Source organism: Rhinolophus sinicus, chromosome 15, assembly GCF_057876585.1.
Source record: "Rhinolophus sinicus isolate RSI-liver-muscle chromosome 15, RSI-T2T, whole genome shotgun sequence".
Lineage (NCBI taxonomy): Eukaryota > Metazoa > Chordata > Mammalia > Chiroptera > Rhinolophidae > Rhinolophus > Rhinolophus sinicus.
Window position 1 is genome coordinate 48166426 of NC_142515.1, and position 240128 is coordinate 48406553.

Here is a 240128-nt window from a genome sequence, read left to right on the forward strand (position 1 = left end):
AAGTATTAAGTTTGGGGTTACAAATAAATTTGAGAGAGTAGGAAAATTCATAAAATTGGAATCTGCAAATAATGAGGATTGGCTATCATTATATATGTATGTATGTGCGTATACGTATTTGTGTGTATATATATATACGGTTGGTCTGATAATTAAGTTCGTGAACTTTCCACCGAAAGTTCGCGAACTTAATTGTCTGACTTTTATATGTGTGAATGTACATAATATATGCATGTCTTTTCTTCACTGTTGAGAAATACATTAAACCATCGCTGCATTTATTTGTTTTTTCTGTGTTTTCAAATTTTCCTAAAATAAATAAGTACTATTTATGGAATCCTCTCTCCCTAACAGGACTGTACCCCCTCAACAGAAAAGAAAAAAAACACACAACTTATCTATTATTTTTTGAAATCTATGGTTTGAAAGTAATGCTTGCACACAAATACAGAAAATCATGTGTAGGAGAAAAAGTTCACCATCTTCTTCCGGGCTGAATCCCTAGGACTTCAGTGCTTGGCTCATAGCACTCATGTCAAGCTTTGAAGTGAAAGGGAAACAGAGCCATCTCTCTTCGGGTAAGCACCTTGACCTTCTGTTTCCCTCTGTTGTTCCTCAGCAAAGGGAATTTGTTCATAAAGAAGGGAACTCAGTTCTGCCGGTCACTCTTCCCCCACTCAAATCCTTCCAGTAGATTCCTTCCCTATTCCTGAAAGACTACACAGCTTGCAACTGAGGATAAAGTCCGAGCATAGACTGGGTCCCCAAAGGCACTCTCCTCAACCCTGAGGGCTCATTCTTGTGACTTCCAACCATAACCTTTACTTTTCTGTCACTGCAAACTATCATCCCGGCAGGAAGTGGGGAGGGAAAGCCAAAGCCGACCACAGCGCACCCTGTTAATGCGGTTGCACCTCAGGTTCCAACTTGCCATGCCACATCCTCCAAGAGAAGCTATGAACATATCCTGACACAGCCAACAGTCATGACCGTGCTTTGTGGTCTGCACGTTCAAGTTCAGAATCATGCAAATGTGGATTGAACCTTAATAATATTCCCCCAACCACCCACCTTATCCCCCTCAGTCACAGAGACGAATTTTTTCTACCTCATCCCTGTTCACCTGAACTCTATCAGAGTTATAGACACGTGACATCTTTCACGTTAAAATCTATGCTCAAGGTAGGCGCCCACTACCTTATTACACAAAATGAAGAAACTGAGGCCCAGAAAGGTGAAAAAATCTGCTGATGTCACACAGAGCTGGAGCTAACTCAGGTCTCATGACTCTCAGCAGAGCTGTTTCTTGCACACTTTTCCTTTGAATTTACTTCAATACCAGAAGAGAGATCAACTTTGATTTCCAGGGACCTGGTGGCACAGCCCTAAGACAGAAGCCACAAATAGCAAATTGCCCTGGAATAGCATGTTACTCTTTACAATTCATGGAAAACTGGCATTCAAAATCATTAACATGCCCGTGCTTTTTAACCTGTGAATAACCTTGTGATTATTTACTCTCCAGTAAAATGGAAGCCCCAGGGCCTTGCAAAGTGTCTACACTGTGGCTTTCATACCCCTTGGCACAGGCTGTGTCCCCGTGGGGTGCTGGATCCTTTGTGTGGAAAGCCACACATCACTGCACGCTGGGGCACACTCAGAACCTCTTCTTTGTGGAAGCAGGCAGGTGTCCCCAGCTGCTGGCTCTGTCACCTTGAGGAGTGCACCGAGGTTATGCTTCTGACTGTTTGAAAAGCCATTTGAGAAGAAATCAGGAGGTATTTGCTGAACTCCTACCGAGGACTCTGTGCTAGGCTGGATGACAGGGTTTATCTGATGTATGTTAATGAGCTGGGAGGAGAGACAGTGATGCCAGGGAAATGGCACTTGAGGCAGGAATGCGGGGCAGTGACTCCACAGGGAAGGCCAGAAGGACACCAGAGGAGGATGGCCTCGGGGCGGCAGGCAGGTCACAGTGGGGCCAGCAGGGACAGGGGTGCTGTACCCTGGAGGCATGGACCTCAGAGCTGGAAGAGGCCTTCCAGGGTATCCAGGTCAAGCCTCTCATTTTGCAAGTGTGAAAGCTGTGTGCTGAAGGTGCCCCAGCTGGTTCTCTCTTGAGAACACCTGTCAAAGCGCAACCAGCATTAAGGGGCTCTCCAGGAGAAGAGGAGACTAACTTGTCACTGCAGGAAGGGCAGCGGGGCCAGGATGGTGTCTCTTTCTCACGCATTCTCAGTCCCTCACACAGTGCCTGGTGACCCGGCACTCAGAGACCTCCAGCAAGTCACTGAGCCTCTATGGCTCAGCGTTGCAGGAGAATTAAACAAGATGAAGGACATAAAGCCCGTAGCACAGACCCTGACATTTAGGAAGTGCTCACCAGTGGGAACTATTAGTGTTGCTGCTGCGGTTTGCTGGATTATTTCATGCTGATTGCATTACAACCCCCAAGAAACCTTCTGCTGATCTCTGAGATTTATGACTGAGGCAGTGGTTTCAAACCTCATTGTTAGAATCACCTGGGGGAAACTGGTTAAAAATTAGATTCCAGGCCTGGCCCCTCCCAGTTCCAATTCAGGTCACACACACACACACACACACACACACACGTACTTTATTTTTTACAAATCTCTTAGGTGATTCAGTGCTAGTGATTCAGGGACCACGGGGAGAGGCTCCCTGCAGCTGGGAGCCCTCCCACTAGCTGTGTTAAGCACTGTCCATGGGTGCTCTCCTCCTTCACTTGATTTTCTTGAAAAATGTTTAAATAAGTTAGACAGGCTTTTAGAAAAACAGTTCAGGACACAGAAGCATATAAAGTGGAAGGAAACTACCGGGACCCCACTTCTTCCATGTTTAACTCTGTACTCCCACCCCCTTGAGATAATCATTATCTGTGGTTCGTTGTTGTTTGTTTCCAGAAATTGTCTATGCCCGTACCAGCAAATCCATTAATGCATCTCTTTCCCCCCAATCCTCCCTTTGTGAAAAACACAAGTAGAATCATGGGTAGAGCGGGGATTGGCAAACATTTTCAGTAAAGTGTCAAATAGTAAATATTTTCAGCTTTGTGAACCATACGGTCTCTGTCCCAACTACTAAACTCTCTCTCCATTAGAGCTTGAAGGCAGCCACAGCAATTCATAAATGAATGGGTGTGGCTGTGTCCCAATTAAAGTTTATTATCAAACAGGCAGCAAGCTGGATTTGGCCCACAGGCCATAGTTGCCTGCTATGGAGTACTACCACTTTCTCTTCTCCTTTATATAATTTGAACTTCTTTCCCATATCAGCCCATGCAGTGACTTCATTCTTTAACTGCTACGTAGTACAGATAATATATGTAGCCATTCCTCCATTGGACAGTTAGATATTTTTCCAGGTTTTGCTCTACTAAACAAAGCTGCCATATACTGTGTGCGTGGTTGACTATTCTTATTCAACCAGAATGAATTCTTAGAGCAGAACTGCTGACTTAAAGGGTAAGTATGAACTTAAAATTTTGATAAGAGATTGCCAATGGCTCTCAGGCTTCTTTTTAAATTCAGATTGTCACGTAGCCTTGTGATTTTCATTGCTTAATCTTACGCTTGGTGAATATTTTGTTAATTTAAAGATTTTGTAATAACTAAGGGACCAACAGAGAAAGCAATGAATGATGTGACAATTGACTCAAGTTTATAACTCAATAAATACTTGTCCACCATGAAGCAATTTGCACAGCACTTGTCAGTGTAAAAGTAAATTCCCCTCTGCCTTGACTCCCAGAAAGCAGTAAGAGACAGCTTTTTCTAAATGTGAAGGACAGTCTGTGCAAAAACATAACTCAAGCCCTTGCAGTGCACATAAATATGCTGATTAGGTAGGACATAATTGCTGTTACAACTTGAGCACATGCAGGCCTGAGCTTACTGATGGTGAAAATGACTTTTGAATTTCCAATCTGAGTTCTCATTCGGACGCTTTACACAGCTTTCTTCAGATTCCTGAAAAAAATGCCCTGATCACACTCAGTATTGTAGAGATTACAATGATGAACAACTAGCCTTCACAGAGCACCTACTATGACTCTGGCACTGGGCTGAGTCCTTCACCTACATTCTTTCCACCCTGTGATGATGGTGTTATCACTATTTTACAGGTGGGAAAACTAATGCTAAAATAGGTTAAGTAATTTCACAATGGTAATGCAGTCAGTTCTGTATTTCTAGGCCCCTGGGGAGAAAATACAATCACATACTGCATTGAAAATGAGAAAAAAACGTGCAGAAAACAAGAGTAACAAAAATGTCTATATTCCATGACCTTGTAATCTAAACCTGGAAATTTATCCTTAGAAAATTCCCAAAGAAAAAAGTTACGCCCAAAGATAACAAAGAGCTAAACATTAGAAACAACAAAGTTTAGCAAAAGAGATAGGACTAAGTAAATAATCAGTTTGATGGATTATTAAGTACCCATTAATGATGATGGTGAAGACCAAGAAACAATATAAAATAGTGGGGAAAAACCCTGGGCTCAGAGTCAGATGACTGGATTTAAGTCCTGCCACCACTTACTATCTGAGGGACGTTGGGCAACTTAGGCTCTCTTTTCTCATTAAAGAAAAAAAGATTACTCTTCTGTGTATTGGATAATGTTTCTAAGTGTATGGCATTCTCCCTAAGTGTACATGGTAAGACTCCATTCCATGGTTAGGCGTGGTCATGAGGCTTGTATTAGCCAATGAAATGAGGACTATGATGTATGTCGCTTCTGGGCAGTCCCGGCAGAAGCATTTAGTCAGTAGTGCAAGACTCCAGCACTTTTCCTCTGAGGCAGTGATCAGCGTGAGAAAGCCCGTATTAGTGTGGAGACACCATGCTGAGCTATCCCATGGAGGGCACCTGTCTAGAGTCATAGCCGACTATGTGTGAGGGAGGAATAAACTTTTGTTTTCTTAAGCCATTGAGATTTGGGGATTGCTGAGCATAACGGACCTACACAGAACATCTGTTTGGCTCTACACTGTATCCCACTGTCTAAAACAGTGCCTGGCATAAAGTCAAATCTCATGTAACGTTTGTAGAATGGCTGTTGTCCTCGGAGTTAGGATATCTTTTTGGCTTTGCTGTGCAGATAACACTAATCCAGCATTGGTGATGAAGGAGAGAGCGCTCCGGATGCCCCCAACCCCTCCGGAGTGAGCATGGGCCTGCGGACACCTCGAGCTCGGGCTCTGGCCTCCAGAACCATGAGACAATACATTTCTGTTATTTAACCCTTGCAGTTTGTGACACTTCATTATAAGCAGCCCTAGCAAGCTAATACAAGAGTGTTATGTATTTCCTTGCTTTAACAGAAGAGGAGCAGCTTTCTGTAGAGCGTCTTATATAGACTATTGCTCACACTTCTTCCCGCTAGTGTTCTAGCCCCTTTCCATAAATATGAGGGGGTGACTCCTATCTATTGGGCCACATTGTATAATCTTTCATTAGAAAACATATTTCTTATCCTAACAAGTCACTTCAGAAGTCACATATTACAACGACTGAGGGAGCACTTAAAAATAGGACTTACAAAAGGAATAAGAGAAATATTACTAAAACCTAAATGTTGACATTTCTGATTCTGGTCCAATCAAGACGGCATAGACCCTTTCCCCCTGCTCCTCCCTGCTAAGCACAGCTATAAACCTTGGGAAAGGCAAAAAAGACAACCCAAGGAGAACTCTGAGAGGTGGAAAGAAAGTGAGCTGGTTTGGGACCTCAGGACCAGAGTAAAGCACAGCGGCAGGGCACGTGCATCCTATCCACCTAACACAAGGAGGGGAGTCTTTTCAGACCCCAGACCCAGCAACAGAAGACAGCCCAGATAGGCTCATTCCTTCCCTGTAGAGAATGGGGGTCCCCCTAGTGAGCATGCCATCACCCGACAAGGGGGATCCTTGGGGGCAGAGCCAGAAATAAGCCACCAGGGGAGGCTGTCTCTTTCCCCACAAGGCCTGAGACCCCAAGAGTTATCTAAGTGGGTGGGTGGGCTGAGCGCCTGAGGGAGAAATCCAGCTATAGCAGGTGGACTGATTCAGGAAGCCTCTTTATCCCTATGACTCTCCTTCCCTACCCAGAGACACTAGGGTAGTAGGGTGGGTTGGGAGGACCAAGAGATAGATACCCAGCCTTCTCAGGCAGCACCTGTAGGCATCAACAGAAGCCCCAGCAGCACCAGATAAACCAAGCAGACCAAAATCACCCTGCAAAGCTGCTGAAAATTAAACTGCCATTAAAACCACAGTCCCAAAAGTAGGCCAAGACCCAAGTGCTAACCCCAAATAGGGGGATGCCTACTAAGATAAAAGATTTAAATAGGACCTGGAGTCTCCTAACATAAACAGATAAAATGTCTAGGACATTATTAACAATCACCCATCATACCAAGAGCCAAGAAAAAGCACAATGAGAAAAGACAATCAATGGATGCCAACAATGAGATAAATCTTGACAAGGATTTTAAAGCAACCTTAAAACTGCAGTTAGGCAGTGAATTAGAAATTCCCTTGAAATAAGTTAAAAAATAGAAAATCTCAGCAAAGAAATAAAAGTTATAAAAAAAGAACCAGATGGAAGTCACAGAACTGAAAAATACAACAGAAATAACAAAAACTTGCTGGGTAGTTTCAGTATTAGAATGGAGATGACCGAGGATAGACTGAGTGAATGAGGACAGAACAATTACAGAATAGAACTTACCCAGTCTGAAAAAGACAGAAAACAGACTGGAGAAAAACAACAAACAAACAAAAAACAGAGCCTACAGACCTATGGGATAATAACAAAAGACCCAACATTCATATCATCAGAGTCTCTGAAGAGAGGACAATGGGGCTAGGGCTGAAAGAGCATTTGAAGAAAAATGGCTGGAAAATTCCCAAATTTGATGAAAGACACAAACTTACAGACCCAAGAAGCTGAGCAAACCCCAAACAGGATAAAGTGCTAACATAGCAATAATTAAAGTAAATAGTCTAAACATGTCAATTAAAAGACACTGAAAGAGTAGATAAAAAATACAACAACTATATACTACTTATAAGAAATTCATTTCAAATTCAACAACATATGTAGGTTGAAAGTAAAAGAACAGAAAAAGTATACCATGCAAGCAATTTTAAAAAGTGGCTACATTAACCTCTGATAAAGTAGACTACAGAGCAAAGAAAATTATGAGACAAACATTACATAATGATATAAGGATCAATCCACCAGGAAGACACAAAAATCCTAAATGTATACACCAAACAACAGAACCCCAAAATACATGGGGGGAAAAAAACAAAAAAACTGATGAAGCTAAAAAGTGAAATAGACGAATCCACAGTTATAATTGAGGACTTCAATACCTTCCTTTCAGCAATTGACAAAACATATAGAATATCAACAGGATATAGTACTACCAATCAACAGGACTTAGCTAACATAAATAGAATACACCACCCAACACCACCAAAATGCCCCCTTTTTCTCTAAGCGTCTATGGAACACTCCCTTAGAACACATTTTGGGCCACAAAACAACCTTAACAACACAGAATGTATTGAAATCACAGTGTGTTTTCTGATCATAATGGAATCAAAGTAGAAATCACTAACAGGAAACATTAGGAAACTAAACACGTGGCTAAAATTGATCTGTAGGTTTAATGCAATGCCTATCAAAATCTCAGTAAAATTTTTTATAGTCATAGATAACAGACATAGGAAATTTTATTTTAAATTTAAATGAAAAGGCATAGGCCCTTGACTAGTTAAACAATTATAATAAAGTGAGAGGAAGTACTCTGTTAGGTAGGAAGGCTTACCATATCGCTACAGTAATCAAGGGAGTATGGTACTGTCGGAGGGACAGACACACAGATCTCTGGAACAGAGGACCCAGAAATAGACCCACACATGTATGCTCAACTGGTATTTAACAAAAGCACAAAACTAATTCAATGGAGGAAGAATAACCTTTCAACAAATGGTACTGGAGCAATTGGACATCTATAGGAAAAAAAAACTTGACCTAAACCTCACACCTTATACCAAAATCAGCTCAAAATGGATCATAGACTTAAATGTAAAATGTAAAACTGTAGAACTTTTAGAGAAAAACAGAAGAAATCCGTATCTCACAGGATGTAGGAACATACATAGGTGACTAACTTGTATAGAACACTATACGCGTACCATTCCAATGACTACAAGTAAAACTGGGAAATCTGAGTAAGATTGATGGATTGTATAAAAGCCAGTGTCCTGGGTGTGATATCATACTATAGTTTTACAAAATCTTACCTTTGGGGAAACTGGGCAAGGTATAGAGAGAATCTCTCTGTATTATTTCTTACAACTAACTGCATGTGAATCAACAATGATCTCAATAAAAATTTCAACTGAAAATAATCTGCATGCTTAACACATTACATGAGTAACATCTCTTTTACAAATGAGGGAACTGAAGTTGGGTGGTTGGTAACTGACAATTACAGAGCTAATAAGCAGATGGGCTAGGATTAAAAATTCAGGTGTGGATAGGCCCAAAGCCCAAGTTAATCACAAAGTTATTCTGGCTGATAACTCAGAATATAATGTAAATGATGTAAGGGTCCGATTAGGTGCTTAGAGAAGTAAAGAAAAGTAGCTATATAATTTCAAAAGGTAAGCAGGGGTGTGCTTTCTGCTAATATGATATAAATTAAAAATCTTTTGGGATGCTAGGAATTAAGAGCATAGTATCAAGACTACTGTAAAATAAGGGATTTCATTCTCATATTACTAAAAATAAATCAAGTTTTAGTGTAATAATTATAAAATTGAATTGTAAGATCATTGAAGGAAAACAAATACCAAATAGCACCCATGCCTGCTCGGTAATGTCTGGCTTCAGGTTAAAATAAAAATATCATAAGCCAAGTTTCAGCAAAATAATTTTATTTCCTAACACCTGGTAAACATATACATCTAATATGTACTTATCTTGCATATTTATTCACAAGTGACTTCCAAATTACAACAACTGCTTTGATATTTAAGCATGTACTGAAAGTTATCTTAGTTGAAATACGAAAAAACGCTTTCAGATGGATAACACACTGAATATATTAGATTGGTCACAGCAGAATTTGCTCTGTTAGATAAGTTCTATAAATTTAAAAGCTACTACTTTTGCATCTACTACGTCCAGATGAATAGGATGCAGCAATATCAGCTTGTACTCCAGAGAAATTCCCTTAGTTTTTCTGGTGATGGAACCACTTATCTACTATATTTAGAAAAAAGAAAAACAAATTAGAATACTTGTTAATAATCAAAATACACCCAACATATAACAAATAACATACTTGCTTTAATGTATCCTACCATGTATTACCTTAAAACAAACTTTCATACATGCAAATTTCACTGCAGCAAAAACAGGTAATTTATCATTGTTTTCTTTTGGGCTTCCGTAATCATATAGACATGCGATTCTCACAAGAACCTTACAGAGAATTCTAAATCTAAAGGGGGAAAAAACTGTTTCTAGGTGAAGCAGCCTGTGGCCAGACGGGGACCCAGCGCCCAAGCCGGCTTCAGTGTCCACAAGGCACTGGAACTTAGAGAACAGTGGGTCATGGTTTGGAAACTGCTGTGATGGGGGGTGTGGGGGGGTGACATTAAAGGTGGTATATACAGCCAACTTTCTTCCCACATATACTGTGGAACTCAAAAATGTATGGATATGGTATGTAAGATTTCTCTATAGATACAGATATAATTTCCCCACACATACATTGTTTAATGTAATTTTACTAGAATATTGATCTTACCATCTGTTGGTACTGTGCAAGCAGATTCACATGGTGGTGGTAACTAAAATAAAATGGTAAAATGTATTAGTCTAATCCCAGGGAAAAAAAGCTAAAAAAGTATACTGGCACAAAAATTAAAATGAATCTGAAGACAAGTGTTCCAATTCTTAGGTTCTAAAAATAATTTATAATTTATAGAAACAAGGTTTGCTTTACGGCTAAGAAATGCTAACAAATTTAAGCCTCTTGGCTTTTATTGACACAGAGGAGAATAAATAATAAAATGCTTTTTGAAATAAAGAAAAAACTAAGTTATGCATATACAATGATTTTATATGTACACATTACCATTTAATGTAGGCAGTGTTCTCATTGAAAAGCTATGATTGTTAACCAATAGCGTTTCCCTTTCAATTTTTCTTATTCAACTTTGTCAGGATTCATATATAAAGATAAATCTAAATGTATTGGCTTCATCGTTAAGTTGTTATATTTCCTTGTACTACCCCAATTACAAAGCAGTAAAAAGTCACACCTCGTTTTCTTTTGTTTTCCTTATTTAATATTGTAAATGAGAATTAAGAGGATCTAATTCAGTGTTTTGGTTAATCCAAATCAGATTCTTAAAAATAGTACAAAAACAAAATTATTTCTTAACAAATGGTTTACTACCTCACATGAAAGTCTTTTCTAGGATTATGAACCACCCCTGCAATGGTACCTGAAATTTGGTAACTTTCTCAAGGCCTTGCTATAACAAAGTCAAGTAAGTTCCCATTGGTTCTTTTGTGAAAACTGGCTTATGATAGGTACACAGGCACTTGAGTTAGTCAGTACATTCTGGAATCATTTTGACTGTTACAAATCCTGCTATTTTGTTATCTGTCCAGTTTAGAGTTTACCAGGACCCTCTTCAGATTTTACTCTTAAATGTCTACTTACATGTGTCCATGGTTTGTAATTTCAAGACCTCATATAGTAATAGGCATACTGGAGGTACTCAAATATTTGTTGAAAGAAATACCTCCCCTCCCATTTAGCCACCAGGTATGTTCTTTTTCAAGGAAACTGTTACATACAGCATTCACAATGGCTTTGGCCGCATCAGGGTCACACTTGAAGGGGCTCTCAGACACTGTGGTATTCATGCTATTAAATAAAACAAAAGTAATCATAAGTCACAAAAACGTCTCTCTTAAGAGTTAAAAAACAAGTTTAATATGGTAGGCCAGATGACATTCAAGTTTGGTTTACCTGAATCTCAAGTTTACTCAAATTGCAGGATACAAAATCAATATACAAAAATCTGTTGCATTTCTACACACTAATAACAAACTATCAGAAAGAGAAATTAAGAAAATAATCCCATTTACAACTGCATCAAAAAGAATAAAATACTTCAGAATACATTTAAGGATGTAAAAGATCTGTAGAGTGAAAATTGTTAAAACATTAATGAAAAAAAATTGAAGAAATTACAATATTTTCTAAATAATACATATATCATATATAAATATTCATTATAAAATAATACAATATCCACTAAAATAAATGGAAATATATTCCATGCTCATGAAATTGAAATAATTAATATTGTTAAAATGTCCATACTACCCAAAGCAATCTATAGATCAATGCAATACCTCCCAAAATTCCAATGACATTTTTCACAAAAATAAAACAAATCATTCTAAAATTTGTATGGAATCACAAAAGGCCCCCAAATATCTAAAGCAAACTTAAGAAAGAAGAACAAAGCTGGAGGTATCACACACTTTCTGATTTCAAACTATATTACAAAGTTACAGTAATCAGAACAGTATGGTAATTGAATAAAAACAGACATAGATCAATGGAACTGAATAAAGAGCCTAGAAACAAACCCATGCATACGAGTATATGGTCAATTAATTTATGTCAAAGAAGCCAAGAATGTACAATGAAGAAAGATGAAGAAAGGACAATCTCTTTAATAAACGGTGTTGGGAAAAATGGACAGCCACATGCAAAAGAATGAAACCGGACCATTATCTTATACCACACATATAAATTAACTCAAAATGGATTGAAGACTTGAATGTCAGACCTGAAACCATAAAACTCCTAGCAGAAAGCACAGGCAGTAAGCTCCTTGACATTAGTCTTGGTGATAAATTTTTGGATTTAACACCAAAAGCAAAGACAACAAAAACAAAAAGAAGTGGGACTACATCAGACAAAAAGACATCTGCACAGCAAAGGAAGCCATCAGCAAATGAAAAGGCAACCTATTGAATGAGAGAAAATATTTACAAATCATAATCTGATAAGGGGTTAATATGCAAAACATAAAGAACTCATACACTGAATAGCAAAACCAATGAAAAACAACCACAAACAATCTGATGAAAAAACAGGCAGAGGGCCTGAACAGACATTTTTCCAAAGACATGCAGATGGCCAACAAGTACATGGAAAGGTGCTCAAGATCACTAGACATCAGGGAAATGCAAATCAAAACCACACTGAGATTATTATTTCACACTGTTAGAATGACTGTCATTAAAAAGACAAGAGATAACAAGTGTTGGTGAGGATGTGGAGAAAAGGGAACCTTTGTGCCCTGTTGGTGGGAAATGCACACAACCACTATGGAAAGCAGTATGGAGATTCCTCAAAAAACTGAAAATAGAACTACCTACCATATGATCCAGAATTCCACTTCTGGATATTTACCCAATAAAAATGAAAACACTAATTCAGAAATATATATGCACCCCATGTTCATTGCAGCATTATTTATAGTAGCCAAGACATGAAACAACCTAAACGTCCATCAACAAATGGATGACGATAATGTGGTATATATACAACGGAATATCCTTCAGCCATAAAAAAATAAATCTTGCCATTTATGACAACATGGATAGACCTTGAGGGTATCATATTAAGTAAATCAGACAGAAAAAGATAAATACCATATGATCTCACTTATACAGTTGACCCTTGAATAATGTGGGACTTAGGGGCGCAGACCTCCCACACAGTTAAAAATCTACATACAACTTTTGACTCCTCAAAAACTTAATAATAAACTACTGTTAACCAGAAGTCCCACTGATAACATCAAGTTGATTAACACATATTTTGTATGTGACACGTATTATACGTTGTATTCTTACAATAAAGCTGGAGAAAAAAATGACATTAAGAAAATCATTAGGAAGAGAAAATACATTTACAGCACGATATTTATTTATTGAAAAATATCTGCATGTAAGTGGACCCATGCAGTTCAAACCCTTGTTGTTCAAGGATCAGCTACACACATATACTCATTTTGTAAATGGTTACCTTGCCGAATTCTTTATTTTTTTCTAAGGTTTCCTGAATATACAATCATATTATCTGCCCCAATTTACTCCCCCTTTCCAATATTCCTGCATCAAGACACATCATTTCTCCTCTTTACTTCCTTGACTAGTATTTCCAGAACATCATTAGTTAAGTGCTGATAGTGGACATTCTCTTACAAATCTTTAATTACCTAAGAGGAAGTATATTGTCCTGAACCTGGATATGAGTCCTAACTCTGGACCACTTCTTGTGGGATGACTTTGGGTAAGTTCATTCTCCCTGTATCTGTTACATGCTTGGCAAACATTCACTGCTCAATTAAATCAGCTTTTATTATTAGTGGCAGGAAACTTTGTGTGTACTGTAGATACTGGTTTAGGCTGATGCACCTTATGTGGTGACATCAGAGAACACCAACCCTTGCACTCAACTGTATTTTTCCCATTGCATTCTGAGCACCCGGATGCTAAGCCGCCTTTCCCAATTACCCTCCCAACGCGCGCTCACTGTCCCTCGTGTAGTTTTAGTTTGTACTTGTTCAGAGACTATCTTAGTACTGTCCCGTTGTTTCTATATCTACCTTCCCACTCTCTTGAGCACTCACTGACAAAGCAGGTTCTCTTTTTTCTAAGTGAAAGTTAACGGTAGAGTGTTGTGGTTATTAAACTCTGTGGAGCAAGCTGGTCAGCTTTGTGTGTTAAACATGCAGAGAACAGTCAACGCTTACCAACTGATTCCTTTTCCATCAGTTTTCTTCGTCACTAATGCTCTCCAATGGTCATGAGTGCTTTTAATAATGTCAATTGCAAAATCCTGTAATTTGAAGATATATGAATTACAATGATAGAAAAGTATTCTTAGTATCAACATTGCCCAAAAGCTTGATACTTTTGTCTCTTTTGAATCATTTCCTTGTGTCAAAAACAGAAGAAAACATTTAAATGAATGAGTCAACATGAAAACTGTCATGTCTTCAGACATTTTTTTTAATAATCACATAGTTTTTAAATGGTAATCACAAGTTAAATTGTAAGTCTCAATAGGAACAAACCTAAAGCTACAGTTCTGAATGACACGTTACCTTATTTTTAAATTCAGCATTGAAAGCAAACTGGTTCTCTGGTTTTCCATCAGGAACCTTGTACCTTCTAAACCAGTCCACAGTAGCTTCTAGATAGCCAGGTTTCAGCCGCTTGACATCGTTAATATCTTAGAAGAGAACAAGCAGATTGCAAGATGCATATGGAATTATTTATACGATAAAAATATCAAAATATCAAGTACGTATTTACTTTGAGGGAGCTATGGGATGGTTATAATAAAAATTCAAGATAATGTTAGAGCTGACCACCTTGTTGAGAAGAGAACATATACACCCATTGAAAGGAAATCGTTTAGTGTCTAGCTCTGATGTTGAGTAGTAAGAGAACAACCGTTACAATAGTAACTTCTTTAGATAACAGGAGAGAGAAATGACTGGGGGCTACATAACAAAGAAGAGTTTGGCAAGTGTGGATAACTTCCATGAGAAGGATAGATGATACTAAAAACGACAGGCTGAGGTTCCACTCAGCTCATACCCCAATTACATACCCAAAGACAAGAAAAGTGGATTATACTGTTATCTACTGATGGGTTACATATTAAATGCGACTAGATGTTTCCAACTCTACAGTATAGGCATTCTTATCACAATGCATTTGTTCTGGCCAACAGAAAAGTGTCCTGTTTAAAAAAACTTTTTAAAGTTTCTGTACAACCACCAATAATGGCTAGCCTCAACGTCAACAAACTCACCTGTAAATGACCAAGCTGCCTGCTCAATGCAAGCAAATAGAAGATACAAGTGCTAAAAATATCAATCAAGAAAAGTATTTGGGAAAGGAGGAATACATTCAACAACAGAAGCTTATTAAAATAACTTTGCTTAAGTCCAGTTCATAATATACATAGTTAAAGAATATCATGCATTTTGTTATTATAGTACCATTAAAAATATGGAAAGTTTACAAAGTGAACTGGGAAATGTTTGAACACTGATACATTTTAAAGAACTTATAATTCACATAAAATGTGTCACTTAATACAGAAATAATTTGAAAATCCAGAAATCTGAAATACAAATGTCGGGTGTTTGCCAACAAATTTTCCAACCAATTCTCCCATTCTTCAGGTACTAGTTGGGTGTCCAACAATTCCATTCAATAATGACACTACCTACTGGAATTAGCGTCAGATCCCACAAGTTAAAGGGCTCAGTCCCCAAGGCTTACCCCACTTGAAGCAGAGTCCAGGCCACCCACACTTCTGACCGACCTCTATAAATGAGGATTTTCTACAACTCTCTCCACAGGTTTGATCATTTGCTAGAATTGAAGCAGGGCCTGGCTGGGACACCCATGGTAGCCTCACCGCGTCCCAGCCTCACCTTTCCTTGCCCTAAAACTTAGTAATAGATGATTCCCCTGCAGCTTGAGCTCAAAATGTTCCTTGTCCCAGTTCCGTTTTAGAGAATTACCCTGAAACTTATAATTAAAGACCCCCATGCTTACTGATCACAATCTCTACGGCCTAGCGTTCTTTCCAGGTCACTGTCATCACTGCTCCTGGGTTGATGAGCATGTTGGAGCCACATGGCCTGAGGGAAGACTCCATGCACACCCCTGGAACATCCTGTAGCCTATGGAGGAATCCCAGATTTTCCCTTAAATATCCCAGGCTGGTCTGAGAATATTAAGACGGTTTTTGGAGGTGTTAACTCGCTGCCTTCTCAGAACACCGAGGCTCTGATAATAAACGCTTATTCTATGACCCAACTCCTGTGTCGGTCTATTGGCTGAAGCGGCGCAGGCAGCACGAGCCCCGGACTCATTTGGCCTCAGGTTTCAGAATGATTCACAGAATTCAGGGAACCACTTTATTTATGTTTACTGGTTTATTATAAAGGATACAATTCAGGAACAGCCAAATGGATGAGGTGCCTAGGACAAGATATGGAGGGAGGCAGGGCATGGAGTTTCCACGCCCTCTCAGGGTGGCCATGCCATCCTCCCAGCACACTGAAGTTTTCACCAACTCAGAAGTGATCCAAATATCATTATTCCAGAGTGCTTTATAGAGCTCGATAGCTAGGCTCCCACCCTGGTCCCAGAGGTTGGCGGGTGGGATTGAAAGTTCCCACCCTCTAATCACTTGGTCTTTCCGCTGCTGACCAGTCAGTCTCCAGCTGGCTATGCCCCCCCTCCCAAGTCACCTTATTAGTGTAAACTCAGGTGTGATGAAAGGGGCTCATCATGAATAACAAAAGACACTCATCACTCAGGAAATTCCAAGGGTGTTTTTTTTTTTTTTTTTTCCCAGAACTGGAGACAAAGATCAAATATATTTTTGTATTATACCACAGCATGGAAAAACTCTGAGAGCTGATTAACTGTCTGACTGTGAAGCACACATTGAAATGTAAGCTGCATCCAGACTGAGGAACCCTGACATCAGACCCAGAAAAAAAAGGAGAAAAGCACCCTGTCAATATTTTTCCCTTATGTTGTCCGTTAAGTACAGAGACAAAGCCAGTGGTCTGCAGAGCTACCAAAACTTCCTCCTGAGGCCACGTCGGGCTCCTGCCACAGGCAGCACGGATTCTGTGTGGCTCCTTCTTGGGTTCAGTTTCTAACCAGCCAGGCAGTGCTGTATCCCACAACCACGCATGAGATGCTCGCTTTCACTGATTCCCACAACTCACACGGGAGGGGATATGGCTGTCACGGGGAGCGACATGCCAGCCTGGTTGCTTTAGTGGGGAGGGGTCCTCTCCTATGGCTCTGTGTGTGTTCTTCTGAAGCTGTGGCTAGTCAAGAGTACTCTCTATCTAGAAACTCTGATAAACTCTCCAGATAATAACTGATGACAGACGGACACCGCCTTAGGTTGACACTTTGGGAAAACCGAAACCACCTGCACTATGGGACCAGCCACCCAGGGAAGTTTCAGGGTTCTAATAACCTTTACTGCAGGACAATGGCGCCCTGGCGGAATAGTGCTGACATAATGACAGGCGTGGCTTCACTAACAGTGGCCACAGCAGGCCTTTTAGCACGTGTGCTCTTGTGTAAGTAGCACACGCGAAAATGGACACACGATCAACAGAATCACAGTTGTACCACCAAGGGATGAATGCATTCTCACTGCACTAAATTTAAACAATATAGAAGCACCTGAAACAAAAAGTCTCCCTTTACCCTTCTTCCCATTGCACTATTAAAGGATTAGTGTTCTTCTAGTTCTTTAAAAATGAGTTTATGTACATATGCAAATATACACATATTTAAACATATATGAGATCATATGCTGTAAGGCAAAAAAACAGCAGAAAGGAATAATACCATCCTGCCTTAGTGGTCTTTCCACATCTGTACACGCAGGCTTTCCTCATCCTTTGTCATGGCCACACAGAATTCCACTGCCTGGACAGACCATAATTATCTAACCATCTAACCAGTGATGGATATTTTAGCTCTTTCCAGGTTTTCGTTGCAATGAATATCCTTGTAATGCACCTTTGTATATACGTATTTATGAGGAATAAATTGCATGAAATAGCTATTTAGAAGTAGAATTTCTGGCTCAAAGTGATACTAATCAAAATACCAATTTTCCATAAATGTTCTAAAAACCAGTATTATTTGGGATTTTGAAAAATATTCCTTGTATAGAAGGTGAAAGTGGCAGTTTATCCTCCCTCATGTGGTGCTTTTTACTTGCAAAGCTTTTCACCTCCGGTCTCTCATTTCATTGCCTTCCTTCCCCTCCCCCTCACCAGCAAAATCATGGTATTTACAGATAATTATGCACTTAACAAAAGTTAATTTATGGGCCAAAGAATCTGCATCTCAGCCCCTGGTCCAATGCTCTTTCCAGTAAGAAGACAAATCTTTCTTATTAATCTTAACAAGACAAATCTTAACAAACAAAAAAAACCCTTTCTTGGCACAACATGGTAACAACAGAATAACAGGTCTTTGACAGCTCCTAGCTTACACACCGTGACTAAGAAAACACAGTGCGTAGGAGAAAGAATGGACCACTGCCAGGACACCTGAAATCAGGTACAAACTACCACTAGATGGCTGTAGACTGATTGCTATAATCTCATTAAACATCTACAACCATCAGCGCTCTTGTGAGCAGTGTAAAGACGTTGACTTTTGCATAAGAACTCAAATTTTAATTTGGTCCCCAGAATCAACTGCCTTACTTAGACCTAAGAACCCAACAGGTAAGTTACAACCTAATAGGCAAACCACAGTGCTGTCCTCAGCAGCATGGTCCTGAGGCTGCCGCCTTTAAAACAGCACAGAAATCCTGTGATTTCCTGGAGGAACACCCACGTCTTTGACATGTACACCTTATTAATGAGTCTGATAACACTGAAGGTGAAGTCTCGGGAGTAAATGTGGCCCCACAGCTCGTCAAGGTCCTCCAGTCACTCTGCACTGGCTGAGTCTTCGGAGTCTACAAAGCCTCTTTGTTTTCTAATCATGGGTAAGAAGCTGCAGCAGGAAACACAGGATTCACTGGCAAGTGCATCTGAAGACTTCCGTCACCAGCCGAAGATGTTCCGCCTTCAGAGTAACTGGGCAGAGCATTCCGAAGGCATTAGCAACAAGGATTAACATGGTTCATGTCTCCTTGTAGAATCCCAACAAGAAAACAGAGCTGGGATACACAGATGAAGTCTCTGCTTCTGATTGCTCAAGCTGTAGGTAAGGAGGAGCTGTAGCTGAAGGGGGCCCTGAGGGAGGGGGGGCATCCTTGAAGTGGGTGGGAACACACCTAACGCATTCAGAGTTCATCCAGGAATTAAATGTGCTTGCAGATTCATAGAAGCAATATCACTTTCATAAGAATCCCTGATTTTCTTCCTGATCTCTTCCTCAAGCTTTGGCACATGTTTCAACATTGTTTCTAACTGTACTGGCGCAGGGTCAATTCCTGCAAAGGACATATTGTGATTGTAGTGCCTGTTGTCTTGCTCAATATATTTTTTCCTAAGGTTTCTTCCTTCCTTATCAATAAGATGGCCTACAAAGTTAGGGACTAAAACGCTCAAGGGAATCTCTTCTGTGAATTTCTTATCTTGAGCTTTCCTCTGCATGATCTCCAGAACAGATTGACAAGCCGCAGAGGTGCCTTCAGGGGTACAGAGAATAGTAATTGACTTCTCAGCAGCACCTTCATTCTCTTGACGATGGACCTCGATTTTAGATTGGTGATATTCCGAATGGTGACACCTTCTTTTCCTACAGTGGCTCCTGAGTGGGGCGAGAGCCCGCAGGCATTGAGGCAAGTCACACAGTTTCTGTGTGGACACTGAGCCTGGAGACCCCTGCCTCGATGAGCCCCTCTGCCCGAACCCATGGAGACCTCGGGGCTGCTGCGAGGGGTTCTGCTGGACAGCCATCTCATCTGGGATGTGGGCCATTTTTAACGTGAAGTTGTCCAACTGGAATCCATTCAGTTTGTCTAAAGGTTATCTAGCTTGGTCCTCACTGGATTAGGTTGCATTTACAACTATAGTTTCCGAGGCAGTGTTCAGTTGCTCACAGCTTGCCACCTCTCCACACCTCTCCACACTACCCAGCACCTCAGCGTGAAGCCAGTCTTCATGCGCTGTGCCTTTGCTGTTTGGCGCAGAACGTACAACACTACCACAAACAGTCGGTGCAACCCTTTCTTCACTCGGGACACAGGGGCCTCCATCGCTGTGAAATACTGCTACAATCTTCCTCAACGGAAGGGCAGCTTAATGCAGACAAGCGACATTCCTTCCACAGCCCCTCGAGACTCTGGTCATCAGCAGCGAGGCTTGGTCTGAACCACACACAACAATGGCCCTTCCTGAAAGGGTCCCCGCCCAGCTCAGCTCCCACTCAGAGCTGGGCCAACCTGCCAAGCATCAAATCGCTTCCTAGGCCTGCTCCCCTGTTTAGTCTCTGGAAGCCCTAGAACAGGTTTAGATTTACAGGAAAGCTGTGAAGATATTACAGCGTTCCCAGATACCCACCCTGCACATAGTTTCCCCTATTATTACTATCTTATATAATATAAAGACATTTGGCACAATTAATTAACCAATAGTGATACATTAACTCAAGTCTGTTTTTTCTATAATGCAGATCCCACCCACCCAGGACACTGCACTTTTTTTGGTCATCATGTCTCCTCAGGCTCCTCTTGGCTATGACAGTTTCTCAAACTTGTTTTGACGACCTTGATTGTTTTGAGGGGTCCTGATCAAGCGTTTTGTAAGATGTCCCTCTATTGGGACTTGTCTCATCTTTTTCTCAAGACTAGACGAGGATAATGGGTTTGGGGGAGGACGACCACAGAGGTAAAATGCCATTCAAAGCACGTCAAGAGGGCTTTCTCTCCAGCTGACTCATCGCGCTTGACGTCCACCTTGATAACCTGGCCTAGGTAGTGTTTGTAAGGTTTCTCAGCTGTCAAGTTACCCTTTCCAGCCCTTTCCATACAGGACTCTTCTCAAAGAGGTCACTCTGCACAGCCTGTACTTCAGGAACGGGGAGTATGTTCCATCTCCTTGAGGGTGAAAGTATTTACATAAATTACTTGGAATTCTTCTGCGTGGGAGATTTGTCTATTCTTCTCTCATTTGCTTATTTATTCAATCATTTATTTAAATCAGAATGGACTCTTGGCTATTTATTTCATACTTTGGGTTATAATCCAATACTACTTTCTTCTGTTGCTCACATTGTGTCAGCTCGGCCACCGGAAGTGCATTCAGTTTGTGTGTTCCCCTGACATACCCCCATCATGTTTTTAAAGCACGTCTTTACTTTTTGGCACTACAAATGCTCCAGGCTTACTTTATATATTCCCTGCCCCAGCCCTAGAATCAGCTATTTCTCCAAAGAGCCTTGGTTCCTTTTATTGAGGACTGGTATTAGAAACCGAGGTCTGAGGGCTAGGTATGCTCATTGCTTCCAAAAGGCTCTTTAGGGCCCTCTCAGCTAATAGAGCAAAGAAATAGAAGTGTGTATCCTAACCCCAGTATATACACACATCTAAAAATATATCTCTATGTATCTACTTGTATCTCTATTAAGTCAAACTGCTCTTACTGATGTCTCCAACTCTAATCCATTGCCACATGACATGGATCATTCTAGCTCCCTCCCTTGTTTATCTGTAACTTCCCACTCCAACAGTGAGAAGAAACCTAGTTCTCACCACCATCTACCATCTATTCACTTAATTACTCAAACTCAGTATATATATACAGTGGTTTCAGAATTGTTAACCTGTACTCCACTGAGAAACAACTTTACCAAGTTCCAGAGTCTCATTGGCCCAACATCTCGGTGTTGCAGGGCTATGTCCTTTCTGAAAGCTCTAGAGGACAATGTCTCCTTGCCCTTTCCTGCTTTTACAGGCCACCCACATTCTTTGCATGTGCTCCCACCATCCGACATCTTTAGAGCCAGCAATGTTGCCTCTCTCTGATCCTGCTTCTGCCATCACATCTGACCATAGCTGGGAAAGGTTCTCCGCTTTCAAGGACTCATGTGATTCGATGGGGCCTACCTAGATAACATAGGATACTCTTCCCATCTCAAGGTCCTAATCTTAATCTGAAAGTCCATCTGCCACACAGGTAAAATACTCAGGTTCTGGGGATTAGGAGCTGGACCTCTTTGGAAGGGGCGGGGGGTGATGGGGGAGTATTATTTTGACACTATAATTTTATGGGTTTTGACAAATGCATAGCATCATCTTTCCACCATGACAGTGTCATACAGAACAGTTTCACCCAAAGATGTTTACATCCTAATTTCAAGAACCTGTGAATATGTTATATTATTACATGGCAAGGGGGAATGAAGCTTGCAAATGATTATTAAATTTGATAATCAGCTGATTTTAAAATTTGCAGTTTATCCTGGATTATCTGGGTGGGCCCAATGTAATCACAAAGGTCCTTATAAAGTGGAAGAGGGAGGCAGAAAAGTCAGAGTCAGAGATGTGACAACGACTTGACTTGCCATTGCTGGCTTTGAAGACTGACAGGCGACATGAACCAAAGCATGTGGGCAGCCTTTAGAAGCTGGAAAAGGATTTTCCCTTAGAGCCTCTAGGCCAGGGGTGTCCAAACTTTTTTCAACGTTTTTCACCAAGGGCCATATGCGGTAAAATACACAAACAGCCGGGCCACTCACTCGAGGTGAAGTACGTATTGCCTCACCTGGTTTATTTAAGTAAACTAAACATATTTTTGGAATTTGCTGTGGGCTAATTAAAAATGGATCGCAGGCCGCAGTTGGCCCACGGGACGCAGTTTGGACACCCCTGCTCTAGAGGGAATACAATGTTGCTGACACCTTGAATTTAGCCCAGTGAGACCCATTTCAGACAGGCAAGAGAAAACTAATACAATAACTAAGTAAGTGGATTAGATCATTAACTAGAGGCAAGGGTAATATTAAAATAGTCGAGATAAATTAAATATAGAGTTATAAACATATTTTTTTCAAAGAGGACTTCAGACAATCAACTTATCTCACTAACCTATACATTTAGAGTCAATTGCTTTTCAACAATTGTGCCAAGACAATTCACTGGGGGAAAGAACAGTCTTTTCAACAAGTAGTTCTGAGACAACAGGATATCTACATGCAAAAGAATGATACTGGACTACTACTTCATACCATGTATAAAAATTAACTCAAAATAGATCAAAGACTTAAATGTAAGGGTTAAACTTATAAAACTTTTAAAAGGAAACATAAATGTAAATATTTGTGACCTTGGATTAAGCAGTGGTTTCTTACATATGACACCAAAAAGCAACAAAAAATTTTTAATAAATAAGACTACATCAAAATGAAAAACGTGAGTGCTTCAAAGGACACCATTAAAAAAATGAAAGGACAATCCACAAAATGGGAGAAAATACAGACAAACCGTATTATCTAATAAAGGTATAAAGAACTCTTAGAAAACAACAACAAAAAGATATACCCACTAAAATGGCTATAATAAAAAAGATTAAAAATAAGTGTTGGCAAGGAAGTAGAAAAATTGGAACCTTTATGCACTGCTGGCAGGGCTACAGAATGATGCAACTGGCTTAGGGAAAAAGTTTTTTGTTTTGTTTTTTTTGACAACAGTAAATTTTAAGAGATTTACTAAAGCATCTTATCACAAAGATGGAAACACATACAAATTAGAAACATGCAACCACCATCTTCTACAGTCCAATTAAAATGTTATATATTTTCCCCGTTTTCACAGCTCAACACTTCAGGTCTTGTAACCAACTCCTCCAAAGCTTAAAGGTAAGTTAATATATGACTCAGCAACTCAACTCCTAGGTTTATACTCACAAGAGGATTAAAAGCATGTTGTCTACACAAAAACTTGTACAGGAACGTTCATAGCAGCAGCATAATTCCTAATAGCCAAAAACAACCCAAATGTCAACAGATAAATGGATAAACAAACTATGGTACATATCCATACCATGGAGACAGTGGTGTAGTATTCAGCCATACAAAGGAGTACTAATACATGCTACAACATGAATGAGCCTAAAAAACATCAGGCTAAGTAAGCAACCAGACACAAAAAGCCCCATATTTTATGATTCCACACGTGTGAAATATCCAGAATAGGAAACGCCATAGAGACAAAAAGCAGGTTCATGGTTGTCAGGGCCTGGGAGGAGAAAGGAACAGGGAGTGACTGCTTAAAGGTACACAGTTTCCTTTTGGGGTGATGAAAATTTTCTGGAACTAGAGTGACTGCTTAAAGGTACACAGTTTCCTTTTGGGGTGATGAAAATTTTCTGGAACTAGAGTGACTGCTTAAAGGTACACAGTTTCCTTTTGGGGTGATGAAAATTTTCTGGAACTACAGTGACTGCTTAAAGGTACACAGTTTCCTTTTGGGGTGATGAAAATTTTCTGGAACTAGAGTGACTGCTTAAAGGTACACAGTTTCCTTTTGGGGTGATGAAAGAACAGGTCAATCCACAGAGACAGACAATAGGGTAATGGCTGCCAGGAACTGAGAGATGTGGGAATATGGCGTGATGGCTAATGGGTACAGGGTTTCCTCTTGGAGTGGTGAAAATGTTCTGGAATTAATAGTGGTGACGTTTACACAATCTAGTGACTATATTAAAAACCACAGAATTATACAACTTAAAATGGTGACTTTTATGGTATGTGGGTTATATCTCAATTAAAATAAATAAATAGAGCAACTGAGTGCAAGTATGTAGGGAAGGAAAGGAGAAAACAGTAAACACAAATGATCAGATTTTTTCTTTCCTGGAATGAAAGAGAACATTTACTTAGTTAATTACAGAAGTTCAGTGTCAGAAATAACAATGCTTTGTCAAACGTTTTGCTCCTCCATTCTTTAACAGCTTAAAGGCATGAGCTTACAATTCAGGTTAATGGAGCATTAGATTTAGTTGCAAAGACCTCAGACTCTTCAGATTGTCTTACCATTGTAATTGGCTGCGTCAGGATCATCCACATTAATGGCAATGACTTTCCAGTCGGTTTCCCCTTCATCGATCATAGCCAGGATGCCCAGAACTTTCACCCGGATTATCTCACCTCTTGCACATACCTGAAAGTCAATAACCACGGTCAGGACAACACTACAGCACAAAACTTTGGAAGAAAAGCTTTACTTGGTAGATAATAGGAAATAAAGAAGAAGACAAGTTTCTGCAAGTTTACCTTAAGATTGTTCCTGTAAGCCATTTTTTTTTTATTTTTTTTATTAAGATTTTATTGGGGAAGGGGAACAGGACTTTATTGGGGAACAATGGTCAAATTGTTGCCCTTTCAATCTTAGTTGTGGGGGGTTCTGTTCAGCTTCAAGTTGTTGTTCTTTCAGTCTTAGTTGTGGAGGGCGCAGCTCAGCTCCAGGTCCAGTTGCCGTTGCTAGTTGCAGGGGGCACAGCCCACCATCCCTTGCGGGAGTCGAACCGGCAACCATGTGGTTGAGAGGACAGGCTCCAACCAACTGAGCCATCCGGGAGCTCAGCGGCAGCTCAGCTCAAGGTGCCGTGTTCAATTTTAGTTGCAGGGGGCGCTGCCCACCATCCCTTGCGGGAGTCGAGGAATTGAACTGGCAACCTTGTGGTTGAGAGCCCGCGCTCCAACCAACTGAGCCATCCGGGAGGCAGCTCAGCTCAAGGTGCCGTGTTCAATCTTAGTTGCAGGGGGCAGAGCCCACCATCCCTTGCGGGACTCCAGGAGTTGAACTGGCAACCTTGTGGTTGAGAGCCCACTAGCCCATGTGGGAATCGAACCGGCAGCCTTCGGAGTTAGGAGCACGGAGCTCTAACCGCCTGAGCCACCGGGCCGGCCCCTGTAAGCCATTTTTAAAAAGCTAAATAAGTTAGTGCCTATCAGTCTTATAGAAGTTGAAAATCGGTACCCTTATTACTTATAGGTCTTAAGAAAATCAGTAACATGGTTCAGGGTAATTTTTTTTTAACTTCCTTTAACTGTGCCAAAGAATAAACCCTCCATAATTTGTTTCAAATACATATTTCAATGTGCTTTCTTTACCTTTTATTTTACAGAAGCCAGTGAGTTAGACAAGTCATACACTATGACTGAACTTCATGACTTAAGAAACTGAATGACGACTTTCTTTTCAGTTGTTTACTATTTCCCTGAGCCTGAGAAAGATTACAAAGAAATACAACTATAGTCAGAATCTTAGAGCAACGTTTCTTGAGAGAGGAATCCCTACCATAAACCTCCAGCTCGTGAGATGATTTGGCTTGGCTCAATTCACTGATCACTCCAAACTATTAGGCAAGGTCTGCCTTGTACTGAGATGAAATTTGCCTCCTAGTACCTCTTACCTATTGACCAGTTAGTCACCTGCCTTCTAAACCAATGCAGAACATGTCCACTTCTTCCACATATATGTATAGTCCTGTATACATAAATGCACATTTTTTTTCTAGGCTAAGTTTAAATATACAAATTATACAAATGTTTAGAACAAAATGGAATCACTCACCGTGACATCATTACTCACAATGTTTTTTAAAGTATGAACTTTGTATATTTCATTAATATCACCTGAATACTAACGAAAAACACTTCAGATGCTATTACCTTGCTTCCAATTTCACACACATCAATTGGGTCATTGTCACCACAACAGCCAGTGTGTTTGTCATCATGTCCTGGGTCTTCCCAAGTCTAAAAGAAAAAAGAAAAAGGCTTAGAGCATTGCTGTACAATCTAGTGACAGAGTGGATCATGCTGACATTAAAAGATAACAGCCCATGAGTCTTTCTGCAAAAATATTAATCTTCAGCTATTTTTTCTCATTTGAAATTCTTTATTCCCATCTCAGAATCTTAATTACACACAATAGTTTTAATTAATTCCCGGGGCTCCTATTATGCATCGAAGGCTAAACTAAATTTAAGCTTTAAAATGGATGATGATCCCATTTAAAACAAACAAACAAAACCAACCACCTAATAACTGAGGCAAATGCAAACACAGATATAGACTCAAATCTTTACTTTGAAAATATATTAAAAGAAAACTGCTTTGAGGAATTCTTTGTACTTACTATATTCGACTAACTAGATTTTCTTTAAAATAAATTTCCAAAGCAGAAGCAGGTAGGCAGTGATACTAAAACAGAAACTATGTGTTCTGATGGTAAAAGTATCGTCACTGACCAGGAGCCAAGATTGAAAAGTTCAATCAGGATTTTCTGAAGCTTTAAATTGCTGGCTTTCTTTCCTGCTCAATTGCAAAAGAGAGCCCATGCAGAGCATCTCACAAAAGAACAGATGGTCTATATTTGCCAAGAAGTCAAGTTTAAAATGTAGCTGTTGTTTTGGTTCTTTTCTCCCCCAATCCAGAACACATTGCTTGGATTTATTTGCCTACTCAGCTGGAATAAAGGCAAAATATAAAAGGTTGATAAAGAAAGACCGGATCCACCAAAGCCAAATCCAACCTACAGAAGAATTTCAGCAATGTTTTCCCAGCAGGATGATATTTCAAGGCTAAAGACTAAATCAACGGAGGTACAAGGTGAAGTGCTATAATTAAGGCAAATGAACGACTTTGTAATTACCTAACAAGCTAGATGAATTTGACCTGTGCTTTTGTAACTTATCTATTGTTTCACAATAGATTCCACTTAATAGACTTAATGGTTAATAAAAACAAACCACTTATCAACAGGAAAAAAATAAATTGAATATTTTGTATAAAAATCATAAGTGCCACAGCATTAGCCTAACCAAATCAGAATTAAATCCATCATTTACTCATAATAGACATGATTCTAGTGATTCTTCGTTCAAACGTTATGTAAGGACCTACTACACACTTGGCATTGTGCTGGGGATTAACTGGTAAACAATGCAGATACCCACCCCTCCTGGAAGGGCTGACTGTTAAGGAAAATAGAATCCCATTCTTACTTTACCATGGAGAGCTTGGCTTAAGGAAGGAATCAGGACTCTAAACATAAAGGTCAACAGTTGTGAAAACTAGATGCTTTATTCCTCACAATAGCCATATGAACTAATATCTCAGGGGGAAATATTCATGTCTTGGGGAGGAAGAAACAGATGTAAATTAGGTAATTTAGGAAGTGGCAGCCTTGGGATTTGAACCCTAGTTGGTCTGGCACCAAAAAAATCAGTGCTTTTATAACCACTAGCCTACACTGTCTCTTAACAGAGCTGTCACCCATTCTGTATAAAAAGAAATTTGTGTAGTTTATAACTAGTACATATAGAAAGGTAAATATTTCAGAAAAGAACAAACTTTCAAATGTAAACTTAAACATTTAATTTTTCTGTCTATCTTGAAAATAAGCTTTTCAAGGAAGTATTAAAATGAGTTAATTACGCCTTATGTTGCTTTTTTAAAATTTAAAAAAAAATTTTTTTTTATTGGGGAACAGTGTGTTTCTCCAGGGCCCATAAGCTCCAAGTCATTGTCCTTCAATCTAGTTGTGGAGGGTGCAGCTCAGCTCCAAATCCAGTCGCCGTTTTCAATCATAGTTGCAGGGCGCACAGCCCACCATCCCGTGTGGGAATTGAACCGGCAACCTTGTTGTTGAGAGCTCGTGCTTTAACCAACTGAGCCATCCAGCCACCCCATGCCTTACGTTTTTTAAAATCTATTATAGCAAAAACTTTCTGAAGGTGTTTAAATCTCTTTTACTAATAGCAGTAGGTTAATTTATTAATTTATTTATTTATTAAGCTTAAAAGTTTCTAGCAATTGCACAGAGACATACCTGAGGGATGGCACCATAGTTCCAGATATATCCTTTATAAGGGAACAAATTTGCAACATAACGGAGTTTTCCTTTTTTCACATCTTGTTTAATTGGGTTTAAAGGGTCCTTCGTAGCAATCTGAAATAAAAAATTTCAAATCATTGTATATTTGGATGTGAAATACCCTTCAAAGAAGGATTTTAGGAAATTAATTATGGAATGCACATCCCCTAGCTCCACTTTAATGACACATTTTACCCCTAACATTTTTATAATTTGAAATAACAGTCTCTCCATAATCAGCTTTTAAGTGGAAAGCATTTGAGGTGTACAGGAACTATCAAGAAGAGAAAAGGAACATTTACTAATTCCAGAAAGCAAAAACTAAACTTATCTGGAATAAATGCTAGCATTTGAGAAATAAAAGATTTTTATTAAAAGGGCAAAGTAAATATTATCCAACTTCGGCTTTCCTTAAAAGCACTTAATTAACAAAATGCAACAGAAATTCCAATAAGATCATGTATGGCTGGAGCAACTAAGCAAAGCCCATGACTCTGTGGAAGAGTCAGTGATGGGCTTAAAAAGTACAGGACAGAGGAGAAAAGGGTAATTCCAGGCTTTGGGAACTCCAGAAGCAAACGTGTGGGGAAGGAGAGTCTAACCAATTTGCAAATTGCAAATGGTTGAGATTAGTTGGAGCACAGAGGGAAGGATAATAGTAGGCAATGAGAGAAGAGACTGGAAAATAGATTGGCACTAGGAAGAGGAAAACCTTGAACTTTAGCTGTTTAACACTTGAGCAAATCAGTGTGGCTAGATCAAAACTAATATCCAAATCTGACTAGCACTGTTAAGCGAAACATACCTCCATTTTTGCATTAGACCAGCGTGGTACTTCAACTACCATGTGGAACACATCCTGAAAGACAGAAGGTGAGACAGTCACCAGAGCTGATCTGTGTTTTCAATGAGCATGCCCTACTTCCTCCAAAATGAAACAGCTCATTGTATCGGATCTTTGAAGTCAATGGACTTGCAATAAAACACATCAAAAAAATAAGACTGATGGATGAAGAGATAAAACAAATACAGCAAAATATTATTTTTGCAAAATATTATTCTGTAAAAATATTGCAGAATCAAGGTGGTGGGTGCATGGTTGTTCATGGTATAAATTCTTCAAAACTTTTCTGGATGTTTTAAATTTTTCATATAAAATAGTCGGGGTATGTGTGCAAAGAATGTTTCGCTGAAGAAAAGGAACAGTTTTTAAACATAACAGAACTTGTATTTCTGAGAAAGGTCATCTTCAAAGCAACCATCTCCATAGGCTATTTATTTCTTCCAGTGACTGCAATTACTCAAAATATTTTTGGAACTCCTATTTCAGAGGTGGATTTTAAGACAAATCCCAAATCAGTTTAATTACTTTATCATCCTGTAGTTTCAGCCTCAAACAAAATTAGTCAGCTCAATTATCCACACTATTCTCCCAATTTGGCTGTTTTTAAAATCAATTACTCCTCAAAAGGACAAGAAGTTTGACACTGAAGATAAAATAATATGTTCCAAAATAATTTTAGCCAACGGCAGTTCTAGTGTAATTAGTTTACAGCCTTAAACTGACTACAGGTAACCCCCGTATAACACGGCACTTCTGTAACACAGTTTCACTCTAACATGGTTTGAAAATTAGAGCTTTTAAGAGCAAAAAGTATCTCATTTGAAAATTTTCATTCGAGCATGGATGTATGTCGAATCAGATTTGACTGCAGATTTTAAAATTTATTAGAATTTTAAATCCATTTTGTTCATGGAGTATTAAGTTCAGAGGATGAAGATATCTTGTCAAAAAGAAAACGCCCTCGGTTAATGGTACTTAGTAGTGATGATGAAGAAAACATCATTTAATACATATTAATATGTTATACTTTTGGTGAAAATTGCTTTAATAAAGCTATTTCTCTTAATTATAAAAATATAATAGTACGTGTTTTATTTTTTTTTTTTTTTGGAACCTAACCCCCTTTTTTGTACTAGTTCTTTGTTTCGTATAACACGGACTCGCATAACACGGCATTTTTTAGGAACCTAACAACCGTGTTATACGGGGGTTACCTGTACTTAAAACAGATGATATAGCTTTTTAAATTCCCAAGTGCTTGTTGTTTAAAAACACAATGAAAGAAAATCAGACTTTGTCATCTTATTTTGCACACCCAAATATCAACTTGACATGGTCTCTAATTAAAGCTGAGTTTTAAGGAGTCCAAAAATTACTTTTACCAAGGAATAAAACTTTAAATGCAGTTGTTCAGTTTACAACCTCTACAAAGGGCACATATGAAGCCAAGTCTGCAATTACTCTATTACAAAATGTATATTTTAAAAAGTTATAAATGAAAATCATTTAGTTACACAACTTTTTAGAATTATTTCTTTCCTACTTTGCATTTAAAACACAGGGACTGATAAACTACAAGGGAATAAGTCAAAGGTTTCAAGCCAATAATTGCTTTGCTGCTACTTTCAACCAAGCAGAAAAGCTACAGATTAATGTTCAAGAGTGTAAAACTTCTATCCCTCATTTAAGTTCTTGGTCAAACCAACAGAGACCAAAGCATTCCATCGGTTTCTGCTCCAAGCCTCCTGATACTACTAGCTAACAATATAAAAACCACAACGAAAGAAGATATTATTTAAATCTAGGACTTAATAAACTGTTCTATCCTTGTAAAGTAATAACTGGATGGTTTTAGAAAATGTAATATTAATTTTTCAGGTTAGACACAATTTGATTAAATTTCATTCTACTCACTAAAAGTTTTCAAGAACTGCGTCTGTCTAGTACCACTACAGTATTAAAATAGAAGATCTGTATGTTTACGTTCCAAGAACAGTCACAGCTTTTGAAGTTTGCAGTAGCAATACCCTAAAGGCTCACAAGATGGAGCTGTTACTACATGAAAGATTAATTGATATGAGAGAAACAAGGAGACTGGTTGGTCATTTTTTAAAGAAAATATTACTAAATGAATGCTTTGCCTCAAGGAAAAAAGAGTAGCAAATAGAGCTGAAATCACTAATTCAAAGTTTGGAAACTACATCGAATACTTCAATGGAATGAAATGATAAATCCATATAGATCTCAAAACCACATTCCTAATATTACGAACCTGTGTAATTAATGGAAGTTCAAAAACAAAACAAACAAAAAAACCCCAACATTAGCTGGGCCAAAAATAGCAAGGAGCCATATATCCAATTCATTATTTTTTTCCAACAACTATTTATTCCACCATTACATGTCAGACACTTTTCTAGGTGCTGAAGGCTAGCAGTGAACAGAATAAAAGCTTGAACTCCCAAAGAGCTAGATCTCCAAATCAGGTCCTTCTAGCTTGTAGGCCAAAGCCTACAGCTTGAGGTCCACAAACCTAGATGAGGAACTAGTCTATAAAATGAATGTTTAGCACATTTTTAAGGATATGTAAATGCTATGGTGATAACTGTAGTTTTTTTTTTAAGCTTTTGTTGGGAAAGGGGGACAGGACTTTATTGGGGAACAGTGTGTACTTATAGGACTTTTTTCCAAGTCAAATTGTTGTCCTTTCAATCTTAGTTGTGGAGGGTACCATTCAGCTTCAAGTTGTCCTTTCAGTCTTAGTTGTGGAGGGCGCAGCTCAGCTCAGATGCAACCTTGTGGTTGAGAGCCCGCGCTCCAACCAACTGAGCCATCCGGGAGGCAGCTCAGCTCAAGGTGCTGTGTTGAATTTTAGTTGCAGGGGGCGCTGCTCACCATCCCTCGTGGGAATCGAGGAATTGAACTGGCTACCTTGTGGTTGAGAGCCCACTAGCCCATGTGGGAATCGAACCGTCAGCCTTCGGAGTTAGGAGCACGGAGCTCCAACCTCCTGAGCCACCGGGCCGGCCCTGTACTTTTTTAAAGCAATGAATTTGTAGTAGCTTTTCGTTATTATTTTCTTCATTAATTATTATTACAAAGGAAAGTGTTTTTAAATATTTTGATATAAAAAATGGGGATCTCATACTTTAGCAGGAACTACTACTAAAGAACCGTTTATTTCTCCTAGACAACATCACTACAATTCAAGGGGTTACCACTAGGTGAACGGGTGATACTTAGAATTTTCAGGGCAACTGATGCGAGAAATTCAACCAATTACTTCATTGCTAGAAAAACTTTTACTGTTAAAACATGCATTCTCATGGGAACTCTTGTGTACTGCTGGTAGGAAAGTAAAATGGTACAGCCTCTGTGGAAAACAGCATGGCAGGATCTCAAAAAATTAAAAATAGAATTATTTTAGTGTGCATTGTGGGCAGAGCTGACCCAGTCTTGAAGCCAATCTACCATCTTGATTCCTGCCCGGCCCATCCGGGTCTGGGAATGCACACGAGGACTCTGCAGTGAGCTGCCCTGGACACTATCTGTCTCTGAACCAGCTCTGGTGCCTCTGGGCATCAGCATCGGTTGGTCCCCCACCCCTTAAACACACATTCCTTTCCCAGCACCGAGACTCACTGCTTTTAGCTATAAAACAGAGAGTCTGGGAGGCAGAAGGTACAGAAGATATCCATGTCATTTTGCCACAGCCCAAGACACACTTCATATGTAAGTTCCCTTCATAAACTCTTAATGTAATGATGGAGTTGTCAACCTCTCTCTGGTCTCTTGGCCCCAGGAAATTTTATGTAACATGTATGATCCAGCAATTACACTGCTCAGTATATATCCCAAAGAACTGAAAGTAGGGTCTTGAAGAGCTATCTATACACCTATGTTCACAGCAGCAAATAGGGAAGCAACCTAAGTGTCCACTGATCAGTGAATGGAAAAGCAAAATGTGATACCTGAGATCTGACAATTATGTCTGCGAACTTGCCCCCATGCACTTACATTGGCAGCACTGTACAAACAGCTCAGTAAGGTTTCATAACCTTGGTGTATCAGTGTCTCACAGCTGTGTTCGTGTCGACATGTGGCTGTGTCTTGCTGAGTGGCATTCATTATTGTTGTTGCGTGTTTTTGTGTGCTGTCGTGAGAATGTCTGAGCTTGAATTAGAGCAGCAAACAAACATTAAATTTCTTGTTAAACTTGGCAGGAGTGGAAGTGAAATCAGAGACATGTTAGTCCAAGTTTATGGGGATAATGCCATGAGGAAAACGGCAGTGTACAAATGGATTAAATTTTTTCTGAGGGGAGAGAACGCATCACTGATGAAGAGAGGTCAGGGCGGCCACTAACGAGCAGAACTGACGAAAACATTGCAAAAATTCCTTGAATTGTGCGTCAAAATCATCGGCTGACTCTAAGAAGCATAACAGACCAAGTAAACATAGAGAAACAGTTAGGAAAATCTTAACTGAAAAATCTTGGCATGAGAAAGGTATGTGCAACAAAAATGGTCCCAGAGGAGCTCTTGCATCACAACAATGCACCAGCTCACACAGCACTGTCTGTGAGGGAGTTTTTAGCCAGTAAAAAAATAGCTGTATTGGAACACCCTCCCTACTCGCCTGATCTGGCCCCCAGTGACTTCTTTCTTTATCCAAAGACAAAGGAAATATTGAAAGGTAGACATTTTGATGACATTCAGGACATCAAGGGTAATATGACAACAGCTCTGAAGGCCATTCCAGAAAAAAAGTTCCAAAATTGCTTTGAAGGGTGGACTAGGCACTGGCATCAGTGCATAGCTTCCCAAGGGGAGTACTTGGAAGGTGACCGTAGTGATATTCAGCAATGAGGTATGTGGCACTTTTTCTAGGATGCGTTCGCAAACTGAATTGTCAGACCTTGTATACATATTATTCAGCCTTAAAGGGAAGGAAAGTCTGACATATGCTACAACATGGATGAACCTTGAGGATATCATGCTAAGTGAAATAAGCCATGCACAAAAACACAAATATTGTACGATTCTACTTACGTGAGATTCTTAAGTGCAGGGAATGGGGGAGGAGGGCATGGGACGTGATTGCTTAATGGGTATAGAGTCTCAGTTTTACTACTAGATGAAAAGAGTTCTGGAGATTAAGGTTGGTGATGGTTGCACAATATGAGCGAACTTAATACCACTGAATTGTATACCTAAAAAATGGTCAAAATGGTAAATTTTATGTCATATGTACTTTGTAATAAAAAATTGGGGGGAAATTATGCATTCTAGTATTGCCAATGTTTATGCACTTAAAAATATTGAGACAAAATTTTAGAGATTTTAGTACCACCCACTTAGAAATTCATGCCTTCTTTCTTTAACCCTAACTGGTTTCTACTATTACTTAGCTCAATCCTGTATTTCTGGTTTTATTATCCCCAGTGTTAGGGCTTCTCAGAACTCTGTTCTCTTCTGCTACGATTTGGGCTCTAAATCTCTGCTCTGGCATCCAAGCTCTCAGCTCCCCATTTACAGTTACAGAGAAAGGCAGACGAAGGTTGGTATCCTCTGTGGGATGGTTGTGACAAGCCTGCAGAAGGCAGGGGGAAAGGCAAACTATAACTTTTAGAGTAGTTTTGGGTATAAAATCCCTATCAGAAGAGTTCATGTAGTTAAATAAGGAAATGCTCTACTCCCGTAAAGGTGCTTTTGAAAAGATATAGCAGATTTCATCATTTGCAAGAATATTTGACCTTATTAAGTGTTCACCAAGTGACAATGGCTCTTAACCTTTCATGTTAAGTTTTGACTTCAAAGTTTTGTGATTATAGGATATACTCTAAGTTGATAAAGATACATGGGTTCCTCCTTGTGCACTGTTGGTGGGATTGTAAATTGGTACAGCCACTAGGGGAAAAAACATAGGGGTTCCTCAAAACACTAAAAAGAAAACTACCATATGACCCAGCAATCCCACTTCTGGGTATACTCGTATATCCAAATGAAATGAAGTCAGAATCTCGATGAGATTATCTGCGCTCCCGTGTTCACAATAGCTAAGATATGGAAATAATCTAAGTGTCCATAAACAGATGAATGGATAAAGAAAATGTGCTGTATATATACACAATGGAATATTATTCAGCCTTAAAAAAGGAAATCCTGCCATTGATGACAACATGAATGAAGCTGGAGGACATTATGCTAAGTGCAATAGGCCAGACACAGAAAGACAATGTACCAGTTCATACCGATAGAGAGTAGAATGGAGGCTGCTAGCGGCTGGGAGGAGGCGGGAAGGGAAGGATGTCGGGCAAAGGGTACAAACTTTCAGTTTCAAGATGAATAAGTCCTGGAGACCTAATGTACAACATGATTCTATGAAATTTACTAGGAGAGTAGATCTTAAGTGTTCTCACCACCCCCCAAAAAGTAAGTATGTGAGGTGGTGGCTAGATTAATATGTAAGCTTGTTTGGTAGGATCATTTCACAATATATACGTTTATCGAAACATCACATCGTACACCTTAATACAATGATTATTTGCCAATCATACCTCAATAAAGACGGAAAAATGTTTAATTAAAAAAAGGAAAAGGAAATGGGTTCCTGAATTATTTTATTGAAAAGGGACAAAAGTCTACTTGAGAAGCTGACAGAATGAAATATGATGAACAAAGGTCACGCTGTGTGCCCCTTATTCATTTAGGATTGTAACTTTGCAAAGGAAAACACGACTTATACCAAACAAAAAGTTCACTCAACAAATTGTGTTAAGAGTCCACGGACGACAGTTAATACATTAAAATTAAAAACAAACACCTTTCAGTAATACTCATTTGTTTTCCGATTACACAGATTTTCTACTCAGCAGTTCCAACAAACTCTTATATAATATTTGGTAATACCTACTGCCATAAGTACCTATAGAAAGTAATAAAACTTAATTGAAATGTAGTAATACAAATAAGCTCCTATTTTGTCCCCTCAGATGAGCTTTAAAATGACTAAATTTTTAAAACAGATATTCTGATCGTAATCTGTTTCCTTTCTTCTCTTTATAAAAATCAAGCAAAAGAGTCTGCATTTCCAACTATCAAACTTTTCTATGATTTTCAGTTTTGACCATAAAACCTTTCCGAAGAAAAATGCACATTTATACCAAATTGCAATTTCAGAGTGTTCACCGACTCTCAGAATCCCACCAACAGGCATTCCAGGACCTTGGGGCCACCAAGAATCCTGGACTAGAAGACCTTATAGCCTTCCCAAAGAAAAAAAGTGAATGCTCAATACCTTTGAATTCTAAGCTATAGCAAAACAAAATTTAAGTAAGCTTTTTTCCCCCTGCATTATCAAAGAGAGTTACTGTAGAAAATGTGGAAAATACAAAAAAAGCACAAAGTAAAATCCACCCCACGTACATGCCTCACAGGAGGCAATGTAGCTCGCTGGTTAAGACCACAGGTTCTGAGCCAGAAGGCCTCGGTTTGGAGGCTGCCACTGCTGCTTCTAGCTGCTGATCACGGACAGTGGGGTTAATAAAAGAACCTAGCTCAGGGAATGATATGATGGTTAAATGAGATAATCCACACAGGGGTTTTAGCATAGTACCTAAGGTACAGGAAGCATTGAATAAATATTCACAATATTATGGACTCTTCAGTAATCTTTACGCCATAACATAGAGCTCTCGAAGTTTTCAGAAATAACTGGTCACTGTGGTCAACGTGACCATCCTATTTCAATTTGTTTGGTTATTGTGCATTAAGACTTCATTTCATCATCACAACTTTATTTTTTTGATAAAGTTGATAAACCAGAGATATGGTTAGAGTATCTATTTTCAAATTTTAGTCATCTTAAAGCTCACCTGAGGGGGAAAAAAATAGAAGCTTATTCTTATGGTAGTCATGACATGTCAATTAAGTTTAATTATTGTCAGTTTTCATCTATGTTTCAGTTTTCACCTAACTTTGGTTTGGAAAATGCAAACCAAAAGATAAACACAACAAAACTACCCGGAAAACCCCACCATTCCACATACGTAACAAATTGAGGAAGACAAACAGTGTTTAAATTATTAATCCTGTGATGTTTTTAAAACTTCTATTTATGGAACTGTCTATAAAAAGAAACAGAAAATTCAAAAGAAGGCAAACCCTGTAAGAAAGTGAATAATCTAAAAAGTATCCACTTGAGTAGTATAGGAGCCTAAAAGTTCTGGGTACAGTGAGATAATATCTTTAAAAAGTTAATGATACATACTACAGAAAATATTCTGTTAAATTTCTGAAGCATCAACCTATTTGATTCGAAGCTTGACTTTTAGGAGAGAAAAGAAATGTAATTCCATATTTATACTATATACTCCCAACAGTCACCTGCAAAACAAATAGAAGCCTGCATTGCTAGAACTAGTATTTAACATCAAAGTTTAAAATGGAATAGGAAAATAACAAACTTCTAAAACTAAAGATCAAGTCATAATGTTTGAACACTTTCATATTTAGATAAAGGTTTCATCAACTCAATGTTTCACACTGTTCACAATGTTTATGTTCTAGATTTTTAAAATTTCTGGTATCTTAGAAATTTTATGTCAGAAGACACTCCGAGTTACAGGTGTTTGTATCGGATCCCCAAATAGACCCAGAGCAAAGGACAGTCTTACAATCCAAAAAAAAAATCCAGTGAGTCCTTGCCTTTGCCGCCTTCTTCCCAGTGGATCTGGGTATCCAAACAGGGCATCCGAGCCATAAGGATTCCCAGAATTGGCTGCATCGATCACCTAAGGGCACATATACCAAATCGAATGCAGTCCACATTGCAAGATCCTGACTTGGAGTCAGGGAAGCCTCTGGGCATTTTCTTCTCAGTAAAGTTGACTGAGTTGTGTTAAAAGTACCTTCCCTCATTATCACCCCTCAAATGACTGACCATGCCAGGGATAAGGTCGATGGCCACGCACACACACACATGTATTCACATAAACTTAATCACATAGGTATGTTTTTAAAACCATACTCTTCTGTAACCCACTGAATCAATTAGACCTTTTATTCAGGCTATCATCCAAAAAAATTTCTGTGTACCACACCCTTACTTGTTTTATGTATAGTACACTTCCTTAAAAACAAAGGAAAACAAAAGAACTCTTTCCTGCAAGTGCTAAGGTTTACTGCGGTCTGGACCACTGGTGAAATCCAGAGTTGTCGAAAGAGCCTGTGCTTTTGAGCCAGCCTTGGGTGATACAAAAGCAGTCTTCATTTGCTTAATCCCAGATTACAGACATAATCAGTCCTGTATGAGACTTCAAGGAGTCAGAGTAATTTGAGGGAAGATGTTTTAGCGCCACCAAAATGTAGTCTTGGTTTCCTAATTTGGGGTAACTTGAGCAGTAATAAGATTAGATACCACAACAGTTATGATCATTCTGATCCTTGACTAGAATACTGTCCAATCACTGACTGCTAGGGTCTGAATGTTTGTGTCTCCCCAAAGTTTATATGTCAAAATCCTAACCCTCAAAGGTGATGGTACAGTAGGTAGGCCTTTGGGAAGTGTTTAAGACATGAGGGTAGAACCCTCATGAATGGGATTAGTGTTCTTATAAAAGAGGCCCCACAGAGTTCCCTAGCTTCTTCTGCCGGCTGAGGATACAAGGAGAAGTTTGCGACAGAAGAGGGCCCTCCCCTGACCATGCTGGCACCTTCCTCTCAGACTTCCAGCCTCCAGAACTGTGAGAAATAAAGTTTTGTTGTTTGTAAGCTACCCAGTCTGTGGTGTTTTGTTATAGCAGCCCAAACGGACTAAGACACTTAGGAACATACAAAAAACAGCTATTATGTCAAGAAAATATTTTCCTTCCTTAGTACATCTATATGCCAAGGTACCATCAATAAACATGGGGGTCATCATTTTATACTTCTTCATTACTCAAAATGGTCTGAGATGTTACTATAAAGTACTTTGCTATACATACGAATTATACAACAAATATAATTCAAGCCAACCAAATGACGCCAATTCAAGAGGAAGGAAGGTCTGCAGTTCATATCAACTCCGGGGAAACCAGATGTAACAAACTGGTTTCTGAATAAATACAACTTTGATAATCCCACAGGAGAACACATGCCAATTAGAAGTCCCTCATGTACCTGTGGCAATAATTGGCCTAGGGCTGTTTGTTCCACTGCCTCCAGTTGGAGCCCAGTTCAGGAAGGCTCCTGCAGAGCAACGTATAGTTTCGATTTTCTGCCAAAGTTCAAGTGTCAATACAGACCAACAGCAACTTTCTGGTAGAAGTATAATGAATTTGCCTATTTCTTTCTAAGAGGCAAGCACACACCAGGATGAAATTTCACCTTTACTAGTATTCTAGATGTACATTGGAATGTGATGTTTACATGTTTCTGTATCAGCATCTAGCTAAGGAAGATCAATAACCTATGTAGATTTTCTAGCCCCAAAAGATTTGCATTCACTGTGAATCAAGCTTCCTGACTGAATAAAAGAAAATGTTTTAAGGTAGAGAAAAGAATCAAACATTTGTCCTTGTGTCAGTTCCTAAATACAGTACAGACTTCAATTGGGAAAGAGGCTAAAAAAGCTGTGTTATCTTTTTTTAAAAAATAACTATTTAAATTTGTACAAATAATGCAGGCTCTTTGTAATAAGGTTAGAAAATATAAAAAAGCAAAAATGAAAATAAAAACAAAAAAGTCATTAGCAATTTATTCTACCTCCCAAGGATCACAAATATTTTGGAATATATAGTTGTGACTTTTTTCCCTAAGAAAGTAAAAATTCTTACCAATTTGCACATATCAATTTGTGCTAAAGTTCTTCAGCTTACTGGTATCTCTTTTTAAAAGACTGTAGACTAACCTTTATTAATACTATTTGTAAATCTTAACTCTACCAGTCCATTAAAAGTACTGAATTTTCCTGTATTCACTGAATAACTTAGTTTATTTTTACTGTTTAGTTAATAACCCACAGCCCCCATTTTGGGCTGGCTATTTGGTTAATTTCAAAACCACTAATGAAGAACTAAGATTTTAGTTCCAAATACACATAAAGACCAATGTGATTTTTTTTTTAACCAAGGCATTTTTAAAACATTTGTTTCTATTCCTCTATTTCTTTCCCAATTTATAGTTGCTTTAATTGCATGATCTAGATTTAAGGCTGACTTCTTATTTACTCAAAGGATCTTTAACTCACAGCACAGTGAGATACTTTAACCACTTGTTCAGACATAAGAACATCCATGTGAAACTAACTGATCTCAGAAAAGAAACTACATTCAAAAGAGGACACCTTACCTTATCTGCATAAATCGGAATATCATGAAATGGAGATATATATTGTCCTTTTTCATTTTCTGCAAAACAAATTAGAAAAAGTTATTGGTTTTTGTTGTTAATTATATTTCCAGAAACATGACATACACTTTGAAAAAATAATTATTTTTTGGAGCAGTTTTAGGTTTACAATAAAATTGAAAAGGTACAGAGATTTCCCATATACCCCCACTCCCACACACGCATAGCCTCCCCCATTATCAACACCACTCACCCCCACCCCCCCAAACCAGACAGTCACCTCTCTAAATTCCTTCCATAGAGACCATAGAGAGAAATTCTGGAGTCGACACTAACTCCAGAAAATCGGAAAAATAGTTCAGTGATTTTTTTGGTCAAAAGTCCCTGCACTGCCCTTGCTGCTTAATTCCAACATTAAATAAAATGGGGAGTCCCACCCTTCCTGGATTTGACGTGGTAGTCTAATGTTCAACTACATGTGTAAACTTTAGAGTCCACTTTCCTTTTCCTCCCACCCCAGGCTACTTTTTGATAGGAGTTTTGTTCATTCTTTCCGTATTCCCATTCGTTCCCTCTAAACCCTTCCTTTCTTGCCCTTCACACACAAGAGAACTCAAAAATTCACTGCCCTTGCCCATTGCCTTCCAAATAAAACTGTAAAGAAGTTAAAATAGAAACGCCATTGGTGACACATTTTCGAACGCCTCCGTTATCTCCCATAATCTATTCCTAATAAGTTGGGGGCAGGGTGGAGGGTAGAGAATAAAGATAAACCCCAGGTAGCTTTCCTCCACCTACAAGGCAAAAGGTGCGCCAAGGAAAGCGGAGCGCTGCCAGCCTGCAGCCTCTACGCTCTAAGTGCAGCCCTAAGGGCGGACGTGGGGTAGGTACCCCTTAAACATCGATTCCTTGCAGAAGGGAAAAAACTCGGCACTTTCTTACTCTGCTTGCCAGACTGACGTCATCATTATGACTTGAAGGGAACAGCTTTCTGTTTCATAAAGCAGGTTCCCAGAATCAATGCTACGGGAAAACATGCGGTGGGAAAAGCAGGAGCGCTATCGGGATCCCCCCATCCCCAACAGATGGATCCAGTCCTCCACTGAACTCTCCTGATCCGGGTCTCAGTTTCCCGTCTGTAGAACGAGGGGCTGGACTTAACCCGCTTGGTGCCTAAAGTCGGAGCTATAGTGGAGGATTTAAGGTCTTAGGGAGTCACAACCCCCCCTACACCTCCCCCCAACCCCTTTCCTTCAAGTTGAGCAATCCTCTTACGGGGATTATTTTACCTCCAGGCACCTTTCTAGGGTGACTCAGAGGTTTCCTTTTCCCATCACACACTGCCCGAGCCGGACACCTGCAAACTAGCCTGACCCAGGTTCGGGTCCAACTTAGCTTGCGAAAGAAAAACGCCGACCCACGCCGTCCCGCCCGCGGGCCGGACACGTGAAATGGGATGGCCGGGCGGGCCCAGGCCCCGGGGACCCTCTGGAGGAGCCCCGCCCGCGCCCAGGACCCGAGGCCGAGCGCGGGCCGCAGGAGCCCAGGCGGGACGCGGGCGAGGCCCGGGAATGAATGGACGGGCGGGCGGGGAGGAGGGGCCGCGGACCGCCGACACTCACTGAGGAAGACTCGGTACTCGAGGGTGAAGGGCGCCGCGCGCTCCTCGGTGCTGAAGCCACTCATCGTGCAGGAGACGAACAACCGCCGCTGCCGCTGCCACAGAGCCACTAGCCCGCACGCGGCGCCGACTGACAAGGAGAGACCTCCGCGCCTGCGCACTGCGTGAACTGGACCGGCGAGAGGTGCTGGGAGCGGCCTTTAACTGGGCTCTGGCTCGCGTGCCTACCCCACCCCCGCCCGGCCCACCTCGCGCGCAGGCGCACTCCGCTCGTCCCGCTCGTCCTCTCGTCCAGCCCCGCCCCCTCACGCCCTGCCTCCGCAGACTGGCTGGGTGGTTCCTAAGCTGGGCCACGTGGCTGGCGGCAGGCTTGGGCTTTGGGGCTGTGACAGAGGAGGGTAAAAGCTCAAGTCCGCAGCTGGGACCGGCTAGGAATTGGCCGCTCCCCACCCACGTACTGGGAACTCATCTTTGACTCTCATACGCCCTTCCGCACAGAGTAATTACTTATCTCAAAAGTCGTTTACAACTCACCGGCTTTACCAGACCCTGCCTGCAGTCTTAATGATATGCATTTGTATTTTTCTGATCCGTTTAAGTGAAGCTGAGGTATATTACTGATACCTGTAATGGCTACCAGAGCTAAGTACCGGTTCCACCACTTTCTAAGTATGACATCAGGCAATGTTAGCCTCTCTGACTGAGCTTCTCATCTGGGGAATGGAGATGGTCATCGTAGTAACTATTTTATGGGTTGTTGGGATGATTAACTGAGTTGATACAAGAGTTGGAGGAAGAGCCTGGCTGGTTGTAAGCACTCAGGGATTCGCTCTGCCTGCTCCCTGCAGGACTCACCCCAGGTCCTCAGGTACCTCAGATGGAAGCTCTGGAGAAGTCCAGGCGTGAGCTCAGAGTTCCTTGAGGACACATTTCTCTCAGATGTAAGCTGCATGAAGTTTAATTTTCTACTTCTGTTCCATCGTGTCAGACCACACCCAAAAGCTACAGTCTGATTGAGGTTGTGGGCAGATATCTGCATCACTAAAATCCCCAATCTTATATGTCAAAAAAAAAAAGTATATTTCAAAATCCTAATTATAAATTCTGAAATGATTAGTCACATTTCAAAGGATGCCTAGTTTTATTTAAAATTTTTGATGGGCTGGGTTTCTCATAATATGCCTTAAAGACATTTTAATTTAAACTTTTTTTTGCGAATCAATGTCAATTATATAAAATGAGATATTCCCTACATTAAATGAAAACCTAGTAAGATAATTTAATTAATTAGAAAGAGTGTCTCTCTCTTCTCCATCTAGATTCCCATTAATTTTCAGAAGGTCACGACTCTGACCTTTTTCAACTCTGCACCACACTGTTTTACTGTAGTTAGAACACAGGATAGAAAAAAACAGTAGAGCAGTAGTTTAGTCCGTAATACAATGTATTACTGAAAGTTAAAGGAATCTCTGCAGAGTGAATGCTAAGTAGGGTCAACTTCAGAGTTTTTTGAGGAGATGCTCTTTTGAACTGCTCTCTGTTTTCTGCCTTTGAGCAGATGAAACTAGTTTTCTTGGAAAAACCCAGACTCTCCTCTGTGACTGACTTATGAACAGACAGAAATGATGCAATAGTGTGCCACACAACTTTCCCTTTGCCTCCTGCCAGCTCGGAGCAAGATAATAAAGTCTTGCTGACCTCTGGACTTGAGCACTAGCTCTCATGTCATTGAATGTGTTGGGAGAGCCAATCAGTACCAACTCCAGTGAAATGCCAAGCCCTGGCTTTACTGGGGCACGAGTAAATGCCTTGTAACTTTCCCTTGCAGGGAAGGGTGGTGAGCTCCAGAGGCCCAAGTGGACTTTATTCTCCTTCTCATGTCTCCCTGGGGCTTAGCACAGTGCCTGGCCTAGAGTCGATGTTCAGTGAGCCTTTGCTGGACCAATGGACAGAGGAATTAATGAAAAGGAGGGGGAAAGACCTTCTTAAGTATATTAGTTTGACAAAGGATGAACCCAACTGTTCTTAAACATTATTTTTCTTGCTCTGTAACCAAATCCAATGGTACTTTTCAGTTGGTATCCTGTCCTCTTTACTGTGGTTGACCCTGTTGGGTACCTCCAGTTTCCTGATGCTCTCTCTCCTTTGGCTGGTGATTGCATTCTCTGCTGACATTCCTCCTACTTCTCTGGCTGCGCATTAATCATTCTCCCCCTCAGCCCCTTCTTCATCTCTTCATCTTAATCATCATTGTCTTCCTGCTCCTGTTCTCTTTTTCTAGAGATACGTTCTCCCTAAGTTGTCTCATGTATATATTTGTTGTCAACTACCACCTATAGTTCCCATAACATGAAAACTTTCAAGTCTATAACTAAGTTTTATTTAACACTTATTGTGGCCATGCTCTGTGCGAGGTGATAGGAATGTAGCACTTAACAAAGACATGGTCCTGGACTTCACAGAACTTATAGTCTGATGGGAAGACAGACTTCAACAAATAATTACAATCAATTTGGATAAGTAAAGTGATAGAAGAAGTACAGGATATTGTGTTATGGGAGCAGACAACCTCTTCAAGGAAGTGACCCTTAATCTGTCACCTGAAGGACGAGACGGGGTTAATATGGCAAAGGGGACAAGACGGAAGTCAGAAATGGGTTATTGAGAGATGAAACCAGAGGTGTGGTCAGGGTCAGTAGGTGGAGGGCCTTAGAAAGCATCATATGGGGTTTGGATTTTTTCCTAAGAACAATAGGAAACTTAAGAAGGGTTTTAGCAGGAACATGACATAATCAGGATTGCTTTAAAAAATGGCTCTGTTAGCAGCTTGGAGCCTGTATTGAAGTTTAGCAACACTAGACTCAGGGAGAACAATGAGAAGTTTACTGTAGTGGCCCAGGTGAAAGATGATGGTGGTTCCCTGGATTTGGGTGACAAAAGAGAAGGTTGAATACAGGGCTATATTCGAGATAGAATTAATGAAATTGATTATTGGTTGGACAAAATGAAAGATGAGGGAAATGGATTTGAGGATGATTTCTAGGTTTCTGGCTACAACAACTGGTTGATTGGTGTGTCAATTACTGAGATAGTTTGGTTGGGATGGAAGGTGAAAAAAAATTATGACTTACCACAGTCTACTTCTTTGATCATAAATATTTATTTATCCCTTTTATGCATGAAAAATACTCACTCTACTTACAAAAAGTGATAGCCAAAAGTCTCAACCAATCATGACATCAGGTTCAAAGTTTAGTAGTGATAGTTTCATGATAGTTTCTGCATTATGTCCAGATACGGCTCCTCTTCATCCAGACACTTACAAACTTAAAAACAAACAAATGTAATCTATTGCCTCCCACATCTATACTTAATATGAAAAGGTTGAACAAGGACAGAATAAACACTGAAGTAAACATCCTCATTTATAAAAAGAAATAAGGTGGGAGAGCACACAACCATCACTGGTTCTTAGAATTCCAAAATCCCGTAGGGTGTAAGACACATGCCTTCATTAAGTTTCAGTTCAGCTCCCTGGGAGTAGCTCCCCGTTATTGTTCTTCGATAGCTCTTGGCTTTACTCTCTGGAAGGTCCTTTCTTTTCCATTATCCTTCCTGGTCACATTTGGAAAATACATACTCCTTGGGACAAAGCAGCTTTTTCAGCTTCCTTCCTGTCCGCAGAAATTTGGGAGCCCCAAAAGTTATTCTGTAAAAGTCATGATCTTTTAATCCAAGCTGGTGTATCTCGGCTGCACCTCTCTCTTTACAACGTGGAAAGTGCTTTACCTGATTCTATTCAGCTGATTCTGTACCAATCACCACACCCAGAATCCTTTTAAGACATGCCTCTCTCTAGGCATAATTGGTAAGGTCAGTTGAACTTATCAAGCCTCCATTGGAGAGCAGGCCCTCAGTCTAGTTCCCCTGAGCCATTTTATCCAACAAAGGACTTATTGGAAGCCACTGCTCATGCCCTTAATCTGGTTTCTGTCCCAAGGCTGAGTTTTAATTTGAGACTTAATCAGCCTTGGTACTCAAAGGGTTTCTCAATTTCTATCCTTTATGAGTTAGAGATGAGCAACAGTTGAATCTCTCTGCCCTGCCTGTCCTGGAACTTCTGATTCTCTCTTTTCCCTTTCATCCCTGCTTATAAAACAGCAAATTCTTTTCTAAGCTCATCTCTTTCTTGTAGTATCCTGTCAAATGCAGTTAAAAACAACCAAGGCACATTAGTAATAATCTGTTTCTCAACCTCTTTGCCTAAAATCACAAGCTATTTGGTATATTATCCGCCTTCCAAATGATCGAATAATAGAGAGAATCTTATAGAGAGTATGGGGCTGGGGAGAGACCAAAGTCCAATTTGAGATGCCCAGTGAGTGATTAGATACGAGGCCTGGAACTCAGAAGAGAAAGGAAGGTTGGCTATAGTCATTGATTTAGACAATTGAAGCCACAGGATATGAGACCACCTAGATGAAATACATAGAGTAATACTAATAGTTTTTAAAAGCAGAGGGCCTAGAACAGAATCCCAAGGAATCCCAATATTCCAGGGATGGATGGCAGAAGAGACGTCCACAAGGGGATCCGAAAAGGACTACCATAGAGATAGGAGATAAGGTAGGAGACAAAACAGGGCACGTAGTGCCTTGGAAGCTGGGGGAAGAGGAGGTTTTTAAGAAGAAGGAGTGATCAACACATATAGGCAGCTACCTTCAGGGCTTCTCTGCTTGGCTGGTCCATGAGCATCTCATAGCCACCAAGTCAGAAAATGAGCTCACCTCTTGCTCCCTGGAGTCCTCCAGCTCAGTTAACGTGCCACGACTGTCCAGGCAGCCTACCTGGAAGTTCAGTTCCCCTAGGCTCCTCCTGGATAATCTCTGCAGCAGCCACTGGTGGTTGCCAGCCCAGCGCCTGTGTCTGCTTCCATTCTCCTTCCCAAGAGGACTCTGTTGTTGAGACAAACGCACCTCCCCCTGCATGGCCATGTGCTTCGGGGAATTCGGTGCCATCTCAGGCCCAGGGGAGGGCCTGATGGGTCTAAGTGAGTCTCCTGGTTCCATTCCCCTTGCCAATGACTAGTTTGGTTGTGGGTATGTGACACATTTCTCACCAAGGTGATATAAGGGGAGGTGTGATAGAAGCTTCTGGATAAGGTTCTCTTGCTTTTATGAGAGATACACTAGAAAAGGCCATGTTCTTCCTTTGGACATTGTCATGGAATTTGCCATCTCCAGGCAGCCTGTCTTACAAGCTGGAGGAGAGTAGCCCGCAGGTAATAGCGATAAGCCTACAATAAAGATGCCAAGTGGAAGAACCTTGGGTCTTGCTGATGTCATTGAGCTTCTGACTTAACCAACTCTGGGCTTTCCCTGCCTCAGGTCTTCTTATGAGGAGATAATAAATTGACTTTACTAATAAGTAATAAATTGTGTGAGATTATCTCGCGTGACTTTGTTGTTGTTGTGTTTAAACCAGTTTGACTCAGAGTATTCTGTTTCTCGAAGCTGAAAAACATTCTAAGGAACACAACTTCCCAACAGTCTTTCCCAACCCCCGCTCCCAGATTAATATGATTGGAGATGGCCTCTAGTTTCAGGGATGGGCCTTGAGTAATTTAAACCAAACGTTGAAATCCCAGCCCCTTTGACTATCCCAGAACATGGCATTTCCCCTAGCCACAGGGATTGGTTCAGAAATAGATACCTGATCCACTTTCAACCAATGAGTTTGCTGCTTCCTTCTGAGAAGTTCCTTTGCTCTCTTAGGAGAAAGTCATGGAAGAGATATTCCCTCTCACTTTCTCTCTCTCAATGTAAACAAGAAAACATGCAGTTCTGGTTGCTGATAGTTGCATTCTGCACCATGAAGGAAGCCAGCCGAGGAAGCAGGTCACATTGCAGATGGAGCAGAGGAATGGAGACGAGCTGGGTCCTTGATGACATTCAAGGACCCTGGATCAACCAATCCTTTGCACTTACTGTTCTACGAACCTACATATCCCTTTAGTTTTCAATTTAGCTGGTTTGAGTCAGATTTCTGTGATGGCAACTAAACACATCCTAGATGATGACCCATCCTCCCACAACCTACCAGTTACCAGTTAATAGTGCATGGATCTCTCAAACACCTCTTGAACTTGTCGCCTCTTCTCCATCTCTACAGCCTTAGCCAATCCCAGGATTTCTCACCTGGATTCCCACAAATACCTCCTGCCTCACTGGTCTCCAGTTTCATCTCCCTCCTAGTCATTCTCTACCTGATGCCAGCTTGAACTTGAACAGATGAAGATCTGAGTACACCACTTCCCTTCTTCAAACACTCCTCTCTACCTGGTTGTCTCTTGCTCCGTCTTTACAACTTATTTCAAGTTTTTATCAGATCCCTTTTATGATGCCCTCAGCTGTTCCATTGCTTCTTTGACCAAGTACAATATCCCATCAAGAAAGTACATTATGATTTCTCTCTTTTCTATCTCTGCTCTCTGGACTGTGGAGAGGTTCCTTATATTCCCAGACTCAACAGACACTACGTTTGTTGAGTGTACACATGCCAGAATTAAGTTTTGTCTAGCCTGTCATATACACTTAAAAGTGAGAAGCTAACCAAGTAGGTAATTAGGTGTAATGTCAAGAACACTGGATTGCAACCCAGAAAGCCTGAAAAATTTTTTTTTATTTCACTACTTACAAGCTGTGAGGATGTCAAGGAAAGGCCTTGGCTTCTACACATTCATTTTCCCATCTGTAAAATGGGAATACTGCAGTTATATTGGTGGTAACACAGCCTACTGTCTATCCTTTTGGGGGGAGGATGACTGTTTTGCCTGGAAACTTGTCATTCACAGTGCAGATGCAAATGGGGGAAAAGTACGAATTCGATGGAAAGAAAAAAGTAAATACCGAACTCTTTCACAGTGAGTTTATTTTCCATAATTTATAGCATAAGTAACAGAACCATTTTCCAAAGACATGGGCTCGAGGAGAATAAAGAGGGTGATTATGATCATTAGAGGTGCTTCAAAGGACTGCCAGCCAGCACTCTGAACGAACAAATACACTATGCAAAATGCTCTTCCTTGGGGGCGGTCAAAACACATAAATGTAGGTCGCTCAGCCACTGAGACAGCTTGGCTTTGGCTGTTCTATCCTCCCCACAGAGAGGGAGACAGAGTGGGGTAGGGAGTGATTACTCCTCACACAGAGAGTGATTTAACACCACCACTGGCTATGTGACAGATAAATTAATTTGCCTAAATCACTAAGCTTGGGTTTTTCCATCCTCATTAATTTGGTTGCTCGCACATGACAACGGCAGCATTTGTTGGTGACAGGATTCAAATGTCTGGGCATTGCAGCTAGCAAGAGAACACAACTCAAGGCAGGACACCATAGCCAGTTCGGCAGCTTTTGCCCCATCAATGACCTCAGGCAGAGGAGTCGAAAGGCTCTCTTTCAGCCCATGGCTACCTTGAAAGCATGATGCAGTGTTGGATCAAACTAAATTTACACCTTTTACTTAAATTGCTCATATTCCTTCCATCTCAAATCTTTGGAAGCCACTGAATGATGTGGAAATGTGGTCTTGTGGCCAAAACAGCAGTCTGGAGCCTGTGGTCAGCTGGGTTTATTTTCAGAATTAAAGGCAGCTCCATCAAAATTCTTTCTTTTATGCTGAACCTCAGTTTCCCAAATATAGGAAGGAGAATCCACAGTAGTTTGGGGGAGAGGCAAAAAACCTGGCTTCCTAGTCAGATGAACTGAGATTTAAACCCATCTTCAGCATCTCCTTGTTATATGACCTTCAATAAACTACTTAGCTTTTTTGAGTCTTGGTTTCCCAGCTATACTATGGGAATAATAATAAATACTTGCTTACTGCATTACTTCACTCATTCAACAGACATGTATTAAGTCCCAATGTACCAGTCATTTCCTAAATCTGAGTCCACAAAAGTGAGTAAAATAGCCCCCCGTCCTCATGGAGCTTTATAATCGTTATGAGAAATAAATAACAGACGCAAAGCTCTTAGGACTGTGCCTGGCTTTTAACAAGAATTCAGTAAATGTTTTGAGTTGACCAGAAAGGTAATTATTAAAATTCAATATAATTTTTTTTTCATCGATCCCTCTTCTATCACAGGGCCTTTGCACATGCTGTTCTCTGTGTCTGGGTTGTTTTTCCCAGAGGGAACCATGTAAATAGCTGATTTACATGGCTCCCTCTTTCACTTTATTCATATCTGTATACAAATGTCACCTCCTCAGAGAGGCCATTCCTAACCACCTATTAAAATAGCCGCCCCCGCCTCTATCATAGTTTATACTTTTTTTTACTTCAAACCCATTCTTGATGGGTTTAAAAATCATCTATTAGTGATAAGTTCCCCTTAGATTTGGAGCACATTTTTGTCCTACAGTGTCTACAATATAATCATATTTTTAAAAGATAGATTTGAAAACACTTTATAACAAAAGACATAAGAACGACCAATAAACAAATGAAAATATGCCTAGCATCAGTAGTTATCAGGAAAATGTTTAAAAGACTGACACTGTTAAGTGTTGGCAGGAACAACTGGAACTCCCATCCACTGCTGATAGGAATGTAAAAGGGTACAGCAACGTTGGAAAACACTGGCAGTTTCTTACAATTAAACTATACATTTACCATACAACTCAGCAAACCTACTCCTAGGTATTTGACCAAGAGAATTCAAAACATATGTACATATCAGGACCTGCATATGAATGTTCATAGCAGCATTAGTCAACATTCATAAAAAACTGGTAACAACCCAAATGTCTATCAACTAACAAATGACAAACAAAATGCAATATAGCCCTATAATGGAATACTACTCAACAGTAAAAAGGAGCAAATTACGAACATATGTTGTAACATGGAGGAATCTCAAAAAGTCATGCTAAGTGAAAGAAGACAGACTCAAGGCTACACACTGTATAATTCTATGTATATGACATTCCAAAATCAGATGGGTAGTTAGCTGGGTCCAGGAGTAGGGGGAGAGGGTTGACTACAAATTGGCACAAGGGAATGTTAGGGGGGATGCTGGAAATATCTTGAGTGTGATGGTAGTTACACAATTGTATTCAATAGCTAAGACTTATCAAAACATATACTTAACATAGGTGAATTTTATTGTATGCAAATTATGTCTTAGTAAAGCTGTTAGAAAAATGTTAAACATATAGGTAGATATGCACATAGAAAATGACTATGCTTATCTCTTGTGGTGGGATTTGGGTGCTTTTTATTTTCGTTCTTTTGCTTATCTAAATTTTATAAAATTTCCACAGTGATTGTGGAGTGCTTTTGTAGAGAGAGAGAAAAAAACACAATAAAATGCCATAAACATAAATAATTGGGTTATTTAACAAGGAATCTATTGTTAATTCAACATTGTTTGCTTGTCATGAAGCCCATTTGGGTCACCTCCTTCTCATCTATCTTTCCTCAGTGGCACTTCTGAGGGGTGAGCTGAGGAAACAGATGCAAAAAGTACAGAGCTTAATAGCAATGCTTTGTCCATCCAGCTCTTGGTTTGGCTCTCACCTTGATTTTTGGATGAATACACAGTAGACTAATGATAGGGGGGCTGTCATCCTACTTTGCCAACTCCGCCCTCCATTCCAACCCAAATCAACTCATGCGTCCTCCAGGCCCCAAGAGAAAGTCCTCAGCATAGGGCAGGGCAGATTGTGGTTTGTGGGGTCCAGGCCGGGTGCCCACCTCCAGCTCACGTTGGTCTGTTGAGTGCTACATGGTCTTGGTGAAGTCAAGAGACCATTCATCAGTGAAGACCCATGATTAGCACAACCGCTTGTGCTGCACATGGCAGGACAGGACACAGAGTCCCTCCAAGAGCCCCTCTGGGGTGGGGGTACTCAGTGTCAACAGGCTTCTGGCCCTTTCCCTCCATCATACATCCAATTCATTTCCGAACTTTCCGCCCCTGAGAGGAGAGCGACCTTAGGAGACCCAAGCAGCTTGTAGGCGGAGGAGGGCATGTCCAGAGAAGTCTGCATTGCTTGCCCTTGCATGCCTTGGGGGTAGCTGGACAAGACTCCTGACAGGCCGAGGTGTCAGGATGCAGGATTCTGGTGAAGATAATAAAGCTATACTTATAAAAATTGCTACATAAAATATCATCCTGTGGAGGGAACATACAACTTTCTAGCCACTTTGGTCAAGAAGGAAAGCCTAACAAGAGGAGTTCAGAGCAGCTGGGGTGGGCCCAGGGGAAGGGGACAATCAGCTTCTCTCAGAGACCCTGCTTTGTTCCCCATAAATGCTAAGTTGAGAGGAATCTCAGGTTCCAAACCTGGGGTCTCTGTCCTCAGGGTTCATATAGGAACTATTTTCAGGAATTACTTCCAACATCTTAAAACGCCACACATTATTTACAATAGTCCACAGGCAGAAACAATCCACATGTCCATTGACAAATGAATGGATAAACAAAATGTACACACACACACACACACACACACACACACAAATGGAATATTATTCAGCCCTTAAAAACGAACAAAATACTGACACATGCTACAATATGGATGAACCTTGAAGATGTCATGCTAAGTGAAACAGGCCAGTCACAAAGGACAAATACTATATGACTCTACTTATATGAGGTACCTAGATAGTCAAATTCATAGAGATGGAAAGGAAAGTGGTGGCTGCCAGGGGCTGGGAATGGGGAGATGTTGAATGGGAACAGAGTTGCAGTTGGGGATGTTAAAAAAAAACATCTGGAGCTGTATCTTTGTGCTCACTGCTGCAATGAGCTTCCTCAAAAGTTTCCCACCACCAGGGTCAGCTGAGGGCTCTGGTGGCAGCAGCCTAACATAGAGGGTATGTTGACTAGAAAGGGCCTTGGCACTGGCAGCCTTTACGTTGCTGAGAGTTTTCCCATCTCCTAACTGAGTCATGAAAGAAAGTTTTCTGGCTCTGGATATTTGAAATTTTAGACCCCCAAATTTGGAATATTTCTTTCTGAATTGTGACAATGCCGGGGGATTTTGGAGCCACCTGTGTTGGTTAGACGGCTCTGGGTTAGGATTCTCACTGGAATACCCCACCGTTAGTTTGTATGCGGTGTCCCAGGACCTGAACGCATCTCCACGAGAACACTTGTATGTTTTGGTGAATGCTGAATTTGCAGAAGAAACGAATGACTCTTGCTGACAAAGAAGAGGAAGACGATGATGATGTCGAACCTATTCCTGGATTTAGATTTGTGTCCAGTGATAAATCATCACTGGAGGCAATGGTCACTGCAATGTGTGAATGCCAGGCTTTGCGTCCAGGTCCAGATGATGATGATGGAGAATATGATGTAGAAGCAGACGAACAAGGGCAGGGGGATAGTCCTACATTTTACACCTATGAAGAAGGATTGTCCCATTTAACAGCAGAAGGCCAGGCCACATTGGAGAGATGAGAAGGAATGCTTTCTCAGTCCGCCAGCAGCCAGTGTCTCATGGCTGGAGTCCGGGCAGAAGATTCAGTAGGAGACTATGAAGATGGGATGGAGGCAGATACGACACCAGCAGTTGCTGGGCAGTTTGAGGGTGTAGATGTTGATCACTAAAAATGATTTTATGCTGCGTTGGGATTCTGCTCATAACTAACTGTAGGAGAGAACGTGGTGCCTTTTTCACTGTGGCGTGGGTATTGATGGAAGTATTTTTCCTTCTGCAAAACTTACCTGAACCAGCTCTTTCTTGAGACAGACTATACTGAAACAAGTTGTCACCAGCAGAAGAAACTACGTATGACCTTTATTAACAAAGGTGAATTAACTTAACTAAGAGGGTATTTGTAGTTTATCATTTACCCTCAAACTTCCTGTGTCTAGGCACCCTCTGACTGGGTCTATACTCCTGCCTTCAGTGTATGCGTCATCCGTAACCCAGCAGGGCTATATGAAAATGCACAGGCTCTTGAAGGTCTAGGATGGGACAGAAGCTGAATCTAAGATAGGCCCCCCTTTAGGGCCTAAGGATACCCTTATCCCTTAAAGAGAGAGACAAAGAGATCTCAGAGAAATCTTGGCCTCTGCTCATTCTCCACAGGGGTAAGGATCTTTTTACTAATTTGGGACCCAGATTAACTCATTCAGGCGTCTCTAGGGAGCCTCTTCGGAAACATCTCAGCCACACATACTACCACTAACACAAGTGCTTCTAACTAGTGTTTGCTCCTTTCATCATGTTCCACCAGTTTCTTCTGTTAGAATCTCTCAGGTTATATATCCTCTAATTTCCAGCCTCTTAGGTCAGTTTCTGTAACAGACAAGTGAAATTGGGATGAAGTCCTCAAAGTACCTCAGATGATAATTTTTTTTGTCTTTGTAGTAGTGTAACACATAAATCTAGATTTTCTATAAAATAAAATAAAAATCTGGAAACAGATAGTGGTGATGGTTACCCAACAATGTGAAGGCACTTACTGCCACTGAACTGTACGTTTCAAAATGGTTAAATCGGAAAATTTTATGTTGTGTATATTTTACCACAAACACAAAAAACCAAGCACTCCACAGGTACCCACAAGGCCTCACCCCCTTATAAAAGCATCAAGTCGTGTCTGTGACCATTTAGATCCAATCTCTAAATGGGCAAGCATAGACATTGATTGATTTTTTTTTAATAAATAAAAATAACAGCAAAATATATCAGTTACGACCTCGAGCAGTTTTTTGGCAGGTACAATCTTTCAAAGCATGGCATCTTTTGGGGGAAATGAAACAAAGGGGCCTTGGTGGAAATGTTGGCTTGGGTGAGAGCGCTGGTCTCCCTCCGCTGTAGAGGCTATGATTTTGTGGTTGGGGAGTCCATGCTAAAGGAGGAACACTCCCCAGAGAAGAGACCAGTGTCTCATCTCACCCAGCTACAGGGACAAGCATTTGGGTTGGAGATGGCTCTTTCTCTGGCCTATTTTTAGAGCCTGGAGTCAGAGTTCTCCACAGTAAGCTGCAGTGAGTTAACTGTCTAGTCTGTGTGACACATAACACTGATACAACACCGAAGATGGGGCCCATACGTGTATTAGCTAATGAGGGATAGAATGGCATACCCTCCCCTGAGACGGTCTTCTATCACTCCTGGACATTGGGTGGGGTCGTGATCGACCTCTGGATCTTAGCAGCCTGTACCACACATGGGTTTAGAGATATTGTACACAGAGCAGTTCAGGCCGGATATTAAAAGAGTCAACACAATAGACTCTCATTTCCCAGCCCCAGAGCTTGAGGGTGGGGATGCTGGTTCCACAAGCATTCTGGTTCACTGCCAGGCAGAAAACCATTGTGGGAATTTCCAGCTCTCCTCCCTGCTATGCCCAATCTGCCTTCCTTGAGGGGCAAGATGAGGTTCAGCAAGAAACCATCAGAAGACAAATTCTAATCCAAACCCTGCTCTTCTGTGGCCTGTGACCTTGGCCCCTTGGAGCCTCAGTTACTTTGTTTACAAAAAATGGCAACAATAATATTTCCTTCTATCGCATTTGTATGAATCAAACAAGACAGTGCCTGGGGACTTGCTGAGAAGGGATTACACAGTTGCTTAGGAATTTTCTTTTGCCCCTACATCTGTATTTAGAGTGGAATAAACAAAGTTAAATTATTCTGTATAGATTAAGGAGACAATTGAAGCCTCAGAGTCCCATTCTCTGCCCTGACCCCTGGAAATGTTTCTTTTTTAATCACTAAAATTCTAGCAACACTGTGTTTTGTATAGAAATGAGGGGAAATGTCCAGCAGGGTTATTGGGGCTTTGTAAGGATCACTGAGGCAATCTCATTTCCTCCCATAACCTAGAAAGAAGCCTTGTGTTCTCCAAGGTGATGTAGCTGCTCTGGGTGAGCCGGAGTAAACAAGGGACCTCCTGGTCCCAAACCCTTTAGAGGATACATAATTTATCCATGTTGGGGATTTAGTGTTTGTCTTCCAGGAGGCCCCAAAGGACACAACAGCTTCCGTCGGCCAACTTCTCCCCATCTTCCCCCAAGAGGGAGCAGGGAAAAAAAGCCTGGGGGAAGGCTTTGGACTGGCAGCTCCAGCAAGCGTACCAGTGCTTCCAAAGGCAGAAAGGGGGTACTGTGCTTTTCCTTCCTCCTGTCTATGAATAAATAAAATGACACCTCCAGGTGGACTTGCAGCTACCTGTCACACTGTAAGTACTTGCCTGCGCCTGGGTGATGGTGGTGGGCCCCCTCTGAGGGGAGGAGGGAGGACAGCCCACCCCCATCCCCTACACCCACAGGGCTCAGACCCAGAGGACCTGAAACTGCTGCAGTCTTCCCAGGGTATATTCCACAGCTGCTCAGGCATGACGTCCTATTGTAGTGGTTTGGGGGAGAAGTGAATGGCCTTGGACACCAAAAAGAGAAACTTACACAGAGCTGGGGGAGGGGTACTCCATGTTCTCGCAAGGGGTCAAGGGGAGTGGTTTCAGCAACACACGAGGGACTCCAAGACATGGACACAAAGCGTCAAACGGACAGGCCAGTTTTGCGTTTTGCTTCTTTCCAGCAGCCTATTTACACATGTCACTGTGCTCCTTCTAGAGACAGCTGGAGAGACACTGAGACACTGTGTAAAACCACAGAGACACTGCAATCAGCCATGCTCCTATGACATTTCCAGCTGAGACACTGGGCTGGCCACATCTCTCCAGACCTCAGTCTGTCATCTGTAGAAGTAGGATAAGGAGAGCCTAGTCCCCAAATGTTGTGAGAATTCAGAGATGAAGTTCGTGGCAGAAGGGTTTCCAGGAAACTTAGCTCCTGTCCCCTTTCCCTCCTTTGCCTCTCTCTGAGGGGGGAGGTACCAGAGAAGATATCACAAGGCAGAGATGCCACTACGTTGTATTTGAGAGGGAGGCATCATGGCACCCTCTTCACCACCACACCAATCTGCTATCACATCTAGGTCTCACATGTCCAGCCGGGGTCCCTGTACTACTCAAACATGCCAGGCCGGTATGCTGAGGGGCAGGTGGGAGCAGCCAGGGTCTTCCCTGGCCAAGCCGTGGTGGGCCACCCAGCCATTGCGCAGTGGGAGGTGGCGAGGCCTGGGGGCCCCACTGCTGGGCCCCGACTGGGAGGGCAGACCTGAGTCGCTGGGCTGCACCTCCACGAAGACCCGCGAGCGCAGGAGCCCGCGGGACCGCTCTGAGTAGGCCAACCTGTGGCTCCCCCATTGCGGTGGGCAGAGCTGGGCCCGGAAGGCAGCCTGGAAACTGCGATGGAAGTTCTCATTGAAGTAGCCGTAGATGATGGGGTTGGCACTGCTGTTGAAGAAGGCCAGCCAGTGGGCGAAGGGGAAGCCGTAGACTGAGACCAAGTGCAGCTGCGGCTCGCTGAGCTGCCCATAGTCAATGAGCAGCAGCAGCGCCCAGAGTGGCAGCCAGGACAGCGTGAAGAAAAGCGCCACCACGGCCAGCATATGCACCACCCTGGCCTTGCGCCGGCCCCCGCGCCGGCCCTCCGCGGCTGCCTCCTCGCGGGTCTGGCCAGGGCCCGAGGCCTTGACCAGCCTGCGGGCGATGCGGGCATACATGACGACGATGAGTATCAGGGGCGCCAGGTAGATGTGTGAGAAGAGCACGGTAGTGTAGACTTGGCGCATGCTCTCCTTGGGCCAAGCCTCCCAGCACGAATAGAGCGGGTACGAGCGGTTGTGGGCGTCCACCATGAAATGGTGCTCCTCGCGCGTGACAGTCAGCATGACTGCCGACGGGGACATGATGAGCAGAGCCAGGGCCCAGATAACCGCGATGGTGACCAGCGCCTTCTGCAGGGTCAGCTTCTCCCGGAAAGGGTGCATGATGCAGCGGAATCTGGGGCACGGGAGGAAAGAGAAGCAGCGGGTCTGGGCAGGTCCCAGTAGCCCCACGTGAGAGCTAACCTTGACTGAGGGCTGGTGAGTATGTGTACTTTTCATTCACCACCTCACCTTAGCGTCAAAGAGCAGCCCTGACGTTAATTGAGTTTGCAAACAAATTGGTTTCTCACATGTGAGGAGTCAGCTCTTGGTCTCAGAAGACAAGTAGAAAGGCAAAAACAGGATTTAGGAGAGAGGGGAGAAGGAAACCGCAGGCAGTGTGGGAAACATGAATCCTGTTTGTGCACTTTTGGGGGTAAACTGATTGGCCGGCAGCTGGCAGAGGAATCAGTCTGTACATTCGGTCCTCAAGTAGGCGATTAGGTAGGTGTATCAAAGAAAACAACTTTTAGCTATTTGTGGATTCTTCAGAAAACCTTGGGAGCCTCCACAACAGGCTGTCCCTATGTCATCTTGGCCAGCATCCTTCCAACAGTGCTTTCATTGTATTAGGACAGATCTGCACCATTTCCTCAATAGAACATCTCAACAGCGATTATTATCACACCCTTAATTTACAGTTGAGGAAACTGGGATTCAGAGGCATTAAGCAACTGGCTCAAGGTCACACAGCTACTAAGTAGCAAGGACCAGCCTTGAACCTAGATTTGTCTTGCTCCACTAAGCCATATAAACCAACAGCTATACACCTTCACTATGCATTAAAGCCTCCTGAAACATTTAAAGAAATACCTGTGCCAAATTCTCCTGGCCAATGATTCCAGTCTAATTAATTTAGGAAGGTCACGTGGCAATTTAGAGAGTGAACCTGCACTAAAACACAGGCCTAGAGCTGACTCCCAGCCACGTGCTCTTTCCTCTTCACCAAACTGTGCCCTGCCCTCCTGCCTAGCCTCCCTTTTCCCTGCCTGACAGCACCTTCTACCTCTTCCATGGCCTGTCTCAAGCCTTGCTGGCTTACTGGTTTCACAGCATCACACACTTAGGAAATTGCTGGAGAACAAATAATTCTTAAAGCTTGCAGTACTAGCTGTATCAGCTAATGGATGGAGGAGAATCCTGGGGCAGACTAGAAAGGCTTCGTGGAGGAGATGAGAAATTGAAGAATATGGCAGACACCACTGGAAGAGGTTGCGCATTCACATATCGTTAACAATGATAGCAAAATGAACATGAGTGAAGGAGAGGGATTTCCCCCCAATTACCCAGCTAGTTGTATGCACTGCAGAGACAGGAATCCAGTTCTATGACCCCAGTTGCGAACATCACTGGGTCACAAAAGACTGCATTTGAGAAGGGCAGAGGTGCAATGAGGATGAAGACATTGGATTCTAGAAAGGGTGAAGGAGAGTCAGCATCATTCTGGAATGAGAAGACCCCTTGATTTCTTCCCAACAAGTTGGACAACTATAATTCAACAAAGGCTTCCCTGCTCAGTACACAAACACATCTGAGAGAGGCACGCATCGAGACATATGAAGGTGGAGGTATCAGAACAAACAGGGAAGGCCAGATGAGGGGAAGGACAGAGACAGGGGCCACAGATGCAACCTAGCACATGCCACGGCCCCATGGTGGCAAGGAAGGAGTTGGGTTGCAGCCCACACTCAGCATCCTGGAGGGCCAGAGGGGCAGAAGCAACCTTTCTGCCTGAGTAGCTGGCACCAATTGCTGTTAAACGCAGGCAGAGACACAGCCCAGTGGGATGGCAGCAGCAGACTAACATCTACCATTACTAGAAAGAAGGCAAAGCTACATACTCCTGAACACACCCCACCTCACCCCACCTCCACCCACTGTGGTAGAACCTGGTGGAAGAAGTGGAAACACCTCAAATAGTACAGTGTGGCTGGTAGTTTCTGGATACAAGGAGGCAGCACGAGGAACTTGCAAGCCCAGAGCCCTATCCTCCTCCACATCCCACCATGGGGGTAGTACCCTGAGATTGAGGCATCTCAGACACAGAGAGGATGCCCACCTCCTTGGGAAATATGGGGCATTTTCCACAACTGAGGCAACACCACCCCACTAAGATCCCAGAGGTGCCAGTAGTGCAGGGAAGAGAAAACAAAAACTTGTGCTATAGCATCTACTAGAAAACAAAAGAAAGACCTCTATGTATCAACCTGCTGAATTGTTAAGAGCAGAACAGTACCTAAGAAAGAAGACTTCACTACCTCAAATGCCTAGGCAGAGAAACAATCCATCAAGTACAATGAGTAACCAAGGTAGCAAGGTAGCTCAGAAAGAAAATGAAAACTTTCCAGAAACTAAACTCAAATACATAAATGACTGTAATTTAAATGACAGAGAATTCAAGATTGCAGTTATGAAAATACTCAATGACATACAAGAAAACTCAGAAAGACAGCTCAATCAGCTAAAAAATAAAATCAATGAACAAAAGGAGTATTTTACCAACGCTATTGAAACTATAAAAAAGAACCAAAGAAAAATTCTGGAGTAGAAGAACTCAACAAATGAGATAAAGAATGCATTAGAGGGCATTGGAAATAGAGCATACCAGATGAAAGAGAGATGAAAGCAAGCTTGAAGATAAAAATCCAGGAATGACTCAGGTGGAAGAAGAGAGAGAAATGAGAGTTAAAAAAAAAGAAAGAAAGAAAGAAAGAAAGAAAGAAAGAAAGAAAGAAAGAAAGAAAGAAAGAAAGAAAGAAAGAACTCTGTGAGAACTATCTGACTCCATTAGCAAAAGCAACATAAGAATAATGGGTATACTAGGAAGAGAAGAGAAAGAGAAGGGAAAAGAGAGCCAACTGAAATAAATAATCAATGAGAACTTCCCAAACCTATGGAAAGAGCTAGATCCTCGAATTCAAGAAGCTAACAAACACCTAACTATTCCAATGCAAAAATACCTTCTCCAAGATACATTATATTAAAACTGTCACAAGTTAATGATAAAGAAAGAATTCTCAAGGCAGCCAGGGGGGGAAAAAGACTGTAACCAACAAAGGAAACCCCATTAGATTATGATCAGAATTTTCAGCAGAAACCTTACAAGCCAGAAGAGAGTAGAATGAAATATTCCATATATTGAAAGGGAGAAAACATCAGCCAAGAATAATATATTCAGCAAAGTTATCCTTTAGATATGAAAGAGAAATAAAGACTTTTCCAAACAAACATAATCTAAAGGAATTTACCACCACAAGACCTGCATTATAAGAAATGTTTCAAGAAGCTCTTCTACCTGAAACAAAAAGATAAAAGTATATAAAACTTTGAGTAAGATGACAGACAGAAGCAGGAAATTGCAACTCTATTTCAGAATAAGGTATTGAAATTTTAATTATAACATAAGAGTTAAAGGGAACAAAAAGAATTTTTTAAAAAAGACTATAACTTCTGCAATTTGGAAATGAATGCACAGCATAAAAAAGGGTAATTTGTGACAACAAAAACAAAAAGGGAGGGGGAAGAAGGACTGGACTTGCACAGGTGAAGATAAGATGTAATCAGAAGAAAAAAGACTATTGTATCTATGAAACTTTTTTTTAACATAAACCTCATGATAACCACAAAACAAAAATCTAGAGCTGAGACATGTAACATAAAAAAAGAGGAAACAGAAAAAATTTATAGAAAACTACAAAACTAAAACAGCAGACAGAAACACTAGGAAAAAGAAACAATGGAGATACAGAACAACCAGAAAACAAAGATAACAATAAACAAATACAGTAAAGTTTTAAGATATAAAAAATCAATATGCAAAAATCCATTGCAGTCCTACATACTAACAACGAAATATCAGAAAAAGAAATGAAAACAATCTTGTTTACAATTGCAACAAAATGGATAAAATAAACTTAAAGGAAGTGAAGTACACTGAAAACTATAAGACATTATTGATAGAAATTGAAGACACAAAGAAATAGACAGACATTCTGTGTTCACGGATTATTAAAATGGCTATATTACCTAAAGCAATATACAGTTTTAATGCAATCACCATCAAAATTTCAATGGCATTTTTCACAGAAATAGAACCAAAAAATTCTCAAATTTGTATGGAAACACAAAAGACCCCAAATAGCCAAAGCAATCCTGAGAAAAAAGAACAAAGCTGATGACATCACACTCCCTGATTTCAAACAAGACTACCAAGTTACAATAACCCAAACCGTATGGTATTTGCAGAAAAATAGACACAGAGACCAACGGAACAAAAATGAGATCCCAGAAGTAAATTCACACATATATAGGTAACTAATTTTTGACAAAGGAATCAAAAACATACGATGAAGAAAGAAAAGCCTATTCAATAAGTGGTGTTGGGAAAACTGGAAAGCCACATGCAAAAGAATGAAACTAGACTGCTAACTGACACTTTAATTCAAAATGGATTCAGGACTTGAATATAAGACTGGAAAAATAAAATACATAGAAGGAAGCATAGGCACTAAACTTAATGGACCTTGGTCTCAGAGGGGTTTTGTGACCTTGACCCCAAAAGCAAGAGAAATAAAAGCAAAAATAAATGAATGGGACCACATCAAACTAAAAAACTTCTGCAAAGCAAAAGAAACCATTGACAAAACAAAAAGGCAATCAACTGAATGGGAGAAGATATTTGTAAATGATACCTCCAATAAGGCGCTGATATCCAAAATATATAAAACGCATACAACTCAACCAAAAAAAACCACGAACAACTCAATTAAAAAATGGTCAAAGGACCTGAATAGGCACTTTTCTACGGAAGACATACATATGTCCAACAGATATATGAAAGGTGCTCAACATCACTGGTCATCAGGGAAATGAAAATCAAAACCACAATGAGATACCACCTCATACCTATTAGAATGGCTATTATCAATAAGACAAGATGTGGAAAAAAGGGAACCCTTGCACATTGCTGATGGGAATGTAAATTGGTACAACCTCTATGGAAAACAGTATGGAAGTTCCTCAGAAAATTGAGAATAGAGCTACCATATGACCCAGCAATTCCTCTTCTCAGTATCTACCCGGAAAATTTGAAAACACTATTCATAAAGATATATGTACCCCTATGTTCATTGCAACATTATTCACAGTGGCCAAGACATGGAAACAACATAAGTGTCCTTTGACGGGTGATTGGATAAATAAGATATGGCACATATATACAATGGAGTATTACTTAGCCATAACACAGATGAAATATTGCCATTTGCAACGACAAGGATGGATCTTGAGAGTATAAAGAAACAAGTGAAATAAGTCAGATGAAAAAGGAACTGCATGATTCCACTCATATGGGGGGTGTAAAACAAACAATAACAAACAAAGCAAACAAAAAAATTCATAGATACAGACAACAGAATGGTGGTTACCAGAGAGGAAGGGGGGTGGGAGGGGGACAAAGAGGGTAAAGGGGGTCAAATATATGGTGGCAGAAGGACACTAGACTTTGGGTGTTGAGCACACAATAGAGTACACAGATGTTGTATTATAAAGTTGTACACCTGAAATTTATATGTGATTAACCAATGTTATCCCAATAAATGTAATATAAAAAGTAAATAAATAGAAAGGGCAGAGCTAAGAAGTGCCTGTATTGGGAAGCGGACTAGGAGTTGGGTGTGAGTGTAAGAAAGAAAGAAAATAACATTAATAGCTGACATTTTGACCCTGTGCCAGGTAGGGTGCAGCAGCTTTCCAAGGAGAAGCTCACTGAAGACTCCCAACCATCCTGTAGGGTATTTTCCATTTTACAGATGAAAAACTGAGGCTCTGACTAGTGAAGTAACTTAGTGAAAGGGCTCACCGAGGAGGAAGAGGACTTACTGCAGTTAGTGAGAATTTTATTGCTTGCAAAGCCTCCTTGGCTCCTGGTTCCATTCCATTAGCAGAGCCATGCTTATCAGAGAATCTGATGGAATCTGAGACTTGAAATACCGTAAGTAGCTGGTGATAGGGTGGAGATGGGGTGCCGGTAGGGCCTGGACTGCCAGGGCCCAGCAAGGAGGCTGTGGAGACGCAGTGAAGGAGCAGGGGGGCACACTTCCTCCCCAGCCGTACTAGGTCCACCCATTAAGCTTGCTCCCCAGCTCAGAGCCATGGAAGGCAGGATTCCTGCTCCGCAGGAAACAAGGTCTGGCTTCAAGCTCCTCAGAAGCCCCAGAAGTCCCTATTAAATGTCCTTAGGAGCTGCCTCCAAGCCTTCTGAGAGGAGGTGGTGGGATCCAGTCTCCCCAAATTTAAAGAGCAGCCTTCCCTTTATGGCTCAGATTCAGCCCCACCCACCACAGAGCAGCCCCAGCCTTCCCCCGGTCCTGCAGTGAAGACAGTGGCTCTTCCTAGTGCCAGGCCCAATCGACCCAGGATAACTGAGTTGGGAACCCTCTTACCTTTCCACGGCAATGGCCACCAATGTGAAAACGGAAGCCGACACAGACATGCCCTGCACCAAGCCGCTCATCTTGCATGTGGCGTTGTCAAAGGGCCACCCTGCAACGACAGAGTCCAGCACAGAGTAAGAGATGTCTCACCCACAGAGAGCCGGGAACCTTGCACCATCTAAGCCAGTCCCCTCTGCAGCTTGGGTCTTTCCTCCATGTCCGGTGAGGTGCTCATCCTCTCTGCTTACACATCTCCAGGAATGAGAAACTCACAGCCCATACCATTTGCAACAACATGGATGGACCTAGAGAACATTATGTTAAATGAAATAAGTCAGAAAGAGACAGACAAATACCATATGATCTCACTTATATGCAGAATCTAAAGAAAAGAATAAGTGAATGAACTAATCAGAGACAGTTTTGGAAACATGGAGGAAAAACAGAGGGTTGCTAGAGGGGCGGGGGGGTGGGGATAAGGGGAAGGTGAGAGGTTTTGAAAAATAGTCGGTAACCACAAGATGGTCATGGGGGTTTGAAAATTAATTTGGGGAACGTACAGAGGGATAGTGGATGGGGGGAGGGGGGTTCACACAGTGTGAGGGATATAAATGATAAACGTCTAAGTTTTGCTTTGTCTTGTGCACCTGAAACTAATAAAAAAAAATAAAAATAAAAAAAAACAACTCTGCCTATTGGAGAGACAATCTTTATTACCAGCCAATGATTTCCTTCCATGAGATTTGGATCCACCCAGCCCAATGTACAGTCTGTAAGAATGCATACAAACCAAAAGACACACATGACACTTAATAGAATGTTTGCCTATGAGGAAGGGGATTTGGAGTGAGGCAGGGGTATCGAAAGGAATGAATAAATAAAAAATAAACATGAGGCTTCAAGCAGAGTGAAGTCACTCTGCCATGACCTGTGGATGTGAATAATTCAACCATTTGTACCTGTGTTCCAAAAGAAAGGGGGGGAAGGTGGGAAGGAGGGAGAAGAAAGCGGAAGGGGAAGGTGGAAGGGGGATGGGAAAGAAGGGGGAAGGGAGGGGAAGGGAAGGGAAGGGGAGGGAAGGGAAGGGAAGGGAAAAGCCATATGCAGTTTTATTTTATAGTGAAACATTCTATTAGAAAACTTCTAAATACACATCAAAAACAGACTGGTTAAATAAACTGTAGCACACCCATACAATGTAATTCTAAGCAGTTGTAAAAAGAATCAAATAACTTCATGTAAATTAATTTTAATGAATCCTATTTATAACATATATACTATATTTTTAAGCAAAGAAAAGGTAAAGGTGCAGAACTGACTGAAAAGCTAGCTTTTCCTTAATTTGCTTGTACTTGTATAAAATATGTTTGGAAAGGGACACAAGAAACTGGCAAGATTGGTTCCCTCCTAGGAAAGGAGCTGAGAGACCAGAGGACTGGGTGGAGAGATTTTTCACTGGCTATCTTTGGGAGCTTTTGACTATTGAACCATGTAGATATGTTATCTATTCAAGCAATTTAAAAATTTTAAGCATTTGAAATGGACTGGCAAAACCACTTTAACCAACTAGTGATCATATCATTGTTAACTGGTGTGTGTGTGTGTGTGTGTGTGTGTGTGTGTACGCACGCACGCGCCTGTATGTGTGTGCATGCATGCCTATGTATCTGTCTAGGTATGCTGGGAAGAAGGATGCAATTTATCAGCAGCCCTGAAAGAACCCGGCATTCAGCAGTAATCAAAGGTTCCATCAGTATACCCGAGGGGAAACTAACTGCCCTGCTTCCACTTCCTGGGTCCTAGAACCTATAGAAACTCAGGCTGTGACTCCCCTGCCCCAAGTCAGGTTAAATAACTCCAAATGGGGCTCTGAGCTCAGAAGCTGCAGGCTCAGACCTCTAGGGGTCTCCACAGCTCAGGAAATCCAGAGTCCCAGGGTCTGCGGAGCCTTATTCTGAAACGGGAGAGAGTAGATGACAGGGGGGGTCTTTCTGACACTTGCAGGACTACCAGGCAGGAATCCAGAGGTCAGGTAGTCTAGTCCTGCTTGAATCCCTCTCCCAAATCCCTGCTAAATGGCCAGCCCGTCCTTACGTAGGCACTCCCAGTGACAGGAAGTTCGCTACCTATAGGACAGAACTGTCTTTTGTTGGAGAACAGCACAAATGAGTGTATTTTTAGGTCCTTATTCAGAAAAAACCTGCCTCCTTCCCACTCCTTCCCACTGGTTCTAGTTCTTCCCGTGCAAGATACCTGGGAGAGTAAGACTGAATGGTATAGCTGTTAGATATGGGTGTGAGAATGTGGGACTCGACACTTAGCTGTGTAACTATCTGTCCCTTAATCACTCTGAGCATCAGTTTCTTTATTGCTAAACTGGGGATAATAATAATAATATATGCTTCACTGGACTGTTGTGAGGATTAGTTCAGATAATGCAGGAAGAGTTAAGTCACACAATGCTGGAACAAAGAAAATGGCTAATTCATTGTACCTAGTATCTAATCCCTGTGCCATCACACTGCCTTGAGAGTTTGAGATGATGGCATGTTGGCCGAGAGAGCAGGCCAGCAGTGATTCTGGGGACGGTGCTCCCTCGGCCGCCACGGGCTGCCCTCACCTGTGATGAGGTTGTCCACAAGGGTGGTGGGCATGCAGAAGATGCCCACCAGCAGGTCACTGATGGCGAGGTTGAGAATGAATATGTTGGTGACAGTGCGCATGTGCCGGTTCTTGAGCACGATGAAACAGACCAGGCTGTTGCCCACCATGCAGAGGAGGAAGATGAGCACGTAGGCCACGATGAACATGGCTGCCACTGGCGAGGAGTGCTGGTAGTAGGAAGAGAAGGTGAGGTTTGCGGCCGGGGTGGCCTCGGTGTGACTCCCATTCTGGTTTGGGGGCCAGCTGCTGTTGGAAGGCTGGGAGGGCGCCCCTAGGAGCAAAGGAACATATGGGTCAGGATGCTAGACAAAGAAGAGATGACTGACTTCTCACCATGGGTGAGATCCTTCTGTGCTCCAAACCCTGATCATGTGCTCAACTCCAATTGTCAATGGATGCACGGATCCAAAACTTGCCCCCCACAGCCACCCTGAGCTCACACCTCCCACCCTGTCCTGTGCATGACTCATCTCCCAATGTTGGCCATTCTCCATGTAAACGTAACCCTCCTCTGCCCCACCTAGGCTCCATCCTTCTCAGCCCTGCTCTCTGCCCCAGAGCCTGACCTCTAAGGACCACATCACCCAGGCGCCTTGCCCTCTGGTTTGCTGACTAGGTTCAGTCAATGGAGGCACTGAAGGAGACGGAAGGACTAGAGAAGAAAGAGGTCAGGGTATTCACCTCCTGCCTCACTCCCTGCCTGGCCCAGTTCTGCCCGTGGGGCTATCTTACGGGCACAGCTCCTGCTAGGTCTCCTCTTCATGACTCGAGCTTTTGGACCACACTGACACTGCTTCCTGTGAGGGCCAGTCCCAGGTGGCTTCACCAGCCCTCGTTGGTTCTCTTGCCCTCCCTTTCCCCCCTGTAGACCTTCCCTTCTGTTAAACTCTCTTCAGTTACACACTTTCTGAGTGTATCACCTGTTTTCTTCTGAGACCCTGACTGTTACACTCCCAAGATCTTTGATGTCCTTCCACATCCTCTCCTCCACGGAACTTTAGTTGGGAAAGGCAAGAAAGCAGTCGGGGAAAAGGAGAATGAAAGGGGACCTGAACTAGGACAAAGGAGCAAAGGCACACATTAAATTCACCAGAAACCATCCAAAGCCAAGGCTACCACCTATGGTGCACCCCCTTCCATTGTGGGGATCAGCTGCTTCATTTGCACAGCATTTAACAAAGCATTTCCATATCTATTATTTTATCTAACCCTCCCACTAGGAGGTAAACAGGTTAGGTATTTGCACCATTTGAAATGGGAGAACTGGGATCACAGGGGTTCCATGACTTGCTCAGAGTGGTACAAGAGTATGCAGCAGAGTTGGCCCTGCTCTGTGTGTCTGACTCAGTCCCAGGTTTCAGTGTGTGTTTCTCCAGCCACGTTCGGAAGGGAGCAGCTCAGTGTCTAAACACAGCTCTGCTGGGAAGTCTTTCGATGTAGGGTCTCATAATATTATCTTGTAAACTCTCCTCTTGCCTTCCTCTGGGATGGAATGTGGCCCGTGCCAGGAGGTGAAGAGTCTTCGAGGAGTCTTCTGTCCCATCCAGAGCTTAGTCACCAGCCTGGAGGCCCACCGGAGGCTTGGGACCTGGAGAATAAAGAGAGTCTGGGGGGAGCAGACCCGATGAGCTGGCACAAGTGGGGCCACAGGCACCAGCAGGTGGCACAGGGGCTGTGGAGGGCCTGCTGGCAGAGGTGGAGAAGCTGGAAGCTTTCAGGACACAGTGAGAGGAGGCGACCACGGTCCCGTGCTTAGGCCCTCCAGCCGTGTCCACCTGCACCCACGCATCTCCATTTTAATATGGAAAAGGTCAAACATGTACAAAAGAGAACGTTATAGTAAACACATACAAGAGTATGTCGTTTAGTGACATCACAAGAGAGAAGAGTATAAAGAACCCCGTGTGTACATCACCCACCTCCAACAATTATCAACTCAAGGCCAATCTCGTTTCCCTATACTCCCCACTCTCTGGATTATTTTGAAGTGAATATCATATGACTTCCTTTCATCCATAAATATTTCAATTTTTTTTTTTCAAATTTAAAAATATTTTAATAATTATATTTACAGATTATATACTTTATTCTATTACAAATTGTTCGTGTTCTTGTTCATATTTCTTATAGTATGTTTGCCTTTTTCTCATTTTTTTTATTTTTTATTTTTTTAATTTAAGAAACTCATAGACACAGACAATAGTTTAGTGGTCACCAGAGGGTGAGGGGGGTGGGGGGTGAGAGATGAGGGTAAGGGGGATCAAATATATGGTGATGGAAGAACTGACTCTGGGTGGTGAACACACAATGGGATTTATAGATGATGTAATACAGAATTGTACACCTGAAATCTATGTAATTTTACTAACAATTGTCACCCCAATAAATTTAAAAAAAGAATTTCAATTTATATATCTAAAAAGTAGGACTCAAAAAAACCCAACAAAACATAACCACAGTATCATTATCACACCTAACAAAATTAACAATTATGTTATAATATTATCAATTATCCAGCATCCAGCACTCAAGATTCCCTGATTGTTACATAATTTTTACAATAATTGGTTTGTTTGAGGATCCACATAAGATTTCTGTTTCCATTACCTATTATCATGTGACAAATCGCTCCAAAATTTAGTGGTGCCACACTGTGGCTTGGCAACCTGGGTGGTCGTTCTGCAGGTTTCTCTTGGGATCACTCATGCAGCTGTGGTCATCAGATGGCTCAGTGGAGCTGGAAGGCCCAAGATGAGCTGCTTCACGTGGCTGGTGTGTAGTGCTGGCTACTGGCTGGGGTGTCTCGGTTCTCCTCCAGATGGCCTCTCATCCCCCAGGAGGCTAGACTGGGCTTCTTCACAGCGTGGCGGTCTCAGAGTTCCAAGACAGCAAGAGAAAAAGCTACATGCTTCTTAAGATCTAGGCTCACATCATCACTTATGCCACATTCTGTTGGCCAAGGCAAGTCACGAGGTCAGCCCAGATTCATGACAGAGGAGAAATGGTTTCCACCTTTTGATAGGAAGAATAGCAATATTACAATGCAAAAAGTGTGTGATGACACATCTGACAAGGGGTTAATATCCAAAATTTATAAAAACTCATTCAACTCAACACCAAAAAACAAACAATCCAATTAAAAAATGAGCAGAGGATCTGAAGCAACACTTTTCTGAAGAGGACAAACAGACAGCCAACAGACATATGAAAAAATGCTCAACGTCCCTAATCATTAGAGAAATGCAAATAAAAACCACAACGAAATACTACCTCACTCCGGTCAGAATGGCAATCATCAATAAATCAACAAACAACAAGTGCTGGCGAGGATGTAGAGAAAAGGGAACCCTTGTGCACTGTTGGTGGGATTGCAGATTGGTACAGCCACTATGGAAATCAGTATGGCGGTACCTCAAAAAATTGGAAATGAAACTACCTTATGACCCAGCAACTCTACTCTTAGGTATCTATCCAGAGAGATCCAAGATGCTAATTTGAAAAAAATCCATGCACCCCTGTTTATTGCAGCACTATTCACAATAGCCAAGACATGGAAACAATCAAAATGCCCATCGGTAGACGACTGGATTAAGAAACTGTGGTATGTTTATACAATGGAGTATTACTGGGCCATAAGGAACAATGAAATCTTACCATTTGCAATGATACGGATGGACCTAGAGAACATTATGATAAGTGAAATGAGTCAGACGGAAAAAGACAAATACCATATGATCTCACTTATATGTGGAATCTAAAGAATAGAATAAGTGAACAAACTAATCAGAAACAATCTCAGAGACATAGAGGAAAAACTGAGGTTCGCTAGATGAGAGGTGGGGTAGGGATAAGGGAGAAGGTGAGGGGATTAGAAAGCACAATTGGTAACCACAAGATTGCCACAGGGATATGAAAGTCAGTTTGGGGAATATAATCAATAATGTTGTAAAGATTTTGTAGGGTGTCAGATGGACACTTGTCTTATTAGGGAGACCACTTCACGGACAGTGTAGATGCCTGAACACTACACTGTACACCTGAGGCTGAAGCTGAATAACAATGAATGTCAACTATAATTTAATATACATATAGTCACAGGATATGGAGTACAGCATAGGGAATAGAGTCAATGGAATTGTAACAGCTATATACGATGTCAGAGGGGCAATAAATTGGGGGAGGGAAGTTATCACTTTGTGAGGGGTGTAAATGTCTATTACATTGTTTTGTACACCTGAAACTAATAAAAAAAAAAGTGTGTGGACACAAGGCCTATGATTCATTAAGGTCCATTATAAAATCTACCACCATCTCCACATTGCATTTCATTGTGTGGCTCCTAAATCTCTTTTAGTTTCTAGGTTCCCACTCTGCTTCTTTACCCACTACAATTTATTTGTCATATAAACCACTGGGTCATTTTTCTGTAGAATTTCTCGCAGACTGGATTTTGCTGATTGCTCCCTCGTGATGTCATCTTCCATGTGCCACTTTCTGTCCCTTGGATTTCCTGTAACTCATAGATATAGAAGCTTAATCAGATTGTCCGGTGGTCTCTCTTTTTTAAAAAAAGATTTTTATTAAAATGTAGCTGAGACAATATTATATTAGTTTCAGGTCTACACCATAGTCATTCAACATTTACATACCTAAAGAAGTGATCACCGTGATAAGTCCAGCAACCATCTGACACCGTACCACGCTATCACAATATTATGGGCTATATTCCCCATGCTGTACATTACATCCCCATGACTTATTTGTTTTATACCTGGAAATTTGGACCTCTTATTCCCCTTTACCTAGTCCCTCCACCTTTCTAATTTTTCAGTTATAGTTGACATTCAATATTATTTTATATTCATTGCAGGTGTGTGGCATAGTAGAAAGACATTTATATAATTTACAAAGTTATCCCCTTGACTAGACTAGTAGTCTAGCACTATATAGTTATTACCATATTATTGACTATATGCTCTCTGCTTTACTTTACATCCTCATGACTATTTTGTAACTACCAATTGTCTTCTTAATCCTTTCACCTTTTTTATCCCGTCTGCTAACCCCCCTCCCATCAGGCAACTATCAGCTTGTTCCCTGCATCTATAAGTTTGTTTGTTCATTTATTTTGTTCTTTAGATTCCACATATAAGTGACGATATTTGTCTTTCTCTGTTTGACTTATTTCACTTAACATAATACCATCCAGGTCCATCTATGTTGTCACAAATGTTAAGATTCTATCCTTTTTTATGGCAGAGTACTATTCCATTGTACATATGTACCACATCTTCTTTATCCAATTGTCTATTAATAGACACTTGGGTTGCTTCCATATCGTGGCTATTGTAAATAATGCTGCAATGAACATAGGGGTGCACATATCTTTTCAAATTAGTGTTTTGAATTTCATCCAATATCTAGAAGCGGAATTGCTGGGTCATAAGGTCGTTCTATGTTTAATTTTTTGAGGAACGTGCACACCATTTTCCATAATGGCCACACCAATTTGCCATCTAGTGGTCTTTTATTGATGCTAAGCTTGATCAGTGGGCTCAGGAGATGTCAGCCTGATCCCTCCACTATCAAGTTTCCTCTCAGTTTTTCACCAGTGTTTTCAGCAGCAGCTACGAACGATTATTGCCTAGACCCCTCATTGTATCTCAAATATAATCCAGACTCTTTACTGCATTTTCTGACTCTTGTCGCCATCTCTCTGGCCTCACTCCCTGCCACTCTCCCCATTATGCTCTGGCCATCTTGTGATGGCTCCTACACACTCTTGCTTTTTCCAGCCTCAAGGCCTTTATCTCTTCCTATTCCTTCTGCCTCTTTCCTTCTTTTAGCTCCCGCTTAAATGTTGTCTGCTCAGAGAAGCCTGACCTGATCACGCTATTTAAAATAGGTGCCCCACTATCATCTATCACAGCACCATGTTTGTTTACTTCCATCTATCAATATTGCATTTGTTTTCAGGTTTATTTCCCCCCCCACCCTTGAAAGTCAGCTCCTACAGAGCAGGGACCTTCACTGTCTTGTTGGCAGCCATCTTCCTAGCCTCTTGTCAATGCCTGCCCCTAGGAAATGGTTTGGCAATCAGGTGTTGAATGAATAAATATTGGTATGAAGGGGAAAAAGAAAAAAAGATGGATCCTGACACCAGGTGACAGTGTCCTGCTCAAAACTGGCATTGCTGATGTTAGACAGCCTTCTCCAGGGTCCTCCAGAAAGAGTCCCCATCACAGGGCCTGTTGGGAGCCTTCCCAGGCAGCTCACCTTTGCTGAGCCTCAAAATCAACTCTGAATGAGTCCCCATGACCTGGGGAACTCTGTGGGTGTGGATGGGTAGAAGAAAATGCTAGAAACTGCCTGGCTAGACTCCAGTCTGTTTCCCCCACTGCCTTTCACTCAGCCTCAGAGAACTGCTTAGTGAGCTCATGTTCCAAAGTCTGTCCCTGGCAAGTGTCTGGGAATGACCCTGCCCATCTCTAGACCCTCAGTTAAGCCTGGGCAGCAGCCCCTACGCTTAGGCCAGTTTCCAGACTTGTAGACTAATCTTTCTAAAGGAAGAAAAACTTCCTATTCCTGGCAACTCCCTTGGGCTGGGGTGCGATGGGGTGGAGGCAGGCAGGCCTTCCCCCCCACATGGGCTCCAGGCCAGCAGCTGGAGACCTCATTAACACCCTGGGCTTGTCCTTTCTGGGATCTGCCTGGTACCCTTGTGGATACATTACAGCGTGTGAAAATTTCAATCGCTGAACCCAATTAAGCCATTCCCCTACTGGGGGATCTTCCTGGAGGTCTCAGATATAATAATGCTTCCCTCTAGGGCACTCTGATGATCTCAGACACCGAGCCCTGAGCCACTGAAAACCCAGGGCCAAAGAGAAGGTGGGGGCGTAAGGCTTCTCAGTGTGTGGTCCCCAATCAGCAGCATGACCGGAACTTGTTAGAAATGCAAATTCTCAGGACTCACCCCTGATCTAGGGAACCAGAAACCCAGCTACAGTGTTTCCTGGAAAATAAGACCTAGCCGGACCATCAGCTCTAATGCATCTTTTGGAGCAAAAATTAAAATAAGGCCCGGTCTTATTTTACTATAATATGAGACCTGGTTAATACCTGGTCTTATATAATATAAGACTGGGTCTTATTTTACTATAATATAAGACCAGGTCTTATTGTACTATAATATAAGACCCAGTTAATACCCGGTCTTATATAACATAAGACCGGGTCTTATATTAATTTTTGCTCCAAAAGACGCATTAGAGCTGATTGTATGGCCAGGTCTTATTTTTGGAGAAACACCGTATATCTCTGTTTTAATGCATCTTCCTGGTGATTCCAATATGCGCTCCAGTGTGAGACTCACAGAACCAAAGGACTGTGCCTCCTAAGCTCAGTTTTATTACCTGCTAAATGGGGTGGGGTGGGGTGATGCTGTCTCCCTGCCTACCTACCAACCTGGATAGGCAAGTGAAATGCTTCACAAAAGAAAAAAGGAAAAGAAAAAACAAAACAGGGCACAGTGTTACTCTGGCAGTATTTGCACGGGCACGGAAAGGCTGAACCCACCTGGCTCTCCAAGATGCTTCTGTGTCCTAGACTAGAGGGAGACCAGGAGACTTACTCTTCTCCACCTCCTCTCTCTGGTGACCTACGTCCTCTGCTCGGGCTGCTTTTCCACAACACACCCCACTCCAGCCAGTGTGAGTGTACGTCCTTCCAGCCTATGGGCCTCCCTCTGCCACACCGCTCTGAGGCCCGACAGCAGCTGTGGAGGCTGCCAGAGGCTCCAAGGAAGCCACCAGACTGAAGTCAGGCTGGGAGTGGGGTAGAGAATGGATCTGATTTGCTGTCCTCCACTGACTTACCACACAGCACAACGGCACAGCCAAGGCCGACCGGGGGAAGTCCTGATGGACGTTACTGCCTGGCTGGCCCCAGCAACCGTGCAGGAAGCTCGCTGATGGCAGCGTCCATCCACAGGTATTGGAAGAAGGCTTCTGGGCCCTCAGAAACCTTCCCAGCCATATTTTTGATCCAGGTACCCAAGAATTCCCCTTTCTTTTCCCATGTCAGCTCCCTTGCTCAAGCTGGATAATAACGGGTGAGGAGACACCTTCTAGGCCAGTTCTAAGTGACAGAAAATTCTTCCTGATGTAGAATTGAATTATCTTACTGCCACTTGCCCCCACCTGTCCCAGTTCTGCCCCTTGGAGCCAAACAGAACAAGAATGAGCCCCTGTCCCCAGGATCACCACCCTCTCCCCGGTCCACCTCACTTTCAGTCCATTTTGTGCCCCCCAACCCCCCCAGTAATTTTCCTCAAGAATACAAGCCATATCTCCCCCATTTGAAATGTATGCAATTGATTTTTTTTAACCTAAATTCATGACTTCACATTTCACTTATATTTATTTACATTTCGTTTTCTTGGTTTTGATCCAGCATTCCAGCATGTTGAGAAAACCCTTAAATCTTGAACCTGTTGCTGTGTGGTGTTATGGCTCTTAACCACAGATTTGATAAGCTTGCCTTTTATTTTTCTTAGAAATGATTTAATGCCATGCCAAAGTCAGAGCTCGAGGGACTTCTAGCCTTTAATAAAAGCCTTTTGTCAGTCCTACAGCCTTCTTCCCACGTCTCTCCACCAGTTCACAGGGCTTTCATGGAAGGTCTCTAAAGTGTCCCACTGAAATCCCATAATTCATCTTTCTACCTCTCAGAGACTCAGTCTGAAAGAGATCTGGTAGGGTTAGCCTCATTTGTTTTTAGTGAGCACAAATATTGGCTCCTAATGAGCACTACATTATTTTCTTTCTCTTCGAAAAATTTTGTTTTTGTAAAATATCACATGCTTATCATAAAACGATGTGCTTATTATAAAACAATAGCCATACCGTGGCCAATGCATTTATAATGCTTCCTGTCGCATCCCCTCAGCCCAAAGATTCTAGATGGGGTGGACAGTTCCTTGCACTTCTGCACTCCATCAAGCCTGCACCCAGAGCTCTCTCTGCTTCCTTTAAAACCATGAACAGGAACCACCTAGAAGTGCAGGAGTGGGGCAACCCTCAACCAGTATTGAAGAGCAAACAGCAGTCAGCTCGCCACCTCATGTGGGGCAAATCTCAGGTGCATTTTGCACTTTTCTCAGAGGGCTAGAACCCCCAGTTGCCCACAGCTAAAACCAGCTCATAAATGTACCCATTTCTCTCCTTTTCTCCCTCTCCCATTTCACTCTCTGGACTCCCACTTCCAGGCATCACTTCCCAATCAACTCCTTGTACGCAAGTCCTGGTTTTAGGGTATGCTTTCAGAAGAATCCAAACACAGATGTTAGTGACCAACTCTCTGCATACATCTTACATATATACACAATTATAAGCCATGTAATGTTGCATAAAGGGGTCATACGACACATGTGTTCTAAAACCTGTTCTTTTTTTATTCCTCACAGTAGGCAGTGAACATATTTTCATGCCAGTAAAAAAATCCTAAGCACAGTTCTTAATGTCTGCACAGTATGCCATTGCAGGTGTATCTGATCTTTAATTTACTTAATTTAGGGACATCTAGAGGGTTTCCAGTTTTGCACTGCAATGAAAATGCTCTCATAGATATCTTTGCAGGTGTACAGGATGGCCTCCTTTGAAAAAATTCTGAGACGTATGATTGCTTTATTGTCTCCTATGTGTTTGATCATTTATTCTGGAATTTTAATAGAGATAAATATTAATCTTAGCAGTTTAGAGGTTTGGTTTTTAAAAAATCTGTATTTTCCTCCTTTTTGAAAACAGGACATGTTTCCTTCTTCAGTTTTCCGGCACATACTTCGTTCTCTGTAATTTCCTTTAAGGCAATGATCATATCTGCAAATGCCTCCAGGTCTTTGGGATGTCATTTGTCTGGGCTTCGATTGTTTGTGGCTTGATTCCTTCTTCTTACCACCTATTTTGGGTTTCAATTTCCTCCTTATGCTCTACCATTTGAAGTAAAACTGCCTGTGCCCTGCTCTGCCTACCTTCTCTTCTGCGTTAAGGTTATACCACATGCCCCAGGCCCTGAGTAGATTCCTTCTTGTTCCCTTACTGAGACTTTGAAAGCTCATTGCTTTGTCTTTCCTAATTTCCCCTGATTTCTGGTCACTCTGGCTTCAATGCTTTGCACACACCCTCTTACACATCCTGTCAAGTTTCCAGACCCATCTTGGGTTATACAATCTTCATTGCATCTGTACAATCCTCGTTGCATCTCTCATGCGCGATTTCAAACCCTAGCTCACTAGAAAGCTACAAGTGCAGCCACACAAGATGTTCTGGAAAACTCTTTTCTTTCTTGCCAGCAATGTTCACAATTAGTTGCTTGGAATTTCAGGATTTTATTACCTCCTGCAGCAGCCAGCTGTTATTAGTAGGAATCTGTTCAACTCATCTTGGCTTATTTCTCCCTCACAGCCATCCTGAGAAGCTAGCTGAATGTAAGTTTCTCCATTCAACAGATGGGTAACCAGTGGCACCAGAGAGGTTTAGGCACTACTCCAAAGACAGCCAGCAAGCCAGTGGACCAGCCCTCTGTCTACCAGTTTCTTAACCTAAATGTGGTTTCCTCACCCACACTGGCTGGTTTGGACTCTCACTTGGTAAGACTAGAGCAAGCAGCCTTATGCCTGGGGTACTATCCCTAAATATCCTGGAGGTCAAATCCACAGTTCTCTCTCTTTTCCCAGGGAGACACATTTTCTCTGCATGGAAGAGATCTGGTCTAGAATTCTGTCTCCCTCACTACTCCCTCCCCTTCAAACAGGCAAAATTGGTTGCAATTCCTAAAGCTAATAGCCAAACTATCCTCACCTGATTTCAGATGATCCCCGGCCCAGCCGGGCACAGGGGAGCATGCTATGCTCACGGGACACATGCACCCCAGGTCTTTCTCTCCCTCTCTGTCTCTCTCTCTCTCACACACACACATCCACACACTACATAGAACTCGGGGTCTTCCTCTCTCCCTCTCTGTGTCTGGGTCTCTGTCGCGCGCGTGCACACGCACACGCGCGCACACACACACACACACACACACACACACACAGTCACAGAGTTCTGGCTCTGGACAGCCCTCGGTGATCAGACACCCCTTACTTCCCCTCGGCTCACTGCTCCTGAGTCAGTACCCCATCCACACCCACCCCTAGCCGCAGCCCCCAGGTCACTCACCCTCCATGCTGTCCACTCCCTCCTGCTCCGGGACAGTCTCTGATGAAGGGAGATAGCGGCCCATCAGAGTCGGTAGGGACAGAAGGGCAGTCTCCCGGGCGCTGGCTTGCAGGGTCTGCACCCCTGCCTCTGAGCCCCACGGATCAAGTCCGCGGCCCCGCGGAGGCGGGCAGGGGGCATGCGCTCACAGCCCCAGCCCTTCGCCGGGTCGCTTCCCTCGGGGTCCAAACTCAGCCTGCCAGCGGCGAGGGCTGAAGGCGCCCGCGCAGCGCTTCTGCTGGCGGGGTTCGGCAGCCCGCAGCCCGCTGCCCAGCGCCTCTCAGGCGGACCGGAAGGAGGGGGCCAGCGCGGCGGCGTCGCCATGGCACCCGGCACACCTCTGCCTGCCGCAGCGCCCCCTGCCCCAGCGCCCTGCCCAGCGAGGGCATCCGGGACCCTCCTCCCTCTTGCGGAGCCCTTGGTAGGTACTGGGCTCCCCTCTCAAGTGGGGGACACACGCCACTACCCACTGTAGCCCCGGCAGCGACGTCCAATAACTGCATACCCTTCTCTCTGTGCCCCACATCCCATTCATCATCCTTGGTCCACCCTCTCCTGACCCCCAGTCCCCCACCCTGGTGTCCAGGCCCCTGGGGCCCTCCTGAGAAGGGGATGAGAGGCAGTGGTGAACACAAAGGAGGACTAAAGTAGGGAAGTGGGGGCGCTCCAATTAACTCTGAGCTCTCCGAGAAGAGTGGGGACTGCCGTGTCCCATATATGCTCACCGACTCTGGAATTAACCCGCCCAGGCCCTCACCAGAGGTTTACCCTTGGGCAAGTGTCTTACCATCACCTGACTCTCAGTTTGTGCATTTGTGAAATGGTTTTCAGGGGAGTAAATGGGATGATGTTAAAGTTTCTGCCCAGCACATAGTAGATGCTCAATAAATGGTTCCCTTCAGCTAGGTGTGTGGCCACCTCCCTTCCACCATTCCAGCCCCTGTCAGGCACCCAACAGCCACCACCACCAACTTCTATCACATGAATGAAGATCTCAGGTTCCAGGCAGATGAAAGAGAAAATGGCCCATTCCTTCCTTTAATGGAGGCCAGGAGTGGATTTCAGGGGAACTCTGGGGAAACAGGTCACTCAGACTTCTTCCTAGTCTCCTTTCCCTCTAGCTCTTCCTCTGCCCTGAGTGCCTGGCAGAGTCACAGAGCTGGAAAGGCCGTAGAGGTCACTGAGTCATCCCTGACCTGTCTTGATCCTAATGCCCAGCAATGGGTACTGCTGCCCTCAAATCACTCTCTCTTGCCTGAGGACAGCCCTTCAGAGAGCAGGAGGGAGGGCAGGTACCCTCTCAAGCCTGCCCTTCTGCAGGCAGAACACTGGAGTTCTTTCTGGGCTTTTTCTTCTTCCTGTGACTTGCCTCCATTTCATCTATAAAATGGAGCTGATAATAGTTATCTATCTCCTAGAGTTGCTGTGAAAATTAAAGGAATTACTCTCTGTAAAACACTTGGAATAGTGTCTGGCACATAGTAAGTGCTCAATAAATGTTAGTTATTCATATCATTACTGTATTGAGTCCATCTTCCTATGGAAGTGTTCACAGTTCTTGAAGTCCTTATAGGCAAGATCCAGAACTATGACAGGTCATATCAAGCCCCCTTGACAAATGAAGAGTTCATGACACTGCTGAAAAGTTTGCAAAGCCTAGCACTGACATTTATTGTTGTGACTTTACAAAAGGTTTATAACCTCTTTGTGCCTCAGTTTCCCCTGACCTACAAAATAGGGATAATAATACTATCCACCTTATTGTAAAGCACTTACAATAGTGCCTGGCACATAGTAAGTGCTCAATAAATATGAGCTGTGTTTATCTGGGCACTAGGCTTTGAATAATTCCGTCTCATTTTCTCACCTTGGGGTTTTTTCTCCTTTTTTTACGCCCCTCCCTTTCTTCTTTCATTAGCAGCCACATCATTTTCATGCATTAACTTATGCTTGTGGTCAATTACCCTCATTCCCCATCTTTTTTATTTGAGTGGGTCTGGATCACAGAGCACCTTTTTCTTCCTCCTGCCTCCTCTTCTATAGACTTCTACCTTCTACCATCAAAATGGTTGTTTGTACAGTGCCCAGGTACATGTGACACCATACAAAACAAATTCAGTGTGTCCAGCCTTTGAGGGGCAGGCAGAACAGTGCCATGGAGAGAGAGACCTGGGCATGAGTTCTTCCTCCACTATTTATTACCTGTGTGAACCAGAGTAAGTCACCTAAGCCCTTTAACCTCGTTTTCCCCATCTGTAGAATGGGATTTAAGATTGTTTTTCAAGGCTGCTGTGAGGATTAAAAGTCAAGTGCCAATAACACAGTGACCTTCCTTACCTCCAAAGGTATAGGTAGAGGCCAAACAGAGACTGGGTAAAGGTCTTTTCGTGCAGATTTTAAAATGTGCCTCCTCTCGCTCCCCTCCTTACCCCATAGGGGTTCCCAGGAATCCTGAGGCACTGTAATGCTCTATTGCATATCATGACTTCTTCCAGGTTCACCTGACCTGGGAGTACTGGAGGCTGGGGTACTTGCCAGCCCTAAACCTTGGAGCCAGAGCCCTTCCACCAAATAGGGCACCATTGCTCCTATTCTGCAGGTGAAGTCCCTGAGGCTTACCACGCCTTACCCAGTACTGCGTGGCAGGACAGTGGAGGAGAGGTGGACCTTGCTCTGGGCTCCTTGGGCACTGGCCCTGCAGCCTCCCACCCCGGCCTGCCTTCACTGTGCTTGTCCGTCTGGGAGTGTCTGAGGAACTATGGGTACAGCCATCCAGAGCACAGATGCAACACCTGTCCATTTGAGGAGCCCCACCACTTCCTTGCCCTTCAGGGCTTCCTGCTCCTATTCTAGCCAAGCCCTTGGCCTGGCCCCTCATCCTCAGGGGAGCTGCTCCCCACCACCCTACTGCCAACACCTGTGGCCTAGGGAGTCTTTTCATAGAAAGCCCCACCGTCCTGGAAACAGATTTCCATCTGAAAAACTGGGTATCAGCAGGTGGCAGGAGGGCGGTGGGATTGAAAAGGCCCTTGAAGGGAGAAGAGTGTCCTGTGCCACTGGAATCAATGTGGGCACCTGCTTGGAAATGGGTCTAAAGAGAGTGGGGGAGAAGGTAGAAGGTGATCTTCTTGGAATCAGTCTTTCTTTTTCTTTTCTTTTTTTTTTTTTTTTTGCTTGAGTTGAGACTTTTATTTGATTACCAGAAATATTCACATGTGTGGGTTTTGAACTCCTGTAGGATTAGGATTCAGAGTAAACCTTGCTGTAGATTTGAAAGGTGGATTTGCAGAATTCAACCTCAGTGCTTTGCGTTTACCCTGCATGCTGCTGACGGCCGGGTGGCCCGGCGCTGGGGACCCTATGGGGTCCAGGGTGCCACTGCCGCCACCCCCAGAGCCGCCACCGCTTGGGCTCGGAGCCGCCATTGTTGGGAGTGAGGAGCCGAGTGGCGCCGCCGGAATCAGGCTTTCTGAGGGGCAGTAAGGGAGGTCAAAAGGAACAGTAGCATGACTGAAGGATTGCCTTCCAAGGGGCTTTAATGCCCTGGCATCCTTCCTGGTCACACGCCCTTCGTGAATGCAGGTGGAATGCGAGGCCTGTGCTGGTCTCTCCAAGAGCTCCTTCTCCTCTCAGCAGAACCAGAGCTGTGTTCTGAGATGCCTCAGAGAGCTGTAGGTGCCTGTGAGGATTGACATGAAGCCGCAGAGTGACCTGTGGGATTCCTCCCCAGCGGTGGGAAAGCCATCATCCCATTAGAATGGGAAACCCAGTCTCTCTCCTTGGCTGGAAATGCACGCAGGTCTTTGGAATGAGGAGGGCCACTGGCAGGCAGCGCCACCATTTAGAGAAAGCTCAGACTCCACAGGGAAAGGGAAGGGGGTCTCAGACTGGTGGCCATGTGGCCCATGGGAAGCAGACGCCGCCCAGCACACTGCTGGCGTTTTCCGCATCTCTCTAGTGGTGGGAGTGGGGTGAGGGAGGAGGGAGTGTCTCCTTGAAGAGGGAGGCCAGGGGATCTGCAGAGAGGCTGAGGTCTGGACCAGGGTAGAGTGCCTTCCTGGGAGCCAGGAGGCATGCCTCCCTCCCCTCAGCCAGCTTCTGGGGAGAACCTCCTTGAAAATGCTTCTTGGTGAGCTCTCCCCAAGGAAGGCGATCCAGAGTTGTTATCAGTGTTTATAAATGACCAGAGGGTTCTAATGGCTGAATCACTCCCACAGCACAACTAGGGCAGCACGGTGAAGGAGGAGAGGCAAGGAGTGCTAAGCAGACAAGCTCCCTAACACCGAGACTCATCGAGGGCTGCAGAGGGACGTAGGGCAGGAGCGAGGAAACCTGGGCTTTTGTGTGGACGCTGCCACGAGCTCCCTGCACATTCTTGGGCCCGTCACTGCACCCATCTATAAAATGGGAGAGGTTTGGACTACAAGAACTTTCTCACTCTGACTATGTACCTTTCCCTCTGGAGAACCCAGGATCAGGAGCTTCTTCCTGAGGAGGGGTTCGGGGCACGCTGAGGAACTGCAGCCCTCTGGCTGGGGCCCTGCACCCTGGGTGGTGATGGTGAGGGCTTCTAGCTCAAGATGGGGTTCAGGCCAATCTCCACGGCATTCTGAAGAACATGTCTTTGGGAAGGTGTTGAAGCCTCTTGAGAAAAGTGGGCAGCTCTCTGGGGCCGTCCAGGGTCCTCTTACAGGTTAGGTGGGACCTTTTGGAAACCACTTCCCGGGCGCCGGACACCAATTCTAAGAGATGTGGACTCTGGTCAAAAGGCCTGGATTTGAATCCCAGTTGCCCCTCTGACTAATGTCTGACTTTGGCCAGGTTCTCCCCGTGCAGCCCTTTGACTTCACAGACAGGAAATGGGTCCAGAGAGGAAAAGGGATTTGTCCAACTCACAGAGCTAGCTAGCATTGTCACGGGGATTAAATAAGTTACTATCTGTAACATGATACTGCGTGGTACCACGAAGCTCTGTGTGTTTGTTAAATAAAAATAATGAAGTATTGGCCTAAAACCCAAGGCAAACTCAGGTTGGCCTTTCAGATTTAGAAAACAAAAACTGACTTGAACCTTAAACCCAGGAGCGGGCGTCTAACTTGCACCAGAACACCCGGAGGGCTTGTTACCACAGTGCTGGGCCCTCGTCCAGTGTCTGATTCTGTGGGTCTGGGGTGGGACTGAGAGTTTGCGAGTCTCTCCAGCTCCATGGTTATGTCAGTGCTGTTGGTCCAGCGACCCGGGTGAGAACCACAGACCATCAGGAATGAATTACTGAGGCTGTCATTTCTAGCATCGGCAAGGGAAAAACTGGGGACACCAGGCCCGTTCCTCCTTTCCCAGGTGTCCGGGTCTCCCCAGGGCTGACATTTGGTGGCCCAGCAGCAACTCAGCTTTAGGGCATGCATCAGTTCCTCTTGGCTGCAGCTGCGCCCACCTGTGACGCATACTGAGTATCAGCCTAGGATAGCTTTCAACAAGAGGGCAGCCCCTCCTCTTTGCAGGTGGGTGGGTTTGACACCCAGTTATGAGAGGTCTGTGCTGTGAGAATCAAACACCAAACAGGCAGGTGAAACCAACGCATTCTTTATTGCCAACTGAAGCTAAGGGCTCACTCGCGTTGTGGGCTCTGATCTGGGGCTTCTCTGCCAGCCCAAGCTTTCCCAGAGAGGCCAGGGCAAACTCTCCAAGCAGAGTAGAAAACAGCTTCCAGAAGCAACCCCCCGAAAGGGCCTCAAGTGAGGACCCGGGGAAGCAGCAGCTTGGCATGTGGAGTTCACCAGGAAGGCAGATCCAGAAGGCCAAGCAAACCCAACCCTCATCTCCTGGTGACTTCCAGTCACTGCCTTCACTGGGATTGCCACGCAGACTCTGAAAAGAACTAAGAGGCCACGGGTCTCGGGGGGCACAGACTCAGCCCTGGTGGTGCTGGGGGAAAGCTGAGGACCTCCACCCTCCACTCTCAGGATGTCCCCTGGGCCACCCCAGGCCCTTGCTTCTCAAAAGGTAATGTGCTTGTATGAATCACCTGGGGCTCTTCTGGAGAGCAGGTTCTGATTCAGAGGTCTCGGGTGGGGCGTGGGGTCCTGTATTTCTAACAAGCTCCTATGGATGCCAGTGTTGCCGGCCCATGGACCATACTGAGTCGCAAGGCTCTGGCCACAAATGCCTTTGTGTGTATCAGGAAAGTGCACCCCTTCTACAACAAGGAGAAACCCCATTCCAGGACACAGGGTGAACGGGGCCAGGCCAGTTTGGGCTAAACGGCAGCCCCTGCTTGCCCCCAGCCGAACTCAGTAGCCCTAGGGATCTTGTGTGGCCTCCGCACCCTGAAAACACGATTCTCAGAGCTTGACCAACCAGGCCTTGGGAGATGAGCAGAATAAACAAGGCATCTCTTGGGACACCAAGTGCTCAGTGACACATCAATGATCAACCAACCTGCCTGTTTCTTGCCAAGAGACGGGAGGCCTGGGCAGCGGCAGCCCCAGGGCTTGGGAAGGGGAAAGGAAGGAGAGCATGCTCAGAAAGGGTTCTGCTCTGAGCGGTGGTTTGGGCTCTGAACAGCTTAGTTCTAGGAGTGAAGAGTGGCCACTGGTCCATGGATGTCGGATTTGGGTGGCCTGGCTCGTGCCAAGTCCTGGGGCCTCAGGTGTCTCTCCCAGACAAAAGTCTGGACCAGGTGGGCTCTGATCTGCTTGCTCCACAGATAAGAAAGTGGGAGGTAGGTGCCTGAGGGATCAAGCGGTCAGGGGTTCTCCAAACCACAGATGTTGTCAGGAAGAAAAAGCCCTCGGCCCTCTCCTGGTAGAGCGGCCGGTTGTCTCTGTTTGCTGGGTGCTGTGCCCATGTCAGCACTGAAAGTCCCACGTCCAGAGCAAACAGGGATGGCTGGTCACCCTACTGCCTGGCCACACCCTTGACTCTGTGGAGGACCTAGAAATGACTAGGTTCTCAGGGCTTTTGGGGGTGGCCTGGGAGCTGGCCAGCTACAGATCCAATGGCCTGTCACAGTGCTTTCTGTCTGCAGGTGGAACAATGTCAAGGCAGCCAGATTGCTGCCAGCGGAAGACTATGGTGAGGGTGGCACAGGCGCAAATGGCTTTGCTTCTCTCTGGGCCACCTCTTCTGTGGCTCTAGGGGTGATGCCAGGCACACCTGGTCACTCCTGAGGGAGGGATGGAGTGCTCAGAACTTCTTACCCCAGAGATTTCTTAATTACCAGGGAAGGTAGAGCCACTTTGATTTGCTCCCCAGTTTCCTGGCCTAACGGTCCTTGGGCTCCTATACACACGTTGTCAGCCCTGCTGTAGTGTCAGGCCATACTCTCTGCCGCATTCCCACGACTCCTAGTTCAGGCTCCCGCCAATCCAGCGACCCACTGGGCTGAGAATGGGGCATGTGAAAGGCCTCAGTCAGGTCACTTCTTAGGAAGCAATAAATAGATGCAGGTTGTCTTCTATTCCTCTCGGGCGAGTGACTGGCTCTCAGCCCTAGAAACAAGGCCTCAACCCACAGGGGCCAGAAAATGCTCAGCGATCCTCAGGCACGGGCTCAGAAGGTACCCGAGGATCTGAAGGTAACTTGGAGGCATGTGTTTCCTAAAAAGCCTCCAAGGAGCCCAAAGGTGACAAAGGCCCCACACCACCGCCCCCTCCCCAAATTACAAGACTCAGAGAGGGTGGGGGTCTGCCCAAGTTTGCACAGAAGCTGTGAGAGGCCAGAGTCTGGGCTCCAGCCCCTGCCTTGCCTTCTCCCCCTGGGCATTCCAGGGCCCACTACTGCTCTAAGCTACCGACCCTGGACCTCTGCACCCCTTCCCACCAAATGCTGTTCGGCCCACCCACCCCCAGCCCCCAAGCTTCGCCTTCATGGGCCCATGGGACTCCCTCCCCTCAGGGTGCCAGGCCAGGTGGCCTCTGTCCCTTGCTGGGTGGGCATGAGGAGGGCGGTCTAAGGTGGGGGGGCCCGAGCGCCCTCCGGAGACATGAGCATGTCAAACTTGATGAGTGGGGGGGCGATGACGCGCACCTCGGCGTTCAGCGGGTTGCAGCGGAGGTTGATGCTGCGCAAGGCGGGCATGGCGGCCAGCTTCTCCACGGGCACATCTGTCGGGGAGAGAGGGCAGGTTAGGGGGCCCGGGCCAAGCAGGCAGAGAAGAAGGATGATGGAGCAGGAAGATGTCGACGCTCGTCTGCCTGGGAGACCAGAGCACAGGATAGGAGCCGCTCTCCATCCCCCACCACACGTGGGCTCAGCTCCTGGTGCCCAGCCGCCCAGCCCCGGGTGAGGGGCCATCAGGGTCCACCAGGGCACTGCAAACACAGGCAGAAAAGCATCCTAAAAATAAAGTTAAACGTAGAATCCCCATGTATCCCAGCAATTCCACTCCTGAGTAGAACTGAAAGAATTGCAAACAGGCCCTCAAATACTTGTGCACAAAGGTTCACAGCAGCACTAATCACAACCGCCAACTGTCCATCAGTGGATGATGGACAAAATGTGGGGGCACACTTTAAAAGCATGCACATATTCTGCTTCTCCTCTAAGTGTAGTACCCAGCGCCCCTAGAGTTAACATCCACCGATGATTGTTGCCTGATCTGTTCTTTATGGTGGTTATAAAATGACTTTACAACTCCAGCACTCCTCAGCATTCCTCTGCGCACCAGCCTTCCCTTCTCGCTCACGTATCTATTTATTATCAATGTTTCTAATGGTTTACAATTAATTATTGTAGTTCATTACCTTGGTGCTCAAATTGTCCCATCTTTGATCAGTGGGAGCCCCTTCGATCTGGCTCCAGTTGACTCTTAACATGCCCCTGGCACTTTTTGGATGCATTTCCTTATTTTCCAGTAAGGCTCATCTCCAGTCTTCACCACCCCAGCCGTGGAATCAGCCACCAGGAAGTCCTGCTTCCTTTCAGTAGGGAGGGTATTGGTGCCCGGTACTAATGCTGCTAATGACCAAACCCAGTGTTACAATCCACCCACGAGGCTCCCTGTATGTCTAATCTGTTTGCTTTTGACTGTTGCCCAGACCCCGATCCTGTGTCCCCACCACATTCTATCTCGCTGCTCTGTCAGTGATGGACACCCGGGTGGCCTCCATCTGTCCTGAGGGCTAGCATGACACTGTCTCTGGATGTACGCCCAGGAGCAGGGCTGACTGCTCTGTTGAATATACATGGATACTTCATTCATCTGACTGCTGTCTAGAACTCCTGCTGAGTCAACTAGGAGCTCCAGTCATCCTGCTGCCCCAGGGCTTCCCAAAGAGGCTGCCTGGACTTTCCCACCCCCACGTCCAGGCAGATGGACAATGAGCCCCTAAACTTCGGTGAGGGTTGTGCAGTGTCCTTCCCTTCCCGTGCCTTGGAGCTCTGCAGTGAAAGGTAGGCAGTGCCTGGAAGGGGGTGAGGAGCGCCCACACTGGGCTGTTGGAAAGAGCCCCAACTGCATCCCCTGAAGACAGATACACTCCTCCCCTCTGAGTTTGGTAACTGGAATGTGTACCTACCCCCTAGCTCCTCTGGAAGAAGGGATGGAAGGCCACTAGCTCAGGACAGTTCCTCATATGTGCATGTCACTCAAGTTTATAAAGCACTTCCATTATTTGACCCTCCCCATAGCCATGGGGGTAGAGCAGCACAAATGCTCCTCTGCCCACTTTACGGATGAGGAAACTGAGGCTCAGAAAAGACTGACACTCAAGGGCACACAGCTATTAAACGGCAGAGCTGGGGCCCTGCCCAGTTTGCTGCCTGCTGGTTCATAGCAAGCTCCAGTGTCCACAGCCAGCTGGGTCAGGTGGGAATGGGAGGGGAGAAAGCAACCCAAACAAAGGTTTCAACCTGAACTGCCAGGTGACTCAGCACCCAGGGGAGTTCCCAGGGGCCTCCTCTCCTCAAGACTGCAGCCCAAGATGTTCCTAGCAAGGTGGGAGTTTGCAAGGATTTGGGTCTCCGGCATCTCAGTTTTGGATCACATTTTGTTGTGGATAATAGTTTTTTTGTTTAACTAACATGTGTTGAGTGCTCGCTGATTTAAGCTCTTTACATGTAGTTTTTTAATCCTCACAATAGCCATGTAAGTGGAGTACTGTTATCTCCATTTTATGAGGAAAATGAAGATCAGAGAGGTTAAGTAACTTGCCCCAGGTCACACAGGTAGGAAGTGCTGGAGCCAGGATATGAAGCCAGGCCTGCTGGCTCCAGGGTCTGTGCTCTTTATGCCACCTCCCACATGGCTCACCAGCCTGGCATACACTCCACCAACTGTGAGAACCCTCTAAGGGGTTCCCTTAGTTATGGGAGATTGAAAACAGTCTTTCTGCAGGGCACTCTGGTACCCAGGAGTGTCTGGCTTCCCCTGACTAGGATGCTCACAGCTCTCTGGGCTCCCCACCCAGGAACAGCTCCTTCTCAATGCCCAGGGACTCCACCTCCAACAGAAGCCAGGGGCACAGAATTACAGAATCTCTGAGGTGCCCATGAGAGGTATTTCCTTGCTAATCTGCCCTGAGAGAAAAGGTTTCCTGGAGATGTTATCAGGTTGGTTCTAGAATCTTCCATGCCTCCTGGTTCTGCTCTGGGTCACAGTGCAGAACAGACGTGTCCCTTCTTGTCCACGACAAAACACTTCTGAGACTTGGAGCCCAGTAACCACCACATGCTTCAGGCAAACACTCCTAGACCCTTCACTTCATGTAACATTGGACAGGCAGAGTTGGCTAAGATGCTGAACAAAGCTCTGCAGTCAGATAATCAGAATGGCTTTTCCAGTGTCTCTGTTGCCCTAGGCGGGATCTCTGAACCTCAGCTTTCTGACCTGTACAATGAGGGTCACTCTGCCTACTTTACAGGGAGGCAGTGAGAAATCAGTAAGACAACTGTATGCAGTATGCCTGCTCAGTGCTCTAGCAACACACACTCCACAAGTGCAGGGGCCCCTGCTCCCCGTTGATTGTCTGGTGCCTGCACCGAGCACACTCGCTGAGCACTACCCCAATCCAAGAGGACGTGCCCTAACTTCTGAGCAGGAAGACACAGAGCTTGGCCAACAACGTCTCAGCTGGATTTCACCACGGAGATGCCTGGACGTAAGATCATGTAGAAAGGAAAACGGTATCAAGCCTCAGACGTCTCCTGAAAGTGCTGTTAAGTCCCACGCCCCTCACCACCTCTCACAGGCGGTCAGAAGCCCTGGACGTGGCTTCAGCTGAGAGTACCAACTGGAAGGGCCCTCGAGATACTCATTTTCATGGATTGCTGGCGTGGGGCAGCATAGATCATAGCAGAGAGACCATCAGAGCTGGGAAGAAGTTGAGGAAACTGAGGCAGAAGGGGGAGGAAGCAACTTGGCCCAATCACCCAGCCACTGGGCAGCCAGGCTGATGCTGAGATGGAGGACCCTCGCTTATTAGACCAGAGAGGAGCGATGTGTAGGCTTCCCTGGGCCCCGTGAACAGGCAACCAAACCCCTACTCAGGAGTCTGCCCTCCCTTAGCACCTTGGGGTGACCTGGCTCTGGGCTCCCTGAGGGCCCGGCTCTGTTCGTCAGACCACAGGCCCAGTCCCTTGGCACGTCCTGGGAGCACAGGAAACTCTTAAGCTCCTGAGGGCAGAGTCTTTGACGTTGAGTGCCAAGGGCAGAACACCATACCTGGCACACACCATGGTGGGCACAAAAAGACATTCTGGGCAGCTGGGGAGTTGCTAGGCTGTGAGGTGGCTGGGAGCTGGGTCACAAGCAAGAAGATTGGCTACAGGGTGGCTGTGGGGCTGATCATCATCTGTCCTGCCGGCAGGAACCGACATGACAGATGAGAGGACACGAGGTGGCAATGAAGGACTCAGAGCCCAAGGCAAACGTGGAGGCTCGGGTAGCCAAAAACAACAGCGACAAGTCTGTTTCTAGAATGTGGGGTTAGGAGCAGACATTGCTTCTGGGAGGGGAGGCAAAGCAAAAACAACTGATATCAGTTCCCCCCCCCCTCCTTTTGCCTTGTTCTGGGCTCACTGGTCTGCTAATGTCCCATTAGGTAGCTGCCAGCCTCAGCTCTTCCCTGCCCCTTACTGGGCCCGGAGTGGGGGCTGAAGGTAGGGGCTGCCCATGGCAGTTCTTGGCTCTTTCCATGGGAGCTGGGCCCCCATGCTCCCTGCTAATAATGGCTGGGAAGAAAAGGGCTAAATGGAACCTTCATCTTTGTCACACCAGCAGCAGCTTGCAATGGCCACAGCCAACAGCACAGTCAATGGTGGGGGCAGGAGGGACAGACATCACCCCCTCTGCCACTGACAGCCGGTATAAGAATACCCCCTGCTTTGGGCTTTTAAGAGGCAAAATCATTTCACGGGGTATTACAACCACCATGTGATGCAGAAGGAAATCGAGGCCCAGGGAGCTTCTGTACCTTGTCTACATGGGCCTGGCAAAGAAGGCTGCTTCTGGGGACGGATATTTGAGACCCTGCGCTGGATGGTTCCTCACAATGACCCATTTTGCAGATGAGGAAACTGAGCCTCAGGTTCTCGGTGCTGACAAAGATTCACTGACTCTACTCTGGCTTCCCTGAATTTTTCAACCAGGTCAGAATTTTGCATTTCCGTGCTCATCTTTCATGGTCCATTTTAGCCAGAAACCTGCTAAGTTGGTTTAGCCTGTTAACAACAGGCCCCAAATGGAGTCGCTTATGCTAAGCCCCACATCACCACACTGAGACTAAACTTACAGTTTCAGCTCTCCCAGAAATGAAATCTAAAACCAGTCAATCAGGAACCACCCAATGGGCACTAGTGAGGTCATCTGCCTGGTGGACCCCTGCCATCCCCTAAAAGAAAGTACCTTCGCGATAACCAACCCACTTTTCTCGCCTGCAATACCTTCCTTGTTCCCACTCCCCTCTGCCTCGGTCTTTCATTCTGTACAGCTCCTTGGAGCTCCTTTCTAGCTGCTAGATTGGATACTGCCCAGTTCGTGAATCGTTGAAGAAAGACAATAGGATCTTTAAAATGTACTCCGTTGAATTGTGTTTGTAATAAGCCAGAATCCTCCGCCCTCAGTATGTGATCACCCTCGTACGTCTAATCAGGTTCCTTATCTGCCACCACCTGCTAGGTGATGTCTGCTCACCCTGGTCTGCCTTCAGCAAGAATCCTGTGAAGTCATTTAGCCAGAATCTTCCCTTACCCATGATGGTTTTCCTCTTAGTAATTTTCTATCCACTGACATCCCCCAACCTCCACTCCTCTATTATAAATTCCCAATTGCCCACACTGTATTTATAATTGAGCCAGGTTCTATTCTGAGGTCTCTTTTCTCTTGCCTCAACAGTCCTGAGTAAAATTTATTTTTCTTGCTTTAAACTATTGTTCAGCTCTGGTTTCTCTTTGACAGTGCCTAAGCGCTGGACGTCACCAAGCCAGTAAGTGCTGGAGGCAGGACAGTTCTCGATAGTTCCTGAACCCCAAACCCCTCTGTGTTGCTTCATCTCACTATATAAAGGGGCAAGGCCAAGGCCAGATCCGGTCTCTGGCCCCTCAGTTCCCAAAACGTAATCACGACAGGAAGGTTTCAAGGTGCAACTCACTCAGGGCTGGACCCTGGGCTGAGGGTGTCACATCAGCTGTGAATACAGCCTCACTTCAGAGATGGGGGCTGAGGCTCAGAGCTGTGGTCAAACCATCTCCCCACCTGCCACTGGGGATCACTGGTTCTGCCTCAGTTTCTCCAGAGGGTGTTGAACTAGGAGGTGGCTAAGGACTGTTCTCTCTCTGAACTCTGACTCCTCCACCCCTGAGCCAGAGAGGCCAGCAGCCTGCAGAGTGGCCGCTGCTCACGAGTGGGAGGAGTCTCTCTGTGACCCCCCTGCTTGTACGGCATGAAGACCAGCTGCAGCTCAGCCTTGGAGCAAGTCTCTGCGGCTCCAGGCCCAGCGACAGCAGCACTGCTTGAATTCTCAGCCTGGCATTTTCACATCTACCACTGAGCTGGCCTCTCCAGGGTCTGCGTTGTTTTCCACACCACGCTGCTGAAGGACACTGATAGCCTTCACAGGTACAGAGAGGAGACTAAGTGAATCTCTTTCCCTTGATTTCACTGCTAAAGTTGTTTGAGCTGCTTAGAGGCAGGAGCAAGGGAACCACTAGACTGTGCCAAAACTGGCAGAATCAACAACTCGAAACAGCCAAGCCGGCAGGTACTAAGCCCAAGAGGCCAACCCAGCGTTTCCAGCTAAAGCTGAAAGATTGTTCACACTCACAGCATCCTGAGCAGAGGGGGAGATGGCTGTCGAGGGGAGAGGAGGAGGTGCTATGATCTGCACTGTGTGGGTGGGGAAACTGAGGCTTGGCGAGTTTAAATAAGTTTCCCCAAGGCCACGTGGCACAGGGGCAGCAGGGTGGGAACAGAAGCCAGGCCTCTGGACTTGGGACCACCTGGACAGGAGACCCAGCCCTCCCCTCTCCCATGGGCCATGCCCTCGTCATCACTCAGCAATGGCCTGCCGATCCTCAAATCCCAGCTCACAAGCAACCTCCTCTGTCACTCCACTCGGTCCCCATCCAAACCCCCACCACACTTTTCACCAGTCTTGTATCAGGCATCGTGCTCTGCAACCTGTGCAAACCTCTGTTTACCCCCATGAGTGCAGTACCTCGCACAGTGGCACATGAATGAATGAATGAAGGAATGAATGTCTTACCTCCTGAAGTAGATTATACGTTCTCTTAGGCTCAGGACCACCCTGAGCTGGGCACACAGTAGACCCACCATCAACACCACTTTATTAAACAACTCTGTGACCCTTCCCCTGGCCCTGCCCCATTCTATGTGTTTGCCAGCAGGGGCCAGGCCTCTGTGGACCAAGGTGGTGATAGGACATTGGCCCTTTAGCACTAGAAATCCAATTTAGAAAATGAAAAAATATTGATGAGCAAAAATAAAATAAAATCACCCACGTCCTGCATCTAGAACTAATCACTCTTAATGTGTTGACCTATGGCCTTTCCAATGATTTCTTTTAATTAATATTTCATATTAAATTTTTAATATGCACGTACATTCACACACACACACACACACACACACACACACACACACACACACAATCTATATTTCAAAAACGGCCTCCTAGATGTCATGCCATAACATCCTTTCCCTGATGACACGTTGTAAACATCTTCAAGGTGACGAGTCAGTGACATTATTATGGCTGCATCTAGTCCACGGCACGGAGGGACACCACTTAGGTTCCCACTTCTGTTGTTGGACATTCGGGTTCATGCCAACTTTCCCCGTTACAGACAATGAGAGGCTTTGAGTTCACAAGGCATTCCAGGGTTACCGCATGCATCACTTTCAGCCTGTGACTGTGGAATATAGCATGCGAGGTTCCAGAATTCCTTTCTGAAGCCAGAATAATATTCTTTTGACTTTCCCGTGGCCCCCAAGTGTCTGTTGGTGGCGATGGACTTACGTTGTGAGGCCTGGTATCCTGGCCCACAGCAGGGATGAAGCCCCCCAATCTGGATTAAACTCCACAAATGCTGGCGCAGGTGGGACACACTCCACTGATGGTTCCTGTCATCTCACCAGGACGCAGCCAATGACCCTCCTCCCACATGGACAGGTGGATCCAGCCCTCCTCTGCCTGCAGAGAGCCATCCCAAACTGCCCCCTACATAGATCTGTGGAAGCGTAAAGTAATCAATAATACCAGAATCAGAGTAGGCAGCACTTAAGAGAAAAGTACTTCCCCAAGGTCACTTGACATCCCTTCACTAATCATTAGCACTACTGACTGGCAAACTTTTGTATGCCAGTGGGGCCAGCTAGAGGCAAGATAAGAAAACACAGTCACTTCACACGTGTGGTGCCCATAGTCTAAAAGGACGCTGAGGGGAGGAGGGGTCTGGGCCCAGGGAAGGGGTAAGGGGTACTGAGTGAGCTTCTGAGCACAGAGGTGACCCCATGGGCTGGGCCCATGACACAGAAGGTCCCTTGTGGAATTGGGATTCAAGGTTCCCCAACCTGGTGGCCCCGGGTTCAAGTGCTTTGGCTTCCTTGGCAGCTTGGAAATCAATAGTGGCAGCCCTTACCCTACCCAAGCTGGAGTGCACTGGAGAGGTCACACATGCCTGGCTGACCCACTTCTCACCTGAACTATCTCTTTCTGGCCAGAAATGCCCGATTTCTCAGGACCCTCCAGCTTCTCTGCCTCCATCCCCAAGGGGTTCTAGCCAGGGAGTGTGTGCCTACACCTTCAGAACACCTCCTTATAATGACACCTGTGATACTAGGGAAAGATGCAGAGGCAGTGCCAGCCCTAGTGTGTTAGGCCTGTGGGTGGCACCTAAGGAGCCACCTTCGCCTCCCCTGGGGGGCTGCAGGCACATTCGTGCTTGAGAATCGAGGCCGGCCCCGCAGCCAGAGCTGGCCCCCATCCCTCAGCCTTGACGCAGCTCTTGGTGCCTGGAGACCAAAACAACCAACATCCAGGAGACGGTGCTGAGCTGAGCTGAGCTTCGTGCAGCTACTCTAAATGCCACAGGACACAAGCAGGCAAACTATGGTAACCTGGCAGGGTAGGAAATCACGCCTGGAACAAGAAGGCTCCTGGGCCACATGCATATACATGTCCCTCACTCACAGCTCGGTCTGTGCCTTCAGAAGGCTTGGCAGAAGCCAGGTGGGATCAGTGACAGAGCCTCCCCCAACCCCACAGAGTCCTGGACTGAGCATCCTGGTGAGGGTGGCACAGGAAGAAAACAAATAGCTCCTGCCCTCAGGAACACAGAGGACACCACATGACAAGTCTACAAGCTGAGTTCTGCGGCCCTCAGAGCAGGTTGTATGGAACAGGGAGTTCTAAGCCCCCTGCTGAAAGGGGCCAGTTGGGAGAGTGGGCAGGGCCAGAGCCAGGCCCTAAGCTCAGATATGACATTTAACGTCCTGCAACCTCGGGCAGGCCTCTCACGTCTCTGAACCCCAACCTTTCGTCTTTAAAACAGTCCTTCTGCCTCATGGGGCCACATCAGACAGCAGAGGGGAACATAAAGCACTCCCCACGAAGAATGGGGTTACAGAGGTATCAAATCCCTCCTTACCCCAGGCTGGCCAGCAAAGGGGCACCGAGTGGGGTCCCCCACCACAGCCTTACCTCCTGCATACGCCCAGCCTGGATTTGCTATGCAATGAAAGTCGGACCATAATGACTCTCTTTAGGAATAACAGTCTTATTGGCTGCTCTGGAGACAACCAATAAGTAACTAAGTAACTCAGATGACCTGGCCCACGCCTGGCATTTATCTTCCCAGTCAGATTTGTCTTTGCTCCCTATGCCCATCCCTCCTCCTTGCTAAAGTCCCTTGCTCTCCCTCTACCTTCCTCCACCTGCCCCCCTGCACTTGGGTCATTGGAAGGCCCTGTACCTCAGCATCCCTACAGCCCCCCAGCCCCAGGCTGCTCTGGGCTTCTTTCAGGTCCTCCAACCGCTTCCCTTAGATGCTCTGGGAGGGCCTCAGAAAAGAAAGACCACGCTGCTACTGTCTCTCATTAAGTGTCTGTTATTCCCCCGCATGGAGCTGGGGGCGTGCCTGTATCTAACACTTGCCTGGAGGACTAGAACGCTAGAACTACGTAATCTGCTGTGTGTGTGTGTCAAGTGTCTGGAAGTGAGGGGTGACGGGACATACAGATGGAAAAGTAATTGCCTCCCCTAAAGGCTCTTCTTTCTGGGTGCTGGCAGACGTGTGAATGGCTCCTTTGTAAATCCTTCTCTGTGCTTTGAAATTATAGTTGCTGACACCAATTCATCACTCTTTCTGCTCAGGTTTAAGATCAATGTTAGAGCAATAATACCTCCCTTACAATTGGAAAAGAAGAAAAGCTCCTAAGATAACCCCCAGGTGGGAATGAATTAGGTACGACCCAGCCAGGGAAAGTAGCTTCTGGGAAACAAAAGCAGTTGGTGGGGGCAGCGTGGGGTGGTCAGGACACCAGGAGAGAAAAAAGAGTGGGGAGAGTCTGAGCCAGTGGTGTGCTGGCTAGTGTTTGACAATCTGCTCCCTAAAGGGGAAAATACCCGGATTTGTAGCATTTGTGATTTTTCATGGTGTAAATACTCCCACAATGGCCAATTTCAAGCTACCAAGGTACGCCACTAAACTTGAGGGAGTGCCTCCAGTACCACTGGTGAGCCAAGCTGAGTCACTAGACTGCAAGCTCCCAAACCAAAGGTGCTGGAACTCAGGCCAACTCCTCATCTCTTACACAAGGAATCTTTGGCATAAACTTGTCCTTTGGGAACTGGCCCACTGTTTTACTATCTATATGTTCCCTGTTGCCTTTGGCTATTGATAAAGTTCCTTCTGAAAATGTCAGGTAAGCAGGCTGTGTTACAGGGAAACCAGGAGAGGGGGTTTTGTGGGCACTGGGGCAGCAGAACACCGTGCCCAGGGCCCAGGGGACAGTAGGTCAGTGAAAAAGAGGCCCCCAGAGGGAAGGAGGCAAGGCCAACCCACCTCTGTCAACGGTCAGCTCTCACGGCCAGGCTGTTGTTCTCGTCCTGATGTAGCTACACACACACACACATACACACACACACACACACCAGCCAGCCATTGGAAGGAGGAGCAAGAGGGAGGTGACAGCTTCTTCAGGGATGGAATGTGGTTGTTGACAGAAGGTTCTGGTCTAACTTAGTGGTTCTATCTTACCTGCACATTGAAATTGTCTGGGGAGTTTAAACAAATCGTTAAGCCTGAAACCCACCACCAGAGATTCTGATTGAATTGGCATGGAGTGTGGTCTGAAGATGGGGGTTTTAAAAACTCCCTGGATGATCTGAATGTACCTAGTTTGAGCACCGCTGGTCTTCCCGGTGAGACTTAATGAGAGAATCTGGCGAAACTACTACACTTCCATCCTAGGACATGGCCTACCTGCTTCAATGCATCAGGCGGAGCCGTCAGGAGCGAGGCTGAGTGCCTGCCTGGCCTAGGAAATCCTGCCTCAGTCCCACGCACCATTCTCTTCATCCCACGGAAGTTTCCTTTCAACCAAAGCGATGTGCTTCGGCCACAACTTTGCCGTGGCGTTCTAGCTTCCTACAGCTCTGTGCGAAAATCTTCTCTCCTTATGCAAGGCACTGTCTTGCATAGTTGGGGTTCTGGAGAGAGGCTGCCTGGGTTGGAACCCTGGTTCTGCCCAGTTGCCATGTCATTTAACTTCCCTGTGCCTCAGTTTCCTCACCTGGGGGGAATAACAGTACCTGACTCATAAGTTTGTCACGAGGACTCAACAAGAGCACACTTGAACAATGCTTAGCGAAGACGCAGGCATGACGTAAATGGTCACTGACTCTCCGCGGCTGTAACTGACCACTCCGCGAGCCCCGTGAGGACGAGGACTGTGCTTTGTCCATCTCTGTCTTTAGCACAGAGCAAGCGACTCAATCAAAAAATGACAACCGGTGAATGAATAAACATTTCCCAACTGCCTAAATCCCTGTTTGTGTCTGTGCCCCTGCAAGTCTCTTATCCGCTGAAACGCCCTTGCAAGGCTGAGCTCCACGATTCAGAGCTTTGGGACTGCTCTCCAGCACTCTGGACAGAGACACGTCCACCATGTCCCCACGACAGGCAGTACTGGAGACTGGCTGTCTAGCCACGCATGGAAGCATCTTGTTTTATTGGACATAAATGTCAAAGAACTTCTTTTCTTGCTGTTTGTGTGAGTGCTACCCACAGAGTGCCAACAGCATCCTGGATAATTGGAAGTCTGGGTAATCCAGGCCTTACCATGCGGGGGTTGGCACAGGGAATGCCATCTGGGCAGAGACTAAGTGTGTGAAAGGTCATTTGCCCAGAGGTCCAACTTGCTAGTTCCCTATAGGCAGACACACATGGGAAGGGGCTGCAAACAGGAGCTTCCCTTCCCTTCGTGTCTGGGGCCATGATTAATTTGCAGTAACTGCTGTTGAAACCTGTTTGTTTACTCCCTGGCATATCCCTCAGCATGGCTCCCTGGCCAGCAAGTTCTCCCTGCACCATTTGTCTAATGGTCACCTCCCCAAGTTGCTTGTTAGCAGATTGATGCCTGTACCTACTGCTTGCTGCCGTGGGCACAATTCGGCGCTTTGCGGGCACTGAACAAGGGTGTGAGGGCAGAGGGCATGAGTCTGCTGTGGCAAACAGGCAGCTGCCACCCTGGGCACTGTGACACCCAATGCTTGGGGGGAGGGGAGTGAAGGGTAAGGCTCAGACTGTTGCCAGCTGGCTGTGTTCAGAGGGACAACCAAACCAAGGGCAGGAGACAAGTGCCAGGGCTTTGACTACATCCTCCATAAATGACCTGCCAGCCCAGGCAGCCCCTGCCTTGCCAGGCTTGAAAGCTGCCCATTGTGGTGACGCCCCCTTCTCAGTTACTAAGTGCCTGTCTCAAGTCCCTTCATCACCAGACCCAAGAGTCAGGGAACGGCAGAGAAGCATGCTTCAGGGTGTGTGTATGTGGTGAGGGAAGGAGACGTGGGTTCCAAGCCTCTCACTATGCCACTGTCTGTTCTGCCAGGATGCAGAGCCTTGTGTCCAGAACCACTTGTTTTGGCCATTTGCTATTTCCTCCGTCCCATTTAGGTTTGGTGGGTCGACAGATGGATAGCCTGACCTCTGAAAGCCTTTGAGGTGTTGGCACATCTCCCCTTCATTTAAGATCTTCCTGGAAGCGGGTCCCTCCTATAAGGCCTGGCACCTTTGGCTGACCAGGACCAGGGCTTGGCTAAACCCCAAGTGGTACGAGGCGGAAAATGGTGGCTCTCGAAAAATGCAAGCAGCCAGATTTCACACGTTACATTTACAGCTCTGGGCAGACGCGACTGACAGAGCAGCTTGTTGGTGCGGGGGACACAGGCATACCATTTACTAATCCACATCATATTAGGCCAGCCCCCCGCCCCGCCCACACCCCCAACAGAACCTGGCATCCGCATGGGGCAGGGGAAGGAGGGCAAGAGGCCAGCTTCTCTGCTTTGACCTGTCTTCAGGGCTGACTGCCTTCTGTGGCAAGCAGGGAGTTCCCAGAAGTGTGTTTGCTAATCAGCGTCTTGTAAAATGCCCCCTAATGAGGCCTTGCAGTGTGAGCCCTCCCAGGGGAAGCTCCTGCCAGGGCTGAGGCAGGTCAGTGCGGGAAAGCTATTCCCTTGCAACCTGCAAACTTGATTTGGCAAAGAGTTTATGGGTGCCTCCCAGACATGTGGCACCCTGCACCTGCTTCTCCCCGCAGACACCCACACCCTACTCTTCCATCAGACGAAGACCAGGCAGCCTCTGGAACACCAAAGACCTGGGTTCAAATGGTGCCTCCCCCACATCTTTGTACGGCCTCCTTAACCTCTCGGAGCCTCTCTTCTCAGCTGTTAAGTGGAAATAATACCCCCAATCCAGAAAAGAGGCTTGAGCAGATTAGAGGAGATGATTACAGGGCAGCTGTTCAAGGCAGCCACAGCTATTAGGTTATGAGGCATCTGTGTGTGTACTTTTATCTTTTTAGATCAAACAAAGCTTTATTTCCACTTCTGCTCCTCCAGAGCTTCCTCTGTTTAAAAACCCTTCCCTGGGCTCCAGGGGAAGAACTAGTAGTGACACTCTCCTCTTGTCCCACCAGAGGGACAGCGGGGCTGTGCTGTAGAACAACAGGACTGGGTCACGCTCGCTCCTGCTCCTCCGGAAGCCCCCGCACCCTGCACAGCCCCCATGTGCCCCACTCTCAGCACTTGGTACTCAGGGACTGTCTCATCCCCGCAACCAGAGGTGACTTCTGAGAGCAGCAAGAGCATGCAGAGCCTCTCCCCCAGGGGCAGCTTGGTAGAGAGCCCTAGGGGGAACTAAAGCCATGTTCCCATTTATTCTGCGAATCAGGCTGAGGTTGGAACGGCGATATGAATGTCGGGGAGAGCAATCCTGAGGTCCTCGTGGGCACTTGTGCCCGGGACTAGGGGGGAGGGCAGAGATGCCACATCCCAAAGGATCTCTTCTCTTGATGGAGACGAGAGTGAAGCTGGGGCCCCCCAGAAGAATGTCCTTCTCCCCTGCCTGTCCAGAAAAGGGAGAGGTGGCTGCGACACAGGGCTGGACCCCCAATGACACACTGCTCCACAGCAGGGGTGCAGGTGCCCCTTTGGGCAGGGTGCGCTCTCTCCAGGTCTTCCTGGCCCCGCACTCCCAGCCTTGTATACTGGGGGACAAGCGTCCTGTACTTGGGGAAACCTCATGGTGGAAGGCTAGCGCCAGGGCCCAGAAAACGATGATGGGGGGAGATGTGAAATGTGACAGGAGGAACCAATTGCAACAGATGATTCAGGAGGCAGAGTGGGCAGGACTGGGTGCTGATTGGATGGACGTGGGGAAAGGAGAGGAGGAGACAGATGGAATTCTTAACACATCGCTGGCCCTGCCCGGGGCCCGAGTAAGAAATGCAGGTTCCTGGGCCCCAGCCACAGAAATTCTGATTTGGGAGGTCTGAGAGAGGACCTGGGAGCCTGCATTTAACAGTCACTCCAGGGGGACTCTGGTGCGGGATCTGTGTCACGTACCCTAAGGGTCTCTGTGAGGCTTACGGAGCAGATGGGGCCATTAGCACAGTCAGCTGGCAGAGATGACACCTGGTGCTTTAGCAAAAGGCCTCGGAGCAGCGCTTCTCAGACTGTGCTGTGTGTAGAAGCCTCATGGGGGTCTTACTCAGAGGCAGATTTTGAATCGCGAGAGTGGAGGTGGAGCCCCAGGTTTTGAATTTCTAACAGGCTCCCAGGTGGTGCCCGCACCGCTGCTGGTCTGTGGATGAGACTTTGAGAAGCCAGAGCCTTGGCAGAGGTTCTCAGACTTCAGCGCACATCTGCATCGCCTGGGGGTGGGGAGCTTGTTAACACAGACTGCTGCCTGCCCCCCAGCTCCAGCTTCTGACAGAGGAGGTGTGGGCAGGGAACTGAGAAGGTGCCTTTTTAACAAGGTCTCAGGTGGCGCTGCTGGTCCTGGGACCGCACTGGGAGAAACAGTGACCTTGACGACAAAAAGTGAAACAGTACGAGGGCAGAATTAAGAAAATGCCTACACAATACAGATACTGGTTTTGGCCAAAGTGCTATCACATTATTTATTAATTTCTTAAGAGCTTTTTTTCCTATGATCTCTTGCTTCTCTGAAACAGTGGGTGCATAGGGAAAAAAACCACCCCAGTGAACTGAGGGTTCTAGAAATTTACATTCTAGCTGCACTGAAATAGTCTTCTGTTGAGCAAAATGAAGTCCTAAATACTCGATTTTCTCTTCACCCACACATATTCCAGGAACATGCTGAATCGCTATGTAGCATTAAGGACGTGTGAGCCAATGGTGAGAACTTAATGCTGCCCCTGCACCCACCTTCGAGTCACATGTAATGGCTGCTCGGGTGAAAGAGCTTCCTTCCTGGTCTTTACAAGAGGGCTGACCCACCATGTCCCCATGTCATCGCTCACAGTCAGACTAAATGCCTCTCCCTCCTCCAAAACCGTCCTGGGCTCTCCTGGGAACGGTACTCACCAGGACACATGCCCTGTGCCTGGGGCCGCCGCTGGCACTTCTTGGCACTTCTGACCAAGTCTTATCCAGTATTTATGGCCATGTCTTATCTAGGGTATCTGTTTCCACTCATACCTCCCCACAGCCTACAAGCAGCTTGAGGGCAGGACCTACCTCTCATTCATCTTGATAGCCCCTCTTTCTCCAGAGACTATCTTTCCCCAAGCAGTCTTGTTTATAAATACTTCAAAGCTTCCGTATACCACTTCCTGCTTTGGAAAATATAGAGACCATCCCACATCCAAGAAACTAATTAACTGTTGTCTAAACAAATACTCTATAAATCCTTTTCTCCTGGGAGCAGCCAGAGCAAACAACCTTGTCTCAGCAAGTTCGTCCCCAAGGACCCAGGAAGGCCCCTGGGTCAGGAGGGGGACATCTGCTGCTGTGTGTGCTGGGGGGCTTGTTGGGGGAGGGAAGAGGCCCCTCGACCTGCACTACTTCATGGTCCTTTGAACCCAGCTCAGACCTGCGGACTTGGGGAGATTGGCCACAGGCGGAGAAAATGGTAAGATCTAAGGAAGGACTTCCAGACTAAGAGCGCAGGCCATGCAGGGTGGGTAAGGTGGGATGGGATGGGGATTAACAGTCAAGTAGCATTGAACCTGTCATCTGCCTGGCTCCACACTCACGTGAGTGGGGACATCCCCTCAGCCAGGGCCTCACTGTCTATCCTTATTGCACCCCAACAATCAGTCATCAAGAAGATGCAGGTGATGGCAACCACAGTGGGCAGAGACATGAGTGGGGATGACAGGAGGGAAAAACGGGTGTGCACTGCAAGGGCACAGGTGGCTAGGCCGGCCGAGACTAGAGCCCCAGATTTCTGCAGGACAACTCATGGGAGTAGCTTTCAATGTTTCCATCAAGACCCACAGGAAGAAATACATTTTACATCATGACCCAGTGTATATACACAGAGAGTGCCCAAAAAATGCATACACATTTTAAGAAAGGAAAACACTGTATTAAAGTTGCAATACTCAATCTACACCGATAACAAAAGATGAATATCAGTCATGTGTATACATGCTACATGTGACGCATCCCATCACGGGCTGGTCTCAACCTACGAACGTGACTTCACAACTCAGGAGTGGGTCAGAACCAGCCACTTGTCACAATCTGCCCTGTTGAGTCTCAGTCACTTCAGAAGGAATTCCAGCTCTGCACAGTGTTTCCACCTCACGGAGCGCCTGCTGTAGGCCGACACCATGCGCGGTGCTGAGTGGACATGGGAAGCAGGGTGAGTCCAGAGACGAGAGGACATGGAGACCACCTCACACACAAAGACCGCAGGACTGTCTGCACAAGGCCATCCTGTGCTACCAGACATGTGACCTAAGGGCATTGAGCCATTGGGGAGCACCAAGAACAGGCACCACCTGCCTGTGCGGGCATCAAAGGCAGACGGAAATGTCCTTGTCTCTCCCAGCCTACATGCCCTGCTGAGGTCCCGTCCCTTCTCTCCTCTCCCCACGTTATGGCCCAGAGAGTGGAGGAAGCTGAGCTGGTAGCACTATTCATAAAAACGATAATGGAGCTGACCTTGGCAGCTCCCAGGAGGTTGCACAGCCTCCAGTCTTCCTTCCTGGAGCCCGGCCAGAGGCACGTCCTACGGAGGTCCCTCTAGAGTGAGTCTCCTGATATACTTGGGGCTTGTGTTCAGAGCTGCCTGTTCTCTACTTACCGAATTAAACTTTAAAAGAACTCATGTATCTCACATTTATTTCTTGAAAAAAAGTTTCCAACATTCTCTGAGAGCTCTAAAGGAGAAAAATAAGGCTCATAAGGGGTCCTAAGCCACTACTGCAATTATTCCAATGAGATCCTGCAAGAGGTCAGCTACAACCGGAGCCACTGCAAAGCTATTTCCATAATAAAGGTCTGTGCGGCCCTCACCTCTTCATGATTACAGCCCTCCTCCTCCAACCAGGCTATGAAGGCTGTGGCCTGGCCTTTGGAAAATAGAGGGACCACCCCTTATCCCAGAATCTTGTAATTAACTGAGAATTAGCAAACCACCCAAGTAACGAGAAAGGATCAGGGAAAAGTAGAAAACAGAGGCTCCAACAATAGCTCCATGTGCCCCTTCTCTCCCTCTGGAGGGGTGGGTGAGAACACGCAAGGCCTCCGCAGTGCAGCACGCCCTGGGACCCTCCAGTGTCTTCAGGAGCTGCTCGGCACTTGGGGAAAACCAGGGACAGGGCGGTGTCCAGCATCTCTATATCCTCCAGGCCTGGCCCAGGCAGAGTTGCAGGAGGCTCTGTCACAGCTTGAACTGACGAAACAGCCCAGGGGCTGATGTCTCTTTTACCTGGCCAGGTGTGAGATATGCCCTTGGCCGTGAAGGCTAGGGAATCTCTTAGAACCTCAGTTTCTACATATGTCAAGTGGGGACAAGTACCCTGTTGACACGGGCCTGTGCATGAGCATTCTTGGTAAGCTGTAAAATGCTTCCACGAGTAGAGTTAGTATTGTCACTGCAGAAAGGCAGAGCTATGTATATGAGAGAATGAGCCAAAATAGCCAATCTTTGCTCTGGGGGCTGTTGCTACTGAGGGATATTTTCAGCTTGTGGGAGGGGATGAGTAAGGGGATTGTGCCACCCTGTGCTGCCCGCTTTGGGCAAAGTCACTTCTTGTACTGCCTAGATGCCCACTACCCCTGCTCCCCTGCCTGGGGAAAAGCCACCTTCTGGGGTGGTGGAGGGAGAGCCTCAATTTGAAAGCTGACAAGAAGCTGAGGTTCAGAGAGGTGATGTGAGTCTTCCATAACCTCTCTGAGCCTCAGTTTACTCATCTATAAACAAATGGGCCCTGAGCCTCCTAGGTCAGCGGGTCGCACTCCTCACTCAGCCAGGCCAGAGTCCTGCTGGTAGCGTCCGTGGTAGATGTGGTGCTGACCACTGCACGAGGCCGGCTCTTCTCCATCAAGCAGCTCCAAACCACTAGAGCGCTCTTGCTTTTACTCAAATGGCATAATGGCTGTGAAAGGGCTTATGAAAATAAAAGCGTAATTCAAGGGGGTGATTATTAACACCGCCAACATCAGAGGCAGCGTGAGAGGGTGAAATGGGGCTGGACACGGGCTTCCTGATCACCAAGGCAGCTGAGGGGTGGAGCCCGGGAGCCTGGGGAATGCTGGGTGCTCCCCGGGGAGATAAGACAGCAGGTGAAGAGGCTGCTCAGGTCCTAGGCGACTGACAGGTACATAACTGCTGCAAAGGAGGAGAGGAACAATTCCCCCGCCTCAGTGGACCCTGGCTTGCTGGGGTCTGCTGTCTGCAGAAGATACACCTCTGACCCAGAGCAGGAGACCCTCTGGCCCCGTAGGGGAAGCATATTTGTACTGGAAGGCACAGAGCGGGTGTTCCAAACATGTCTGTCTAGTGGCCCCTGCTTGCTAATGGTGAAGAGCTCACTGTAAAAAGCCAGGAAGGAAGAGCCAGGGACTCAGGTAGGAGTAAACGTGTAGAGGGTCCAAGCTAAAGAGTCTTAGAGGCAGCCTCGGCTAGCAGATGGAGATGCAGGACGGATAGCTTGTGGCCCAAGGGTGGCCGGGCTAGTTCAGGACTCACCATGGGGAAAGCAGAGGGCTGCTACCTGCCAGGCGAAAAGCAAGTGTCCAACCTCTCCCTGGCAGGTGGCAGGCAGGGCCTCATAGTCACGTTCCCGGGTCCAGTGCCGTGTTCAGGCATCTCAGACCAGCGAGCCCAGTCCTGCCCTGACATCTGTAAACGTCTGACTCCAGAGCCGCTGCCTTGTACCCTCTGAGCCTCACTCAGGAAAGTGAGTTCAGAGGAAGAAACTGCAGACAGAGGAAGGTGCAGGGGCCGGAGGGGCTGGGTCCACTCACCCACGATCTCGTTCTCCTCCAGATTGATGGTTTCCAGGGCAGGCAGGGTAGTGAGCTGCTCGGGGAAGTCGTGAAACTGGTTCCTGGACAGGTCAATGGCCTTGAGGTGCTGCAGGGTACTGACCTCGTTGGGGAGGCGGTGCAGGAAGTTGCCTTCCAGGTGGAGCTCTGCCATGGCGGGGAGGAAGAGAAAGAAGGGTGAGAAGCAACCTAGAAATACACTGCCAGCTGCCCAGGCCGAGAAGGCAGCAAGGCAGCCCCAGACCAAAAGGAAGTTCTCCCCACCCAGGACCCGATTCCATGTTTGTTTTTGCAAGAGGAGGGGTAACTCCCACGGCTGCCCAGGAGGTCATTTCCAGCAGGGCACCCTGCTTTCGGCTTTGGAATGGAAGGCTCTCCCAACAGAAGCCTGAGCCTAGATGATGGGTCAGGACGTGCTGGCTCCTCCCTAAGACAAGGCCTCAACTCCAATTCTTAATGGGACAGGTCAGGATGGGCAACGCCCAGGCTCCCAGTACCTGCAGCTTCCCACACCCCTCCATCTGAGGGACACCACTTCCCACTGCCCTCCTGCTCAAGGAGCCACCAGAGGCAGTCAACTTCTTTCTATATCACGTGACCTTGCTCCCCAGCCCAGCCATAGCTGACCAGATACCTGTGCAGGGACCTGTGAGAGAAGGTAAGCTGGACTGGTGGGAGTCCCTCTGTTGGGAACCTGGCCCCATGGCAGTTCTGGGATGGTGGGGACTGACGCAGAAATGCTGTGTTCTATAGAGAGAAGCTGGGGCACCGCCTGGGGCCCTGGGCAAGAGGGAGGGATGACGGGCAAAACCCAAGAGTCAATGTAGGGGGTAAAGGCGGTAGCATAATTCAGGGCTTAGGAGTGGGGGACCTTGGGCCTTACTGCTAACTGTACCACCTACCACTAAATCACTCAGATAGTTTTTCAGCCCCATTAGGTCTCAGTTTCCTCATCTGTAGAAAGGGACTACTAACAACACCTGCCTCATAGGGCTGTTGGCGGGTTACATCTGTTAACACGGATAAAGCAGTTGGATCAGTGCCTGGTACAGAGTAAGCATTCGTACATGGTATTGTTACTGTTACCGCAAGGGCTGCTGTGAAGCTTACAAGTATGCAAAGTGCTTTGCACAATGTCTGGCACACACTAGGGGCTCAGTACACACTAGGGAGGAACCCAAGGAAGGAGAAGCCAGCTGACAGCAGGAGAATGGGGGAGACAGAGAAGCAGAACCACCATGGGAGTCCCCCCCCAGCACCTCAGTTTCTGCTGGCTTCCGGGCCCCATCCCCATGTGAGCTTACAGAGCCCCCCCTTTGTTACATGACTCAGGTAAGCCTCCCCACCCTGTCTGACCTAAAGGACACTGTGGCCCACAAATGCAAAGTAAACTGAAGAATGACCTCAGCTCCTCCCCCCAGGGCTGGTGTCACAGGTCTGCGACCTGTGCAGTCACACAGGGTCCCAGGCTCAGAAGGGCCCTGAGCTTGGGGTTGAGTGTTCTGCGTTGCCAGCTTGAAAGTGTGTGGAAGAGAGACTATTCCATGACGTGACCACTGTCTGTTCCACAAGCTGGACCTGGGCCAGAACAGAGGTTGCTTTCTGTAAACCCCCCTTAGAGACTGTCTGATCTTAATCGATGTTCATTCTGACATAAAGCCGCATCCTTCCCCTGCCTCCTGCTGTGTGCTGGTTCCTGGAACTGGCTGTTGTCCTGACCTGGTCAAGCATGTAGTCACTTCCTGTACCTGGCAGCATTCATGTACCAGTACCTGTGACGATTCCTCCCTTTACTCTATGAATTCTTTGGCACTTGCCAAGAGGCCTGGGAATCCATTTCATCTTGCAGCCGCCCAAGACATGCCTCATGCGTAAGTTTCCCTTAATAAACTCTTTTAATTACCACAATGGACTGGCCAGGCTCTTTCTTCAGTCTTTCCTTCCCTTTGCTTACAGAGGTAGATTTTCAGTCTTGGGGCTTTTCCATGGGTCTGTGTGTATAACAAAGTCTTAATAATTTTACCCTGGAATCTTTGTAAGTAGAGGGGGGGCCATGGAATCTCAGCTCATACCCCTGGTCCTGACTCCCACTGCCTCCCCAGGATGGGTTCTCAGCAGCCTGCTTTCCTACCCCCTGGCACCCAGGACATGCTGGGCGCCCCCTCTTTGCCCCTGCTCTGTAACTGCTGCAGCCCTGCATCACCGCAGGGACCTGGGCACAGGGAGGGGCAGGGGGCACCTGTGTCCATGGAATCATAGAGTGGAGCACAGGGGCAGCTGTCCCCTGGTACTCTTGCCCCTGGGCTGGCAGCACCAAGGTGTCTTGGGGGGCAACAGGTGGAGTCTTGGCAGGAGGGAGACTCTTGCTCACCCCTGCCCCAGGTACGGAACACAATCTGAGGCAGAGGTTTAACGATCCTTGGGCTACCTGGACGGACCTCTCATATCCCACCCATGGCCAGGGCAAAGTGTGGAGGTCTAGCCCGTGATAGGAACTGTCAGGACTGAGGGCACATGTGCCCATGTGCACATGTGCCCTTCATCGTGGGGGCGGTGGGGACCCCAGGCACTTGTCAGAGTCCACACTTTCTTCCTCCTTCCAACTTTCCTGAGTCTGGCTTGCGTTTGTCCTTCTGGCCCACTCGAAACGCGCCATGAAATCCAAATCGTATAATTTCATGATTCCACATATGAGTTAAATGCTCTGCTATTTGCCTTTAAAACTGGCATTGTACAATATAAAGACGAATGGTAAAATGTGTACTAATAATTTAGTTTTAATATTTTCCTTACGTATAAGGACATTAAGTAGCAAAGAGAAAAGCACCATGACACACTGAGAGACTGCGGAGGAAAGGAAAAAGCTTTTCATGAACCTTCACAGTACTTCTGCTTTGTGAGCGAGGGTCCTGCATTTTTATTTTGCACTGGACCCACCAGTTTTGTGCTGGCCCCCTCCTCCCTCTGCATCCTGGGGTGTTGGAGATGAGCTGCTCTGCAGTCCCAACAGCCCCTTCCCAGGGTTCCGCAGTGAGAGCAGAGCCCCACCAGAGAGCCCTCCGGACCCCCACACTGCAGGCCCCCTGCTCCGCCACGCTGGGGCACTCGCAAGTGGGAACTGTATCGGATTTAGTTTTGTTCCCACGTCCAGTCCCTTGAAGGACACCTTGTGGTCACTCAGGAAATATGTGATGAATGGTGACTCTTTTCTGCACAGGCAGCAAACAGATAACGCAGGGGGCCTGTCTCTCATTCTCGGCTTAGGGACGTCCTGAACCCAAGGCTTTATCAGCAGAACCACCACTCATCCCACACAAACCCAGGACACCGCCAGCAGCCGGGTTCTTAGTTAGCCACGCCTCAAACCAGAAATGTCCCAGTCTAGATCACAGTTGTAAGGTCACGGTGTTGGAAGGGATGCTGGAGAAAAAGACGGCCTTTTATCAAACTATTTTGAGCCAGACGAATCACAGCCACTCAACACTGAGACGCCTCCAGCCCTAGAGGTGGGTGTTAGAGCCTTGGGGAGCTTGCCTCGGGGTGCAGTCTGCTGGTCAGGGCCAGCGGCGCCATGGGGGCTGACAAGAGGTGCTCTCGGAGGTCTCCCAGGCCTTGCCCAGCATGCTGCCTGGCAGCCAGCTCCCAACAGGGACCCTGAGGGGCGTCCCTCACTGGCGGGAGCCTCACTCGCCCCACTGTCTGTGCTGCTCAGGCAGGAACATTCTGACATCAATCAGCTGAGATGGTGGAGAAGGTGAGCACAGGAAGGTTCAGCCCTGCGTCCTGGAGACGGGAGCCAAGAGTCACGACCAGGCTGGGAAACCTCACCCTTGCTCAGGGTAGCGTTTGGGATCATTCCCAGGGCTGGCTGAGGGATGACACCCCTGAACACAGGCACCCGGAATGACCAGAGAGGCTTTCCTTCCTGCAGTGCAAACAGGCTCGCCTTGCAGGTAGGCCGGTGCTCACCCCTCGTGTTCAGGTTCAGGGGAATCGTGCTGAGGATGCGGAGTGGATGTGTAGGTGGCCCTGTGTCCGGCTTCAAAGTCCCCTAGATAAGGAGCCCAGACCGAAGAGGGCTCTTCCCAACTAATAACTGATGTCATCCAGGTCATAGTCCTACCCGTCTCCCACACATCAATGAAGGGCGCTCCCAAGTCCCCAGGGGAGAGGGCTGGGGGGCTGGGGGTGTGGGTACAGCTGAGTGTCAGCGTCTGACTAGCCTCCCCGGGGTGACACACCGACCCCCACTCTCATCTCCCCACTCCCAGCAATGCCCTGGGCTGGGTCCAGGAAAGATGTTAGAACAGGTCAAGGTGGGATGGATTCCAAGGATATCACCTGAAGCCACGTTACAAGCTAGGCCCCACGGCCTGCCCAGCAGCCCCTCAAGGGCCAGGAGCAGCATGGGTCACCCTGTACTGTGTGTGCCTCGCCCAAAGCCTGACACAGAGAGGGTGCTCAGGAAAAGACTGGCTGAATGAACAAACGAATGAATGCAAACAAATGGATTGCCACAGGCTTACTTGACCACAAACACCCCAAGTTGTCCCTGCTGTTCCCAGGCCTGGCACACGGCTAATGGAGCTATGCCGTGGAACGTGCCCTCTGCTCACCAGCTGCCAAGACCACTCCCTCACACAGCATGTTTAATCACAAAGTGCAAGCCAAACAAGTCATTCCTGTCTCCAGAAATGTTTGCTCAAGAACCACTCTGAACAGCAGGCTCTTCTTCCTACGCTCTTTTGATCCTCATGACTTTCTGGTTTGATTCCATCTGGTCAGACCCCATTCTGGACAAGGGCATCACTCACGCCCGTCTAATTACAGACTCACTAGGTGATCCACCCCACACGTACAACAGGTCCTCTTGACAAACAGCCTGGACTCCTCGGGTCAGCGATCTCGGGAGGAGCAGGCTAACTGGACGTGACTATACAAGCGGCCTATTACGTAACAACACACACAGCGAAACCTCGAGAGCGCTCCCCACACTCTGGTGCCCTCTTCTCAGTGTTTGCCATGTTTTACCTCAAGTTAATCCTTATGACAAGAAGGTATAGAATGGATTCCATTTTACAGATCAGGACTTCAGAAATGGCAGAGCCAGGTTCTGACCCCAGGCCAGTCTGGCTCCAGGGTCCATGCTGTTCTCCACTCCACTTACTGACTCTCAACACCCTGACACACGAGGTCAGACAATTCAGTTTGGAAACTCATCCTAGAAAAAGGCTACATACCTCATTGCTGAATATCACTGAGGTCACCTTCAAAGTACTCTCCTTGGGAAGCTATACACTGACGCCAGTGCCTAGTCCACCCTTCAAAGCAATTTTGAACTTTTTTTCTGGAATGGCCATCAGAGCTGTAGCCGTATTACCTTTGATGTCCGGAATGTCATCAAAACGTCTTCCTCCCTTTCTTTTTTTTTTTTTCTTTAAATTAAAGTTTATTGGGGAGACAACTTTACACATTTTTTGCGGGAAACGAGTAAACTCGTCATATCGCCTCTAGTTGGAACCGGCAAAAATTTTGCAAAGTAAATAAATAGAGACCTCTTTTTAAACTAAAACACTGAAAGTTTCATAGAAAAATATCAAATAGATCGAAAGATATGAATATTTTACAGAAAGTCTAATTTTAGCGAGAAAATGTCAAAAAAGCCCCGCGTTACGACACGATTTGGCGGGAAAATGCCTGCTTACAAAGTGTTAATAAAGTTACATAGATTTCCGGTGTACAATTCTGTAATTCATTCTCTATATCTCACATTGTGTGTTCACCACCCAGAGTCAGTGATCTTTCCATTACCACCTATTAGACCCCATTTACCCTCTTCTAGAGCCCTGCTTCCCCCTCCCCCCTTACCCTCTGGTAACCCCAAACTATTGTCTGTGTCTATGAGTTTTTGTTCTTTCAGTTGTTTGTCTTGTTCTTTTGTTGTTTTTGGTTTATATACCATATATCAGTGAAATCATATGGTTCTCTACTTTTTCTGTCTGAAAATGTCTCCCTTTCAATATTTCCTGTATCTTTGGGTATAGAAGGAAGTCAGTGGGGGCCAGATCAGGTGAGTAGGGAGGGTGTTCCAATACAGTTATTTGTTTACTGGCTAAAAACTCCCTCACAGACAGTGCCGTGTGAGCTGGTGTATTGTCATGATGCAAGAACCATGAATTGTTGGTGAAAAGTTTAGGTCGTCCAACTTTTTCACGCAGCCTTTTCAGCATTTCCTTCCTTTTTTAAAAAAGATTTTATTGGGGGAGGGGAACAGGACTTTATTGGGGAACAGTGTGTACTTCCAGGCCTTTTTCCAAGTCAAGTTGTTGTCCTGTCAGTCTTAGTTGTGGAGGGCACAGCTCAGCTCCAGGTCCAGTTGCCATTGCTAGTTGCAGGGGGCACAGCCCACCATCCCTTGTGGGACTCAAGGAATTGAACTGGCAACCTTGTGGTTGAGAGGACACGCTCCAGCCAACTGAGCCATCCGGGAGCTCAGCGGCTCTGTGTTCAATTTTAGTTGCCGGGGGCACAGCCCACCATCCCTTGCGGGACTCGAGGAGTTGAACTGGCAACCTTGTGGTTGAGAGCCCACTGGCCCATGTGGGAATCGAACCGGCAGCCTTCGGAGTTAGGAGCATGGAGCTCTAACCGCCTGAGCCACCGGGCCGGCCCCAGCACTTCCAAATAGTAAACTTGGTTAGCTGTGTGTCCAGTTCGTACAAATTCATAATGAACAATCCCTCTGATAGCAAAACAGGTTAGCAACATTTTTACAACAAGTTGGCAAACTTAATTGTCAGACCTCATAGTCTATGATTACAGTTTTGGTTTTGTTAAAACAATATCCATCCATCCATCCATCTGTATGTATATATTCATATATATGTATTATATATATGTATATATACATATATGTGTGTGTATATATATATATATATATATATGAATGTATACCAAACAACGTTGGTTGTCTCTAGGGGTGGAAAAAATGCTTGGAATTTCCACTTTTCTATGTTCTATATTTTTGTGACATCTATATTTTCACAATGAGCACATACTGCTTTTGTAAGCAGAAAATGCATTTAAAGTTAAACTGTATCAGTCAGAACAGGCCAATTTTGCATCAGAAAAAAATAATCCCAAATCTCAGTGGCTTTAAACAACAAAATCCTATAGTTGCAGTTAGGATAGCGTTTGGTTTCTCTGACAGTTACCAGTACTGTTCACGTGCCTGAGTGCTAGGCTACCTGCCACCTTCAGTGGACACTGAGGACTGGGCCATGACTTTTCTCGAGAAAAGAGTCCCAGCACAAACAAGACCCCAGAGATCTACACACAGTGAGGGGAAAATATTAAAACAGTGATAACAAGTATCTCCCGTGGTGATAACAAATTTCAGCAACAGCATCTCATTTTAAGCAGTGCACCTTTCTGAAGTTTCTCTTAAAATAAACCAGCTGCAAACATTATTCGTGGTAACTAACCAAGTGGCCTTACGTACGAGTATCTACTCTTTTGAGACCTGCTTTTTTCACTCAACAGAGCTTAGGCAGCTTTCCAAATCATTTCTTGGTGTCTCCCTCTCTGGAGGTCACTGCTCTGAAGAAGACTAGTGGGCACAAAATCACTATCCTGCCCTGACCCAGCTTTACGTTCCCCAGGGAGGCTGCTCTATGAAGCCCGGCCTTTCTTCAGTGACAAGCTCTAAGAAAAAGCTCAGCTGCAAGGAGAAGGGACTGGCTCTGCCTGAAAGGTGACCTTTCCCCCAGCTCAGAAGCTTTTCTGAAAAGCAGAAGGCACAGTGGGAGCGGTGGCTGGGTAAGCAGGGCTCCAGGCCTTTGGGTTCAGCTCCTTAATTGCATTAGGGTAATCAAAGGGGCTGCACTGAAATTGGGGAAGAAGAGGAGGCTTTCCATTACGGAGCTTCAAAGGGGGCCCAGATCTGCTCTGGAGAAGCAGTGTCAGCCCACTCCAGCGAACCAAGCTCCTGCTACACTAAGAAAGTGTTGATGTGCTGGGCTTGCATGGGGGAGGGTTTCCGGAAAAGAACTCTTCTACCGGATACCAAAAGTTTAGCTCACTGGGTATGAGGCTTTTAACAAAATGTGACAATGACAACTAATATCTATGGAGCACTACTACGTTCCAGGTCGTGCTCCCCTTATTCTAGGGGTTTACATGCAATCATCGTTTTATTATAACCCACTCCCCCCAATTTAAAGAGAGATGAAATAACTTGTCCAAGGTCACACAAAATCCAACTTCTCCCCACGATATTTGACTTTCCTCTCCCAACCCCCAAACCAGGATATGGCCCCCAGCCAAACTCCCCAAGGTAAGTGGGCCATTCCGGCACCCAGCATTTTCCAGTGCTGCGTCCCTAATCCCTGTGGCACCTGTTCTCAGAGGAGATACTCAGCAAATCCCAGCTTATTGAGTGCTGGGTGAAGGAAGGCCTGGTTCTGGCCTAACTCAGTTCCTGTCCCTGACCCATCTTCCCTCGGGATGCCCTCATCAGAAGGTCTTCCCCGCCCACCCACAGAAGGGCTGTGAGGATGAGTTGAGAGAGTCCTGAAAGGCAGAATGTGCTGCACAGTACAGATACTTATGAGTCACCTACTACACATTCAGCCCTGGACTTGAACATGATAAGAATCATCCCTGAAAAGTAAAAGCACTCAAAAAAAAAAAAAAAAAAAAAAAAGACAAAGAAAAGAAAAAGAAAGAAAAAAAGAAAAACGAAAGCATTCAATAAACTACTTCTGTTAGGGAGGTACAAGATGAGACTTAATTCTTGAATTACGGAGACTTTTGTGGAAACAAAACTGAAAACTAACAGTAACGGCAGGAATCAAAAGGGAACCTGAAAGAGAAGGCGGGTGCAGCTGGACACACGACGTGCGGGGGAAATCAGTCGGACATAGTGATACGGAAAGAGCCTTCACTCGCTCACTCACCACACATTACTCAGCACCGACCATTGGGCAGGCCTGCGTGACTACGGGGAAATCATGGTGAATAATGGATCCCTACCTTAACAAGCTTGCACACTAGTGGGGAGAGAAAGTCATAAACCAGAAAAACAAATAAATAAGATTATTTCAGGTGGCTAGGAAGGCATTTAAGGTCAGAGGGAAGGATGAGACAGAACCAGTTGTGCAAAGAGCCCAGAGGAAGCTAGCTATCAGAGAAAATAACAAGTACAAAGGCCCTGAGATAGGAAAGAACTTGGCCCATCCAAGGAATCGAGAAGAGGTCAGTGTGCCTGGAGTCGGGAGTGAGAGAGGAAAAGTAACAGAGATGAGGAACCAGGTTATACAGGGCCTCGGAGACTTTGGGGAGATAGTGGATTTACTCTGCGTGAGACAGGAAACCAAAGAAAGCATTTTGAGGATGAGTATGCATGACCTCGTATGTTTTGTGTTGATCTTGTATCCTGGGAACCTGTTGAACTTATTAGTTCTAGGAGGTTTTCTTTGGTTTTGTTTTGTAGATGCCTTGTTTTCCATGTAGACAATCACGTCATCTGCAAATAGGGACTATTTTATTTCTTCATTTCCCATCTACATGCCCTTTATTTCTTTTTCTTGTCTTACTGCAGTGATTAGAACTTTCCAAATTAGAGCAGACATTCTTACCTATCCTCAATCTTACAGGGAAAACCTTTTATCATTAAGTCTGAGGTTAGGTACAGGATTTTCATAAATGTTCTTTACCAAACTGAGGTATTCCTAGTTTGTTGACTGTTCTTTTTTCTTTTTTTTTATCATGAATGGTTATTGAAGTTTGTCAAAAGCTTTCTTTTTTGTCAACAGATATGATTGTATGATTCTTCTCCTTTAGCCTTTGATATGATAGATTGCACCGATTAATTTCCAAATGTTGAACCAGACTTGTATATCGGAAAAGACTGATAAATCCCACTTGGTCACGGGTTATAATTCTTTTCATACATTGCTGGGTTTGATTGCTAATATTTTGCTGAAATTTTTTGTGTCCTTAGTTCATATGAGATATTGGTCTGTAGTTTTCCTTTTCTTCTCTTTTTTTCCCCCTTTGGTTCTGTTTTATCTGTATTTGAAATCAAAGCAATACTGGCTTTGCAGCACGGGCTGGAAAGCGTGTCCTTCTCCTCTAGTTTCTGAAAGACACTGTACAATTGACGTTCCTTCTTGTTTAAAAGTTTGGTAGAATTCTCCAGTGAAGTCATCTGGGCCTAGAGATTTCTTATTTGGGGTCTTTGCATTTATGAATTCAATTTCTTTAATGGTTATAGGACGATTCAGAGTATCTATTTCAACTTGGTTGAGTTTTGGCAGTTTCTGGTTTTCAAAGAACCGGTCCATTTCCTCTAAGTTGTCAAATGCAAAGTCGTTTATAACAGACCTGGTGGGTTTTGAGTGTAAATCCAACCGTGGCACTGCTTCCAGGCCCCCTCACCAGGGGAGGGCAAAGAAAGCAGGGGATGCTCGTCGCCCCTGGGGTCACAATACATTCTTTCTCATTCTGAGGGTCACAACAATGCCCAGGGTCTCTCCACCTTCTCTCTGAGACAGAGAGGGCAGAGGTCCTCTGGTCCCAGGGGCTACACTGGGGGCTCCACGTGTTTCTTCCTGCTCTCTTACACCAGAGTCTAGAGTCTAGAGCCTGGACCCCCAGGGGCTCTGGGAAGACCCTACTCCATCCCACTCCTAAGACTGTCCCCAGCGTGACAGCAGGCTGTCATGAGATTCCCTTACTTATTGCCTTTACTAAACTATGGTTTCTGGTGTCTGTCAAATGGACCTCTCCTTCCCTAAGTTCTCCTTATTACTTCCGCACAATCCTTATCTTGGACAATGGCCAAAGCTGCGTCAGAGGCCTTACTGACCCCAGAGGAGAGAGACAGGCCTGCTGATTCCATTCAGGGACAGAGGAGGCTGTCCTGCAGTAATTAGGCAGCCAGGTAGTGAGCGAATGTGCCAGCTCCAAATATACTGCCCACTGAGGCTCAGTCTGCTTTTTGGCCGCCACCCCCACATCAATGAGCAATCATGTTCCTGCCTGCAAGGGCCCCCCTGCATGGCAGAGTCAGTGGGTCACGTAGGGCACTAAGTGTCTTTCAAACGGCCCATGCTCAGCACAAAGACAGCTGCTGCCCACAGGGGACAGAGGGGCAAGAAGACAGGAGTGACGTTTCTATAAGCCACCCCCACTCCCTGGGTGGACAGAGGGAAGGGGTGAGGAAATTCTTCTAACAGTGTCTCTAACAAATTAAAATGCAGTGATAGCCATTCTGCCACCATGCAAAGAATAAGACAGCTGTCATTGTCCCTACACGGACCAATTTCAAAAATGTATTGCTAAGTGAAAAAGGCAATTTGCAAAACAGTGTACACCCTGTACTCCCATTTGTAGTTACAAAGGAGCCCTGGGTCTGGCCCCACAGTCCCAACCCCTTTCTCGCTATGCGACCTCAGGCAAGTTACTTATGCTCTCTCGGCCCCAGTTTCCTCATCAAAAAAAAAAAAAAAGAGATAACATCAGTACTGACCTTACAAAATTGTAAATGTTTAAATAATGTTATACTTACAAAGCGCTTACAAAAGTGCCTGCCCATGGTGGTACACGGTCAATGCCACTGACAGTAAATACATTGATGCTCACACTGGCATGGAATAAATATCTCAACGCTGGTACTGGTAGTTGCCCCTGGGCAGGGGAATGGGACATCTGGGACAGGCGCAAGAGGAAGACGTGTTTTTCCCTATTAGCCCTTCCAACCCTTGGTTGTACTGTGTGCGCTACTGCATGTTCAAAACCAAATAATAGGAACCTGTTTTCATGTGAAGCTTAGAGCTTTATCACAACTAGAGAAATGCACAGGAAGTGGGTAAGAAGGGCAGAGGGGAGATGGAAACTCTTCTAAACCTCACAGCCTGGAGCCAAGATGGACGCGTAAATCTCAGAACAGGGAAATGAAGGGAAACTCGGATGTCCCACTGCACATGGGGGGTGAGAAATGTTAGACGGGGCCCTGGAGGAATGAGACGTCCAAGTTCCTGTCCCAGTGCTCCAGGTGTGGCCCGTGTCCCGGGCCAGGTGGGCAGAGAGGCCCCCAGGATCTGCTGCTTTCCACGGTTGGCAAGATGCAGGATGCAGGCCATATTCTCCTGCTTGTGTGGCAGAAGTGCCCTCCAGTCTGATTCCAACTCCCCTCCAAAGGGAATTTATTTCATTTATTCCCATCACTTTCACCCCCAAAATAAGAATATACAAATAAAGAGAACAAATGAATAGCATGTGAGCTTTATACACTTCCTGTGAAGTAATATTGCTATGCCCATCTTAGGATGAGAAAGTGGAAGCTCGGAATGGTCCAATAATTACGGAGCCAATAAGTGGCAGAGAGCATCAGTCAGGGCCCTACCCAGAAATCGATGACAAGGTCACGCAACCTGGAAATGCCAGGGCCAGGCGTTCAGACCCCAAGGGTAAACTGTTTCCTCATAGTTCCTAGCACAGTGGCTGGCAAACAGCGGGCACTCGAGAGCTGAGCAAATAAGAATGATAAAATCCCCATCCATTCGTGGTCCAGCTAATACACTAAGAAAGCCATGGTGTGGGCTGTTTCCAGCAACAGCTCCCATCCCGATGGCTTTTGCAGTGGACCCACACTGGACCCACCCACTCAATCCAGGCTCTCTCTCCATGTCAAGGTCCATCACTTCATCCCAGCTGCAAAGTCTCTCTTGCCATGTACGGTAACACAGTCACAGGCTCCAAGAATCAGGATGTGGACATCTCTGAGAGCTCATGGCTCTGCTGACCACATGACGGGAAGTCATTCATTCCCCCACTCAGGAGGTGAACACTCGTGCCAGGTAGCAGGTTGGGCAGCACTGGGGACGCTGCTGCTCCCAGGGCCACGCATGGGTTAACCGATTTAGTCTTCGCAAGAGCCCTATGGGGTAGAGACTATTACCGGTATTATTCCATTACACCAAGGGGGAAACTGAGGCGCAGAGCAGCTAAACGACCTGCTCGTCGTTACGGAGCTAATAAGTGGCACAGAGAATCAGTCAGGGCCCTACCCAGAAACAGACGACACCCTCAAATTAGGGTAATTCAAGGGGTGGAAGTTGTTTGCAACAAACTATTTACAAAGATGTGGGAGGCTGTAGGGGAACCTCAAGGGATCCTGCAGTAACCTAGGGTTAAAAGCAGGGAGCTGTCACACCTGGAAGGAGAGGTGTGTAGAGGCTACCTCAAGAGACGTGACCTCCATACAAGAGGCACAGCCAGCCCGAGGTGGACCTCACAAGGAGGTAGCCAGGACAGTAAATTCACTGATCCAATTCTCCTCCATTCCCCTGATCTCCTGCTGGGGCTCCCCACTGGCTGCACCCACACCACAGCCGAGGGTGACAGACAGCTTGGGTAAGCAAGGAGAGTGGATCCCAAGGGCAAAGGGAAGCTGTCACGCCCCAGCACTGGGCTAGAACTCGGCATCTGTGCTTTACACCAAACGACCCGGCCTCCCATCTTGTGGGTCCTGGTTCAGCCTGACCACAGGAGGGATGGTCTCCTCCTCCTGGCAGGTCCTGGGCTCAGGGTGACATCAGTGCTTGATAACTTCATGGTGTATATAGACAGGCTTGAAATGCTCGTGTCCACTGGCCTTGTAGTCCTATCGCTGGGATTCTAGCCAAAGGATGCTAAGGCCATGACATTTGGGTTCCTTTAATTCTCTGCTAGGAAGGGCTGACCCACAGCCCATAAGCATATATGCAGGGATCACTAACAGCTTGGCCTTTGCCCTACTGAGGTCAGCCAGGTAACTCCAGGGGCCAGATAGCCTCGAGGACTGATGGCAAAAACTGATGCAAAAGGCCACAGCCTTATCACTGCCTCGCCATCGGGTAGGCACCCTTGGTCATCAGAACTGGGAGCTGCCCGCGTGGATAACTCAGGTGAGATGGACCCTCCCAGATCGGGCTATTCCAGTGTCGGGCTGTACTGAGGGAACCATCTAATGCGTGTCCGATGGAGTAGATCTGCCCGATCCCAGATTAAAACCAAGACATCAGCATCCAACTGACCGCTGCCAAGCTTCACTGTCTGCCCCGCTTTCCCAGCACTGGATCCCCTTGCCTCTCCCCCTTCAGCTGCTAAGTGCCATCAGCTAAAGAAAAGTAACCCAGTGGGCTGAAGCAAAGTAGGAAGTAGGGGGAAAACACAGGACTTTAAGTAAATGTCTGCTTCGTCACCCTGCACATTATAAGGTGGTTGCCTGCTTACACATCTGCCCCCACTGAGAGACTGTGGGCTCCTCAGGTCTCAGTTGTCTTATCGGTCCCAAATATTGGATGCCACGAGGATTAAATGAGATGACACATGGAAAACCCTCAGCATGGAGCTGGGAAGGCGAGGTGCCCAGTGGACCTGGGCTCCCCTGTTACTGCTCACCTGTTCATGCCCATGGCCGAGCCCAGGACAGGGGAACTGCTGAAACGAGTTGAAAGGCAGGCTGTGAGAAACGGAATGTTCACACAGACAATGGTCTGACCAACTATGAAAATAGAACTCTGCCCCACAACCTGTCCAGGAAACCAACACATTAGGCCCAGTAACCAGCCCAGGAAGTACCTGCCGCAAGGCAGACTTGTAGGAAGTCAGACTGCCATCTCTACTGACAGCCTGGGAAGCCAAACAAACCCCCCAAAACAACTGACCCCAAATGGCTAGGACTTTGTTGCTGACAGTTTCCCTCCATGTTGTCCCTACTTCCAACGTAGCACCAACCAGAGAAAGCCAAATATGCACCCTAACCAATCACACAGATGTCCCAGTGCTAGCTGGCCTGCCGCCAGCTCCCCCAGGCCAATGGCCTCCAGTCAGCGTACCCCTGACACCTCCCTCATCCACTACAAAGCTTTCCCACTTCTCTGCCTGCCTGTGAGTCTTCGCCAAATGCAAGGACAGTGGCTGACTTCCTTGCTAGAGCAGCTCTGAACAAAGCCCCTGCCAGTCCTCATTTGGGTGGTCTCCGTTGTTTCTCACAACCCCTCTGGCCGGGCAGGCCCAGGACACGCCCAGTAAAATAAGCTGAATGAGTTGCATTGAGAGGAAGTGGGGAGATGGGAACTCAGGAGAAGAGGGAGCCACAGCGGACACTGGGACCCACCTGCCCTTTCGACTGATTCCATTTGTGCCATCGTCCTTCTCAGGCCTTGCTTTTTCCCGCCATAACATGGAAGAAGGACATCAAGGGGATGGAATCATTGAAAGATGACCCCTCTCTGAGGATCCCACGAGCCTTGCAGAAGACAGTCCCCAGGGCACTCACAGGAGACGCCCTGGCAGTCAGGGAATGTGCCGATGGCTCTCTCCCCAGCACCATGGCAGCCGCCTCCTCTGTCAAGAGCCCCGAGAAGAACGAGAACGCTGCCAGGCCCTAAGGATCCCAACAGAGCCTATTCAAACCTCCTTTTCCCACATAAAAGGAGAGGGTTTTCTGTTTGACATAGAAACTACAACAAAGGCTGGGGCCCAGAGCCACATCTGTGGAAGCTAGGTGGGTCCCCAGCTCCAGCCCCCTCCCTGCCCCGGTCACCACCTCTGTGCAATCCAGTTACTGGGCACACGACAGCCCTCCCTTTGTCATCTGAGGTGCGCGGGGGCATGAGGAACCACAGGCAGCAAACGAGCTCAAACTGCATCCTTTGACAGACTTTGGAACCGAAGGGTATTATGATAAGTACATTTCCACAGGCGAGGCATGAATGCATGGCGCTCGAAGCACATTTCTCTGACACTTGTCTTGGGGTCCCTGGAGAGGGCCTGCTAACTCATCCCACAAGGCACTGCTAAATCTGAGTCCTTTGAAAGCCCCTGCTTCCACACCTACCCCACTGCCCACCCCGCTCTCGGGAAGCATTCATTCCTCTTCCCAGCAGTCCGCGCATTTTGGCCACACGAGTAACACAGCACTTGGAGTCTGTTCTGCAACCCTGGGCTCCTTCGGGGAGAGGCTTGGTCTACGGGCCTTTGTTTCTGGGCCTCCAGACACGGGTCTGGAACATGGCAGGTGCTGAAGGGAAGGTTGAATAAAGGAAAGCACAAATTAACCCTCCTTTTACCCAAAGGAAGCCCCCCTGCCTGGTGTGTCCCTCCCAGGGGCCCCAACCAACCTCCACCATCCATTCTCTATTTTTCTATCCTCCTCCGGAAAGCAAGCACCCCATTCCAACTAGCTGGATGCAGTTCTGGGGGACCCTCGGTCTAAATACAGGTGGCCTAAAAAGGCGGTCCTGGCCTGTGAAGCAGGCAAGCAGGGCATACTGCTCTGAGACCCGGGACAAGTCCCTTCTCTCCCTGACCTTCCTTCTCCATCCAAGAAATGAGGCGGCAGAGGTAGCTCTAATATTTTATGGGAGATTCTCCCAACTACAGACCCACGGCCTAAATCCAGTGTTTTCTCACTTTAGTATTATGTAAAAACGAGTAAAATTCACATGAAAATCCCCATTTCCAGCTTCTATTGAATAAAACCATCAGGACAATCTTGTAGCACATCTGCCAGAGCACGTAGCGGTTTGCCACCGTCCCCATCGCTCTCTTGTACAGGCCCGATGTGACTCACTCTTTACTTACATGCTAGGCTCAGGTATTTGTGCTTCTCGCCCCTGAACTACGGTCTCCACCCTGGCTGCTGGCACTTTAGAATGACTGGTGGGTTTTAACCCTGGGCCCAGGCCCAGGCCCAGGTCCAGACATTCTGATTCAGCTGGTCTTGGGGTAGAGCTGAGGCAACTGTGTTTGTAGAGAAGCTCCTCAGATGATTCTAGTTGGAGCTAGGGCTGAGAGCGGCGGGTCCAAAGGGGCTGCTGGCTGTAAGGACCCATCTCACTGGTGTAAAGAAGCAGTCACAAGAAAAGGAAGGGCAGGAAAGCAGGCCAGGGTACAAGTGCCCGCAGGCATCTTTGGGGAGACAAGTCTTACCCCCCACTCCCAGGCATAAGTACTTTAGCAGAAGTCATTTTAGGCACCAAGGCAACGAGCTCCGTGCGGTTCCCTCAGAAATGACTCCACAGACCAGTCCTGCCTCCCTGCCCTGGTGTGGGTACCCAGCCCGTGCTCTTTCCAGGTCTTGCCTGTAGCTCCCACCTGAGGTGTACAAGCTGCTTCTTGTCCCTGGACCAGGTTTGCCAATTCACGCCTCCCTCTCCCCTCTGGGCTCTGCTCAATGGAAGCCAAAAATCAGTTGTATGAGATATGCTTCCTCGAGTTCCTCCTGCTCCACCAGCATTTTAGATATTGGTTTCTCTAAACAGGCTCTTAGAGCCTTTTCATGCTCCTGTCAGATACCGAATTCCAGAAGGCAGGAAGGTGATGCCTCCTGTGCTCTCCCCAACTCTCCTGCCCCACCGTTTTGCAAACACATGTCAAATGCCCAGGTCGCAGCTCCACCACACGTGCCATTGAGTGGCCCTGGACTCTCTCAGAAGAACGGAGGGACTACTCTGTAGACTGGGGAGTGGGCACTACAGAGGCCACTGCATCCTGCTTGTCCATCTGGAGGAGCCATTTCAAAAGAATCCAGAATGCCCACCTGCTGGCCTCCTGCCCGTCTCCCTGCGAAGCACCCTTGTCCACTTGCTGTGTGTACCCTGCAGAGAAAACACTCCTAGCATCTGTCACTCCTGAAGTGAGAAAGCAGCGCAGGGAAACAATGCTAGATTGGGGGACTCATTCAAGTGCAGAGAGAAACAATGACTCCTGGGCCTCAGGACCCTAAACATCCAGCTGGTCTGTTCGGAACAAGAAAATCACTCCAGGACCCACACCCTGGACCATTAGTCAATATGATTCATAGCCAGCTAGGGGCAGGAATGACAGAGATTTCCAGGCTGCAGTGAGGACACAGGTCCATTCTCAAAGGCTCCCCTTGGGAATAATTTCCCGGGTCCAGCTGCCCGGGGACTGGCCGTGGTCGCACGCCTGAAGGATGAGGGCTAGCCACGCCGGCCCCCTGGCCTGAACTAACCAGAGCCTACCTCGGAGCTGACAGAACGTGGTCATGAACTTGCTGGTGAGGGACTTGAGTTCATTGTTGGCCAGTGTGATGAGGTGGATCTGGTCGGTGACATTCCGCAGGACCTTGTAGATGCCGATGGGGAAAGAAACCAGCTTGCATTCAGCCAGATCTGCAGCCAAAGAACAAAGACAGACCAGAGTTAGGGGCCACAGCTGCCCAAGGACTGGTCTCAAACCACATGGACCCAACCCAGTCTCTCTTCCCAGCCTTCTTGCTCTCCTGCCTACCTCCCCCGCTGTGCCAGCTCGAAACCCTGCCCTCCCTCTTCCAAGAGCCTTCATCACCACAAATCCCACTTGTCCCTACTTCACACCCTGAACCTTAGGATTTATTCCAGAACCTTCTCTATTCCCACAGACTCCTAGCCGGAATGTAGAAGGCAGAGCTCTGAGGGTACAGTGACGACCACCATTGATGGCAATGTCCTTGAGGCCCTACGGAATCCACAAGTCCCTCTGGAACCATCAAAGACTCAACAGTGAAGCTGCAGTTTTAGGAGTACTTTATAATAGGCTACTTCTCTGAAAACAGGCAATCCACATAGAATTTGTGGTTTGACCTTCTTCCCAGCCCCATCCCTCTGACGACAAGCCTCGTCCCAGAGGCAGCAGGGAAGCTGCTGTGGAGACTTGTCTTGCAGTTCCTCAAATGGTTAAACCTCGAGTTACCCTGTGACCCAGCAATTCTACTCCTAGTGTATACCTGAGAGAAATAAAACCATGTGTCCACATGGATGTTCATTATAGCATTAGCCAAAACATAGAAACAACCCAAATGTCCAAAAACAAACAAAAAAATGAAGTACCAATATATGCTGCAATATTGATAGACTTTGAAAACACTATGCTAAGTGAAATAAGCCAGTCACAAAGGACCATACATTGTATGAGGCCATTTATATATATTGTCCAGAACTGGCAAATACAAGAGACAGAAAGTAGATGAGTGGTTACCGTAGGATGGGGGCCATGGAAGGATTATGGGATGGCGACGAAAGGATGACGGTTTCTTTGTGGGGGTAACGCAAATATTCTAAAATTTGATTGTGGTAATAGTTACACAATTCTGTGAATATACTAAAACCACTGAATTGTAGACTTTAAATGGATGAATTGTATGCTATGTGAATTATCTCAATAAAGCTGTTTTATACATATGGCTGCGGGGAAACTGGCAGCACGGAGGCTCAAACATGAGGCTACCCAGCTCATGTAAGTCATATAAGTTCCCTGAGCCTCAGTTTCTTCATCTGTAAAATGGGGGTATCTGCCTAACAGGGCTATCAGGAAAATTAAACGCAATAAAAAGTACTAACTATACTAACAAATTGCCTGAGGAATGCAGCAGGAATACTACAGATGCTGTTTTTCTTTTTCCTTTCTATGTGCCCCCATTACTCATTGGTGATCACCGCCTCCCCCCAACCCCTGAACCCCAGGAGTACTCACTGACTTAGGAGCACTGCCCCACTTCTCTCTCAGCAAACTCTAGTCTTTTCCCCAAAGAGGCCAGGCTTCCCCCAGGCCACTAAGCCTTTGTAGATTATTCCAAATTAAATATGCAAAAATCAATAATTTCCTAAATAGACAGCAAGAAAAGATAGTTTATAAAGATCCAATTCTGAACAGCAACAATAATGCAAAGTCTATAGAAATAATCAGAATTGAAGCCCTTCTCCCTCATTTGCATCATAGAATTCCTACAGTTTCTCCAAAACCAGCTCAAGTCTCACCTCCTCCAAGAAGCCTTCTCTGACTGCCATAAGCAGCCTCTAAGTCTCATATAGTGTGAATGAAACCTCTTCATCCTGTATTGTATTAAGCCCCTTTTGTGTCTGCTTTCCCACTGGACTGGGAAGACCCCCAGAGCACAGTGCCAGCAGAAGTCTAGCAGGTTCCGGGAAGGGGAGGGGTATTGGTGACTTCACTCAGCTGGCTCAAAGAAAGAAAGGGGACAGGTGGGGTAGGAACAAAAGTCCAGATGCCTGAGGGTCCACTGGGGTCCTATGTAGGGTATCCTATGGAGAAGTGTGTTTACTGCCTCCTCTGGTCCATGGTTGTGTTAGGTGACCCCAGCCCTACTGCTGTCCAATGTCAAAGAACCACAGCTTTTATTTCAGCAGGTGGGGGTGGCAGAAGGGAGTGCAAAGTCCTACAGGGGGAGCCAATCCCTGGAAGTCAGGCTTTCAGTAGAGATCAGGGCTAGAACTGAAGTAGCTCCGCAGGCTCAACGTTTGGGGCAGGCTAGAGAGTCTAGAAGGCGCAAACACGTCCAAACTAGTCACTTAGTGCTCTGTGCCAGACGCATAAAAGGCTAAAAAGGGGTCTGTATTGTAGTTGTAAATCATATCAGCCCCTTTGGGTGGAAGTGATAGCTCTCCTATAAGCTAGGAGCAATTTCAAGGAAAATGTCAGAAGCTTTCCCTTTAAAACAAAGAGCAAAAAAGGATGCCTTCCATCAATCACCAGCACCCCTGAATATGGTCTTGGAAGTTCCGGCCAAAGAAATAGAAAACATAAACATTAGAAACAGACAAAGTAATTATTATGTGCATATGAAATGATTGCATAACCTTAAAAATCCAAAGTTATCTCACAACACAAATTAAAAAGATCTCAGCAAAGTATTTGAGCCAAATAAACAGACAAAATCAATAATATTCCTATATGCCAGCAACAAACAGCAACTATAATATAAAATATATATAGTCATAATGAGAAACGTATCTGAACAGTATTAAGGAAAGTAGAAAAGTTCACAAAGATGTTTTTAAAAATGGATTTATTTGTGAAGCTGTAACATGTTCATTGATGACAAGTCAAAATATTGAAATAATGTTGATTTTTTTAAAAAAGAAATTGATTTATAAATTTTTTAATGTAACTCCTACTCAAATACCAAAAAAGTTTTTGGTTGTTTTTGTTTTCAACTTGATGAAATGGTTTTAAATTTCAGCTGGAGGAATAAGCAAGCATGACTGTCTAAAAAAGAAAAAGGTGTGTTGATAACCAATATTATAAGGCTACAATATATTTTTTTTAATTTTTATTGGTGAACAGTGTGTTTCTCCAGGGCCCATCAGCTCCAAGTCAAGTCGTTGTCCTTCAATCTAGTTGTGGAGGGCGCAGCTCAGCTCCAAGTCCAGTTGCCGTTTTCAATCTAGTTGCAAGGGGCGCAGCCTACCATCCCGTGTGGGAACTGAACCAGCAACCTAGTTGTTAAGAGCTCGCGCTCCAACCAACTGAGCCATCCGGCTGCCCCAAGGCTACAATAATTAAACAGAGGGCACTAGAGAAAACAGATCATAGGTAGAAAGTAATAGCTGATAAAATTTAGTCCATAAGTAACATGTCGTAATTTAATAAGTGCTAAAGAAGGTCTCACAAATAAATTGGGGAAGGGAAGGATGAATAACTGACGCTAGAATAACCAATTAACAATTTGGGGGAAACAAAAAAGAGAGAGACTCTCAATTAACCTAAAAATCAAAATGAACTCTAGATAGAATTACACCTGAAATATTTTTTGAAATCAAACACAGAAATCAGAAGTAAACAAAATTTAACATTTATATGACCTCTTACATGAAGATGACATTCTAAAGCTAGGAGCTACAAAGGAATCACAAGGGAACAGATCAACAAAACTAACTGTGTAAAGAAATATTAAACACCTAGATACTTAAAATAAAAATAAAGGAAGCAACAGATGGTGAAAAAGGATCTATGTTCAATATAATTCAATAAAAAAAAATTGAGACCACCCAAGAGAGACAGGAACATAAGATAGTCACGAGATAGGACATATAATTAGTAAACAAACACGTGGCTTCACATATGTATTGCCAAACTGCTTTCTAGAATATTTATATCAATTTACATATCCTGTCTAACAAATAAGAGGATTACTTTTTGAAAATCTTTGTTAATATGACCAGGGGAAATGGTATCCCTTATTTTAATTTGTAATTCTTTCAATAATGAGATTGATTATCTTTTATAGTTAATTAACCATTTTTGTTTCCCCTGTGGAAAATCCTGTTCATGTCTCGCTATTTTTCTGTTTGGAGTTCTGGCATTGTTTCTCCCCCAAATGTTGGCAGACCTCCTTAAATAGTATTATCAATCTATGTCTGTTCATTGTTTTTCTTGTTTAATTGTTCAAGTTATAGTATTTAGGTCTTTTAAAGGCAGAATATAAAATTTACATGCATGCTGTAATTCCAACTATGTGAAAAAGTATGCATGCCTGGGAAAGACAGAAAGGAAAATACCCAGAATGGTAAACAGTTATTACAAAGAATTTGAGCAATTTTTACTATTCATAGTCCCACTGTTTGCTTATTTTAAGTAAGTAAAGTACCACTACATATTTATATTTTACATAAAATATTTTACATATTTATAAAATATATTTTCAAATATATATAGTGATGCTTTACTTTTAAAATAAAAAAATAAATTTAACATAAAAATAACTTTTATTGGAAAAAATAACCTGCAAATTCAAGGATAAACTGAGGAAACCAGTTCCCATCAATAAGAGAAACAGAGAGGCGGCTGGGTGGCTCAGTTGGTTAGAGCGCGAGCTCTGAACAACAGGGTTGCCGGTTCGATTCCCACATGGGCCAGTGAGCTGCGCCCTCCACAACTAGATTGAAGACAACGACCTGGAGCTGATGGGCCCTGGAGAAACACACTGTCCCCCAATATGCCCCAATAAAATTTAAAATATAATAATAAGAGAAACAGAAAGGCAGATGCATGAAAGAAAGATAGCAACTCTTTGTATTAGATTGGAGCAGAAACTATGAGATAGAACTTTCAGGACGCAGGCACCACTTAGGAATCACACAGTGATTGTAGAGTCACAATAAAGGTAGAAGAGACATAACGCCATAGCTAGTCAAGTTATTTCTAAGGGTCTTCAAAAGCAGAGGTCTGTCCCAAGTAGATTAGCCCAGAAATGCCCAGCCCACAGCCTTGTTTCTACCACCTGGGCCGTTCACACAGCACCCCAAACTTACAGCGCCCTGTCTTCCAGTCTCAATTCAAGCAACACAAGCCCTCGCCCCACACCTGGAGGGCGCTGAGGGCTGGAACGTATCCACATGTTCCTTTCATTCATTCTCCACAAAGAGCTATCGAGGCCCTACTGTGTGCCAGGCGTTATTCTGCATTATGCCCTGTGACTTCCCTATGATTTTTTTTGTTCTTGGGGACACGACCTTTGACCCCAGAGGCTGGTGTCCATGAAACTCCTGCTCAGCACTGTCTGACTGCCATGGATGGTAAATGACGCAAACACCCTCCCCGCCATCCAGGCCACAGCCCTAACCCGTGGCCTCCAATCCCTGCTGAGAGGAGAGGTCTATGATCTTGGGAACAATTCTTCCCGGTCCCTGGGACAAGAAAATGGAGATGCAGGTCCCCAGACTTGCTGGAACAAATCTCAACCTTGCCCAGTCATCTTCCCATCTGTGCACAAGGGAAAAAAATCATACTTCATGTCCATTCCCTGGTGGGGCAAATAATAATAACCATAAAAAGTACTACTTACTATTTTATTAGTGCTGGGTTGTAAGAACTATACCCTCTAACACATAAGGAAACTACTGATAAATATAGGGGAGGAGATTAGGCTGATGGAGAAGCCATCCTGTTGCCCTGCCCCGAGTCAAGAATCTGTCCAGGTGCCTGTCTCTAGGTCGGGCCAGAGAAAGGGGAGTCTAAGCTGAACACCTCGGTAGAAAACTAGGCCTTGGCTCCAAACTCCCCAGGCCTTTCCATGATTTAGGGGAAAGAGGCCTCGTAGCCTTCTTCATGAGCCAATCACCTTTGGTTCTCAGGAAACTCTTCTCCAGGCCTAGGAGGATGGGTACCATCTATACCCACCATACCTGTATGCAGTAGAGGAAAGCCTCCTGAGCTGAGCTAAGCTCCATACTGGGCCCGAGGGCCTACAGCGGAAGATAGCACTGCTTCCAGGGGACAAGGCCAAGATGAGGCTGGGGGCCAGGTCTCACTAAGGGAGGGGACATTCCACCCAGGGAGGAGAAGCCCCAGGCTGGAGACAGGCGAGATACCCTCAAGGAGCCATGCGATGTCATCAGGAAGAGGGTCCCATTCTCTGTGGGCCTCAGAGCTGACGGGACAGGGAATAGTTCACAGTCATAAAGAAAAGGCTCCCATGTGAAGAAGTGAGAGCCACATCAAGGGGTGTGATCAAGCAGGGTCACCACAGAGAGGATTCTTGAACCAGCCGGAGGCTGGGTGATCTCGAAAGTCTCACTCAACTCAGGAAAACAAACCTAGCTAACACCACTGAGTATCTACTATGTGCCAGGCACGGTACTAGGCACTTTTTATATCTTAAGTCATTAAATTTCCATAAGAACCATGAGTTACCTTCACAGGAGGAAAATGAGGCTCGTGTTGCTAGGTAAGTTGTTGTTTTGGTAAGATGATGGAGCACAAAGACTCTAAATGCAAAGATTCCAGGAGGCTGACCAACTTGTCCTGGTTTATCCAGGACGTTCCCAATTTCAGCACTGAAAGTCCTGCATCCTGGGGGACCCCTCCTCCGTCCCAGACAACTCAGAACAGTTGGTCATCCTGAGTTCAGGCTGGACGCTGATGAATGAGATTACTAGGGTCGCAGAGGCGAGAGGGAAGGCAAGCTGGGGGGCGCCATGGCCCAGAGGACTTTTAATCCTCTGGGACTCCACCTCCAAGCCCTGCCTTCTCCAATTTCCTGGAGCCTTGCCCTTGCTCCGAGAGTCCTCAGAGAGGAAGGCTCTGGCACGGGCACCATTTCATGCTACTTGGTGGTGCATGCATGCCCTCAGACCCCAACAGGGGCTCAGGAGTACTAGTGACAAGGGACAGCAGCTAGACTCAAGCGTGCCTTAGCCCAGCGTCCCCAGCCACCAATACCTGAGCTGCAGTCGAGAACAGAGATCCTTGGGGGAAGTCACTATAATAAACACAAGGCATGATTATCATAATTATAATTATTATTGCAGGAAGGCCAAATTGCATCTCCGTAAACCGCTAAGTAAGCCAGTACACTGTGTTAATAAAAAAGCTTTTGATTCAATGCATGGGCCTTTTATTAAAGGTTATCGCATTAATTCTAATAAATGCCTGATGAAAAGTAACTGGTGGGCAGAACCTGGGCAAAACCAGCAAAACCCACAGAGTAAACAGAACATTCTGAAGGAAGTCAAGAAGATTGAATCAAGTTCATGTTGTTTCTTAGAAACACAGAACTCTGATCCCTGCTCAGTCCCTGCTGAGAGGTGGGGCGGGTGACAGGGCCTGGCAGGGGGACGCGAAGAGGGTCACAGAGTCCCTGCGATCCAAGTCACAGAAAGAAAATGTCAGGGACTCGGGCTGGCAGGGACTTGCGCTCTGCGGCCTGACCATGAGCAAGGCTCCTAAGCAGGACTCTGGCCAGGGTGACCTGGTCCCACCCAGAACGTCTTTTCTTCACAAATGACTTCTTTCACAGAATCTCAGCGTTAGGAGACTGGAGGTCATTTAGCCCAGGCTTTCCCAATTTCCCAGTAAGAATCACCCGGGGGTCCTGCTAGGCTGAGGACGCTGCCCAGGTCTGGGACAGGGCCCGAGAGCCTGCATTTCTACCAGGCAGGCTCAAGGACCACCCTCAGGGGCAAGGGCACGTCCAACTCAGTGGTTCTCAAAGTGGGGTCCCTCGATCCACAGTATCAACATCGCCCCAGAGCATGTTAGAAATGCACATTCTCAGGCCCCCCCAGACCTGCAGAATCAGCTCCGGGCTGGGGCCCAGCCATCTGTGTTTTAACAAGCCCTGACGCTGATGCCCACTCAAGTTTGAGAATCACTGGCATAGAGGGACCAGGCCTCCATCCAGCTACAGTTACTCGGCCCTGGCTGACAATCATGGTGACAATAATGACATAACTCCCATTTAGTGAGTGCTGATTGGTCCACGCCTGTGTAGGGGCTTTAGGTTGACTCACCCCATGGAAAGTTAGTCTGCCCCGTGTGCCTCCCAGGTCCCCTCAGACACGATATTTCAAGATAGAGCCACTGTCTCTCCATCCCTCTCTCTTGCCTTGTTCCTGATTCTGCTTCTGAAAGAGGCACAGGTGACCCTCAGTATGAAGCAGTCCCAGGATGAGCTCAGAAGGCCCCTGCCCACATCGCGGCCCCTCCACCGTCAGCCATGGGGTCTCCGGGAAACACCTGCTCTGGGGCCTTGTCTCCTTTTCTGTAAGTGAAGGTCAGGACTATGGGATTTGGGGTCTCAACCAGGCTGGGCATTCTGTGACTCCATGATTCTACTGAGCAAAGGCACTTTGTCAAAGAGAAGAGGCTGCGAGCCACAGCCACATGTGTCTGAACTGTCATGCTTTAGAACAGGCTAGAACATGCAATATGACGGGGAGATTTGGGGCTCGGTGAAGTGGGCTCCCCGTGCCCATGAGCACAGAGCTGGGATTTGAACCAGAGTAGTCCAGCTGCAAAGCTATGGTCTTTCAATGGCACTACATTAGTCTACACTGCACTACACTCACTTCCTGCCATGGTCAGAGGACGGTCCTAAAAATCAGCAATATAATCAAAGCCTACCCTCATATGGCCCTTCCTATGTGCCTGAGACTTTTGCAAACATTGACAAATCTTATCTAATTTAACAACCCCATGAAGTAGGTGCTATTATGTTCACTCTGCCTTATCATTGTGGAAACTGAGGCAAAGTAAGTAAACAGAAGAGTTATCATTCAAACCCAGGCTCTCTGGCTGCCCTATCTCGAGAGAGAGCTCAGTTTAACCAGATAAGACATGGGATTGTGCGAGGGCATCAGAACAGAGGACCCAAGTGAGATGGGGCTCTCATTCAGGAGGCTGACATACAGAAAACACGTTTTTCTGGAACATGAACATGAAAACGTAGATCTGTGCCTGCTGGGCAGAGCCAGCACCACTTCCAGAAGATCAAAACTCCCAGCCCTACCAGGTATATTTAGGAGCTGAGCGCTGGGTGCTGGCATCCTGGCATAAAAAGCAAAACTGTACACAGCTGAGCCTCTGTGACTCGGGCTGCCAGTCTCTGAAATGCCACTTGATCCCCAAAGCTAGAGGTGTGGGATGCAGAGAGTGAGTCAAAGCACCAGTCATCAAAGACTGGCTCCGACATGGCACCGAGGCACCACCGTGCATAATTGGCGGGGGGGGGGGGGGGGTAACAGTTATTTGTGCACAGTGTTTACAGAGCTAGCTAGCTCTAGAAGGTTTAAGACAAATAGGAGCCCAGGCTCTACCCGCTCCTGACAAATCCCCTTCCCCAGAGAAAACTACGTTCAGGGATTTTGCTGGTGCTTAACTTCCAATATCTACAGCAGCCTTTCCCAGACTTTCCCCACGTCATGTCACTTGGAGAGAAAAGGTGGAGGAGGAGCTGACTGAGGACTGCAGGAATCTAGCAAGTTCCACCACTACAGCACTTATACTAGGCACTGGCAGGTCGTGAGAGAGAAGAGCAGAAAGGCGCTCAGGCTAAGGAGGAACTGGGCGTGGTATCTTCTGGGAACCTACGGAGACCATTTAACTTGAACGTGGCCATGGGTTTAGGGAAGTTGTTTCTTTCACTTTCTATGTTATAGACTTCTGTACTGTGGGATATTTTTACAAGCACTTATTACTTCTTACAAATATCCTCAGTTTTTAAAAAAAAGCAACATCCCTAATATCCAACTACCCCTGGGGAATGTTTTCCCTCTAGTGCTGAGAAGTCTGGGTCAGTGGAGGTGGTCTTGATGGGGACGAGGATAACAGGGCTGAAATGAAATCCCTCAGCGGCAAGCTCGGAGCACCTCCTGCAGAGTGCAGCCAACAGTCCAAGGACAAACGCTGCACACTGGGAATCGGGAATCTCCAGGTGCTTTCTCACTGACCTACTGCCGGGTCCCAACCTCTCTAGTAAATGACCTGACTGCAGAGTGTCTGCCTCCGAGAACAAAGCAGAGCTTCTGGCGCTCCCCCACCAGTAGCCATCACACCCGACATCTGGACACTCTCCAACCACACAAGAGCCAGAACGTAAAAAGGAACAGGTGGCTGCAGCACGGGCCTGAGAGCTCTTTCTCTTCCTCAGGATCCAAACTGAGGCTTTTCTTGGGATGGGGATTTCTTGCTGTGGGATCTCGGGCAAGTTACTTAACCTCAGCTTCAGTGTCCCCTTCCATAAAATGAGAACAAGAATCCAGGAAAAACCTGTATGTACACGTTCACAGGAGCATCATTCACGATCGCCAAAAAGTAGAAATACCAGGTAGTTCAAATGTCCAGCGACTGAGGAATGGATACACAAAATGCGGTGTCACCATACAATGGAATACCACTTTGCCATAGAAAAGGAATGAAGTATTGATACATGGATGACCCTCAAACCGTTATGCCAAATGAAAGAAGCCAGTCACAAAAGACCATAGGTTGTGTGATTCCATTTATCCAAAATGTCTAGAATAAGCAAATCCATAGAGAGAGAAAGGAGATTGGTGGTTGCCAGAGACTTGGGAGAGATGGGCGAAATCGGGAGTGACTGCTTAATGGGTGCAGTTTCTTTTTGGGGTGGATAAAAATGTTCTAAAATTGATCATGATAATGGTTACACAACCTTGTGACTATACTAAAAACCACAGAATGTTATACTTTAAAATGGTGAATTTTAGGGTGTGTGAATTATTTCTCAATTTAAGAAAAAATGGGGACGAGATGATCCAACTAACAGATTGTTCTGAGCATGAAATAAAATGTCTGCGAGGGGTTTCGCCCAGAGCGCGGCAGCCGGTATGCACACAGTAAATAGGAGATGATGCTAGGAGGATGCAAAGACATTGTTTTCTCGTGAAAATTCATTACATGGATGTGCTTCGGTTCTGTTGCTCCCTGAGGGAAGCAGAGGGTCCCTGGCAAGTCACTTAGAAAGTCTAACAACCTCATGCCAAGGAGACAATCGTGTGTGTTATTATGGAATCTGGGACTTGCCAAAACAATCCCTGCTTCTTCCTGGCAAGCAGTCAACTACCTTTAAACAACAACAACAACAACAACAAAACGCCCTTATATTAAAATCAAAAGTAGGGCCAGTCAGGTGACTCAGGCGGTTAGAGCTCCATGCTCCTAACTCCGAAGGCTGCTGGTTCGATTCCCACATAAGCCAGTGAGCTCTCAACCACAAGGCTGCCAGTTCAATTGCTCCGGTCCCACAAGGGATGGTGGGCAGCGCCCCCCGCAACTAAAATTGAACATGGCACCTTGAGCTGAGCTGCCGCTGAGCTCCCAGATGGCTCAGTTGGTTGGATCGCGTCCTCTCAACCACAAGGTTGCTGATTCGACTCCCACAAGGGATGGTGGGCTGCGCCCCCTGCAACTAGAAACGGCAACTGGACCTGGAGCTGAGCTGCGCCCTCCACAACTAAGATTGAAAGGACAACAACTTGACTTGGAAAAAAGGCCTGGAAGTACACACTGTTCCCCAATAAAGTCCTGTAAAAAAAAAAAATCAAAAGTAAACCCCCCGCAGTACAACCAAATGACACACAGTTACCAACATGACGTTAAATTAATTTAATTGATGACTCATCTCTAACATGTAAGTACAAAAGGGAACAGAAATAGCTGCCACAATGCCAACAGTATGGCCACCAACAGCTCTGAGGCGACCACAGCTGGTCAGAGTGGAGGCCACACACTGAGCCAGACCTCGGAGAGGCCTGGGCAGGCCAACTCCTCCTACAAGGATAACAACAGCCAACACTGACCGAGCCTCATCTCTTTTAATCCTGACAACAGCCTCTGAGGGAGGGCATTATTATCAGTTAGTCCCCTGCTGCAGATAAGGAAACTAAGGCTCAGAGAGGTTAAGAATTTGCTCAAGGTCACACAGTAAGCAAGGACGGGATGGCGCTTGATTTCCTCTGGAGGACGTTGCCTGACAGAGCAAGTCTGGAGACCTGAATTCTGATCTGCTGCATCAGATTCTAATCGGGCCTTAAGCTTCTCATGTGTATAGTGCAGAGAATGAACTCTCCAAGTGTGGAATGCACAAAACGGGCAACTATGGACTAAAGCTCTCACACCATAACGTGCTCAGGCATCACCTGGAGATCTTGTTAGAATGTAGGTTCTGATTCCGCTGGAGCTGAGGAATCTGCATTTCTAACCAACTCCCTGGGGATGCTGATGCTGCTGGTCCTTAAATCACACTTTGAGAAGCAGTATTTAGATGGTGATCAGTGTACAAACGACAATGAGCCACATGATGAGAAAGTCCCATTTCCAATTCTCAGTCCAGAACTGGTCATCACATCTCTGGTCCTTGCTTTACCCTCTTTTTAAGGGGAAGCAGATTCGAGCCCAATATATATACCTAAGATTTCATAACAGTGTTTTGTTTTCATATTTATTTTTGTGGCTATCAAGGATTAATGAAAAATTATATTGATTTTCCGCTTATAGTAATGCTACTATAAAGTCCTTTTACAATTTTATTTACGCTAACTTCATTTAAAGAAAAATGTTAAGTAACAATAATCACAGCTTTGAGCGCACTGGCCCCCATTCTAAACAGTGATGGGCATGACACAATCTTTATCCTCACACCAAACTCTAGAAAGTAAGAACCTTTTGGAGATGAGAAAATTGAGACTTAACTCAGATCAGACTTAACTTGATCAGAGAGATCAAGTAACTTGCCCAAGTTCACACAGCTAGTGAGTGGCTTCAAACCACACTTCAAACCAGGGCAATCCGACTTCACGAGTTGACCACATTATTCTGCCTATGAATGAGAATACAACAGGCTCTCTGTGATGGCAAAAACCATGAATGTCACATGCGCGTGGTCAAAGGGAAGCAAATACTTGTTTCTTGCAGGCAGGGACAGTGTCTTTGCACCTCTCATCCTCCCAACACCCCCAAGTGCCCAGCTCCATGCCCAATGCACAGTAGGAACCAATGCACATCCCAGAATAAATTTCCCTGGTCTGACTTGTTGGACAGAGAGAAACCTCAGGATTGACCTGGCGGTACGCTTGCCACGGCTGGGGCTGCTGGCCACAGGGCATGAGCCCACATGCACTGTGGGCATCTCCACGGGTGATAAGGTACCAGACAGCTCGGTTAGCCTGGAGCCCACTTCTGAGCAGGGCAGAGGAGAATGGGGCCTAGGCTGAGAGCAGGGAAGACTGCACTTACCCCACACAGGCAGTGCCCCACGGACAATAGAGCCGCACATTTATTGACTGATAGTTTTACAACACCTCTTCTCAAACAATCACTCAGAGCTTAACATAATAAGGAATCCAGTCCTGTAAGGAATGCTTTCTCCAAGCAGTAATTGGGCCTCCTGAGGCCACAGCTGGCTGATTAAATAGACCCAGGAAGCCAAAGCCAACACTTCTGAGCGCCTGACCCAGCCCAGTGCCTGAGCAACAGCACCCCATCTACTTGCCAGTTCTCGAGCTCACGCACCACTCGGACTTGGCTCACACCCTCCCCACAGTCCGTAGCCCCCTCCCCTGTTTACTCTGCCCCACAAATCCTCCCACCAGCCCAGACCCAGCTCCACCAGGAAGGGTGCCTCAATCACCTCACCTCCAACCTCAGGACACTTGCCTTCGTGCTTGTCCTGGACCATCTGCTCCCAACTGGTCAGTATCTGCAGAGTGGCCCCAGGACCCACGAGTGGTGACCTTGACGAGGGGAGCATGCGTCCTCCTGCTGACTACCCTGCAGGCCTAGCAGAGAGCTGGGCCAACACTTCTGAACTTAACCATACCCCTCTCCACCAGGAAGCTTGGTCTTGGGATCCCCTTTGTAAAATGGGGGTACACCCTCTGGTAAAGCCCTTTTGGGATGAGCTAATATCTGTCTAGGATTTGAGTTCACAGCCAGAACAAACCATGCACTCTATGGCAAAGACATGATTATTCTAATATGGTTTTGCTGGCACCCGAAACTAGTTTTAAAACCCTAGAATCCACCTTGACAATGACCATGGCCTTTTTTTTACTGAGGAATCTCTCTCCCGGGCTCCATACCTTATCCCTACCCTTCCATGTCCATCACCTGAACACCTCTTTCCATTCCAGAACCTTCGGGACTCCAGTGCCACATGGGATGAACCCATCCTCCACAGGCCAGCATTCCTGCCGAGGGATCCAGATCTGACCTCCCTTTTTAGATGTTTCTCTTAAGACTCCTCATCAAAGCGCCACCCTCTAGCCACACCAGGCTGCTCACTGTTCACTGAAAACCCCCTTTATTTTCCCACCTCTACTTCTGCTGGCACTCTCCCTTAGCCTTAAACACCTTCTCTCCCATCCACACCACATCATAAGGCCTTATTTCAGTGCCGTGTCGCCACAAAGCCTTCGCTCGTGTCCTCTACTGATGTCACTTGAGCCCCCATCACGTGTCTGCTGCCTCTGTCAGGCGCCTATCCTATGTGTGTTATGTGAGCATTATTGATATGTTTGTGTCACTCTTCCTGCCTGGGCAGAGAGCTCCTTGAGGGCAGGGATTAGGTCCCACTGAGACAGTGCATATTTTAGAGGGCACGGGTGGCCAACAGACTCAGATTCAAGTCCAGCACAAGATTTGCTGGCTGTGAGAATCCAGGCAAACCCCTGTAGGTCATGCAGCCTCCTAGATGTTTCCCCTTCTATGAGTGGTGCAAAAACACCACGTGTCCAGACCTGTTCAGAAAATCAGATGCAGTCATTCCTTTGACAAACATTTCCTGAGTACCCAGTACATGACAGCACTGTCCAAGGATAGTGGTAAGCAAGACAGAAGCCATGACCTCAAGGAGCTTCCAGTCTAGCATGGTGAGAGCAGTGGTAAACACAGATAGTGACAAACACAGATAGTGATAAACACAGATAGTCAAATAGTGATACTTTCTCAAGAAGATAAAACGTGATGAGAGAGCAGGTAACTGAGGCAGGGGTAGTGACAACCCTTACGAGAGTAGTCAGGGAGGGCTTCTGAGAGGAAGCAACATTTAACTGAGACGAGGATAAAGAGAAGGAGCAGGGTATAGACCGATCTGGCCAAAGGATCATCCAGGCAGAAATATCAGCACATAATGGGACACCTGCCAGAGCTCAATAATTAGCTCCCTTTTTCTTCTCTCATCTCATCCTCCGCAGAGCATTGCACAGATACAACATGCAGTGAATACACGTTTGCAGAAATGAGCTTGATAGAACAAGAAATCCTAGGGATGAATTGGTGCATGATGAAAATATGCATTTTAGCAAAACACAGTCAACCAAGATGGGGCAGATGCCAATTAAAAGCCTCTTAAATTCAACCTCATCTAGGAAACACTGACCTTCTGCAGCACCTCTCTCAGAATAAACCACAATTTCCTAACCTCTACAGGAAAGCAGATAACTCATTTCAGCTTGTGTCACCAGCCCAGGGTTTGTCAGGGGCTCCATTCCAGAATGACTGTCTTTGCCAAGACCCCACGTCGTGTATCTGTGTTCCCGGCTGCCTCATCAGCTGGAGCCATGTTTGTATTTCAGGAAATATTTGATTTTAATGAATGCCTCAGCCTCGCCAATCACCTCCCAAGGCTAACACTTTCCTACTTGAGCAACACAAGCTTTTGATGCCACAAAATTATCTACTTGGTTATCTCTCTGAGCCACCATGTTTTCATTCTTCTGAAAACACTTTCGGAGCTACATAATAATGCAAATGATATCAAAGACTATTTCTCTTCACCTTCAAAAAAAAAAAAATGCTGTTTTAAGCACCGGTGACACATAGCCAGGCAGCCGGGGGTCTGTGCGGAAGGGAAGGGTGAAAGATGCACTGGAGCAGTCAGGAACCCCAGAATCAGGGTGGGGGCCGAGTCAGGACACCAAGCAACACTTCTGCAGAAATCTCCGTTTCCAGCTGGCTATGCTGGTGTTTCCAGAGCCTTTGCTATGCGCTTCTTCAGGGGTGTCCCTGGGGGACCCCAACTCTTCAGAATCCCCTTATCCACCCTTAAAGGCCCAGACTTCCCTATTTCTGTTACATCAGGACCAGGTTTCAAACTGTACGTCCCCACAACAAATCAGCTGCCACCCCCACTCACTGCTTCTCCTTCCTTGCATGTCTCCTCCCACTGGCCCCACTCAGAACAAAGCCACACCAACACAGGCCTGGCACACGGAAAGTGCCTCTCCCCTGGTTTCCCTTCTCCTGGTCTCACCTCCATCCAGTGCCCAGCAGCGATCCTCCTAAACCCTGAGTGGGTCACGTCACTCTCTGCTCAGAAACTGCCAGGGGGCATCCCACTGCTGCCAGATCAAGTTCAGCAGAGGCAGCTCAGGGTCTCACCGGACTTTCTGCAATGCTGCTTCAGATGCTGAGTGTGACGCTAGTGTTTGAAGGTACATGTTTCCCTACATGAGTTTGCTGTCCCCAAGCAAGCGACTTCACCTGGCGCCCCACCAGCACAAGAGTCTATCCGTTAAGAGTCGGTCAGTTAACACGAGGGCAAGAATGTGGACTCTGCAGCCACAGAGCCTGGGTTCAAATCCCCTCGCCTAGAGAAGTAGCTCAGCCTTTCTGTGCCTCAGTTTCCTCCTCTGGAAAATGGGGATAATAATAGCAACCACCTCATAAGGCTGAATGATGATTAAATCACAGGGTTGTGATGAGAACTGAATGAGACTTAGGTAAAGCAATGGAGGCAGCTTAGCACAAAGCAGGTATTAAATAAATGTGAGCGCATTGTCGTTCATTTTCACTCCAGGTGATTTTCACTTTTCGGACTCTTTTTAGAACCTAACCCCTGTGAAAGATACGCCTTCACTGTAGAAACTACTTAAGGTGATACTCGAGGCCCTTTGAGATCTGAAGCCAACCTCTGCCTCCCTCCCGCCTCAGCTCTCTTTACTCTTCTGTGTCACAATCTTGCTAGTCCTGTCCCCAGCACCTGTTTGCATGCCGTCAAGCCTTTGCTCAGACACCCTCACCTAGAATATCTTCCCCTCACTCCCATCCCACGCCTCCTCCCCTAAACCTGCTCTACCCTTTAAGGGTGGGCTGAAACGCCACCTCTTCTATGCAATCCCCTTAGCACAGTGCTAAACCAATACCCACCGTGTATACAACTCGAGACAGTAGAAGCCAAACTGACCCTCATTTAGTACGTTTTATATTCTGCCAGTACTTTACAACCCACGTAATCAGCGTGCTGCCCAGTGGCCTGCCTCCAGGACTTGCGTCACCTCCCCGAGTCACCGTCATCTAGGTCTCAGTCTCCCCACGGGGCTTCCCCGGAGACCTGTCAGGGTTGGACCGGTCCTCACAGCTGGAGCAGTTTCCACAGAAGAATGACAAGCAGGGAGAACTAAGGAGAGAAGACCGGGTGACTGGACCGACTGGACGAGGGGATTCGTCCACCCACCCGGCAGGTGCATTCTGGTCCCCAACAGTGTGCCCGGCCGCACTGCGGTCAGTGGGCAGCCAAGGAGCAGGCGGGCTGTGCTGGAGTCGCCCACCACTGAGCCTCAGCTTAGCCGCCCTCCCTCCAGGAGTCTGAGGTCCACAGCAGGGCTGGAACGGGGCAGGTGGGGCTCCTGGCCATGGAGCTTCCAAAGTTGTAGAAGGGGATGCAGAGACCCCCAAAAGAGAGACCTGAGTCACCACCTTAGGGCTTTAGGGTCCTCTCCCACCACTGCTATAAGCAGTGCTGAAAAAGCCTCAAGATACCTGCGAACCATCCACAATGTATCGATCCGTGCCATCGCTCGTGGGCATCTGGGGTTGTCACAAGCAGCACTACCTGGACGTTCCTTTGTGCACGAGCTTCTCTATGGGAATACCAGCTGTGGCTATCCTCCAGGAAAAGCGGCGTGGGTGCTGGCTGTTCGGGGCAGGGGTGGCGGGGACCAAGGAAAGCTGGCAAGTGGCAGATGCCCAGGGTGCCCGTGGATCCACTGTCAGAAAACTGGGGGTAGCAGGAAGAACACTGGCCTGGGGGTCAGGAGGGCTGAACTGGAGTCTCCACTCCATTCAGACCTTCCTGGGTGGCTCTGGCAGTCACCTTGCCCCTCTGTGGCTCAGCGTCCTCATATGTCAAACCAGGGTGCCAGGCGGACCAGCCCTCTCTCCAGGGTGCCTGTGGACATGAACCTTTTCTAGCCTTTGGGTTCTGGAGAAAGCAGACTATGGGTACTGGCTGTGTGGCAGAGATAAGCACTGAGGGGCCAGGAGGTGTGACCTCTGCAGAATGTGTAGGCCCAACAAATGGGGCTGGAGGTGAGACTCTGGTGGGGGGTGATGTGTGAGGGTACATTCAGAGGCAAGTAACCAGTATGGAAAGGAAAATCAACAGAGCCTTCAGAGAGCCAGAGGGCTTTACTGGCGCTGGCTGCCACAGCACTGGCAGCCTGTGGTGCAGAAATGCACAGCCTGGGCGAGGGTCATTTCAGAGGCAAGTGTCAGCCCTGCCAGGGCCCCTGTGGAGTTTGAAATGCTTCTGAACTGGCCCCTAAAAGGTGTAAACAGAGGGCCTTGTCCCGGTGGGTGGGACTGGGCCCACTATTCAGGCAGATGACAAGGGGGCTGGGTGGGGCTTCTGCCAACCTTTCACACCACGCTATGCCCTGGCATTGCCTCTTTGTGCCCAGGTCAGCGTAGGGCTTAGTGGGGGCTTGTCTAGACCCCAGACCTCAAGTACAGAGGGGCTATGGAAGGAGAGAACAGCTCAGTATTGGGAGGCAGCTCTTAGGATGGAGACAGAGAAAATTTGTTCTATGGCACAGCCTGTGTATTTGCACATAGAGAAATATTTTTTAAAATACGTATGTTTAATTTTAAAAAATGAATAATAGGTATTCCATGTAAGTACCAGTGCACAGAGCATGTTTACAGTGAGAAGCCGATTTCCTCCTACCCTGTCCTCTGGTCCCTGGTCCCTGCCTTCCTGGCGCAGTGTCTTGTGGAACTAGAGGACAGTTATGGGGCTCTGTTGGGGTCATACAGGCTAACTCTAGAATTGCTAGCAATGAGGACCTCCCAATTCAGAGAAGCCACATCTAGAGATGGAGTTTTAGGCAGAGGCTTCCTGTCACCCAGATGACATCATCCTGGCCGGAAGCAGCTGGGAGAGCAGTAGGGGGCTCTGCGATGGGTACCCCTGTCCCCCTCCCCTGCTGGCAAGCTCCCAGCCTGCCTCCGCTGTTCAGAGGCAAGGAGATGAGGACGGCACATCTTTGGCTTCCAGGGCTCGTGGTGAACAGACTGGCAGCCCCGGCCAGGCTGATGGCTGCCCCGTGAGAGCGCATTCCCTCCTCTGTGCCTGCAGAGCCGGACTGTGCCTGGCTGACCCTCAGGATTCCTCAGGCCAGGAGACACGGCAGCAAAACACACACCCCCTTTCCCCCACCAGCACCAGAATCCTGGGCTCTGGGCCAGGAACTGCAGGCTCAAAAGCCCCTCTGAGGGCCAAGACCACCACCCCTCAGGCTAGAAGAGCTGTTCCCACCACAGTCCTGGCTGCCTACCTCCCTTGGAGGAAGAGAAGGGTGAGAGTACAAGTGTATGTGAGAGTGTGTGTGTGTGTGTGTGTGTGTGTACCTCCCCCTCCAGACTGGGCTTCCCGGGGCACTTGGGTCCTCCAGGTGGGTCACAAACAATGGATGTTCCATGTGTGTGTGTTGAAAAAGGCACTGGCAGCAGTGTTTGACCTTCAGCTTTGGTGAGTATATAGTAAGTGCTTCCTGAGTACCCTACTCAAGAAAGAGATGGCAAAGTCAGATCCCTGTGGGGGCCAGCCGGGAATGTAAACACAGGACGTGAGCTGGGCAGCCAGTGAAAGGCCTTATCAGGAACTGGGCACTCACCCAGCAACGGCCTCCTCTAGCCACCACCTCAGCTTCCTGCCGCCTGGTCAGCCCGGGACAGGTCGCCATCTGCTGGTGAGTACAGCAGGAGCAAGGTACTTGGCCAAAGTGGGTGAGCCTGGGGAGGAGGGAAGGAGGCAACATGTGCCTTCTCTCAACAGCCTTGGTCTCCCCACTTGATTATCTCACAGCTCCCGGCCTCGCTGCTGCTCACTTCCCTGGGGAGAAATCGTATCCATGTTCATATTCATTTTTTTCCATCTCTCTCTCTGTCTCTCTGTCTCTTTCTCTGTCTCTCTCTCTGTTTTTTTGTCTGTCTCTCTGTTTCGCTGTCTCTCTCTGTCTCTCTCTCTGTCTCTCTGTCTCTCTCTCTCTCTCACACACACACACACACACACACATACACACACACAAGTCCAGCCACACAGGGGTGTGTTAACATGCAAATCATCAGGCCCACCCTCTAAGATTCTACTTTTAAAGCTCTAGTGTGGGGCCCCTGAATCTGTATACTTAACCAATACCCCCAAATGACTCTGACAGGAGGCAATCTTTGGGACGTTAGGTTAGGCAAAGATTTCTTACATACAACACCAACCGTACTATCCATAAAAGAAAAAATGACAAGTTGGACTCCCTCAAAATTAAAAATGTCTGTTCCTCAAAAGTCACTGTTAGAAGAATGAAAAAACAAGTCACAAGCTGGAAAAAATACTAGCATAACACATATCTGATCAAGGACATGAGTCCAGAATATATTAAAAAACCATCAAAACTCAATAAGAAAACCAACAACCCCCTTTTTTTAATGGGCAAAAGATGTGAATAGACATTTCTTCAAAGAAGATATGTGGACGGCAAATAAGCACGAGAAGATGCTTAGCATCATTAATCATCATAGAACTGTAAAGTAAAACCACAATGAGAAACAATTACACACCTATAAGACGCAATAAATTAAAAACCATAAGCAGTTTTGACAAGGCTGTGGTAGAATGGAAACTCTCAACCACTATGGGAGACTGTGGCAGCTTCTTACCCAGTTAAACATACACTTAATATATACAACACAGTAATCCCACTCCTGGGTGTTTGCCCAAGAGAAGTGAAAACTCTGATCCATACAAAAACCTGTATGTGGATGTTTATAGGCTTTATCCATAATCTTAAAAAACTGGAAAGAGGGGTGGCCAGTTAGCTCAGTGGGTTAGAGCGCCGTGCTGATAACACCAAGGCTGCCGTTTCGATCCCCACATGGGCCACTGTGAGCTGCGCCCTCCTTAAAAACAAAACAAAACTGGAAAGAACCCAAGAGTCCTTCAACAGATGAATGGATAAACAAATCACGGTACATCCATACAATGTAATACTAAGAAATAAAGAAAAATAAAACATGGATAAGTCTCAAATATCTGAAGCTAAGGTGAAAGAAGCCAAGTTCAAGAGGTTACATACTGGGGGCCAGTGGGCTCTCAACCACAAAGTTGCCAGTTCAATTCCTCGAGTCCCGCAAGGGATGGTGGGCTCCGCCCCCTGCAACTAGCAACGGCAACTGGACCTGGAGCTGAGCTGTGCCCTCCACAACTAAGACTGAAAGAACAACAACTTGAAGCTGAACGGCACCCTCCACAACTGAGATTGAAAGGACAACAACTTGACTTGGGGAAAAAAAAGGCCTGGAAGTACACAGTGTTCCCCAATAAAGTTCTGTTCCCCTTCCCCAATAAAATCTTAAAAAAAAAAAAAAAAAAAATCTTAAAAAAAAAAAAAAGAAAAAGAGGTTACATACTATATGATTCCATTTGCTTAATATTCTAGAAAAGACAAAATCCTAAGGATGGAAAAGAGCTCAGTGGCTTCCAGCTACTGGGGATCGGAAGAGGTTTGCCTGCAAAGGGCACAAGGGAATTTGGGGGTGGGAGGGTGATGAGAAAGGTTCTGGATCTTGTGGTGGTTGTGATTACATAGTTGTATTATTTATCAAAACTCATAGAATTGTATATTAAAAAGGGAATTTCATTTATGTAAATTATAGCTTGACAAAATAAATAACGTATTTATTTGAGGGACATTCTATAAAGTAACTGACCAGTACTCCTCAAAACTGTCAAGATAGATAATTAAAAACAAGGAAAATCTGAGAAACTATCACAGTTAAAAGAAGTCTAAGGACACATGACAACTAAATGTAATATGAAAATCTGGATACAATCCTTAAACCAAAAAAAGGCCATTAGTTCAATATTACGGAAACCTGAATAAAATATGGACTTTAGTTAATAATAATGCATTATTTGGTTCATTAATTATAGAAGACGTGCCAAACTAATGTAAAAAGTTAATAACAAGGAAAACCGGATGCGGGCATATGGGAATTCTCTGTACTAGCTACACAATTTTTCTATAAATTTAATACTGTTCTTAAAATAAAAACCTTATTTAAAAAAACAAAACAAATGGATCATCTGGGGGGCTTGTGGAATCTAAAGAACAATATGAATGAATAAACAAAGCAGAAACAGACTCACACACACAGAGAACGAACTGATGGTTGCCAGATGGGAGGGGGTTGGAGAGCTGGATGAAAAGGTGAAAGGAATAAGAAGCACAAATCGGTAGTTAGAAAATAATCATGGGGATGTAGAGCACAGCATAAGGAATAGAGTCAATAATATTGTAATAATTATGTATGGTGCTAAGTGAGTACTAGACTTATCAGGGGAATCACTGCATAAATTATATAAATCTCTAACCACTATGCGGTACAGCTGAAGCTAATATAAAATAATATTGAATGTCAGCTGTAATTAAAAATAAATAAAAATGAATTTAAAGTATAAACATAAATACACATCACCATGCCCCACCCTCAGAGATTCTATTTTCAAAGCTCTGGAGTAGAGCCCCTGAATAAGTATCTTTACCCAGTATCCCGTTACGCGGACGCAGGTAACTCATGACCACCCTTCAGGATGCCATGCAAGAGATGAGGGACTCACAGGGACCATAGCTCCATGGGGGGCTGTCCCCACCTTCTGGCTACCAGCTAAGACATATTAAATGACCAGGCAGATATTAGCCTCTGATTCTTTTTCTCCTTTTCAAGAAACAGAGTAGAGCAACTGTGCTTTGAAAAAGATGTGACAGGAGAGGCAAGTGTAAGGTTGGGAGGAGGGGGCTTCAAATGGCTCCGGTCTCTTTCTCCCACCCCTCAATGGGGCCCGCAGGATGCACAGGGAAAGGCAGGGCTAGGGGCCACACACACCTAGCCTTTATCCCAGCTAGCTGTGCCCTCCCTTCCTGAACTCTCCCAGGCCTTTCCAAATCCTGCTCGTCCGCAGTAATGATCATTTTTGAAAGTCATTCCCAAAGCACACAGCAAACCTAAAGCCTCTCCTCTGGAGAGAGTGGGTGCAGAGTGGCCTGGCCTGACAGTCCGCTGGCTGCACATGCTGTTGTCCAAGGCCAGGAAGGGAAGGGTGAGGTCAGCAGAGGCCCCTCAAGGGCAGGAGGGACCCAGGGAAGCCCAGATGGGCATGAGGTCTTTACAAAGAGAAAAGGCTGACCTGGGGAGACAAGGGATGGATGGAGAGGAGAGCCAGGTTCAGGGGAGGTGCAGAGGCCGCCACTCTTTGCCAGCTTGTTGGAAGAGTGAAGATGATGGGATGAGGGGCTAGAGGAAAGCGGCTCCAACTCAAGCTGAAGGGCAGACCAGGGGCCAGGTGGAAGGGAGCCCACTTCTGGGGGAGGGGGAAGTGTAGAGGCCTGGAGCATGGTGACAAGGGCTGGGATCCAAAGCTCAGGTTGCAGGAGAAGCAAGTCTGGCTCGGGAGGCACACCCACGAGTGCCTGGGGGAGCGCGAGTGCTGCGTACCCAGGTTACCTGCCTAAGTAAGGTGAGAGCCAGGCTGTAACTGAGCTCTTCCCAGCCTCGTCTCTACAGGATCTCCCACTGTGCAGTGAAACACCTGCGGCTGCTCCTCAGCCATCGCACCAGGCCTGTGCACAGGGAGGCACGGAGGGGAGCCTGTCCCACTCCCAGGACCAGGGGCTTAGAGAAGATGCTACCCCATCTAACTGTCTGTTAGAAAGTGTTTTACTTCCATCTTCTGTAGTGGCAGTTAGGCCTTTCCCTAAAACATCGTCTTCTCCTCTTAGAAGGGTAATACGTTTATCACAGAACATTCACCAAATGCAGAACAGTATTTTCTAACATCTATTTGCATTTCGTTTATTTCCTTCCAATTTTTTCCTATGTACATATACATGTTTAACATAATTGGCATTTTACTATATAGAGTTTGGGATCCTTGTGTTTTATTTTTTCCAATTCACATTATACGTGGGAATTGGCCAGTCTTCATCAGCATATGATAGAATTTTATGCACCACTGTTAACAGTAACACAAATTGCACTGTATAGCTGTAACAAAACTTATTTAGGCAATTTTGTGGTGCTGGTTGTTTAGGCTGCTTCAGATTGTTTGCTGTTTTACATGAGAACCATATTGGATCACTTCACCCATCTTTCAAGACCCACTTCAATTCCCACCTCCTCCAGAAAGCTCTCCTGGACTACTTCAACACCCAGCCACATCTCCCACCTCTGAAGTATGACTACTTGTGGTCCGTCTGACATGGCTGGGCATGGAGCCGTGTGTCACTCCCTGCTCTCTGTCTCACAGTGGTGGCTTAGTCTCAGGTCCAGGACGCTATAGCACATGTCTCTGAGAGCACCCCAGCACCTCGCACACAGCAGGTGCTCCATGTGTGCTGAATATTTAAGCATCAGACCGCTCAGATTGTATGGGCCTGCCTCCTCACTGCTGCCTCCAGGAATCCTCTCTGAAACAGCACCTCCCCAGGATCTCAGAATGCTGCTCTTCCTTCTCTACTGCCCCTTCTTCTCTACCTTGCCCCCTTCACACATGTGGATAAGAGTGAGCTACATAGGTGAAACTTTGAAGGAGGGGTAGGTTGGTTATTCATTGCTGAGATTTATTAATTATCAATGGGGAGCAGTGAGCTCCCCATTTGAAGGCAATGAAAGACACCCAGCCAAGACCTGACTGGCTGACACTGAGGTGTGTGTTTATGATGGAGGAGGCAGGCTTAGGCCCCCACCTCCAGCCCTTGGGGATGAGGAAAAATAATAGCTGCCATTCATTGGGCGACCTACATGCCAAGCACCTTACAGACATTACAATTAGTCCTAACTGCCTTGAGAAGGGAGGCACAATTACATCCCCATTTTATAGATGAAGAAACAGAGGCTCAGAGAGGTTAAGCAACCTGCTAAGGTAGCAGGCTTATAGGTGGCAGAGTGGGGATGCAAATCCAGGCCTATGTGACCCAAAGCCTGGCTCTCAACCACGTAGTAGCAGTGGAGAGCCTTGAGCTGGAGTGAGTACAATATTAGAGGCTAGCTCTGGGTTCCAGAACTCCTTTACTCACCAGCTGAAGGCTCCCCTCAGAGACTTCCCTCCAAAACCAATGACAATCTTCACGTTTGTTTGCTGATAGAGGAGAAGGTCCTCTCACCTTAGCTCAGTCCAGCAAACACCTCCGGGTGCTTACAAAGTACCTGACACTGTGCTGGCCATTGGAGGGTGGGGGGCAAAAGACCATAGGGTCCCTGCCCTCTAGGGACACTGAATGGGTGCTGTAGAGGAAGAAAGGAGCAAGGGCTGGACAGGGTAGGGCTGAGGGCTTCCTGGAAGAGGCGTTGACCAAGCTCATCTTGACGACTGAGTGTCCCTCACTTCCTGGGCCACCACCCCCTGCCCTGACAGCCCGCATTCCAGACACACCCTGACCAACAGCTACTCACAGAAACACTCTGCATTTCCAGTCTTTGGGCCTTTGCTCAAGCAGTAGCTTCCATGTAAATGCCACTTTGTGAGACAGACAATCAGACACAGACACACAGGTACACACATCCCTACCTGCCTGTGGAATTCCTCTCCGTGTGCAAAGGCCCAACTCAAATCCCACTCCGTCCACCTGCACAATCACCCCCAAGGCAGGACGGTGCTCCCCTCCCCTGGGTTCCCACAACATGCCTGTGGCTCTCAGGTGCCATTTACAATCCCGTCGGTGACACACACACACACACACACACACACATGTAATTGCACTGTATCCCCTGTTAATCCTTGCACATGATAAGATAGTCAATTCATCAGATATTTATCTATGCTATGAGCAATTCAAAGCAAAAAATATACAGGATACAATTCAAGTAGAACAGTAGAGTGAAAAGGGGCCTCCCAGCTGGCTGACCTAGAAGAAGCCCATTTTGCCTTCGACTCTTCGTCTCCTCCTCATCCGAAGACCACAGCTAGTCATGCCTGGAAGGGATCATACACCACACGGAGGTTGTGAAGATTCAGGAAGACAGCACTCATGCACCAGCACAGGGCCTAGGACACGGGACGACGCAGCAGTGCCAGCTATTGTCACTTGGGCCAAGGAAACATACACACTTGGAGTCACCAGCTGGCAGGCAGACAGGCTCCCGGCAGGGTTTTCTCCAACTCGGTGTTTTCTCCAACTTCTCTGACGATAACCCATAGTGCATCTTATGCTGGGACCCAGTACACACACGAACTAAACACAACGATCAGGAAAGTTCCATAAAACCCTGCTCCTCATAACAAGGGTGCACACTGATATTATCTCTTTCAACTACTTCTCTTTCTATTTCCCTTCCACATGGGTTTCACAAAGCACTCCAGGCTGCCTTGCAGGTGGAAAGCCAGGGCCGCACTCACCCAGGGTGTCAGAGCCGCTCTCCACCGTCTCGTTGACCTTCCTCGCAACTCTGGCCACCGCCTCACCCATCTTCCTCAGCATGCAGACTCAGCTGTCCTGCTGCCAGCCCCCAGGCTGGTCGGCTGCTCACGAGGGGGCCTGTGCCTGAGGAAGACACAGGGCTGTGAAGTGCCCGCCCACCGCCAAGGACCCACCCCCGCATCCACCATACCCGAAACCCAGGCTGCTGGAAGCCTGCAGGGAGGGCCCCACGCCACTCACCTCTCCCTGAGGGGCCCAGAGCCCAGGCCACATCCAGCTTGGCCTTCGGAACAGCTGATCTGCCCATTAGAGGGTGGCGGCCGTCTGGCCCTGCCAGTCTCCTGGGAGGAGCAACACGTGCGGCCTCACCAGACACAGGGCCAGGCTCCTGCGAGGACTCAGTGTGTACCGGCCTGTGACTCACTTAACGGGCGGAGCCGTGAGGAGGAGGCGGGGCATAGCCAACCGCAGGGAGAGACAGCAGTCCTTCCGTCCCACAGCCTCGGAGCGTCCCACAGCCTCGGAGCGGGTGCCCATCCACAAACCCCCAAGACCACCCTCCCAGCTCCTTGTTCACCCCACCCACTTCTGCCAGGCTCCTCCTGGTACCGAGAAGTGGGGACGCCAAGGCGAAGAAAACGCAGCGCTGCCTGCTCAGAGCTCACAGTCTGGCGGGTAAGTGATAGCGTAAGAGTTCCCTTCCCGTGTATCAATGTGGAGAGAAGGTTACCATTTTAGCCTGCAGACCTGACGATCAGCCTGACGTTGAATCTATCTGTAAAACCCTGAGGGAAAAGCAGGTGGGGCAGGGAAATGAGAGAAGGGAAATCGGATCACTAGGGGAGAACAGGCTTAAAGGAGGGTGAAGCACACAACAAAATGTATAAGGGGTTGGAGACATAAGAGACTAAAAAATGTTGCCAACTCCCTGTTTATTACAGAGAAGGAAACTGAAGCATAGAGAGGGACTAAATGACCTGGCCAAGGTCAAAGTGAGGAAGTGGCAATAATCAGCTCACCCCAGCTCCACACTCAGCGCTCACTTCTTCAGAAGTCACCCACACCACCAGCGGCAGCACCCCGAGGAGAGACTGAAGTTGAACGCAGTGCCGATGCCCTTCTTTGCCCCCAGATCCCAATCCCAGCTTCTCACAGCTCAAGGAGCTCTAATGAGCTCTCTTTGAGCGTCAAAGGCAGAGGAACGTAAAGGGCAGAGAAAAATGGGATGAGGGTCGTGCTCAGAGCTCCTAACAAATAACAAGAAAAAGTCCCCATGCGCTCAGCTGGACAGGCAGGGCAGGCGAGGCCAAGTCCACCTGTCTGCTTACAGCAGTTAGTAGTGAGTTCGGTATGTATGTGCGTCTCACCAAGGAGGCTGACACTGAGGGTGTGACACACACGGTACAGTGAGAAAAGATCATTTTTTGAAGACGGGTCCAATGCCTAAGTCTGCCATTTCTTAGTTGAGAAGCCTTGGAAAAGTGTCTTAACTACTCTGAGGCTCAGTGTCTTCATCTGACTCGGCAATCGAGTACTACCTACCTCACTTAGTTCGTACAAGGACTGAACAAAATATATATACCTTTCTAGCCCAGAGCCCAGGACACACAGGTACCCGATAAATGCTAGTTGGGAGGATAAGACAATACGCACCCAGACATGATGCCAGCGTCTAATCCCAGTTTCATAACCATGTGATTGGGTACAAACAACTCAGTTAACTCATCTTTGTTGAACAAACAACTCAGTTAACTCATCTTTGAGGAATGAGTAGAATTTTCATCTCTCCACCTGCAGGAAGTCTTCCCTGCTTGCCCCAGGCCTCAGTGTTCTCTCCTCCCTGTGAATTTCAACAACACTTAATGTCTTAGCACAAGCCACTTGGATTGTTTATAAGCTTTTAAAAATATACACACTTGGGGCCAGCCCAGTGGCTCAGGTGGTTGGAGCTCCGTGCTCCTAACTCTGAAGGCTGTCGGTTCGATTCCCACATGGGCCAGTGGGCTCTCAACCACAAGGTTGCCAGTTAGATTCCTTGAGTCCCACAAGGGATGGTGGGCTCCGCCCCCTGCAACTAAGATTGAACACGGCACCTTGAGCTAAGCTGCCTCCCGGATGGCTCAGTTGGTTGGAGCGGGGGCTCTCAACCACAAGGTTGCCAGTTCGATTCCTCGAGTTCTGCAAGGGATGGTGGGCTGTGCCCCCTGCAACTAGCAACGGCAACTGGATCTGGAGCTGAGCTGCGCCCTCCATAACTAAGACTGAAAGGACAACAACTTGAAGCTGAACGGCACCCTCCACCACTAAGATTGAAAGGACAACAACTTGACTTGGAAAAAAGTCCTGGAAGTACACACTGTTCCCCAATAAAGTCCTGTTCTCCTTCCTCAAGATAAAAATCTTTTTAAAAAAAATACACACTTGTCTCCCCAGTTGACCTGTGGGCAGCTTAGGGCAGGAAGCAGATCTACACTGTGTTTTTCCCCTGCACTTTACACCATGTACTGAAAACACACGCCCCATTAGTATCCCCCGATGGTGGAGAAGATGATCAACAGCCATCATTTGGGTTTCAAACCTAAATACAAATCAGATGACTCTAACAACAAATCTAAGGCTCTGTCTAAATGAGAAGGGTCATAAATTCAAATGCCTAATGGTGCCAGGTGGGCAATGGGCATAAGGTGGGCCAGGGCAGGATAGTAGGGAATAAGGAGGACTAGGGCAAACCTAGTGAGGACCCAAAACCTTCACCGTGCTCCCTGTAAGATCATCCCCCTAAGCCTGAGTCACAAGTATTGCTGGAACCTTCATGACTTAGTCTAACCCCTTTACCAGTGAAAAAACTGAGGATCCAAGAGGGGAGGCAAATCAGATAGATGAAAACAATAAACCTAGGTCTTCTAATTCCTAAACCAGGTATTCGTGCCATACCATGCTCCCTCCTTTCCCCATCTCCAATATTTAACATCAATAATCACAAACATGTATTGAGCATCTACTAGATATAGGGCATAAGAATGGACACAGAGGAAAGAAATACAGGAAATAGCTGACCTGTGATTCTGATAAGGAAGAGCTTTCTAAGGAACATCACAGAGGCAATCCTAGCCTCACAGCCGAGTGGAAAGGGAAGGTAAATCTCCAAGCTGCCCAGGGTCTGTGCTAACCCTGGTGGGATTGTCTAGGCTGATTACTTTCGGACACTATGCCTGCAATTCTCCTGCCACCAGGTGGGGGCGGTGGTGACTGAGGCCATAGAGCTCATTGATGAAAACTAGTCAGATTAAAAACCTCAACCCTGGTGGCAAACTCGGACACCCTATGCTGTGGGTCAGAGAATGGACATCGAAGCAGGAACAGGAGCAACCTGCAAAGTCGGCGAGTCAGAGCAAGTCAGTAGGAGGAAGGGTCCCTTCCTTTGCACAGGATACTCAAGGTACAGCCCAGATGTGCACTAGACCTCCTAGAGGTCCCGGCTACCTCAAATCATCCTCCTTGCTACCTGGCTAGGAAACCACCCTCCCTTTACCTAAAACTACCCCTGCCACCAAAAGAGAATTCCTTCATCAAGTCCAGATGACTGTCCCTCTCCCAGGTCAGATGACAAAGGCCTATCGTTGGCAAAGGTAGGGCTGTGCGACGCCAGGGTGGCAGGGCCACATGTGGTATAGGACCCAAGATGGGGTAAGAGGGACCCAGAATTTAGGGAAGAACAAACTTGGGATGACAGAAGTCTATAGTGGGTCCCCAAAAGGGTTCTACAAGGTTGTCCAACTTCCTTTCAGCCCCAATCCAACACTGGGCCTCTTTGACGGAAAAATAGCAAGAATTTATTTTGCATATAACAGGAGACCAGAGAGAAAGAAGGTGGGGGGAGGGAGGAAAAATAAAGAAATTTGCTCTTCTTTTCTTTGGTTTTAAATTGTTTTTGAGAAAAATGAAAAATTGTCTGAGTCACATATAAGCGACAGAGAGAGCTATGGCTCCACTTCTGAGTGCAAATCCCCTTAGGCAGGGCCCCCCCTAGGAATGCGGGGCCCCTGTCTGTATAAACAATTTGAGTCGACCAAAATCAGTGTGTCAACACCATTCTGGCTGCCCAATCTCATGCAGTCCCACGAAAGAAATATCCCACTGGCCAGTGTGAGCAAGCAGCGTGCAAAGCAAAACCCAACTGGAACCAGAACCCAACCACAGGGCCCCAAGACAACACCCTAAGCACAGGTTCTGGGCTCTTTGAGGCATTTGGTCACCCCCCCAAAACAGGGGTAGTGGTAACAGAAAGTCAGAAAGTGTTTCTCCCAAAGGGGAGAAACAGGAACCCTAGCCTACGTGGGTGTGGTCTGGGCTTGGGGCGCCCAAATCCGATGGCTCTGCTGACCCCCGCTGGTCCCAGGCACTACAGGGTGGACTTAGACAATTTCAAGAAAAGCGTTCCAAATCCTGGAGACCTTGAGGCACAGGGTCCAAATTCGTACTCACACTGCTGCTGTCCCAGAAAACTCATCCCTCTCCACACGGCCCCAGCGCCCTTTCCTGGGTGTGCATCACAGTCCCAGGAAGGGTTTAAATCCAACAGACATCGCTCAGGCACCTCCTATAAGGGCTGCGCTGGAGGAGCAAAGGTACAGAGACAGGGATTGGGCTAGAAAGAGCTTCCCATCGGGTAAGAGAGGCTCAGTGACAAGAGGCAGAATGAGCCAGATGCTAGTAGGGTCTTGACACCAGGCCCAAGGAGTATGTGTGCCCTCTGCCATGAAGGGACATGGCATGGGTGAGACGATGGAACAGAGACAGGGGCTGAGCAGAGGGACCCAAAATGATGAAAGAGGGAGACAGGTAGCCAGTCTGTCCCCAGACTACTGGGGGAAGCGGTTGGAGGCCCTCCTGTAAGTCTGTCCTCTGTTTCTCTGTAGGGAGCTATGGAAAGTGTTTTGAGGACAGCAGCCTAATCCAATTAGAGTTTTAGAACGTTATCAGTATTGCGAGCAGTCCCGTTTGCAAAATGGATATACCACCTTCCTCACTCGGTTGTTTTGACAAGTAAATAATACATAACTTTTGAGGAAAGTCTTTGCAAACAGTTAAGCATTTCCCATACAAGGCAATACCAATAGGTGATTAAACAGGTACAGTAAGTTAGGATATAATAAACTGAATGCCAGAAAAAAAAAGGTGCCCTGCTTTGTAAGAGCTAGCAATACGGCCCTCCTGTGTCTGTAACCTGTTTTCACCTGGATACATTGCTGGGAGAGGGGTGATTTTTGCTTAAACTCTGACAGCAGCCCCCTGCCACAGCTCCAGCCCTCACAAGTTAGAACTCTACCTTATCTGGAGCCCCGAGATCTGCGCAAAGGAGCTGCTGCGACACCCCGTCAGCACCAGCTGCTCCTATATTTAGTTACTGGTGTGGTCACTTGGGAACTTTAGAGCCTGGCAGCTGCTCCGAAGGGCAACTCGAGCCTCCTGGGCCATGTGTGCAAGCTCCTCCACCGCTGGTTCCAGCGGGTCCTCGGGACCACGCCAAGCGGGGGAGCCAACCGGGAGGTGAGAGCCGGCGAGCTGGATCAGACCCAAGTGGCCCCGAAGGCCCACTCGAGGCCACAACAGAGTTGACCCAGTTTCCCACCCAAGGGAAAGGAGCCCGCTGGGGCGTGAGCGGGACCGGCTGGCGCCTTGTTTTTGAGCCATGGGGCTCTCAGCGCCCGCGCGTGCCTCCCTTTGAGCATCTAAGCATCCTCGGGCTGAGCCTCCCAGGACTGAAAGCGGTGGCCAGGCTAGGGTCCCGGCGCCGGGCGCAAGGGGCCCGCCTCGCTCGTCTACCCCACCCCCCGGCGCTCGCAGCCAATGGCTCCTCGTCGCCGGCCCTCCGCTGTCCCGGCAGGCGGGGACTGGGGAGAATAAAGCAGCCAGAGGGGAGAACGCAGAGATCGCAAAGGGCCAGGGGCTCCCGCGCTGCCAAGAGGCCGAGAGGCACACTTTGGGGCAGGCGTGTGCAGCTCCCCAGAGCGGAAGCAAACCCCGAAAGTGTCGCTTCAGGGACGAAATACACATCAGTTTCTTCCAGCAGGGGCGCCTTCCGCAGGGAACGGAGGCCAGCTCGGGACCGCTTCCCTGAGCTCCCTATTACCTGGCACCGCTGCGCCCACTCCCCCAAGCCAGCCCGGATCCAGCCGCAGTCTGCAGCAAGAGCCCGCGCGGCGACGGGACCCTGGGCACCGGAGAAGCCGCAGCAGGTGCACCGCTGCTCTTTGCACCGGTGACCTGGGGGAGGGGAGGGTACGCTGCAGAAACCGGGGCACTTCTCTCCCTCTCTCCCCCAGCCCGTCCTGCGCTTAGCCTCAGACTACGTTTACTTTGCGGGGCACGAAGCGTGGGGCCCCGTTCCAGGCCGCTTTCTGCTCCACTTACGGCGACAATGCCTCCTAGCGCCCTGCGCCGCGCAGTCACGCTCCCTCAGCCGCCGGCGGCGCCCCATGCAACAGCCGCACGTTGGAGCCGGCAGGAGGGGCGCGCGGCGCCGGGGCTCTGAACGCTGGGCCGCCAGGCCAATCGCCGGTCTAGACCGGCGCCGGGGCGGGAACAGGCTGCGGGCCCGGGCCGCGCGCAACCAAGCAGTGCGCGGGTCCCCGAGCCGCGCCCGGGAGTGGCGCGCACGGAAGGGCGGCCCGCGCGCTCTCGTCCGGAGGGTGGATCCGCTTTGTGTGCTGCTTGTGGAGGGAAAACACTTGGGAGGACAGGGTGTAGACGGAAACCAAAGACTAAGTCTCCAGACTTGTTTTTCTCAAGGGAATGGAGTTAAATTAGCCAGATCAGGGTAGTTTCAGAAACGTGAAGATAGGGAATAGGAAACTTTTCACGTGATGGCTTCAAGTGTCCATTCGGGTTTTTTAGAAACAATTCTGGCTGCGCTAAATTACTTCACCTCTCTGAAACCCAATGTTCTCCTCTATAAAATAGTAATTGAAAGATATAAATACGTACTTCACACAGTCATTGTGAGGATTAATACATGAAATGCTTAGTGCAGTGCCCAGTATGGTAACTCCGCGAAGGGTAGCTGCCTCACAGGCCTTCACCAGGCTTTATGGATGAGGCCCCTGACTCAATCAGTGACAATGACCGATAGTCAAATGGTATAATAAACAGAAATGTATATTAAATATGTGGGAATCCCGAAGAAAGAATATTTAATCCTGCCTCTGAGGACAGATTAGGAATACACTAATGGATGCTATGGGTCTTAATGGATGTTATGGGTTGAATTGTCTCCCCCCCAAAAAAGATATGCTGAAGTCCTAACCCCCAGAATCTCAGATTGTGACCTTATTTGGAAATAGGTCGTTGCAGATAAAATAAGGTCATAGTGGAGTAGGGTGCTCTTATGAGAAGAGAGGAGACAAATAGACACATGGGGACATGGCATGTGGCAACAGAAGCGGAGACTGGAGTGATGCATGTACGCGCCCCAGGACCCCAAGGATTGTGGACAAGACCCCATGCTAGGAAGAGGCAAGGGAGGGATTCTGCCTCAGAGCACCCAAAAAGGAACCAACTTTGCTTGATTTCAGACTTCTAGCTTCCAGAACTGTGAGGGAATACATTCTCTTGTTTTAAGCCACCCATCTTGTGGCAATGGGTTACAACAGCCCTAGAAAACTAATACAATGGGTGAGCAGGAATAAAGGGAAGGGAATTAGAAACATCTTCAGAGAAAGTCTTTCAAAACTGAATGCCTGCTGCAGACAAGACCCCGTGTGTTGGGGTATATCAAAATAAATCAGACACAGACTCTGCCCTCAAAAGGGGTTATCACCACTCATGAGAATGCCTGAGCAGCCGTGTTTTCTGACTCCTTCCCCCCAGCCTCATCATCACTGTATCCCTGCCACATATATACCAAGTGCAGATAGAAATAACCAATGGATCGAGTCCTGTTATGCCCAAGCCAAGATTCTTATTAGACAAAGCAGACCCTGCTACTTCTATTCCACTTAAAACCAGGGGCCAGCCCGGTGGCTCAGGCGGTTAGAGCTCCATGCTCCTAACACCGAAGGCTACCGGTTCGATTCCCACATGGGCCAGTGGGCTCTCAACCACAAGGTTGCCAGTTCAATTCCTCGACTCCCACAAGGGATGGTGGGCAGCGCCCTCTGCAACTAAGATTGAACATGGCATCTTGAGCTGAGCTGAGCTGCTGCTGAGCTCCCGGATGGCTCAGTTGGTTTGAGCGCGCCCTCTCAACTACAAGGTTGCCAGTTCGACTCCCGCCAGGGATGGTGGGCTGTGCCCCCTGCAACTAGCAACGGCAACTGAACCTGGAGCTGAGCTGCACCCTCCACAACTAAAACTGAAAGGACAACAACTTGAAGCTGAACAGCACCCTCCACAACTAAGATTGAAAGGACAACAACTTGACTTGGAAAAAAGTCCTGAAAGTACACACTGTTCCCCAATAAAGTCCTGTTCCCCTTCCCCAATAAAATCTTAAAAAACAAAACAAACAAACCAAAAAACCCAGCATTACATTTCTGGCTGATTTGCACAAATGGGTGTCTTCTGTCCCCTGCTAGGCCATACACAGCCCTGAGACAGCCAGTACAGTGCTCAGTAAATACAACTGTCTGATGTATCGCACATTCATGTCTTACCTTACTCAGCCCCCTCTCTCAGGAATTTCATCTTGGACCCTCCGATTGCACATGGCCAGACCCCTCGCCGGTTCAAATGCCACCTCTTCTATTCCTACTGGTGTGTTTGCTTCTCCAGAGCACGTACTGCATCATGCCCATTTCTTTGTCATCCCCGCATAAATCTTTTCTCCCAAGACTCTGCTGAGACCAGAACTTGGCACATAGTAAGTGCTTATATCAGTCAGCACATTTTTTTCCCTGCATAATAAAACACTCCACAACTTACAAGTGACGTAAAACAATAACTCTTTATTTAGTTCATGATTTTATGGGTCAGTATTTTAGGTTGGGTTCAGCTGGGCAGTTCTTCTGGTCTCAGCTGGACTCCCTCATGCATCTGAAGTCAATGGCTAGGCAGCCAGAGGCCTCTGCTTCTGGGGGGTTACTGAGCCATGTGTCTCTCATCCACCAGCATGCCAGTGCAGGCTGGCTCACACGGAGCTGTGGGGTTCTAAGAGGAAGAGTTAAATCAGGAAAGGTCTCCCAAGGTCTAGGCTGTAAGCTGGCACTACATCACTTCCATAGTTTATTGACTAATCCAAGTCACAAATCTAACCCAGGTCCAAAGGTGAGGACATAGACTCCATCTTTTGATGGCAGGAAGAGCAAAGTCACATTGCAAGGATGGGTAGAGAATCACTGCTGGTTTGGCAATCTACTGCAGTGCTCAATAAATATTCCCACAATATGTAGCACATAGTAGGTGCTCAGTAAACGTTTACAGATTTCATTGAACACAATCAATTGGCAAAATGTTAGCTCTCATTCACAAAAGATCTAGTGCCACCTTCAGTTTCAGAATAGCTCAGAAAGACAGGGCTGTGCAAAGGGAAGCTACACTAAGGCTTCTCGGTGAAGAAGCTCAGCTGGCCCCAAACAGACTCCCCCGAAGAGATCCAGAGCATCTTCGGAGGCCTGGGTCCCCTTAGGATACTGGTCCAAGCCTGGTCACCTGAGCGGGAAGCTATATACCCTTCACCTATGAACAGAGAGGCTTAGGTGTTTGTCAGGGCTTGAACACAGCCCCTGTTGATGCCTGAAAGCCTTGCAAACTGCCTGCCAGACAGGAAACCTCCTGTGCAGTGACAAAATTGTTTCCTGCAGGGTTTACCCCTTACTGAGAAGGAGAAATTCGCAGGGCACTTGTGGGAGGGACACTCTCCTGTGGACAGAGCCAGCAGCTCAACTTTGATGACTGAGAGCTCTGATGGGGACCACTTCCCATCTAAGAATTACTTGAATCAATATCAAGGCCTGTTGTGGGTTGAATTGTGTCCCCTAAAATAGGTATGTTGAAGTCCTAACCCCCAGTACCTCAAACTGTTACCTTATTTTGCCATATGGTCTTTACAGAGGTAATCAAATTCAAATGACATCAGTAGGGTGGACATGATTCCAATATGACTGGTGTCCTTATAAAGAGGGAAAATGTGGACATAGACAAACATGCACAAAGGAAAGACATTGTAAAGGGACAAAAGGAGAAGAGGGCCATCTACAAGCCCAGCACTGAGGTCTAGAACAGATCCCTTCCCTCACAGGCCTCAGAAGGAAACAACCCTGCTGACACCTTGACTTTGAACTTAGTCTCCAGAACTGTGAGACAGTACATTTCTGTTGCTAAGCCACCTAATTTGTGGTACTTTGTTATAGCAGCCCTAGAAACCAAGTACAATGTCTTCAATCTCTCCTTTTCCACTTTATTCTTCTCGTATTTGTTCTTATTATACAGCTCTTGAGTGAAAAGTACATTTAGGTAGAAACAAAACATGAAGGCCCATTGACATCTGGGACTGCCTTCATCATCCTGAGTCCTCCGCCTCGGGCCACACCTTTACCTGAAACTGAGTTACCAATAGCCAGGACTTCAAGGTCACTGCAAGTCACTGTCATCCTAAGCAGAAGAGCAGTTCACCTGGCCCTCTTCCAGAAGATTCAGCTTGTTGAGAGGTACCCACCATGAGCCTCTCTCCAGGTACTGCGGGGTTTGCAAAGATGAACAAAAAACAATCAGTACCCTCAAGACACTTGCACTTTGCTATGGAAAATAGGTTCATACAAAAAGTGACTTGAATAAAGTGTTTCACATGTTTCAGCCATCACTGTACTGCCTTCCTGATATTTGCTATATCTGAACCACACCCAGTGGTGAGCTTGCGTCACTTACACAGGCTCAGAGAGTTCATGTACAGGTCTTTTCCCAGCTCTACAGTCAGTGGCATCACCTTGCTTATTAGAAATAGGCCTGGTGGGAGAATTTACAACATGAATTCAGCACACACTACAAATCATAACTTTTTTTTTCTTGGAGTTACAGTTTACCAGCACACTATACTATTATTAACCTATTTTCTTTCCCTTTAAATTGACTCACTTTTTATCTTAAAAATGTTTATTTTAAAAGGAAACTTTATATCATTACTACAAATGGAAACTAGTATCAGGTGCCATAGATAGAAAGTAACCTTAAAAATAAATACAGTAAATCAATTATATCACAATAAAACTAGAAAAGAATTTAAAATATAATGGCAATGAAACAATGATATTACATTCTAGCAAATTACTGCTCCTAGGCTACTCTCTTTGTTACAAAAGGAGTCTAGCAAGTGTTAGTAAAATAGAAAAGACACACCAACGCCTTGGGTCATTCAAGTGAAAGAAATTTGAAAAGAGAATAACTCTCACCTCAGTGCTCCTGGAACACCAAGAATCCTGCTCCCACCTTGGGAAAGACTGTCAAATTGCAACACAGAGAAATATGAGTTGGGCAATACCAAGTAAAGAGTTTCAAAGACAGATTACTCTCAATTTGCCCAACAACAACAAAATATGGTACTTGAATAAGTCTTAAAGGATGGGTGCAATTTCAATTGGCACAGAAGACCAAAGGGGGGTGAGAATGGAAAGGAGCAGAGAAGGGAAGACCATTCCCAGAGGAGGTTGAGCACAGGCTTAGAAGACAGAAAGCATACAGCATTCCTGGGAACACAAGAGCTCACCTTCGGCGGAGGCTTGCGGGATAAGGAGGCAGTGGGCATGAGATGAAGAGCTTTCGCTGCCAGGATGACCAGGTGGTACTTGACTTACTGGATGTTTCAGTTAGTTTTGGTTTTGCAGCAACCACCCTGAAACTGGGTGGCTCATGACAACCAATGTGTATTATTTCTCATAATTCTATAGGTCAGCTGGGCAGTTCCGGTCTGAGCTGGCTTGGCTGACCTCTGCCATCAGATTGGCACCTGGCTGGGGCTGGATGGTCTAAGATGGTCTCACTCCCGTGTCTGGCAATGGGCAAGCTGTTGGTCCAGGGGCCTCAGAGGGAACAGACTGGGGCCTCTGCTCCAGGTGGTCTCTCATCACCCAGGGGGCAGCCTAGTCTAAAAAGCAAGCATCAAAGCAAAAGCACACTTCAAGTCTCTGCTAGTGGCACAAATTTTCTCTTACCCCATTAGCCAAAATATGAGCATGGTCAAGCGCAAAGTCAATAAGAAAGGGCCACCAAGGGCATGGACACAGGAAGGAAGAAACATACTGAGACCATAACAGCAACAATCTCCCAGAGGTAATGAAGAGTTTTGAAAACCTTTGAGCAAGAGAGTAATGTGATCACAGAAGCAGTCTGGGAGAAAGGAACGGAGCTTAGGATGATTTGGAGGAACAATAATGACGGTGATGATGACAATGACGATGATGATGATAATAATAATAATAATTTATACCTAAAATGTAACTATGACTTTTTCTATCAGGCACTTCACATTACCTATTTAATCTTCACACACACACACACACACACACACACACACACACACACACACACACATTAGTAGTCCCATTTTAAAGATGAAACTAAGGTATAGACAAGGTAAAGAGCTTGTCATAGTTCACACAGCTACTGTGTGGTAGAACTAGAATTTAATCTCCAGCAGCCTAACTCCATAGCATACACATATACCCACTAAGCTCTGGAGGGACCCACAGGAGAGCCCTTTTGTAGTCTTGGTGAGGAAGACAAGGGCCTGGCTGAAGGTACAGAAGGAACAGAAAAAGGACAGATTCAAGAGATACCTCTAAGCTAGACTCTGCAGGACTTGGCAATTGCTGTGGGGAGAGGGATGAGCCCGTGTGAGAGATGGGGGCATGGGGGGCTGGGTTGTGCCCTGTATAGGACGAAGCTGGCCGGAGGACAGGCTGGTGCAGGGGTGAATAAAGAGGAGGAGGGTTAGGACGTGTTGGGAAGGATGTTAGGGGACAGCCATTTGGAGCTGCCCAACCAAGTCTGGGAATTAGAGGTCTGAAGGTCCAGAGAGAAGCAAGGGCTGGAGCTCAAGGCTGCAGTCTCATAGGTCAGAGCCCTGTTTGCAAACATGTGAGAAGAAGAGAAAGAAAGTCTGAGGAGGGAGACTGGAGAGACATCTGAAGGTGGGAGCTGGGGGTGGGAAAGGAGAAATCAGTCAGGCAGAGAGGGCAGGCCTGGCTCCACAAGGCAGGGCCTAGAGAGCCTCAGTGGTGGCCTCGGGCAGCAGGGCCAGAGCTGCAGGGAGGCAAGGACTGAGAAAGGCTGTGGGGTCTGGTGATTTGAAAGTTGTTCATGAACACAGCGAGGGCAAAGGTCAGAGGGCAACGACAGAACAACGAAAACAACACAGAGCCCTTAGTGTGCACCAGGCGCTCTTCGAAGCATTTTACATGCGTTTACTCACTTAATCCCCACAACAGCCCTGGTCATCCTAACCACCCCCACCCCACCCCCACCCTGCTCTAACCACAGGGGAAATAAGACACAATTTGTGGCCACTGTGATTCTTCCCCCCACACTTTTTCATGGGCTCCTTCTCTCTCTTCCAAGCCTCTCTGGGCGTGGAAATCCCTTTTGGGTTCTCCAGCGAAGCCTGCGCTTTCCGCCTAAGGACTCCCCAATCAAACCAACGCAGGGCTCATCACAAAGGTGTATGTCAGCCTGAGGGAACCTCTCATTTGTTCCTACTGTCTGAATAGTCGGAACACCCTGCCTTAGAAATACATGCATCCTATTACATTTCTAGATCCTCAATAGACACTAAAAGCCCTTTAAAGGCAATGGCCAGGTCTCATTCATCCCTGAATCTCCCCTTTGATGCCCAACACAAGACTTGTACCTAGAACTAGATCAGCATTATTCAATTCACAGGTCATTACCTGTTAGCAGGTTGAGAAGTCAACTTAGTGACTGTATTAGTTGTCTCTTGCTGCATGCGGCCTAACAAATGACCCACAACTTAGTGACTAAAAACAACACTTCTTATACCATGGTTTCTAGGGCAGGAGTCTGGGAGTGGCTTAGCTGGGTCTTCTGCCTGAGTCTCTCACAGTCCCTCAAGGCTTGGCTGGGAAGGATCCTCTTCCTAGTTTACTCATATGGTCGCTAGCAGGATTGTTCTTGTGGGCTATTGGACTGAGACCTCATGAGCTGTCGCCAAGGGGCTCCCCATGGTTCTTTGCCATGTGGGTCTTTCCATAGATCTTCCCTCAACAAGGCAGCTTGCTTTATCTGAGCAAGCAAGCAAGAGGCAGGAAGGGATGAAGAGACACAGAAGAGGCAGTGGCCAGAAACGCAAAGGAAGAGAAAGCGTCGAGAAAAAATAGTCAGATGAGGACGAAAAGGTGTCCACTTTGATGGGACATCAAAGCAGCTTCTCTGCGATGGAGGCCAAGCTGAAGTGACTGAAGAGTGAAAGACTGGGGTGAGAAAGTGATAGGCAGGTACAGATAACGCCTTCAGGTAGTGTGGCTGCAAGGAAAGGAGGAAACATGGCCAGAGTTAGGAAGGGCCTTGGGACCTAGGGAGGGATGTTTCAAGCTGCAGAGACTTGGACATGTTTAAACTCTAATGCCAAAACATCAGGGGAGACACAAAGAGTCCAGTTGGAGACACAGGACAACACAGGATTAAACTCTGAAACCCCCCAACCTTGTTTTTGTAGCATAAAATGGAGCCTTCTGGATAAGCCCATGTCTAAATCTACTCGGGCAGCCATAGCAAAATACCGTAGGCTGAGGGGCTTAAACAACAGAAACTTATTTGCTCACCGTTCTGGAGTCTAGGAAGTTAAAGATGAAGATGCTGGCAATTTGCTCTCTGGCGAGGTCGCTCCTCCTGCTTGCAGACGGCCACCTTTTCACTGTGTCCCCACGTGGTGCAGAGAGAGCTCTGGTATCTCCTCCTCTTCTTACGAAGGCACCAGCTCTATCGGATCAGGGCCTCACCCTTATGACCTCGTTTAACCTTCATTACCTCCGTGTAGGACGCGTCTCCACGTAAGTCACATTGGGGGTTAGGCCTTTAACACTTGAGTTTGGGGGGTGAGATACAATTCAGTACCAAGCACCCACATACTCACCTTTCTATCGCTTACTGGGGTAAGCTATTTGGCATTTTGTGGGCCTTACTGAAACTGCTAAGCTGGAGCTCTCCCCAACTTCCCACACCCCTCTCTTGCTCCCCACATTTTCCCTCCTCTGACTAGGAAGGTAGAAGCTCACAGGGAGGACATTGTTAAGAGAGTTGCTTGGTGATCAAAATATAAGCCATTCTTCTGGAAGGAGCAAGGAGTCGAGCTTGCAAGAGAAACACATTCATGCCAAGCCCTGGGATGGCCCAGCGTGACTATCGTACGGACATATAGGATTCCCATCAAGGATGCCCCCAGAATACCCTTTTAGCTTCAGTTCTCCAGGTATGTCCCAATAAACGTGAGTCTTTAGGACTACCATACCCATTCTTCCCCAAGTCATGTTAGCCTCTCACCAACGACCAATCCAGCCCCCGTTAATCTCTGTACCCTTGACCCTGAATGTCCTACCAGTCATTTGTTTATTCAGCACTTACTGAGCCCCTACCCGGGCCAGGCACGGTGCTGGTCCCCGGGGAGAAGCAGAGAACATGACAGGCTGCTTGCATGGCACTTAGCAGTCTAACGAAGGGGCAGACAGTCATTAAATAATCACACAGAAATTCTAACTGTACAGATCACGTCGACGTGAGGCACACGATGGCGGGAGAGCTTCTAACAAGAAGCTCCGGCCTTGGCAGAGCAGGTCGGGAAGGCTGCCCTGAGAACATTCGTCTGAGTGGGACGGGACTGACAAGGGATGAGGAGGAGTCAGCTAGGCGGAGATGGGAAAATATAGTCGGTTTCTATGCTGCTCGTAGAAAACAGTGACAAATTTACACAACTTGGAAAAAAAACAACTTAGTGACTTAAAACAATACATTTGCTATCTCACAATCTCTGTGGGTCAGGAGTCCAGACACGGCTTAGCTGGTGCCCTGCATGGCTGCAGTCAAGGTATGAGCCAGGGCTGCACCGTCACTTGGAGGCCTGACTGGGGCGCTGGGGAAGGATCCATTTCCAGGCTCTCAGGTTCTTGGCAGAATTCATTTCCTTGTGACTTGCAGAACTCATGAAAGCTTGCTTTTCAAAACCAGGAAGAGGGAGGGAGGGAGGAAGGGAGGGAGGGAGGGAGGGAGGGAGGGAGGGAGGGAGGGAGGGAGAGAGGGAGGGAGGGACTCCAGTGAGTCTGTTGGCAAGATGGGGTTTTATATAACGTAATCACAGGAGTGACATCCCATCACCTTTGCCATATTCTATTGTACAGAAGCAACTCCCAGGTCCCACCCACACTCAAAGGTGTGAATACAAGGAGGTGAGGATCATGGGCTCACCTAAATGTCTGGTCACCACAGAGAACAACCAGGCAAAGGGCCCAGCATGTGCAAACGCCCTGTGACAGCAGGGGACATGGTCCATTTGATGAAAAGGAGCACAGCAGGTGAGAGGAAGAAAGGTGGAAGATGAATCCAGACCAGGGAGGGTCTTATTCAAGATTCCAAGAGTAATGGGAAGCCATGGAAGACAGAGCGGTGATACAATCCAATACACACCACCAGCCATTGCTACCCCAGGGATTCTGAGCATACTTTAGTGTGGATGGATGGATAACCCCATCCTTATCCAGCCAAAGAACTATACGTAAGGAGTTGTCACCAAGGCAGGTGAATCCCACGGCTAGGGGGAAGTTTCATGAGGTCTCCCCTTGTTCCCCCCTTAATCTAGAGCCAGGGCCATACCAGGAGCTGAGTTGATATTTCTGAATGAATTAGTTGATGGGGAGATGGAAGCCATGTAAGTTATCCAGAGCCTGCATGGAGAATCAGATCTCCAGGAATTGAGTTAGAATCTTCCACCCTGAACCCAACAGGGCCCATCCAGTCATCATAAAAGTATTCCTGTTGAAAACCCTCAGCTCCACCCAGGAGAGGGCAGGGCATAAGCTCCCCAGGGCAGAATGCCTCCTGCCTCAACTTGGTGAGCACCCACTCTTGGCTCCCAGGTGCTGTATACCATGTGCTTTGCCTCTGGGCTGTGGCTGGCACAGTATACCATTCACTGTTTGGATGACAGTGCATTTTCATTTCAAAAGTGCTCTTCTGGCTAGAGTTCACGCTATCAAAACTAGCACATACCACCTGATACAGTGTGGCATTAAGTGTACTGCCCATTTTCACCTGGCAGGCCAAGGGTAATAGAGGGAGGGTTGTACCCACAAAGAATCGTCAACTAAATATTGGGACGGAGAGAGAGAAAGACAGGAACTAAGGAACTAAGTAAACAAGCAGATAATAAAATGGCTGCAGTGGAGGACTTTATTATGCCTAAGGAACTTTGAAGAAACCGTACCTCATTTTCTGAAATCTACAACTACAGACACTTGTTGGCATCAGCTGACAAAACTTCCAAAGGAGGAAATACTGAGACTGAAGCACAATCCCCTCTGGCATATATGCTGTTTTCCTGCCTGTCCCTCTTCTCCCAGCCGCGTGGCCCCTGGCACCTTCTTGGATCGGATTGGTGCCTAACCACCATTCCCGTCAGCCAGACCTTGGCCAGGCCTGACATTTAGTGCTCAGAAGAGCACTCTGTGAATGAGAGGTTCCTCCTCTTATTTTTCAGACGACAGGACAGGTTCAGAGCTCATGGTCATACAGTAGGCAGGTGGGAGCGCCTGCATTTGAACCGAGACACGTCTGATGCAAAAGTCTGTGCACAGTGGGTTGTTCCCAACCACAGTGAGAAGCTAGAGAAATTCTAGAGATACAGCAGGTGCCCTTGGGGAAGCTAGTTTCTCTGAGGCTGCTTCCTCCTCTGTAAATGGCATAATAATACCGACCCTTTCATGGCAGTTGGAAGTATTAGAGACAAGATCTCTCGAAGGCCCAGTGCAGCATCTGACTCAGCTGAGAAGCCCATTAGCGTTCTCTATAATTATCACTACCTTTTGAACATATTCTGCTTCTCATGTTTCAGGAGCTCAGGAAACGGATGTTGCTCATCCCCCAATGTGTTCAGCAGATGTGGCGATAAAGAGTGGGCACCCATCGGGCACCGTGCCTTCTTCTCATGCAGGAGGCCGGCAGGTGCAGGGGAAAGTGGAGAGGATGGCCGGCCAGAAGCTTGCGCACTGGACCCAGTTCCATGGGTCCTGGCTGTACGACCTCAGAGAACTCGTAACCTCTTTGAGCCTCAGTTTCTTTATCTGTAAAATATAGATAAGAATAATAAGCAGCTTGCCTCCATCACAGGGCAGTGGCTCGGCGTAAGTGAGATAATGGTCTGAAGGTGCTTTGTAAGGTGGAAAAGTGCTATCCAAGGAAAGGCGCGATTATCCTTATGATGACACAGGTCTAGTGTGGGTGGCCCCATTATAGAGGGTGGGGAACAGTCTCCCTCTGCCCCTGAGGAAGACGGAACCAGAGGGAAGAAAGTGCCTGGTGAGTACAGGGGAGTTAGAAGAAATGAGCTTTGGGAAGCCTAGGTGGGTAAATAGGGGAATAACAGACCGTAGGAAGGGCGCACCTGGGTTGAGGACAGCTAAGCCACTTCCACTTTCTAAAACTCAGGTTACACTAATAAATGTTACAAGTTCCAAGAAAGGGCTGCCCAAACGTCGTATATTTTACATGTTCAGTCGTTGCAATCCATCAGGTATGGATCTAGACGTACTGTATCTATGGGGTCACGCCTGCATCAGCAGCTTCCCAATCCCCAACGATCTAGATTACCTCATTCAGAGATCAGATTCTGCTCCCAATTCCAATGTGTGGGTGTTTTCCTCACCACCAAGCAAGTCTTCAACACCAGCTGGGTGTCCTACTATTCAACTCAGTTCTGACAGTAACTACCTGGAGACAGTGTCACGTCCTACAGGTGAAGGGCTCAGTCCAACAAGACTAACCCCCCACCACCACTTCAGACACCCATCACAAGCCCAAGTTGTCACCTGTGCTTCTGATTGACTCGCTATAGATTGGAGGTTCCAACGACCCCCTCTTTGGGTTTAATTTGCTAGAGCAATTCACAGAACTCAGAAAATGTTCTATTTACTAGATTAATAGTTTATTATAAAAGGATGTAACTTCGGAAACGCCAGATGGAAGAGATGCATAGGAGAAGATATGGGGAAAGGGTACGGAGCTTTCATGTTCTCTCTGGGTGTGCCACTCTCCCCAAATCTCCACGTTTACCAACCTGGAAGCGCTCCAAGCCCCGCACCCCCCACCCCAGTCCTTTTGAGTTTTTATTGAGGCTTCATTATAAAGGCATGATCGATTAAGTCATTGGCCATTGGTGAATAAACTCAATCTCTAGCCCCTTTCTCCTCCCCAAAGGTCAGGTGGGACTAAAAGTTCCAACCCTCCAATAACATGGCTAGTTTGGCTCTCCGAGTAGTATTGAAGTAGTAGCTGTTTTAATTGGTGTGATCAAAAGATACAGTGAATGTTTAAATAAAAAGAAATTTATTATAGTAAATGACACATTGCCATTAATCCCCCTCAAAATACTCCCCCTCACTTCAAACACACTTATCCCATCGTTCTTGCCACTTTCTGAAGCAGTTCTGGAAGTCCTCTTTCGTGTCTATTTCATCCTCCATCATGACAATGCTCTGTGTCACACATCGCTACTGGTACGGTAATTTCTGTCAAATAAAAACATTACAGTGTGTCCTCATCCACTTTACTCACTGGATCTGGCACGGTGCGGCTTCAGGCTCTTCCCCAAAGTCAAATGACCATGAAAGGAAAACGTTCTCAATTGATTCAGGACATCAAGGCAGCCACGAAAGTGCAACTAAAGACACTCACGAAAGAGGACTTCCAGAACTGCTTCAGAAAGTGGCAAGAACGATGGGATAAGTGTGTTCTAAGTGAGGGGGAATATTTTCAGGGGGATGGCAATGTGTCTTTTACGGTAGCAAATTTTTCTAATTTAAACATTCACCATATTTTTTATCACACCTTTGATCACGCCTCAATTTATTTCCTCATTTGCAAAATGGGAATGATGGTTGCTATGTTGACAGTACCCAGGATCATCTTTCCGATTCCAAAGTGTGGTTTGAGGATCTCTGGGGGTCCCTGAGACCCTGTCCAGGGACCTGTGAGGTTCTTTCTTGTTCAACTACATACCTGTGTGAATCTGGGTTTTCTTCATATATTTCAATCAAAACACCACAACAATTGAATGAAGAAACAGGTGTGAGGCTCCAGCTGTCTTCTAAGCAGAAATTTAAATGTTAGCAAAAATATAGATAGTTCAACATATGTTGCTTCAAGAATACCAAACGTTACAACCTTAAGAAGCCTTCTGGTAGCGTTAGGGAAATGAGAAGTTGGACTCCTCAGCCAATCTGTCATTTCCAGTCAATGAAAAAGACATAGGGAGGTTCCTTCCTAAACAGGCCGGCTAATTTACCCCCTCCCACAATCCTGAGGGTCTGTTACCTCTTTGTTCCTCGCGTACCTCTCTCACTGAGACCGACCACTGCAAGCAGAGGCTGGAAAAATAAAAATAAAAAGGAGCAGAGAGGAAGAAAACAAAAGCTACCAATTATGGAAGATGTAAAAGGATTCTGAACTGAAGAGATTTTGTTCCAGAAATATCCTGATTATCCTTGGCTTCTCTTCTATCACGGCTGTGATTGTTTTGACAGCTGTGGGGCTGACCCAGCACAAACCACTGCCAGAAAACACTGGATGCAGGCTCTTCTCATACGACTTTGTACATCTCTAAGTGGCCAACAGAAAAGGAGAATGACACAGGGGAGGTGAGTCAGATAGAACAGTGCAAGGTATAAGGTCCTGGAATCTCAAAATATGATTAAAAAAATACATGAAATAGGCATTTATCTGACTGCATGCATGGAAAGAGCCAGAGAAGTGATTCCAAAGCCCCAGCACCAAGAGACACCTGTTTACCGGGGAACCACGCAGGTATGTGGTTGCTCAGCATACTTAGAAAATGGGCCAGCCCGGTGGCTCAGGCGGTTGGCGCTCCATGCTCCTAACTCCGAAGGCTGCCGGTTCAATTCCCACATGGGCCAGTGGGCTCTCAACCACTGGGTTGCCGGTTCGATTCCTCGACTCCCGCAAGGGATGGTGGGCTGCAACTAACAACGGCAACTCAGGACCTGGAGCTGAGCTGCGCCCTCTACAACTAAGACTGAAAGGACACTTGAAAGGACAACAACTTGACTTGGAAAAAGTCCTGGAAGTACACACTGTTTCCCAATAAAGTCCTGTTCCCCTTCCCCAATAAAATCTTTAAAAAACAAAACAAACAAACTAAAAAAGAATAAACTGTATAAAAAAAAAGAAAATGAATGGTTGGCAGACAAGGTCCTGGTTGTGGTGACACGGAGCCTCAGCAACTGCCCCTTTAACTTCCAGGGTGCCAGAATTATCACTGGTAAAGAGGAAGGTGCTGATGGCTGGATTACTATCAACTATCTGCTGGGAAAATTCACTAAGAAATTGAGGTGGCTCAACCTGATGCCAAATGAAAGTGAGCGTCAGGAAACTTACGGAGCTTTCGACCTTGAGGGAGACTCTCTGCGAACCACTTTTGTGCCCCCAAATCAGACTATTGAGTCTACATGGAATGCTCCGTACTTTTGTCTGCATGGCAAGGACTACAGTGTATACACGCAGCTTCTTGTGTTATGGGAAGGATCAAGCACTATTGCAGAAACCAGCCAAGGACATTCTGGGTACAAACAGAACCCTCAGGCACCCGCGTTTTAACCATGGATACAACAGGGTAATGCATGTAAGTGGCCTTCAAGACAGCCCTTGCACCAGGACATTTGAGACAATTCTTCCATTCTATCAGCTGCAAATCCAGGGTATTGAGAGCTTTCAATGATGGCAGCAAAGCGTCTTTAAATTCTTCAACACCGGGCCGGCCCAGTGGCTCAGGCGGTTAGAGCTCCGTGCTCCTAACTCCGAAAGCTGCTGGTTCGATTCCCACATGGGCCAGTGGGCTCTCAACCCCAAGGTTGCCAGTTCAATTCCTCAACTCCTGCAAGGGATGGGGGGCTGCGCCACCTGCAACTAGCAACGGCAACTGGACCTGGAGCTGAGCTGCGCCCTCCACAACTAAGACTGAAAGGACAACAACTTGACTTGGGGAAAAAAAAAATCTTCAACATCAGTTACTGCCCTTATTTCCACTGTTCTGCAATAGGATTTTCTTGCCACCACTCCAAGGGCATTTGGGGGCATTTTCAGCTTATAACTATGTGATGAAGTTTTAAAAACTTACATCAGAGGAACCCCCCTCTGAGGAAAAGGTGATTGACATGGTAGAAAAGCCTGTTCTTGGCCTGGGGAAGACCTAGAGATACATTTTGGTAAAGTGAAGAAGAACCTGAGTGAAAACTACTTTTCCGGAACCTACATTATCTCTACCCTTTAGAGGGGCTATCACTTCACACTTCCTGGAATATACCTGGAAGAATATTCATTTCGTGGGCAAGACTCAGAGCGGAGACATGGGATGGACTTTGGGCTACACGCAGAACCTGAGCAACGTGATCCCAGCTGAGCAGCCATTGTCCACGCCTCTCTTCCATTCCACCTATATCTTTTTCATGGCCCTCTTCTCCCTGATCCCTTGTCACAGATGCCATCATAGGCTTGTTTATCTTTCACAAACCTTCATATTTCTGGAAAGACAGGGTATAGCAAGAGCAGCTGAAATCTGCTGGCTGGAGTAAGGAAAAAAACTTGCCCAGGGAGCCTTTTCCTCCACAGTGTCACCCTTCCTGGCTCACCAAGGCCAGTCTTGACCAGTATGAAGATTCCTTGGCTTTGCTGACGCCTTTCCTTGGGAGGTATTTACCACCTTCTGCCTCAAGGACTTCCCGGCAGGTGTTGTCTCTTTTGTGAATCTTTCCCAACTCCCCCTTTCTCTTTTGTACTCTGTGCTCAAGTAGGTCTTAAAAACCTGCCACCTTTCATGATCTTTGCTTTACACAAAAACAATGTTGGCTTTGTCCAGAAGAACAGAGTCCTGAGTCCTGTGCTAAGAAGTTGCGCTGGCTAAGAGAAGAATCTCAACTGTACTCTTACAGACCTTTTCTCTCCCGTTTCCCATTTATTAAGAAAGCCATAGAGTGCCTTTGGAAAGGGCAGACACACATCATTCTCAGCCTGCCCTCTGCATGGGAGAATTTTCTGTACTAGGCAAATATGTGCTAGGGCCAAAGAGTCTTGCAAGGGAGTTTATGTGCTTGTGTAGTTCATACAATACTTAATCCAATCCAAAACAGGGATGCGGATGAGTCACATATTCTTGGGTGATGCCAAACTGCTACAGAGCGGAACACCCAGACCACAGATTTTTTAAAAAGCTGATGTACATACAGGCATTCAGATATCAGATATCAGATATTCAGATATACACGGTAGGTATATACATGTCAGGAAAGAAAACAGTAATAACGCAGGGTTGGGAAAATGCATCCTCCACTGCATTTGGTGGGGTTTGGTTTTTATTGTAGTAAAATACATTTAACATAAAATTCACCATTTTAACATGTATAATTCAGTGGCATTTAGTACATTCACAATGTTGTGCAGCTATCACATCAAATGCTGGAATATTTTCATCACGAAGGAATTGGCTGGAGACAAGTCCATTCCTGGGTAGGCTCAAACCACAAACCTTTCCGTTCACAGCCAAATATGCTAACCTATTGCACCACAGTGATGCTACTGAGTTTTAAAGCCATGCCATCCATATCTTACTGCCCCAGGCTTTACTTTAGTGAGAGGGCTACAGTAGTGTAAAGTGGCATGCCTTTTCACTGTCACGGTATTTACACACCAAAATGTGCCGGGAATCAGATCTGAAAGTGTTGCCACCTGTCACACAGCTATGGGCTCTATTTACTTATTCCAGGGACTATTTTGCAGCTATGGATCTTGTCACAGAAATATGAAGAGACCCTGTACCTTCTTCCTCTAAGGATTGCTGTAAGAGTTACCTGTTGAGCAAGATGGAGTTGCAATGTGTTAGTCTGACCTTGCCCCAGGCTCTCCATCTCTGGATCTGGGGACTGACTGTTGGGCTGATGTGGGGCAGGGGAAGAGGGGAAGAAGGAAAAGCTCTCCCACAAACTAGAAGCCAAATATCCCTATATCTCTTGAATAAGTCATTTTTTACAACATCCAGGTGAATATAAGCTTAACAAAGCTGTGGACAGGAACATTTTCTTTTCTGATACTCACAGTTGAACTTGTTGGACCTTGATTAGGAGAGAGAAGTCAAATAAGAACAGGTTTAAACTCTTTCTAGTGGTAATTGGTTATATTGTTAGACCTAGTATTTACGGAGCATTTGTTGTGTACTATGCTTTGTGCCCAAGTGCATTACATGCATTTTCTTATTTAATCCTCACAACAACCTGAAGGTAGATACTACCATTCCACTTCATAGAAACAGAAACTGCGGCTCAGAGAGGATAAGTCACTTGCTCAAATGGCTGAGCTAAAGCTTGGCATGTACTTAACCATTATTTTCTCTCCCAAATATACTACTAGACTGTCTCCTTACAACTTCTAAGCACACACTTAACTCTGCATGAATACAGGGCTTATGGGCATGGTGTAAAGGGAAGTAAACAGATGACCTGTTTCCTGATGGACTTGTGATTAAATATTGCTTTAAATCCACAAAGGCTGTCATGGCAACACCAATACTCTGTTCCTGTATTTTTGCATGGTAACATACCTGGTGTACAATGTTAATCAATGATTCCCAAACTCCTGACTCCTTATTTATACTGCTTGCTCACCGCACAGCAGTTCAGCTTCGAATAAATAGTAGTTGATAATGATGAAAACAAAAGGTCATATGAATAGAAAAAAAAGTTTGCAAAAATGTAAAACGACGCCACTATCCTCACTAATTCTTTTTTGGAAAATATAAATTTAAAAATAAAAGCATGTTAACATGTAATACAGTAATTATCAATAGATACAATCCACACAAACAAAAGCTCTTTGTGATGCTCAACAATTTTTAAGAATGTACACATTGAGACCAAAAGTTTGAGAACCCGTGGAGAAAAAAATAGGGTTCCAGATCTAAATTTTTCAGGTGCCTCATGGGCGTAACCTTCCACTGTGCTCCAGTTTTTTTGTTTTTTTATCTCTAACTCAATCCTCATCTTTGTGACGCGAGTAGCTATTAATCTCTTCCTTTTCTTGATGTTTACATATTGCATTATGTGTGTATCTAGGGACTGTCTCTAGAAAGATACACAATAAACTGGTACCTGTGGTTCCCCCTGGAAAGAGGAATTGGAAAACTGGGCCGGTGGCACCGTACACCTTTCTGCTCTGGTTTGTTTTTTAATACATCATGCATGCATTGCCTAAATTTAATATTGAACAATGAAATCTACGCTTTTGTTTAGATGACTGGGAAGCAGAAGTCAGTAGTGTAGTATTGCAGGGTTGACTGACACTTACAAATAAAAAAACCAAAGTTTTTCCGCGCCTACCTCCGCTCACCAACACTTCTCGCCTCGCCCTGCAATGGGCGTCCGGCGCGCTGGAGTGAAACCCCTCCCCGTCCGCGGCCCCACCCCTCGCCGCCCGACCCCTCCCACACGTCACTTCCGGTCGACCAGCTTCCGAACTGCTCTGGCTCCCGCCTTCGCCCGCTTCCGGTCGTCGTCGTCGCCGCTGCTGCCGCTGCTGCTGCTGCTGCTGCTGAGGCTGCGGGCGGAGGCCGGAGGATCGGGCGGCGGCGGCGGCGGCGGCTAAGAGGGCGGCGGCGGGAGCGGAGCGGGACGAGGGAGCGAGAGGAAGCGAGCGAGGAGCGAGTGGAGCGCGCCCGTCCCCGTCCGCCCTTCCGACCGCCAGAGGAGCCGGAGCTGCCCGAGCCCCCAGCTGCCGTCGCCCCGCCGCCGCCGCCGCCCGCCCGCTCGCCCGCCCGCTGGACAAAGCCAGAGAGCCCGCGCCCAGAGCCATGTCCTCGTCCGCCGGCAGCGGCCACCAGCCCAGCCAGAGCCGCGCCATCCCCACCCGCACCGTACCCATCAGCGACGCCGCGCAGCTACCTCATGACTACTGCACCACACCGGGGGGGACGCTCTTCTCCACCACGCCGGGAGGTGAGTGCCCTCCGCGGCCCCGGGCCCGGAGCCTGCAGCCTGCTTCCTCCGCCGGGTTCCCCCAGTCTCCCGACGCGGCCCTTTAACTCAGGGCGTGTCCACGCCGGCTGCTTGGCCCCCCTCCCCCCCCCGCATACACACTCACACACACCCCAACCCGCCGGGCTCCACCGAAGCCCCCCTGGGACTGCTGTCGGGAATCTGAACTTCGCATTCTCTCTTGCCCGCACTCGATTCAGCGCGCGCCCACTCTGAAAACGTGGCTCTCGTGTCGCGGGGGAAAGAAAAGCCCTGTTCCCTCCTCGTGGCAGGTTTACGCACTCGACCTAGTTTCTTCCCCTTCGCCTCCTCTCGGGCAAACTCGTCTACGCTTGTCCTTGAGCTCGCTCGGCGTTACCGCCGCTTCTTGTGTATTGGGCATCCGTGCATATGCATGCTTGACTCTCCGAGCTGTCTCCCGGGCCTTTTCAGAATGGAAGTTGAGACTACTTCGCTCCTGGGACGCCGCGATGACTTGTGTCGCTGCTTTTAGAACACAAGGAGGAGGCTGGAATGCGGAGTTTGGAAGCCTCGCCTGGCGTTATCCTCCTTTGACAGCATTGTTTACTTTGCTGGACAAGGCCCCATGGGTGGGGGGAGTCCCCAGGGTGGAGGAGAGAGTGATACGAGTAATGCTCAAGTAATAGCGGAGGGAAAGGAGGTGGGAGTGGTAGAGCGTTGGCAGCCTTAAGGGTAGGGTTTTGGCAGCGACGTGTTTGGAGATACCGTGTTTCCCCAAAAATAAGACCGGGTCTTATATTAAAGTTTGCTCCAAAAGTCACATTAGGGCTTATGTTCAGGAGATGTCATCCTGAAAAATCGTGCTAGGGCTTATTTTCCGGTGAGGTCTTATTTTCTGGGAAACACGGTAGATTGAAGAGGCCGCTGTCAAGGAGGGCACCCTGGCCCGTAGGATGATTGATCCTAAGGAAGGGGCAGTGCACAAGGAGCTTCCTGGGCAGCGCTTTTCACAGAAGGGCCAGGGACTGTTTACAAGGAAGAACACTGGGCTAGGGGTGAAGCCGTTGGATTGGTCACGGGAAAAGGGAGCTCAAAGGTTGTGTTTCCCTAACTGGGCTGTTCTCCAAAGGGAGGAGACTGGAAAGCGATCTTGAGGGACCATATTGAAGGGAATCGTTCTTCATTTTTAACTTTGGAACGTTGCCTTCTTTTGGGGATGTGGTGGCCTGTTGCTAGAGGGTTGGGACAGGGCTGGCAGCCGCTGCAACCTACTAGATTACTAGCTTCGTTCCTGTGGGCTGAACTCACCAGTTGTTCTCCAACCAATCCCTTGCAGTTAGGTCTGGGCGATCCTTGAATCGGTTTCACAATAACAAGGGACCTTAGAGTAAGAAGACCTCCTTGCCAACAAGGGATAAAAATCTAGGAGAGAGTTCTACAGAGGAATCCAGCCAGGCCAACTCTAGGGGAGAGGTTGTTGGCTTGGAAGACTTTAAAATGACCCGGCAGGAGAAGTTCATAAGACGCCTGGAGAGCTGGTTTTAAGGAAGGTTTAACTTTGCAGAACAATGCAGTTTTTTAGTGAGGTGGCTTATATCATTGGAGGAACCTCCCTTCTGACCTGATCTGTTCAAGGCCAGCCCCTGAGCATGCTGAGACACCTTGCGGCTTAATCATGGAAGATTTTGGTAGGCCAGAATCTGCTTTACGAAGAGTTGTCTTGGACTGACAGCTTTTAAGAAATGGACATTGTTCTCCGAGCTGATGGAAAGGACTTGATAACTTCCAGAATTCTTTGTGGGATGGGTCAGTAAATGCCGGTGCTTCCAGCAATTCAGAACATATGTCATAGTAACAACAGAACTCAACTATTATTTATTTGGGGAAATAACTAAACTTTTAGTTATATATTAATCATTATTCCCCTGAGGGAAGAGGCACAGCGGGGCACTTTTATTTTATTTTTTTAAAGATTTTATTGGGGAAAGGGAACAGGGCTTTATTGGGGAACAGTGTGTAGTTCCGGGACTTTTTCAAGTCAAGTTGTTGTCCTTTCAATCTTACTTGAGGGCGCAGCTCAGCTGCAGGTCCAGTTGCCATTGTTAATTGCAGGGGGCACAGCCCACTATCCCTTGCGGGAGTCCAACCGACAACCTTGTGGTTGAGAGCAGGCGCTCCAACCCACTGAGCCACCTGTCCGCCCCTATCATGCTTTTAAAATACGGGCATAGTCTTTAAGCATTGCTTTAAGGATAGAAGCCTGTCTCATAGTCTGGATTAGTTCCTAAAATGCTTGGAAAGATTGCCAGAAATATTGACTCATTTACCCTTCCTCCCAACACACACACTTACCACTGCTTTCTCAAATATCACTAAACCTGTCTGCAGATAGTTTCTACACACAGTTTTTTGTTGTTGTTTCAGATTTAAATACTTGTCATCTTAGCTCATCTATTATATTAAGCCTGTATTGGTAGAGCACATTGCGATCTTTGAATTTTAACAGGAAGACTTATTTACATATTGTGTTTAGAAGATACAGCACTATTGTGATTGGATTTAATAACTATTTTATAGCAATTAACTGCTGTTTAGAAGTTCCATACTTAGTGATTTATTATTTCCCCTTTGGAAATTTTCTGCCCTCCTGGTTTGTTCATGTCTCTTGTTACATTCCTTTCTCTCCCCCATGTAATTTTCCTGGAACCAGGGTAAGATAGTTGGTTGTTAATTTGGTCTCCAGGTATCTGAATTAATGTGCTTAGGTATCTTGAGTGAGTTTTGTGGGACCGGTGCAGTACTTCTCACAAAATGAGACCACAGACAAAAATAGGAAATGCAGTCCTTCCTCTGAATGGTCTTAAACTCTTGATGGGTATTGGGGATGGATAAGATTTTTAATTCTAGAACAAAAAACTTGTGTTGTAGAGTCAAGTGCTAACTTACATATTTCAGACTTGTAAACATTCAAACAAATGAGAGTCGGTAGGCTTGTATTGGAAATCTCTATTTACTGGGAAGGAAGGGGATTAGCATTTCCTGTCTCAAATTTCTGGAGGGTCATACACATGTCAGAGCATTCAGGAATAACAGTAGATGTCCCAAATGCCCTAAATGATCAGACTGGGCAGGGACATTCACAACATAGTGAACTTAAGACCGCCCCACTCCCCCCCTTGAGTCCTTTATTTATTGGGGATCAGAGGATACAGCCTACCCTTGAAAAGATTTCTCAAAGTGGGGGGGGGGGTGAAAACACTTGCTGTAATCTCTTGGATTTCTCTTACTGCTTTTCTCATTATTAGGGAAGAGGAAATTTTTGTTGAATAAATTCAAGGCAAAAAAAAAAAAAGCCCTTGGATTTTGTGTTGGTTCTTCCTTTGAGAAGCTACTTCTAGTCTCAATGGAAGGTAAAGTTACTAGATTCACTTTCATAACACTTTGGTTAGCTGAGAGAAACAGGCTCAGAGAAATTAAGTAACTTGTTAGTGTTATGGTGCTATATAATGGCAGTGGCTAACCTCTGGTTTGGTGTCCTATCCCTAGTTCAGTTTTTTCCTCCACTATCTTAAGATGCTTATTTTTCTGGGGAAGGAAGTTTGCCGACATTTAAAGAGATGTTTCTACCTTTGGAATGAATGCTAGCTAACTTGATTCTTGCTGCTGTCTCCTTCTGGGAGAGTTGTGCTCTGGGGAATGAGCAAAGACATAGAGACCTCTTTTAGCCTTTCTTTTCCTGTGTAACAGCCTCATCAGCTGTGGAAAAGTATGCTGTTGCTATAACAAGAGCACCAGAGGGGAACTAACTATGATGATCTGAAATCTTATTCATGTGTTTGCTTTCTCCTTGCCAGCTGGAGAGTTGCTGTGATTGGTTCACTGGGGCAGAATTACCTGAAGGCCATTGGAAGGGTCTGGAAATAAAGGAGAAGGCAGGAAGTAGGGAAAAGAATCCGCTTGGGTTATTAATAAGAGTATTGGGTGGGTTGGGGGGGGTTCCCTGTGTTTTGATCTGGTTTCTTTCTTGGGAGAACTAATAGAGCTCTGTGTGTAGATATTGGGAAAGAAGGCCAGTTTCTGACTGTCATAAAATTTCTAGTTTGATGACCTTGGACTGAGTTTATTCTAGGCCAAAAACTTCTGAACCAACAAATGTACTATTTGGTTCTCTAGCTTCAGTTATTAACCAAAAAACTTCATTGTTGCATGCGAGAAGTGCGTGAAAAACATAATGAAAGGGGTTCATTCGCCTTGTGTTAGGAGGGTCTGGCATTTACTTCGAGTGACATAAATTCACATTTGTCTGTCATTCCATGGGAGATTCAGGTTTAGTCTCAGACTCATCAGCTGCCGATGTACTTATTAAAGAAGATGTACTTCATTTTTTTTGTTGGGTACTTTTTTGCTGATGAGAGACTGAATTCTGAGTCTGGGAAAGGCAGCAGTCCTCATCCTCAAGGCATCTGGCAGTGCTTTATGTGGAAGGGGGCGCCTCTGCCAGCCCTGAATCAGGCGCAGTCTCAGGAGGACACACAACTTTACCAAGGTGCTAGAGCAGCACATGCAGGAGAGACCTGCGCACAGTTCCCTTCCGCCTCCTGCGGCCTGGTGTATAAAAGAGGAAGGAGGAAAAGTGACGAATCTGTAAACTGGCGCTCCCAGGGTGATTCAGCAAAGACTGTTTGAGGACTGGAGTCTTAGAGACAATTTTATAAGAGGGGTTTTGTATGGTTTGCAGACACTGTTGGCTTGATTACTTGCAAGTGTAAAGGTTTGCAGATCAGACAGATAAAAAGTTAATGTGGGGGCCAGCCCGGTGGCTCAGGTGGTTAGAGCTCCATGCTCCTAACTCCGAAGGCTGCTGGTTGGATTCCCACATGGGTCAGTGGGCTCTCAACTACAAGGTTGCCGGTTTGACTCCTGCAAGGGATGGTGGTCTCTGCCCCCTGCAACTAGCAACGGCAGCTGGACCTGGAGCTGAGCTGCGCCCTCCACAACTAAGATTGAAAGGACAACAACTTGACTTGGAAAAAAGTCCTGGAAGTACACGATGTTCCCCAATAAAGTCCTGTTACCCTTCCCCAATAAAATCTTTAAAAAAAAAAAAAAAAAAAAAAGTTAATGTGGCGGAAGCTAGTTCCTCTGGCTGCAGAGAAAGAGCCTGAGCAGAATAGTTTGTTGATGAGCGGCAGGACATTGTCTTCACTCCCAGGTAATTAATTTGAACATATTAATGTTTAAAAGATTTTTGCTCCTCCATTTATAATAGGACAAAAGTCAGTTGAGACTTGCAGTCATTCAACTTATCGAATAGGGAAGGCCTAGGTTACCATTTTCGAATTTATTCATCATGGAACTTAGGTTCGTGAAAGCTCTTTAGAACCTGTGTGCTCCTTCCCACCCAGCAGCTATCCACCCGCTATGTGGCTAGTTTTAAAGGCCCCCTTTACCTGTCCTCTGGCCACAGCCTCAAGCCAAAAGTTCAGAAATCTATGAGTGTTTACATCTAAATAAATTATCTTTCAAATCTCTAGGACAAATGCCCTGACAAACAGAAACTGTTCATTTTATTGAGTAGTTTTGGAAAGTAAAAACATTAACAAACAAGGATAAGTTAGAGAATACAGTTCAATTCTTGTAGATTCCTTGGGATTTTCTGTATATAAGGTCACATCATCTCTGAGCAGAGACAGTTTTACATCTTCCTTATCAATCTGGGTGCCTTTTATTTCTTTTTCTTGCCTAATTTCCCTGGCTAGAACCTTTAGTACAGTGTTGAACAGAGGTGGCAAGCCAGTGAGAACGCCACCCTTGACTTGTTCTCAGTATTAGGGGAAAAACATCCAGTCTTACATCATTGAGTAAGATGTCGGCTGTGGGTTTTTCATAGCTGCCCTTTATCAGGTTCTGTTTGAGTGTTTTTTTCATGAAAAGGTGTTAGGTTTTGTCAAATGCCTTTTCTTTCTTTTCTTTTTTGAATCTCTTGAGATGATTATGTGATTTTTGTTTGTCACTCTATTGATATGATGGTATTATATTAATTGATTTTTGGATGTTGAACCAACCTCGCATGGCTAGGGTAAATCCCACTTGGTCATTATATATAATCCTTATGATATGTTGCTGAATTCGGTTTGCTAATCTTTGGTTGAGGATTTTTGCATCTGCATTCATGAGAGCTACTAGTCTGTATTTTTCTTGTGTTGTCTTTGTCTGGTCTTAGTGTCAAGGTTATACCTCATTTAATGGTAACTTTTTTAGAATAGACCTGTTGTTTATAGCAGGAGTGCTAACTCTTTACTGGTAAAGATAGATCATTGCTCTCTAGGTCTGAGAGGTACTTACCAGAAAGTGTGAGAGGCTTGTAAGTCTTCATTTTAAGATGTCATAATTAATTAATTGGGCCTCGGAGAGAGGAGCTCATCTCATCACCAGAGACCATTATGTTAAGAGTTGGACTGCTTTTACATTGAAATGAAACTACTCTCTGGTCTGTTAAGTTCCTAGAACTATTACGAATAGGCGACAGATAAAAACAGTGACCTAGACCAGTGATCTCTAGTAGCCTTTTGCCACTTACCAACTTTGTTGATAAAGAGTTCAAGTTCCTTACTGTAAATAAAAGTGAAAGGTGTTGATAGATACCCATTGTTTTATTTTTTAGTGAACTTGGGAGGAAAGCAAATAATTGGAATGGAAGTCAGGTTTGAATCTGAGAGCTTTCCCCCCACCAATAGCGCCGACCTGGATATTAGTGTCTTCATCTGTGAAATGACAGGCTTCCGACAGGCGGATGCGCTCTAAGTCCTCTCCTAACACTGGGCCTCCTGGGTGGGAACGGAGTTCTCAACTTCCCCTTCAGCCTCGCTGTGGGTTCTATTATGGCAGTGTCCTCGGGGGTTGGGCAGGGGGCCGTCCTTTGACCTTAAGGTCTTAGAAATCTTTGATCCCAGTTATTGAGACTTGGAGTTAGTCAAAGGACAGTAGGATTGGCTGTACACAAACCTCAGATATCTTTCTTTTGCTATAATAATTTAGTCAGATTAAGTTCTTAGATCCTGAGGCTCCAGGTGTGCCTTTTGTGGATGTGAAAATTATCCCTTTCTTGGTTTGATTAGCACTTTAGGGATTTATTTGATGGTTGCACACACCGAACATGGCTTGACCACCGACAGCCTCCCTGGAAGATATACTGCGTTAGAGGGTTTTTATAAGTCCTTTCTGTAGTTTCACTTCTTATTTTTCCTATTGGGGGTGAGGGAAGGAAAGAGGCAGATTTCTTTTCTGAGTGCTTTAGAAGCGCTTTGCTACTTCTTCATCTTGAATCTATTTCAGATGTCTTGGTGGCCCTTACGTGAGGCATCGATGGAGAATTGTCAGGAATCCCTAATGGAACGCTGAGGTTACTTGCCAAGTGCTTTGTGTTTTTTTAAATTCAGTTTCTAGGTTTGAAGGATACCTTCCTTCCCTGTGCTCTCTGCTGCCTTAGCTGTGTCAGTCTGTTACGCATAAATATATGTATTTACAGATGCTTTGGAGTCGTCTTTTTTTCAATTTCTTATAATGAGTTTTAGTTTGGGTTTTGTTTTTTTTTACACTCTTGATCTTTTTTTAAAAATTGGGGTTGGGAGGGCTTTAAACAATGGAAATTTATTCTCACATTTCTGGAGGCTAGAAGTCTGAAATCAATTTTATTTTTTATTGTGGTAAAATACACGTAACAAAATTTGCCATTTTAACATTTTTAAGTGTGCAGTTCCATGACATTAAATATATTCACATTGTTTTGCAACCGCCATCCATCTCCAGGACTTTTTTCGTCTTCCCAAACTGAAACTTCATATCCATTAAACAATTAACTCCCTATTACCCACCCACTCCCAGCCCCTGGCAACCACCATTCTACTGTATCTCTATTAATTTGACTACTCTGGGTACCTCACGTAAGTGGAATATTCAGTATTTGTCCTATGGTGACTGACTTGTTTGGCTTAGCATAATATCTTCAGGATTCATGCAATCACCCTTTTATTTTTCTTTGACATGTATTTTTTATACCTGTGAAAGTAAGGTTTGAAAGTGATAGTATTATTAAGCTAATAAGAAACAGCAACACTCTCTTTCCCCATCCCCTCTCGTCGCCATTTCCACTCCCCATAGAAACCACTTTAAACTCCTAGCTGTTTCTTGTAGTATTTAGCTCAGGGTTTCTAAATAGCATGATTTAATGCTATTTCTCAGTTTTAAACCAATAGTGATCATGTTTCCAACTATGGAAGATGACTTAGTTGCTATATACACCCTTCTTCATACATATAATTTCTACTTCCCAACCTCCTAATTTGATTTTTTAACTCATTTGGTTAAGTTAATAGTTATTAAATTTAGGTAAATATTAAACACAGATGTGGCCGACACTGTTGGTTTCCTGCCCAGTAGCCATTCCCTCTCTGTGCTAGCTACCCCCGTCTCCCTCAGGGTTTTAAGTGGCAGTGTGCCAAGCTGCCAGGATATGCACCGGGGCTGCTCTGCGTCTTCTCCAGCGCCCATCCTGATGGGCATTTGACCCAGTTCTGGCCATATGAGATGCAGGGGGAGGTTAGCGAAAGGTTTTCTGAGAAAGATTTTCTTCTGCATGGAGAAAGTCCCCTGAGAAGCCCTGCTTGACGCCACACTCTCCCTTCCTGCGACACTGGTGTGTGAGGGTGTAGGGCCATCTCAGCCTTCTTGAAGGGTTTTGTCGCCATGTTATTCAAGCTGTGCAATTTGGGCACGTTACTTAATGTTTCTGTTTTGAGTTGTCTATTTGCATGCGTGGGTGCTTAATTCTAATTCAGGAAGCAGCCTTAGTTAAATAGAATTTTATGACAGGGATCCTGTGGAAATGGAGTAACTGCTATCCTGTCAGTTACCGATGTTACAGTGGACTTTCTCTAGGTGGTTTTACTTCAAGTCATACAATTTCTTAAGTGTATATAGCTTAATGCATGGATTAATTATCATTTAAACTAAGCTCGTTGGCCCTGAAAGAGGCCGTTAGGCTAGAATGACCTTGTTTCTGTACTATCTTGGCAAGTATACTTTTGGGCCTCATTCTTTGGCCTTGTTCCCTGCCATTTGAAAATCACTAGTTTTTAGATCAAAAGGTAGAAGCTTTTTTTCCTCCTCTCTATTCTCCATCAAAGGGACTTGGTTTTACTCTCTTATTTGCTAGTCATGTGAGCGTCAAGAAAGTGCTAGGTCTAGAAATTAGATTTATCCTACTGTCCAGTCACCAGGAAGAAAATTTATAAATGTCTAATGGTAACCCTAGATCTTGAAGTTCCTATTTGTTTTGAAATCCAAGCGTGAAGACTAAAGTAATACATGCATATTTTTAAACCAAAAGAAAAATTGAACAGAAGCACATAAAATGCAAAGTAAAATGCCCGAGACAACTGGCTTTTAATAACTTCTGTTGATAGTGCTTTTATTGATTACCACTGTTGCTGTCCTATATGTATACTACCATTTCTTGATTTCTTAACATTAGATAATACTATTGACTCCCTATTATGAAAGATAAGAAATCTAGGACACTTTCATTACTTTCTATCTCTCACTTCCCCTCTTCTCTCAATTTACTAATTTCTGTAAATTGTACTTTTTTTTTTTAACTTTTATTTATTTTTGCCCCCCTTCTTCGGCCTGCCTCCTTCCCCCACTCCGGTTCAAGCCGTTGTTTCTCAGTCCAGTTGTGTAGGACACAGCGACTTGGCCCATGCTGGTATTATGACCCTAAGTTGGACCCTGTGGCTCAAAGACCTAAATGTAACAGCTAAAACTATAAAACTCTTAAAAGAAAAGATAGGAACGAATTTTTAATGACTATGGTCAGGCAATAATTTCTCAGATTGTGATACCAAAATCACAAGCAACAAAAGAAAAACACATAAATTGGACTTAATCAAAATTAACTTTTGTGCTTCAAAGAATACTGTCACAGAAGGGAAAAGGCAATCCAACAAATAGGAGAAAATACTTGCAATCACATATGAATAAGGGACTTGTAGACAGAACACATAAAGAACTTTTACAACGCTGTGGTTAAAAGACAACCGATTAAAAAACGGGCAAAGGCTCTAAAGAGACATTTCTCCAAAGAATATATATGTTGTAATGGCCAATAGGTGTTCGAATTGCTGCTCAACACTACTAGCCCTCAGGAAAATGCAAATGAAAATTATACCACCAGGAGACAGCACTTCACACCCACTAAGAATGAAAAAGATAACAAGTGTTAGCTATTATAATGTATATGCATTGGAACCCTCACACTGCTGATAGGAAGGTAAAATGGTCCAGCCGCTTTGGAAAACAGTCTGGTAGTTCCTCAGCGTTTAAACAGAGTTACCATGTGATCCATCAATTCTACTCTTAGGTATATATACCAAAGAGAAATTAAAACTTATACACAAAAACTTGCACATGAATGTTTATAGCAGCGTTAGTCAAAACGGAAACAACGCAGATGTCTTGTCTACTGATTAATTGATAAAGTGTGATATGTGCATATAGTGCAATATTACTTAATAAAAAAGAAGTGAAGTCCTGGTAAATGCTAAATATGGATGAGCCTTGAAAATACTACGCAAGTGAAAGAGGCTGTCATAAAAGACCATGTATGATTTCATTTACAAGAAATGTCTCTCGGCAAATCTATAGACAGAAAACAGTAGTGGTTGCCTAGGCCTGGAAGAGATTGGAGGAAAGTGCAGAGGGGCTTCTAAACGTGTGTGGGTTATCTTTTGAGGATGATCACATTGTTCTAAAATTGACTGTGGTGATGGTTGCACAATTCTGTGAATGTACTAAAAACTATTACACACTTCAAAGAATTAATTATATGTGAATTATATCTCAATAAAACTGTAAAAACTGTGTTTTATCACCTGCAAAGTCACAGAAGTTCTTCAAAGTTTCTCTTATACATTTACACATCTATAACATTTAGGTAGAATCTCTACTTCTTATTTCCTAGTTGTTTCAATGATAATTCTTTAATGCATATGTTATTGCTAATATATAATTTAGAAATAGAAAGCTTATTTTTATCTTTTTTTCTCCCCACCACCTCATCCCCAGTTTCCTAGCTTGGTGTATTGCAGAAATGAGAATAACCTTGTTCTGACTTGCACGTTGAATGGTAGTAAGAACATCTCACAGTGAAACCTCATCCTTCTGAAACTTAGCAGCGAGCAGCAAAAGTGGGCGGGTGAAACAACAGATGTGCAAAGTCCATCCACTAAAGCTCTTTCCCTTTGTTCGTTGGAAAGCCACCAGGCCCCCTCTCAGCCTATTTGCTCTTATTTTACGTAGCATTCTAATAAGCACATCACTGACTTCCAAACCCAACAGATTGGAAGCACGAAGTTTGAATGGATTTGAAAGGTGTATATAGACAGAATTGTGCCCTCCCCATTCATGTATGGAAGCCCTAACCCCAATGTGACAATATTTGGAGATTGGGCCTTTGGGAAGTGCCATATTTTGCCTTGTAGAATGTGCTTCTATGTATATAATGTGCATCCACGTTTTGGGCCCAAACTTGCAGGGGGAAAAACTCTTTCGTTTTAATTTTTAAATTCAAGTTTATATTTGTTTATGTTTAGGTACTTATTTTTTGTATTATAAAGGAGTTTTAACATTATTTATTTTTGCACTTTTAACTCATAAGCATAAGTAAAAGAATTAAAAACATTTATATACACACGGAATTAGTACTACCTGTGTGTGATGTACATCCTTCTTTTTCCCTCACAAATTTGGGCAAAAAAGTGCACATGATACAGGGCAAAATACTGTAGTTAGGTTTAGATGAGCTCATGAAGGTGGGGCCCTCATGATGGGATTAGTGCCCCTGTAAGAGAGACTGGAGAGCTGGCTCCCCCCTTACCCACGTGAGGACACAGCAGGCAGCTGTCTACATGCCCAGGAGCGAGCTCGCACCAGAAATAGCCCATGCTGGCATCTTGATCTTGGATTGCTCAAGGACTGTGAGAGAAGTTTCTGTTTAAGCCGCCCAGTCGTGTTTGTTAAGGCAGCCCACGGTGACTAAGACTTGGCATGAAGGCCCCCCTGGGCCTACCTGGAGGGAGACGGCAAAACGAGGGAGGGGCAGTTTTGTGCAGTGTGAGGAAAAGAAAGAGCATCAACTGAATTGGCCCTGAGACTTCCCAGGTCACAACATGGTATTAGGTGGGTGCAAAAGTAATTGCGGTTTTTGCAATTATCTTTAACCTTTTAAACCGCAATTATTTTTGCACCCACCTAATATAATAAATGATTTTCATAATAACCATGAATCATCAAGAAAGCATTGAATTGTTTTCTGTTCAAGGCAGTAAAAAATTTAAATACGTATTAATAATTAAAATTGTACACTTTCTGAACGTTAAACTAAGTTTTCCACTATCCAAAATGACATAATTTCCAGTTGCCTTTTTGAGTTGTTACTATAGTTCTTATTTTACAAAGCGAAGAGGGTAAAGGTAAATTTCTAGTTTCCTTGTCCTAAAATTATATCTGTAACAAAATATAAGACTTGTGTCTTCTTCAAACCAGGAACAAATGATTTCCAACTTTTCCAAGGGGTCTTAATAGGTTGGAGGGAGACAAGTGAAGCTGTTCTGCTAAGATTAGGGTCATGGTCCCATCACAAATGGTCTGTGGGCCTTGGAGCCTAAATATTTCTAACAGTAAAAGTAGGAAGCTAATTCTAGCCCACTCTAAGAGGGCTAAACGACTTCCTTTGTGAAGTTTTTGGCCTTTGCCTGTTTCGTCTAGGCTCATATAGGTGAAAGAAGCTCCATTCACCACTAGAGCTATTACCCTGGTTTCTGCCATGCTGTCCTTTAGAGATTATCATATCTACCAGCAACCTCTTTTATTACTAGGAGTTTGTAATGCTTCTTTTACTATTTTGAAATTAGTTTCTTAAATTATGTAACCTACCTATTCATATAATTTAAAAAACTACATTTCTCTGTCATGTAAGAAGAAATATTAGGTTGGTGCAAAAGTAATTGCGGTTTTTGCAGCTTTTTTTTTTAACCTTTTAACCCGCAATTACTTTTGCACCAACCTAATATAAAGATGAAGTCATTTATAAAATACAGACGTGTGCAAGCCTTGCCAAACTAGAAGACTGAAAATCAAAAACCCCGTCCACCTTCCCTCCCCACCCCATTTTGAAAAGTGATCCTTTAGGGAAAATGTTTGGTGGTCTCCCTTGTATAAACTGCTTGCCATGCCATCTGCTGTTCACCCTGTTATTTAGATGTAAGTGATATACCTTTCGTCTCTTCGCTTTGGACAACTCGCTCCCACTCTTGGAGATTGTAGTGACAATGAGGTGGAGCAGAAAGAGGGCTGGACTGGGAGTCAGGAAACCACAGGGCCACTTCCCATTATGCCTCTGTGTTCTGGGACCTTGATTAAGTCACTTTTCTGGGTCTCAGCATCCATCAAAGTGACCTCTGTAGCCCCTTCACTCGCTTACTAATTCTTTGATATTTCATCTATTCTCAAATTACTGTTACTAGGGTTTCCGAAGGAGGATGAAGTTGGGTTCTTTCTGAACTTTAACGAACACAATAGTCTGGGGGACTTGAAAAATACGGATTTCCAGGTGCTAATCTCAAGGATTCGAATTCAGTTGGAATTTTTTAAACAAGTGTCCCAGATGATCCTGATCGTCTGCAAAAATGCTGCCTTAGTAGGTTCCACATGTGGCAGTGTTTTCCTTAGTAGCTTATTATGGGGAGGCTGAGAGCCAGATATTTTTTACTTCTTATAAACTATGAATATATTATGTGTGCAGTACCATTGTAACAGAACTAGACAATAAAAAAAATATCTTTTGTAATTACTTTGAAAGCCTTAAAGGTTTTGTTTTGAAATGCTTTAATGTGTTTATAGATTCCCATCTGAGAACATTCTTCCATTCTGAGACACTTAGTCATTCTTTCCTGTGACTGATTTTGTAGTATTATTGAGAACAATATATTTAGTACTTAATTCTGATTGTTAAAGCAAGGATGGTGGGGGGTGGAGGATAGAGTCTCTTGGCCATTTTCTCACCTCGAAAGGCACTAGTTTGACTATTTTCCATTTAGTCAAAAGTAAATTGTTTACTAGCATTGGCATTAAAGTGTCATGGTACCACTGCAGAGATTAATCCCAAGAAAACTATTGTTTGTAACTCGTTTCCCAACTATTTAGCTTAATGTTGATATTATTCAATTCCTTCCTTTTGGGGAGGACTCCAAAATTTCTATTCCTCTTGCAGTAAATGCCTTGCTTTTTTCCGGTTGCTTCCTCATATTTCAAATAGGTTAGTTAACTATTGTAGTTGTTCTTGTGTTTCCCGGGATATAGCTATCTATCACATGGTGTTTGAGGAAACCTACCTCAACCATACTCTCCTTATTGTAATACGACAGTTTCATTTCTTTTCACTTGGAAATCTAAAAGCATTGACCAGCAGGTACCAATAGTATTTACATTCTGCCTTTGTACACAGCTTGACTTTCATATAATATTACCTTTGACTTGGATGCCTAAACCCTTAAAGCAGGTTTTTCTTCCCTGGATTTAATCTTGGTATGAGCAAGCTGCCTGCACATGACCACTCTCCTTTCCACCTCACCCATTCAGCAGACATCCCTACCATGGTCACCATATTCTTTCTCCTGATCCTACTTTAGTTTCAGAATCAGCAGTAGAGTTCCAAGCATCCACTGCATTAGGCCGACATCAGGCATCTAAATTGTCACTTAGTTTTGTGTATTATGAGTAGCCATTTCTTCTTGGGAAGACTATGACAGAAGAAATGGATAGCAGCAGGTTTTCTTAACTGTTTATCAGGTAAAGTGCACTCTTCAGAACTGTTGTAAAATACTCTAGTAGCACTTACTGATAAGCAGATTGTTTTATAAAATAGAGATGGGCTTCTGCCACAGCTCAGTCTGAAAAGAATGTCGGTCTCAGTGACTCTTTGGAAAGCCTTTCACCTAAAGGTGGTTACCTATCTAATGGCTGTTTTTTTCACATATTGTTTATAACTTCATTTAAAACTTTAGAGGCCCTTAATGATGAGAACCTGGATCAGATGTAAATAAGCCCTGGCCCTGGCCTAAGGAAGTTGAGAGCCTTAGAAAGGCAAATAAATAAACAAGAGTCCTGTGATAATATGTATTGAGTACGATGGGGGAAAGAATTTTTTTTTTTTTTTTTAAAGGCTTCATAAAAGAAGCGATACTGGAGCTGAGGCCTGAAGGATGAGCAGGAATCTCCCCAGCACACGAGAAGGAAAAGGCGTGGATGCAGAGGAGCCTGGTCCTAGGCAGGATGGGCAGAGCTCACCCTTTCAGCTTTCATTGTAAAATCCTTAAGGGCTTGGATTAGATGGGATTTAAAATAAATTCCTGGAGGGACCAGCCCGGTGGCTCAGGCAGTTAGAGCTCCATGCACCTGACTCCGAAGGCTGCTGGCTCAATTCCCACATGGGCCAGTGGGCTCTCAACCACAAGGTTGCCGGTTCAATTCCTCAAGTCCCGCAAGGGATGGTGGGCAGCGCCCCCTGCAACTAAGATTGAACATGGCACCTTGAGCTGAGCTGCCGCTGAGCTCCCGGATGGCTCAGTTGGTCCTCTCAACCACAAGGTTGCCAGTTCGACTCCCGCAAGGGAATGGTAGGCTGCGCCCCCTGCAACTAGCAACGGCAACTTGACCTGGAGCTGAGCTGCGCCCTCCACAACTAAGACTGAAAGGACAACAACTTGAAGCTGAATGGCACCCTCCACAACTAAGATTGAAAGGACAACAACTTGACTTGGAAAAAAGTCCTGGAAGTACACAATAAAAGTCCTGTTCCCCTTTAAAAAAAAATAAATAAATAAAAATTAAAAAATTCCTGGAGAGTAGTATATGTTGATATTCCCTTAATTTGTTTTAAACTCTTTCCAACCGTGTTTTCCAGGAACCCGAATCATTTATGATCGAAAGTTTCTGTTGGATCGTCGCAATTCTCCCATGGCTCAGACCCCGCCCTGCCATCTGCCCAATATCCCAGGAGTCACCAGCCCTGGCACCTTAATCGAAGACTCCAAAGTAGAAGTAAACAATTTGAACAACTTGAACAATCACGACAGGAAGCATGCAGTTGGTAAGAAAATGCTGTGTTGTGGACCAAGAGGGTGGCCCTGGGAATTGGAATGTCAGCCTGCTGCTGTACGTTGTGAAATGTTGATGGCTTCACTTATAACTGCCATTCAGTTAATTATATGTCTCTAAGGGTCCCACGTCCCTCCACCCTCTCTCCAGGGTTTATTGAAATGTTCTGGAATCCTAGGTTCTAAGTCATGACCATATCTAATCTAGTGGGTACGGGGCAGAAATCCAAAATCAGGGAATGGTAGGTAAATCCCAAAGGTGATTCCTTGAACCTAGGCTTTATTGAACTAGGGGAAATGCACACACACACACACACACACACACGCTAAAACAATTTAATAGTCCTCATTTCCATCCTTTTTATGGTGTTGGGGAAAAGCAATATGGGTTTTTTCCCCCCATTTTCTAGGACTGCCTTTAATATTTTAATGAACACCCCATACACACACACACTGAGTAGTGACTCTTCTGTCTCTGGAAGCGGAGGAGGGAGGTGGAAATGGCCAGCTCCTGAAGTATACCTCAGGTTGCACTCCGTGACCCCTGTACGTGAGACGGCATTCGGCCTGCCCAGATTCCAAGTGAGTTTTTAATGGACAAAGTGTCGTTCAGAGCAGGGCCAAAGTTCAAAGCCTCCAGAAGAGTGTGCTGATGTGCTAGATGGCACGGAGCACTCAGGAGCTCCTGTTTGGTCAACCTGTGGACAAAGGGACACTGGGAAAGTTTTCACTTACATCCTTTTCCCAAATGCTCTTCCCCATGGGTGATTAGACTGCCATTCCTTCCCCCCCAGATTAAAAAGACCAGCCACAGCAAAGTAGAATAATAATTTTAAGGCAGCAGAGAATGGGACAGTTTGAATTGTTTTTTGACCATTACATAGAAGGAATGACAATTAAAGCTGTTTTCCTTTTCTGACCTGTGTTCAACTTTCCGTCTGTCGTGCTGCCTAGGGGACGATGCGCAGTTTGAGATGGACATCTGACTGTCGCGCAAGGATCCGCAGCAGCACCGCCCGCTGTGTGCGCCTGGTGTGGCCAGTGGGCTCGCCCGTGGACACACAGAAGACGCAGGACCAGCAGGCACAGCCACTCCCCCCTCCTCCGCTTCCTCGGGTGCCAAATGATGCGAAGATGAGCTACATCTGACCATTGCCTCTCCCTGTTTCCCCTTCTCCTCCCCAGTTAGACACATTAGATTGAAGGCCCATGGCCTATTTTTGTAAAACTAAGCAGCCCACAAAGGTAAACAGTTGAATTCTGGCTTCGTAGTCCTTTTGCTATTGAGAAACAACCCTCCAAAAAAAACATGTTTTTGTTTTTTAATCCCAAATCAAATGTCAACCTACCAAAAATTGCCTGGCTGGAAAGTCTGGGGAAGTAGCAGTTTGATGAGTTCAGCGTTGTTCATGTTCTTACCCTGAGTCTCTCCTCCCTGTCTCCCGCTCATGGTTCAGTGCTGCAGGAGTCGGGGTTCAGGGGCTTCAAAACCGTCAGAGGAAAATAAACAAGAAGAGAGCTCCTTTCCCGTGTACCCTGAGGTGTTTGTCCCTGGGGACAGCACAGGTTTTACAACTCTGGTAGCACTACCCAGTGACGCGGTTTTGAGGTCCACTTCCCCTCCATTCTCTGGGAGAGTGTCTTCTGTCTTCGGTATTATAATACATCCTCCCATTCCTTTACTTAGCACATTTGTGCAAAAATTTGTAAGCTCTGCCTGAGAAGGGACTCATCGGTAACCAGCTGTTCTTTCCTCCCTTCCTTCCATTCCTCCCTGCTTGCATCGTGTTGCTTGCAGTCCTCTAGTCCTCTGAGCGTCCGCGTGATTTCACTGCTCCCAGAGCGGCTCCGTACCAGGTGATAGAGGCACTTGGCATGAGGCCTGGTCATCGTATCCTGCAGATGATACCTCAGAAGGACCTCGGGAGAGCACTGAGCCATCTGAGTACCCAGTCTCAGTGGTCATTGTTCTTCAGTCCAATGAGCGTTGTGATATTTGTTGTCTCAGATTGCAGTTTTTTACATTTTGAGCTTAAGGCTGACTTCAGAATGCTCTTAGAGAAGCACTGACTTTTTTCCTTTGTGGGCCTGCTTTGTTTGGCTGCTGACCTAGATAAGCATGGGCTTAAAGATGTGTTCCTCCTCATTTTCTTGCCTTTCCCGTTGTACTCTGAATTTTCCCTTTCTTTCCCTCCCTTCCTCCCTCCCTCATTTCCTCCCTCTCGCTCTCCTTCCTTTATCTCTGCCAGGCCATTTTTCAAATATACATCAAGGATACCTCAAGTGTTGGTATCTGATAATATCTGTCACTCCTCTTATCTGAGGAGTGACCTTTTATTTTTAAGATGACTACAGACCTATTTTTAGATATGTTTTCAGTACAATTTTGAACAGCAACTTTTTAATCACACATCTTCCAGTGTTAGGAAGGTGAGAGAAATGTCCGTAGGCGAGCCTCCTGTTCCATGTCACCATCCTCTGTCTCCCGTAGTCCCTCATGAGCTCTTTCCTTCTCCCTCCAGTTTTGGGTGTGCATGTTTGGCGTTTGTAGTGGGTGGTTTGTAAAACTGGACCATTCTGCCTTGCCGTGGGTCGGTCATGAAAGCCTTCTTTTCCCTTCCCCTTTGCTCTGTCATTCCGCCTCCCCAGCTGACGATGGACTGGCACAGTAACCCTGGAAGAGTGACTCCCCTCCTAGAAAGGCTAATGCCTCTACCCATTCATAGAAAGACAAGTAACGTAGCCACTGGTGTCCTAGGAATTTCTGGTTGGATTTGGTGCCCTGAACCCTCTTATTGAGATGTCACTTCCCAGGGTGAGAGTAACAGGCCAAATGGCTAAGAAAGAAAGCTGTTTGTTTTTTTGTTTTTTTTGAACTATGAGAAGACCCTGTTCGTGAATACATTTTAGACAGACGAGAGAAAGAGAGAAAGGATGTCTGAGGGACTTTGTTCTGTTTTCTGCTACAAAATGTGAAGAGTTCAGAGTGAAATCTTTTGTGATGGTTGATGTCTCTCAGGAATAAGCTGGACCTCCAAAGTTCTGGAGATGCTTTCAGCCTCAAAAATTGATGATCAGAAAAGTATGTTTTATTTGTTTGATGTATCCCTGTTCTGGTTTTAATTAAACTCCAAATTTTGGTTTACATTCTCTTGGAAAAACTCAAGTTGCACTGTAAAAGAAGCTTGCTCAGGACCTTTTTGCCCTCTGGAAGCTTGATTCTTTGGGAATGACGCTTTTCATCCTTCATACCCTGGCCTTAGCATCCTGTGGAATCGGACTCCAGCTACAGCTAGTGGGTCTGTCAGTGAGCAGAAGCGCCCCCTTATCTTTATTGTTGCGCATGAAAACTCAGGTTCCTCACCCAACAGTGGGGAATGGATTTAAAACATGCCAACAGGAGTAGTATCAAGGTGCCATTTTTCCCTTTTTTTGCCATCTCTGGGAATCTCTTCATGTGGCCCCCTAATTAGAAACCATGTTTTGAGTATTTCTTGGGAATGTCAGCTATATGATGGATAGAGCAGTTGCCCCAGCCCTTAGCCTTCTCTGCAAGGACCTCCTTACTGCTTAGTGCAGTTCTTTCTTGGAGGCCACTGCTACAAGACATACCTTGACCTTCATAAATCGGCATTTTTAAGATAATTTCACAAGGCAACAGATAAATTCCAACAGATGACACCCTTTGTGCCGTGCTTCATAGACTCATTTTCAGGGCAAGCCATAATCCAGTAGATGGTTTATTTCTGTATGTTCAGAAGGCAACTTACAGATGAAGACCTAAATGAATTATCTGTCCTGGCCTTTTCTTGGGGAGGGAATACCCTTCAGGTACCATATGAATGAGACGGTTCGTAAGGAAACCATGTTTCTGTACTTCTGGGGACAGTCTGTCTTAACGGGAAATGGCCTCTCCCTCCAAATTCCAGCAGGAGACATGCATTGTCCTGGTTTTGCCTTCTTTACAGTGTGGTTCATTGAGTTCACCACTTCTCATATCCTGTTTAAATAGATATCAAGATTTCAGAGTAGGTACTGGGCTTCCAAGCCAAGAGTTTTGTCTTTCCACCTGTATTATCTATTGCTGCGTAACAAACTACCCCTAATCTTAAAAGAGCAAACATCGTCTGGTAGTTTCTGTGAGTTAGGAATTTGGAAGCGTCTTAGCATCAGGGTTCTGGCACAGGGTCTCAGGAAGTTACAGTCAAGATGTCGGCAGAGTCTGCAGTCATCTGGGGCTGTAGAATCCACTTCTAAGCGCTCTCTTTGTGGCTGTTGGCAGGATGCCTCAGTTTCTCCCCATGGGGGTCTCCAGGGTAGCATGTGTGTCTACACACTGGCAGCTGGCTTCCTCCTGAGTGAGTGATGGGGGTCGAGCGGGGGAGGAAGCTGCCGTGCCTTTTATGACAGCCTTTGAAAGCTGTCATAACACGATCACTTCTTTCTGTTTTGTAGAAGCAAGCCACTAAGCCCAGCCTACACGCAAGGGGAGAATTATATCCCACCTACTGAAGCAGTATCAAAGAATTTGTAGATATAGCTTAAAACCACCTCACCCCTAATAGAGGATGAAACCAGGCCACTGGGGGCGAGGAGAGAGAGGGTAAGTTTAAATGATAGGTTATGAGATTTGTTGCTACTGAAAACAATTCTTCAGAATATGCGTTCTTTAGCTACCTGCTGGTTTTGAGAGGGGTGATGAGAAATGGCCGTTCCCAGGAGAACATAATACGTATCCATTTGCCTGACTACCAGGGATACTGTTTGACAAGTCGTAGGCTTGGTGTGTCTCAGATTCAATACCACTTACTTGCTGTCTCCCCTAGCCAGGAATTGACAAAGGGAATTGGATCCTAGCTGAGCCACTAAAGCTGACTTCAGGGTTGTCCAGCAAAGGGAGCAAACGTGAATTAGATGCTGGGTTACTGAGCTGAAGAAAAGTCAACAGTTCAAATTAAGGGTGGAATAGATGACAGCATCTGGAAGCCAGAGTCGCTGCTTGGCAGCTGTTCTCCAGCCACATCAGCTGACCCAGATGCGGGCCTGATCTCACCCAAGAAGCTGTTGTCGAAGTAGGGAACATCTGGGAAGTAGAGATGTTTGTGCTTGATTGTTGAAGTCTGGTGTGCAGGTTAACTGCAGGTCCACCTAGTCCCTGGGCTTCCTGATGGAGACGGGTTCTTCAGGAGAACAAGTCCTGTCTTCACCCTTGAGGGAGACTTAGGTGAGGCTTGTCAGTGCAGCACATTCTCAGTGAATGTCTGCTGTGTGTTTGTGGCAGCCATGCCCAACCAAGTTTTTAGAGATTTCAGACATCTCAAAAGTGCAGATTCTCGTATGGATTTACACTCTGCCTCTTCCCAACATTTTCTTACCTACAGCCCTCCTTGCTTTAGAGTCGACAAAATAAAAAGCATTGCTTGCTGAGGTGCTAAGAAAAAGGTACTTCTTCCAGTAGTAGGGAACTCATCTTTAAAGCATCTTCAAATGAATTTTGCTTTTCCTTCTGATTTTAAGGTGGAGTCAACATCGATGTTTTATTTTTGCTGTTTGGATTACCAGCTCTGAGATTCTCAGACCTCACCTTCCCAGTTCGAACATTTCCACTAGAATGCCGCTTGCTAGATGTATGGGTCTCACCCCCCGAGTCCGTCGGTCAGCCAGTACATACTGAGTGCCTGCTTTGAATCAGGCCACTGGTGTAAGGGGCTTGTGTTGGCAACAATATCCCAGAAATTCAGTCTTTTCCCAAGCTCCCTATCTTGGATCCTCAGTGAGGCCTCAAGCACCTTGGCCGCTTGTGCCCAGGTCTCAGCCCTTTGCATTCCCCTGTAGGGAGGAGGCCCGATACCTTTATCTGGGTCAGAACTTCCCTTGGCATATTTCTGGACTACGTGCATATGGGCAGCTATTTATTAATCTGCGAAACCCAATCACTTACCCACCCATGACATCTGGGAGGGAGTAGTATTTGTTTTAAAGAAGCATTGTTTCATTGAGAACAGTTTCTGTCTGGACTTTGAAGGGGGTGGAATTACCACACAGCCCTCCCTCTGAAGTTCTTTACCTCTCAGCTTTTAATAAAAGATGAAAGCAGATTTTGAGGCAAATGAGGCACAATTTTTTAGAATGCTTACACCACAGGGGCATTTTCCGTTCTAGTAATTATTTTCCAGTTTAGTGTTGGCGTTTCCTTGAGGCTAGCTAGCTCACAGAAATTGTTTACCGAAGACTCTAAGGGTGATGTATACATACTTGCTTTTTCAAACAGTTATTCATGTCACCTTTTACCCCCTCTGGAATTTAAGTTCCTTTCTCTGGGCTGGTCCTAAAAGTTGATACCATGCCTTTTGGCAAAGCTCAGATGTAGGTGAAGTGTTTCAAGTCCCTGTTCAGATGGTCTGTGGTTTTTCTTTGCTTAACCTCTGCCTACAGCCCTGGCAGACCATACTGTATGGATGCCCAGTGGAAAATACTACCTAGATGCGACACATTTCTGGGGGTATTAAAGCTCTCTCTCTGCCACCTTTCTAGGAGTGGGAAGCTAGCCGAGACGCTGCAATGCTTGGTAGTCATTCAGCTCCACTGAAATTTGCAAAGGGAGCTCTTGCTGGTGCTTAAGACCAGAATTCCTGGACACTTCAAGCTTAGAGAATTCCATGAATAAAGCACAGTATCCTTTCTCACCCCACTGTAATCCCTCCCTCTTTGTCTTAGGGAAAAAAAAACAAACAAAAAACGCCATCCCAGGCCAAGGGTAATTTTTACTTGAAACCAGGAGAGTGGAGGAGCACTAGAGCCGGCGAGCCTTGCTGCGCCTGCCGTCTGTATCCGAGTCAGTACTGGGAGCCTGTGCCTTCCTTTCACCTGAACATGGAGCCCATCTCTTTCCACCTGGTGAGGAGACCCTCCGCTACCCACGGATAAACTTTAAAGGTGGTTTGCAGAGCCCAGAGGACACTCAACGTATTCAGGTGTCCATTTTAAGCATCTTTAAAATATTTTATATATTAAAAAATGCCGGTGCCACCAGTGGTCCATTTCTGTCCGTTCTGAATGGGAAAGCAGAGACTGCCAGTTCTTTCCTTGAGCTCTTTGTCTCCTCTGCTGTAGTTGTCCCCGATCCTTTCCCATCCATTTCACCGTCGTGGATGGATAGCTGAGGGCAGCGCGCAGCCAGTCCTGAGGCGCTCCTGTGGGATTCCGTGACCTTTTTTTTTTTTTTTTGGTAATTGCCCTTCCAAACCAGCAGGTGTTTGGAAATTAGGGAGGAAGAAAACTCTCACCAATGGTTGCTATTACAGTTAAGTCAATAAAGATCTTGAATATCAACTTGGTGTTCTATTTCTTAAAATTTCAAGTGAAATCCTGTTCACACTGGGGAGTCTTGGCTGTTGAGGGAGATGGGCACAGGCATTTGGCCACTTCATGTGTGGGTTCTTCTCAACACTTAGCAGTTCCTTTGTCCATCTGGCCCTGGATGTGCAAGGAGGTGATGTGTCCCTTCCCTCAGGAGCTTGGAGGTGAGCATGTACGTGCTGGGGCTGGATGCACCCAGGAAGGCCCACTAGGTACCAGCCTTGAAGCCCAAACAGCTTTCCCTGCCTCTGTCCCTTAGTAGTACTTGTTAGAAACCCATCGTATCTGATGTCTTAAACAAGGCTGCACTGCACGAGCATCGGATAACTGCTATTACTAACCCAGTGAGGTGTACGTATTAGTATTGAGAACAAGAATTCTGTCCCTTCATGGTTTTCATCCACAGAAACGTCCACAGAAGAAAACGGCTCGGGAGGTGTTGCTGTCAGGACAGCCTGGAGGCTTAGGGCACAATCTTGGGAGTAAGGCTGGATTCCAGCTGTGCTGTGAAATATCTGCATTCCTGCCCACAGGAGTCACTCGATTTCCTCTCAAATAGAGTTGTCTTTGCTAGGGTGTTGGGAGGTTCAGTCATGTAAGATCATGGGGAAAATGTGGTTCCTGGTACATTGGACTCAAGCAAAGCTCAGCTGGTGTGACAACCAGAGGTTGGTCAGCTGGGTCTCCGTTTCCGCAGAGTGCAAGTTTGGGAGCGGTGCAGTCTTACCAGCTGCAGCGAGCACCTGGTGGGCAAAACTCCAGAGCGACTAAAGAATCTCAGGGAAGAAGGGGCCAAATCATTTTGAAATCACTTGCACGCATCCTTTACTCTGCCCCAAAGGCAAGTAGGATATTAACTTCAAAGACAACTTAGGATAAAGGGGTAATGGTTTTGCTGCTAAAAGGAGAGGCTTTATAAGATAGAGACTAAACCCCTGACGTGCTGTGTGAGTCATAACCACTTCCCAAATCTTGTGTCCTGTGTTTCTGCTTCTCCCATCTTACATCGTCTTTCCTGCACTCCTACCTACTGCCAGACCTGCCCACTTCCCCAGCCAAGGAGAGGAAGGCATCTGATGTTTCCCACGCATCCTGTGACGTGGCACTGCTATAGGAAGAGTAGTAGTAGACCTTTGCCTTCAGAGCAAGTGAAAATACCTCTGACTATTCTAGAAAAGCCCCTTCCTAGTCCCCAGGTTAGGGAAGGACTCAGGTCTCGGAGACAGTATTTTTTTCTGACTCGGAAAGCCGCACGGGGTCCAGAACATGGAGCTGTCGCTACCCTCAGTCCCAAATACCTCTGGCCAGGCAGCAGAATGCCCCTGCTGGTGACAAACCAAACACTTAGCTTTCGGCAGGAGTCAGCAAAATGTAGCTTCACTCCTTTGGGCCTGCGACTTATGCTTGATAGGAGGCAATGCCTCATCATCAGTGAGGTTTGTTTCCTGAGCCAGTATTGCTGCTAACTGAACACTCGCACAGCTGTAATCACATAGTTTGGCCTCTCACTTCTTTTGGCCCCAGCCATAGCAGAACTATTGGGCACCTACTTAGTAAAGAAGATGCCTTGAAGCCCTGGGATGGGATTTTCTCTCCCAAGAAATTGAATTTGGCAGTGGAATTGGGATTCGAATGTCTTTATCCAAATCTAGGGGAGCAAAGACCTCTAGATGCTTGCTACTAAAGACGATGCCCCTGGGGCTCCAGAGGCCGGAGCTCAGCTCTTGGCCCTGCCACTCCTAGCTGTGTGGTCAGGCTACCAGGTCTCCGGGGCCTTGTTTAGGAGAGAAGATGGGACAAAAGCTGACCTCACAAGGCCTCCCCAGCTCCACTGTCTTCTGAGTAGAGTCAGATGCAGAATCCTATCGTGATTCTGAATTGGGGTTAGGGCAGGTCTATTTCTACTCCAGGAAATGAGCAGCTGCATCAGCTTTGTTGCTGAATCAAGGCATTGAGGTTTCTCACGCGCGGGCCTAGCTTTCTAGCCAACCCTGCCTGGGCCAGGATTACTACCGTGACTCAACCAAGGCTGCAATTGAGTCATATCTAAACTCGGCAAGGGTCTCCACATGCCTGCAAGCATTTCCCTAAGGCTGGGGCATACGTCAGTGGGCTTCTTGGGAAAGCAGGGATAGATTTATTATGGACTCACACTCCCAACGAAATGGCCCCCTAGCCCTGCCAAACAAGAAAATACAGCCCCTGTTAGCTCAACGAGGTCAGCTGGTAAGAGAAATGCATAATCGCTGCCTTTGGGGTCTTTTCATCCAGAAGGTGAAGACCTGTGTGTTTGGTGGGAGAGCTTCCTATATGAAAACTTGAGTTCCTTTTGCTGTCCTGCTCTGAGGAACCTGAAATTAAGCCACTGTTAGAACCCTGAGCGACAGAAGAGCGGTTAAAGGTTAGATAAAGGGCATATGGCAAGGCCTGGGCTTAGCAGGCTTTATGTGGAGATGGGGATGGAGCACAGAGGACAGTCCACGGCTAAAGGTCATGGCTCTTCAGGGCCTGCCAACGGACATTTAACAGGAATGCACTAGGATCCACCTGCTTTCATGTCACAGCATGAGGCTGAGCAGTGCATCACTCACCTGAGGTCACAAATTCTGTGGCTGAGCTGTGACCAGAACCCACTCAGGACAGAGCCTTTACCTCTGCTGGATAGGAAGCTCAGGGGCCTCAGGAATAGCACACATTGAGAGACGGAGGTGAACTGTCACCAACCTGAATAGACTCGGACTGTGTCTGCCAAAGCCGACTAACGGGGGGGGGGGTCTGAGGGCCCCAGTTTCTATAGTCCAGTATGGCCAGTCCTCTTGGATGAGTTCCTGCTTCTCCCTTCAAAGGCACCAGATGGCCTCAGAGGACTATACAGTGGCTTTATTGTTTGTACAACTCATTAGCAGAGATGCACTCCAGGGAGCCCAGCATAAGGCCAACAGATTGCCACTGGCCAGCCAGAAAGATGTGGGGGCCCCCTAACCCCACCTGAGGCAAAGAGAGCCAACCGTTACTCATTTAACAGTGATGCTTAATCGTGTGTGTGTCAAAGACCACTTTCGAGAATACATAAAAGTTATAGACAACTTTGTCCCACCTCAAAAATAAATGCACATACGCCCCAACTTTTACATACAATTTCCGGGGATTCGCTGGTTAAAAAACAGTCAGGTAAAGAACTCTTCCACTAGTGCTTTTACTCGCCACTGGCTGTTGGGTAAAGAGAAAACGCAGCAAGGCCACTTCCCTGGCTTCCGCCTCCCTCTCCTGACAGCGGCCTGTGTGTAGCCCGACTCCACACGCCTTCATTACAGGGTGGGCGGCCCTTCTCAGTTCTGGTGGACAGAGCAACTTTTCCCCTCTGTTTCTCCTCATTGGATTGGATGCTTATCTTGTCTTCCAGGAGCTTCCCGACCTTCCAGGGCACCGGCAAATCCAGCACCCCTCCAGATCTCCTCAAAGGCACCCACACTCTTCCACGATCATATCCTTATGATGGTCTAGAAGGACTCTGCCATTGTCCACGTACAGCATGCTCAGTGGCTTGGTCTTCACTGGGGCGCAGCAGGTAGAAGGGACTCGGTGTGGCTGGTACCGTTTTAGCAGACTCTGTGAAAGGGAAGAGAGGGGGTCAGTTCACAGGCCACTGGTCAGATCAAAACAGTGTCATTTCTGGGGAAAGGGTGAAAAAGTTACAGAGACTTCAAATCCGTTTCTGGGTGCAAAAATAGAAAAGAATTGTGTTCATAAAGGAATCAGCATGCCAATACATCATCAACGCTAACCTGTAAAATAACTTTCTCTTTTATAAACCATCGTCTGCACAGAAGATTCTAAATGCTGTATGTGGGTAGAGCCGTAGGTAACTCCTGTTCTAGGGTTCTAATCTAGAGTAAACACCAGTTTATAAAATATTCCAAGAAACTCCTGGTTTAGTTCCAGAAATAAGAGGCCGAAAAGAGTCATGCAGAAATTTTTGTAGGATTTGCTTTGTTGCCCAGAGAAGGGCAAACAGAGAAAAGGTAACTACCCCTTGGCATTCTAGGGCCGTGTCCCTGTGGTCCAGCGACGTCTTTTCTGATTACAGCATCAGAGCTGGCAACCGGGCCTATCTGGATCTCTGTGGTTCCCTCTGATTGTGCTACAGGTAGGTTGGTGGCACCAAGTGGGGCCTGGAAGAGGCGCAGGAGGCCTTTGCCCAGGACAGGTCCTCTAGGGTGTAATCTCCTGGCCCTCCATCCATACACACTGCCCAAACACTAGTGCCTCCCTTGTGTGAGCTCAGCTCACATGCTCCCCAGAGTCTCTGAACCCCGCCTGAGGCTTGGCTGGGAAGATGTACTACAGCTCCAAGAGATTCTAGGCTTCTTGGAGTAAATAAAGATACGTCGGTCCCATATGACCTTTGAGAGCAGGGCAGGGCTACCTATCGTATCAGGGCCACCACAGTAGCCTCTATTCTTTACTTTGTCGCTGTCATTCTCCTTCCATTCCTCTCCCTCCACCTCCTTCTGGACCTTAGGCTGGTTAGTGGCACCTGGTGGTAGGCTCGAGCCTTATCTAACTCCCGCAAAATTGGTGTCCAATTCCTGTTTTAGGCAGCAAAAGTACAGTGGCTGGAACAGTATTATATCAACCCTGCCCCTATAAACATGGCCCCCACTTCATCAGTGAATCGCAGACTTCTAATGATAACATCAAACATGCCTGATACAGTAGTTATCTATATATCAGGTAGATATAGTAGTTATCTGCCAACTACTATACTTAAGGTATACATATCATCCCATTTAACCCTACAACCGCCCTATGAAATATGGCATTGCTCTCCCCATTTGACAGATGGGAAGACAGGCTGAAAAAGTAAGCAACTTGATCAATATTGCACAGCTAATAAGTAGGAATCAAATCCAAGCCTGTCTATCCCCAAACTCCAGATTCTGAACTTCCTTTCCTATAATGTCAGAGCTGAGAAGGAGCTGAGACACTCCAGTCTACACCCTTCACCCCTAATTTTATGAAAGACAAGGAAAAGGTCCCAGGAAAGCATCACGTTCAAGGCTACCCAGCAGGGCATGACTCCATGTAGGCTTTCTGAGGATGCTGTCATTGGTCATCTATATCCTTAGGACTTAGCACATGACCTGGCACACTGCAGGTGCCTGAATCACTGGGCATGAATGAAGTGGAATTTAGTAGCCCAGCTGGAGTGCTGTGCCCCAGCTCTGGCAGCCCAGCCACTTCTCCCTCCCAGTGTCCTGCCTGCCCTCCCCCAGGCCTTGGCATCACACCTGGATGTATGCGTGGTTGGTCGGGTGGAACTCCTCCCCCACAGGGTTAGGACACTCGCCCTCGCAGCGATAGGCATTGTACTGCTTGGGGTAGATGATCCAGGCACCCCATCCGATCAGGTTGAAATCCACCTGGAACTTGACCTTTCGACACAGTTGGCTTCTGTCTGGCAAGTGATGTCGAGGGTGCCTCCTGCCTCTCTCCCGGGAGAGCTGTCCCTCCTGGACCCGCCAGGAGCTCTCAGCTTCCCACAGCAAAGTGGAGCCACCCAGCCGCCTCTGCTCGGGGGGGAGGTTGGAATACAGCAGGAGGAGCACGTCGGTGACAGGTGGTGTGGGAGGCCGCTGCCAACACTCTCTAGCCAAACTGGACATCTGCTCCTCCAGCTTCCCAGGGTGCTTCAGCCACTTGGAGAGTGGCCTGGTCACCTCCAGGACCATGCTGCCCGAGGAAAAAGTCACCTGGGACAGAGTGACAGTGAACAGTTCCATCTGAAGACGTTCTAGGCAGTGAGCTGGGTCCTGATCCGCCTCCAGCTTTGGCTGGTGGAAAATCTCAATGGAGAGCGGGACATCTGGGAGAAGGTCCACAGGGCTGGACAGCTGCAGCCGGAGCTCAGCCCACTCCAGGTCCTCTTCTTGGTTTAGGAAGGAAAAGTCGAAAGCAAAGGTCCAGTTCTGCCCATCCACCTCCACATCTGGGTGGGAAAAAAAACAGGAAGGAAGCAGGGTGAGGACTTCCTGTGGCCTCAGTCGTGTACCAACCATAGCTCACGTGTGACCTTTCACTTCACATGAATCATCTCTCTAAAGCTTCACCCCAACCCTATGAGTTGGACGTTCCGGAGTTCATTTTAGAGATGAGGAAAACTGAGGCTCAGAGAGGTTACGTTACCTGCGCAAGGTGTCATTCTTAGAAGGTGGCAAAGCCAAGATAAACCTGGATTTGCCCAACTAAAAAGCCCAAATCATTGTTCTGCCACTCCCCGTTGAGACAGCCCACAGGCAGAGAATAATTGGTAAAAACTGGGTGAGTTCACCTCCCCTTCCCTCTACACACACGCACACAGAGCCCTGCTCCACACATCCAAGATAACTAAGCCCCAACTGGATGAAAAGGAATGGGAAACACCTTCCATTAGTTTTAGTCCTGGACTAATTTGGTCTGATGTCTGGGAATGGCATGGATTTGTGGATTTTCAGGTCACCTAAAAGTGATCTTGAACTTTTTTCCAGCCCAGTTTCTTATTTTTTGCAATGAGAATAGTAATGCCCTATCCATCTCTGTGTTAATAGAGAACCCAGGGAAATAAAGAGGTTTGAAGGTTTATTGCTAAATAAAAGTCGGGGGTTATTCATTAGAAATAAAAACAGTAACCCTTTTGTGCATAGGTCCTGGAGGATGATCTCCAATTTAGGTCCATTCTAGACAGATACTAGAACAGTTTTTTGCTTGGTTTTTGTGTGTTCCTATTGTGTCACAGAGCATGTTTGGTCAGACAGTCAGGGAAGTTTTCTGGGAAATACTGCTTATATTAGAAGAGGCAATTCCCAGCCTCAGTTTCTGGCAGTTTCTACCAACCCATCTCTAGCTACTCCTTTTCACTTAATTTCCACTTCCCTCCTCATTAGCACCTGCAGGGGGCAATAACCGGCCCCTGACTAGCAACTCCCCCCAAAAGTGTGGGGAGGAGGCTGACATTTGACATTGCCCATGGCAGCACCACCTGGCCACCTGGGGATTAGGTGGGACATGTAGCAACTCCTAGCCACATGCACCAGGAGTTAACATATTATCTCAAGGAGCCACAAATGGCCTTTTGCAGGAAGGCATTTCCAGGTCAGTGGTTACGAGCAGGGGTCCTGTTGCCTCCGGTGATGGTTCAAATTCTGTCACTTGCCGTTTAACACTGGGTAGGTCACTACTTGAGACCTCCTTCTCTGGGACTCAGTTTCCCTCTGTGTAAAAGGACGATGGTGACGGTATTCACCTCACATGGTCTTGTGATTTAACGTGTCACGTGCTTTACCCAGTATAACCACCAAAATGCACTAAACGCTGGCCATCATGAACCATCTCAGTATCGCCCAGATCCAAAGTTAGAAATAAAGGTGTCCAGGCAGAAAGGGACCTGGACAGGGGAACAAAGACATCTGCTACGGGAATGGGCAGTGTGTTTGGACGGAGGGCAGGGAGGTGACTGCTTCCTGCTAGAAGAGCTGGGACTCCACAACCGCACCCCCAAGCCAAGGGCTCCCTGGACCACAGCAATGATAGTTTCTCTTAAACCTGGCTCCAGTTCATCTTGAAATAGGGGTGTCTAATCTTTTGGGGGGGGTCCACTGATGCCTGATGAAAGCTAAAAATGTTCTCCCAAGAAAAAAAACTATCTCCCACTTATGCAACAATTGTGATTTTGAGGTGGGTATGAGGAAGGGGTTCATGGACGCCCTGAAACCCATCCACGCACTGAACACAGACTTGGCCACACAGACTCCAGTGCTATCTTGATCCCCCTCCAATTCTAAAGAAGGAAGTGGTTAGGCTTGTGCCCTTGGGTTCCCTTCCCCTCAAACAGGGCACTGAGGGTGAGTTGGGGTTTGGGGTCCTGTAGGAAAGGACGGAGTGGGCCTGACACTGAGTGCCCACTCTAATGAGTATAAATTACAAGGGTGATTACCATTAACAGCTGCCCTCATGCCAAGTGTTCTATAAGCATCGTCTCCTTAAATCCTCCTGCCCTTTATCACCATTTCACAGATGAGGAAACTGAAGGTCCAAGGTGAAGGTGGTTAAACAGTGACAGACACGGATGCAAAGCCAATTTGGTTAGACTCCAACACCCATTCCACGCCATCCTATTGCTGCTTACGAATAAACCCAGAAGGGGAAAGAGCCGGTTTAGGTCATCCCCTCTCCTCAGTCTCCCTCCAGCCAGGCTCTTCTTGCTGCTTTTAAAAAACAAAGCCAATTCACAGCAATGTGAAGATACTTGATATGCTACCGTGCACTCAAAAACAGGTAAATGATCGATGTTGTTATGTATATTTTACCACACACACACAAATGAGACAGAAAGAAAGCCACTTCCCTATTTTACAAAAGAGTAAACTAGAAAAGTCAACTGATGTGCCAGGGGCACTTGGGGAATTGGGAAGCAGGGTTTGAGGGACCAAAACCCAGTTTTCCAGACTCCCAGACCGAAGCATCACCACCAACCATCCGGAACTCTCCGGAAGGAGGGAGGGAACTGGAAAAGCGCTTCCAGCTTTGCCCAACCCCCTCACGCTCCCCACCACCACCACCCCCGCAGCTTTCTGAAGGAGAGAAGCACTCCAGTAATTTTCAAATTGGCCTGCTCCCCGGGTGTCCCTAGTCTGGCTGGTCCCCAGATGACCCTTCCGGAGAGGGTCACCAGCCCTCTGACCCCAGACTGGGCAGGCCAGGGAGCTAGAAGCCCCCACCTCCCAGACCACAAGGGCCGGCGGGTGACCAGCCCGATCAGATTATCCGATGTGGATTGCGCCCCAGTCCCAGGGAGGGCCGTCTAGCCCCGGCAGGCGGCAGGAGGCGAAGGACGGCAGGGGTCCCCTCACACCCCAGGCGCCAGGATGTGGATTGCACATGGTAAGGGGACCCCGCGGGAAAGTCTCCCTCTGCTCAACACCCACCTGCCTGCAGCGCCTTGTGTCCAGAACGCGCTGCCTCGTCCTCAAGGACGAACCTCCCAGGTCACTATAGTTACTGACTTCCCCCACTCTCTCCAAATCTAGGCCATGTCACCCGGGACACTGGCATCTCCCCAGTCTGGCCTCGAGGACCCAAGCCTACCTCCATTCTCGAACTCCGGACTCCCCATGTCTAATCCCTGACGTTACATGCTTGATAGCCAGTTTCAAAGCCCGCTCTCAGCTGGAGACACTCCCAACGCCAGACCCGGGGACCTAGTCACCCTTACTCGCGAAAAGAAAAAAAATTCGACAAAACAAAATCATTGTAGCAATACTAAGGATCGTGTATTACTATTCCTGGTCTTGTGCTAAGCCGTTTTTTTGTGTGTGTGCTTTGTCACCTACCTAGCCCTCGCCACACATTTATAAGGGAGGTAGTATTATCCCTACTTTACAGATGCACAAACCGACGCGCCCGAGATTCCGTAATCTAAGAAAACCGCACAGCTAAGAAGTGGCTCAGTCACGCGCCCACCTAAAGTCCCGCGCTCTGCCCGCTGTAAACCAAGACCCGGCTCCCACAGGTCTGTCCGGGACACACCCCGAGGGCCACAATCCCCGCTACCTACCAACCCTGCGCCGGAGCCCATGCAGACGTGAGACACCCCCAGATCCAGACCGCGGACGCGCGCTCCAAGAGCGTGGGTACGTCCTCGACGGCAGCGTCCCAACACAGAGCCGCAGCCCGGGTCCGGCTCCAGCGCCTTCCCGGAGTTCAGAGGTGGGATGTGACCTGAGGTGCCCCGGGGTGCGCGGCGGGGCGGGGCGGGGCAGCCTACCTTGAGCCTGTAGGCTGCGGGTGATGTCCGCCCGGGGCGGCTCGCGGTAGAGGCTCAGCATGTACGCGAGAGGGGACGGCGATGAGACCTGCCCCCGCGTACGTAGGGGCCCTGGGGCCACCGTGGCGGCGCCCGCCTGGAGCAGAGCCCACCAGGCGTGCAGGAGGAGGAAGGGCAGCCGGTGGGCGTGCATGGTGGGCTGGCCGGGCCTGAGAGCGGCGCTTCCGCCCTTATATCCTGGGCCTTTGCAGCCGCCCCGCCCCGCCCTGCCTTCCTGGGGGAAGCTTTCAGATCATATACACGCCTCCCACCCTGGGGGGTGCACCCTGGGGGAACCCCTGCTGGGGGCCGGCCAATAGAGAGGAGACCCACAAAGCCAGCCAGCGGAGCCTTAAGGTCCAGGGACCGTCTATTTGCCTGGTCTGGGTACTGACCTCTGGGTACTATAGGGTTTGTTTATGAGACAGAGCAGGCTTGTCGCCCACAAACGCCCAGGTCAGGCTTCCTTACTCTGCTTCACCTGGGATCCCTGCCCTTTCCTGTCCCTCCAGGCTCCAAATGGCTGTCTGGCTCAACAAGGAGCACGAAGAGAATGGCGGTGGCCCCTGGTGGTGCCCAGGCAGGGTGCGGCCCCATTCTGGCCTGTGATGATTCAGCCCAGCCTGGCCCATGGGACACTGTCCAAGTGACCTCTGGCAGCACCCCCTGGCCTTATCTGGCAGGGCCCATCTGGAGGGCCAGGCTCTGGGGAGCTATTGGGTACTCAGAGTTTCTGGAACAAAGAAGGTACCTAGACGAAGGCTTGCGCAGATCTGCTTCAAATATTGAAGTGCTGTCCTGGGGAAGACAGAGGGTGGGAGTGACTGGAATGAAGGATGGACTTCTCCGTGGGAAAAGGGGAGTGTTCGTCTGAAGCTGGAATCCTGAGCATAGCTGACAGGTGATTCTCCTGGCCCCCACAAGTGCACGAGTGGACGCCTGTGATAGCGTCAGGCTCTTCTCTTCACAGGTACACGTCACCCTTCAGGAAAAAGGTGTTGCCCATGGTATTCATGCCCTGCAGTCCCTGCCTGCCCTGGCGGTTCCCCCAGGAGACCTTGGCTTCAGCTCAGGACCTCTCACTTCCGGTTCTCTGGGCCCTGCCTTCCTCGTCTGCTCAAGAGGGATACTTGCCTGGCCTCCCTTTTAGGTGCAGTCAGGTCAGAGCTGGAATTACCTTCACAGAAATGTCAAGCCCTGCGCCCCCTCAGGCCCTAGCTGTTTTCCTCCACACACAAGAGTTCTTTCTTCCCTGCACCCATATCCTTTCCTAGCTGACAAGCACATTAGCAGCTGGCTAGCATTGTCTGAAACACTATGTGCCATGCATGCATACCTCTGCTTCTTTCTCAGGATGCCTCCAGCCCCAAAGAACCACAAGCTCAGCCCTGAGCAAGTGTTAGACAGTGGAAGGAGGCCCAGCAAGCTCCAGCCCTGTTTCCGAGTGGAAGCCAGTCCCATCCAGTAGGAAAGGACCTTCCTAGGAGAGACTGGGTTACAGACCCCCAGCCATGGGACCTGGACAGTCTGCTCCGTCAGCCGACTGTTACCTCCTTAAGGCTGGGAGCTGTCTTGTTCATCGTGCTCTCCCCACAGTGTGGATCCTACTTGGGACCCAAAGAATCTTAGCTAAGTAAAAAAAAATCAATGAATGGCACTGTGTCCGGACTTGCCTGAAGCTAAGTATCGCCAGGGGTGTTTGTTAAAGTATTCATTCCTGAGACCCAATCCAGACTTTCACAATTAGAACTTGGAGAGAGGGTTTAGTAATCTACACTTAATAAACACCCCAGTAATTCTTATCAGACAACTTTGAGAACCTGCGTGGGCTGGGGTTCTAGTGGTGATTCAGAACCCACCTCTCTGCATTCAGTTTCCTCGTGTGTAAAATATTACTGGAGATACCTCCTTCCATGCAGATTAAATGAAACGAATGCTAAATGCTTTGCAAGCTTGAAAAGCTGGTGTATTGGTAAAGCCTTCTGCATTTGGGTATTATTGTGGTTGTCATCCAACTTCCCCAGCCTGGGGGTTCTTGCTGGTTTGGGGGAGTTGCCCAGCCCTCTGCATCAGACCCCTCCAGAGATGCCAATGGCACCCTTACCCAGAGTATGAATATATAAATGGAAAAGTAATGATAGATTGTGGTTAGTGCTACGGGAGCCCCTGACAAGGATGTGGGAGCCAAAAATGACAACACTGGGGAAGTGCATATAGCTAGACAGGGGTACAGGAGTCAGCCGCCAGAAACCCAAGTCTCCCCAATCCCCATGTGTCCTAGAATCCTGGTGGTCCCTGTTTACACAGGGACATTCAGCACAGAGCAGTGTTATCCACCAAGACTGGGGAAGGAGCAAAAAAGTTAATGTATCTACTTCCCTTACTGGACCAGAAGCTTTTTGAAATTAAGGCTAAAGCTTTATTCATCCTATCTCCCTTGCACTGTGTGGCACATAGTAGGTGCTCAATAGATGTTTCAGTTAAAATACATGCTCATAACAATAGTTAGTATTTATTGAGCACCTAATGCAATAGACAGTCTGCTAATCATTGCATTGATTTTATCATTGTCCCTACTTCAGAGATGAGAAACCAGAGGTTCAGAGGGAACAATGTAACTTGTTCAAGGCCATAAATTTACAAGTGGAAACAGCTAGTATATGAAGGCAGGACTGCTTGTGAACCAAGCCTGTTCTTTTAGCCCTGTATCTTCCCCGTAGATGAGAGAGTGAACATATGCCTGTATTAAGACTTAAAAACAACAACTCTCAAATAACTGTCTTGCCTTTCCCAGGGCCCGGGAGCTGCAGACAGAGCTCATTTCTAATGTGTATTGGCCCAGAGCCATGTGGAGGCCTGGAATTACTCTGACCAGCAAGAGCGACTCTGTCAAAGTCCATCCATCACTGAACTTTTTCCTGCTCTGGCACCTGGAAGAACCCAAGTCTCTATCACATCCTCAGCAGAGAGTCTAACAATGATCCTTCTCTTATTTAAAGGGCCTTATGTTCATCCAGGATCCATTTCTTACAAGAAGGACCAGAACTTCCCTCTTCCCAGGAAGGGAATAACACCTTCTCGCTTCGCTTGCCCCAGACGGTCAGACTGACTGACAGCTTCCCTGACCTGAGAGATAACCTTTGAGGGCCATCCCAGCTGGCTGGAGTGTGAGGAGCAAAGTCCCTTGAAGTTCTTGAGTGTTCCCCATTGGGCTGTCCAGACCCTCGCTTGACATGAGCAACAATACGAGCAACAATACATGGCATGGGTAAGTGCTGGGGCTGTGAGGTCAGGCTGCCAGGAGACAGAATCTGGAGACTTCTTTATCACGACCTGGGCATATTAGACCAGTGTCGCAGCGTCTTGAAGCTTCTGCTCCCTCCTCTGTAAAATGGACAGTATGTACTATAAAGAATAGTGTGTACTTGACAGGTGTGCTCTAAGTAGCACATGTGTGTAAGTGCATAGGGCATGTAGCATTTGGCCATTTGTGTATTCATTCATTGAAAGAACCTGATTCTCTAGTGAGTCTATGGCAGGTTAATTCCAAGAGCTAGATTCTCAGGGAGTCAAGGCAGGAAGCCGTGTCAGTTCTGCACATATTTAATGAGCATTTCCTCTATGCCAATGTGACACTCACTGTCTTCACAAATACACGCATGTGTGACCGTGTAATCCTATTCACCCCCTCACTGAAGCTCTGTGAGGTATGTAAGGCATTTCAGAGATGGGGAGACTGAGGCACAGCGGAATTAAACAGCATAAGCTTCGTGAGGGTGCAGGGCATCTGCTTTATCATGCCTTCAGTGCCTCCAGCTGCTGGCACATAGGAACTCAAGTATTTGTCAAGTGATTGAATGAACTGCCTATTCCAGAAGTAAGCTCCCAGCATACCTGTGCATTTCATGTGCTCCATCTCCGCATGCAGCCTACTGCTGTTTCCACTTTGTCCTCCTGGGAAACTCCTACTCATATATCAAGACACAGCTTAAAAGTCGCCTTCTCTACAAACCTATCATTACCTCCCCAGCGATTTGGCAGAGCCCTCTTCTAAGTAAAGCATCGTAGAGCAGTTGTCCAAACTCTCTTCAGTGGCCGCCATCCAACTTGGAGCTCCCTAGAAGCAGAGATGACTCCTGACTCGTTCCTCTCCAAAGCCCCACCCCTGGTTTATGACAGACCATGTGATCTTCACCCTAATTGAATGAATGCAATCCCGGAAATGGTACAGCAGATCTAAGCACAACCTTCTGGCTTCCACCTTCAGTACTTGCCGACCCTTTCTGCTACCCCACCTGCTGGTCTCGGAGGCCGACACCCAGAGTTGGGAGGTACCAGCTCGGTGCCTCTGCTGGGCACACGTGGGTCTCTCTGTGAGCTGAAGCTCGAGCCTGCCCCACCATCCCCTGTACCCCATGCACTCCAGCCCCATGAACACCTACCCTCCTCCAAATCCAAAGCCTCCCCATGTTCTTCTGCCCACAGTTGTGTTGCCCCTTCTCCATTCACACAGTCCAGCTCAAGGATCTCCTCTGCCCCCAAGCCTTCCTCACATGGTCTCCCTCCCCCTTCTCACTTCCCCACTCAGGCTGTGATCCCAGCCATTCTTTGTTGACATGTTGAGGTCCTGCAGCCCCCAGGAGTTTTCCACCAGCAAGCCCACTGCCCTCCTCACTCTGTGTTCTTCAGATTGCTTAGCAGAGGGCCTGGCACTTGGTAAAGGGAGGTTGCAAACCATGTCTACAGCCAGCCTTGGCTGACCCAGTGTTTCGTCTGTCCCCAACAGTACTTCAAAAAGGTTCTATTTAAGTCACCAACACTGAACATTCTTCCGATTTTGTATAAAATAGTTTTTCCTCCCGTCGTTTGAGAAATGGAAAGGTCTGGGTCCTCCTGTCAACATGGCAATCGTTCCCCCCATGGCAAGCTGGGTAGTAGCTGCTTCCTTGAGGCAGGGTCTGCTCTTTAAAATGCGCCAGAGTCCCCACCATGCCCTAACGTATTGCACCCATTTGTCTGGTCGTAAACACAAGTGAGTTTGAGACCCCTGCTGTATGTTGGATGAGAGAAAGACACTCTGGAGTCAGTTTGAAAACATAGACTGGGGAGTGTTTGGTTTGGGCCCACTCGCTGTCCTTCTCTACAGGGTCTAACCCATGGATTGTGGGTACCTGGCCCAGGCTGGATGAGATAGAAATAATCTATTATTTAATAAGTGCTTACCATAATGTACTTGCATTAGCTAATGTACTCCTCCCATCAAGCCTATTGGATATTTACTCCCATTTTACAGGTGAGGAAACTGAGGCTCAGAGGGGTTAAGCAGCTTGGCCAAGATGGAACCCCTAGCAAGTGGTAAAGCTGTGATGGACCCTAAGTCATTCTGACTTTGGAACCCAGACTGGGTACTACCACATCCCAATTAGTCATTTAGTAGCTCCCTGCACAGAGAGGCCTTTGCCCACATACCCCATCTTCATTGACCTCCCCCACTTGGTCGCGTTACCCTGTTCATTTACTCCACCACACTTCCAGGGTTGGAAATTAACTTGTTTGGTTTGGTACTGTTTGTTTATTTTTTTGTTTGTTCCCCTCTTCCAGCACTGGGCTATAAGGCAGATTCCCTGTCTGTTCAGTTCACCACTGAACCCCCACTGCTTAGCACAGTTCTTGATACAAGTACTCAGTAGATATTTGTTGAATGAATACACTTAAGCCAGTCCCTGGACTGGGGGACACGGAGGTAAGAAGGACACAGGGGAAGTGCTTCTTGATCCAGTGCCACCCCCCAAAGGATGTAAGCCCTGCAGGTCACCAGCTTCCTTCCACCTCTTTCCTGAGCCTATGGTGGGTACATACTAGTACCTTGATAAATGCTCAGTGTACCTGTTTGGGCGTGCTGATGTCTTGACAAGAGAATGCCTTCTTAGTGGTTTTTAGGCACACAATTCATGTTATTGAGACTCCTGTGTGCTTCCCTTATGCCAGCCTCTCACCTCCATTCTCTCTCCTGATCCTTGCAGAGCTGTGTGACCTGAGCAGGGCTGGTATCACCTTTGGAGAGAGTGACTGGTGCGAGATGTACAGCTGGTAGAGATCAGGCATGTCTGACTCGAAAGCTCATGCTCCCTCCAGCTCCCATGCCAGGCTGTCCTCCCACCTCCTCCTGGGTGGAGCCCAGGCCGGACCTGTGCTTCCCACAGGGTCAGGAGGTGAAGGCTCAGCCTGGCCTGGGAAACAAACAAAGGGACCACCAGGAGAATGCCCTCTCCTCCCACCCCAGAAGGTTCTCAGAGATTCCCATAGCCTAGCTAGCCTCCCCTGTCCCCCACCTCCCACCTCCCCATTTCTCTCCACTGAGAGTTACCGATGCTGAACTGAGCTGGTGTTTGATGACCCAACTGAGCCTGTTGCTGGGAGAAGCCTCCCCATGTTCATGCGTGTATGTGTGGAGGGCAAGGAAAAGAACCAGAACTGAGAACAAACACCTAGGTGAGTGCTTACTGTGTGCTGGGCACTGACTCCACTGCGATGTGTACTGTTAGCTCAGTACCTCCCCAAGTTGCTGGACCATAATAATCTCCTGGGACACTTATTACAAATAAAGGGAGTCCCAAAAGTCATAGTGTACTTTTTTTTAGTGCGCTTTTAAACTTTAATAACTTCAAAAGGATAAATGATAGAAATGTACAAAAACCATCTTTGGATAGTTTAACTACTTAAATTCCTTTTACACTTACTTAGTTTCATGAACTTTTTAATAAGCAATTAAAAAAATTTTTTTTGTGTTAGTCAACATTTGCTATCTTCAAAAAAACATTAAAATTTTCCAAATTCAGAACAACCCCAATGGCCATCAGTGGGTGATTGGATAAACAAATTGTGGTATATCCATACCTTGAAACAATACTTGACAATAATTCACTACTGATACATGCAGCAAGGACAAATCTCAAAATAATGATACTGAGTTAAAGAAGCCAGACAAATGATTCCATTTGTAAAAAAAAATTTAGAACATGTAAACTTATGTTTGCAGAAAAGCGGATCTGTTGGAAAGCAGAACAGTGGTTGTCTGGGAGGAGAGGGGAGAGGGAGGAATTATAAAGAGGCACGAGGAAAGTGTGGGGGCTGATAAATATGTTTATTATCTTGATTGTAATAGTGGCTGGATACATATGTCAAAGCTTATGGAAATGCACACTGAAAATATTTGCAGGTTTTGTGTGTCAGTTATACCTTACTACAGCTGTAAAAATGAATGTAAATATAACTAACTTACTAAAATACAAAAATTATTCAAAATTCGTGAAGCTAAATAAGCATAAAAGAAATTTAGATAATTAAACCTTGAGGTTCTTTGTAAGTTTGTAGCATTTATCCTTCTGAAATAGAAGTAAACTTAATAGAATATACTTCTACTTAAGCTTAAAAGTGCAATAAGACCTTTGGGACACCAGTAGGACCCAATAGTCCCTGCCTTTCCTAGGAATCTTACGTATTAGGCAAGATGGAAAACAGCTCTCTCTTTCTCTCTCTCTCTCTCTCTCTCTCTCTCTCTCTCTCTCTCTCTCTCTCCCCACAGACTTGTGGGGTGGGTACTTCTGTTGGTTCCTTCTACCAATGAGGTGTCTGAGGCTCACAGAGGCTGGGTGACTTGCCCAGAGATATGCAGTTAGTTACTAGCAGTGCTGGGATTCAGGCCCAGGCAGTCTGACTCCAGCGCCTGCATTTGGGGTAACTCGGGCAGGGTGGAGGGCTTGTATCTCCAAACTCCCCAAGCTCCGTGCCCTGTTAGCCATGGACCCCAGGGCTGGCAGGGTCGCAGCTGATGCACACCCCCATTCCACACACATCAAAGGGCCCTGGACTTCACAGGCAGCTGGAAGGGAGATACACATACCTGGCTGGGTATGTGGGGAAGAAGCCCAGGAGAGTTAATGTGATTAACCAGAGACTCAGCGGGGCAGGAAGAGTCTTCATGGAACATCATTCAGTGGAAGTGGTTTGACACATTCCTACCCACCCTTAGGGCCTTTCATTCTATGGCTACTAATAGAAGCTCTCTACACCTGGGAATTAGGGGTGAAGTGGGGCTATGTCAAATGGGTGTTCATTCCATAGATGGAAAAACATGTTGAAAGCCAGCTGTTAGCAATTTTGTGCCAGGCATAGTGCTGAGTGCTTTGGACACATACCTCATACACAAGGAGCTCTTTTCACATTTCCACGTAGTCTATGGGTATAATTATTCCCATTGCACTGATGAGAAAACTGAGGCTTGGGTTGCTTCAATACTTGCCCAGAGTCAAGTTGGTACTAAGCAGCTGAGCTAGAATTGGAGCCTAGGTTTGTTTTGACTAAAACCATCATTCTCCATCCTGTCATTCAGAAGGGGACAAACAGCTAAGGAGAAGACCCCAGGGTGTTCTGATCTTTCCGTCACTCTGGTGTGAGGGCAGCAGGTGCAGGAGGTAGCACTGTGCCTGTCTACCCACTCATCACGTTCACAGCCTTGGGGAACAAGAGACTGACAATGCAATGCTGAGATCATGTCCCCACGATCTGAGATGTTATAAATCCACGAGCAGCCCCCCCACCCCCGCCACACACACACCTCATCCTGTGGCTCTCACATCCATACCCCCATCATTCTCCCACCAACCTTTGCCCCAATCACCCCCCTGACAGCTGATACCCCATTCTGCTGTGTCAGAGCCAGAGGACAAGGGTTACAAGGTCTGAGGGAGGCTACGCACCCCAGCTCCAGTGTCGGAATCGCTGACTTCCCTCCCAGGGCAGACCTGACCTAATCCTCTTCCCAGCATCCCCACCCCTTCCCTCAGCTGCCCTTTCCTGTCTTCCCTGTGGACTGTACCCCTCAGAACCCTGTTCCTTTCCCTCTGGTAAGATGTAAGAGCACATGACCCTTTTTCTGCCTGTACCTGCCTCTGGTCTGGAGCTGCGTGAGTAGGGCTGGAGGACCTGGTGACAGAGATTAGGAGAGGGAGTCTCCAAATGGGGAGTCCAGCGGGGCAGAGAGGGGGAGGGGAGGGTGTTGGTTTAAATCAGTCCCAGTTGGGCTTGTGGTTTGTGGGGCAGGGAGAATTGGGGGGACAGGATGCCAGCCTGGATTTCTCCAGGCCAATCCATCTCTTTCTCAGGGCCCTTCCATCATGGCCCCCATCTCCCACCTTCTCTTAGACTATGAGCTTCCAAGGGGCCCCACGACTCCTCTGGACCCCTGCACTCAGGGCCCCGTGTACAATAGGTGCTAACAAATGAGACAGGAAAGGGTCCTTTTCATAGAGCTTGCTTCCCCGGAAGGTTGGCGGTTGTCCTGGAGGCGGCTGAGGCAAAGGAAAGGAGCCCTGCCCTTGGAGTTCAAGTCGTGCCCTTCAGCGGGAGAGCCTGCCTCCGGCTTTGCTTTCTCGTGTGTGGAGAAGGGTCTTAACGGGATGTGTGTGTGGGCGGAGGCAAGTCCCGCCTGCCACGCCTGGCACCGCGCGGGCACAGCCCGGGCGCTGGGGGAGGCTTGCGGAATGGCAGGATGGTGTCGGCAGGAGGTGAGCAGCCTGGCCACCGGCCGGGCCCAGGCGGAGGCCCAGGCTCCCGCCCCCGTGGGAAAGTGCGCAGACGGCGACTCTGCCAGCGAACAGAGCAGCCTGCGGAGAGAGAGGACCGGAGGCCAGAAGCAGGAGGCAGCGGTGAGTGTCCCGGGCCGGGCTGTCAGGGGCATTGTCCGAGTCCCAGCGCGGCGGGGGTGCCTTCTCCGCATGCCCCAGCCTGAGCGCGCTGCGGTCCGGCCCGTCTGCGGTGCCCACCACTTGGCGCCGCCCCACGGGCAGCTCCCAAGCCCTGAGAATCCCGAGCAACAAGGGCCCTGCGGGATGAGCCTCCGCCTGGGCCAGGTGATCAGGACTGTGGGGTCAGCTGGATGTGTCTTTCTCCCACCTACCCCGTCCCCATTATGGGCCTCTGCCCAATAGCATGATTCTGCTGCTGGTGGGCAGGGGTGGCATGTGGGAACAGTAACCTGTGAAGTTATAGTTGGGAGCATCTGCAGAGCTCCACTTGGTGCCAGGCTAGCTCTGGGATGGGGAGCAGGAGAGGTGGCTGGGTCACACATACCACCACCACTTTTTTGTCCTCAGCGGTGCTTTGTATACCCAGGGCCCCTGAGCTCAGGGAGAGCAGAGGTTTTTCTCCTGCCACCCACCTGCCCCAGGGGAGCCCAGTCTACAGTCGCCACTGCCACCGGTTGTCAGATCTCACGTGGAGACCGGTCATACACACTTTGCACAGTTGTCTCACATCATGTTCACACCTAGCTCACAGGGTGGGTACTGAGAGGTGATGTCACTTGCTAGAGGTCATGGCAGCCACAAATGGAGTTACCTTGAAGCTAATGAAGCATAAGTTTCAGACCCTTCCCAGCCTTGATTGGTATCTGTGTTCTTTCCTTTAAAAACCCGTCCCCCAGTGGTATGAGGCTCAGGCACCATAACAAGTGCTCTCTCCTGGGGACCTGCTCTGTCTGCCACGCTGTGCAGGATGGGTGGGGGTGTGGGATTGCTGGGGCCTGGCAGTGCAGGCCTGGCAGGGAGGGCAGGGCATCCAGACCAGGTCAAGGGGCCCATATGACCTCAGCACGATTCTTGGCTTCCTGAGACTCCAAATAGCCTGGCACACACCCCCGCCCTTTGCCTGCTGTGGAGGGAGCCAGCTCAGGCAGAGCCCTGGTGTGACCAGGCTCCTCTGGGGTTCAGTTTCCCTCATCAGAGGAAGAGGTGGTTATTAAAGGGGTGGCTGCAGGAACCAGGGTGAAAGTGGAAGGAGCAGAAAGAGGCTCTGGAAAGCTGCTGGGTCCTGCAGCCTTGCCTATGTCCTCCATCTCTCCCCCATGTCTTCATCTCCATCACTGCACAGCACTGCGCCCTGACACCCCATCTTTACAGCCACCCACCCAGCCCCCTTTCAGCTGCCAGTCTTCTCCTCGCTGCCGAGTTGTCCAGGGTGCTGCCTCCCCTCACTCCCGGACTCCTGTCACTTTTCATCACCAAGAGCCCTCCCGCCCCCCACCCATCCCGAACCTGCCCTAGCTTGGGTTATGGGACACTCCCTGCAGCCCAATTGGTTCTAGCAATACTTGACCTCCCAGCTGCCTTTGACACAGTTGAAATGCTCCCTTACCCCCTGACTTTTGTGTAACCAAACTTGCCTTCCACCTCCCTGGCTGTTCCTGCTCAGTCTTCTATCCTCTTAGCCTCCTCCCCCTTCTTTAGTCCCCTCCTCCCAACCCCCAACTCCCAACCCCCACTCTGCTGGTGCTTCCCCCCCCCCCCCCCCCCCCCCGCCACTACATGCTTCTCCTGGAGGATCTCACCATCCCAAGGCTTTCTCTACCCCAAATCATTCCTCTGAGCCCAGGGCCCCTAACCTCCCCCTCCCACCCCCTTATCTCCCTTGGGCTCCCTTGTGGGCATCTTGAGTTGCCCGGCCGAGACTGAGCTCTTTGTGTGTTCCTTGCTCAGTGCTCCCACTTCACTCAAGCTCCTCCCTCTATCCAGTGACTTGACACCCTGTTTCCTTCTTCCCTCAACACCCCAACATCCAATCCAACACTGCCCTGTTGATTCTGCTTCCAAAATCATTCTCTAGAGCCCTAGATGGGGTTCTACTCCCCTCCACCGCCTCTGTCACCACCCTGGTCTCAGCCACCATTACGTATCTCTCGCCTGGATAACTGCCGTGGCCTTCCTGGGGGTCTCCCTGCCTTCACCCTGTACCCTCCACCCCAATCCACTTCTCACAGGAGCTGCTGCCGTAGATGGGCCTGCAGCCTTTCCCCATTAAAACCCTCCGAACCTCCTGTTGCTTTAGGACCAAGTACAAGCTCCTGAAGCCCTGGCCTGGGTGCGTCATCGCGCTCTGGCTGCAGCAGTTTTCTTTCTGTTCCGGGAATTTGGTGAGCTTGTTCCCACCTCACAGCCTTTGTCTTTGCTGTCACTTCTGCCTGGAATGCCCTTTCTCCCACTCCGCCTGGCAAACCCCTACGCAGTCTTTGACTCTTCACTTAAATATGACGTCCTTAGAGAGGCCTCCCCACTACCCGGTGGAAAGACAACCTGCTCTCACACCCTCTCAGAGTACCCTATCTTTCTCCTTCAAAGCACTGACTGTCCGCTGTAGTTTTGTCTTTACTTGTGGGGCTCTTGGCTCATGTCTGCCTCCTCCACCGGACTGTAAGCGCCATAAGGGCTGTCGGGTTGACTGTGTGCTCTGCATCCCTGCGCTTAGCCCAGAGTGGGCTCCCCAGAAATACCTGCTGTAAGGGAGCGAGGCTGGCTGCCGAGGCTGTCTTTCCGCATCGGTCCAGCAGGTGGCACCCCAGGGCAGAGCTTCTCAGGTTCTCAGGTTCCAGGACAGCTCCCAGCCACATCCCAGGGCCCCCGGTTGGAGATCCAAAGGACAAGTGCGGGAGCCAGGCTGCCCTCTTATTCTCCCTGTCCCACAGAGCCCTCCGCACTTCCCTTGCTTCTTTGAAACTTGTGGCTCGGCATAATGGTTACTTTTACCAGCGTCACTCGCAGGGGCTAATGGCAAGTTGAAGCCAGAGACCTGATCTAACCCATTTCTTTTACCTTGGTGCTGTGCAGAGCTCAGAAAACTGAATGGCTAGTGGGAAAATGAAATGACTCCATCCTGTGGAGAGGCTGTCCTCCTGGTGGTTAATGTTAAGGCTTTGGAGCCCAATTGCCCGGGTTCTAATCCCGGCTCTGTTGCCTACCAGTGAGACTTTGGGCAAGTTACGTAACCAATCGGTTTCTCGTTTTCCTCCTCTGTTAAAGGGAGAGCAGTGCCTGCCTCATAGGGTTATTGTGAGACTAGATTGAAGAAATACATGTAAAGTATTTACAATGGTACCTGGCATGTATTGTAGTCAGTGCTTGGTGAAGGACAGCATTTATTGTTGAATAATTCTTTACCCTCTACTGGAACCCCTAATCCCAGATGTGGGAAAGACTGACCTGAGCACAACTGCGCTTGCTTAAGCATGGCACACACAAAGAAAAAAGTGCAGGAGCAGCACACAACTCTCCCAGCTGCAACGCAGGCAGGCCAAGGTGCCTCCCTCACCAGGTCAGGGGAGCCCGGCAGATGCCCTGTCACCTTCCTGGCACTGAGTTTCCTGCACTTGGCTTGGCAGGACAGGTTTCCATGGCAGCGGGTGACCAGGCATGCAGGCAGGGACAGTGGCTGGCCTTGGCTGAGCTCTCTGGCTTTTCAGAAGAGGGTGGCTTCCTGCCAAGGCACAGGGCCTTCTGCTGCCCAGACATTCAGCTGGCTTGGGCAGCCCCGGCCACACCCAGTGCCCACCACAGTCTCTCTGCCCTGGGAACCTGGAGGCTGAGCCAGTCACTCGCTTCTGGGCGTTCCCCCCGTCCTGGGCACATGCCCCTTTTGCATTCCTCACACTGTACTAGAAATGTCTGGCATGAGCCTCTCTCCTTTGGCCCATGGTGAACCCCTCAATGTTGTGCCCAGCACATAGCAGGTCTCTCTTACATGTTTGTGGGGTGAATGAATAAAAGTGAATCCCCTCTCACCACCTTCAAGAGAGTAAAGTTGCGAGACATAACGGACCTTCTCTAGAGATGGCCTGTTCATCCCACAGATAGTTATTTGGTACCTGCTGCATGCCAGCCATCGCTCTAGGTGGAGCCAAGATTTCAACTCAGATAGACACGTTCCTGCTCTCATGCAGCTGACGTCTTAGTAGGGGGAGAAAGGAAATAAACAAGCAAACAGAGCAAGGAAAAGATCAGATAACGATGGGGGCTGTGCTGAGCATTATAACAGGTGACGTAATAGGGAGAGAATGAGTGGCTGCTGCAGGTGGGGGCGGTGGGGACGGCCTCTCCAGGGAGGTGACAAAGATCGAATTCGAAGGAGGGAAGACCTGGAAGAGCATTCTAGGAAGAGGCACCAACAAGTGCAAAGGGACTACAGTTGGCCAGTTGGAGGAACTGAACGAAGTTAGGCTGAAACTTAATGGGTGAAGGGGATGATGAAAATAATACATACAGTAAAGTGCACTCATCTTTTTTTTTAAAGGTTTTATTGGGGAAGGGGAACAGGACTTTATTGGGGAACAGTGTGGACTTCCAGGACTTTTTTCCCCAAGTCAAGTTGTTGTCCTTTCAGTCTTAGTTGTGGAGGGCGCAGCTCAGCTCCAGGTCCAGTTGCTGTTGCTAGTTATAGGGGGCACAGCCCACCATCCCTTGCGGGAGTCGAGGAATTGAATTGGCAACCTTGTGGTTGAGAGGATGTGCTCCAACCAACTGAGCCATCCGGGAGCTCAGTGGCAGCTCAGCTCAAGGTGTCTAGTTGCAGGGGACGGAGCCCACCATCCCTTGCGGGACTCGAGTTGAGCTGGCAACCTTGTGGTTGAGAGCCCACTGGCCCATGTGGGAATCGAACCCGCAGCCTTCGGAGTTAGGGGCATGGAGCCCTAACCGCCTGAGCCACCGGGCCGGCCCAAAATGCACTAATCGTAAAGTCATAACTTGATGAATTTTCACCGATGTATACGTCCATATAACCCTTACCCAGATCAAGATATATAACGTTCCCAGCACCCCGAAGGCTCCCTTAGGCCCCTTTCAGGCAATGTCGCCCCTCACCTAGAGGGACCACTTTTGACCTTGATCATCACAGGCTAGTTTGGCCTGTCCTAGGACTTCAGCTAAATGACGGAATCTCATCCTACATTCTGAGTCGTCTCTGGATATTTTCACTCATCCAGTCTGTGATGGTCATCCATGATGTTGCATGTATCAGTAGTTCACTCATTTTAGTTGCTAGGAAGTGTTCCATTATGAGACCATACCACAGTTTCTTTATCCATTCTTCTCTTGATAGATAGTTGAGTTGTTTCCAAGTTTTGGGCTGTTCTCAATAGCGCTGCTAAGAAAATTCCTGTCCGTGGCCTGCCCCACAAAGTATATATGCACTTTTGAGTATGTTATATATGCTGGTGAAGGGTAAGGGAGTTCTACCCTTTCATTTTACAGGTGGGGTAATAGTCTCAGAGAAGGAAATGGACTTCCACCCTGGTTACCCAGGCCATCAGTGGCTGAGGGGGGTGGGGTACTGTGCTAGGTAGTGGGAAGAAGAGAGAAAGAATATTTTTTGAGCACCTACTGTCATTTGCTGTAATCCCCAAAGGAGCCTTACCAATTAGGCATTATTACGCCTATTTTATAGACAAGGGGCCTAATCTAAGAAAGGTATTTACAGAGGTGGAGTCGGGACTCAGACAAGCCTGATCCTAAAGCCTGATTCCCTTCATGACAAGCTGCCACTCAGGGAAGGGTGAAGGCTCCCTGTGACGTGGCTGCAAAGTGTAGAACCTGTGGGGAAACGAGACATTTGAGGGGCTCCTCACGTCAGGCAGCTCCCCAGGACGGATGGGATGCAGCTGGGAGAAACGGCCCAGGTCATTCTGTTTGAATCCCTGTAAGGCCCCAACTGGCCTGTGTTTCTGTTCTGAGGGCAGCTCAGGGTTGGGTCAGCTCACTGGGCCTGAAGCCCCCAGTTCGTGGTTAACTGGCTTTGTGACCTTGGGCCAGACATTGCCTCTTTGTGCCTCTGGTACCTTCTAATTCTAACCTTCTGAGCTGGGGTTGGAACCGGTGGGGTGGGGAAGACGGGGAAAGGGGAGGTCTCCTGGCTTTCAGTGGTCTCACAGGTGCTACTTGCCCCAGGGCTGCTGCTGGACGAGGCTGGAGGGAAGAGGTGGCTTTGGGGCTTCCAGGAATACCCCATTGGGCTGTGTGGGGTTCTCTACCTCCACACTTGCTACTCAGAGCTGGACTGTGGCCCTCTTGGGACTTCTTGAGGAGGCTTTGTGTGCGTGTGTGTGTGTGGCAATTATTTTCTCCATTCTGTGGGAGGTCTTTTTTTTCAAATTGTGCTAAAACATACATAAAGTTGACCATTTTAACCACAGTGGCAGTAAGTACATTCACACTCTTGTGCAACCATCACCCCCATCCATCTCCAAAAGTTCTTCATCTTCCCCAAATGAAACCCCGTACCCATGAAACACTAACTTGCAGAGGCTTTTTGAAGAGTAGTTTGGGGAGGGGCAGTGGGAGGCAGCCCTCCCGGAATGACCTGGATGCAGGTGTGAGGAGTGAGAGAATGTGGAACAAACCAGCGAGAAAGGCAGGGATTCACAGAAGAGACCAGGGCTCCTGAGCAGGACGCTTAGCATGCTCACCTCCTAGACCCTACAGGCTTTCCTGATGCCCTTCACCAGGCCGTTCATTTCCTTCCTGCTGTGCCCACCTCCCGCCCTGGCCTCTCCCTCTCTCCCCCTACAGAACTTCACTGCCTGTTGCCAGCAGCAGCTCCCTGCACCCCCTTCAGGGATTTGAAGTGGGGGGTGTAAGCGGAGAAGCAGGTGGGGGCCACAGAAGGCGACTTGTCTATAGGTTTCTAAATGCCACATGTCAGCTAGGTGTGAAGTCAGTGTCAGAAGACCAGCTTCCTGGTGGGTCTGCGAGTGGTAAAAGAAAGCAGACTTTCATTCTCTTCTTGACCCCCTTGGGAAAGAACCCCCCAGGGTGTCTGGAGACAGAATGATAGGTAAGGCCGCTTTTGGTCCCGGAGTTTCCCACAGGCCTTTGAAAACCCTGGGGGTATGGAGCTGGAGAAGAAGTCTGGGGGATGGGGTAGGAGATGGCATTTGTCAAATATTTGAAAGGACGAGTAACATACATACATGTGCCCTGGTGGTCCCATGGCCGGGGGAACAGGACCAGCTGGGGACTGAGGAGCGTGACTGAGAAGTAGATGTCAGATCCACATTAGGAGGACAGAGGACATCGTAACACCCAGCGCAGGTCTGCAGGGAAGTCTTCCTAGGGAGGGAGCTCCCTGTCCTGGGAGGACTAAAGTCAGGCAGCAGTTTAGTGGCCGAACACAGTGGCTCTGGAATCAGAGAGGGCTGGGGGACGTGGGGCAAGTTCCTCAACCTCTCTGTGCCCTCAAGTTCTTCCCATGTAAAATGAGGACATGCTTTTCGAAAGTGAGGAATGAGAGCGTGCACGTGAAGTCTAACGCAGTACCTAGCACTTAAAAAGCACCCCGTAAAGGACAGGAGTACTGTGGGGAGCTTCTTGGTTAAATCCTCATGAAGAGCCCTTCCGCCCTGATATTCCATGGAAGAGAACCAGGGGACTCATTCTGACAGTGCCACAGAGTTGTCTGAAATTTGTCACCTGCCACCAAATGTGCACTTCGGCCACCTACCCACCACAGATGGGGTCTAGGAAGAGTACCTTGTGTTTATATGCAGGAATTTACTCGGCCATTTTACAGATGATGAAACTGAGACCCAAAGAGGTTCCTTGAGTTGCCCGGTGTGGACATGGTCAGGGCGGAACTAGATTAAGGCTTGGGTCTCTCGAGGCCTAGCTAGGGGCCCTGTCTACCCACTTGGCTCTTATCAAACCGAGTGCCTTGGCTTCCTGCTCAGTTAGAGGGGTTGCCTGACTATCTTGCCAGGAAAAAGGCCAAGTTCAGGGTACCAGGAAAGGGTTTTGGGGAAGCTTCTTTTCTCCAGGGTGGAGTGGGGAGCCTCCTCCCTGTCTTTGCCCTAAGCAGAGCCCCTGCCCAGGGCTTCTTGAGGACCTGCTGTAGTGGACAGAGCACAGCAGGGTTTGGCACCAGGAGAACCATCCTCAGATGAATGGCATCACCGCTCTGAGCCTCAGTGCTTTGGGAGGTGGGAGTGGCACCAACTTCTCAGGTTGGCTATGATAGCCAACATGATAATTTGAGAGAATCCTTTGTAACCCAAAGGTGGCAGACCTTGGTTTCAAGCTTGGCATAATGGTAGGTACTGAGGACTTGAATTTCTTCCTTGTTTTCTTTGCCCAAGAACACCTCTTATGGTGGAAGCGGCTTCCCTGTGGTGGTTAGAGGTTTGGCCTGGCTAATTATACAAGCATTTATTAAGCTTCTAGTATATGCCACGCCCTGGGCTGGAACACAGAGATGAACAGAATGCATTGCTCCGGGGTCTGGGAGCTCATTGCCTAGTAACAGAGGGGACAGGCAAACCAACCGGTCATGCCAGGGGTGGCAGCCTTGAGGGTTGCTGCTGAGCTCCCTTCCAGAGAACTTGCTGCAGGATGCACTTAGCTGGCTGCCCCAGCTGCTGTATCTTCTGGATCCACAGCTGCAGTCACAGATGCCACCATCTCCCTGGGCTGCTCGTGGCCAGTGGCTGAGCCCAGCAGAGGTACTAGAGCCAGGCCCTGTTTGTCAGATGCAAGATCCTCTAATGGGCAGCTTTTGCTCAGGTCTTCCCCTCGGCCTGGCTGAGATGTTCTCAGGACCGTGCTGGGTCTGGGGCTCTTTCTCCCAACCCTCCTTCCTTCCCCCATCCTTTCGTAGGTGTAAGACCTACGACATCGTGTGAAGGCTCTCCCCACTCACTCCTGCCCCCTCATCTCTCATCTTTCACAGGCATTTCCCCCAATACACCTCTTGTGCTGCCAACTTTGCCTTGGTGTCTGCTTTCCAGAGGATCGGCATTGACGCATGCACTGACCCAGGGGAACTCGGTTATCCCCAGCACAGCCTTGCTGACCACACTTTGGGGGCAGGCCAGAGGGGACAGCAGATGGCTCACTCGGTTGCTGGAGCACTGGGGCAGCCAAGTATTGTGGGTAGTGAAGGGAGGACTTTGAAGTCAGGCTTCCAGTGTGACTCCCGGCTCTGCCCCTCGCCAGCTTAGTTCTTCTCCTTGAGTCTCAGTTTCCTCATCTGCTCAAGGAGGACAAGCTGCCTCCTGCCTCATGGGGCCTCCTGCCTCATGGGGCCGTTGTGAAGCTCCAGTGAGTTCATGCACGTGGACTGTGGCACAGAGTAAACGCTCAGCGTCTCTCCTTCCCTGAAGGAGGGAGACTGTGCAGGGGAGGGGGCAACATGCCATCTCTGAATCCACTGCCTCTTGCCCCAGAGAGCACCCTGGATTTGGGGGCTGCGTGTGCTCCTTTGAGCCTTGGCTGGCACGTCCTTAAGAGGCGTTGGCATCACTGGTCCCCTGCCAGCTGCAGGTGGGAACCATGCACCCCATGCCGGTGGGTGGGGCAGGACAGCAGGGTGTCCAATAATTCAACTCCATTTTGACACCACTGTGTTTCCCCGAAAATAAAACATAGCCAGACAATCAGCTCTACTGCGTCTTTTGGAGCAAAAACTAATGTAAGACCCAGTATTATATTTATATTATATTATACTATATACTATATTATATTATACTATATACTATATTATATTATAGACCCGGTCTTATATTATAGTAAAGTAAGACCGGGTCTTACATTAATTTTTTCTCCAAAAGACACGTTAGAGCTGATTGTCCAGCTAGATCTTATTTTTGGGGAAACACGGTATCTACCCAGATATAGATCAGATTCTACAGGTCAGGGGCTCAGTCTCTCAAGACTGTCCTCCACTTCAGGTGCCAGTCACAAGCCCAGGTTGTTACATGTGCTTCTGACCAACTGGCTACAAATCAGAGGTTCCCATCACCCGCTCCTTGGGTTCGATTCATTTGCTAGAACTGCTCACAGAACTCAGGAAAACCCGTTTACTCACTGGATTACTGATTTACACAGGAATCAACAGCCAGAAGAAGAGAGTCATAGGGTGAAGTCCAGAATGAAGGAGCTTCTGTCATTGGGGAGCTTGGGGCACAATCCAAGGGAGGGTCTTAGAAAAAGGGACCAGGAGAGCTGACCTTTTTTGGCTTTTTATGGAGGTTTCATTCCATAGTCATGCTTGACTAAGTCAACCATTGGCTATTGATTCAACCTCCAGCCCCTCTCTCCTCCCAGGAAATCAGGAGGTGGGATTGAAAGTTCCAACTCCCTTACCACTTGCGTGGCTCCCATTGGATACCAGCCCCCACCCTCGGGTGGGGTCCAAAAGCCATCTCATTAACATAACAAGGGATACCATTGTTTCACACTTCAGAAATTCCTCCAGGTTTGGGAGCCCTGAGCCAAGAGCTGTGGATGGAGACCAAATATAACAGATAAATCATGATACTGAGCCAGTCTCTTATCATGGCAAACTATGTGTAACCCTGGGCAGTTGTCAGTTTGTGCCTGTGCAAGCACATCTCTAGGGTAAATTTCTAGAAATGGAATTGCTGAGGCCGAGAGTCTATTTGTCATTTGGATGGATACCATCAATGAGTGCCAGTGTCCCATTCCCACCCCTCACTGAAACTATCTTCTGGCACCAACGTTCTTTGAGTTTCAGAGAGGGTGAGCGACCCGACTCAGATAACATGGCTGGTGACTGTTGACGTGAAGACGAGAACTCAGGAGGCAGAGCCTGGGCCGGTGATCTTTCCAAGGCCCTTGGCCGACTTTGGTGTGTCCCAAGCTTCCTGGCGTCTGGGACCTTCCCTCTAAATCTGGGGGCCTTGGCCTCTCTTGGAATGTTTCTGGTAATCAAGCACCACCCCCCCTGCCTACTGGTCAAGGGAGGGGTCAGCCCAGGAACTCTGTTCCTGGGGACCAGGAACTTGCCACCTGAAGGTCCTGGGGAGCTGCTGTGGCAGGCTTCTGTAGCTCCCTTGACCCCTGCCCCGCCCCCATCCCTCCTGCAGCATCTTCATAAATGGCTCTGTCAGAATGAGACATCCTTGGGAGTCTGAGTGGTGTTGCTTGGAGACAACTGAACAACAGATCTGGATTATTTAAAGGAGAGAGAGGGTGGGAGGGAAAGGGGTGACAGTCTGTTTATTCAAGGATGGATGGTCTCCCTGCTGCAAGGTTTGGCAGACCTCTTCTCAGCTGCCGCCCCCACCCCCCCATTCCCAATGTCCAGGGCCTGGGATTCTGCAGTGAGACGCAGGAGAAAAGGCCACTTGGAACTCCTTTCTGATAGCAGTGAAGGCAGGGGATTCTCTGCCTGCTCTAGGGAGGCACTGTACAAGTGCTGGCTAGAGGAGAGAGGGGTGGGGGGAGGGGAGGGCAGAGGGACCACCCCTTGGAGAGGCTCTTCTGATGATGACTGTAGCCATAACTATTAGGTATTGAGCTTCCTCTCAGACAGCTATTTGTTAAGGGCTTTACATTTATTGGTTCGTTTTATTTCAAAACACTGTCAAGGTGGGTATGACTATCTCCATTTTATAGATGTGGAAACAGAGGCTCAGAGAGGCTCAGAGACTTGCCTGAGGTCACACAGCTAATAAGTGGCAGAACTGAATTAAAACTCAGGTCTGCAAAGCTAGAACAAATCTCTGTACATTCCTAGAGTTGGCGGGACCCTTGCAGGACATCCGTGTTCATCCTGAGTGGACCTGGAAAGTCGTGCTGAGTGTCCCGCTTCCTGTTTCCCCATCTCTCTGGTCCCACCTTCCCCCTCCAGGAAACACTTTGCTCTGAAACATTCAGTTTACTTGTTTGCTGTAGCGGGCCTGCCGCCACGAGTCGAACGGTTCCTGACAAGGGGAGTGGGAATGAAAAAAGGCACTCACACTTTGATGATGGCGATCGCGGACCCCAGTGTTCCTGGAGACGCTGAGTTTATTCTGTCCCCAGAATTTATACCTTCTGTGGACGTGCAGTTTAACAAGTACAAAAATGCATTACCTAGTTAACAGTAAAACTTTAACTTTAACACAGGAGACACAAAATTTACTGAAACTCCCAAATGTAATTACCCTATCAATAGCCCTGATAGGCATCAGCCTTCTGTTCTGGGAACTGGCCACTCCCACCACATTCCTGAGCAGCATGCAAGCTCTCTCCAGATGCAGGCAGAGACAATTGCTTCAGTGGGAGGAAATAGGTTAAGTATAAACTGAGCCATTCTGTTAAGGCTTTAAAGTTAACTGCAACCATGGCTCCCCACATCTCCCCCTTTTTTATTTTATATTTTTGAGATCGTGTCTGGCTTAGGTGGTCAGTACAGACATTTTCACTTACCCGTCATTGGATATCAATCATCAAAGCGATCGACTCCTGTCTTAGGTTGTAAAAACGCTTACTGATCATTACCCGTCATTGGCTACCGATCTCCTTTGAGGAAAGCCAGAGACAGCAGTGGCTTTTCCCAGGCAGGGGGAAGGGGAGGCAAGGCCTCTTTTTGGATCTTTTAAGGCAGCTCATTGGGGGTCCCCACTTGGTTTCGCCTGGCTTAGGTTGTATCTCCCTTGAGATATCTTACCCGTCTTTGGCTGCAAACCATCTTTTGGGGACCAGACAGAGAGACATGAGGTGTAAAACATAAAGATAAGCAAAGTCCTAAAAAGCCAGTCTTACAGGCTCTTCTTTCCTTAAGGAAAGACATGGGGGGGACAGTCGGCTAGGCTGTTGTGTGACTACATCTCCCCCTTTTTTATTTTTTTGAAGCATGAGAAACACAGAACATGTAGTTATTTCATTTACAGCCTGTCAGAGGGCTATTTGTTTACATCTGAGGACTATGTAAAACAAACAGAACAATAAACAGAATAGCAATATCCCCAGCAAACCCTCTACCCAAAGTGTTTATCCATTTAACAGGGTCTGAAGTGGAAAGTCCTTTTGCAGCTGTGGAAAGTGAGAGCTTTTTCACACCCTAGGGGCGTGGATGGGTATCTATAGATGTCTTCTCTTCTGTGGGCTGTTGCTCACGGTATGGTTTAACACCGACCAGGAATTTACAAAGGTTTTTTCTTCCAGACCTGGAGAAATACAAGCAAAGCCTCTTCCCCGTGTTATCTCGCGGAGAGAAGTAGGATCAGCTTTTCCACGTAATATTTTAAACAAAGGTTGTAATTTACCAGTTGTCAACCGCAACTGAGGTCTAATCCAGTTAATGTCTCCCAGTAGCTTTTGGAAATTATTTAATGTTTTTAAACCATCTCGCCGGATTTTTATTTTTTGATGCACAATGGCTTGAGGCATTAAACAATATCCCAGATAAGAGTAAGGAGGCACTTGTTGAATTTTTTCTGGGGCTAGAACTAGCCCATAATTGTGGAGCTTTTTTTTTGTAAATGAGCAAAAGCAGCAAGCAACTTTGGTTTACAAGAGTGGGCATGAAGTATGTCATCCATGTAGTGGATGATGTAAATATCTGAAAATGCCCTTCGGGTAGGTTTTATTTTAGCTGATACAAATTTTTGACATAATGTAGGGCTATTAGCCATTTCCTGAGGTAGCACTAGCCAATGATATCTCTTAAAAGGTTTTTGTAAATTAACAGAAAGAACACTGAAAGCAAATCTAGGGCAGTCATCAGGATTTAAAGGTATAGTATAAAAACAATCTTTTTAAGTCCAAAACAATTTTATATGTGTTTTTTGGTGTGGCTGTAGGACAGGGCAAGCCTGTCTGTAAGGCTCCCATTAATTTTATGGTTTTATTAACTTTTTGTAAATCTTGTAATAATTTTTACTTACCAGATTTTTTTTTAATAACAAAAATGGGAGAATTTCAGTGGAATTAGAGGAAGCAATGTGTCCCTTTTAAAGTTGCTCCTGTACTAGCAGCTTGTAAAATCTTTTGTAGGGGGCACCTTTGATCTTTTACACCTGATAATTGTCTGATTGTCACAATTGCTAAAACAGGAGCCTCAGGCTGTGGATCCAGCCCTGCAACTACACTTGGAGGAGAATTTAGTTGTAATCTAGGCTTTTATTTTGATTGAGATTTTAATAAAGGCCCAGTCTGTTGAGCCTGTCAAAGATAGGATATATTTCAAAATGCTCTGTGGACTCCCCTTGCTTGTGAGCTTTTTCACAAGCCATTTGAAGAGGGGATCGTACAACAGAGTCCGATCCTGGCTTAACATAACCTGGCGAAGGCTCAGCAGGCATTTCCCAAACCAAAGACTGCAGCGGAGGTCCCCACCTAGGGGGCTCCTCAGGAGGTGGTGCAGAGGGATTAACTGTGGGGGGATCTTTACCCCGAGGATTCCATTGATCTCTAAAAGGAATCTGGGGACTCCGAGGACAATTTCCTCCATCCACAGCAACTTTAAGCTCAATCAGCTGTCCCTGAATCTTTCTTAGCTGATCTGCAAAAGAAAGTGCAGTGCCTGCAGGCTGCTTGTCTCCTTGAGCCATAGCCACTAAAGGAGGGTTTTTGTCCCTATCATAATTGGCTACTTCATCTTCTAATTTTTCCTGATCCTGAGGGCTCAAATCTTTCCATATGTCGTCTGGAAACTCTTGAGCAACCGGCTCTTTGTTAACCTTAAGAACTCCCTCTAACAACTTTGCGCCCCCTCCCTCCTTCTCTCTCTCTGCCGGAGAAGCGGCAGAAGCGGCAGATGGGAGAATTTCCTCGTTTTCAGCTTGTTTCACTTTCTCTAGCTTGCAGCCCTTTTGTTTAAGTCCATGGGCAGCATAATAATCTTGTAACTGTTTTTCCACCTTTCTTTTGCAATTTTTATAAAACTTGTCTAACTGTTCTCTGCTCACCCGACTGCCACGGGCGGTAAGCAACTTCTTAAGTCCTCTAACATACAGGTCCTTGCTGCTGGCGTGACCCATCCTTTTTCCCTAACTCGGCCCTTCTTTCAAACAAAGAAAAACACTCAGGTGTCCGTCTGGCCGTGTCCCTTGCGGGGCCAAATCCGTCTTAGCTAGAGGCGCGCCGGTATAATCCCCCGGCCTGGTGGGTTGTAAAGCCCAGTCGCCGTTATGCCATATGACAGAACCGGAACCGCAGGTTAGGACCCAATCAAGCTCCGTAACACGAAGTCGTGGAGCTATCACTCACTCACACACTCACTCTACCGAGGGGACAGTGCCTTGCTCACCGTGCATCCACTGATTAGCTCCAATGAGCTGGGCCCTTGCCACACGGTGTTCCTCACTATTACCCCTATATTTAGTCCCTGTTCGGGCGCCACTTGCAGCGGGCCTGCCGCCACGAGTCGAACGGTTCCTGACAAGGGGAGTGGGAATGAAAAAAGGCACTCACACTTTGATGATGGCGATCGCGGACCCCAGTGTTCCTGGAGACGCTGAGTTTATTCTGTCCCCAGAATTTATACCTTCTGTGGACGTGCAGTTTAACAAGTACAAAAATGCATTACCTAGTTAACAGTAAAACTTTAACTTTAACACAGGAGACACAAAATTTACTGAAACTCCCAAATGTAATTACCCTATCAATAGCCCTGATAGGCATCAGCCTTCTGTTCTGGGAACTGGCCACTCCCACCACATTCCTGAGCAGCATGCAAGCTCTCTCCAGATGCAGGCAGAGACAATTGCTTCAGTGGGAGGAAATAGGTTAAGTATAAACTGAGCCATTCTGTTAAGGCTTTAAAGTTAACTGCAACCATGGCTCCCCACAGTTTGCCTCCCCACTGCTCTGTGAGCACCTAGGGCAGGGCGAGGTCTTGCTCATCTCTGCGCCCTGAGCCAAGGTTCAGGCACATAGTAGGTGCTCCAAAAACATTGCTCGGAGCTTGGATGCTTAAGCAGCTCTCCCTGAGACAGGGGTCCTCACTCTCCTCTTGACAGCCCTGCAGGAACAGGAAGACAGTGTACTGCCCCAGAGACTTCTTTGCTTCAGCTGGACAGACCCGGACCCCTCACCTTTTCCCCCCGGGGCTGGGCTTCAGAGCTCTACCCTCATGCCGTCTGGCTGGGATTCAGCACTCATGTTCCTGGGTGGGCGTGGCCTCATCAGCGGGGAGTCCACCGCGCTGGGCTGGAGTGGTGCAGGCCGCTGAGTGGGGGGGCGTGTGCTATCTGTTCCTGTGTGGTCTGGGACTCCCCACTAGAAGGAGGATAACTCTTCAGTGCCGTAGCTTTTAGAGCAGGGACAGCTGAAACGGGGCTGCGCTGAATTGTGGGGTGGAGTGAGAGGGGGAAGCTGGGGCAGAATGGGGGGCGCGGTGGGGGGGGGACAAGCCAGGAAAACTGTGCACAGGGACAAGTCAATACATGCGTGGGTCCTGGGCCTGTGTCACAGCACTGTCCCCTCACCTTCCTCTGAACCCCAGTGCCATCTGATGCTTTGTGGAACTTACCATGGCCTGCCTTCCATTGTAGTTATCCATCTAATAACAATCCCGAGAAAGGCCACTCTAGGACAGGGTGGTGCTGCATACCTTGAATTCATCACCCCATGTAAGCCCCACAGCCACCTGCTCTGGGAAGGGTCATTGTTGCCCTTGTAGAGATGAGTTACCAGAGGCTCACAGACCTTCATCATTTCTAAGCAGCCCCACTGCATCGTGCGCTATTCTCTGCCATTCTGCTGTATTGTCTTCTTTATGTCAAAAATCAATCAGAACGATCTTGCTTCTGTTTTTGCTTCCTTGTTTATGATATCCCTCACCCCGCCCTACTGAAATGTCAGCTCCATTGTCTGCCTCACTCACTGCGCAGGGCGTAGAACAGGGCTCGGAATAGAGAAGCTGCTCTGTTCGTGTTTGTTGACTGACCGACTGAACTCATTGTTGAATGAATTCCTTCTCCCTTTTCTTTCTTCTTCTGATGGAGTGCTCTCCCTATAGCACTTGAGGAATGTTTGGGAGACAGAATCACCCTCCTCCCACATGTCCATGGCACTCTCGAGTCAGGCACGGAGTCGTGCTGGGGATAGGAGGGCAGGTCCCCCTGCCTTTGGCACTTTGTGCTTCTGTGCAGCATTTTCAAACTGCAGGTCACAGGGAAAATCAGTTTTGTGCACTGCAGTCATCAAAACAAAATGACATAGGATGGGAGAGGTTGGAAAGTGCCAGAATGCATTACACACAGTAAGGCTAAGCATTTGTTTTGTGAGACACACATATTCATGTCTCTATGAAGCTGGAGGTCCCATGTGAAATGTATCTCTTTGAGTCTCAGTCAAGAAAATTTGAACCAGTGTGTGAATTTGGGAGGTGGGAGGTGTCATCCTTGGACCTAGACCAAAGGAGGGTACAACCAATAAAATGAACAATCCTGCTTTTAATTATGCTGCCAATTATTAAACATGTATTTGGTGCCAGGCAGCGGTGCTCAGGTCCCAGGGCCCCACACAGAGATGAGGGGAAGGAGTCCAGAGCAGACAGAGATCCCGTGAGCAGGGAAGACTGCCTGGAGGAGGTGGAACCTGAACTAAGCCTCAAAGAACCCCTCTGCTCTGGTAGTTCAGGGCTGGGTCAGGGTGCGAGCTCAGGCGGCAATAATAGTAACAATGACAATAGCTACACCAGTGAGCTCTGGCTGAGTGTCATACACCCCTTTAATCCTCTGGACAGTTCCCAGGAAGCAGGAACTGCTCTTCACATCATTTTACAAATGAGAAAAACAAAATCTGGAGAATTGTGGTGACCTTAGGGTAGGGTCACAACCATACCACCTCACACGTGGTAAGGTTGCGGAGGCTAGATCCAAGGCAGGTCCACCCTGCTCAAAGCCCGTGTTTTTAAGCCCAGACTGCACACGGAAGGAGTCTGAATAAATGAGGGACGCTGGTCCTGGAGACAGGACAGGGGGCCTGGAAGGGCAGATGGCAGAACCCCGAGGCAGCCAGGGCTGACGGAGACAGGTTTGTGTTGGGACTCGGGCAGCAGGCATGGAAACCTGAGGCTCAGAGACTGCCTGGCTCAGGGCGAGGACTGCAGGTCCCAAGACACCCACCCTGGAGGGCCTACATGCGCCCCAGTTCTTGGCAATAACGTGGCCAGGTCAGCTCCCTGCCCTGACACTGTCCTTTCCTCAGGTCCAGTGTCCCACAGCCTGTGGCAGGCTTGGTGGGGAACAAGGATCACAAAAGAGCAGTAGGGCCTGTTTCTCATCTTTTGTCAAGGCTCATCTTTGCTGGTTTGAACCCAGCTCCTCTGTCTTCTCACGAGTCTTTTGTTCCTGTCAGGAGGTAATTCTTGGCTTGAGCGTTTTCATGAGGGAATTGGGGGTTCCCACAGCTTATGTTTCTGTGCAGGGACTGAACTCGGGAGTTCTCTCCCAAGAGTACCAGTACTTTGCTTGCTTGGGTGGAGGGGGCTATGGATGGCCACAGATGATTCTTCTGGAAGAGTAAGTAATGGGGTCCTTTACTGTTCTTTGCAGCAGCAGCTTGCCTGCTTTTGGACTGTGGTAAGTTGGTTTGTGTGTGTGTTGCCCATACTCACATATACACACATTCTCACTTGTATATCCACACTCACGCCTATTGGACACATCACAAATATGCACACCCTTATTCACATCTCTGCAAGTGTGAGTTCACACATAAGCACCACAAGCACACATATGGGCACAAACAAGCACACATGTATGTACACGGGACCCTGGCATTATTTCAACAATAAGGTGGTGTGTTGGGTGCCTGTGCATATGGGATATGGGGCGGTGGTTGTGCTGGTACGATGCTGGCTGAGTGGGGGTAGGTTCTGTTCTGGGACCATTAATTCTTTCTCAAGGAATTTTAGGCTTCTGTTCTGAGCTTCTCAGGGAGCTTCTGCAGCAGTTTGTGTAGGGCAAGTTGGTCCACTTGATTCTTCCCTTCTGCCTGGGGCTGAGGAAAATGCTTTCCCTTGGGTCTACCTAGGGCTGCTCTGTGCTCATTCCTTCTTCTCTCTCGGTATTCAGCCGTTTCCCCCTCCCAGGCCCAGGGTGGGGCAAATCTGGTTCAGAGGCTTTCTGGTGGTTGGGGGCATGCCCAGCCCCATGGCCAGCAGGCAGCCAGGGACTCAAGGCTTGTTGCTCAGAGCAGGACTTGGCAGAGCCTTGGGGGCTGGGGGTGGGCTGCTGAGGCTGGACATTGGTCTGGATGCATCTGTGGCTTGTCCATGAGACACCTCCAAGCCCTCAGTCCTCTATTTCTGGGGCCTACCAGAGAAGCCTCAAGGCTATCTATTGGAGCCAGAAGGGCTGTGATTGCTGGTTCTCCTGGCGACATCTCTGCACTGGGCTTTTCTGCTTGATTGAACAAGAACACCGACTGTTGCACGGTGGATACAGATGAATGAACAATGATGTGCGAGGCACTGCATGGGAACCAGAGATAGCTCAGAAATGGAATTTTGTCCCCCAGGAGCTCAGTCTAGACAGACAGACAGCCACATGCTCCAGCATCTGCTGGACAGTGAGGGAGGGCGAGTAGTGTATGCGCGTGTGTGTATCAATGTGATGCATGTATGTGTGCATGTTTGTGTGCGTGCACGTGCTAGTGCACATGGCACCCCTACCTCAGGCCTGGCTGCAAGGCGGCATTATCCTGGAATGCAGCAGCCTCAGGATGGCAGGTAATCAGCTGGAGAATCTGACAGGAGATGGGGTTGTGGTGAGAAGAGGAAGGAAGGGAATGGTGCCCAAGGATGGAGGCTATGACATGGCACACGATGCTGTACCTCATACGCCCCGCTTCCTGGCTCCTCAACTACTCTTGGAAGGAAGACAGGCCATCTTATGGATGAGGAACTTGGGGATCAAAGAGTTTATGCCACTTTCTCCAGGCTACACAGTCAGTAAACTGTGAGCCACTTTGAGCGTAGGTTAAAGGCTGGACTCTGAAGGTCAGATCTGCTTCCCAAGGCCACTCCTGGACATTCTCTGCTCTTCTCCTCCTGGGGCGGGGCAGGGCAGGAAGAGGCCTGGAGCTGAGGGCAAGTCTTCCTGTTCCTCAGTTTCCTCAGCCACTAAACTAGCAATAATAAAAGCACTTATCTCATAAAACATCCAGGAGAAGCACTTGAGACCCAGGTGCTGGAGACCT

At 46.8% G+C, this 240128-nt stretch overlaps 5 protein-coding genes, 1 long non-coding RNA gene and 3 pseudogenes across 12 annotated transcripts; 3 read left to right on the top strand and 6 right to left on the bottom strand.

The window, feature by feature from the left end:
• Positions 1-8936: 8936 nt before the first annotated feature.
• On the bottom strand, positions 8937-42591 carry PPA1 (inorganic pyrophosphatase 1). Of its 4 annotated transcripts, none has more exons than XM_074339538.2 (11): positions 42333-42591; positions 40711-40769; positions 29339-29392; positions 28489-28608; positions 26325-26411; positions 24684-24810; positions 14231-14358; positions 13877-13962; positions 10893-10962; positions 9832-9874; positions 8937-9281 (listed from the first exon to the last, which is right to left on the bottom strand). In XM_074339538.2, the coding sequence occupies exons 1-11, from the start codon at positions 42394-42396 to the stop codon at positions 9253-9255; spliced, it is 867 nt and encodes a 288-aa protein (XP_074195639.1). In that variant the 5' UTR covers positions 42397-42591; the 3' UTR covers positions 8937-9252. The 4 variants fall into 4 exon arrangements, with proteins under 4 accessions (XP_074195639.1, XP_019568016.2, XP_088648174.1 ...); XM_019712457.3 differs by having other exon boundaries at positions 8937-9284; XM_088792048.1 differs by lacking the exons at positions 8937-9281; positions 9832-9874 and having other exon boundaries at positions 9881-10962.
• On the bottom strand, positions 14365-21644 carry LOC109434946 (insulin-like growth factor 2 mRNA-binding protein 3 pseudogene; annotated as a pseudogene).
• A 4726-nt stretch (positions 42592-47317) lies between the features above and the next one.
• Positions 47318-53954, top strand: LOC109434952 (methylosome subunit pICln pseudogene; annotated as a pseudogene).
• Positions 49264-78792, bottom strand: NPFFR1 (neuropeptide FF receptor 1). Its single transcript, XM_019712420.3, has 4 exons — positions 78448-78792; positions 67185-67499; positions 64574-64673; positions 49264-58206 (listed from the first exon to the last, which is right to left on the bottom strand). The coding sequence occupies exons 1-4, from the start codon at positions 78509-78511 to the stop codon at positions 57330-57332; spliced, it is 1356 nt and encodes a 451-aa protein (XP_019567979.3). The 5' UTR covers positions 78512-78792; the 3' UTR covers positions 49264-57329.
• Positions 78793-84053: 5261 nt separating this feature from the next.
• On the bottom strand, positions 84054-157365 carry LRRC20 (leucine rich repeat containing 20). 3 transcript variants are annotated; one of them, XM_019712462.3, is made up of 5 exons: positions 157172-157329; positions 150736-150880; positions 124016-124165; positions 105957-106124; positions 84054-86591 (listed from the first exon to the last, which is right to left on the bottom strand). In XM_019712462.3, the coding sequence occupies exons 2-5, from the start codon at positions 150815-150817 to the stop codon at positions 86437-86439; spliced, it is 555 nt and encodes a 184-aa protein (XP_019568021.1). In that variant the 5' UTR covers positions 150818-150880; positions 157172-157329; the 3' UTR covers positions 84054-86436. The 3 variants fall into 3 exon arrangements, with proteins under 3 accessions (XP_019568021.1, XP_074195641.1, XP_074195642.1); XM_074339540.2 differs by lacking the exon at positions 157172-157329 and adding an exon at positions 150998-151166; XM_074339541.2 differs by lacking the exon at positions 150736-150880 and having other exon boundaries at positions 157172-157365.
• A 2345-nt stretch (positions 157366-159710) lies between these two features.
• On the bottom strand, positions 159711-173289 carry LOC109434966 (uncharacterized). Of its 2 annotated transcripts, XR_016018922.1 has the most exons (6): positions 170966-173289; positions 168772-169032; positions 165526-166906; positions 162456-162833; positions 162142-162189; positions 159711-161431 (listed from the first exon to the last, which is right to left on the bottom strand). It is a non-coding gene; the product is annotated as an uncharacterized LOC109434966 (long non-coding RNA). The 2 variants fall into 2 exon arrangements; XR_012498517.2 differs by lacking the exon at positions 162456-162833.
• Positions 171683-173521, top strand: LOC109434948 (ectonucleoside triphosphate diphosphohydrolase 1-like; annotated as a pseudogene).
• A 2991-nt stretch (positions 173522-176512) lies between these two features.
• On the top strand, positions 176513-200507 carry EIF4EBP2 (eukaryotic translation initiation factor 4E binding protein 2). The gene is made up of 3 exons (XM_019712424.3): positions 176513-176961; positions 192983-193168; positions 194130-200507. Exons 1-3 carry the CDS (start codon positions 176817-176819, stop codon positions 194159-194161), a joined length of 363 nt encoding a protein of 120 aa, XP_019567983.1. The 5' UTR covers positions 176513-176816; the 3' UTR covers positions 194162-200507.
• Positions 200508-203432: 2925 nt separating this feature from the next.
• On the bottom strand, positions 203433-210529 carry NODAL (nodal growth differentiation factor). Its single transcript, XM_019712422.3, has 3 exons — positions 210337-210529; positions 205826-206523; positions 203433-204143 (listed from the first exon to the last, which is right to left on the bottom strand). The coding sequence occupies exons 1-3, from the start codon at positions 210527-210529 to the stop codon at positions 203991-203993; spliced, it is 1044 nt and encodes a 347-aa protein (XP_019567981.3). The 3' UTR covers positions 203433-203990.
• Positions 210530-240128: the final 29599 nt, after the last annotated feature.

What these genes read in the sequence shown, in the direction of transcription:
- EIF4EBP2 (XM_019712424.3), top strand. Translation starts at nt 176,817, where the DNA reads ATGTCCTCGTCCGCCGGCAGCGGCCACCAGCCCAGCCAGAGCCGCGCC. An exon ending in CTTCTCCACCACGCCGGGAG is followed by an intron (nt 176,962 to 192,982) that starts GTGAGTGCCCTC and finishes CGTGTTTTCCAG; the next exon opens with GAACCCGAATCATTTATGAT. An exon ending in CGACAGGAAGCATGCAGTTG is followed by an intron (nt 193,169 to 194,129) that starts GTAAGAAAATGC and finishes CGTGCTGCCTAG; the next exon opens with GGGACGATGCGCAGTTTGAG.
- PPA1 (XM_088792048.1), bottom strand. Translation starts at nt 42,396, where the DNA reads ATGAGTGGCTTCAGCACCGAGGAGCGCGCGGCGCCCTTCACCCTCGAG. An exon ending in TTCCGATTTATGCAGATAAG is followed by an intron (nt 29,393 to 40,710) that starts GTAAGGTGTCCT and finishes TCTGTCTTTCAG; the next exon opens with GATGTGTTCCACATGGTAGT. An exon ending in GATGGAAAAGGAATCAGTTG is followed by an intron (nt 10,963 to 13,876) that starts GTAAGCGTTGAC and finishes TTTATTTAATAG; the next exon opens with CATGAATACCACAGTGTCTG.
- NODAL (XM_019712422.3), bottom strand. Translation starts at nt 210,529, where the DNA reads ATGCACGCCCACCGGCTGCCCTTCCTCCTCCTGCACGCCTGGTGGGCT. An exon ending in CCGCAGCCTACAGGCTCAAG is followed by an intron (nt 206,524 to 210,336) that starts GTAGGCTGCCCC and finishes TTTCCCACCCAG; the next exon opens with ATGTGGAGGTGGATGGGCAG. An exon ending in CCAACCACGCATACATCCAG is followed by an intron (nt 204,144 to 205,825) that starts GTGTGATGCCAA and finishes TCCCTTTCACAG; the next exon opens with AGTCTGCTAAAACGGTACCA.
- LRRC20 (XM_019712462.3), bottom strand. Translation starts at nt 150,817, where the DNA reads ATGCTGAGGAAGATGGGTGAGGCGGTGGCCAGAGTTGCGAGGAAGGTC. An exon ending in CACGTTCTGTCAGCTCCGAG is followed by an intron (nt 106,125 to 124,015) that starts GTAGGCTCTGGT and finishes CCGCCATGGCAG; the next exon opens with AGCTCCACCTGGAAGGCAAC. An exon ending in GGAGGAGAACGAGATCGTGG is followed by an intron (nt 86,592 to 105,956) that starts GTGAGTGGACCC and finishes TCTCCCCGACAG; the next exon opens with ATGTGCCCGTGGAGAAGCTG.
- NPFFR1 (XM_019712420.3), bottom strand. Translation starts at nt 78,511, where the DNA reads ATGGGCCGCTATCTCCCTTCATCAGAGACTGTCCCGGAGCAGGAGGGA. An exon ending in GGGAGTGGACAGCATGGAGG is followed by an intron (nt 67,500 to 78,447) that starts GTGAGTGACCTG and finishes CTTTGCTCCTAG; the next exon opens with GGGCGCCCTCCCAGCCTTCC. An exon ending in TGTGGACAACCTCATCACAG is followed by an intron (nt 64,674 to 67,184) that starts GTGAGGGCAGCC and finishes CTGTCGTTGCAG; the next exon opens with GGTGGCCCTTTGACAACGCC.